This window comes from Varroa jacobsoni, unplaced genomic scaffold (genome assembly GCF_002532875.2).
Source record: "Varroa jacobsoni isolate VJ856 unplaced genomic scaffold, vjacob_1.0 scaffold_431, whole genome shotgun sequence".
In the NCBI taxonomy this organism is placed as follows: domain Eukaryota; kingdom Metazoa; phylum Arthropoda; class Arachnida; order Mesostigmata; family Varroidae; genus Varroa; species Varroa jacobsoni.
In genome coordinates this window covers 1-217072 of record NW_019213333.1, presented here as the reverse complement: position 1 = coordinate 217072, position 217072 = coordinate 1, and the positions used below count along the sequence as shown (strand labels likewise).

General features: G+C 39.3%; 15 protein-coding genes and 3 long non-coding RNA genes across 47 annotated transcripts in view; 8 read left to right on the top strand and 10 right to left on the bottom strand.

Annotated features, from left to right (window-relative positions):
- The window catches only part of LOC111260356 (septin 7-like protein pnut), a 55474-nt gene extending 48684 nt beyond the window's left edge, over positions 1-6790 (top strand). The window contains exon 9 of one of the 2 annotated variants that reach the window (XM_022833055.2): positions 5742-6790. In XM_022833055.2, coding sequence (XP_022688790.2) covers positions 5742-5907 — 166 coding nt within the window. In that variant the 3' untranslated portion in view covers positions 5908-6790. Of the gene's footprint in view, positions 1-2923; positions 5106-5741 lie in introns of those variants that run through there. The other variant, XM_086968297.1, reaches the window with a different exon arrangement.
- A 3145-nt stretch (positions 6791-9935) lies between these two features.
- LOC111260380 (uncharacterized) lies at positions 9936-18147 on the top strand. 3 transcript variants are annotated; one of them, XM_022833092.2, is made up of 8 exons: positions 9936-11220; positions 12824-12957; positions 13583-13671; positions 14162-14361; positions 14803-14922; positions 15873-16042; positions 17053-17323; positions 17859-18147. In XM_022833092.2, the coding sequence occupies exons 1-8, from the start codon at positions 10066-10068 to the stop codon at positions 18084-18086; spliced, it is 2367 nt and encodes a 788-aa protein (XP_022688827.1). In that variant the 5' UTR covers positions 9936-10065; the 3' UTR covers positions 18087-18147. The 3 variants fall into 3 exon arrangements, with proteins under 3 accessions (XP_022688827.1, XP_022688826.1, XP_022688828.1); XM_022833091.2 differs by having other exon boundaries at positions 13568-13671; XM_022833093.2 differs by lacking the exon at positions 17859-18147 and having other exon boundaries at positions 13568-13671; positions 17013-17132.
- A 3530-nt stretch (positions 18148-21677) lies between these two features.
- On the bottom strand, positions 21678-64541 carry gek (serine/threonine-protein kinase gek). 2 transcript variants are annotated; one of them, XM_022833088.2, is made up of 22 exons: positions 60330-64541; positions 49389-49564; positions 43532-43627; positions 36924-37166; positions 36356-36745; positions 35248-35918; positions 34620-34902; positions 32206-32452; positions 31712-31997; positions 31154-31487; positions 30655-30868; positions 30137-30354; positions 29529-29846; positions 29107-29316; positions 28758-28993; positions 28342-28567; positions 27876-28096; positions 27621-27759; positions 27323-27467; positions 26500-26615; positions 25479-26067; positions 21678-22519 (listed from the first exon to the last, which is right to left on the bottom strand). In XM_022833088.2, the coding sequence occupies exons 1-21, from the start codon at positions 60511-60513 to the stop codon at positions 25828-25830; spliced, it is 5193 nt and encodes a 1730-aa protein (XP_022688823.1). In that variant the 5' UTR covers positions 60514-64541; the 3' UTR covers positions 21678-22519; positions 25479-25827. The 2 variants fall into 2 exon arrangements, with proteins under 2 accessions (XP_022688823.1, XP_022688824.1); XM_022833089.2 differs by lacking the exons at positions 21678-22519; positions 26500-26615 and having other exon boundaries at positions 25854-26067.
- LOC111260382 (uncharacterized) lies at positions 41436-42834 on the top strand. The gene is made up of 2 exons (XR_002680309.2): positions 41436-42067; positions 42285-42834. It is a non-coding gene; the product is annotated as an uncharacterized LOC111260382 (long non-coding RNA).
- Positions 64542-64621: 80 nt separating the features above from the next.
- Positions 64622-72555, top strand: mr (anaphase promoting complex subunit morula). 2 transcript variants are annotated; one of them, XM_086968294.1, is made up of 14 exons: positions 64622-64741; positions 65898-65978; positions 66115-66317; positions 66552-66842; positions 67090-67388; positions 67610-67767; positions 67910-68032; positions 68262-68423; positions 68568-68668; positions 69094-69238; positions 69536-69727; positions 69954-70127; positions 70534-70785; positions 72218-72555. In XM_086968294.1, exons 1-14 carry the CDS (start codon positions 64637-64639, stop codon positions 72413-72415), a joined length of 2484 nt encoding a protein of 827 aa, XP_086824420.1. In that variant the 5' UTR covers positions 64622-64636; the 3' UTR covers positions 72416-72555. The 2 variants fall into 2 exon arrangements, with proteins under 2 accessions (XP_086824420.1, XP_022688825.1); XM_022833090.2 differs by lacking the exon at positions 64622-64741 and adding an exon at positions 64933-65508.
- A 9658-nt stretch (positions 72556-82213) lies between these two features.
- LOC111260354 (uncharacterized) lies at positions 82214-94751 on the top strand. Of its 2 annotated transcripts, none has more exons than XM_022833041.2 (12): positions 82214-82299; positions 83069-83168; positions 83395-83589; positions 83829-83944; positions 84520-84726; positions 86003-86225; positions 86520-86773; positions 91264-91457; positions 91730-91960; positions 92241-92466; positions 92821-93231; positions 93543-94751. In XM_022833041.2, exons 1-12 carry the CDS (start codon positions 82279-82281, stop codon positions 93789-93791), a joined length of 2427 nt encoding a protein of 808 aa, XP_022688776.1. In that variant the 5' UTR covers positions 82214-82278; the 3' UTR covers positions 93792-94751. The 2 variants fall into 2 exon arrangements, with proteins under 2 accessions (XP_022688776.1, XP_086824413.1); XM_086968287.1 differs by having other exon boundaries at positions 83811-83944.
- A 626-nt stretch (positions 94752-95377) lies between these two features.
- Positions 95378-101568, bottom strand: LOC111260355 (apoptosis-linked gene 2-interacting protein X 1). 6 transcript variants are annotated; one of them, XM_022833045.2, is made up of 6 exons: positions 101102-101568; positions 100713-100916; positions 98212-98663; positions 96650-96814; positions 96300-96497; positions 95378-95774 (listed from the first exon to the last, which is right to left on the bottom strand). In XM_022833045.2, the coding sequence occupies exons 2-6, from the start codon at positions 100873-100875 to the stop codon at positions 95613-95615; spliced, it is 1140 nt and encodes a 379-aa protein (XP_022688780.1). In that variant the 5' UTR covers positions 100876-100916; positions 101102-101568; the 3' UTR covers positions 95378-95612. The 6 variants fall into 6 exon arrangements, with proteins under 6 accessions (XP_022688780.1, XP_022688781.1, XP_022688778.1 ...); XM_022833046.2 differs by having other exon boundaries at positions 100713-100912; XM_022833043.2 differs by having other exon boundaries at positions 101106-101568.
- Positions 101569-105649: 4081 nt separating this feature from the next.
- LOC111260348 (uncharacterized) lies at positions 105650-125373 on the bottom strand. 3 transcript variants are annotated; one of them, XM_022833025.2, is made up of 11 exons: positions 122016-125373; positions 118556-118669; positions 114948-115215; positions 113931-114114; positions 113617-113766; positions 113235-113382; positions 111665-111819; positions 111057-111341; positions 110717-110862; positions 110246-110483; positions 105650-110021 (listed from the first exon to the last, which is right to left on the bottom strand). In XM_022833025.2, the coding sequence occupies exons 2-11, from the start codon at positions 118629-118631 to the stop codon at positions 109536-109538; spliced, it is 2136 nt and encodes a 711-aa protein (XP_022688760.1). In that variant the 5' UTR covers positions 118632-118669; positions 122016-125373; the 3' UTR covers positions 105650-109535. The 3 variants fall into 3 exon arrangements, with proteins under 3 accessions (XP_022688760.1, XP_022688761.1, XP_022688762.1); XM_022833026.2 differs by having other exon boundaries at positions 114969-115215; XM_022833027.2 differs by lacking the exons at positions 118556-118669; positions 122016-125373 and adding an exon at positions 115470-115757.
- Positions 125374-125521: 148 nt separating this feature from the next.
- Positions 125522-133353, bottom strand: mIF2 (mitochondrial translation initiation factor 2). Of its 3 annotated transcripts, none has more exons than XM_022833028.2 (13): positions 133208-133353; positions 132241-132400; positions 131419-131562; positions 131041-131185; positions 130515-130673; positions 129961-130167; positions 129244-129392; positions 128784-128985; positions 128338-128476; positions 127608-127744; positions 126973-127196; positions 126169-126392; positions 125522-125880 (listed from the first exon to the last, which is right to left on the bottom strand). In XM_022833028.2, the coding sequence occupies exons 2-13, from the start codon at positions 132385-132387 to the stop codon at positions 125703-125705; spliced, it is 2055 nt and encodes a 684-aa protein (XP_022688763.1). In that variant the 5' UTR covers positions 132388-132400; positions 133208-133353; the 3' UTR covers positions 125522-125702. The 3 variants fall into 3 exon arrangements, with proteins under 3 accessions (XP_022688763.1, XP_022688765.1, XP_022688766.1); XM_022833030.2 differs by lacking the exon at positions 133208-133353 and adding an exon at positions 132926-133178; XM_022833031.2 differs by lacking the exons at positions 131419-131562; positions 132241-132400; positions 133208-133353 and having other exon boundaries at positions 130877-131116.
- Positions 133354-133510: 157 nt separating this feature from the next.
- On the top strand, positions 133511-151853 carry emb (exportin-1 emb). 2 transcript variants are annotated; one of them, XM_022833023.2, is made up of 11 exons: positions 133511-133737; positions 144212-144542; positions 144819-145868; positions 146094-146268; positions 146549-146967; positions 147131-147493; positions 147701-148021; positions 148274-148513; positions 148629-148873; positions 149037-149133; positions 149317-151853. In XM_022833023.2, the coding sequence occupies exons 2-11, from the start codon at positions 144357-144359 to the stop codon at positions 149479-149481; spliced, it is 3261 nt and encodes a 1086-aa protein (XP_022688758.1). In that variant the 5' UTR covers positions 133511-133737; positions 144212-144356; the 3' UTR covers positions 149482-151853. The 2 variants fall into 2 exon arrangements, with proteins under 2 accessions (XP_022688758.1, XP_022688757.1); XM_022833022.2 differs by lacking the exon at positions 133511-133737 and adding an exon at positions 140949-141636.
- On the bottom strand, positions 135560-140348 carry PIG-A (phosphatidylinositol glycan anchor biosynthesis class A). 2 transcript variants are annotated; one of them, XM_022833032.2, is made up of 6 exons: positions 138520-140348; positions 138074-138245; positions 137773-137897; positions 137330-137509; positions 136810-137055; positions 135560-136334 (listed from the first exon to the last, which is right to left on the bottom strand). In XM_022833032.2, exons 1-6 carry the CDS (start codon positions 138856-138858, stop codon positions 135861-135863), a joined length of 1536 nt encoding a protein of 511 aa, XP_022688767.1. In that variant the 5' UTR covers positions 138859-140348; the 3' UTR covers positions 135560-135860. The 2 variants fall into 2 exon arrangements, with proteins under 2 accessions (XP_022688767.1, XP_022688768.1); XM_022833033.2 differs by having other exon boundaries at positions 135560-136310; positions 138520-140334.
- Positions 151854-153146: 1293 nt separating the features above from the next.
- LOC111260351 (major facilitator superfamily domain-containing protein 6) lies at positions 153147-176564 on the top strand. 7 transcript variants are annotated; one of them, XM_086968291.1, is made up of 12 exons: positions 153151-153419; positions 153818-154032; positions 165944-166164; positions 166370-166545; positions 166935-167070; positions 167650-167763; positions 167949-168169; positions 168927-169094; positions 169287-169523; positions 169894-170044; positions 170278-170433; positions 176426-176564. In XM_086968291.1, exons 3-11 carry the CDS (start codon positions 166104-166106, stop codon positions 170394-170396), a joined length of 1383 nt encoding a protein of 460 aa, XP_086824417.1. In that variant the 5' UTR covers positions 153151-153419; positions 153818-154032; positions 165944-166103; the 3' UTR covers positions 170397-170433; positions 176426-176564. The 7 variants fall into 7 exon arrangements, with proteins under 7 accessions (XP_022688775.1, XP_086824417.1, XP_086824418.1 ...); XM_022833034.2 differs by lacking the exon at positions 176426-176564 and adding an exon at positions 173169-173613 and having other exon boundaries at positions 153153-153419; XM_086968292.1 differs by lacking the exons at positions 169287-169523; positions 176426-176564 and adding an exon at positions 173169-173613.
- LOC111260352 (uncharacterized) lies at positions 158757-161810 on the bottom strand. 3 transcript variants are annotated; one of them, XR_015311021.1, is made up of 4 exons: positions 161406-161810; positions 160023-160256; positions 159387-159450; positions 158757-159017 (listed from the first exon to the last, which is right to left on the bottom strand). It is a non-coding gene; the product is annotated as an uncharacterized LOC111260352 (long non-coding RNA). The 3 variants fall into 3 exon arrangements; XR_002680289.2 differs by lacking the exon at positions 159387-159450 and having other exon boundaries at positions 161023-161806; XR_002680290.2 differs by lacking the exon at positions 159387-159450 and having other exon boundaries at positions 161406-161803.
- Positions 176309-178180, bottom strand: LOC111260376 (uncharacterized). The gene is made up of 3 exons (XM_022833085.2): positions 177355-178180; positions 176877-177033; positions 176309-176546 (listed from the first exon to the last, which is right to left on the bottom strand). Exons 1-3 carry the CDS (start codon positions 177518-177520, stop codon positions 176309-176311), a joined length of 561 nt encoding a protein of 186 aa, XP_022688820.1. The 5' UTR covers positions 177521-178180.
- Positions 178181-178919: 739 nt separating this feature from the next.
- Cse1 (chromosome segregation 1) lies at positions 178920-183599 on the bottom strand. Its single transcript, XM_022833024.2, has 2 exons — positions 181281-183599; positions 178920-181037 (listed from the first exon to the last, which is right to left on the bottom strand). Exons 1-2 carry the CDS (start codon positions 183327-183329, stop codon positions 180156-180158), a joined length of 2931 nt encoding a protein of 976 aa, XP_022688759.1. The 5' UTR covers positions 183330-183599; the 3' UTR covers positions 178920-180155.
- Positions 183600-184473: 874 nt separating this feature from the next.
- Positions 184474-191734, bottom strand: LOC111260353 (uncharacterized). Of its 2 annotated transcripts, none has more exons than XR_002680292.2 (3): positions 190997-191734; positions 190698-190811; positions 184474-184924 (listed from the first exon to the last, which is right to left on the bottom strand). It is a non-coding gene; the product is annotated as an uncharacterized LOC111260353 (long non-coding RNA). The 2 variants fall into 2 exon arrangements; XR_015311022.1 differs by lacking the exon at positions 184474-184924 and adding an exon at positions 185441-188837.
- A 2022-nt stretch (positions 191735-193756) lies between these two features.
- Positions 193757-214130, bottom strand: LOC111260369 (cytochrome b5 reductase 4). Of its 4 annotated transcripts, none has more exons than XM_022833074.2 (11): positions 213699-214123; positions 211144-211305; positions 208323-208550; positions 204665-204814; positions 200346-200552; positions 198299-198514; positions 196395-196604; positions 196080-196227; positions 195773-195862; positions 195218-195379; positions 193757-194911 (listed from the first exon to the last, which is right to left on the bottom strand). In XM_022833074.2, the coding sequence occupies exons 1-11, from the start codon at positions 213754-213756 to the stop codon at positions 194857-194859; spliced, it is 1686 nt and encodes a 561-aa protein (XP_022688809.1). In that variant the 5' UTR covers positions 213757-214123; the 3' UTR covers positions 193757-194856. The 4 variants fall into 4 exon arrangements, with proteins under 4 accessions (XP_022688809.1, XP_022688810.1, XP_022688812.1 ...); XM_022833075.2 differs by having other exon boundaries at positions 204707-204814; positions 213699-214122; XM_022833077.2 differs by lacking the exon at positions 204665-204814 and having other exon boundaries at positions 213699-214122.
- Positions 214131-214422: 292 nt separating this feature from the next.
- LOC111260368 (uncharacterized) lies at positions 214423-216955 on the top strand. Its single transcript, XM_022833073.2, has 2 exons — positions 214423-215356; positions 216708-216955. Exons 1-2 carry the CDS (start codon positions 215039-215041, stop codon positions 216813-216815), a joined length of 426 nt encoding a protein of 141 aa, XP_022688808.1. The 5' UTR covers positions 214423-215038; the 3' UTR covers positions 216816-216955.
- The last annotated feature ends 117 nt before the right edge of the window (positions 216956-217072 follow it).

The window sequence follows — 217072 nt, the reverse complement described above, 5'->3', positions numbered from 1 at the left end:
CAATACACATATATCACAGAAACTAACAACAAAACCACCGAGCCAGACCCTAGTCAGGACTATCCGAACATTGTCGTACTCTCAACGGGACCTTTAAATCCCAAAAGCCACTCATAACTAATGTTTTGGTGGGTACGAAGGCGCCGCTTAATGGAACTTTGTGGTCGTGATGGAGAAAGGCAGCAGCAAACCATCATAACATGAAATTGTATTATGTAATAACGCATCGTAGTACTCGTTGGTAGCAAATATTTGTAAGTTCCAGACGCACATAGCTGATGTGCGCCATAAGCAAAGGGTATTAACTATGTGGCTGGTGCTTACGATGATTGATTGACTGATTATTATCGAAGACTTTGGGCATGAAATGGCGAAAGTCAATAGTGGTGATGTTTTCTTCGTTGAAAATGAACTGAACGATCGAATGTATTACTGACTAACTATGTTTTAAAGTTCGAAAAAGCAAAGGTCAGCTGGAATTGTGTAGAATAATTAGGAGCTTTTAGTTGGTCTTTGACGCTTGTTGACTGTTGCAAACGCGGAACAAATTGTTATATACAAATATTAGTGGATGAAGCAGTCAAGCAGCGAGACAGAAGAAACGAGAACTTAATAAACCTTATTACTTAGTTCGTTTATATTTTTGTTTATTTTACTACATGCATGTTTGAAGGACAATTTAACATCAATGATTCATCGAAACAACATTTCCTTCGTTTTCTTAGAACATGTCGCTTAGATACGTAGATAGAAAGGGGATGCAGTCGATATTGAGCCAATTAAGAAAGTGCCCGTACACAATAGTCAATTTTTCCATATTTGCTGCTCTTATTTAGTGAAATCCATTCGACACACCCTCGATCTGTCCACCATAATTTACTAATGACCTAATAAGGCCCGCAAGATTTTTCCCATTCGTATTTTTCTGGGAGTTCTGAACTATTACAACCCTGTATGCATATGAGGCTATCGCGTGGCCTCTTACCTATTTTTTAGCACTGTTTTTGCTCGCTGAAAATCCATAACATTTGCAATTCATAGTAGTCCTATAGCAAAATTGCTAAAAAAAAAAAAAAAGGGTTAGTTCGTAGGTAGCACTTATTCATTGATCCGTTTATTATTAACGAGCCTCGATCTAATTGCCAGTTGCAAATATACCAAGTCAATTGGATTTGCTCTAAAAAAAAATTTTCAGTATTTTCCCTTTACAGCTAGGAAAACACAATATATAAAAGACACGTTCGATAACTTTAGCTTGATTAATCTAGTTTTACGGTCGAATTTTTAAACTAATTTCAATCTTAGAACAATCTTAAGACGGCGTTGACATAGGGTATTATTATATGTATGCGTTAAAACAGTGCCACATTTTCTCTTAAAACCTTCTTCGTAACCTACTGAGGGAACATTTGAGCCGGGCACCTCGATAGGATCTACTCTTTGTCATTTTGGCGTCGAGATGGTTTCGTTGTGAGTGTCACATTTAACTGTCATTGCGATACTGCAAGATTTAGGGAATTACATAGTCAGGAAATGAGCGAAATAAAGACAGTGTAATAAAATAATAATTATCAGGTTCTATATATAATCTGCGTCGACAAAGCGGTATGATAATTGACACATAACAATAAGACCCTTGACAGGTTCATTACCTCCACAATACTTTTACACGATGAGAACCTAATAAGCCGATACAAGGAATTTGCCTCCATTGCAATCGGTGAAGGTATTTTGTGCGTAAAAACTGAAACTTTTCGACCTGCGCCAGATGGCACACATTAAAACAATAATAAGTGTAAGCTTAAGGTTGAAAATGGACTGCTATATTGCAGACAGTACCGACCTAAAACGTAAATCGGGTGCAAAGCTGATTTACTTCATTGAGTGAAAAGTTTAGAAAAGGCTGAAATCGCTAAGTGCCTATTTTCCTGGATTGAGCAATAATACCTGCGCAACGGTTAGGACCAGTTTAAAATATGTTACGAGCAGATACTAACATGATGCTGACGTCGGCTAAACATGGCGCAGATTTTTCCATTTTAGGTTCCATTAGCCCCCATTATCAGTAGCTATTTTTTTTTCTCTTAGAAGCAGCTTTATAAGACAACACAAAACTCGGACAGACAAAAATAGAAATATACGTCGGATTTAAGAAGCAGGCCAGTTTACTTGAAATTATCCGATTAAATGCAGGTTAAAATAGTCCTTATTATACCGAAACTCAATTATTATACAGAAACTTTTTCAGCTACAAGAAGTCGCAGATAAAAACTGCAAATACTTCACCATGCTATTGTGATATCAGTTTAACTTTATCCATCGCGATTGCTTATGGCAGGCTGATTCGTAATATGCTCGATTAGTATTAAAGGGACTGAAGTCCTTTGTTTGTGTACGGATCAATCAAACATGATTGTTCCACGCCCTTGTCGACAGAGCTTGGACGGAACTTGATGGATATATAAGGAATGTCTGGCATTTGCACGGTGCGATAACATCTTAGTTTTCTAACATATATTTTACCTATTGTTCGGCCCAATTTTCACTTGGACAACATCTTAATGCTTCAGCAATAGCACATATTAACCGAAATCATGTAATCTATATATACATATATGTATATAAACGTTAAAGCGTTTTCACTGTCGTTGTTAAACACGACAACCCACGTACTCACACAGTCTACCACTGCTAGCATATATTTATTTACCACTAACTTGATTAGCATGATCATGCCGATCAACCAAAATGTAACTAACGTTCTAACCGTTTTTTTGCCGTGTTATGATTCGATTTCTGCGTGTGCCCCTGATATTCATGCTGCCCATCACTATTATCGGCGTCATTGCGTATCTGACGTTTCTACCGCCTTCCCATTGCCGCTGGCTTCGTTCCGCTGCTTCTTCGCGTTGGTCATTGTCAGCACTTTGGACTCGCGCAAACAGGAAAAGAGAAAGGAAAAGAAAAAAGGGCTTTTCTAAAGACGCGACATTAGCAGACGGCGATAGAGCAGCAGCAACTTAACCCTAACAACCCTGTTCGCCGCTACTTCTATTTATTAGCGTATCAGCACGAATTCGACATTGACAACCGCTTCAACCTCGACGACTTCCTCCCTGACGCTAGCGATACCACGTACAGCTGATAGTAAGAACTACAGTGCGGTTATTGCAGTAATACTGAGATTTAATTCATTGCTCGAACCTACAGATGGCCTGGTGAGGCCGAATCACCAGGCCATTCGATTTTCTACGTCAAATCCGACCTAACGATTCATATTCCGAAAGCGCGTCTTCGCCATAACCTGTAATAGTATACAAAGTGGGCGAACACACTTTCTTATCCACTCAATGATTACTTTGTCCTATGATTATTATTTCCCTAACTGTAATTATGCTAACGTGTAACTGTGCATTGATAGAAAACGAACAGTACGCTTCACTAATGGAACGTTTTTACGGCTCGTGGCTGATCTTATTTGAATCATTGATGAAATTGGTAATGATCGAGTAAATGAAATAAGACTGCAATGTGAAGACTGTAATTCGTAAGACTGGTTAAGTTACCTTGGCCGCTATCAAGCACACTGGATGAGCCTCGTACAGTGGTTATTCAGACTAAATACAACTGTTGCGGCTTACGGGAGCAACGAATTGTTATTTTTCCACAATGGTAGAAAATGAAAACAAACATTTGAAATCTGCGACGACAACGCCTAACGACACTGATAAATTATCTGCATTTTTTTCCTTTTTCATTTTTATACCGACTCATGATACAAAGCCAATACTTTTTTTGTACCGACTCGAAAAACCAAGACGAGTCATCTTTTTTATATCCACAGCCATAGGAGCTGTTTTTGTGTCCAGCGTGACACTATACAAGGTCCACAGGTTGTTCCACATTGATGTCTCTGTACCCTGTTCGTATATATATACAAGAGAGAGGAAGAAATTTATACCGAGTGAGCAAAATTCAGTTCGATCATATCCATAAAACGCCGCTAAATATTTATAGTTAGTGATGCGAAACCAAGGGCAGGGTATCACTGAATGACGGTTAAAAAGCAAAACTCAGTTTAACAATTATAATTGATGAAATGATATTATCAAGAGAGTATGACTGTAGTATGAGCAGTGGCCTGTAGCAGTACAAGAGCAATCATATTGACATAACCCTACTACATTACACGAGGCAAATAGAAACAGCCATATAAATGCTACATCGATATTTAACGAAGAAGGCCATTGTCAGGAGAACACAAACATTATTCCGAAATGTAAAAATAAAAACACATTCGGAGGTATCTCTCCATTACGTCAGTTGGTCAATTCTAATTATTCCTGCACAAATCGCTCGTCGGTCGGGTATTATCAGCGTGTCGCTGATAACACCGGAAGTCCCGACCCGTGTAAACTGATTTAAGGCTACTGTGGTAGGTATTTTACCTCTATCGGATGATAGTAAATAATAATACTCTGCAACAAAGTTACTACTACGACTAGTACGAATGCGAACCGCTACTGCTCGATCGACAACCCCTAAAATAAACAATGATTACTAAAAAGACGCAAAAAAAAACCCAGAAACCGTAGGAAAAGTGGAATAGTACTAATTAGATTATGATAATGGTTAATCGTGTGCTAAACTGGTGGATAACCATAGACCCTACTCATAGATTAAAAAAAGAATCTATATGGAAAATAAGTAGTTAGCACAAAAAATAACGGGTGCTTTCCTCTTGGGTGCCTTCGCTTTGTTATGTAATACAACTGTTATTTCCACTCTAACTACGGCTATGAATGGAAGAATTGAGTTATTCCCTTCGATATGAATAGATCTTCTAGAAAATCGTACGTAATCTGACTCGGGAGGATTATCATCATTTAGTATTTATCCTACTTACTTTTTGTGAGCGTATTCAACACTAGCTATGCCACTAATAAAACAATGATGAGCGCACATTGACAGGGGTTTGGCGCTAAAACCAATGTTTAATCCCCAAGTTCTCCGTATTGGTCACCGATCGTTTAATACGCTACGACAAGGTGGCTAGATAAGCCTTAAATAAATAAATATGACGATATGACCATATCCACTATCAATGAGCTGTATTGGATACTAGAAACAATTCATAGCTATCATTAGAAACATAACAGTATCATTAGAGGTATGTATTGAGCATTTTCTGGACGTGCAAGCCGTATAATACACCACTGAGCGTCTATGGGCTATTATGATACGTTAGAATTGTGGGAAAATTGAGCATAATGGTTTCAGTAGTTTCTGTTTGGAGCATGTTGAAATGGGTTGAACTGGTGTGCATCTAGCTTTGTTTTGTTGGAAACATGCAGCTAACCGCAAAATCGGAAAAATAGTACGAAGGCAGCAATGGGTTGCAGACGAGAAACGTGTCGGAAATGTGTCAGAAGTGACGTACAGCGAGCCAGCCCTTGGAGCAATTACTTAAGAGGTAACAATCTCAGTTTCAGGTAAGGTAAATGGATTTTTTGTCCTGAACCTACGTCTAAAACGTCATTATTGAAAAGTTACAGAACGCGGTTCAGCGTGACATGTGTCCAAGTGTTTTATTTGACTCTGTCACATGCCAACTAACAACAGATATCCCTGCATCCCTAACGACTGCAGCTGGGTGGCTTCTACGAACTCGCTTTCACGCGTTCGCCGTTACAGGGTTGTATATTAATCTAGATTTTTAATTTCATTTCATTATTTGGTAGGTATGCATCGTTGATCGCAGCTCTCAGTGAAGCGTGCACTGGTAGGAGTTACCAGGGTAGCCGCTATTCGATGCAGCTTAACGGCCGCGAAGGTCAAGCGCAATTCTCAACGTCGGTCGGTAGCACGAGTTTTTCGTTACTAGTGACAGCATTATCATTGTATTAAGTCGTTCCTCGGACCGGGGAACCCCGCGGCGCCGACCAGTTCCGTCATCGCTGGATTGCGGTGCTACCTGCCTGCCGCTCAGCCAGACGCTGCTACTGACTACTAACCGAAGTTGTTCGCGCAGCTGGAAAAGTTCACCGTCGGACCATAGTAGCTTTTCGTCGTACGACGAGGGTGACGCTTATCGACAGGACTACGATGGCGATGATGATGATTCTTCGAAATACTGACAGATCTTCAAAAGGTGGCAGGCTTTTAGCGGTCATTTTGATAGGGAGGTACCGCGAGAACCATTGAATTGAATTGAGCTTACAAGCGTGCTCAGAACTTGCTGTTAGCTATCTTAAATGCGATGTTCACCCCATCAATAACACCATTCGAAGTTTACAATAACGATAGGGTAAGGGTGATCTCGATTACGACCATAGCTTGCGTTATTGCAGAAAATTATTCTAAATGAGTCGATGGCCCAGAGATACATTAACTTACACCGATAAAAAGGAAAAGCACGAAGCTGGAAATTGACCGTTTCTAGCCACGTTACTTTTTACGCAGCTATGTAAAGCACCCCTATTCAACTAAATTACATTAAATAAGCTAAATGACGGATAATCTGACCTGTTATCAAGCACAACTTCGTGTGTGTCTGTGCGTTTAGGAGCGGCCCTTGCAAACAACAAATAGAGCTGTTATCAATGTTCGAGCTGCCCTCTAGCCATGTTGTTATACGAGATCGTGTGCTATAGACAGACAATTGTTGGAAGTACTACCAAGAAAATTCCACTCAAACGTATCCATACAAGAGCAAGACTAAATATTTATATTATTATGATATTCATTCAAAAAGGCAATAAATTTCGTCATTTATTTATACTATGCAGAATTTGTGTCGTTGATACAACAAGTAGTAAGCGCACAAATATATGGCGGGCTTGCAGTATAATTCTAAAACTGAATTTCAATTCAAATGCATAAAATAAGACAATTAATTATACAATATACAGTTGTAAAAATAAGCAAGACTCGGAGTGTACCCTTTTTCTCTAAATTTGCTTTGTTAGGTGGCAGATTAAAAAATAATGTTCCGCCGAACTGGTAAACCAATCGCTCGACGTTTCGACGAATCATACCAATCCTCTAATTGCCGTTGCTTGGGCCTTTTCCGGTCTATTGACATTACTCAGCTACCAATGGAACATCACCTACGGTACGGGTTAAGCTTCGCATGGGAAGAAGAACACGTCGACGGTGGACGACGCACTGACGATGAAGTGAATGATAGTGCTTTACCTAAGCAATTAAAAGATCAAGCCTGATATTACCATGAGCGGTAATTTGTTGATATGTCCACATAAATGACTACCGCATCCAATGCAACCATATCGGCTTATCTCAAGTACATATGTTCGTGTGACATATTCAGCTTCGAGCTGAATCCGAGCCAGAACGACACTGATTCAGGTTTTTGCTGTCAACGTAGACAACATTGAAATGACCGATTTATTTACGTCGTTCCGGCCGTCGCAATGCGGGAATAGTTGGACCGTTCAAGATGACTGGAAACAAGCCTCGCTATCCGGCAGATGTGAACTTCCATCTCCAAACAAAGATCCCTTTAACAACCCGCAAGGTCAAGCGTGCCATAGGCTTTTACTCACCGATGACGAGAACCCACAAAGTGAACAGTTTACAATAAAGAGAGTAATTATAGAGTTCACATATAAAAAATTAGGTTTAAAGATCAGTGCTGTGACGCCCCTCGTTACTTGAAATACAAAAACAAATAATAGGTGAGTCTAAACCCGAGAAAATCTCTAAATGCTCCCATGTACGTCAGGCCGATGTCGACTATCACTGCTTTGTTACTGCTGCTAACTACTAAAGGACGAATCTTGACGCGTTGGCAACTGACAACCATTTTCACTGGTCTGCTCCCCACGTTAGCTTTTAAGTATATAATTATTGATGATCGTGGAAAATAATGCAGGAGGTCACACGTCGAACGATCTGCAAAATACGTAGTTTTCATTGTAAGAAGCGCAAGAATTCCGGAGAGAATTTAATTCAGAAATTGACGTAATACTATTCAACTACAACTTCAATGAATAACGTGAGTTCGGTACAGCTCTTCTGGAAGATTTTACCAATTCACGTTTTTTGTTCGTACGAATAAATAATAAGCTGCGTCGTTTTCTTTACCTCTCTATGACAACGATAAAAAAAAACTTGTGTTTTTAAAAAGCAGTTACCCCATTTCGCACCACATTGAATCAAAGCTACTGATGAAGGATACAATTTATAGAAAGACTCTGGAATGAAAAGTATCGGCTGTCGTATCTAATCGATCAGATACTGTTTTGCAATTCTTAGCATGTGCTGCATGCTGACCATGTTGTTTCACTGTTAACAGGGGCACATATATAGCAAGATAAAGCTGGTTGCAACATCTACTTCTGCTACTTTTCTATTTCCGACGCTTAATTGATTGAGCGTATATCTGGGCAACTAAAAACGGTACCCTATTACAGCATACGCAGCACAGCACGTCAGTCGCTTGATAGCTAGTTTCCCTTCAACTTACATGTATAAGAACAACCAGGCGTCCTTACATGAAGTTTGCACTTATACTATAGCTTCGAAACCACGCTTTAACCCGATCAAGTGTGGGAAGCAAGTACTTGAATGTACCTGCTGAGACAGAAATGCGTTTTGCCCTATTTAAATGTTTGGCGTTTGATATCGTTAGTTAGTATTTTGGCTATTTTTAATATTTCTCACTAATAATTCACCTTTGATCTTTTTTTTTAATTGATTTCAATGTATTAGGGTGTATCGTAATGCTTATTTGCCTTACACATGTTGTTTATTTTACAAAAACGTTTCACAATAGCGTCTGAGCGAGAATGCTAAACAAACTATTTAACTGCTGAAGAACACTACAATTTGCAAATACTATTGAATATTTAGATCATTGCCCTGTTCAGTGTATGTATATTTTGAAACGAGTATGTAGTGCAAAAAAACAAGCACTAATCAGCAATGGAAGATAGCGATAAGATTTCCCGAGGCATTGTCGGAACGATTTATTTTGGATCAGTTCTAGCCAATAAAATCGGTTCTTCTTATCTCAGCTTTGCCGAACGAGGCAAGTGCAGGACGCTTTGCCAGCTCTCTACAATATACGTTATATGTCTTCCACTATATCTTTAACAGAGATAACGACGATTTCATAGTTGAATGAAAGCCAGCTTAGGATCGGTGACACTTAGGCTTTATGTACTGCTGATGTTTGGCTGGTGGCGAGTGCGCGATTTGACAGCCGCCTCCATTACAATGCATTATTAGCGAATGAAATAACTTGCCATGCGATAGTCGAGTGGCAAGAGCAAGGTCTTTGTGATGCTACTTGTCACCTGTGGTCCTTATCATTTATAGCGTAGCACTCCAGCCTAGGGGAACGAGAGCTATGAGCGAAAGGTTTGCCGTAGGGTTCTTAGGTATCACATCATCAACGCCAGTTTAAGGCTTCCTGCATGTCTCTGTTCGACAGATGCAGAAAAGTAAAAAATTAATATTAATCTCTGTTGATACCAGTTAGCAGTATATATCATATATTTCAAATATGATAGGTGTAATCGAGGGTTTTCTACTTTGGCATTTCCTTCCTCTAGAACTCTATGTCGAAATGCACTATGTTTTATTGGCATAGTGCCGGATATACTTTGACGGTTTGAAAAGAAACGTGTACAAACAAACTTACGTTTTTTGCATAATAAGAGAAATTAAACATTTTAAGAGTTTCCCAAGACACAGGCATGTCAGAACCCATCTATTTTGGGATGCATCCTGGTAGAAACAGGTACCGAAAAACGATAACGAACACGATTTATCAAACGACACCAGACGATTAGATACATGCACTCTCACCCAGAACAACGGCACTTAAAGGAAGCACTGAAACAGGCATAAAAGTCCTCGTTCCATCCTTTTACAGCAATCGAGTCACCTTGCATTACTTTAGTTTCCTCGAGCGCTCCCTGCGGCCAACGGTACAGCCAAAGAAAATGTAAGGCAGGATCACGATAAATGTGTGCCGTGCTGCAACAAGATACATTAGAAATCTTGGTTTCGCCATAAGGACGTTTTGCTCGGTACGCAATGAGGGTGCTTATTTCAATAACATGGCTTTTAGTTTTAATAATATGGTCTAGAAAAGTAGCCCTAGCTGATGAACACGTGGCTTTGACCGCCGTGAATCCTGCTGAGATACGTTTGGATCACGACCGTGTGCGCTCTCTTCGAGTCAGAGAGACCGTTCATCTTGCGCGCAGTTACTTAGAATTCACGTGGGATGTGTGTCATTTCTGCAATAGTTACGAGCTCGTCATTCGTTTGAGCCATTATTCATTACATCGCGTTTTGAAGTACGAACTTAAGGCAAACGTGAATTCGTTTACTACCTGGAATTTACTACCAAGGACTAAATATCACCTGGAAATCAAAACACTGCCATCGGATGCCACAGTTAGTTCAACGGTTGAAGGCGTTACGTTCTGCGATGAGGCTCCGCCGCCTGTGCGAGATTTGGTGGTTCGTCCCCTGACCAACACTTCGTTACACGCTAGGTGGTTATCAGAAATCAGTGACGGATCCCTGATAAAAGTTGTCAACAACGATATTCTAGTGCAAGAAAAAGTTTTGTCCTTCGGTTTCCAATCGAATATTACAATCGAAGGTCTTGACCCCGATACCGAATACGAGGTACAAGTAATCGCATTTTTTGAGCCGAAGAGTAACAGGTCCAGCGCACTCACAGTAGCATCACAACAACGAACGCTACCATCTGAGCTGCCCGATCTTCAGTTTCAGGGGGAGGATCAAAGTTCTGACATTAAGCTTCAATGGAATAATTCTAAATGGCCATGTCCAGTTAGTCATCAGGTGGCTTGTTACGCCGCTCGGGAGGGTCCCAGACCTATAATAAAGATAGATCTATCAGGCTCTAACAATCTTCTAGTATTTAAGTCGATGTCAGATGAAGTGACTGAATTGAATTGTACACTCACGACATGGTTTTCTTCTGATCCTTGGGCTCAAAAAACGCATCAAGTAATAATTAGACGTCAGCTGGATAAGCCTAACGAGCGTCAGTCAATTCTTTGCTATGACAAGTACTACTCTATTCGCAACTTAATGCTTAGTGTGTCTTCATGTGATGAACAAAAAAATCAGGGATTTAAAAGCAATTCTCTTCGTATTCAGTTTAATACTAACACGTCATTGAACCATCATTACGTAACGGCTACTAATGAGGTAAGCAATCACTGCTGGTTAGTACCTAAATAATTGAGGCGTTGTAAATAGAAGATTCTAAAGCGTTGAGATCACTTAAATATATTACCAGCAGCCTCAAGTCATTAGGTACATAAATCGATATCTTAAAGCCTCATTCTCTCTATACTTTATATAAAATCTAAAAAAAATAACTAATTATCATGTCCAGTAAAAATTTTAATAGAGCCTCTGAAGTTTAGTATAGCCTCCAACAGCTTCATATGCGGAAAAATAGGCGTTCATTGGTGGCTATAGTAAGCTGTCATTGATTTCATATTACCGCCAAGAGGATGTTCAGGCCGATCAGAAATTGTACATAAAAAGAAATGTGCAAAAAGTGGGAAAAGGCGGAAGACAACTACTGCATCAAACATATTTTTTCTTTTCTGGTCAAGGTATTCAATCTCGATGGGCTTTACGGTTTCAAAATTTGGTAAGGGATTCCGTTTTTCAAGGCGTTTCCATAAAAAAATCGACTTTCGTATTCGATCGAATCAAGCAGGCCTTTCTACGCAGGCATTTGACACGAATTTGAGTTAAAAGTAGTTAACTTACAACTTGCTATTAGCAGAAATAAATTAACTGCAAATAATGTACACTTTCCCAACAGTGCGGTACTACCTTATATCCATATTAAGCATCTGTTATCGCTAATTATCTCTATTATCGCTGCTTGAGCCACTAGAAGGAGAGTCAGTGAAGCGACTACTTGTCGAATTTTGACGAGATATTTGATTTGATCTAAAAAAAAAAAAAGTACAGTCTTTTATAATTCATTCATATCATGATTGCAGAATATAGTATATTTTGATTCATTCAACTCATTTTCATTTAATACTCCATAGTTTGTTTTGATACCTCTATTGCTCAGCCAACGTTTAAGTGGTACAAAAAGAATGATATGTTTGGCTCTACGGGGATACTTTTTCGTCTTTAACCAAATGAAAACTTTGAAGCAGACGAATTTTACGCAGATGATAAAATGCGAATTTTTTTTTATTGATTTCGAATTGATACGAAAAATAAGAATAGAGATTCCTCTACATATATATATATATATATATATATATATACACTTTTACCCTGTATCAGAGCTGTATACAAACACGTAGTCGACTAATTTTTTCGGAAATGAAATAGTGTTTTGCACGCTTACTCAGCACCCGGATACAGTTTGCTCCTCTAGGTAATATGTATCCTTTTATTAGGCTTGATTACCAGCTGGAGATATTTTTTTTGCTTTGGAACAAAATTAGACACTACTAAAATGTAGACTTATCACTTGTTTTCCTTTATCCTATAAATATGTAAATGTGTACAGGATATGTTTTTACGTTTATCTTTTTCCTCCATACTCTATTAGAACTGAATAGAAAACCGTTCTGGCGTATAAATATAGAAACAACTCATTACGTTAAAACTATGTATATATTCCTCTAAGCATCGTAAAATCGGTGCTATTGCAAAATGAGGGTATCTACCTCTTTGCTCGTGCCTGCGGCAATAAGCAATGGAATTGCATTATATAAATCAAACCTATTGTGCAATGACATATATTGTGGTCAATCATTTGATTTTTCAGTATCAACTATGCAGAGATAACGTAAGTTGTTTGGCATGGGTCGAGCTATCGGGGCACCAGTCTGTCCTTACGCTTGGACCAGGCAACATTTTGCCTTGGACGTCATATATTCTCAAGCTTCGAACGACGATCAGGTGCAGCATCTGAGAAACATTTTTACCAGACATAAATAATAGAGTTATTTATCAGTCCTTTGGTTGATATTAGTCATCCTGGACGATTTTCACAACGGTACTACTCTAGCTATATTTGAATGTGGACTATTCCATTTCTATATAATACCCCTGTGGAAGGCCATCGAAGACGTTTCGGTTCAGTTCGGAATAGAGAGTTGACGTAAATTATTTTTCATACCGTTTTCCAACAGTTTTTATTGGTAAGCGTTTCTAATGCATGAACAATCCTCTTATGAACCACATTTCCTATCTGGAATGACCTATAAAAATCTCGTCAAACACTCTATAAAGAACGAAAACTAGCAAATACTTTAGCAGTAGATCTCTATCGACAACCGAATTTGCGTCGGTTTGACCTATCGCGGCCATTCGATCGAGTTGAACGTGCAAGTCCACTGAAAACACCTGTTTTCCTACAGGGTCGTGTCATAACTAATCTTGCGACGCCTTATAGGATTTCCCTATTTACTCAAGGATCATTGACAAATCAAGTATCAAGAGTTCATTTTCAGAGACCTTTACGCGTACTCTATATATTATAATGATTGACTGTCGATCCGTCTTGAAGTTGTAATCATTACAGAGTTCAGAAGGAGGAGCTATTCCAACTACCGCAACTAGGAGGCATTGTGCCTCCAGTTTCTTCGCTGAAACTATCTCATAGTACAAACAGTAAGTTGCAAAACTCATTTTGATTTTTAATTTCACCGTTGAATACGAAATTTAAAAAAGACCAAATTCTGGTATGATGTGGTACGGGTAACAGACCGTCAACATCAATCAAAGCATCAGTCGGAAGTTTATTGATTTTATTGTGGCCTTACAAAATTTTTGATTAGATTATTATTGAGTTACTGCGTGTGTGTTACACTTTCTTGATGTGCCGTATCTTTCGTCGTTGTTTACACGAAGCGAGCAATTAAGTTCATATCATAAGTTCTCTTATAACACCTTCAGGAAGATTTCAATGCACCAATGTTTTCGCCAGCGGCCTTTACTTCGACATCGGTTCATTATGTTTAGCACCTTCAAGTACTCTGACGCTGCTTGAGATCAGTCCCCATAGACTCCTAATAAACTAATTAGCCGACAGGGTATCGACACGTAAGTGGTTCCAAATGTCATTCATTTATTATTATGATTATCTGATCTTGGTAATAAGGTACGATAGTATCGTGGACCTATGCGACTATTCCGGAGCCAGATTACTTTCTCCTTACCAAATGCATATCCGGTCGCCCGGGACAGAGCGGGTCTAGCTCCACTTGTTCAGCGATATCATTACCACATAGCAGCAAATCGGCAACCCTTACATCCTTGGAAAACGGATGCGTCTACTACATCTCCATTCAAACGGGAAAGGTTGTTAAAATGAATACATAGTTAAAGGGTAACATGTCCTAATTTAGCATGAGTCGGCCACCGGTTCTTCGTTAACTGTACAGTATATATTTTCAAGTTGCACTAAGCAATAGCAAATCTCTTTACCAGGTACGGCCTAGTTATAGCAGCTATGATGCTGACAATTGTGGCAGTGTTTTGCATGGAGGATGTAGATGCTGGTTCAAAACGAAATAGACAGAGAGTCAAGTTGAAGTCAGACTTAACTTCAACAAATGTTGTGCATTTAGAACTAACAAGGGTTAACAATGATTCAACCCAAAGCTTCGACTATAATCTATACAAAGAACTGTTGATTCGAGTAGAACGATATGTCAAAATCGTGATATATTACTACAAACTGACAATAAAAATCAATATAAAATATAAAATCATCTTGTCTCTCTTCCATTCAATAAATAGATGCATCGCGATACAATTATACAGAGCGAGCCGCGCGCGGTTTCATTCTACGTACCCAGTCAAGCACAGATACCTGAGAAGATCAGCCTTTCGACGGAAAATAATGCTGACTCGCAGGACGTAAGTCAATGAGTGTTTGTTCTCTGGCTTTATGGCACAGATCGTTTCCTTGTACTAGATTTCCTGTCAAATAAGCAGATTCATTTACTGAAATAATTATTGTAATTGAGCTAGATGATATATATATATGACTTAGCTATATATATATATATATAACAACAGTAATTAAAACTATGCCCAATCTATGTATTACTATGCCCTTACGCCTAGCGTGAAGGATCGCTTCAGTTTAATAAATAAAAGTTATAAGATACAGTCGCATATCTTTCTCCATTTTCTGCTTATAAGAATGTCCAAATAGAACGGTGCTATATTTTAGGGGACTCATAAATAAGGCCTCTCAAGTAGTATTCCCGCTTCTTCCACACTAGGCTGTTGCGACTTTACCACCAAAAAATAACGTAATATATTTGTTGACCAAGTGAAACATGCACGTACAAGGAACGAGCACATAGGTCAGGACTAAGTTATGGCGTAATTACTGGCTGTGTCTGTAATGCATATTATTCTTATAGTTTTGGTATGGTTATGTAGGTTAACTTATGATACTAGTAGGTTAGCAAGTTAGATTATGTCGTCGGTGATGATTATCGCCTTTAGCTATTCCATCTATTCCCTATCGAAATTTTTCTCATATTTTGCGTTACGTGGAAACCCTAACTTTCTGGTATATAATATCAGATGTCTTAAAGCAGAAAATGCCGAAACGAAATGCCGAAGTACAACAGTTATTGAACACTTCCAAAAATAGAACCCTCCTTATAATTTTATTGAAATATCAAAATTTCATTCGTATACTTCCAGATAATTACTTGAAGATTAGCCACATAGTGAATAGTCGTTTGTATTATAGGTTTATAGGCTTGTTCAGTGTCGTGTAGTTAGAAAGAAAATTTTCGCAATAAGTAAGTTTAACAACGTTCCTCTTTTTCCGTTTCGAACTCTTGAAGATCCAAGTGAAAATTGATTACAAAGGTGGTGCCGAATTATCTAAGGTGACCGAGTACCACGTCAATATTTGTGGTACACGACTGCCTATTTGGGATGAAGAAGTGCAAGAGGCCAAATTCTGTAAAAAGTTCACAGTGGCAACAGAAAACGCTACGTTCAGCTTCTCTAGGTAAGCTTTCAAATACTCATTTAGGCGTGACTTTTCCGGTCACACAAACTTCAACTGCATGAATACCTTGATTACATGAGTCAATTAGGTTTTTGTAATGACCCTAGACTAGAATAAGACTATACAAGTATATACAATAGGACTAGGTCATTTTCTACATGCACTCTGTCTCATGTACGGTTTTTTTCGGGATATTTTCGATTTTCAAAGATTCAAACTTGTGATTGATTCATCGGTATGTTTAGCGAGCAGAGGATGACTTCTTATAGGTATCGTAAGATCAGCCATATTGAAAACCAGCAAAAAAGCCGATTGCAAACAGAACGTGCCATCAAAACATTTGATATGGGCCATTGTGTGACTTCTAGCTCACAGTTATGTGTCTTGTACGGTTATCTCGTAGCGCACTTTTTGATGAACACTCCAGTATCAAGGCGCTTTATAAAAGTCGAAAATTCAAAGACGAGAATAAACTAGTCTATATCTCATATGGATGTCAGATCGATTACTTGTTTCAAATAACCAACCCAAGGTGTGTTGATGGGATTTTTAGATCTCAGTAGAAGCAGTTCAGTTCAGCATTACTTCAACAACAATTTGAAACGAGCTTCTTTAAATGTGTTATGTTTATCCTTAAGGAAGGTTCTTAAAATATCCTTAAAGATGACCGCGACGTGCCCTCTAATAAACAACACAGCATTATGACGTTGACCAGCTTGACAAAACGATTCTCCCTCTAGTGTATGTTTCACATATACATGATTAAAATGATATATTATCAGATATACAATGGTGAATAGACCTGGTCTGAACTGACTTCCTTGAAGTGCAAAGAACAACAAATAAAAAATAAAATACACACACAATGTTGTTTAAATTTGAAAAACAGACTACAGGACGTATAAAATAAAAACTGTAAAAAAATGAATATTTTCAAAACATCAAATAACATCTGACATATGCAACTAAGAAAAAGAAAAAACTGACACCCGATAATGCAACTGCGTCAGACTGCCTTGGACGGAGTACGTTATCACAGTGGACGTGTGCTACGGAGTGTTCGATTCTACGTCGGCAGCGAATATAACGTTGCCGACCTATCAGCCCGCACCGGTTCCATTGGCAGGTGTCGACTGGGACGAGGATAAGGCTCTTTTAAGCTGGAGATATCGCAGCTACTGGGAGCCTTCCGGATTTATTGTCTCCTTTTGCAAAAGCCGCGAAGACCCCATTGAGGGATGCAGCAATATTGAAACAGGGCGACGCGATAGATACTACCAGGTAAAACACTGGCAAAAGTAGCTTTTTTTCTCTGCGCATTATTGAGTTATGGTTCTTACGACTTCGAAGTTACGCATTGGGGACACTTTAGAGAGCTGCAAAGAAGTATCAGATCTCTGGTTGGGTTTTACAGCTCAGATACAATAGTAACGCTTCATTTATTTGTTTTTATACATTTTTTGTATCATATAATGGGTTGAGGATTCATCTATATTACTTTACAGGCAATAAACAATGGCCTAGTTCTTTTATGTATAATATGACGCAACAGTCACAACACTATTATTTGCCCCATGCGCGCACTTGCCTATAAGTCGAATATGCCCTCAATTAATCGTTTTGGGCTTAAAGAAATCAGGATGTTTATTACATTTCTATAAATACACACAAATACTGTAAACATACGATTTAATTTCAAATAGTATCTTATGCTTAAAGTGTACATACATGTATAGAAGGCAAGACAAAAACACACACGCGGGAAGAAAACAACTTCATAAAGCATTAACTTGTCTATCTTGTAATAATAATTAAGGTGAATCCGGACGATCTTCCCAGCGGAGATTTGATTGTACTGGTTACGCCTTTCGTTAACTTCAAAGGCTCGTATATTGAGGGACCTCGCTCTGAGCTGGTACTTAACCGACAACATTCAAACCAGCAAAATTCGCTTAGTCTTAAAGGCAGCATCAACGGTAACATCGCAGAGTCAACAACGAAAGCGGACAGCGGGGAGGATGATCAGTTATATTTAAACGAATGACGTGGATATAAAAAGATAAATAGTGCAAAGTTATTCAATAAAAGTTGATGGAAAAGTGAAATGTGGATTGGCCCACACAGATGACATCGCTGGAAGCCTCCGAGAACAATTGGACGCTATACCAATGCCTTTCCTACAGCTTCGAAAATTATCATACCGCTCGGAAAGTAGACCATTAGCTCCTTAGAAAGATCCACACAGTTCCAGATAGCTAACACTTTAAGGACTCGTTTGCCTGAAGTGATAGGTATTGGTTATTTTACAAACAACTTACCACCAGAAAATAGCACTCCGTCTAGTTAGATGGTATTTATTTAAGATATGGCCATGTAAAAACGTTAGTTGCGTACTTTATTTTTTGAATTGTGCATGTCCTCTTATATCGAACTTTCTCTAACGTATCTAGTATATGTGATGCCAAAAAAACCAACGATTCATCTTAAACATATCGAATTCTAATTAATTTATAACGTGCACAAGTAGTATTAAAGCAACATAAGAAGCCATAATATTATTCTCTCAGTTGTATATTTATTCTCCCTTAGATTATATTTATGACTTCATTATTCTTTGCAGTTTGAATGCCTATACATTTAACTTCTGTGTTTCAAAACAGGTTCTAGGTTTTCCCGACCTCTAATGCAGACTAATGTGCCACAAGTTGCTGTCAAATAATACACCAAAAGTAGATTTAGAAGGACAAAGGAATTAGAGGTTCGGCAATCGGCAATACGAAGATTTTCGTTAGAATGTTACCTTCTGAAGGCGGAGGCGAAAGGGAAATGGTATCCAAGCGCAACGGGTTTAATGCACTTACCGTAAGCCTCTATCAACTCAACGGCCACAAGCATTGCCTATCTCAACTCTGTACGCTACTTCAGAGGGCTGTTTTTTTTTTTCTGATTTGTACTGTACAGCTTCAAGCTAATTCAAGTGCTCGAACAACACGCAACTGATTAAAATTACTAAGACAACAAAAAGACAAATATCAATCGAAACGATAGCATTTGGCGCGAATAGTGAAGTGATTCTCGTATTGACTGGACGGGAAGTGTGTTTGAGGCAAAAACGACGACGACAGCGAAAGGCGCAGCGTATTTGAGGCATATCTAGGCCATCGTACACATAAACTCCAAGTGAACAAGTGGCACAATTCAGTGTTTTAATCCATGTTAGAGTAGTTCTCGCTGTATGCGTGGCAGTTTAATAGATGTGTAACGATGCTCATGCGTATTACGCAAGGGTAAAATAATCACGAATAGAGACCTATTTTGAACAAGAACTAGAACCGTCAACGTATGCTGAACATGAAAATGATATTACGACGTTGTACATGTCACGTATCAGACAAGTACAAATAGCGTGACAAGCGAAAAGCAGGGTAGTATTCGAATGTAGATGGGATTCGAGAAAATGGAGTAAATGTGTGAGACAAAGCTTAGTGTAAACATGGAAAATTCTTTGATAACGTAATCTTGTTACGTCATAAGCTAGAATACAAGTAGGGATGACAGATAGCTTGTTCATAAGATATTTGTCATTCCTACTTGTATTCGTTATGTATTTGCTGTTCCTTTTCACGACTTTCTCAATTTATTTACTGCCGTCTTGCCTAAAATCCTGATGTCTGGGGTTAGGAAACTCGTTTGACCAATTGGGGCCATCTTCACTGTCCAATGTGCTGCTATGATTCCCACTTGCCAAAGATGATAACAGATGATAATCTGTTGACGCGCGATCTGAAAAATACAATGGCAAAAGAAGCTCGTACTCAATCTCCCGCAGGGCAGTTTTAGCCGCCTTTACCATGCACAGTCTAGGCATTGTCAGGGAAAAGGATGACGTTGTCTTATCTGTAGGGTTGCTTCTGGTGAATAGGCTCGCCCAGTTGATGCGATTGGACGACTAGCATGCCCATCTTGTCGACTGTCTTGTTCTTCTCTAGCATTACCTAGTGCATCAAATTTTTTTCGCTCGGCCCAGCGCAAATGATAGGCTTCTTCAAATGGCAATCCGGTCCAGCGTACGTCCAAGTTAGGTGTGTCTCCCTGAATAACCCGCTCTTTTCATATAAGCGTGGAGGCACCACTTCCCGTCACCCGTAACAATGCTATATAGAAAACTGTCGTCAGAGCTGCGTACTACCAGGTTCCAAATAAAACGTTGAAAAGCAACTGAAAGCTGTATTTCTTTATGCTTGGCATACTTGGTTCATGAGGCACGAGGCTTCTAGTTCTTGCGTAAGATTTAAGATGCCTGCCGATAACGAAATGATCGTGATTCATCGTCTCGCCCGATTCATAAGTTATTCACCGGCTATTCGCCTTCAAAAGCACCTTGAGTCTGTCTTGAGCGAACCTGGATGGCCGATCAAGGTTGGGTGTAATCTCCTGCTTCAGAATGCTATTACTGAACTTCGCAGAATAAATATTTCCGGCTGCTTCTGTAGGTGGTCGACGTTCATAGAAAAGAGCAATTCGCTTTTTCATTAGGAACATTTATCCTTGGAATCTGAACTCTACGTAAAATTTCATCCACTGCGCAAAAAAATTACAATGGACATGTACGGATAAGAGAACACTTTTAATGGTATATAAAAGGAAACAAGCTGTGAAGAAATGAAAGGGAAAGGCGCATTTAAACCAACCTAAGATTCATGACGTGCAATTTATAATTTTTTTTTCACGATTTTTTTACACATATATGATGTTATTCATAGCATCGCAGTCACGAGAGTTAGACGTACTTACTTCATCATTGAGGGTTAGCAGATACAAAGCGTGCTAATTTAATTACGTAAAGCCAAAATTTTTACTGAGTCATTGTGCCTCCTAAATTTTAGAGATATAGCAACTTGGATACCCAAGTACATTAAACATGACTGACACACGACTACTGGTATATAATTATATTACTGCTATTGTCATTAGTATATTTACGATCTTTACTGCATTAACAGTATCGATAATTTGGCTCTGTGTGAACTACTCACGCTTTAATCGTTCAAATTCTAGTTGACCCTTTTAAGTAATCCCCGCCGGATTGTGCGCAACTTTCGAATTTAATCCCTCAGCTCTACCCTTAATTGTCTCGGATTTTTCTATCGTCTCAGATCTTTTTTTTCTAAATATTGCTCAAGTTTTAGTAATGGAAAAGAAAATTGTGGAGGACTAATTTCTATAAATACGGTAGTTGAGGCTTTTTTTTTTTAATGCTACAAGGTTCTGGTGAGACAGATTTCGATGGAGATGCATCCGATGGAGAGGCGCAATTCTTTCTATGAGTATTTCAGTAACCTTCCAAATGTTCTGACACAAATCGTGTGAAAAATCTGGGTTCCTTCCCGCTCTCTCGTCGAGATTTGGTGATTCTACCGCCAAAAAAATCAATATTCGATAACACCACTGCCAACGGAACGTACCTCCGATGGTCTCCGCTAGGATCAAAGTATAATCTAAAAGCGTTCGTTCTATTTCTAACCTTTACATGTAACACCCGGCATTTAGAGGACTCACCTTAGATCGAATGCGGTAAGGGTCAGGCCACTCCCTTTTGATGGCATCACGCTAAATTATCTCTAATAAGTATGCGTTTATTCGCATATGAGCAAAATTTATTAGATCTTTCGAGTCATGTTAGCTCCTTTTTTCGATCATACTCGCCACATAATATTATCATTATCAATATTATTTATATACCACAATGATCTTTTCATGCTTTCTATCTCTTTGTCCCTCGCTCTTGACGCCTATCGTTGTATATAATTCGTTTCATTCATATATATATATATACTGTATGTACTGTATTTAATAAAATGATACTACACCCTGAATGTAGTATCATCATAAGCATGGCCCTGATCCGTCAGTGGAGCCTGTCTATTGTACAGCGTATATCTTTCTGTCCGTTTGTTTCATTTTAGCTATTTGTTCCTTTATCACCATATATCTCTACGCAGTCGATATTATTGTATCTCTCAGTGTCCCTGAATGGTCGAAGGTCAAGCTACACTGGCGGCTGCTGACCTTATTCAGACATTCATACAATGGTTATCGCAATATTTACCTTCATGTGTATACGATGAGTGACAGTTTGCGTTTCGCTTCGCGTTTTTGCAATCGATTCCCGTTCGACTGCCCCCAATTTTGCTGCATAATTTATGCACTAGCCTGCTGTCATGTCTGCGATATGATAATAATGGTAATTGATGATTAGCGTAATCCTGGCACCAATATCATTTCTTATATTGTTTCTATGTCATGTTATTTTCCTCTCGTTTGCCTCCTTACTACATATGTCGACCTATTCATTGGCGTCGACGGCCCGACTCTCTTACTGTCGTCAGCTTACTTCAGACTTGCACCTTGAGACCCGTCAAGTGCAGCCAAGTTGGGTAATTTAGAAGATGAAAAAAAGACGAGGAATTTTCAGTCCTAAAAAATAAGTATATTAATAATGACAACAATCAGTGTTAATTATAATATTCACTGTGATAATAATCATAGTACTAAATAATAAATTAAAATAGTTTCTATTATAAATTTTCCGAGGTCGTTAGGGGGCATATTGTACAATTGTTCGTTGTCTTAATATCTGTACCACATTGCGCCAGTCGCCTCGGCGTTCCGAATCAGTGAGATATGTAACGGTTTGCCTCCGTGATTATTAGTATGATATTTCTGGTGGTACCCGTAGATTATCTATTATGTGTTTGTCACTACTCACTACTCTTGTTCGTATTATACTGATTATCTAAAAGTATCATGTATATCAATATATAATTAACAAACAGAGGCACATAGTTCACCAAATGTCCTGACCGTTTGTCAGCTGTGTATGCTCATATGATCACTATAGTCAAAACACATTCTAGGATTACAAAAACCTATATATATATATATATATATATATATATATATATATATAAATGTGTGTGTGTACTCGGATGTGAACTTGAATAAAATTAAAAGGTTTCCAGTTTGTCAGAGATCTGGCGTTTGTACGCATGTGCCACTAAGCCGATTATTAGATAAAAAAAAAAAAAAAAACTGTGCTAATCTCAAAAGACCCAACACTAATTGTACGGCCATTTGGTATTATAGAACTTACTTTGCGCGGGGAACACGTTGGATGTTATTCACGTGTAACGAACGGGCCGTATTAACTGGTCGGCAGGTAGTCTTATCATAACAAACAGAACACTACAGGCATTCTTCACGCCCGCGCTATTTCAAATTGTGACTACATGAATTTTACGACAAAAACTGAATCGATATCAACTATACAATAGTGGCACAATCGTTTAGCCTTCGTTTTATTATTGCCCTTACTAGTATCTAGCGTGAAATGATGATGTTCTCTACACGTTACACAGCCGCTCCAGATAGAACTGGTCGAAACTTTCAGCGACTTCCGAGCAAAATGCAGAATGCTGTTTGAATAAAACCCAGTTCTGGCTAAATAAAGTAATGTCTGCCGAGACAGTTTTTAAAGCGTATTTAAATAACGACAATAATAAGGAATACAAACACCCTAATCCGTTCCCTGTCGCTGTCTCTACGTCGAGTCTGCCTAAAAGAAAAGAAACCGTATTCGTAACTCGGGCACCCGTATTAGCTCGTAAACCAGTGAATTACAAATACAAACGAATAGTAATTATCCGCACGGCATGTAAATCCTAAACGACTGTCGGCCGATCTATTCTAAAAACAAGAGATTTAGCTTTTGTACAATCTTCATAAGGTTGACTTTGTCGTCTTTCGATCAATTTCATAACATATGCTATATACGCTCAATGCGTTGTGGTGCAGGGCTAACAATGAGTAAGGGAAAAAGGTCGACCGGCGTCTCTGTTGAAACAATATATGATCGAGCCGCAAAATGCGACACACTGACATCAGACCATACTATTGTCGAAATACAACCTACTTTGTCATCTAACTTAAATAGATATGCATGGCCTATGATGAATATTGTTTGCTGTTAGTGAAAAAATAATGTCACTCTTTGATGCGTTCAGAGGTAGGCAGCCGGTACAATACGGGTAAAATATATGTTGAAAGTTTAATACGACGTTCGTTGTGCAGTCATATTGTTACAGCAGTCGTATGACAATATATTCATATTAATTTAAGAATCACTCGTGATCTTTGTCGTAATACTGATGACCAACATGCGGCCAGATGGGTTCCTTACATAGTTATCAAGTGCTTAGAAAATAGTACCACCAAGGGTTAAATTAGGGCTAATGTATATATATATATATATATATATATATACATTAGTCATCATATATAAATGAACTATGTGCTTTTATAAAATGTCCATTTACAATAGCTCTTTCTGTAAACAAAAAATAAAAAAGCGTTTCAATACACCCTCACACGTGTATCATCGATATTGCATTGTTCATGGATCGAATATCAGAGACCACATCAAGTTATACAAAAATGAACAGTGATCCTAGTAGAACTTCACTGTCTTCACGGGGGCATCTGCCATAAAGTTGCCATTGATAAACAACAATGGTATAGAAACCCGAACATACATTTAATGAATGATAAACCTTTTTTTTACTAACTAATTTTGTTATTATGAATAGTATTATCGTAAACATGTCATAACTGATATCCATACGCATGCACTACACAGTTACCAGTCGCCGACCTAGTAATGTACAAATAAATAATAGCAATAATAATAGTTTGTATTAAAATCAGATCTATTATATAGTCTAGGTCAAAAATTGAAAGAGGTATTCGCGAAGGCATCAATGTAGATGAAGATTTGGCTCTATATATATATAAATGCGTGTATCTGCGGTGAAAGGGGGAGTATGGTGGATGAAGAGAGCGTACTAATCGTAACAGTTACATATGCATATCACCTATATGGTCTACCATAATCCTTATTAACGGCAAACTGAGTTTGCCGGTCGCACGTTTGACGAAGGTGGTAAAAGAAAAGGAATTGCTCTTCACTTGCGATCATAGAATCCACTGTGTATTGAAATTATACGCACTCGGCTAGACTGATCCAGTATCTAACAGTGTATTTCCATTATTTCTCCCAGTGTATTTTTTGCGCTAGTGTATGGCCTCTTAATATCTTGTGCCGAAATCGTTCGTTCTGAAGGAAATGTTCCGTCGAAATTTGTCTTTCCATGTGCTAGCAAGCTTCTGTTTATTCGGGGAAACCTGATTCTGGTTTGAATGAGCTATATATATAGACGTGTCTGTATGTGCCTGTGTTTGTGTGAAGAGGCAACTTCTTCCAGCTCGTGGAAGGATTGGATCATTTATTCGCTTAGGCTTGCAGCTGCTTCAGTCGGATAGCAGTATTTCAGCCATAGCCATCTAAGCTACTGACGTCAGCTTGCTACCAAATACTAACCAGAATCACTTTCGTATCCATTCTGCTTTAATTATATTGTTGTATCTTGATAGAAGTCATCCGTTCACCGGCCTCTCCTGAGTAGATAGTGATTTGAGACATTAGTTACGGTCGTGGAGAAGTGCGGCTTGTGAAAGTAAAGTCATATCAAGCTGCCTCCAAGTTACTGTGGCTAGTCTAAACCCCTGACAATAATCGTGATTATCAGCAAAATGCTTGAGGCCGCATTCAGAAGGCTCTATTGTCGAGCCTTGTGGAACGCCGGCTAAAAATACAATTCAGCTGACGTGGCGTTAGGCTGAGTCAGCAACAACGCCGATTGGGTTAGGAGCGCCGTTGATTTCTAAACTCATTCGTGCTGTCCAGTTGAAATGGTTGCCGACTGCTGTTGTTGCTGTTGTTGCTGCTGCTGCTGCTGCTGCTGTTGTTGTTGTTGTCCATTGGAGTTGTGGCTGTTGTTATTGTTGTTTGGATGTTTATGACTGTTGTTGTGATGCTGAGAATGTGGGTCCGGTGATGGTGGGGGACTGATACTCGAACAGCTGTTGTTCGAAGTGATCGAATGGCGCGGACTCGAACGCCGAGACTCCTATGGGACAAACAAGAAAAGCAACCTTAGAATACAGAAAATTAACTAGCAGGAATTGACCCGCAACTTGACTTGGAGGCAAAACGTCAGACATGTGATAGTGGGAAAGTTTCACTCGATATGAAGCTCGTATTTGACTTGATAAGCGTAGATGTTTAAAGCAAACAAACGAAAAGGTGTTCTGTCTTCTATCACTGACATTAATGTCGCCTAGTGCCGGATCCGAACACTACAATGCGGTTGCTTAAGTTCAATACACGCTTTCTGGGGCATATCGCTACGAAACAGACCCAGCTACCAAAGTGTTTCTCGAAGACGCGTTGTACAATTGAAGCATACCTTGTGGCTTAATTAGTTAATATGAACGTCAGCTAAGCTATGAGCATGGCTTTTTAGATCGTATTGACTGTCGGTTGTCATTAGGATACTGACGTGCAACTGCAATGATGAACGATGATCCTGCTGAGTGGCGCAGGATGATGATGATGGCGAACAGTCTGGCGAGCGCATTGATGACGGCGCACGCCGTCTTGGTTGCGCCGGAATGACTGTTTTGACAATTTGACCGGCAAGTGACGTATCGGACATGTACAGTATCATGGGTGAGCGTGTCAGCGGAAACAGCAATTGTCACAGAGAGCAGAAAAACAGGGGTTTGCGCGCAAAACCCCCGCACGCAGTCCAAAACGTAGAGAACAGCGCAACAGAGGTGAGGCAAGCAAAAACGAAATCAGCCAGACCGTGTGTTAATATACAACAAGCGCCTATATTTCTAAAAGTATGGCAGTTACTACCTATTATTGCGTACTTGCGAAAACACTGTCTCATCTACAGGTTGCTACAGATGGGCAGCGACAGAAAAATAGAACGTCTGTTTGGTGAACTATATTTATTTTGTTCTATGAATAGGCTTGCTATACTTATTTTTTGCTGGAGGCAATCTGAAAACTAATTAACTAAATTGGCCTATTATAGGCACTATAATAGGCTTTATGATGTGCGTACGTAGATACGCCGAATAAATGGGTAGCGCGTAACAAGAATCAACAGATGCTTTGCGGAACATACCTAAGCATCATGTTCAGTTAACGACGATGGCACATTCTACATCTGCATTGTTATTGGCAAAGTGTTAGTTTTGAAGGAGGTTGGCTTGCTGACGGATCAAAGACAAAAGAAAGACAAGGGTGTGTTTTTTTATCAAAGCACATTCTCATGGTTATGAAAACGTGTGGGAAATTGTCGTTGTACTAACGTGGTGGCGGAGGCTTATTAGGCAAAGGGGGTCGAGGCGTTGACGAAGTAGAACTGCTTCCGCCGGACATCGACGACCAAGTCGAAAGGCGATTTTTGCCACCTGTCGCCGCCTGTTCCTCTTGCGCAGCCACCTCGTGCAGCGTCTGCAGAAAACCGTAAAAGCGAAAACAGAAGGAACACGGAACAGACGATAATTTTAGCTACGATTAACATTGTGCCCACAAGAACCTTGTCTGCGTGCCATTGCAAAGTGTTTAGCGAATTAGTCTACTTCCACTAATCGGTTATTGACGTACCGTTGGAAGATCTATGAGTTTGTGTACCTCTCCAGGTCCCATATGTTGCAGATGGTTAAAGTTGCTTGGAGCTGAAATGATACGTGAACGACGGTCCACTGTTCGAGTACCATCAGCGCCTCGCATTGAAAAGCGCCGTCTGAAAAAAAGCAAATTCAGATCTGAGTGAGTATTCCGTGCATTAGACCTCCTTTGATGTATTTTATTAAAGATTCCCGCCAGTCATTAAGTACCCTGAAGTAAGTTCCCGCTCACCTGCTAGCAGCTCCGTGAAGCACATCTGCGATCATGATGAGGTTATCACGCAGATGTGAAGGATGCATGTATACTACATGGGGTTGATCTCCAATTTGGGAGATACATAGTGTACCTTGCCGGTTGAGTGGGCGCGTCCTCCGGAGGTTTACCGTTTGTAGCCACTCGCCAGAGGTCACGTCAAAACAGTCCACGTGGCTCTCTGCATATACGCATAGCACCTGGCAAGTGATGAAGTACATTAGCCTCTTCGATAAGAAAAAATCGAAAATGTGCAGTCTATCTCATTTTCGACAATATTTTCAAGTTCGATATTTCATCCAAGGGTGCAGATGCATTTTTAAATTAGTAACTCGTTGCGTTCAAGCTAAATATATTATAGTCTTCTTCTATTTATGCGTCAAACCAACTGGCTTCAAAAGCCCTTATAAATCCGGTGCGCGCACCCTTATGCTGTCATCTTTACCTCGTCTCGGAGACTAACGTATATGGGCGCACTTGCAAACATTAGCTCTCGTTCACGGCTCTTTTTCCCTTTCGAGTTGACGAATATGCCGAGTTGGCTAAATACCAACAGGTACTCGTAGTTGGGCAGCTCGATGCACATCAGCGCATCGATTGGCGTATGGTAGACAAATGACAAGTTGGAATCAGGTTGTACAAGGCAAACAGGCTCGCAGAGTGCTTCCAGACTGCGGAATAGGTCATCAATTAACACAATACACAAACGATATTTATTGGGGAAATTGAGTCGTGGTCGATAACAGTGTTCCAAGTCTTCGTTAGCGTAAAGCTATCATTTGCGCCACAGATCGACAACACCCGTCTGCAGATGCTACTGTCTCTATAATTAGCTTACATAGTGCTTTTTCTACGGCTCACCTGTAAAGATAGAATATTGCATGGCACCCAACACACAGCCTATCTGCTGTTACGTCCAAACACTGGACGGGCGCCGTCAATGAGATGACTTGACGACCCCCGTGGCGGGTTTTACTACGGTTGATCTGGTGGATGAACACTTGTTTTTTGACAGCCACGCAGAAGTAATGCGTGCTCTGTTGATTATAAAACAAATGTGTTGTACAGAATGTCACGCAACCCTTAGTGTCAGCAACCTGGAGTAGAAGTGATAAGTTCATGTTTAGATCGATATGAAGGGAATAGCCATTACATTACGCCAGCTGTTCGCATGAATTAAATGGAAATCAATGAATTGCATTACACAAACCTTAATCCAGTCGACAGAGTGTTTGAGGTCTAACGCAGCGACCGGTATAAGACGCAAGTTACGTTGCTTTCCGGAGATGCAAAGAATTAGCTGCTCTTCAGGCAGATATTCAAGCTGTTCGATCTTTTTGTTATAGCCCACTTTGCAAATTTCGTCATTGTCGAGATCGACGCAGAACAGGCCTTCTTCCGTGCCGAGAAGGACACGTTCCTTTAAGCGAATGGAAATACAATAATTGCTGGTTAGATTATTGGCAAGACAAACTACGACGTGCAAAAACCGTTCGAGTGTCGTTGAGTATACTGCTTCGCACCATATCCAACGGCACGCTATACGCCGCCTATAAATGAAAGAATATCAAACGAGACCGTATGAACAATATTTTTGCCATATAGTGGCACGTTTAGATGAAGAAACTGTACCTTCGAGATTATGACCGCTGATAAGCAATTCTTAATTATGCTGAGCGTCGAATCAAGTAGTTGTTTCGGCTCTACGAGTCTTCGGTGAGCCAGTTTATTGCGCTTGAGAATCCGGTGGAGCTCGGCCAAAGCGTCGACCCATTTATTTTTTTCGCTCTCGCGGTCCACCATCATTAGGGTGATTGACTTTAGACCTGGCGGGTCGAGCATGGAGGTTGCTATCCTAAATATACATGGCACATCCTTACGATTTGCATGAATAACATCGCTTTCCAGCACTGCACTCACGATGAAATCTGGGTCACGCATATCCAGTACCTGGGAAGTATCAAAATACAACTAGATAATGTTTGCTTTAGAAGAGTTGATGACGCAAGGAAAGAAGCAAAATTACAAATTTGTTCAGTTATAATCGTTGATTTATCGTTGTCCATCGGCGCTTCTACGGCTCTTGATATCGAGCTGTCCTTGTTTTGTCACGACCATGAAGATCGTTCGACTAGGCCCATTTGTAATGCAACGAGACTAAGGTATTACCGAGCAGAAATTTTTTAAGAGAAACGCATGATTTCGATCACGACGTTGGTTGGGTCAGTATGAATGTATACCTGTGTGGCAGAAACGCACGCCTGTTGTATTTTATCAATTTGGGCTAGGGAGGCGCCGTGCCCAAGCGATCCATGGCCGCCCGGGCCCCCAGCTAGCTGTTGGGTGTCGTAAAGGAATAGTTTGAAGTCGCATACGGCTACGAATTGCCTCTGCCAGCCCTTTTTTACTCCGCCTACCTTCGGTACCTTTACATAACCTTCGTACGCGGTGCCGACCCCTGGACAGAGGCGAAGGGAATGAAGCCCGGGAATTGGAAATATGTATTATTCGAGAGAAAAATGAAACATTATTTATTATATTACTCAGCTATTTTTGTCGTTTCGCCCTCTTCATTACGTATATCTATAGTCGAACAGGAAGTAATTCAATTCAATTAGTATACAACTATTATTGTATAAAGACGCGAACATAATACAAGCATACGAGGCGGGTGTCTTTGCCAGTCGATGCTTAACGAAACGATGTAAAACACTGCATAAAAATCATTGGGAATAGAAACATAGGAAAAACATTATACCTCTTGTGGGGTCAATCGCCAGTAAACCCTGACGGTGCTGGTCCGCAGGCACAGGACATTGGGGCGGCACCCGATCCTGACAGGCCACATGACACGCGAAGCCACACACTTCGCATACGACTCCTTGACGGCTTAACCCCAGCATCAACGACGTGCATTGGTTGCACTTGAGAGGAGCAATGAAAGACCGTACCAGAAACTGATGCGCTTTCAGCTGCAAGGCAGAACAATGCAAGGAGGTATTGCTATTAAGTAGGATGTGACCAGTAAAATCAAACAAGAGCACGCAATAAGTGAACATCCCATGTATCAAGTACCTTAAATAAGTGAGTTAGTAAACTTAAACGCCACCCATTTCAGCCCTATACCGTTGTAGTGACTGAAGAAGGTTAGACCAATGTTCGCCGTCGAGACCACCTGACGATGGCGTTCCCTCGTGACCAGCAAGCTGAGCTAAAACCACTACGACAAACATCCGTTTCCAACAAATCTTACTTACCTTGGCAGCTGTAACGGGAATGGTTGTCGTTGTAATGCTGTTCGTGTGTTGTAGTGACTTGTTCAGGGCATCTGAATAGGTGCCGGCTCCCTGAAGGATAGGCGAAGATATAACGAGATTTCGCGATGACGGTCTTGAGCCCATTGCCAATGACAAATTCGAGCCGACAGCGGTGCCTTGAGCTGCACTGGTGCTCACGAGTGGCGCAGGTGTACCGGACTCCCTCTGTCCAGCTGTATCCTTGAGAAATTGATCGAGTAGAGTATCCCCTTCATCAAGCTCCTTTTTTGCTTCTTTAAGCGCTTTGTCCTTTTCGCCCAGTTCTTGCCTGAGCCTGCAATTAAATAAATTGCGTACAGCACATGCCAATTGGTTAAAAAACAGCATAAAAAATGGTTGTATCACAAGAAGCGCTAGCGCGGTGAGAAAAACGCGTATATGCCTAGTATATACCGTATATTATCACGAGGTATAGGTAAAAAAACCATACATTTAAAGATACTCCTACATTGGGCAACGACGGACAGCTTTTATACAATACTATTAGGTATAACTAACCTTTCAAGCTCCTTATGTTGCGCAACCATTTCCGCACGCACTTGACTCAGTTCCTCCGCAATCGCCTGTTTCGCTTGTATTTCGCTCTGTAAGCTTGATTGTAATGCCAACAACTCCATCTTGTCGAGCTTCTGAGAGCGTCGATTTCTCCAGTTCTTTTGCTCCAGAGCTCCTCCACCACTCGAGGGGATGCCTCGAAGATAATCCAGTTCCTGAGTCATCTTCGTTGCTAATGCCTGAAGGTATTCTCTGGCGTCCTTTTCATCTGACACCCATTGGATAATTTCTGTAATTTAAGTAACGACAAACAAGCAAACTGCTCGTGTTATTTCGTTCTTAATGCAGCAAAAAATTACATATCTAATAACTAGAGTAATCAAGGTGCTTAGTTTCAATTTAGGAACTGTGAAACATCGTGTGGCCTACAAATGTATGTTTTACAGTTTACTCTATGAATAGACGTATATGATAATAATATCGTATGTTTTGCTCGCCTGTGATCTGCGTCTCCCAGTTGGCAATGAATTCGTGCTTTTCTCGAAGTACAGCCATTTCCTGATCTCCGCGCTGTAGTAGAGCGACCAGCCGTTCGATCTCGCTACGTGCACGGGCTAGCTCTTCTTCGAGCGCTTGAATTCGGCTGCGGCCTCCGGCGGCTACTTTTAAACCATTACCGGATTCCTCGGCAGATCGCCGTAATCGATGAACCTCTTCTTCTAATAGCTCCTTCGCTTGTTGCGTCTTTGTAGGAGGCAAAAACAAGATCGGAATGGTAATACTGAATATGTATAAATAAAAAAAAGGTGACCCACTTTGACCGTTTGGACATGTCGATGAAAGCGAGTACATTCCTCATAATCGTATACCATGGAACTAAGACAAGCACACGCTGTTGATAAGAAATCTATTGCTGTCTGAAAAATAATAAGTGCTAACAAACCAGGCAGGCAGGCATAAGACGTGCCAAGCGAGCATTGTTAAGCCTGTTTTCATGAAGAAAATCAGGTCTGGGGATCGAAGACAAAAAATGTCGCGTTAAATACAGAAAATTCATAACTTGGAGTCAACTTTACATACTTCAGTTACCTATAGCAGAATGTGCTATGCGCCGGTGAAATCTACCGGGCCCGTTTGGATTCGATGACACATAGATATAACATTTGGAAGGGACGTCTTCAACTGTCTCGAGAAAAAATAGTCTCGACAATTAATATTTTGTATTAGCGCTTTCTTTTAATCATTAATTAATTAATTTTTTTAATCAGCACTGGTACAGTGACCGTCATGGAGTCAACTGATACATAACAAGTTCTGTTAGAAGTAACGAAAGCGTAAAAAACTGATTTTAAAATTCCCATGATAAACTGACACATTATTCATTTTGAAACTTTTAAACGAGACCTTCAGCATGTGTACGAATCCAATAGTAATTTACGTTAAATTAAATACTAATCGATTTTTAAGGACTCGGTTTGGGTCAACCGGGGGTGATTTACAGTATGTTAACCTTGCCGTTTATAGATTTTTCTCTGCCTTACAGACAACGTCTCTCAATAATAGCACAGAAATAAAGCATTACTAAGAATTGCAAGTACATATAAATGTATTTTTCTATGTCTAGCATTACTAACTATTGACCCTACGTAAGCAAATCTTCGAAATAACCTATTTTGAGGCGATTAAGCTTCCCATTAGGAGTGTGTAGCCGGAATGATGTATTTGGGGCTTCTTTAACAAAGCTACAAAATCGGCATAGTAAGCATGCTAGCAGCTATTGCTGCTTTAATAATGTTACGTTACCTTCCTTCTTTATTATTAAAATCTGGAAATAATTTTTGCCCACGCTGAGATTTGAAGCAGCGTAGCAACATGCTAAGCGAAATGACAGGGCGCTCGAAAGCTTAGCCACTCAGCCCACATCGCTTATCCTATACTTTATCAATGATCTTATTCAATAATATTGTCGCGACATCTATTGAGTCCGCTTAAATAAATGGTTTCATCATTACTCTGTTTTGATGCTAACGGTGTCAACAAAATTAAATTCGACTAATCAGGCAACAGAAACGTCAACCCAATAAATCTTTGTCACTACATGCTTTGCATACTATACAATTACAGTTACCACGTTGTTATTCTGTATAACCTCAATTTTGGTCTACCTTCATGGTACTACCATCATGGTAACAAAGATGACGCTAGTTCAATGGTTTGCGAGAAAATACGTGAAGCATCAGTGTCGTCATTTGGTCTTTCAATAGAAGTGGACCAGTCTAAAAGCACATGACGTCAGATACTTATCTATGTTTGCTTCCTCCATATGACTCGGAACTCTCATGAAAATCACTGTACTTCCGCTTGACTGCTAAAAAAATCGGAGTACAGCCGATCATTGGTATCAAACAGTATAGCTGTTATTCAGTTTGAAACTTATTGTATAGGTGTGCTTTGTACGGCCAACAGTACTCTGTGCCTATTAATACTATATATATATTTTACATAAATAGATATCTTAACGTGCGTCCTTGGCCAGCACAAACAAATCGAATTACATTAGTTATTTCGGACTATAGAAACACGCAATGGTCTTATCATGGTTTCGGTTCTAATACAAAAACTTTAGAAGTGCCACGAGGAACCTATGATGACGACAATGGAAGACTGGTTTCACGTAAAATTCATTTAGTTGATATTTTCGACCCCAGGGTACTCTCAACTATAAAGATATTTCTCAACACATAAGCAACTATTCGCAATTGTTCCAGCTGTCTGAAAGGTTGTAACAAGAACGTAAGCGCCTTTTTAATATAAAAAAAAAAAAAAAAAAAGAACAATCTAAATTAACTTCTACAGCGATACTATAACATAATCATGAAACGTAACTACGGCTGAAAATTATCTCTCTTACCTCTCCCAGTTTGTGCTTAAGTCCGCTGATTTCTAGCTGGGTTCTGCTACCCCACTGAGCTTCAAGCTCTCTCCAGTGCTTGTCCTGTTCCTGCAATTCAGCTTTGAGCTGCACGATCAGATCCCCGCTACTCGAGGTTCCGTTGGTACCTCCGCTAGCGCCTGTACGAAGTGTTTCGAGCTCCGTTTCCAAATGGCGAACGTATTCGTCACTCCGTTCACGAAGCCTCCGCTCCTTCAGAGCTTCAGCCTGGGCTTCTTCTACAAGCGTTTCTTGCTCTCGTCTAAAACAGGGAGATCAAATGCATTAAAGACAAACAACATTACCAAGAATATGTCAGACTAGGTAATCCGTATTGATAGCTGATAAGATAACAGAGTAAATAAATTAATTTTGAAGAAACGTAAACGTTGAGACTATTAATTCAATCTGTAAATGAACTTACATTGAATTACCTGAGACACATTGCGCAACCTAATACATCAATCACTGTACTGTTTCAACTATGAACCTGCTTTTTGTAAACTTTAGCCTTTCTCCGCAGTAAGCCTATTCGTGCCCCAATCCTGTGTTCAAAAGCCATGGCTGCCTTAACATTATCAGTGGGCATTTGTGATGAACTACCTACCTGAGCCTATCGGCCTTTCTAAGCTCCTGTCTGAGCGTGTCAATTTTGTGCATAGCCGATTCGACCTCTTCCTCCTTATCTCGAACCTGTCTGGATAGGCGCTGTTTTTGAGCACGTAGATCTGATAATCGATCTGATACTTCATTGTACTCAGACATGGCCGTTTTCAGTTGTGTAGTTTGATCCTTCATTTCTTTGGACATCTGCGTTATCCGTTCTTGGGACTCCCGCAGCTCTTCCTGTAAGTCACCTTTATCTCTTGACAAATTTGTTATGAGACGTTCCATGTCGCGTAGCTGACAGCTGACGGCGCTCATCTCGCCGTTGGCCGCTGCGGAGCCTCCAGTTTCACTAGTATTACCGCACGCCGCCATGGAAAGGCAGACGGTTTTCAATTCGATTTCCATTTCACTGTTACGGGCTCGCATTTTATTGAGCTCTTCACGTAGACGCCGGAGTTCGTCCCGCTCCGCCGAGGTATCCACAGTGTCTGTCTCTTCTCCTCCATTCAATCCTTCCGACAGCTGGCTGTTTGACGTGAATGTGAAACCAATAAACGGCAAATGTAGTCCCGAGAAGACGGCGTTTGCCGATGGCGGAGCTGATGAGTCCGCGTTCTTGAATGTCAGCTCGTCCACGTCAAAGTTCGACGTGTCGGTAGGCGAGCTTACCTGTTTCCGACGTGAAATAGACGTATGTGCAGATCCGGTAAGAGCATTATACTGATAATTGGTTAATCCGCGAAGATTTATTACCTCATTTCGTCAATTTAATAAGGATATCTCGTAAACAAATCTCTGATCCTTAAAAGTATAGTGCAATTCGAATAGGACCCCAGCAACATAACTTTATAATTCAATAAATAAGTCAGTTTTTCGTTTATCTGATGTCACTTCATACGGTCTATTTATTTACACCGTTGTATAAACCGCAAATTTATCCGCAATAATTGTATGACTGCAGCCTATTTGACAATTTTAGTAGACATTGTGCTGGGTAAAAAACGCGCATCGTCAATACATTCCTGAATTGAGTCCCCTATTGAATTCGTGCAATTTTGGATGAAACCCTATTGCCCGCACGTACGTGCTCGACGATGCCCACTCACCTGTGGAATGAATGGTGCCTCGCTATCTCGAATCGTATCCCAGTCAATGCCGGAAAACCAAGGATGTGCTTTAAAATCTTCGACACCATTCTGGCCCAGCCGCACATCGGCCGAGCACACCAAATGTCGGATTAGGTCCTTAGCGTCTTCAGACACGCCCACCGTGTCCTCGGGAAAGTCAAATGAACTCTTGTGATTCATAATTTTTCCGTATGTTTCCAGTAAGCTCTCAGCATAGAATGGCGTTTCGCCGAAAAGCATTTCGTACATGCAAACGCCAAGTGACCACCAATCACATTCAGGCCCGTACGTGCCCTGGTTGTCCTCCATCGCCCGAAGAATCTCGGGCGAAATGTAGTCAGGAGTGCCAACTGCCACTCGAGAGTGAACCTAAGAATTAAATGGGGGCCAACGAAAAAACTTATGAAAATCTTGAGGGCCAGAGAAACAACCCTTTCTCATCTACATTTATTCACCAGATGGTTCAGTTCACCCAAATAGGATACCGCTAGTTTAATCCGTAACAAAATTATTTCATGGTCAAGTAATACGTTACAATAGTACCCACCAGTCCGCCCTCTCCGAGCCGAAGGCACGAGCCGAAATCTGCTAGACGAATATGGCCGTGGGCATCGAGCAATACGTTGTCCGGTTTCACGTCTCGATGAACGTATCGTAGTACGTGTAACGAGTGAATAGCAAGTATCATTTCGGCGATATAGAACTTGGCCATATCCTCCGGAAGACGATCTTCAAATTTCGACAGGAGCGTCAAAAGGTCACCACCGCAGTAGTAATCCATCACCAGATACTAAGGCACAAAATATGGACATGCATTGAAATTTGTCCTGCATTCATACGCTCGGCTGCAGATCAAGGAGTGATCAAATGTTTGCAAACATTTTAGCACACTTATAATGAAAAATTGAAGCTGAATTGGAGTTGCGTTAATATGGGCATCTTACTTCATAAATGTAAAACTCAGATTAGTTTCTCTTTCATTTATTGTATATAAATGTTAATTAGATATACCCATTAATGTCACGGTTAGCTTAAGTAAGAGTAAACCTATTTTTCACATATATTCCATATATTAGCTATTCTTATAGGAGGCGCCTCAACACATCAAGCGCAAACTTCAACGCATAGGTCTTCTAAGTGAATACGCAATGGGAGCATATTTTCACTCGAAATTCAGCTAGATTCACATAGAATTCGTTTTTTGACATATATCCGCAACTCCTATAAATTACATACATTACATACATGTATAGCAGAGTCAAGATGGGCTCTTTCTGAATGAAAGCTTCATGCTTTTTTAGTATATAATCGGCACCGTTTATACCTGGATATCTCCTGTTATCGATTTCAAGGTGAGATGCAAAGCTTTTCGAAAGGCTGTTACGAAGATACAATTCATTTTCATGCTCGTCCTCATATCATCCAATGCTTATTGCCCGAGAAGAGTCCCAGATGTTTTCCTAGTGTTAATCTGCTTCGTAGGAAAGCACGAAGGTCTAGTTTGCACGTGTTACTTTACGGGCAGAAATTATTTAACTTTATTACCTAACTTCAAGAAAACTAAAATGCTTTTAACTACTGGAACTGGCAGTCTCTTTGTATACACTAGCTTTTACTGTTTATACCTATGACCCCAGTAAATCAGAATACTATAAGATCAACAAAATGGCAATATCAGCTCAAATCAATGTGTCTCATCGTGAAAAAAAACATACATCTGTACTAAATAAGTGAACTTGGCAAATCTGATCTATAACTTCTTCAGTAACTAAATGCTTCCACATCAAATTAGATTAGAGAAAACAAGTAATTAGTTGTTCGTATACGCGTCGTCGCCAGAACATTACGCCCATAAGAACTAATTCAACTGAAATATCTATGGTGGAATCATTACTGCAGGGGTTCCAGTTTAGGCAATACATACAAAACGACCCACCAAGTTTATAAACAATGGAGAAACACTAGGTTTAAACGTTTCTCTCATTTTCCCACACATGAAGGAAGCTGCGACTTTATCGTCGATCACAGTAGCCTAACTTTCCACCGCACTTAGCAACAAATCGATCGTTTCCTGTCGTTTCAAATTTCAGCTGCATCGACTCCCGTTCCCAGTCATTCATCTGCCCATAATATATAATATTTCCGTATTTTCCATGGCGCGTCCGCCCACCTAAAGGCCCACGATATGGCGTCATACCATTTGCTACTTCTGAAGTTGCTGTATCCGATTCGTGCGACGCTCTCCAGTTCTTACTCGTATCAATAATTTCGTAAGCCCTTCGTTACTGCTGGCTAGAATTACTGTTAACAGTAGTACGCAATCCAACACGATTTCTTCTTGCCTTTCAAAGCACAATGCCGCTTGACATGTAACATGACGAGGTTGTTAAAGTAAACATTAAATAGTAGCCCGTCCTTGCGTTCCGGAAGGCTTGCGGCTTAAGTGGACGGCAAACAAAGCGGGTGGGCAATCGAGCGCTCCGTAACTGGCTAGTACAAAATGCCCTCTCTAAAGGAAACCGCTAGTGTTTTTGTTGAGGGGCTGTCGCAGAATGGAGTTGATTATGTCGCACGAATTTAGATCTAGTAGTCACCCAGACTTCGTGCGATTTAGCGGAGTAACGCTAAGTGTCACTCACTGTCGTGTTTAAGCGCCCGCATCGAACAGTTGCGACCGTAACGCAGCTGCGGTGGCGTAAACTTGTCGAAGGGGAGTGCGTTGCTGGATTGGCGGACGTCTCCAAAAGGGCCGAGTTCGTCATGGAAGTGTCAAGCCCATATATAGCAACAGGAATGAGTCGAAGTGTAATGGGGCTGAAGGATACTGGACTGAACGGAGGGCATTTAATAGGACAATAATAAACAATCATGCATGCTCAAAGAGCATAAAAGGCCATCATGTGACAATAGGGCGTCTGTGAAACCTGTGGGATCTAGGTGGTTAAAGAGGAAAATGGATATAGCCCCCTTCTAGTATCACAGATAGATCTGAGCGTTTACTCTGAGTGTTTACACTTCATGCTGGATACATTGTTTATTTTTCGGAAAACAATGTTGACGAATAAAACTAATGCTTAGGCCAACATTGAGTAAGTAGCTTTTCTTCGTAGATGCCATACTTGTTGTTATATACACCCGTAAACATAGCTTATGAAAAACAAAAGGAAAAATATATATATATATATATATATATGTATAGGTTTTGAAACGCACCTGCGAATCTTGTGACTGTGAGCTATTAGTTTGTTAAACATTATATCGTAATCTACGACCTTTTCCGGTGATGGCCTCGTAGCAAGTTTGCGGTGACATTATCAGTGGCATTAATTACTGCCCAGTCAGGGGTCAAGAAATGATTCACTCCGGCGCAAATAACGGCAAAGCTTAAATGTGCATCTATCCGTGCATGTGTGCTGGTATGCGTGTGTGCTGGTGTGCATGTGTGCTGATGTGCATATGATAAGCGTAGTCAAAAAACAATTGACTTTTCCTTATTTACAAATTAGCAATGACTCCAAGCAGCGATGGTGAGTTATTTTATCACCAGTATGCCTGAACTGTAAAAATACCTAAAGTCGATAAACACCAAAGTTCATTTTATACATTTTTTTTTTATCATTTCAAAGACTGTCAAAGTTTACGAAGCGAACGCATCGTCTAACCAATAATTCCGTTCGAGAGCTTTCGAACTTCGAGCTACTGTATAATGTAGCAAGGACTAACGCTGTGACCAAGTTTTGGTGCACTATGTTGCATAGAAATGGCAACATTTTTTTAAACATATTGAAATAGCTGGGGGTGCGTAGAAACAATGAAACTGACCTATCATTAGAATTTAGCCTATGTACAAAAACTACATTCTACATGTTCTAAAGTGTCTCTAACCATAGATAACCTAGACATATACCTAATATATGTACATCTTTACGTCTAGCATATTATAGTAATGTATGTGATCTTCTGAAACTACGATTTAAATCGGGATGCACTAAAATATAGAACGAAAACAGGATGACTCCTTGCGCTTAGCCAGACGAAGTTATTCTTCAATTTCGACGGATGCGAGAACGAGATACGTTCTTGCGCGCGAAATACATTGATTATCGCACTTAAAAAAGTCCAGCACCGGGTTTTTGTTGTTCTACCACATTACAGTTTTAAAGAGCTGGTCCGCTAAATCCAAATTCGGCTCTTTTGTACGTATTTTGAGGCAGGATGGGCAAAGCGTTTAGATGTATCGGTGTAGTGGGACAAGTTCCCTTTAAAATATGTCGCGTATCAGCTCATTGTCGTGTTCGGATGCTACATAGAGTGCGTTCACTTTTGCAGCCGATTATTAAAGTCATCATAACAATAGCTGTTCTATTTTTTTTCAGTCAGCATTGGGGCTAAACGAAAGGACGAAATCCAGCAGCGCAAAAAATTATGAGTATTAAAACATCTTTCGTTCTATCTTGCGGCGGTTTCTGAGATTAGGTGTAGGCGTAAGCGAATTCAGACCCAGGTAATTCCTAAAGCGGAAGTTATTCGGTCCATACCCCACGTTGAACTTTAAAAGGCGGAAGGAACTTTAAGGAACAACAATCAACGATAATTTCGATTGTTGTTGCAAAATCGATTGTTGAAAAAAATAGCTCCGATATCTTGCCCATTATTAATTTGTCGGTTTTGAAAGGAGCACAATTTTACCACTTGCGTCCACAGATTGCGCCTAATGTCCTAACCCTTCAAACACAGTGTTTAGCGCCAGTCGATCTCTTAGATGATACCGCTGGTCTTTCTTCGTTCATTCTGTGAGCACATCCTCTCCTATTCTGCCTCCACGGGATTAATTTCTCGAGTGAGGCTCGGAGATGATTAAATTCAGTCGATTAATATCTATCTGTGTACATAACGTACGATATGAACTTAATTGATACCGTCCGCTATTTACGGGATGATGATCAGCGTTATCCCCTTCCTTTCGGCTGACCGTCTGCCAACAGACGGCCCCGTTCAATGTCCGTGAATCTATTGCTGCGCCGCTAGCAAACAATTGTAGTTATTTTGACCCATACGTTGAACCGCACTGCCAGCAATCGTCCTGATCGCAGACTCGTTCGCCCGATCGCGTTTCCGCTGTCACGGCCGTTCTGGCTAAACGGCTATTTGGGCTATTTATAACATCCGAGTCATCAAAAAAGAAAGATTCGCATTCCACGAATAACCGCCCTATGACCGGACAAAACTGGCATAGTGGACTCACGGGAGAACTACTCTTTGTGTTGGCAATAGACAACTGAACGAACCATTTTCCAGCGGACGTGAATGCCACCATTCCAGCACGTATTTTGCAGACATTGTGTACCCAGTTGGTCAATCAGTGTCGTCATTTCGGGTAGCATCGCAAATCTACTCGTCGGATCGTTAGCAGTATTGTTACTAAGCCCGTATTGTATGTTCTCTCGAATTCATGAGTATGCGCCCGAATGATACACAGACATATGCGGAAATTGAGAGAGAGTCGGCGACAGACGCGTCGACTAGACCAAATGTAAACAGTTCACTACGTGAACCGACGCAGAAAGTTAACTAACCCTGTGTTATAAGGGGTATAATGCAAAAACACACGTCGACGTAAACCGCATGGACGGATCCAGATTGGGTATGGCTACGGTAGCATGGACGTTGTGACACCATCGTACCTAGGGGGTAAGGAAATTCGATGTCGAGACCAGCCACTTACGGTCAGAGTGTAGCCTGAGTGGAAATACTGAGAGGAATAATCATGATAAGAACAGTAGTAACAAAGTATAAGATAAAATTCGCAGGTATATAAATATAAAAACACGTTTTGTGCCACTGCTGAAGTCTGTGTCTTGTAGGATTAATTTCATCCGCTGTCGCTTGCGTGGCTGAACTGTTGCAGGATGCCGGCGTACAGCGTCACCTTGGGCAAAAACGCGTCCTATGTCAAGACTTGCCAGACACTATATCATCAATGAAACCGACCATAAGCTGTGGGGCAGCGAAGATCGACATAATGTACTATTTGGGAAGGACTAAAGTGAAGGTGTGAAAAGTGGCCATGAGATGAAGCGGAAACTAAAAGATGGAAACGAAAAATGCAGTGGAAATTCTGAAACAGGAATCATCGCAGAAGCATATGACCGAACCTTTTGCTATCCGTCCATCAAGAATACTAATCTATGATAATGACCATTGTCGTCTGCACGTTATGCCGCCTTGTGCGGCGTACTGAGACCCGCTAATAATACGACGAGCAAGCGGAGATAATGTTTCCTGCCCCACTTTCCATCAAACAGATGGTACTGTAACGGCGATTATGGTGGCATTGAACAGCAAAAAAACGTGGAAAACGACGCCAACAACAGTAACATCGCTGATAACAGAGAAAATCCGATGATGCGTACATAAAAAATAAAAGGTTTGCTGTATAACGATTATAGCTAAAATCCGATGCATGTCTGTTTTTTCTGTCCTGCAAATAGTACGTACGTCCTGCCTCTATGCACTGAAGGACGCTTTCAATAACGGTACCATTCCTCTAGCATTATTTCGACTTCAGGACTTCTTCCTACTGTGTTGACCACCATATTAGTCACTCTAGCGGGACGTTCGCAGGATTTTTTTAGCACGTGGAAGATAATAGTCGTTCTGTACTCTCTCATTACTGCAGCTCTTTTTATTAATAATAACTTGATTAACTTATGTTCCAAGCTACGTTTTTTGTCCGGAAAAACGGATTCGAAATCTTTGAGAGATTTGTTTCAAAAGCTGGAGAAAGCGTTGAAGCCATTGGTCTCATCCATACCAATTAATTTTATTGATTTTGCCGTACGAAGAAAGCAGCTGATTCAGGCAATGCTCAGACCGCCTCAGCTTAACGACAAGAACAACAAAGCGCATCATTTCAGTAGTCTTCTATAGGGTTCTATAAAATTCTATAGGGTCACGATATAAAAAATTGTTTTTCAAAAAGAGACCCTCACTGTCAACAAACATAGGACAGTAATAACGCAACACCCCAAAAAACGACAATTGAGTTTATTTACGTTGGCTGGAGCCTGGCAGCACAGGATCAAATGCAACATAATGGTACCCTTGGTAGCTTCACACTGCGGTGTGGATTATCTAACCAAAGAATTAACTTACCAGGTTGGATTGATCCTGAAATGAGTAATGAAGATTTGTAATCCAGCGTTTATCCCCAAACACCAAGACGTCACGCTCTTCCTGGAAGCACGCCGTCTGAAAGGAGAAAAATGCAGAACAAGCATAAGCAGAAACTTTTATCGACACGAATGAAACGCACAATATTATAACTAATATTCTTATTAATATTGTTATTATTATTACTATTAACATGATCATAAACATCGAACAGGTAATGGAGCGTCTGTTCCAGTAATTCTCATGTAATAACAAAAACTCTACGAACGGCTTTACGTTAGTTGCAGTGAAGCAAACATGACGCAGAAACGTTCCCGCATAGAACTAACCATTGCTTCATATAACTAACCGCTTCATTTGGTACGAAATGGTATCCAATACCTTGCATTTTTTCGCTTTGTCATTCCGTCCCTATTCATCTCATGAACACAACAAATCTAGCAAATATAGAAAGCTGAGTTAATATTTCAACAAGAACTGCTTCTGACATGACAGGTTTAACGAGAAATTCCACTTGGATAACGACCATCGGCAGATGTTGGGTCATAGCGACATTCTCAATTAGCATTTATTCAGACGTCCCCTGAAAGCGACAGCTATAACAGAATACACGAAGTTAAACAATGAAATGATGGCTACTGTTATCGTTTGATATCATTACCAGCAGTGTACCTGTCACGGTGGCCGCAATCGTCGTTTGCGTTTCTGTTGTTGTTTCAGCTAGCGCAAATTAGTTCAATATAAACGCCTACAAGAATGGCAAGCAGGGAGGCGGAAACGCGTTTAAACGCTTAGCGCAAAAAGGGGAGATAAATGGTGTTTTGAACGTCGGTGGTAATTGTACTAACAATAGCGGCCATTCCAGATGAGAAGAACAGCAACGGTAAAGAAATTATAGATAAGCGCCATCTTAGCTCTCCACATTGTCTTAATTAATATTCCGCAATCTGATGTATGCGGTTAGTCAGTTGTTGGGAGCCCAGTGGTGAGGTAGCTGACTTTGCTTGCTCAGCTTTGGTACGTTCACTCAACAATAATTAGTTAGGGAGTGTGTATCTTCATTTGAGATGAGAGGAAACGAAAGGCAAGACATTTCAACTGCTTTAGAGAAAGAGCCTTTACCATTTGTCCGGGCTCAAACCGTGTCACAGTGTGACGTTGTTGAAGCACATGCTGGAAGGATGAATAGTCGGCCGGAGTAAAGATCAGAACCGGCAGCATCGTCCGCGACGATATCACTAACAGCAACAAAAGCAGCCACGACAACTGGTGACGGAACTAAGAAGGAGCGGTTGTGTCGGCGAGCTTTAAAAACTCAGTATCAGTAAATGCTGTAGCACCAATGTCTACGAGCAAAGGGACACTACAAAACTCAATGATGACATCAACTATGTCATCGCCAATTCTATCTCCACCTCACAGGCTGGCTGGCTGGCTGGCTGGCTTTCTATCCACTTTCACGTCCGCTTAATAAGGAACACATGATATAGAGTTTCCGTATAACAGCAGCAGCAGCAGCAGCTGCAACACCGAAGTGACGGAACCAGAGAGAACAATTGCAAGAAAGTCAACGATAGAAGGACGCTTCATCGTTAGCAACAGCCTACATAGAACTAAAAGAATGTCCCGAACTACTGAAGCGGGATAGCACCTATGGGTAGTAGGGATGTACTAGACCTGTATTTGAAAAAGTTTGAATCACTGCAACGAGCCCTCTATAAGACGCTTCAAACCCCACACAAAAAAAACGGAAAAAGTCAGCAAGGTGTTAGTTGATACCTTGACTCAAGGACCGGAATACTTAAATTAGAGCAACGATTATAATGCTGAGCATACATTATCTAAATATAGTAAAAAATTGACTTAAATGGATCATGGTGATGCACGCTTCTCTGAGCGGCGAACGTTCAACATTACAAATGACGTATTGGGTAAAGATGATGTATCTGATTTCATCGCAAAGATATCTATCCGTTCTATGGTTTACTGCAAGCTAAATTACATAGTTAAGTAGATAGAAATCAAATGCTAGAATAAGCTCGCAGAGCATCAACGTATTATCTCCTTATAGAAAAATTACGCTTGTATAATAAATATTCTTATTACACATTGTAAAATACATACAGTTCCACGCCAGTAATGATTTTGCGTGCTTGTTTACATTCAACCTGAATCCTTGCCATTGAGGGCATTTGTTCATGTAATAGGTGGACATAGCAGGAACGATGTCAACAAAATGCATCAGCTGCAACAACATGGTCCATTGTAGGTATGGGGTTCATGTTTATGATATACGCGAGGTTCTCTATAGCTACAGTCATATCGTAGATATGGCTTTTGACAAACATTGAGTTAATGTTATAATTGTTTATTTCAACTTTCAAAATTGCCCGGGGTTTAGGGTGAATCATAAAAAGCTAATGATAATCACACTGTGACAGAGCATCTAATGTAGCGACTGTTTGCTAGATTTCGACGCATGGATATTATTTTTCGGCTTACTTCGTCGCCTTAGATCAGTTTTACCCACCACATATTGACTTTCCATGATAAAGTAAAATTGTTTCAAGCCGGAAAAGATCTAAAATTTTTGCGCTCCTGTATGCTTTTTTTGTTTTTTTAAAGGCCTGAATTGGCCAGAATTGGCTTCCATCCAAAAATAATATGTACGTGGTACTTTTTTTTGCGAGGAAAAGGTTTGTCATAATACTGTAAAAAGTCGATATATCTATGAATTTCGTTCCCGTGCTTACTACGGCGAAAAGATCTCTTTCCGCACGTAAGCACGATCTCGTTAAAAATTTCGCTTTTCTCTATCGAACATCTTGAGATGAAATTGTATAAAATTTTTATCTTAATCACCATTTCATTCCATAAAATAACAATAAACGAGATATCATTGATGCTACATTTCTTTCTTAAAAAAAAACCTGAATTTTCTACATATTTGTGATAGACGTATTGATAGAGATTTACCTACCAGTGTACCGCGCGGGTCAAACAAAGCAAGGATGAACCTTATATATCGATCAGCATTCACTAATAACAAGAATAAATATTTCAGCCTGTCTAATGTAATCGCTCTTCCCGTCAGGCGGTAACGACAAGAAAATTGCTTACACATTGAGAAAAATGCGTCTTTTGAACGAAATATTGACGACATATTTCGCACGCTGATCTTTTTCGAGTTGGCACCACCAACTACCGACTTCATATAAATAACATAAAGTAAATTTTTACGTCTTATGAGCATCGAATCATTCGTATGTCAGCTCCAGATTTGCTTGAGCAATATCCGATTGTACACTGAGTAGGGTTCACTCATATCACTACACCATGTTTTTCATTTAACTTTGATACAGCACTGATACGGCCAACAGAGCCTGCTGGCCTGTTTACTTTCGCTAGAAAAGGCTAGAGAAACTTTTTTGCAAAGGATTTGCTGTGATCATTGAGACCTACCAGAACCGTGAGCTCGTTGGCTGTCACCATGTTAGAAGAATCCACCAGGTCCACGGACTCCCGCTAAACACGCTTATCGTTAGCGAGACGATTTTCTTTATAGCGTGATCTATCAGAACTTGCTACGAGCGAGTTGGTGCAGTGCTCAATTCTGTTACTCCACACTATTTGTTATACTTTGATCTGGTCATATATCGTAATACAAAGCATCAGTCGATTTCATCAAAGAGCAGTTTAAAAAAATGGTATATAAGAATTACGAACTATTATTACCAAAGTTCGCATTAAAAGTCTATTAATGCTTTACATTCAGCAATATAAGTTTTCATCATCAGTAACACAGCGGCTTCAGGGCAATTACAGGTTAACAATAAACGACTCAGCTCATACAACAAGGCGATACGGTCCGAACCGCCATAACCTGGACTAGGTCAATTAGGAAAAGCGCGGCTAGAAGTTTAATGCGCTTGCCAGGTGTGAGAACGGCGCAAACTTGTGCCAATACAAATGGGTGAATAAGGGTATACAAACTATGGGAGCCAGTCGACGACGGCTACTATATTGCCCTTCGACGTCCGAAATCTCTCCTCAGTGAACGCTAATTGCAATTTCTTTTACGACCATTTGAAATGGGTACGGAATAATGAAAGGTGCCACAAATCTGACAACGATTCCACCAAATCTCTCTTTTTACGCTTTTTGCAATAAGGTTATCTGTACCCAAAAAGTGCATTTGTTACATATCGTCGATGCTCTAAAAATCAACCTATACATTTAGACGAAACTGTCTGTGCAACGCCTAGTTCTTGACCTATATTTCAAGTGTGACTATAGTAAGTACCAAATGAAACGAGCAGCTTTGAATGATTATCCTGGATAAAAATATGAAACCGAATCGAACATTAAAACTCTGATCTGACCTCTCTCTCCTGGTCATTTACACTGATACACGACTCAACTGCCAGCTACAATAGCCACTATACAATGCAGTACACGTACAGAGCTTTGTTATAGCATTGTTATTATTATTGTTACTTTATTATAAACATTATTATGTTATGAAAAAAGTTAATCCACAGCTGCTACATAATAACACCGACGCTACTTGATACAACCGCTACTAGACACAGCGTTTTTCTTCTCTTATTTATTGTGCGTTTGGAGAAAAAACTGTACATCCAATAACACTCAATCACTATATAACGCGCTTTCATTCACGGTGCACGCGTGATCGAAGAGAATTCACGGGACCAACAAAGGATCAAGACGTATGGAGTCGTGTGTGCGTGGCCCTTCCCGGGACCCTTTTACGGGCCGTTGAGTCCCTATGTACCGCATTATAACTGCCATTTTGACCTTTTCAGATCATCATCATTCGCGTCCCTCCGTGCTGACGACTATAACCAGCGGTGTCAAGAATTTCCTTTACCATTATGCAGTAAAAAACGGGTATTATTTTTATTGATAGGCGGAATGTTGCTCGTTTGATTGGCAAATAGTTGTCTATAGAGAGCAGTCTTCGGAACGTTTCGGAGGCTCTCAGGGTCATCCTCTTCGTTAACCCTTCTTATATAATCATAATGAATCAGCTTCTTACAGATGCATGGATCCTAGTCGATGACAAAATCTTAACGTGACTCTAAACCGCTGAAAGCCGTCTAAACGATTATCCTCGTACAAAACTAGATAACCAGATGCCGTGCGCCCGTCATTAGATTAACAACATCAATGACGTGAGCCGTAGCTATGGTGACAATCACAGCTAATAGATAAAACGGTATCACCAAATATAGCCAGAGCGACAGGGTAAACGTTCTTATCTGTCGAGTTAACAAGGTATACAAATACACACGAGGATATTCTTGTATGCACGTATATTAGACTAAACTATTTTTGACTTGTGTATCAGGCGCGCTTAAATCTTTTCGTAACGATTATTTCGTGGCACTACAATTTCGTTATATAAAACGGGGTGAAGCTTTCTAGTTGTTGTAGCAACATGGCAAATAATTGCCGTAGGCAAGACCAAGTCAGTCGATCTTTTTAACGATGCTTGTGCACGTTTTTGATGATTTCGGAAAGAACGACACACGACGAGATACGACGATTATAACGTACTATATTCTAGTTATGTCACCGAAGTACTCTATAGAGCAAACTTGATGCAGTCTAGAACTAATAGCTCTCGGTTAAAGCATATAGCTGAGTCCCGTTATACGATACATTTTTTATTGATGAAAGATTAACGTTGAGAGAAACATTCAAGTTCCACAAAATAAGCTCAAGTAAGAACAACTTTTGCAAATCTTAGTTCAATTATATAAAAGAGTAATTCGAAAGTTTTCTATGAAGAGCATTTTCTGTTTATTCTGCTTACCTCAGCGCGCTTGAGCATCTCCCACTTGTTGAGTATCTTCATGGCATAAACTTTATGCGAACTTTTTTCTCGCACTACGGCAACTTCCCCGAAAGCACCGCGGCCAATTACTTTCAGGATCTCAAAATCGCTGCGTGCCAAACGCTGGCGTTTCACTTCGGCGACAACGGGCGACACTGCAATCCAATTTCACGAATTAGAATCTTTTACGACCAGTTGTATATGCGCAGCTACCATTAACAAGCCGAGCGATTATTAATTAATACCAACACGAAAATATATCAGGAACTAAACACGTTGAAATTTCAACTGAAGCTAAATACACAGCTTTTATTTATTTAGTGATCTTATCCGTTCCTTAAATAGCGTTCATGTAGATAGAAACCCGAAATAACCTGGCGATGAAGGCGCCTACCAACTTGAGCAAACATACGCACTTTTAAATCTTATCAGAACTAAATAAAAGGACGAGTTGAAATTTTAATAAACTTGACTAAGTTGTCGAAAAGGCCATGTGTCTAAAATATTCCCACGACAACTGTTGCACTACGAACATTATCATTTTAATATTTCTATCTCTAATGCCCAATAATTTTTGCAATTCCAATAACAATGCAAAGTCTATATGTTTTGTGTAACTTTAGAGCAAATGTGAACTATATATATATATATATATATATATATATATATGTCTCCATTTGTATACATTCACTCAGATCACTAGATCTAAAAGTCGCCCGCCGTAACTGATGTATAGTTGCATCGGTCTATTTACCTTTTCAGGTAAGCTACTGTTCTGAGTATAGGCCTAACAGTTGCAATCGATAGGTGTAACCGCGAAAATGAGTGGTCTCTTAAAGCTAATTTTGCGGTCGTTTACCATCAGGTATATCGCTGTGCTTTTTAGCTGCAGAAGTCCGCATTCCGGCCACAGGCACACTGAGGGTTATATCCAAAAAAGGCTTTCTTGTCAACGGTGTGGAAAGGCCAAAATTATGAAAACAGTTACTACCGACCGCACTATTTCGTTACACTAACTATATGAATCAGAGTAAATATATGTACACATAATTCCCGCCTGAATTCTATAAAGAAAGCTTATAATAGCGACTGCAGACCGCTATAAAATTGTTTCTGTAAAACTAGTGACTCAGTGTTTCTTTATCATTGGTTAACATTACCAGATGCCACTACCAATGTGGCTGAGGCGGCATTCTGTCAGCACTAGATCAACATTAGCGATGAATGTCATTTTTCAGATGATACATCGTGTCAACTGAGCTGTCTTAATCAAGGAATAGGGTCTTCAATTATCTCATGTACAAGAACAAGTTATTGGGACAGTTCATTGTTCCTTGTAAAAAAACAACTTTTTACAACAAAGAGCTTAAGATGCATAATTAGCGCTCATCTACATATAAATGAAGCGTTAAAAATCCGCAGCACAAGTAACAGAATTTAGCTCATTCCGTCATAGCGACCCGCATCAAAAGGTTTCTATTCCGGCCCCACTTAAATATAATGAGCTACAAACTTATCAGAGGTAAATTAGACTAAAATAAATTACATATATACATTTCGAGGTTTACATAGCCCTAGTTCCAGAAACAGAGATAGAACTTTTGTGCACGATTGTAAATAAATGAAAGCTTCGCATAACCTATAGCAAAGCTAACGAACATCAACTTCACTTTTCAAACATTTAAAGAAATAATATGCTTACCGTTCTGAGTAACATGTTTCCTAATTTATGAGCCAAACGTGAAAAACAAAAGTTAAATTAACGAAAAAAAAAATGAAATGGATAGCAAGCATCGAAGTTGCATGAACCTTATTCTTTTTAAAGCAGAAATATTCAGAGCCCTCTAGATAGTTGCTGAAATTAGGCCAAGCTTGTAAAAAGTTTCATTGTATTGAAAACAAAGTCAATTGCAGTTCAACGAGACATAGAAATGATGTTATTTGTCAGGCTCCGTCCCATCTGATTCACTTTTTACGATGATGCACGTAGATACGGTCATAAATGATTCACGTTCGTATGCTACTTCCGGGTGACCAAAATTTTGTATAAATGCTAGAAATGTACTTACGCCCAACAAAGGGGCAGGTCAGAACTTCTTGTGGAAATAATTTATGCTTAAAGCAGGACAAAGCAGAGACAATGGAAGAACGAGTACTCCCTGGAGATCAGTTACTCTTCTAACGTGTGCATTCGACAGGCCCGAATCGCCGCTGTTTCCGAGCGTACCTTCAGGCCCTCGACACAAGACGGCTTTAGCCTCCTGACCGCTGATCGCTACTCGACTATGAAAACGTAGTCCGTGGCGCCAACAGTTTTGGAAGACTATGTATTCTAAATGGCTACACGACTGGAAGTGTCTCCCTGGAGAACACTTACATTGTTTGTAATATACGCTTTCACCTGTTTGTATAAAGAATACGTGTGTATTGTAACTCATAACCATGCTGTCACGACTATAAAAATCCTGTTCTACCCTTCTGCGATCGTTATCTTTCGCTTTCGACAACACAATTTCCCTAAAGAACCCGCCGATCCGACAGGGTCACGCGCGAATCGTAGAACAAACTGTTTTCTGTGCTTTCCGTAATTTTCGTCCAGGGTATGCATAGGCCGGTAAAAATCGGACATAGAGCTTCGATAATCGTGACACAAGTCTAAAGCGAATTCGAAATTCGGGCTGTAACATGCTGTTACAAATAGTAGGCCTAGAACTCCAATTGGCTGTTTGGTGGACAGTGGCCTTACGCGGACCATAAGGATGAATTATTCGTTCTTTAACAGTTTGAAACAGTTGCATTTAAAAAATCCTATGTTTTGAAATACGCAACGGAACCGCCTATTAAAATGATCTCTTTGTTCGGGAAGGTTCACATATCCTTGTATTGTACTTTTATCCCATCCAGTGTGTAGGTCACCAAGAAAGTAATGAAACTGATTTAGATCTCGTAGTCGTGTGCACTGTATTACGTTTAGCAAAATGATTAAAGCTGAATTTCTATCTTACTAAAAAAAATCATTTTATTTTTTGATTATGACTACTAAATCGACCCCCCTTTAATAACAAAGATAAAAAAGACCGCAACTCTAAGAGAAACGTTTTTTGCAAATCGAAAAAATGTTTATTAGTATGAAACATGAAAAAGCGTCGTCAGCCGATTCGTTTGACACAGTTCCGTTCTTGGCAGGCAGAAATACGATAGCCACAAGCCAAATGCAACTAACTGTCTAGCATATATATAGGCTGACTATTCTGGTGGACCGTGAACAAAATTACTTTCATGATCAAAGCCACATGCGGCATTGATCATTTATAGTTAATCGAAAGTCGTGATTGGTAGAGTTGCCAGCAAAAGCAGAGCCTTTAGTAGATTACAGTAACATGGATCCCCGAAACCCCAAACGATCAGGCTCAGCTAATCTGATGAAAAATCGCATAGGCGTCGTATGGAGTTTTACTTCACTGTAGGTGTACATCTCGAGTTCGTTGCGTCTGAACATTTGCACCTTCTTTTGTTGTCCGGACAACATGTTATTACTAAAAATTTCCTAGTACAACCCAAAAGTACCCTTACATAGTCAAGTACACCAATGAGGCACAGTAATCATTCAAATATGGCAAAGGATGAACTACATTTTTGCATAAAGTCGTAGTAATTACGCCATGCATGTACCACAACCAAATCAAAAGCACAGCGCATATAGAAATAACGTGTGTACGTGCCGCTATTTAGAATAAAAAGCTAAGCGCGATGGAAGAAAGCGAACTAAGTTGGAAATGAAAATATATAATTTCGTACTGAAAAACGTTTTGTCAGTCTACCAAACGAAAAGATAAATAGTAACGCAAAACGAAAACTATATAACCTTTACCTCTTCTCGAACGATTGGCCTATCATTCGGCAGTTTGCAGATAACTTCATAAAGTCAAGATACTGAAATCCGTCGTTGAACTCATACCTCACGCCGAAAGTAGTTTCGTGTCAGAAAGGCTATAGGGCTGTTTTATTAAAAAAATTTTGAACCAAACCTTTGAAGACGTTAGACTAGAAAAGGCTTCTAGCTTTACGATGACCTTCTCTAACATAGACGAAGTAGACTAACGAAACGTAGACTACGAGTACAGTACACAGTATTCCTAGTAGAGAATATATTAAAAAGAAGAGGTGCGCCGGACTACTGGTAGTGGACTTATATCAAGTTGTCTACTATGCGTTCATTAAAGTTACCCTTAAATGGAAAATGTCATAGAGAATATTTCTAAAGGGAAGTATCCTGATCGGTGTTGTATTATTTAGAAGCAACTTCGATTACAAAACTACCAGTGTACCCTTTTTCTTTCATCGACTGAGTAAGGTCATTGCAACAGTTAACGTCCAACGAATAATATGAATCACCAGATCCACATTGCATTAGCAGATCCTTATGCCATTCGGTAGCCGAAGGGTCCTCTCCAAGCACCGATAACTGCTGCTACTGCCCTAACGCCTGAGCATCGTTGCGTTTACGATGATCACCAAAATTACGCTTGCCGGTCTGGCGCAGATAACTTTTGGACAGTCCGCGAACAGGGGCCCCAATGGACAGCCCAGGTATGACAGAGAAAAACCTGTAAACAGTGGATGTTTAATGTACCCACTCCATTACTGATAATATGACGGCCAGAATTCGTCGCTTACCAACCGGTGAACTTCACTGTTCTGCTGGAATGGGCGTACCACACGCAGACAGATACGGCAGCAGCCCACTACCATTTAGCAGTGCACAGATGACACCGTTACCTCTTTGGTAATCAAGCGGTATTCAATGGCCAATGCAGTTCCTATGGAAGTTTACATTCGGTGAGCAGAATGAATAGATAGCTGTGTTGCAGGGGAAAAATACTGTAAATCTACAAAAGTAGACATTCAGCTCCCTGGCGGGCAGAATGCTAGATATTGTAAACAATACTTTGCGCTGTTCAATATGAACAACGTTGTTGTCTTGTCGAAAATCAAGTTTTAGAAAGCCAAATACACAAATTGAAGATATTTACAATAATCAAAGAGCGCATATAATGATATCTGATAATATAGGCAGGCGCATGTAATAAAAAAGAGCTGATATTAAAAATCACTGAATTTTCATTATGCAAGGATAAATGCAACAGAGCGCATCTTTAGCTTTAAGTGTAAGTCGTGCCGCCCAACCCTATACGATTAGAGTTCTGAGATAAATGTACACTCACATGTTATGAGCCAGTTTGATCTACAAAGACTGACAAAGTCGTTGAAAGCTACGTGTGACATAACTTCTAGCCAAAATGATGTTTTCTTCTCAGTTAAAGCTTTGTTATGTTATTTTCTGTAGCATAAACTCGGTAGAACTTATTTGAAACAAAGCCAGCTTCTATATCGAAAGCGTAATATTCGCATTTTAATATTAAAATTTCTTAGTCCACCATGGTCCATTAAGCACGCATAGAAAAACCTGATCCATCTGCTTAATTTTGAGTTTTTCCAGTGAAGATCTTGAACATTGCATGATCTTCAATAAAATGTTCATATAGATAAATACCGCCCTATCTTCTACACTTCAAATACTCTGTCCTGTACTTGCTTCTGTTTGATTCTCAATAGGACAATCTCCAACAAAAAAGATCATACTCAATTTTAAGGATTTGCTATTTTTTTCTTGCCTGAAGCAAGGTATTTTAATCTATCAAATATTATTCTATGTTAAATATAGTTTCAAAGTGATTTGATGCCGATATAGACATAATAGAGAAATTTCCACATATTCGGACTAAAGTCAGGCCAGATCTAATAATCATTAATAATAGAATTAGAAAAAGGACCAGGCAGCTTAAAACCCCGTGAGTTTCCGTGATGCTCTTGTAGGTGGACAGATGGGCACTCAACAGCAGAGTTTCATATCAAACATATCCACAGAGATTCACCGTCCTAATTCGCGTGTTCGATATCTCTGTCCTTTTGTAATGAAATACGACTTCGCGAGATCTGACAATTCAGTTATTCAAGTGGATTGTGTCATACCATCTGACGTAAAATGTGCCTCGTGCCACCGGCCCCTATTTGGTCGATTTAGAGGTGCATATATATATGTTTTTCGAACCGTAACAGTGCTCATTCCAAAGTAGGGAGCGACAAAAAGACAGAAACAGTAGCGGAAACAGCAGTGAACTAATTAAAGCAGAACGACTAGCGTGTTAACAGCAGCAGCAGCGGCTCTGACGATGCTGAAGCACAAGAAAGAACTGCCCTGGTAGGAAGCGCCATCATGTCATGGTGAAATGAGGTAAAACTGCTGACATCAATAAAAATATCGACGAGAGACAACTACGGCAACGCTCGCTCGACGTTTACATAAATACAGCGAAAATACAGCAGGCGCCGCTTGTAACGCCAACATAAGGTGTTGTAGGCACGATTCGACAGAAAAATCCCACAAAAAAGCGCTTGGCCGTAACAACAAACCATACAACAGTCATTCAATTAAAACAAAATTTAACCACAATGACACAGGTTTCATTACTAAACGAGTCGAGAGATAGAGTGAAGAATCGAATGAATTTTTAATCGACAAGAAGGTGTTATGATACCGGCATATGTAAACATTGTCAAGGCTGAAAGAGTAAGCGTTGGTTTTGTCCTTAGGAAAACTATTTTTTGTTACTGTGGCCTTATTCCTGGCCACATTGTTCAGCCTGACAAAAACTACCAGAACAACGAACCAGTGCAATATGGCCCTGTTGATGAACTCTGACAAATCCTGTTTGAAGGTGTTTTGAAAATTTTTGTCTTGCTCTGTTTCTTTATCTTCCTGTACTATGGAATATCGAATTACCACATAAACTTCGCTTTTGACACAATACGATGAACAACTGTTCAATACGTTTTACGATGATAGGATAGCTCTAAACGCAATTATGAGCATACGCCAACGCATGCTCGAATAATGCAACGATTTTGCTTCTAAAGGTAATCATGATTGATGCTTGTTTCTGTCGGTGTAGCCTCGATCGAAACGGCTGCGGATTCGCAAAATTGCCGACCTGTGTTCTTCTGAACGAATAAAATCCCATATATGAACAGCGAACAACAAAGAGAAATTCGATTAGCCACACGCATCAACGCTTTAATAAACTTATTAGGATGTGAAAATTCAGCTGTGGTATAGCAAATCACGAACCGGTTACCAACAGCGTTAAAGCATTTTGTCACTATAAGATACCACACGATTGGAAACATCAAATTGAAAAGCCGTTGTCGCTCCAACCTTATTAGCGAAATTTCTTGAACCGCTAGAGTGGGTTGATGTCGCTAATAAAATAGTGCTGTTAGCAGTCGTATCGCCTGCCTTTGTTATTTTAGCATTCAGAAATTATGCAGGCGTTTCAGATACCAGCACGACTTAGCCGAATTATCCAGCTTTTGGCCATAGACGACGACGTGCGTAAGGACCACGTTTACCGTGGCTCGCGTAATTGCACTCTGTCCATTACCGAATGCAAATAATTATAACCCTACAATGTAAGATCAAGGGAAACTTGTTTGAGATGACGTAAGCGGACTTGGTTGTAATCACCTTGTAATCAGGGTTCTGGAAAATCGAGTTACGCTAGGAACATGCTGAAAACAAGCGCAGATCGAAGCAAATGCGTTACAACCTCTGCCACACAATTCGGTACATTGAAGTCTTATTTAAGAGTAGTATTTTCGTTAAGTTTATTGTAAAACAACCTGAATTAATATTTTCGAAGACCCAAGTTGGACCTTAAATATATTATAACAGGTGTGTCATCAAAAATACTCTAAAACGACGAACACCGATAACATCGACGCAGATAAAGAGGAGATTCATTTTAACAGAACAAAATAAGAAAGAATGTGCAGCAATCGAGGACAAGACCTTTGAACACAGATGAAAGCGTCCAAACCCAAACCTCGGAGCGTAAATGGCCTATATAAAACCAGCTAACTTTTCCTGGCAAAATTTTAAAATTTAATTCATAGATAGATCTAGGAAACGATAAAAATGCCACTCGAGAGCTACCGTTATATCTTATGATCTTATTATATTATCTCTTATATTATCTTACTAACCAAGCTGCGCCTAACTAGTCATTGAGTAAGGTTTTAAACCTATAATGTCGTCAACACGCGCAACAGTATGCGAGATAATATATTATATCACTAAAAAAGAAAACAAGGTATAGCAAAGGCATATATTAAAAAACATCCTAACTAATCGCCTCACTAAAGCAATACACATTACCGAATTACTGTTTAAAACAAAACTTTGACTTGTGGACTGTTCGAGCTATGGACATGAGTCCGAGCAAAAGTAAAACGCACAGAAAATTTGCTCTAGATATTAAATATCATCTAAAACTCTGCTCCTCCTTCAACAGTCGGCATCAAAGGAAAGTTCGAGAAGAACACTGTCAACAGACTTCGAGTGCCATACGTAGAGGTGGTTTGTCCTGTGATACTGATAAAGCTTTGACTTACACGCTGAAGCGCGAAGCTGCAAGTATTGCGCTGAATAAGGCTGATTCGCGAGGCGCCAATGCAAAGTATGATCTGAAGGACGAAGTTTGCTGAGGAGGGGTTGTTCAAGTGTCGCTGTTGTTATTTCAGCCCAGCTAAATATATAACAGCATAGAACGTCTTCTCGACGCAATGTCCATCGGCAATACGGCGGAGAGTGAACTGGCCAGCGACGTGTTCATTGAAGCAATTCGATGACACAACATCAAGTAGCATTGATACTTGCATTTGGAAGCGATTACGTTCGTCCTCTAGTGGGGAGTTTTCTCTATTATTACTAAGCCAAAAGGGCATGTACAAACAGTTAAGGCTATTAGCTGAAGTAACGAATAACCAAGTTTTTCTGAATCAGCCAGAACTCTGATTTACGAAAATGATAAGCTACTTGGATTGTGAGACTAGAAAACTCATACGGTATGACTTGCAACCTCACGGATATACCTGTTCCTCAGAAGCCTGTGTGACAGAGTACAACTCTCGAAAATTTTTGCATTTAATGTTAGTTTACAAAAACTTCACTTGATGGAGGCTTCAAAGATGCAGATTTGATATTGCTACTACATTTTAGGCCACTGCCCAGTTAACGTCTTCATAATTTTTTTATATCGATAGAGGTAAATAAATAAATAAAACATCTATTTATAGATCTTAAATCTATTAAAATTTAACTATTGTGAAAGCGCGGCTCATTCTCTTAGAGACGAATGATTCAGTTTTTAGTCTCGTTACGTCGCCACATGCGCGAATACAGGTAGCACACGGTCCTAATAGTCAGGAAAAGTGTATTTGCCAAAGAATGCGGCTTATGTTCTGGCACATTTTTATTCTGATCTTTTTTTGTCGTTTTTACAAATGAACCTTCGCTGTTTCGACGAAATTGCCCCATAGATTAGTCACGGACGTGTTTTGTTCGCGAGTTGAAGAGTTTTACGTCGTTTCGATGACACCTACTTCATTTTAGCTGACAAACGCTATCGATAGACAGTAGCTTAGTCATTGAGCTTACAATATTTATAGATACTTAGATCCATAGAGGAGGTATCGTGTGGTGGTATCGTAACTGGCAAACAACAATGGGATCGTATACCTACATAAAATGTAACACTTCATAATTTCGTAATTTAGTTACAGAAGGGGGGTACATCACTATAATAACAAGATACATCTCGACGCTACTGGGAGAGCGCTTATGGCAACGGAAACTTAAACTTACAGAATTTAGCGTCCTCGTTGAAATGCTGAGTATTTCTTAGATTGAAACTCAAGCATAAAGGCCTAGTAGAGCGTAAGTTACCTAGTAGAGCGCGCTCTGCCCTTGTTTTCCTATCCAACATTGAGCACACGTCCACGCATAGTTAGCGAAATAAACTTCTGTACGTTTGTTGATACATCAGTGCGGGCGAAGTTGATGGCCGTCGTGGTGTTTGTGAACGGCGATGCGATATTGTTTTCAAATGTGGAGACTTGAAAGAAAGGAGTGTCGTATGTTTACGATCAATAAAACTAACATGCGATCTATTAGTAGAAGCAAATTTCTCTTTTTAAAGGCAAACACTTGATCAGTTGGCTCTATCTTACGCGCAAATTTCCCAGAATGAAACTCTGGCTAGCTACAAAAGGTTCACTCTAATTGGACCCCCTTAAGAGATCGTTTTGCGTCGAACAAACCCACTACCCCAAAACCCTTAGCAGGCCAGTGGACAAATAGATTGGTAGAAGATGTGTAACGCAGTGTAGCAGTGGACGAACATTATTAAAGAGAAATTTGAAGTCAAGCAAATTTAGCAAAATTAAGACAAATATCGGACCTGGTAAGCAAAAACAGGGCTAGCCTGGACCTAAGAACCTTTGTATAAAAAAGACAACTAAAATTGTTACACCTATACCTAAAGCAGCCACCTCTCTCCAGTTATACTGGCTGGACCTGAGCTTTCAGCAATATATTGAACTAACTAAAATGTTGAAGATCTCACAGATACACACATTTGAATAGACACGTAAGGCTTACTCATAAGCAATCAAAACCCATTTACTATTGCTATTATATTCTGACCACTAAGGTAATGTTGTTGCTGCTTGTATTCAAATGCCCAGGACACGAGTTAATCCGAATACCCATGCATCTACTACAGGTAGTACTGATACAAGTTCAAAATCTACGTATGGAATACTTCGAGCGCTGTCGCAACGGATAGCATAGCTTCTCATGTATGCATGTCCTTTGAACCATGCCATCACCTAGGTACGGCCAAATGCGCGCATACGAGCGTAGGAACATAGGAATGCCTACTCTAAAAACTCGTAAAGCTTTATTGGTGCTACTCATGAGACAATTTTATTCTACCATTATTATTATTACTATATACTAACCAAATTTGACGAAGCCCTGTAAAGTCTTGTCCTTGGAGAGTGACGATCGCACACATTCGTCGTATAGTAACAATAGACAGTCAACGAGAGAATCGACGGTGAACGCCGTACCGCCGACTCGAATATGGTTCCGGAGAAACATATTGTCGACGCGGGACACACGCTCCTTTAGACTGCCTGCCATTATCTATATGTGTGCGGTTCTTTTCGCTTTTCAACAAATGACAAGTGACAGCGCAAAGGATTTTGACACGAATAGATTAGCTAGCGACTGATGCTGGACAATCAGCGTCAGCCTGAAAAATCAGGCGACACCGGAAGCTGCTAGATGAGGTTTTTTCCAGACTCAAAGCGTCCAGTCTACATCGGCTGGCTGACGCCAAACACTACGAGGCAATCTTCACAATGGCGACGCGAATGTGCGAAGCCTGTCTCTCTGTTTGTCCGTCTGTTTTCTGAACCCGGACTATCGAGTCGGGTCAAAGGAAGTATTAAAGATTACGGCAGAATGGGTTAGGAATACGTCTTGCTATGGTTAGCTTTCATTACTTCTGATAGAGTCGCTGTTGTTGTTGGCGTCGTCGTCGTCGCGGTTTTTCTGACTACCTACTACCACTAGGTCATTGCCAACGCTGCATTTGACCTGCCGTGATCCAATTAGATTGATGAGGCTACAATAAAACACATGATCATCACTATTTTCACCACGACAACCGTTATTACCACTGTAGATTATCCGCGCCGTGGGGTACTCGTTCTCGTCATCATTGCCAATATAACAACACACGCACATTGTCACGCTAGCACGTATTTCGCATATACTTCACGCTGCACTGATTACATGACTGTTATGCATGGCGGGGAGCTCAGCCGGTTTCTTGTACACTCTGAGGCCACGAACATCACACAGTGCTGGCAAGCTAGTACCGTTGGACCAATTCTGTGATACGAACAAGGTGCGACCAAAATCACCGACACCAACCTCGTCGTGTGACTGTCACTGCGACCACACGATAAGTCGATACGATCGCCACAGATCCGCCGAGATGCAGCATTCTTTCGTCCGTCTGGTCTGCTCTGCTTTACTTTTTACAATTTATGTCCGCAATATTCGAAAAAACTGACCTGAGCGCTTCAGGTTCACGCGACACCATCCTAGTTCGAACGCGTAGAGGGCAATGGCGGCAAGGTAATCCACAGTACAAGCTCCAGTCGTGGACCTTGGTTTAAATTCATTGCCATTGCTTATTGCAGCCTTGCCGACCAGTAGAATTGACAATGGCAATTAAAGCTTTATCCGAACAACTTGTCCAATCCGAGGGGAAATTGTTAAATTTAAAACTATTTCGAATAGGAGAAATTGTCCGATGTTGAGTCTGGCTGGGAACAATGTAGCAAGTAAAAATGTATTCGGGCGGATAAAGCCGTAAAGTGTGACAAGAAAGAAAATTTACTGAAAGCGAACGCTGTAAAGTCACGTCGATAGCGGTTGTTTTAGATGTATAGCTTCGTAGATCCTGGTATTGTGATAATTTGGTTTGTGTGGTCCATCCGTTGAGTACTTGGATAGGCTTGCATGGACATATGAAGGTCCTGTACCTTATTTACACATGCAGACAATAGGACAGCCAGACACGCGTGGATTTGGCACCGCCGCTAAACAAATATTAGCGATCTCCTTCACTTCTGGACGTGCCGGTCGCTGGAACCGCCGGCAGCAGTAGTAGCACAGGCTGTTTTCGTTTCTCTTGTTCTAGTGTTAGGCGGTGCTGTTTCGGCTCAGGAAGGACCAGATCCAGTAAGGAATTGTTTTTCAGGCTTTCAACATTTAGACTTCAGATGATACCGAAGCTCACGAGAATGTAACAAAGCCAGCAAAATATCAATCTGACTCTGATGACAGATAGTACGGCGGCGGCGGCGGCGACGGGGACGGCGGCGGCGGTGATCGGCAAAACAACGTTATCCTCTGCGCATTTGTCGCGTTACGGACGCAGGTGACAGCGGTCATTGCCAAAGACGATGTCAGCAATCGACGAACCAACTAATCGTACAGACGAGGGGGAGCAGCGCTAGCGATGGCACAAAGAGCTGGATTCTGTCGCACTGGTCTGGCACAATCACAAACTAACGATACGGAGACACAGTGAACGACACAAGCCTCAAAGGCGGCCGCAGCCACAGCTCGTTATAGCACTACTGTAACAGGAGCACTGTTACGCTGAACACGAAGACGGCCGCTGGATGACAACGACATCGTCTCGCGATCGGAGTCGTCAAAGGAGAAGCACCACGACGACGACGACGATAACCAGCACTGCCGCCGCAGCAGCAGTACGAGTTAGAGCACTACAAACCAACGCACACGGAGGACTCACACGCTGACATCGACACTAACACAGACAGCAGCAAAGCGAATGCTGCGATGTTCTGTGTGTCGCGGCCCCTCTCTCATCATGCGAGCACAACAGCTCTTGGGCGGCTGTCACGTCGCGATTGGGTGTAGTAGGGCTGATGCTGTGGTTTTCCACTAGTCACCTCTAGCGCTGCTGGTGCTGCTGCGACCACGGGCAGGTTACCCCTCTCGTTCTACTGAAAATCGCTTCTGTTGCTGCTGTTTCTTCCTTCTATCTTCATCAGCTAATGCTGTTCTCATAGCAGCGACAACACCCTCCGCACCCGATCCTTCGAAACGAGCGAGCAAGCAGCCGAGCTACTCACTCTCCACAGATCTCCTCTTTTGCCCGCCGAGCTCCTGGTGCCAGCAGCCGCAGTCAGTAGAACCGTTCCACTCAAAGGCAGTACCGGCTTCACGGCTGCCGTTGCCACATTCGGTCCTCTGGCGGTGTTGTTCGGTCGATCGGTTAGTACGTCAGTTAGTCAGTCCATCTATCAGTCGACAACAGCCAGAGAGCAGTAAAAGCTGCTGCCACCGGCAGCAGCAGAAAGTCTGCAAGTTACTATATCTAGAAGAAAATTGGGAGAGGGAAACTGCGACTCTAGCAGCTGTCCCGCGACACCGCTAGTGCTGCGGCGACAGCATAAAGCAGCAGAAAAAGTATGACATCAACTTCTCTTGCCTGGCCCCCTACGATAGCTTCGAGCAGCGTCAGCAGCAGGAATACCACGGACAGCAAAAGCTCTCTAGGAGAGTTCACTCCACGACGACAGCAACTCGTTGAGCGACCTCGTCTGCAACTACAAATGATCCTGCAGCTGCTGCTGTTGGGGGAGAACAACGACAAGAAAGGAGAGCGCAGCGGTCCAAAAGTACAGAGCAGCAATAATCGTACGCAGCAAAGCTGATCGCCACGGTGTTATTAGACACCAGCGTCAGCACACCGTATCAGCATTACCATCACAATGACCAGTTCCTCTACCCGTATAGCCAACACATGCTGCACGCGTCATGCCAGCGACAGCAGACGGCGGCCAACAACGATGGATAGACAACGCAGGCTGTACAGCCTGACACGTCGAGATACTGCTACCGTGTTCTATCTATCCGCCCATGTAAGAGTGAGAGACTCCATAGCCGCAAGCCGTCCCGTCGCACAGCAGCGAAGCGACAACAGCGCTAGCTTTGTTGTTCGAGCTGGCCCGCTGCTTCTCTTGATTGAGTTCGCGGAGCAACTACTCCACAGGCGGCGGCGAATGCAGCAGCAACATCGCACCTGGACACAAGCAGATCGACTGCGACAGACACGGAGAAACCCAGAATGGGGTTGCTTACGGCGAAACCGCCAGAAAGTCAGCCGACTAGGCGGCCATGCTGTGCTCCCTCCTTCCTCCGCGCCACCGTTGTTGTTTCTATTCCCGCTACAACTGCGACTGCTCAACTCTGTTACATGGTGAAAGGAAGCGATAAAATCTAATGGTGCAGACCGCCACTCTTTCTTTTGCTGTTACCGTCAACCTGGCATAAGTGGCAGACAAGCAGACAGATTCACTTCTATGCAGCAGGAGCAGCAGCACTGGAATGCTACCGCTCCCATGTAGGCAGACGTGACGAAAATGGCCACGGCGGCTGCCGCCGCCGCCCGCCTCTGCTAGCAAAACCCAACACACGAGCATAGCATAACACGTTCTATACAAGATACAAGTTCAGAAAAGGGAAAGGAGGAGTTTTTGAGAGGGAGTATTTGAAACTGGTCTGTGCGTTGCTGCACTAAAATAAAACTGTCTTCCTACAGATACCTAAACCGTTGGGAATTTTTCAAACGACTGGCAGCCAACAGGAAACAAAAAGTGTATATGCGGGAATCTAAACCTAAGCCTGGCAGACGAACGCGTTACCCCGCTGCGCTATGGCGGGAAAATTCATGCACTCCTTGTGGCGAGCCACGCCACTAAACGCTGAGCGGACGGAAAATCTGCGATGGAGCAGGACCAGCTCAATACTGAGTGAAAAGGTGTAGTACGCCCAGAGGCATTGTTCAGGTCGTGCAGTAAACAATATAACGGGTTCATTCCGCTGTTTAGGACTGCTCTCCTCCTTTTGCGATAGTAACAAAAAGAGCGACGAAGGAAAGAATAGAACGATAGTGGTTGGCTATATAGGAGAGGCTCAATTCCATAAACTTGCTTGTTGGGAACAGCTTCAGTCGGCGGGAAGCTTTGAAGCGACCAGTCAGGAGCGCGCTAGAGAGAAATTAAATAGGCGTAGCTATAGTCACCATTTAGCAACAACAGTAACGTGGAAAAAGGCTCACAGTTTAACACGCATACAAAAGACGTCTGCAGTGTAGGTTTAAGCGCTTGTAAATATGATTTGAAGCTTCTTTTTTGTGTATGATAAATTATGATTTTTCCTAACGGAAAACAATTAGTATCGACCAAACTGTTGAGGCTCAGCAAAAACCAGATGCGAGAGACCATCGTTGGCGATCGAGGAATCCTGGTGTGTAGTGCCCCGCTAAGGACCTCATAGTAACAACAGAATCGTCGATGGAAACAGACACTTCGTCGGTTTAAGTAGGGACCGGCGCGTCTGCAAATTCGAATGTTGTTGCGGAGAGGGTGACGTACAGCCAAAGTTTTGGTTCGCAGACAGGCGGCTATTTTTGTGTTCGGTAACAGGCATGAAGGGATGGGGGGGGACTGTTTTAGAAGTTCAGCTGATGTGACAGCTCCAAAAAAAAGGTTGCTATAGACACAAGTCATGGGATCGAATCATAAGGCAAGTTTTTGCGAATATTACATGTTGAAAACGTGGACGTGCAGATCATATAAACGCTATTTTGAATTATAAAATGATTGGATCACAGTGTAATTAGGTGACCTTGCCGATTAATACTTACGTACAACTTAAGGATAGAAAGCAACTTACCTAATAATAAAATCTTTGAGTCTCATTCAACATCTACTCGGCCGACAGCAGTCTAAGATAATGAGGACAATATAGAAATTTTCATTTTTAATTTTTACATCAACAGATTTTGTGACAGCGTTATTTTAGTGAACTATTCAATCTAAGCTTAGAATTATAATGCGCACAGTGTTCTTTAATTAATGATTTAAATTATATATTAATTAATTAAAAGAGATGGTGTATTTCGGTTGTTTTAGCAATTAACTGCTCGGGCCGTGGATGATCTGAACCAGCGATGGGGCGCTGTAGAATCAGCTCTTCGCATGGCCGTACTACAGGTGTTTTTGCCTATTTTGTTTTAAATAAGTTCATCTAAACATATGGAATACCCAAATATAATACGCCTATCTTGTGTTCCCCATCAAAAGCGATCTCTAAGAAAAAAAAATGTATAAGATTTGCAATTAATTACAGGGAATCGAACCCTCGGATACGGTCGCACAGCATGTTCGTGTGCTATGTGGACAAGCTGATGGTATGGGCAGAATAGCGCAACTATGGCTGCTCACCCTGGCAGAGAAAGTGATCAAAAAGACGATGAGAACGTTCTTCGCTGGAGTAACGACTGTAGAAGATATTCTGCCAGCGCTAGAGACTATGACCATTGACGTGAATAGGTACTGATCAAAAAGGGTTTCCTGTCGACAGGTTTTCAATAGAGTATACTTCACTATACTTGATAAAATACTGTGTTCATTGTTTTAGTATATATATTATATATACTACAGTCAATAACATCACGTACTTCTATTTGACAAGAATATTATCGAATTAGCCAGCTAATGTGGTGGTGCCGGTCAATAAAGCAGCATTACCGTAACAGTTATAATGCCGATTGCACTGATATTTAGACTGCTGAGTGCCGCTCGGTGGTTGGAAGCGCAGTGTCAAAGTGTTGCAGAGATCGGGGAAGAAGCGATGGAGGCCGAATCTGCTGACTGTTCCCCTTCCAAGGGCCCGCAGCTTTCCTGTAGCCAGTCCGAGGGAAACAAAGACCGGATGCTCCCTAAGACTGAGCTTCTTGAAGTCGAGGTTCTCGAAGCGGTGTCGCGAATTTCTAGCGCTCAGCTTACGCCGCAGGTTGATGCGTTTATGTTGCAGCTGTTTCAGCAATCGTTTCGAGCGTTTCATAAGACCCAAAGGTAAATATGCCGCCGTATTTAACAATCCAATAGGAGCTTCACCTTCCAAATTAACGTATTTAACTCACTCTGGCATAACGTATAAATTGAACAGGGAATCATTTTCGCAAAAAATGTGGTTAATAATAGGTTTTTGTCTTCTATATAACGAATCCGAGGTATATAATGGCATTGAGTGCAGTTTCTAGCATGACAACATATTATCACAATATAGTATTTGATTAGCTGGGTCCTTTTGCAATTTCAGCCGCGAAGATTGTTCGGAATTGGTCTTCTGTCCGGGATGTGGTGCCGATATTGTCGAGGACGAGGACACGGCTTGTAGGTGCGCGCAGCTGATGCGTGACTTCGTGCGAGTCAATGAGCTGCTCGACAAGACCCACGTTTTTCCGACTTTGCTACATGACTGCGTGCGTAGTGTGGCATTCGAACGCATCCGAGGACATGTCCGCGATACATGCCAGGGCGACTTCGAAAGCAAGTGTGCCGCTAATCTCGAAACGTGGCTTAATGACACAGTTGGCGCATGGTTACAAACCATTGCAGGTGAATTACGTGGAATCTCAATTGCGAAGTCACTGTTATTTAACTTTTAAATGTCGACTTAATCTGTAGTAGTTCCACGTTTTAGAGACTTGTTTACCTTAGTTTGTAACCGTTTTGGCTTCACCTATTCGGCCCATATGCAAAAATAACCCAGATTTAGGGAATTAGAATAACATATATGCATGTTACTAATAATGTTTTACAATATATTTTTATTTTAGGTCCAGCTTCATCGGTTGTGTCCACTTTCAAGAAGCACCTACTCTATTTCCTGTTGGATATCTTTATTGATTTTCGCGCAGGGCAGTTATTTGATATGATTGTCGATTTTCCCGACTCGCAACCTGCCCTCGAAGATCTCCGTGATTGCATAGCCAAGGTAGCTGAAATGTCTCCGGTACCGTTTCGTGTTTATGAGTTGTTATTTCGGCTTAGAGCAGTGAAAAAGAGGCGTAGATTGTAATCGCCTTTAAAGAAAAGCATTATGTTAACTTACATTAGTTCGATTCGGCCTTTTGCAGGTTCGCAGCGTCGACAAGCTCGTAGCCAAACTTCGCGAAGCTATGGAACGCCGGTTGTTTCATCCCGGGGTGAAAACTGCTGACATTATTACGGCATATGTATCTACGATCAAGGCACTACGGGTATTTGAAATTGTTCCTAGTCGATTGCGAGAAGCATAATTGGTCTCTATCTTAAAGCGCTTTTGCATTTTTGTGCAACACAAACAATTGGGCTAAAGTTCAGCAAATTATGTCTCCATGAAGAAACTTGTGCTTCAAGGTATTTGGCCTGTGAAAACATGTAAATGGATGTTTTGCTGTCATAGGCTGTGTATACTACAGACGCGTACGCTCTGTGCACATTTTACAGATTCTGGACCCGTCAGGCGTCATTTTGCAGTCAGTTTGCGAGCCGCTCTCATTATACCTAAAGTCACGCGACAATCGTGACAACACCGTTCGGATAATTGTCTCATCGCTCACAGACGAAAATAACGTTGAGCTGAGCGCAGAGCTCGCCAAGTGTAGTCAGGTTTATTTTTTAAAGAAACTTACGGATATTTTCTTTCTATTACGGATAACGATTTTGTATCGGGCACAGCAGATGCGTAAAGCTACTATGCGACCCTATTTTGAGTTGAATATCCTATTTAACCAAAGTTCTATACGTTTTTAGAAAGGTCCTATAGATTCGTATGGTGGGTCCTCAGACGATGAGGAGGGTGATGGCGATTGGCAGCGATGGGTTCCACACGCTAGGGTGTCAAAGATGATCAGGTCGGTTTGTTTTCTAAGGGTATAGTTCGTGAAAAACTTTGCCACATGCAAAAGACATACGGTGAAATAAATATGCTGTAATTATACATATTCCTGTAATCACTGCACGCTTATCATAATCGTAATTAGCAGATAGGAAGAGTTATATCGACCTAACTTATTTCGTGGATGTCTCAACGAGCTTAAAACACGCTTCATTTACAGGATATTAACATACTTATCATTTGAATTGTATAACTCTATACACAGGGATAAGAAATTCTGTTTATGAACATTTCGTTGTAATTTTGTCCTAATATAGCTACTTACTGTGGAAGCTCTCCCGGTTTATGATAAAGCAAGGTAGATTTTGTGCTTTCTAATCTGACTGAACCGTCTCACAATCAGAATGCTGATATTAAAATCCCTTTTATATTCTAATTAAGATCGTCCGACATAATCACATTGCTCGTGAATATCTACGGTTCAAAGGAGGTCTTCGTCGAAGAATACGCATCGCTACTGGCTGAACGACTTCTTAATGGAACCTCCGACACCCACAAAGAGATTCTCTATATGGAATTACTCAAGGTAATTTCTTTTAAACATGCCGCTGCCTATCATCTTTCGACTGTGAGAGTATGACCTATATGTGGAAATCGTATTACATGTTCGTTTGTGAGAAAATGATGGATTAATTTAATGCAGTAATCGAATTCGATTTGGCTGCATCAAGTGTAAATAATATACTAAATTTAAGATGAGACACACTTGCTGCTACAAAGTCATTCTAACGTCTGCGGAAACGAATGAGGAAGGGACCGTAAAAGATGATTTTTAATTAAACGAAGAAGCTTCGATAACATATTCAATCAGCCGATTTTTTAGGTTCGTTTTGGTGAAGTAGCAATGAACAACTGTGAAGTGATGTTGAACGACGTTAAGTATTCGAAACGCCTTCACACGCAGATCATTGAAGAGAAGTTGCAAGGGCAACTTAGGATTCCTTTTGATGTGCTTGTCGTTAGCGTGCAGTTCTGGCCTGAACTCAAAGAAGAAACGTTAAAAATTCCTCGTGAGGTACATATAATAAACGTGGTGCAATTCCTGCTGTTTGTTTCTAATTTCATCTCCTTCTACTTATTTTTCTATCGTGTATGACATAACGAGAAGCTTTCTTTAGTTTTTGGTAGTTCAGAGATGTGCTCTTTAAATATCGCCTATGATACATTACACAAATTAGATCCTATTTACGCACTGCGATATCTGGCAGCTACAACAAGACGATTAAAAAGTTTTTCGTTAGGTGACCGAGGACTTCGATAAATTCCGGAAAGAGTATGAAATTCTCAACGGAAATCGTACTGTGAACCTTAAGCCTCAATTAGGCTACGTGGATTTGGATGTAGAGATGGATGATGGTACTTGCAAGACGTTCAAGTGTTCGACCGGGCAAGCTGCCCTTATCAACCTATTCCACGTAGGTCTCTGTACTGCATGATTTTGATTTCGCTTGCACGATCCCCACAAAATGATTTGTACTTAACAATGTTTGTAAATAATATAATATATTATGTTTTATCTTATTCTTATTATTTGATATATAAGAACTTGATAAAGCAAAGCACTTTGTTTAGCAAAGGAAGTTACATAATATGACCCTTCTCCACACGAATTTTCCATGGATTGTTGTTTTACTCGCTTGGTCGTCTTTGGCGTCCTTTCAAAAAGAGTGTTAACGTGATTTTTGCTGCCGGACTCATATGCGTAAAGTGTTGGCAAGGAATGAAAATGACACGTTTACATGTGGTGCACCTAATGTAATCAGAGACTTCTTCGCACTTGTATAATCTGTTTCATGCTTTCATCGTTGATTTGTGCCATAGGAACATAATCAGTGGAAGATGTCGGATATAGCATCGACACTAGAATGCTCCCGCATCACGGTGAAGCGATGGGCTTCGTTTTGGGTATCGACAGGTATCTTGCGAGAAGCAGCTGGCGGGGAAACACTCGTTGTTGCCGCTAGCGGTGAAGACGTTGGCGCTGAAACCGGAGTCGATGACCCCATTGACGAAGTCGATGATGACGAAGAGGATACTCCGAAGGCGAATAAGCAAATGGAAACCAAATACCAGGTAGCTTTTGCCATAAAATAATCCGCTTATATACTCACAGAAACTCGGGGTGAACAAATTCAATCGATGCTTTAATTATTTTATTGGTTTATTCAGATACTAGTTATATTATTTATTTATATTAATACGTGTCACTTATAAAATGATCAGTGTACAAGTTATTTGCATTTCTTAGCGAAACTTATTAATAGTGTATAGAGTACAAATGTTTGGTTATTATTATCTGTTAAGTAACAGCTGTTCACTTGTTCTCAAATCTTTGTTGTCCTTGCTTGATGATTGCCTACAGCTAAAAGAAAATAAAGACTTCGAACAATTTTTTCGCAATTTCGTGTTAACAGGGGCATCTTCCATGGACGCGTTTATTCAATATCAAAGTTATTTGTTCAAATAAGGGCCTTAATTTCGTTCCTAAGTTTCAAATTTTTTTTTATAAATTCCTGAGTAACTTTTTAAGGATAATCGTGACTTGTTACAGCATCGCTTAAACATGTTAGAAAAAATGGTAGAAATTATACAGGCAATTTATTTTTAACAGTGATGTATATATAAGGTGGGGCATTCAAATTGGGAGAAAATTCTGCGGGCTGTTTGTCGTAGTGGGCATGCACTCACCTTTTTCTTTTAATACCAGAAGGAAGTTAGTTCTTTTTACAACAAAACAACAAACTCATAATATGTCGTTTTTGCTATTGCAGCGATGATCAACTATTATCTAGTCTTTCCGCACTGGACAAACTTGTCCCCACGATTGAAAGTGACTTTTTTTGGCCCAAATCGATCGTCTATATTATTGCTAGTTTCTATGAGGCTTTTGGAAGACCTAAAGGATATTTCTATGCGATAAAAAGATCGTTAATATGCTTTAGATTTAAAGAGCCCGAAAATCCATCGGAATTGTTCAAAAGCCATGTTTGACAGACTTGAGCTTACGATCGTTTTGAAGAGGACAATATCAATTGCCTATTAGATCGGTTGTACAAGCTTTAACATACAGTCTTTTTATGACCTTTTATGATCTTTTCAACTTTTTCACTGTTAAAGCCCTCGCATATTTGAGGCTTTTGGCCTGCTATTAGCCCAGCATTTAACTTCGTTGGGGTTTTTATTATCTACTGAATTCATGTTTACCAGTATCTCCTTATACCTGGTCAGTATAAATAAATTTCCAAAATAAAGAAAGAATATTTTGCAAATCGGCTGTTTGATCCCGAATTGAAGCTGCGATTAAGGGGAATTTTGGTTATTGTTGTGAAATATATCAGTTTTACTTTAGACTGCTTTAAAGCGATTCATAAGAAAACGTCTAGATTTAGATTCTTCACCTTATATATGAAGGAAGAGTAACAAAGAAAGGAACCGACTAATGACTGAAATCTAACAAGGCAATTACTTATTAACCATCATTTTGTTATTTACATATTGTTTACAGGTATATTGGAGTTTTGTTCGAGGTTTGTTGACGAACCTGGGTCAAGCTCCACTAGACCGCGTGTTCTCTATGCTGAGCATGTTTGTGTCACAAGCATCACAGGAATTTACCCTACAAGATTGCAAACACTTCCTCGATACGAAAGTACGAAGTAGCGAGCTGATTTACCAGGGTGGGGTTTACACCCTTGCGAAATAATGACATGCAAAACTGTATATGAGTTCTATGTATGTTTGTTAAATGTATCCTTGTTAGCTAGAGGAAAAACGCTCTGCATAACCTGATGTCTTAAAGGACAATTTGCTATAAATATGTTAACAATAAATATTACGTATTTATCTATCCTGGTAGTTACTGTAAACATAAGTTATCTAAAATGATCGTAATCAGCCCACGATTAGGTTTAAATGTATGTAAATCGGAATTTTTGCACGTATACGAGATTATTTCGTTAGTAATTTCATGAAAGAGAGATGCCTATGAAGCAATAAGTATTTTAGAGAGAATCCGTACAAATGCTTGTTATAAAAACCGTTTTTCTTGATTCATTTAACTGGTGTATACTGCCTAAGTTTCGTTCTCGAAAGAATCGATTGATGTCGAAGCAGCTTAGTAGTAATAAAACATTAGATCCACTGAGCAAAAATTGTTATCCTATGTTGTTATCCACAAAAAGCACTTGCCTTTTGTGTTTCTTCGACGAGGCCTGGGGCAAATCATTCATTTCTTTAATTAATGTTTAATTAATTTGTGGGAGTTATTCGCATTCTTAATATTTGAAAGGTCAAGAAGGACATACTCGGACGAAATGAACCTAAACCGTTGATCTTAAAGGAATTATACTTCCAATCTACGACTCCTGAGCAGCAATGACTAATAAGAAATCCTAATAATGTGCTATAGGTAGTGCAAAAAGTGATAAACAAAACGGATAAATATAGTAAGTAGAATGTGTTAATGTGTTGCGCGACAGTTGTGCACGGAACTTATTAAGCTAGAAAGTTTAAGGCTTAACTTATTATTCTCATATTAAAAAGAGACGCTTTTGTACCTACACAGTTATCGAATACCGAAAGTGCAACTGAAAATAAAATTAAAAAAAATTGTCTCTGATTAAAGCATGCTAAGCCTCAATATTTGAAGCGCAGTTTTGTTTTAATAGAGAGTGCTATATGTACGTGATCACTTGCTAGATAATCGTACTAACTACAATAATACTTCTTTTCATTTATTTCACAATAATAAGTTATTATCATAAGTAACGGCCACTTTTTGAACATTATTCCAATTTTAAAAATTGGCCGAAGGCTACTTTCCTCGGGCTAATAGAAACTTTCCTTTCACTCAGATATTCTTTCATTTGTGTTGTTTAGATTGCGTTTTTTTTCCTATGTACACACGCTTTAGACTGGATGCTTCCACCAATAATTTCATCTACACGTTCCATTATAATGATAAAAAGGTAGTGTGAAAGTACTGTCGTTCTCTTTCTTCTGTGATTTTTCATTCTGTTGTCATTATAGTAACACAGATGTATACATTTAAAGCACATTCAAGCTTTTTTTTTCACTCGGTTACGCTATTTTATAAAAGATTAGCCAACGATTTCAGCCATATTTTTTCTGTAGGATTATTTTTCATCTGTTTTATTGTTTTCTGGGCGAGGTTTTTTTATTAGGTATATTTTGTTTGAAACTGTACCAATTGCTCGAGATTCTAACCCTCAGAGTTATTTTTTTCGAAAATGCCTTCATTTTTTTCTTAGTTTACGGTTTATTATATTTCAATTAGTTCCCTATCCTGACGAAAGTATATGAATGGTTGTTTTTGCGAAAAGGTGTGTTTTGCACGGCAGAGAGTTAAAGAGTGTTTTTCAAGTAACTTCCGAAAAAACAGCTAATGTCAGTTGAAGCCGTTGGATCAACTCCGCCTCTTCGTTAAAAATTTCGTAAAGATCGAGACCATTTTGAGTGCTACAACTAGGCTCGTTACACGAGCGCAGTCTGACCTTAGTACTGAGTAATCTATGTCGTATCAATCATACACGTTCTGTTCAGTTTTAATTGCGGGCAGGTTTCCGAACGGAGAGCTTTAGCTTACAGGTAAGCATATTTTAGTGGATTAGTTACCTGTTTAGCTTTTAGGTTTTGGTTTAGTTAGGTTTTGAAAAGGGTCGTGTTTTGTGGTTTCGTTAAATGGGGTTGCCATCAATCGTCAGCGCATGCGGAGGAATTGTTACATCAAAGAGTGTAATTTAGAGTTCAGTCAGTTCGAATAGAATTGCTGCGAATAACGCCTGTAACTATTGAGTCATCAAGTCGGAGTATATTGCAACATGGAAAGCCTAAAGCAAATTGACCCCTCTTGAACAATGTAGAGAAACTTAAATGCAGTGGTAATGATACATGTGTATACATACCGCGGCGCGAGGCAGGATGACCGTTTATACAGCAAAGATCTAATGAAAGATGATTATATAGATTTCAGTGACCGACACCAATCGTGGACAACATTTTGTATTGGAGCCAATACAAAAACCTTAAAGATGCACTACTGATGACAAGTAGCTATTACTTATGCCTTTGTAGGCGGAACGGAAATTTATGAACATGTCGACGAGTTGCGTCCCACACATTGAGGATATAGGCCTTGCTTGAACTGAGGTCTGCTTTTCATCGAATATAATAAAAACTACGATAAATTACAAGCATAGATTTCTTGAGCTTCTCATTCTGATGTGAAACATTTGTCCCAATCACAAAGCAGATAGCACTGGTAGGTTGAGCATGTGTAGAAATACTACCAATACTATACATTATATTCGCAACTGTATTTTGTTTTAAAGCATAGAAACAATCAGAATTTAATTGAAAGATCGTTACTATCGTGGGATTCTTGTCTAAGAGTAGTCCAAGTGATGATTGTGCTGTTCTACAGAAGCATGAACAATTTTACACACATGCATCCACATATGCACCACAAGACGGGCACCCTAGCAAAAGGCGTGTACTCTTAGAATATTAGGACACTAATAAATAATGTCTGACGAACTAGGCTTGTCACACTATGGTTTCCCTTTCTATAGAAAACTGTCTTTTTTATATATATATATATATATATTTGTCTGTGATATATAACCAATTAGAATCAAAAAATAGCATTAGTGTCATAGTACTGACCGTCTCTTTCAATTCAAGCACATTATCGGCACGAACCTCTCAAAGGCTGGCCTTGTTCAACAAGTCGTCAACCTTGAATAAACTGAAACACTGATCTAAATATTCTTCGTTTTTTCTTCTCTGAAAAAAGAAAGAAGGTTTAATATCGTCGGGTGAAAACAATGACGATCCAGTCGTAGCACTCACGTGCCGATAAATCTGTTTTTTATTCTATGTATAGTTACTAACTAACTGAAGGAGCGATGCGAGGTGAAATGACTCTGCGGCTAACAGATGTCGTTGGATGTGGTTCTGCTGCCTTATCACTGTATGAGGCGATGTCTAATAATCTATATTATTTAACAAATTAAATATTTTTACTCGGATTATGACAAGTAAGATACGAAAAGATACCTCAGAGGAAAATAACTATAAAAATCATTTAGAGAAAACAAATCTGCAGGAATAATTCAGTTTATTATCGTACACTCGAATATATGCGTATTCAGATTCTATAGATAAACTGACAGAGTAACAGTTTTGAAGATATGGTGTATTAACAGAAATCAATTTTAAAAAGTTCAAAAACACTGCCACGTCTAAAACTGTGTGATAGAAATTTAACTAAATTTTTTGTTTTTTTTTTATCTTCCTTGACAGTCCATTATTATTATTCAAGGATCTTATATACATTCTGAATTAGCAGCGATGGATGCAAGTATCCCTTGCGCCAGACTTGTCTTGACCCATTCAAGATGACGTGATCCATCTGATGAAAATATGTTTAGACAACGTCTTTATTCTAATTTTAAGAAAAGGCCTTCGTAGGGGGACCAACAAGGCCGACACAAGTCGAGCGATAACATTCTCCTCGAAAATGTCTATATAGAAGAAACCACCATTATAATTGCTGCACTCCCAGCAGATTCATCAATCGCAGAAGGCTTTATAACAAACAGGGGAGAGTCACACCGTGCAACTAATTGCTTAGATGATTTCTCACGAATAACTCAATTGGTTCTGGAACTGTAGTCTCGGAATTGTATATAGAAAATTTCGCAATAATTCTTATATTCAAAATATTTTTTCCTAAAGATATGCGACGTCGCCTTTTGTCGCTAGGAACGACGAGGGGCGGTAGTTCGGCGCTTCGTTGTCGATGTGTAGTTTGTTCTCCCGTAGAATTGCAACGAGAAGGTTGAGTGCATTGATAGAGCCCACCACAAACATTACCTTGTGCCTGGGCGGCAAGTCGAAAGCTGCTTCGAAATCGAGGAACGCTGGATATAGCGATATGGCCAATGTTCTCCCGATGTCGGTCATCAGAATCCTGCATGCCATTTCTCTCAAGCGTACTGTTCGGAACACGTGTTGCTCCGTAAAAATGACGTGACTTTTTAAGTAGCTGTACAGTCGGCTGGCTAGCAGTCCGAAGGGCGGGCAAACGAAATGTGTTTTGGCACCTTTCTTGTTTTTTTCCTACCTTGTTTTTACCATGTTCACTTTTACGGGTGGTTCATCATATCAAATAACTCATACTGTCATAGGCTTTCATCTGCAGTCATACGCTGTAGAGTGCCGGTTCGACCTATTTCTAAAAGATTAGATAACGGCTTTAATTTATTTGGTTGGGCTTATAGGGATTCTTTTTCACCACTTGGAGAATTCATGCATAAGTCAAAGAGTTCCTGCTTGCTGCACCCAATGTTGCCCAACAGATTGAGTAGGGGTGCGGATTGTTCCATTGCTTAGATAGAAATAGCTCTCATGTAGACCAGAGTACAAACAGCCTGCAAGATAAGCCAATATTCGATTAGGTTGTGTAAATAATTAATTTCCTATTGGTCGACTAGGCGACTTCAGTAGCCTTGACAAAGTGCTCTTCCGAGTAGACTATCGTGTCAAATTTTCGCATATTTTTGTCACTGGCCGTTCTCTTTAAAGCGTTTTTTTTTATTTTTGTCTACACCATCGACACCGGTCGAATCACTTATTTAACGCTGCATAATTGAATACGACTGCGCAGCATTTTCGTGCACAATGTTCTACTATTTTTCACTTTGGTACCTTTAAATTCTTCGAAACAGAAGTATTTAATCATAATAACAATAATAAAAGTTCCTCAGCTCTATAGCCCTCAACCCTCAGACCAACGGCTCTTGCTAGTTCGTTTAAATATGACTCACACGCTCCAACGGATCAGTACTTTTATTTTGACCAGATTCAGAAGGCGTACGGCGGTTTCTCAAAGGAATCCTTCATCACCATTTAGTATTATATATTTTGTCTATAGAAAATATGAAGGAAGCCTAGGGATTACAGTTTAACCTAGAGAAATAATAAACACCATAGTATGAAAGCATAACAGTCAAAATATTATTGATACAGTTACACCACAAACCAGATTCATGTTGCAAGATAGAATTCCTATTTCTATTTTTAGGGAGATGAAAATACAGAGCGATTCGACCAAACTTCGAAAACAGTAGTATGTTTATGTTTGAGCTCGATCATGCTACGGTTAGTATTCCGGCCTTGGTTAGAGGTCATTCAAGGAAATACCCATGTACTTACTGAGCCAAATAAAGTACATTAATAGAATATGTATCTAATCACATCATGCGAAATAAACGCGCGTGCTAATATGTTTCTATTTTAATACTTACCATTCAAATACACTGGACTAGCTACACCTTCCGTGAAGCAAACGAAGGTCAATAACCAACCCAGGAAATCTCACCCTACATTGCTTAAGGTCGTGGCCGTTTTTAGCAATAAACTGAGCTAATGTGGTTTTTGAAGCGATGAATAAAGTCATTCCATAGTATAGAAATAGGCACTTTAGCGACGTCATCATGGCGAGAAATAGCAGTTCTACAGAAGGGTCAACTGCGTCACGCTTTTTAACGTCAGTGGATTTTTCTCTCAGCTTCTCAGCGACCGATGCCGCTTGAAGGCACAACAAACTTTGTAAGCTATGTAGGTTTCAGATTTTTGCTTTTACTTTTCACGTTGAAGGTTTCTGATCAGAGCTATCATGGTCTGGCTAAGACTATTCGAGGCCATTATATGGCCGTTCGCGGTAGCAGATTTGGATCAGCCCACAGGCTTCCCCACCAGTGCTTACTGTTTGTCTTTAAGATTGTGCCACGGACAATCAGTTATACACACTGTTGGTAGGAGTACGCTTATACCATAGACACAAGGAACACATTTTCATAAGTTAACAGGTTAAAGAATAAATTATATTTCCCATATCTTTACGACTTATTGTTCAGCTGAAAAAACGGAGAGAAACGCTATTGACGTCGCAAATAACGAAATATGCGCAGTTGTTAGCGAATATAAGTAGCAACTTTGTGTATATACATATACATATATAATGTATTGCGCGCTTTAATTTAACAGAGCCCTTTAGAAAGATAGAGTGTCCTTATGGACCGCCTCTTTTTCTTTATATTATATTATCTTAAAGCACGCTTTTCTTCTTGCTTCTTGTAGATCACACATGCTGTATATTACCCACATGATCCGCTTGTTTATGGACATTATTTCTCGTCAACGAATATTACAACGTGGTTAGCTAGAACGGCTTTACATGTTGCATGTAAATCTGGTACCAATGTAAAAAAATACCAAGCGACTTTTTCCTGGGTTACCTAGTTCAACGTATGTGTATTTCGAACGGAACGTACAATAAACCTTTTAAATGAAAAACTCCTACATTAGGAGGCATACAACGTATTCACCTATCTTCCCTGTTTGATCATTGGTTTTACCGGTAATAGGTTGTAGTAAACTCACCCTGTGTCTTATTAAAAGACGGATGTTTTTTCATAAATAATTTTTTATTTAAATGTACTAATTGTTTGCGATCAGAGTAGAAAGATCAATACATGGTTACGTCACCGCTACATGGGAAAATTCACATATGGTTAGTTGTACAACAGGTATAATTGGCTCACTGAGGCAGAAAATGCCATTTACGACGTCCGAGATGTCCTAGCTTGTTGCCTATTTCCAAAAATGCAAAGAACCCAAATACACTAGTGCTGGCAAATATACGGTTAGCGATATGAGACAGAGCGATTTATCCGATGCCATTAAAACGGTGAGAATTTACGACGACATAGATGTATAAACGTTTCAAGGTCGATGTTTGATATAGCCGGTAAGCGTTGCTTTAAGAGCATGAGTGACATGTGCCTAAATACATTCGAAGCTATTGTGCATTCGAAGTGATTTCCTGCATCATGGGCAGTAAGCTTTTGGCCGAGGTATTGGTGGAGAGGTTTAGCACTGCTCAAGTATAGGAGTTATGGTTGTGGTCAACAGTTAACGCAAAAGCCGGGTTTACATCAAGCGTAGGGTAATTATGAATGTCACCCGTTTGGGTAAGCTTACTGAAGAACATGCCGATCCAAACAAAGACATTTCCATCCAAACATGACCTGAGATATACTTAAACTGAAGAAGTCGAATACAACAAAAATTGTACTATTAAGCAATATATTTAGCAATATTTGTCTTGTTTCTGTATTTATTTGGAAACCAGACACACCTCTAACTCAGTATTTACGATCCGAACCCCTTAGGTTGGCGATATTTCGATTTTGCCCTCACAGTTCTGTAGCTTTATCAGTAAAGTACGCATCGTATGATTATTCTGACTGCATCTGCTGCCGACAGCTTCAGCTACGATCAGAGCGGCTGTAAGATTCGTGCGAGGATTGCAAGGTGTACATAAGGATAACTCCGTCTTTTATTATGAATAGAAGCAGCTATACAGTAACGAGGGCAAGCTAATTGATCACGGATTTCCAATCTGAAACGGTCCAGTACTACGAGCATACGAGGTTCGTGCTAATTTATTAGTCAGCGCTTGATTTATTTGCCTATATTAGCTAGTGGTTCTAGTGTAGTGTCAACTGAAACATAAGCTTCTGGTTATAGCAGGTAGATTCTGTCTGTGTCTGTAGGACAACAGACAAACGCGAAGGTTCCGCTCGTCTTGAATCGATATTAGATACCTCTTTACTGCATTAAGTTTCAATGGATTCACCGTTTTTTATGCCTAGTACTTATTCTTAATTGTTTAGCGAAGCTTTTCCATTGAGGTGAAATGTGCCGTGCGAATCGCAGAAAATAGGAGCGCTTTATTTTCCTATAAAGGTGCCTGCATAGAAGTCGTCTTCGTCTGTCTAAAAAGGGGCACTTTACCAAGCAAGCGCAAAAAATGCTCAGTGAATCTGACGTACTTCAAACGTTTTTGTCAAACATTTGCTGCTTTTTTAAGCTCTCTCAAGTGAAACTTAATGCATTGTTGGTTCAAGCCCGTAACATGATCAACTGTTAGTTGTCTTTAAGCAAATATCTATATATATTTTTTTCTTAGAGCGCTTAAAAATATTATTGGATAAAACTTTTTAACAAAGTTTAACTTAACTTGATTTAACAAAACCTTGAGCGGCGCTGTAAAACACAACCTTAAGTTTCGCATCATTTTCCCTAAATAATTCCCAAAAAAATAGGTTGAACTTGGATATAATTCAACACTCTATGGCAGGTTGGTAAATCCTTCACAACAATAGAATGACGTTGTTGCGCATTCGTTCATAATAGACACGTAAAATTACGCATAAGATCTGTCAGGCGACGCAGTAGTCTCGCACGAGTACAACAACAACGACCGAAAGCAACGATAAAATTGCATCATCAAACAAGTAGTCCTCAATAAATGAAGCGTGTTTATAATCTCTAATGGAACGTAAAAAGGACTCGCTTTATAACAATCGTACTGTCTTTCTATAACAACAGCTGGCAACAACGATCCGCCGTAGCCCACATAGGAAATCAGCACAGCGTCAGCTATGGCTCGGCTCCGTTGAAAATCGCTCGCCTCTTTGAGGCGGCAAATCCATCCCAGAGAGCCATTAATCTATGTTTCATCATTTGGCTCAGAAATACCTTCTTCCATCTAATATAAAAAAGTCTTCAATTATATTAAATAAATATAAATCTTAATAAAAATATATTAAATAAAAAAATCAATGGCGTTAAACAAAATATCGAGTCGAATCGCACGGAACGACCCAGGGAGATGTTGTGATATTGAGACATTTGATAAACCGTGTTTATATATAGATAACCATGCGAATATATAGATAAGACGTTGATCTTGTCGTGAACTTATTACGAATGGCGTTGAATGCCACCTTACCGTTCTGTTCCATACGTACGTGTAATGTCCAACCTACTTTTGTCTATCATATCTGCTTTGAATTGGGTAAAAAGTACTAGCGAATACTATTTGCGCTAAATAAAATGCTAATAGACAATAGTGAGGTGTGAAAAGTTCTAATTCTTCAAATCTAGCATAAACGTCTACTTCCTTTTCAACGAGCGACTTTATTATTATTATTATTATTATAGGTCTCTATATGAAACTTAGTATTGAAATATGATGAGGGATGGGTATGATACAAAGAAACATTTCTACCCGCTCGACCTCTCACGTAGCCATTCCCTAAACATGCCGTTAGAGGTGCCCTTAATATCTACACTATATCAGTTGATCTCTCTGTAACTATATATCTTCTATCTGATGCGCAACATCTAACGCATACGCGCGTACTCGAAATGTGCTTGATTTCGACGCTCATACTATTAGCGCACAGACGAACTCCATAGGGCCCATGTTTTGCCGTGGTCAATATCAAATGCTAACAGTGTGCATGCCGCTGCTTCTACGTTTTGTGGAACGATGTTCAGCATTAACGTCGTCAATTATCTGTGCCTTTGCGAAATCGAATGTTTCAATGCAGAGGATCTGCCGGGATTCGTTCGCGTCTCCGGTTCCGGAGTTGCTTCAGTCACTGTAGTTGTGTGGGTGACGGGTCGGAGATGATGGCAGCTCGCCAAAAAGTACGTGAATTACTTGTTTAGTCTATATTGTATTTACCTAAGCCACGCCTGTCATTAGAGCACAGTACATAATACAATACACACGGGTATAGGTTGAATAATCTGCTGTCACTTGGAGATTCTCTAGAAATTTTTCTTCATAATATGCTTTTGACTAACAAGTGACCTCCAAGACGACCTTCATTAAGCGTTGGATACGTATGCGTCAATCTTCGTACACGTCTATTAAATAAGATTAAGATTAAAAGCGATTATGTTTGCGTTGAGGTTTGCCTATCGTAGTCAGACGTTTTATACTGTAACTTATACTCAAGTTAAATGAGTCTGTTGATTAAATACCAACACAGATGCCACCGTGTTAGGTACTATCCAAGATATGGCCGTAGACCCTTAGCCTTTGAAAAAACCTTATCAAATCCATAAGATGTCTTTTTTCAAAAATTGAAACAACATAACTTGCCTTTGGGAGGGCCCAACCTATAGTCTACACTATTGTCGAAGGAGCGGCTTGTCTTCTCACAAGCCTTAGCATCCTTTAGTTCAAGAAGCAAAAATTCCGTTGACGTGAATTAAATGCATCGTAGATAATTAGTCGTCGTGCTTCTTTAGTGTGCAGAAAAATTTTAAACTAAATATTGGATTTTTGTTTAAACTTAGTAGTTTTACATATTTTTGAGTTCGCCTTTCGATGATTTCGAAAAGGAAGTAGCAACTGAAAGCCTATTTCGTAGAAATAAATTATTTCCCCTGATGGCGTATCGATTTTCAGGATGAACGTATCCCGGTTTATCTCAGGATACGGCCATGTACCGACGGTGTCAACCGCTGCCTCCGCGTCATTGATGCTGCCTCGATGGAAGTACATGCTCGTGAGTTTTAAATATCTTTTGTCCACTGGAAACAGTTGATCAGTTACCGCATCGACTGACTAATATGTTTGCACACCAACGTAATTGAATATACGAAATTGACTTTGTCATATGTTTTAAGAGCTAAGCCAATTTGACTTCATGTTTGTACGAAACCCGAACATGATTCAACACATATGTTAGATCAAAATCGAATCTATAAGCTGTTGCGGTGTGCTTGTTTTAGCGAACGCGCCAGGCATCGTACACCGTGGCGAGTACAGCCATATTTTTCATGAGAAAGCAAGTCAGCATGAGGTCTTCCTGAAGAGCGCTCTTCCATTAGTAGATGGCATAGTTTATCATCAACGAGATGCGTTGCTGATTGCATATGGCGCTTCCGGGTCAGGTAAAACCCACACAGTTAGCGGAACGATTTCACGTAAGTAGACGATGTTTTAAACGATTTTGTTTGTGAGGAACGAGAAGCTCACGTACTTTCAGTTTGCCCGTTAACAGTATTCTGTCAACCTGTATTTATTTATTATCGAATTTTCCCAATTTCATATCCTACTTACGATTAGCGCTACTAAAATACACTTTCTCTGAACATTAAATAGGGTACACATGACAGTGAAACTTTTCACTAGCTTTCCTGCACAGCCTTTTGTCCACAACCAGGTAATACGAGTAGGATCAGGCACACAAAGGCTGACGCTAATTCGGATGAAGGAGTGCTCTCTCAAGCTATAAGGCACATATTTAAGTGCACCGAGGCCTGCAATCAGCTCTCGAACGTAAGTCGTTTCCCGATGAGTAAACATAGGCTTGCTTTTTATATTTGAGTTTTTGTTACTACGTAAAGCCATAGCACCCATTCTAGATTTTTTTAAATGGCTCAGTGACCTCATACATCTGGATCGCCACGCCATCTTTCATAGATTTCATTGGTTTGTAGTATATAATACTAAGGATCTTACAGGGTGATAATTTCCGTAAATGCATACACGCTCCCGCAGTGCGCATGAAACTTGTCTATTGAGACCACTACTTACGACATCAAATAGTTAACTTTAAGTTCGCTATGCTATGTATAAAGGAACAGTCAAATTTAATTCTACTACGTTAGTTTCCTCTTTCGCTGGTACTTCGCGATATGGTCGATATGCATACAGACAGACCTTATAGGAGGTGAACGAGCATTATCTATTACTTTCGCATGGATGTAGTGATAGACTATGTCTGTCTCATTACACATCTTTTATATCCTATGGTTATTATTCTATTACTTAGTGGATGCCGCGCCGTATCATTTTTTCCTTCAGAAGTAATTCTAATCACCCCCTATTTAATCTGATTGGTATCCAATTAGGTTCGCCCAACGAACTTCGCTGACCTGACCTTCATCACGGCTGAGAAAGTCAAGTCCTTCGAAGTGGCATCAGAGGCGCCTAGCGGCCCCAGCAAAAAAAGCAAACGGGACAGCTGCGGCATTTGGCTCTCAGTAATACAAGTGTACAATGAAGTTGTCACGGATCTTCTTGATCAGGGAAAGCCAAAAGCACTTTCGCTTGCTCAGGTTAGAGTTGTAGACAACATATTACAGTGTCAGATATTTTACTACATTTTATATATCTGCATCTATCTGTTTCATATTACTCGGCTTCTGCCAGTGGGTATTATTTCTTGCTCACACGAGTGCATTCTCGGTAGCTTAGCAATTCTACCCATTGGGACCCACAAATATTAGTTTGTGTCTAAGTACAAGGTTTTAGCATAAATTAAGACAAAACTAATGTCGTATAAATTAAAACGAGTATTTTAATAAGGTTTATTGCATGTGACGACGAAAACATTTCTCACTAAGATGTTTTAATTCGATGAAATTGCTCTTCGCACAAGGCGTTTCCTGAAATTAGTTATTTTAAATTGTTAATAGCTTTCTCATGGTAACTGTGACCGAATCGATGCTGGTGCGTATGTACCCGCTGAAGTCAGACATAAAATATTCTGCGCGGTCAAGTTTTTTGTTGACAGTGGGCAAACAATCCAAGGACACGAAAGAACTCTAAAAAGGTGCAATAAACGTAAAAGATCGAACAAAGATTGACTGCTGGGTTATTTCAACAACTTAGCTGGCAGTACTTTCTCGCCCACAACAGCAACAGATCCTTATATCCACACTCTCATCAAAATTGCTTATACTCTCATTTTGGCTAATTTTCGATTATGCCTTTTAAATATAATCCCTATTGAAGACCTTCTATTTTACACCATAGCTGCCAAATCTCTCGTACATATTGGGATAAAACATACGGCTAGTTATATTTCAGTTCAATGAAACAAATCCTATTATCGCGGTGCCACTACCGATCGGAACAGCTAAAAGGAATGTTTTTTATCGATTGGATAGAAGCGCTCACTAAGGACTGACTCATTCGACAGAAACCGAACATGAGGCATTTGATGTTCTGATTCAACTTCAATCGTACCTCTATGATACACTTTGGTACTGCATATATTGCATTTGTGAGACTTACCCTTGTGCTTATCCTGTGTATAGCATTATTAGTGCAGTGCCCAAAGATATTAGTAAACAACAGCATCTGTATAAAGATAACTCCTTTAAAAAAGCAGGATGCCCATAGGAACAGCTATAATATTATATTGATTACATTTTCAATAACAGAATTCCGTCACATGGAATTTCAAGTCCGATCAGGCCCCTTCAAACAGGTTCTCCCAGTTCCCTTACACAATCACTTCCAATACAAGCAATACGCTGAGTAGTCGGGACTGTTGGATCAACCAACAGAAAATTATTACTATTACTATTGTTATGCCGATTTTTGCAGGACGCTAACGGACGTTGCTTCGTTCGTGACGCCTCATGGCATAAGGTAGACTCCGACGATATGGCCTTTGCTCTTTTAACCGACGCTAGGTGTAAACAAAAAGTAGCTAGCACAAAGCTAAACGATAGGTCATCGAGATCTCACTTTATCACGTTCATCAAGATTATTCGCAACATCGGTAACGACTTTAAGGTAAACCAGCTGGTGATCGCCGACCTAGCTGGTAAGCACTGATAACAAATTATCAATTTAACACTTTTCTTTTTTAGATTCAATGTAACAACGTGCAGCATTTATGTGTCGTTGATGCAATTGAAAGCACCGATCCATGCAGTGCCTCAGTATGAAGTTATGGGCTGGTGAATAGAATCTTCCTTAGACACTTTCTTTTCCATTTCTGAAATAAAACTTATGCCTTGCTTATGTCTATTGGTACTACAAATTGGCGAAAAAAATACTATTCGAACCCATGACATTTACATGCATCACAAGACTTGCTATGTCTGAATCGTACCAGGCAACGAGCGATCAAAGGCTTCAGGAGGGACCGGTAACGTTCTCCGCCAAGCAGGGTTCATCAACTGCTCCCTGTTGGTTTTGGGTCGCTGCGTGGACGCAATTCGACGGGGATTGCGCAACATACCATATCGCGACTCGAAATTAACACGCCTCTTAAGCCCCTTTCTTGCCGGTAAAGGTTCTCTTCTGTCATTAATTGTCTGCGTGAACCCGCACAAAGACCGCGTTGACGACACTCTTGCAACCTTAAAGGTCAGGGTTGTTAGTTTTTAGTCTTTGCGTTAATGTTCTTAATGCTTTAGAACTCGACGTCTGTGATGCCTACTACGCAACCGTTCTGAAAGCGGCCCTGTCGTTAATTTGGCTGTTACCTAATGTAACGCAAATTTAATTCGAACCCAATGAAACATAACTCTAACAAAATAAATTTTTTTCCCTCTTTTTGAGAAAGCTTTACAGCGTGTATTATATGTATTTGTATAGACATACACATGCTTACTCTACTCGAGCGGATTTACACACAGCGGCCCAGTCGTAGGACCCATGATGCATCAGTTTTGCTATTAGGTTGGAGCCAAAAGATCTGACCCATTAGCTACCGCAACAGACCAAACTAGCCGTCTAGAGAATACAGTAATTTCAACCGAACGGATTTTGCTACCAACATCAATCGCAAACTGCATCATTACATTTTATATTTGTTCATACCTAATTCTACCCAGAGAGGCCGAAATGTGGTCACGATTCGTCAGCACATAAGTAGGCCACAATCTGTGTCGATCATAAGCAGCAGTGCAAGAACTAGTCCTTAACATGAACGAAGTATAATCATATCAAAGGTCAGCATGCTTGTTGTAAAACACAATGTCCAATTGAAAATGATGGTGGACAAAGTTAATGTGACTGGCTCAAGACAGCGATTCATTTTTACCGAACTTGACGAAGATTTTAGGCTCATTATGGCCTCAAATCACTCAAAATGCACGGACAAACATGACAGAGCGCGCAAGAGCCCCCGCGTGACGAAAGCAACATCCTGCCGTGAAAAATCGCATGAAAGTTAGAACTCTGAGAACACGGAAATGCTTGGAAGGTGACCACAGGATAAATAATACTATCAATAATCGCCGGTACTACAAAGCCCGCATATGCGCAGATAACAACAACATAGTTATGATCGAGCTAATTCTGAAAACTCTTATACGTTCGACCCACAGATAATCCCGCGGATATCCAGATACGGCATAATAGCACTGACAGAAATACCATCATATGCCATATAGTTAAATCTCGGCGATATGGGAATAAGACTTGACAGTGGCACCAAGGCCTACGAAGACAATTAACTAATGAATTTTAAATACGACGTCGTAAAATCGTCGACCGAGAACTTGGACAAGATTGACAAGATAATCAACTGATAAGCATAAAGATAATGTCCTAAAAACGATGGTGATCATTGAGCCACTTAAACGACATCACAAAAAAAAAACGATAATCAAAAGCATTTCCTAGTTTTAGTACTAGTCCGAAACACCCGATGGTAGAAACCTCCGTCAAGGTTATCGTTTAAGGAAAAATCGTAACCGAGACAATCGTCCGTCAAACTAACTATCAGAAACTTGAAATCCCCATACGCGCGGTGCAAGCGACAAGATCATACGGCGAAAATATGTTTTAAAGAAAGCGTCTCAGCAACCATAAAGGACGCAAACTAAGCATACGATGCAGCGGCACACAACGTTGAAGTGATATGGTATGATTCAGAAGATAGCGATGCACACACGCTAGACTCCAGCACACACTCAATAGCAAACGACATTGGCTAGTTCGCCGCCTAGGAACAACTTGCCAAATGACGGTCGGTACAGTAGAAACCTAAATGAAAACCTGAAAAACGTGATCCTGGCACGATAGCGCTTAGCATGTGCTAACAGCGACCTTTCAAACTGTACAGCGGACGATGTTTTCCATGTAACTCAACGTTCTGAAACTTGCTTTCGTTCGTTCGTTCGCTCGCTCAATTAATGGAAAAAAATCGGTGAATTGAAACCGACGAAGAAAACTTCATCCTACTAAAGGGTGACAACCGCATTGAGGTCGACTGCGATGCGAGCCCACCCACTATCCAAAATGCAAAAGATGGCGAATGCGGCACAAAATGCAGCCGTTGAAGTGGAAATCATAAGTACCAAAAACGGTCGGTCACATAAACAGTCAGAGACTCATAAAGATCCTGAAGCATAAAAACATCAATTTCGTGAATGATTAACAATATTGCTCCGCATATTATCAATCCAGGCTACACCAAACATAACGTCATCGACGAAGGTTTTAGAATTAGTACATGGGCACGCATTGATCGGTCCAATATGAATTTTTTTATTGCTGGGAAGAAATATATGCTTTATGTACACAACCGATGAAGTCTTGAACTTTAGGCTCATCTATTTTCTAACTCAAGATTCAATCAAATACATGAAAAACATGACCGGAAAATTTTTTAAGAAGCCTTTCGGCAGATGAGTTCCCAATGCCACACCTCGCCGCGCACTTGGGGACGTCAGAGCAAAACCGCTAACATCGAATCTTCAAAAATTGTGGCTAAAGGGAAGAGCCAAAAATCTCAATCATGATCTTACCAAGCTCACTAACCCAACACTTATTGTGTTTGTGGGGCGCTATATATTATATATATATTACCATCAAGTCATCATCCCAATTAACAAGGAATCATCTGAAATGATCTACGATACAAAGCTACAACTGAATAAGATTCCACGTCATTGGATCAAGGTACTATTTAGTTCATCCGGCCGAGAGAAACTCGACTCTAAAGGAAGAAGCAACCGAATTACGGGCTATCGTGCTTGGATTCGAAAAAACACAAGATGACGCCATCAAACGATATCATCTTTGAAAAGGACTCGTCAAGAGTTAAACACCAGGCGAAGATTTCAGTAGGTTAGTTAGCATAAAATAATCAGCATAGTTTAGCTAACGACAAAACAAAACACAGCGAAGAGACCCAGTCGAACTCCGAAGGAAACAGCAACATTGTGGAAGGAAAAGTGAACCAACACGAGAAGGAACAATAAAACGGACTAGAGGAGACTGAATCGAAAGATAGATCAAAAGTAACAAAATCGATTAATCTCAAGTCCTACTCGACTGAAGACCTTACCAATGTAAAGGAGACGCTAATTTGGAACGGAGAAACACAATGAGAGCCGCATACAATCTGTACAAGCATACAATCTACTACAATCAATATACCAAATCCAGTTGAACTACCACGGCGCAAGCCAGTGAAAAATGCATATTTCGACTAAAACGTTGCGCGAAGCTTTATTCAGACAGCCGAAGAATATTTCTTTACGCAAAGTGTTATATATGCGACCATCCCAAGATTCGAAAGAACGCGCACTATTTCAGCCACAAGAACCTACGAAAAACGACAGCGTAGAGGAATGCCCGTAGAAAGCTTTTGTTTGAGCAGTCCATTTTCTGAGATGGTATACTTTACTCGCCTCACAGTATACAAGGAGAACAATGGCCCATACTGCAAAGAATATAAAGCTATTTTAGGTTGTCCATCAGTTCGTATATTGCTTCTCTAAGAAGCTCTAGGAAGCATTGATGTGTTCTGGCCTGGCACAAAGTTTAAAAGACAAAAGTTTCTGTTTTTCGTGTAAACATAGACCCACTTTTTTCTAGTTACGTTGGCGATACGCTAATTGCAGGCGATAAACAAGAAGCAATCGGATTAAATCGATTCGAATTTCTTATTTTTAACAAATACTATATTAGAGCACCTTCGACCATATGCGGTGCAAAAAGAACTGTTAGTTACAAGAGAAACCATCTATTATCTCGTATGTTTAAAGCCACTACGTTCTAAACATGTGCAATTAGGCCCAGAGTGAAGGCAAAGAGAAGACATTTTGAATAACTGTGAATCTTAATAATGCGCCTGAATAATAATGCGTTCGTAGGCTTTCAAGAAAGCTCTGCAGAGCTTATAAGGACTTCACCTATACACATCTAAAATTAGACGAGAGGCCATACCCATGCCTGACATGAATAATCGCGAGCGCTGTTTTCGTGACTTTGCTCATGTAGTGCATACCACATATTCGCATGCACACTTATATGCATACTTATTTTACTCGGGTAGATTTACTTACAACAGTTATCGAACTTACGATGTATTGACCTAGCCACGCGGTGGAAAGGTCGATAGCCGAAAGAGCAAATCTACGAGCAAGTTTACAAGGGCCCTCCGTAAGTGACTCAACTTTTGCCATGACAGGCTAAAAGTTATTCAGTTATATGCATCTGCTATATATATATAGCTGACTGAGCCAAGGCGTTTTCACTACTCTCAAGTACGTCACAAGCTCCTTATGAGTATTTGCCTAGATAAAGATAGGAAGTAACAAGGAAAAAAAAACGCAGAACTATGAAGACGTATCGATTTGAAAGACCTTCAGAAGGGGAACGTGCTTCATGCATTAAGTTATGCCATGAGCCATATAATATGATCAATAATAAAAATACTAAAATAATTGAAAAACCAGTGCGAGAGTTAACAGCCAAATCTACTCAAGGCGCTAGGTTCAATAAAGCATATTTTGACAGATTTTTATAGTTTCTTCTTCATAATGTAATATATTTTCAGGATTTGAGAAATGTTAGAAGACTATAATTTGTACAACTTGAATACATCTTTCTTGTAACAGTTTTCAGCGCTGGCTTCAGAGCTCACTCAACCAGCCGAGGTGGTCAAAAGGTTCCAGGAGACTCGTCGAAAATCAGCACATGCCGCCACCTTTTTGCCGGCTGTAGATCCTGAACCAGGAGCGCAACCCATTCAACAGGATGTGGTCACCTTACCAGTACACATTTTCCAGGAAATGCAGCATGGCCTGGAAATGTTAGTACAGCTGAAAGTAGTTATAGTCGAAAGCATGGCTTTTCTAAAACACCTTTTCTTTTCCTTTATACATTTCGAGTTAGAGCCTTCTTCGCACTAGCAAGCAGTAGAAATATTTCTGTATTGTTTCAATCAAGCAGAAGATTGGAGTTAGTTGCAGTAGCATTTAACTTAGTTTTGTAATCATTGCAAGTAGAACATAGTTCGTAGAATTTAAAATAGATAGAAAACTTTAGAGTCTATTTCTATAATATATGTAATTTGATTGGCAGGGGTGAAAGTCTAGCGCGCGAGAATGAGGAAATTCGAAGAAGTCTTCAGCTTCGTGAGGAGGCTTTGGAAAATAGTCGACTTATGCATGAAGACCGATTAACAGCTCTGCGAGCGGAGTATCACTCTGAAGTACGAAAGATTCGCGAGGAACATCGTGAAGCCCGCGAGGTAATCGAAACTGAGCTAAGACAACACTGTATTGAGCTCGAGGCGAAATGCGCGAAATACAAGTGAGTTTCTCTTAATACCAATGAATATTATATTACAGCGGGCTTAAATCATTTATAATAATATTACTCAGTCAACATGCTTCTACGATAAGCCTGCCGAACGTGGAAGTTCCATTTAATCAATACAAAGAAATATTTCGCATTTTTCACTAGCTCTTTATTACGGAGGATGAAATAAATGAAATTGAAAGTCTGACACGGGTGGCAACACGCATGCCAGTATCTAGGCACTCAGACAACGACAAACACGATTAAAGAACCTACTGTGTGACTTCTGCAGGAAGCAGGCGGGTTTGCTGGCAGAAGTCTGCAAGAAGCGGTTGTACCCAGAGCTTGACAGATATCGAGCTCTCTATGGCTCCTTAGAGGAATTTCCTCCGATGCAAGAGGAGGATCTTGCAAAGTACGGAAAAACGTCTGACCCAGTCAAACACGTTCTTGAATGCTCGCGCTGCTGTCTCCTTCAGGTACAACTAGATGACACGTCGCGTCAACTACAGACCAAGGTAAATATCTATACGTATATATTGTGAGTTTTTACAGCGAAAAACCACTCAAACTAGTTGTAAAACTCCTAATAAAAGTACGCTTCATAACACCAACTCGCAGGAGAAACGACAAATTGCTTAGTACTTCAAATAAGGAAGCGGTTTGTATCTTTCCAAGCAATGTTCCCACTGCAGAGCTATGCCACTAATTTCAAAGCAAACAAGCAGAGCAAGTTTTGGTATTTTTCCTTTATATTATGGTTGAATATATGTATTGATGTGCATATACTTTTTTCAAACGCCCTCCGTATTTATTCTAATTTATATAGTTCACTATGTCATTGATTAAATGCGCATATTTGCAATCCGTAGATCCATGAAAGCGAGCGTATGGTTGAAGAGCTACGTTCAGAGAGAGAGCTTCGCGTACTCCTGCAAGAGAAAACGCGAGGATATCAAACAATGTCTTCTCAGATTTGGTCCACAACAATGGAATACACTTGCCGCTCGCGTTCAGCTTCACGAGGCCGTATCGAGCCGCCCTCGTCAGGATACATTGACTCGGGACACATGTTGGACCAAAAAATGCCGCCTGAGGAGTCCGAGTCAGGACGACTAATGGACGAACTTCGCGAGAGATTAATTCAGCAGATAGCCTTAACAGAACAGCTCGAGATTGCATCACGTGATCGCATCGCTGAAATCACAAACGAGCTCAAGAAAGAGCGCATGGAACGGCGCCTTATCGAGATGACAAGAGATCAGCTAGCCAGCAGACTTGATGTATGTGCTTTTCAGTGAAGATTTTATATGATATATGTAAACCTGAACAAAAGTTAACTTACAAAAATAGAGGGATGAATGACATGACGTGGTAGCGTACCCTAGATAGAAGCAATTACCATTGTTGTAATAAAATTCGAAATCTAAAAGACATAAACAAAAAGCATAGTAAATAAATGCGTTAAGACATGAATAAGAAAATAGAAAAGAAGTTCGAAATTATACAACGCTCAGTTGAGTTCTGGTTAATGTCCAATCCAGAGAAATGATTTTCACCTGACCACAAAAACAAAATTTTTTGGTTTTTACAGGAAGCTCTATGCAGTCTTGGATGTGACCGCTGCAAGCAGATTATGCGTCTACGAGAAGTACCACAAACGGCCCCAACACGCCATGTTGTCAGATATCGCACGCCAAAAGTAGCCGTTCGTGAGAGTAAGCTAACCTATACGCCTGTTTTCCGACGGCCATCAGCGACATCAACCACAAGTGGGGCGGATTCACCAAGTATTAATCGAAATATACGTCAGCGACGACTTGTGGTCGGCGATTCGGATTGAACTTGCAACTCGACGGCGAGCTATTAGGCCGAATGACGAAATCAAATGCGGTTTCACTGCGTCCAAAGATCCAAAACAGAGCCACAGTGGCGCGTTGGTGTATTAAAACGGTTCGAAACAGTTACCTTGCACATTTTGTTCACCAATAATCTCTTCAAAAGAGCAATTTATATTTGTATATTATTTGTAAATTGTATGCAAGTGTGTATATATGCGTCTTCACTGTCAAGTAAAGTGGTATTACTACTAATTATGGGTAACAAAATTAGCCCTATTTTAATTTGGATTGTTACGAGTTCATGCGAAATCAAAACGATTATATAGTTAGCGTGACCCAATCGAAGTAAACGAAAATCCAACATTGAGCAATGCGCCAATCTAAGCGGTTTTTTTCTGACCACCTTTGCAACTCTGCACAGACAGAAGCAGAGCGCTTTAGCACCGTTCCAAAACGACGGAAATCACATCAGGCGGGTTGTGATAACAAAAATTCGCTGGCATTACAATGTCATTTAGTACATTTCTATGACATCAGTACGCCACTTAGCTTTTGGTATAAAGCGAAGCATGAGTCACTAACTAGATATTTAGATTAAGCTCCTTAGGTGCCAGCCTAATTGTCACAAACTAAAGCATGTAGCAAGCTCTAAATTTTAGTCGACATGTCTGAAAGTGCGTTTCGACTGAAATTCATAATGTTTGAATGTAATATATTGTTGGTGTGAAGATGTACTCTCAAATGACTAGTAATTATCTGATGTAATGCTACGAACTAATAGTAGATGTCAAAACATCTCAAAAGGGTAAAACACGAAACGAATGATAAAGCGCGCTTTTTTTTTTTTAATTTACTTGTAAGACCTAGCGATACGTTGGCTGATAAAGAGACATGAGAAATATATTGTTGTTAGCAAATTAGAGCGTTTCCTTAAATAATAAAAATTTCACCATGTTAGCATAGGTCCGTTGCCCTGATACTCACTGTATACACACATTTCGGTGTATACAACGCCTCTATTATAGTCTTTGCTGTTTCCACCATGTTTTAGCTCTACAGTAACTTGATGATACAAGTAGAGGTAAAGGTCACCTATGAAAGAGCAGCATTTTACAGTCAGGAACGATTCTTCCACGTAACGGAGCCACTTCACAGCAATAGGCATTGTAGAGTGAGCAAATAGTCTAGTTGACAGACACGTCTAAGTGGTGCACGTACCCTTAGATAAGGTGTATTAGTTAACGAAACTGCAAGTAACTGCACGCCTGATGACGAATAAATCACAACAAAGCATCGTTAAAAAATGTAAATAGTAAGCTGAAATAGTATATTCCATTAATCCCAGTCACTAATCGACACAAAAATAACATTTATGCTTAAGTTAATTCGCGTAGGAAGTGAATTTTCCTATATTCAATATCTACTCACGTTCAGGAAATAATAATTACTGTCAGAAACTTAAAAAACCCAAATATTCGCTTATGTCCATGTTTATCGAACCTATAATCTACACGACTTCGGAGGGACCACGAGGTAATAAAAACGATAGTAAAAATAGAGTAATAAATCATAATTAACTACAGTAAAATAAACAGAAAATATGGTTAGTATTTATTTTTCTATTTGTCATTAAAAATATAATTACATGTAAATATTGTACAGTGCATGCAGCAAAAGGTATCTGCGTAACCCCTAGCTGTTTTTCGACAATTATCACATCGTTGAACATATCTTTGTAGAAGCGATTATGGCTGGCTACAAATCATTTCTGTTAGTTCAATAACGCCGTTCTTTCATATTTTCATCATGTGCCACTAGGTACATTAGTCCGCTGGTAGCGCAGTGACTTCAACAAGTGCCCGAAATTCCTGCGGCAGATTAACGAATAGATTTTCTTGCAGGGTCAGAGGCAATACTGGTGGAATAGCCTTTGCGAGAGCGGCCCCGTCAACTGCCGGCAATTCTTGAGTCGAAGTGACTTTTTCCTATAGAAAAACAAACGCAAATCAATGATTTAACAGTTGTAACATACGCTTATTTTTGTTTGTGTTACTGAAGTGAATCAGAAAAAAACATGTTTGTAGGTGGCACTGTTGCTGTGGCGCTTTGGGTGCTAAAATGACGTCGGCCAACTAAGACGTTTTTGGTTTTCCCATTTATTAGAACGGCATAAGCAATTCAAGGTTATAACGTAAAACTTACAACGAGAAGCTCAGTGAATGTGTAATCTAGTTATAGCCTTTTTGAAATAAAACTTTATATTAAACAATAACAAAACACTGAGAATTTTACTAAGGAGAAGCTGGTGGAACATAAACATGTACAGACTAATAAGACTTGGACTTGCGGATTTGTCAACCGAATTAAATCGCCTCTTTTTTCTTTTCGGGGGCCAGCTGCCTGAGATGACGCTCGAAAAGGGATGCAAAATTTTGAAACATTTACTTAGATTATTTTTGGCTTAAATCCTGCCATACAGCTGCCGTATTTAAGTTCCACTGTTTGCTTACCTTGTAGACACATTCGTTTTCATAGCGTCGTCTTTTATGGGTTATTTGGGCATTCTTGTACATTTCCCTCCAGTGTGACCCCAAAACAACTATCGTAATATTTTCTGCTTGTTTACTTGCAGCTCTGAATGCTGCCATGGCAAGGTCCAATCGAGCCAGTTCGTCGCTCACTCGACAGTCTTTTCCATCCTGATCGGCCTAGGTGGTAAAAATATCGAACAAATCTTTGAAAAAATCGAAACTACTTAAAGAAACCAACAATTTTTTTGATAAAAGAAAAATCTGGACTGTTTTTCCAGTTATTGGTCGTTGAATAGAATGTATATCGTGCGATTAATTATAGAACGTACCTGATGGAACTGTGTGGCGCCCCGAAAGGCTGCTTCTTTAAACTGCATTACATAAGCCCACTGGTAACTGCAAGGATGCTCCTTCTTCATATGCTTCCATGCCGTTTCGTACAACTCCGTGGCGCGCTGCGCCAATCGAGCTAGGACACTAGAAGCCTTATTGTCCTGTGAATAGTAAGTGGAACAAAATGACTTTTTTTTTTTTAATTTTTTGCCTACAATCAGTATTACACAGCGAATCGTAATATTGACTTGTCGAGAAAATGTTAACCGGTTTCTAGGTAGATGGCTCCAAAGCCGCAGATCTCAGATAATGTGAGTAATTTTGGATCAGTGTTAATATCATTTAAAGGCTGAGATTTGACAGTAATAGATGTGTTGTCGTGCCATAGCAGTTGTTGTGCCTTTGTGCAGACTTAGAATAGAGGGTTCTGAAGATCAGTGGAATTTCCACAAAAAAAATTTGCTATACTTTACAATTTTATCACGGTCACACAGTTCACAATTTATGATCCAGAAGCGTTATTGGAAAGAATAACCCAATCATAGTTCTGTCGCTTTTGCTCCGGAAACTCCGGAAACATGCCTATTGTATTGGACGACCAACTACCAGAGAACCTAATAAAATCGTACACTTGAGTAGCCACGATATTGCCAAAGATTAAACATTCACTACTGAAGAGGTAAATCATTTGAGGAAAGCTATAAAAAACCTCATTATTCGAGGGCCACACGAATTGATGCAAAATAATTTATACGATCGTATTTCGATTGTGTGAAAATTCACAGGAACGCAATGAAATCAAATCATTTCTCAAACTATTGATCACAAACAACGAAAAGATAATATTGTGCAAATGTAGAAAAAAAAAATATATATATATAAATACCTTAAAATCTGTGGCAAACTCCAGACTGACACTAAAGAAGGTGACGCTATGTGTTTGGTGGATTGGAAAGAAATCGGGCAATATGAGTTACCGTCGCTCGGCAGAACGACTGATTCCGACGTTTACTGTCAACAACTAAAAGGGTCATTGAAAAAAGCCATTGAAAAAAGTCGAACGGAATTAATGAACAGAAAAATGCTGTCGTTCGGCACTGTGAGAACGACAGACCATATACATCTTACACTAGCCGGCAAAGACTCAGAGAACTTGGATGGGAAACTTCATTGCATTTGCATTATAGTCCGGATTCTGCACTATAAAATCATAATCTGTTTGCAAAACTTAATCATGTTAACTTAGCTTCAATAGAGCAATGACAAAATCACTTGTCACAATTTTTTGCCCAGAGACCACAATGTTCTACGGTGATCCATATTTATTTTTGGAATATTATTTTAAAATTTAGAAAATATTTACTTCAATTTCATCTTGGAAATTTTCAAGACTTCTTAGACAACAGTACATATGTACTGTTGTCAATTGTCTATATATATATATATAACATTGCAACATAGAATGATGCCATATTGTAATCAGAAATTAAATTAAGCGAGTTAAAATATTGTTTGTATTTTCAACGTTAGCTAATATACACTTTGTTATTGTAGGTACCTGCAATGCCTTAAGATAGAAGCACTCTTGCGCCTGTGCTAGGCAAAGATTCTCAAGCGCTTGAAGCGTTCCAATATGCAAGTCAGTTGTGACACCCTCCACTGTGGATACCGAACTCGCGTGACGAATGTATTGGAATATACCCGCACTTCTCTGAAACAGCTTTGCCGCATTTCGTAGACCCTCTTCTTCATTTGGATTGCCCTTACCTGCTGCGTGCTGTGACAGATATGCTGCCAGATTGAAAAACAAACATATTTTCTCGAACGATATTGTTGATTGGGTAAACAACGTGTAGAAAGTTATGATTGTGCCATTGCTAAAAGCATTTTTCCATGTGAATGGCACTTGGAGATGTTGTTTCGGAATGGCCTCTTCGAGGTAATTCAACTGATCAATATAGCGAGACAACGCCTCTTCCAGAGAAAGACCGCTAGCTAGCCTTTGGTGTCCTGAAACGTTGCAAGAGAAGATCATGCAAATAACACTTACAATAAGCTCCTTTATTTTAGAGTTCTTAAACATAGCCAATGGTATTTATGGGTTTCATACAATAATACAAGTGCTCCTCGACTTCTACCACATTTATGTTGTAGGCCTTAAATAAAAATTTTTTTGAGTAACCAGTAATTTATCCAAAAAAAATTTTCGAAAATTCGAAAAAAAGCAAATTCGAAGAACTGTTCGTACGTTCGTTTTGAATAAATATAACAAACAAGGAGGAATAAAGAGGCACTGCACAAAATACCATATAATAGACTGATGTATAAACACTAATTAATGTAATAATAACACACGTTTCCATCACAAGATATAACGGAAATTACAGTTTCAAAATGTATGCTAATGGAACATACTATGCTTGAAATTTGACACAGCACTTGCAGGACGCGAACATGTACAAATGCATTGAATATTTTTAGGTTCTGATCTTAATTATGCTTGGCTTTCTGCAGTAGAGACAAGAGTGATGGAGATACCCATGACATATAAAAAAAAAGCCTATACAATACACGATTCACGGATTGTTGATTTAGCTAACATTGCCAACGTTAGCTAAAGTTCGACTTGCAAAAAGCATCTAGAGGGTTAAAGGAGTGTCTCTAGGTCGAACGGAAATATAGAGACATATGTAATTGAGCTCAAAAGCTCCTGCAAGATATAAGTGTCAGTAACTCTCTTAATTGAAATTTAATTGTGAATTTTAATACCGAAATATTAAACAGAGAACACGTCACCTCAATCTCCATTTGAAGCAGCAATCAGGCTTTTTAGTTAGAGACAAGCCTGAGAGAACTATATGGAACGAGGCTAACAGCTTAAGCTAGCTGATTTCAACGATTTATAGCTTTGCCTGTTATTACTTAACGTTCATCGAACAGGCTATAAATAAACAACCCATAAGAAAATAGAGATATATATTTCAATGAAAACTTAACGCATGTAAAATCTGAACTAGTACACATAATAAAAGAAACTTAAGAAGTCACGCGATAATGAGCTACCCATCAAAACATAGTGTTAGGCCTTCCGTGCTCGCCTGATTATTCAAAATGTAAGTTGAAGTGGCAAGTAGTTTTTTTGGCATTAAAACTAATACACTGAAAATATTTTCGGAAGATTTATACAGTGTCCAACACGCCCATATAGAATGATAGTAAATAATTCAAACTGTTAATACTGCTGCAATAATTAATTCGCTTTTGGATCGAAAAATTAACTATTCGTTTCCATTTTTGATATAAAGTTGATACATTAGTCTGATTTGATTTCGTTTGCTCATAATCTCATTCATAGTTCATAATAATTCATATAAATGGTAAAGTTGCTAACCTGCATTACATTTAAGAAGACCTCGAGGAAAATTTTAGCAAAGTGTAACGTAGCTGAAAAACTATGTACAATCTAAGTATACATAATTTGGCAAAGTTCGCGCAGGCTCATATACGTAGGCCCAATTAATTGTGTGTTCAGTTATTAATACGCTAGACTATTGTTTCGTCTTAAGAAAACAACATTAGGTTAAAAATATCCAGTAGCTGGATTAACATCTCTCATAGCTTAACATCGTTAACATATCTCTCGGATTTCATACGCTGTGCAACTATGGACGATTTATAAGTGCGCATTATAAGAATATAAAGGACTTGGCTCTAGTGCACACAAAATGTTTGTATACAAAAACATGAAAGGAACGCAAAATGACCGATACCACAGACACAATCTGTGGGGCCTTTATGACGAAGCAGCCACGCAGTAAACATCAGAATAGCTTAGTGCAGCAAATTCACCATACCACTAAACCAAGCTATCAAACACAATAAACACGATCTTCGAAAATAAGCATCAGCGGGCAAGTTTTGATCTGTAACGAGTCTTACCAAATATTACCTATTAGTCATCTACTGACGATGCAGGCAGTTTTGCAGCCAGAACAATTTTTTGCGCACGACACAGGTCTGTAGGCATGCAACACGCAATTGCGAATCAAAGGTACACACCTGAAATGGCATCACTGCGAAGGCCATCTAACTTCTTGAGCGAATCCCTAAAATTGTTGCAAACCGTTTCGTCAACCGATGGTGCAAATATATCCCCGAGCTTATCCTGCAGCGACACCGAACCCGTTCGTTTCTCGGGAATAGCCAGGAAACCCGCCATCATACTTCGCTTGGTCAGAATGGCTCCCTCCGCGAGCAGTCTATCTGTCAATCGAAGTTCGTGTTACAAGTGGTCTAAGTAAATTTGCTGGCCACCACCCCTTGCTATCTTTTTCAGCGGTTCGACAGCAGCCACGGAATCAATGGAATACTTAACTAAATATGAATGTTCCGCAGCCATTAGAATCAAACGGGCACACAAAGAAGACGTGTGACGTGTACATACGTACGTACTGAGAACAGAAACAAGACTCTCAAGCTGTCACGATCCCTATATTTCGCTCGATGACTCGTATAGAGGTCTGGTATTATATCCTACTTTGTTTAATGTTCTGATGACGCGCTGTTGTGTAAAGTCAGTCTTTCAACTTTATTCACTGTGGGATACTGCCGCACTCAAAACAACGCCCGAAATGCAATGGCTTACTACATACTTCCAGTCTATAGTATAGCTGGATATGGTAAGAGTAGTGTGATATAATAACAAATAAAATATAAAAAAACTGCATTAAGTTTCTTCGGAAGATCAACGACTATAATTTCCTGTCCACAATGACACTGATACAACGATAATGACGTGTGATACTAGGTGGCTAAGCAAATGCGCTACAGTTAAACACCTCCTTTGCAATGGAAGCGTGTTTGTTGCAGTGGGCGGCAGCTGACCGTCGCCGTAACAGCTTGCCACGTCCCTGGAAAGAAGGAGATCGAACGCGGCTGAATTGTCGGCTGCAGTGCTGTTTTTGTTGCCATATTGACTGTACAATACCGATATTAGCAGAAGCAGCTATCACAGCAGCAAATAATGATGATTTTAAACAACAAATTGTACGGCCAGAGAAAAACAACGAAACAGGTTAACCGCTGTATAGTTGTGAAATAAGGAGACATTAGCAGAACTAGAAACGCAGGCTGATCGTAACATTAATTGTTAAACATAGGGGGTGAAAAAGGTATTTGTTTGTAAAAGCGTATATCGAAAATTAAGTGAAAGTAAATGTATTACATAAAAAATATAGCTATTTTTTAAATGTAATTAGTTATAGAAAATAATTGTACACTGATTTGACCACTAAAATTCAAGCTGCATTGAAAACGAAGGAACTTGCTTGGCAGTTGCGGAATAGTTAAAGAGATAACCAATATAATAATAATAATAATAATAATAATAATAATATAAATAATGCAAACCTTCGTAAATCAAAATACGTCAGCTAAGAGGAACTTAATTGGCGTAATACGGTTGCCTATTTATTGTGTTAATAATCACGTCAATACAGAGGATCCCTAGATTTGTCCGCTGCATTGAATTTGTGAGCGGTTTCAATAATCGGTGCCGGGTGTCCAATTAGCTTGTAGGAAATCGAATTATTTTGCATTGACATACGATGCAGCAAACAACCGACATAGCAGTTAGAATAAAATAGCTTCGTTTTATCTACAAGTCTCATATCTATATGCGCAGTGATGGGCTTAAACCAGCAACTTTCGCGACCAGGGACTTTGTACTCAAACATACTCTCTAGGCTCTCTGTCTAAGTATGCATAGTATTGACAAGTAATATGCCCCATTTTTGTAGGCGTACACTCTATCATTCTTGATTCGCTCAACAAATTGTGGCTGCGGCTTCAGCGATTTTGGGTAATGCCTTTTACAGATGGCTATAGAAGTTACGCGTCAGTATTTCTTCTAAGCGTCTAAACCACTCGAAAATCTAAACACAATGCGCTCCAGGTAGCGGGAAAGCAATGTAATTCAAATGGTTTAATCCGACTATTATAACTTTTTTGTATTTACTCTAACATAAGGTGCACGTCGATGTGTTTATTATAGTACATATCTACTATAAGATTAGACCTATATTGGGAATATCTTACAGTGATAACGTAATGCACGTGTGGATAATAGTCTAAAAGAAAATTAATAAAACAAAAATTACGAAAGGTAATTTAAAGTATATCTATATATGTATGTATGTTGTCACCTGGTAACAAAGGTTTTCTTGAACTGGCCATTAGTAGTATCTTTTGAAATTGGGAAAGCACGAAACTCATCAATAACAATCTTCATTGCAATTAAAAAAAGATCTTTTGGCCAAGAAATTACTTTAAAATGAAATAAAATAGGTAAGCATCTTATGATCCTGGAATGTGTTTTTTCGCAAGCATCAGACGAGCTATCAAATACCACAGTAAAATTCAATTATATTTGAACATTAGCTAAAGTTGTCAAAGAAAACCTAAACTGAGGAAGAATCTCAAATTCTGAAAAAGAACAAAGTATTTTTGCTAAAAAAATTCGAATAATTCTTTTTGTTGATAACAAAAAAAACTTTTTAATAATTGAAAAAAATTCACACTTCTTTTTTTGTATGGAAAAAATGTTCGTCGAAACTTCGTAAACAATAGTACTTGCAATGGAAACTATTGTTGCATATCAATTGATATACGTTTTGCGATCAAGTTTTGCGACAGGTTTTGTTGACATTCTTTTTTTCATAAACTACGAAACCTGAGTAATCAACCCATGTATAGATATAATTTTCAAATCGTATACAAAAATCTCATAATTCGGTCTAAATTTTTTTTTAATACATTTGCCAATTTCAATAAATATGTGTTTTTTTAATTTGCTGTTTAGCTTCTCGCGTTTCCTAACATTTACATATTTTGAAAAATCGAAGGTGGAATAATAAGCACATTAACAGACAATACGCTTCAACGGCTTGAATAGGCCGATAAGAGGGCTTTAATAGAAAAACAACAATAGGAAAACAAAGACAACAGCATATGGATGACGGCGACAGGGCACCGGGATGACGGGACAACCGCTACGAATTTGGGATCGCAAGCCAACCAAATGAACCCGCTTGACGTTAAACCCCGTTGCGGTATGCCTGTCTTTTATGCATCTAACACGCTAGTGCTTTTACAAGCAACAAGAAGAATTTTGCATTTAGCATCAAGTACTTCACGCAAATACAGTTCGGATCTTTTGTAGAAGCTGTCAAATGCTGGTGGCAGAGTTTGACCGAATTCCATCGAGCCACAGAAGCCAGCTTCGGTATTTTTCATCGATATAAGCCCCAGAGCTAACGCAAACGAAATAAATACATAATCATGCAACGTAACTCACTGAAAAGTATAATACTGCAAAATTCTAATTTTTGAACAACTGATGAAAATCTCAAATGAAAACAGGCATATCATATCACTTTCACATTGACGTGGTATTGTTAGCCTCTTCCATTTTTAAGGCAGTCCATGTAGGCAAAGCAATCGACAATCAGGGCACTACGTCCTTTGTTTGAGAATGCGGAAACGCTTTTCGATCTAGGCATTAAGAACGAAACGCTTGTAAATGATGGCAGTAATCAGAGACAATAAAGTTTATATCGGTTAGCCATGAGAACGTAACGACGAGGCCCAACTATTGCAATCCTATACACATAGGCTTGACAATTACAATTTTGTTTAACTACGGTATAGAGAACATGTTTGTTTGTAATATATAGCCTTGCGTATTATCTAACTGAAATTCCGATGTCGTGTGGCGTACCTGAGTGTCTAAGGCGATTCTAGTAGTCCTGCTGTCCATTTCACCTAATAAGCATGTGGCCGTTAAAATGTCAAGCTTAACTACATCAAAGCAAATTTTCTTGAAGCTATTAATTGTTGCAAGTGCTTAGTTAATGAAGAGTTACTGCATTTAGGCTCACCAGTTTTTCGATATATCAGTTTCTTTTTTTTTAATTAAAGAGCTATTCGTGCAACGAAATATCGTCAACGAAAACACAAAAAAGCATGTGTAGCTGTAGAAAAATGAGTCGCGATTTATTTTGCGGCTCTTCCGGATCACATTGACGTTGCTGCAGCAGCCTTGGTTGATGCAGGCAAGAAAGGAAAGAAGGCAGTGAAATAGCGTGGTTTCAATCGTCTTATTTTTGACATGAGTATTTAAACGGCTCAGAGCGCAATGTGGTGAAGAGTCACTTGTTGTAGGTAATAATTCTAATTCTGCATATTTAGTCAGGCAATTTTTATCAGATAGTATTGCTATCGTTCCTGTCACTATGCAGACATATGACAAATTGAATGCTTGTACCATGTAGTCTTCAGTTAAGATCGCTTGCAGACTCAATTAAACGACACGGACAAAGTAATGGGTCTCTTAAACGTTTACAATTCACGTTCTGATTTTTTTCGGCACTTGTGAAGGATACAGATACAATTTTCTATTACTAAATGCTGCTTGAACGAGCCAATCTTGCTGCTTTCATCTGACAAGTTTTGATAGAAAAGGCCTTCTCTGTAAAGAAGCTCCTACAACATATTTCGTAAGAATCCGCAAACGCTTACGTTATCTGAATTAAACTTACAATTATCTTCTAATATGGTTATTATTGTTGTCCTACTGTTGGCTGAAAATAAGACCATCGAAACGTATAGCATTGTAGGATGAAATTGCAAGTACTATAGCTAAAAAGAAATTCTGCTTAATTAATCGTACATGCTTAATGTTCGATATTAGTAATTAATTTTTGAGGTGCATATAGCGTCATTTAAACAAGTCAGATATTTGCGAATTCGTATCACTCAGGAGGTAAAACTGAGGGAAGTGTGAATTTGGTGTATGCTGCAGTTAAAAAAACATTGGTGTAATTTACACACCCCCTTAAATACTTAGAATAAAGTACTGAGTCATTAAACGGAATTTATACTTGAAGATTTTCTTTACTGAGTTCACTATTAGTTGAAAGCAGTTAAAAACAAAGTACTGTATGTTAATTCAACTACGGTATTTTTTTTTTATTTACAGTATGTTCGACGGTGTGTAATCGTTAGATGTTGATATTTCCACCCACCTTAATTTTATTTTCATACATACTGCCCTGTAAGTTTTTTTTTAGAGTCGGTATTTCTAGACATCAAGTTCTGAATCTAGAGCGCCCACCAATTCTGTAGCCTGTTATATTTCTTTTCTCTCACGCTTACCCGCCAAGTTATTAATATACCGCTATAATCTTCGTGTGACTTTTTCTACCCCTTTGCGAGATACATTGTTCTCAAACAGACCCACATAAATTGCGAACAATTTATGATTTTTGATCCAACAAATTTTGATGATGTGTTGAACAATTTAATGTGAATTTCGCTGATGAGTAGCTTATCCCCCACTGTGCTCAACTTCCGTTTTTCGTCTTCCTTTCCCATTGTTTCGAACATTATTAATATTGTTGTTATTATTACCGTCCATCATCATATGAAGTCACCACCACAGTCTATTCATCTATAGGATTTTACTCTACACAGTACGTAATATGACTTCCTGACGGAAAGCATTCATATCCTGTTGCACACGACAAAACTTGTTTATTTTGGAACAAGGATTTCGCCTTGCCTTTTTTCTCAAAGTATTATGATTATTATTATTATTATTACTAATAATATATTATCAACGTAAAATTGCGATGTTTATGAACTCGGTCTTTGCTTATGCATCTATATAAGAAACAACTGCTGATTTGACCCATCTGGCAATTCAATTTTATATCTACGTGTATTTTTTTTTGTATATGGGCCACTGGACGAAGAGCAATACTTACTAACGGATTCTGTATCTATAAATAGTTACAGCACACACTTGTAACAGTTATCGTTATAATTAGTAATAGTTGTGGTAATAAACATGGTAGTCATCCGATTCTTTGTCATCATTATCATTACATCTCACATACATGTAAAAGCATAAATATTAGAGTAGAATTCTGCACAGTATTCGATTATTTTATCAGTAACAGTAATCAAGTGATTATACGATTAAATAGTTTAATGTTTTTTTTCATTTCTCAGACTTCCTACTACATATCTCATTCTCAGTCATTGTATTGTTCGTTAGTACCCCCCCCCTTGTAATAATGCAATAGTTGGATATTATTCACTGTTCACATAATCATCGTACACAAGCAACCACCTTCTGTCATATAACTTAGCTTTCAATTAGATGAATCACGCAATCAAGGAGTGAGTGAGCCTTTTTTCCGCATATATATATATATAAACGTTTTGTCTATATAAATCTATTTTAATACCAGATCATTATTCTTCCTCACCTTGGCACAACAATATGTACCATCTCTAAAGTACATTTTGTAAAAACTATCGTGATACTGATTTAATAATAACTAATAACGATATTGGAAATGGCTTGAAAGAAGAGGCATTAGCTTCTGTGCTACGTTTACTAAGGCAGTATAGCTTTTTGAACACTTTGTCCCACATTATACGTACTCAATACGAGTCTGACTCTTCTGCTATGAAAGTGAAGCCGGCCTACAAATATGTCGACCGGGATTTGGTGAACGCGCATTTAAAAAACGCCTGTTTGTGTCTTGTACGTTCGGGTGACAGAATTCCTCTGTTATTATTTCTCTCATGGTTATGTTATTGTGCTCATGATTGCATCGTCATTATACATAATCTGACGTTTTGATAATTTGTACGCACACAGGAATCCATCTGACATCGCATCTTTTTATTTGTTTTTGTTTGTTTGTTCTGTTTTCAACGTTCATGGCACAGTGCGTAAATTCATAAGGTTTAAATTTTGATGGCTTTGCATTTTTTTTTATTTCGTCATCATAAAGCATCTTTTTATACGTGCTTTCTATATGTTCCTTTATTCAAGGCTTTGTGTATTACCAGTTTCTTTATTCCTCTTGTTCTTCGCTGCAGTAAAAATAATGTTTCTTTTTGCTGCATAACCGTACTGTTTTCATCAGGTATCAGCCCTTTCGCAAACTTCTTTTCGCAGGTAATGCTTTTTAATCTTTTGATAATCCTTTTCTACTTTGTTCTCCAGTTTTTTTGCAATTTCGTCATATTAAAAGTAAAACAATCGTTAAATCTTCAAACGTATAGTTTAATGTAGTATTTGTGATTCGAACTCCACATCATACCTGTCACGCATCAATATCGTTCATCAATTACTCGCTCTTACTAAAAAATGAGTTCACTTCTTTTTACATCTCTTACATAGACCGACCTATACACACTACATATAATATTGTTAGCAAGAGTGTTGAAAAGCCAACGCCTATGAGTTTGAATCAATCCGCCTGATCGATAAATTGTTGGTCATTATCAAAATTTAACCACTACCTAGCCTGTTGAGGCTATATCATAGGATATATAGTAGAACAAAAAAAGCAATTTGATAAAAGTAACAAAGAGCCCATACTAACATTGTCTCACGCTAGCATAATGGCAATATTAATCAGTTCTGTGACTTCCACGGATTATTATTTTTGTACATATGACCAGAAAATATGTCTACCTAAAATATTAAACACAGTATAGCTCCATCTTTTGCCACGTTCTATTCTATAGTTTCTCTAGGCAGTCAAGCATGTGCGAACTACTAAGACAGGTTCCACCCGTGCATTGCAATATGTGTCTGTAAGTTGATAAACACGCAACCCTCTCACGTTAAGTAAGTGAGTAAATGGTTTTCGTAATGAGATCACGTCTATTACACTAGTGTAATATGACTATTTTCTGAAATTACTTTATGGTTGGGTGATTTACCTCTGGGCTTATCACCCCCATCCTCTCCAAGCTTATCTGGTGCAATTGAGCCTGAATATTTTTAATTTACTATCTCTTTTGGTACCTCTATTTTGTGTAAATCATCGATTCGTGCCAAAGAAATAGCAAATAGATGTTGTTAAAACAAACTGAATCAACTATCGTTTCGAAGTTAGACAACGCACAGTAGGCGTACAAGGAACTGGGCTTAACGCGATAAACGTTATAACTGGAAATCTTGTGCGTTAACGTCTACGCAAATTGGAAGGCCTGGAAAAGGTGGGGGGAAGGGGAGGAGGATATTTAAAAGAAGTCAGGAACAACCCAGGGTAGATGTCAGAAAAAATAAAAAGCCGAAAAACGACAGGTAAACCTTGCTTCTCAACGGATTGCCTTCTACTAGCCATATCGTAGAAATAAATAAGATACGTTTAACAAAACACACTTTGTTGGATTGCTTTTTGATTACCTTGTATTAGTTTACATACATATATTTACCTTGAATAGGCGTGTTGGTTAACTTGACCGGCTTGTTGGCAAATTGTGTACTTCTTTTAACCTACAGCCAACTATTGGAGGGCTTATTGTCTTTGACCACAAACAAATGAATCGTAAGCGGTTAAATGTGAGCGAACAATATAACTAATAGTATAAAAAGATACAATACTTAACTGGCAAAAGAGAAAGTAAACAAAAGATTACAATGTAAGGAGGCAAGCATATAACACAAATTAAGCACAAACAAATTTTACGTATTTTAGATTCTCAGTGTTCTCAATATTTCCTCTCTTTCTCGCTCATATATATATATATATATATATATATATATATATATATATATATATAGTTAGTTTTTTGAGACTTTGGTGATCATAATATTATCATCTTGTTTAATATTGATGGTTTATAATTCTACGTAAGGTGTCACGCGTGTGCTGCAAGTGAAATGTACGATAAAGATGTCATTACTGCGACACATATTATTCACGTCCATCAAGATGGTGATACTTTACTACTAATGATAATAAGAGTAGTAATAATTAAATAAGAATCGTCGTCGTTATAATTGATGTACGTTCATCTCCGAAGCCGTCCACCAGACGATGTCCCTGTAGGCCGTTTCCGTCGCCCACTGCCTTGGCTGCCTTGACCGCCCTGGATATGATTCTGGGGAGGGGGAAGGGGCGGTGCTCCGACACCCATTACAACAACCAATCCACCGGCTGGCCCATTCAGGGCAGAATGAGGTAGCATAGGTGGGGGTATAACCACCTGTTGCTGGGCGACCCCTTGCTGTTGATCGCGATTGTTGCCACCATTGTTATGGTGCGGGTTATGACCATGTAGACCGTGATGGCTCGGATGCTGCTGGTTATGTTGATGTGATTGTTGCTGCTGCTGGTGTAGCGGCAGCACGCCATTGCTGACGTTATTTATCTTTGGATGGACATTGGGCTGCTGTTGACTGTGATGGTGATGTTGATGTCGACGATGGTGTGAATTCGGGTGCGCGTGATTGTGCTGAACAGCACCGTTGACTGGGTGGCCTCCTTCATCGAAATCCTGACAAGAGAGAAACAAACAAAAAAACAAAAAAAAATATTCGCTATATTATACATAACAGCAAATACGGATCGTAACAGCTATTCGCCATCAACTGCTTCATATAACCAATGCTGTTTCTATATGACAGTTATAAGCCATATCAAATAGCTCTCCAAATAAATTACGGAAAATACTTTTACAGAAATAGGCTGACTTGTGGGTCGATTATGTTTCTAGCGTACCGAACTGCTGTCAAGATCGCTTCGAGAATCACAACAATCTTCCTCCTGTTCGTCGTCACGCTCCTCGCTGTCACGGTCGCGCGGATCTTCTTCGTCCTGCCAACTGCCCTTGTCCGACCCAACTGAACTTAATGAACTACTGCACGACTCGCCATTTCCAGAGGACGGGTACACTGACAGCGACCTCTTGTTTCTGGTCTCACTGTTGTTGGCACTGAGCATTCGTCCACCCAAGTACCTGTCCGAGAAGAATTTGAGTAATACAAAACGATTGATATAATTAATTACATTGCGGAAGAAGCTGCATATGGGCAAAGCGAGGATTTCACTCTTACTTAGTTTATGTACATGTGTATAATATATTGATGAGGCGTATATATTTAAATAGGACGAACATTATTATTAAAATCTTATGAAGTTCAGTATACTGTATATATGAAAAACGCAAAGATGACATAGTTTCTTTGCTACCTGTGGTTATTATTGTTATTGTTAATATTATTGCCGTGGTAATGATGTCTGCTGTGATGATGTCCAAGTGCGTTGTTTCCCCGCAACGGTGCGCCCTGTACAAGATGTGAGAAATTTTCCCGAAGCCAAGTGCGGTACTCCATCACCTGAAACGCAATTTGAGAAAACCACCACGTTTACAAATGCTCATAACATTAATCATTTTTAAATAATTTAATTTTCAAGAAATGGGCGCAAAAAGTAGCAAAGACTTATTATTTATGATTCATTTGAAGAGGAACCGATGAACAAAGATCAACTGCTGACTTATTGGTTTTAGGGTGACAAAAACAAGTCTTACCTCGTCCGATATGCGAATAATTCGACCTAGTATGCTATGGTTAGGCTCGATAATGCCTAGAAAACTGGGATGGACGGCCTGTTCGAGGGTCATAAAGGCGAAGTCAAAGGATTTCTGTACATTGCTTGTTCCAAATGATCTCCGGCCAATGTTGTTGCCCGGAGTAAGAGGGTCTTCGATGCAGAGGCCCTCATTTGTGATGCCTTTGCCACCATCACGTACCAACTGATCCGTTAATACCTGCCTAGGTAACAGGCATCCTTTATCCTTGATCCGGATACCCACCTGAGAAAAATTATTAAAAAAAAAAGAGGTATTAAAGCAGATTAGTCATTATTTTTCAATTCTATACATCCCTCTATTGCAGCATTATTGCAAAGTTTACACTGAACGCGTATTTTATGTTTCCCATCTCTGATCATTTTCTACAAAATTGTGGACAACCTCATTAATAAAAGGGACAGCATCGATGCTTCATATTAATCTTTTAGTGTATGTACGCATGAAATAGTAGAAAATATTCAATTATCATTTCTGTAGTCTTGAATTGAGTTCTCGTTTTTGGACATGATGACTATATAGTATACTTTCGACTGATGGAAACTAACCTTTTCGAAGTTGAAGAATCGCCCGTACATTTCAAGGAACTCAAGTAATAAGACGCCTAAGTTTACAGAACCATCATTGGATCGAACCTCATTTGGACGTACATGCAGTTGAAAAAATGACACTACGAGAAGGATAACGCTATAAGATGAGAGTCCTGCAAAAGCATGCAAGCATGTTTGAGGGCTTAATAGCTGTCTTAGTATAAAACTTGGTACAAACATTTTAGAAAATCCCGGTACAAAAAAAGCTGAAGTCGATTTACCGCACTCTTGCAATTTTGATTCCGTAAAAATCGCCATTATAAGCGAATCCCTTAACCTTTGAAATTGAATTTTTGGGTTAGCGGAGTTGGAATTATGATTTTTTATTGAGTTAGAGGTACTCGCTTTTCCACTCAGCCAGTAGCTCTAATAGCTTCTGAATACCCATATATAAATTCTTACATACGCGTTTTCGTATGTGTTTCCTCTATCTATGGCTTTGCATAAATCGACAGAAGGATATAATTATCCAATAGTTGCCCTGTTTAGGGTATGGAGTAATCACACGGACTTGATCGAGAGAAAATAAACAAATTGAATCCAACTGTAGATGTCAAAGACTAACTGAGGCATGACTATGAGATTTGGCATTATTTTCACGTAACCAGATTGCTAGCCATAAGTTTCTTGAAAAAACTGACAATGGACGGCACCCATTATTTTATTTTCGGCAAATATCTCACAATAGCAAACGTCCCCGAGGCCCATTGTCAATGCCTTTATCATTTTATGCTAGAATCTATCTGCCCTGCCACCGAGCTGGATTTCTCTCCAAAGCGACCTCATTTTCTCGCGTAGTCCCTCTCCGATTGGCGGTACTCCAACCTCTGTCTATGATGAGCATACACTCCAGGTGGTTTCAATTAATGTAATTAAATTTAGCAAGTTCCGCAAATTCCATGTAAAATGTGCCACACAATTCCCAATCAACCTTTACTAAATTTCAATATTTCAGTTATAATTATGTGACACATTACATGTGGAATTTCATTTTTGGCTGACAGAGTCGTTAGGCTCTACTTGAATCTGCTTTAGCAAAAGAATTCAATTGCAACAATGCGTTCTTGTCCCGCGGATACACCTTCTCTCTGATACTCAATAGGCCAATCCCCATTCTAGAAACATTTGCACCATTCACGTACTACACTAAAACTTCGTTGTCTGGCATCTCTACCGATCTTTGACAAATTTGCACTTCGCTATGACCTTCTGGAACAAACATTTGACCACTGAGCATCGATTTTCAATATAAAAATATTTCCTTTTTCTGAACTAATTTCTCCGAACGTAAGCTCAATAGATTCTCATCCATAAGTTTCTAGAAAACTGGAAACTAGAAAATTTCATCTCATATTAGCGCATTGTTCAAAAGTTACTTAATTTCAAAGTTGCCGGATTTGCTTGTAATAACCTGAGTTCATGTTATGCAACAGCATTACAGATACCACACGACGTGTATGAAAAAAACAAGACTCTTATTTTGTGATGAAAACGATAGAAAATTGAGCACAGTACTGCTTGCACTTACCTCCGGTGAATACTTCGTTCAGGCCCCTCATTTGAAGGTACTGTTTAAGAACAAACACGAGCTTTGGAAGATGTGGGAACTCTTGGCAAAAACTTTTTATTAATTCTCCAGTTTTTACACTGTTCTTTTGATTAAACGAGATATCCACCTGAAAAAGAAAAACGAGCCTTAGAATCGTAGATAAGTATCTATTCTTAATAAACATGAATATATACTTGTTAATCTATGACCCGCTATCATTTGCTGAACTTTTCTATATGCAATCGCCCTAAATCGTGTATTTGGTTAAAAAACGGCAGCTGAAATCCCATGGCAAATACAAGATCGAATATATAGGTATCGTAACATATATTATACGGTTTTGTAAGGACACTGACATTACCTTGATATCTGTACTTTTATCGGTTAGCTTGACTAAGGGTACAGTGGCACTTGATAGTACCTTAACACCTCCCGCGTCAGCTATGCCTGCCTCAAGGAGTGCGTTCTGCATTGTATACAGTGGGCTTGTTTCCCATTCACCAGAAATCACCTTCAAATGGGCAAAACAATCTATAAGAATAAACTATATTTCGTACCTTTTCTGGAAATGTTTTAGCGTGTTTATTAGATTAATTATATTTGGTTTGGACGAAATCATTTTTATGAAATGAGAAATATGGCCGTAAGAAAGATTGACGAATACATCATACGTACTAAGTCCACATCACTCGTAGGCATGTAGATTCCGGTGTAAAAACTTCCGAAAACCGCGCATTCTGCTTGAGGCCACATCTGGCGTACAACCTTTTCAATGCGTTTCACCACATGCCAACGAACCCCCTCTTCTACTTCAGTTGGTTTGATATACTCGAAAAAGTCTTCGATTTCCTCGTGTAGCCTATGAAAACGGTACACTAAGGTATTAAATTGGAAGTTTCTTATCAAATAGCGCTAGTAAATGGTAAAATATTCTACTATGGTTTTATAAGAGCGAAAATCTGCTATTTATTTTCGGATACAGTATCAAAGAACTATGCTTTTTAACACCGCTATTTGTAAAGCATGGGCAGGTAGGTGATTACATATGCAGTACAAATGTGATCTATTAAAATTAATAAGGAACTCTCCATAATGTACGCGTCGATGTTCACTCATATCGTTTTACTAAAACACTGATAGCTGTCTATTCCTTTTTCTTCTTTTATCCACACCAATTGTATCAAAAAAAATTTCACACTAATAAAACAGCTTCTATATTTCTTCCTGGTCGCCGCTTAGATCAAACGGCTTCCAAAGTTTCTTGAAAAAGCTAAAGTCCTACGCTGTACTTTTGCTATGATGGCGAATCAGCCATAAAAACAATAGGTTTGCAACTGACTTCAAATAACAGTCAGGCGACTGGAACTAAGCCTGTTCTTGTTGAGCCATGCTGATAGCACACGCAATTGCTTCTGCGTAACGGCAAAGAACGTCGTGGGTAAAGTGAAAATCTCACGTCAGCTATTCCCTTGAAGATTAATAGCTATTAGCATTATAATCTTATGCAATATCGTGTAACGAAACATTCATAGTAAGGTCGAGATAAAAGTACACTGTCAAAACTCGCCTGTGTTACGACTTATTACAATATAAGGATACACCTTATTAGTGAAGCCTCACATTGACAACGATTCATATATATATATATATATATATTAATTTTTGTAAATATGGTTAACTTAGTCTACTTACCCAACAATGCCTATACTGTACTTTTTATTGGCTTTCATCCATGGCGTGCCGCCTTTTGCCCCTATGATACTACATGGTGGTACAAAGCATGGTACCCCACCGCCAGGGGCGCCACCAGGTGTTCCAGCACCTGTACTCGTTCCAGCTCCGGTTCCGGGCTGTGGTGGCTGTTTTGAAGTGCCGGGGTACGATGCTGGGTACTTGTTCTCAAGTGTCGATGCTGCTGAGCCTGTTGTAAGTGCTATATAATCGTGGTTCTCTGGTAGACCTGCGTAACAATAGAGACACGCCGGTAAAGTATTTTTACTGCGCACAATCGGGATTCATATGTGCAGAATCATTCTAAATTCCAGTACCTTTATGCTATGAAATATAATACTGTTAGCAGAGCATATTAATTTTTTTCTGTTATATGTTTTAAATGAGCAAAACAGATAAACAGCTCGACAAAATTGTTTTTATGATTTGACAAACACTGCTGCAGCATTTATAAGTTTTTCGCAAACAGAGTTATTTTCATACCCGAAGTTAGGTAGTATCCTTTACTCTCAGTGAACATCAAAAGGACCGAGGGAGTGTTGCTACAACAAACTAGATAATACAACGCATTAGCGGTATCGTTACTTTAACATTGCCATTTGGTGAATGATAGCCTTCAACCGAGTTAATACACCCGAAACATTTTACTCCTCCTTACGAACGGCCCACTCCGTGCTGTAACAGTGCAAAAGGGGTACCTCACCCCAGTAAGCGTCGAGGTAGGTTCACGAGCTAACTAAAAGCGTGTCCACATGAGGAGATGCAACTAATACGTTAATGGCAAATACCGCTTTCGATCAAGGTCACGGCCGCTCCTGAGCGGCTTGGCCGCCATAGAGTCTAGCGTCTGTATCGGCAGCAAGACCTGGTGAAAGCTTCGATCAGTCGCGCTGTTCTGGCCTGCAATGGATTCTGTCCCACGTCGACGAACAGCGCTTGGACCGGCTGAGTGCCGAGAGGCTATCAAAAATGCAGAACCAACGCCACAGAAAAAGTCAGTAGCAGCATAAACAATTTTAGACCATTATTCTAGCAGTGAAAGGTTGAGTTGCCAATTTTTGGTCTGCGACTAGGCAAAATGAAAATTTAGTAAATATTACTGTCTAAATTAAGATACTTAATTATGCCGGTGGAAGTGCGTCGCTAAGTCAACTGTACAATGCTGCACGATATTTGAGGTACTTTAAAAACAACTGTAAATAACAATGTATTTAAAACTATAATATAATGCTACAAAATATTTTCTTCATTTCTCGTTAAAAACTTGAAAAACAATCCACAAACGGCCAAAAAACACTGTAGATAGAGAATATTCGATAAAACTGCTATTCTTATAGCCAATAGATGAATATTCATGTCTCTTATTTGATTGGATTTCTGCCAATTTTTGCAGCTTGAAATTGCTGTCAGCAACATCAGATGCATCCGGCTTCAGTGACATCTGGAGCCGCGAAAAGCAACTGCGTACTATTTAAGTTTCTATGGAAAAATAGAAGCGGAAATCTGAGGAAATCAAACGATTTTACAGGCAAACTACACCTGCCTGATAAGAGATGTGAACCGGCTTTCCGGAAACGATCAATACCACCAGATTGCGCCATTACCAATCCAAAATCATCCCTTTGCCAATGACACGGATGACTTGCCGATGACCGCGAATCGCGATTAAAGGTTCGAATTAATTATCGATTTAATTAACCAGTTGAAACGGGATAGCTAGAAGGCAAATATGCGAGATTAGCAAAGTATGGTGTTTGGCTGGTACTATATTTTCCTCACTTTCTAATCTTTTTAATGGAATAAAGGACCGTTCGAACGCATTGTACTAAATTTTTTACTTTACTGTGATTAGAATTATAAATGAAACATTGATAGATCTGAATACTTTGGGAGTATCAAATACTATTTGATTGCAAATGACTTTCACCAAAAATTATACTTCTATTTTATTATAACATCGTATACCCATATGTATCACTATATAGATTTCGAGCTAGAAAAATCGAATCGAAGTTAGCCAGCTGATTTGGTGAGTGTCTAACCGATGAATTAACTCAAATAGCGATCGCTTTAATCTAGCATCTAATTCATGTCGTTTACATGTAATACCATCAGAATCACATTGTGATCGACATGGTGCTCGGCGGTTGATTCTCAATTCGTTCGTGGGTGATACAGCTATTCAGTTTAATTTCATTAAAGCGACAGGCCCGTCGCTATTTTATGCAAATATCAACTTGTAGCTCCTAACTAACGACGATACATTACAAAAAGCTCACTATTGTATCATCTTTTTGACTATAAGCTTTGTCTAGATGCTCGTTTGTTTGCTTATCCGTGGTTCTAGCGAACGTCAGACTGGCCACTCACCACTAATAAGTGTCGCTAGCTTTTCGGCGCTGCTTACAACAAGAGCGGCAGCCGCGGGAACTGACCGTTGTCGAGGTCACCAACTTTTTTTTCTTTTTTGCCTCCTAGGACCACGAGAATAACAGCAGGATAATGATACTGTTGCCATTGGCAACAGTATTTACTCTTTCACCATGGCAAGGTGCAAGACTTCTTTTGCGTTCATGTACAGTGGAGTCAAACGCTTGCTTTGCTTCTGTTTTGCGCTTCTGTCGATCACTAGTTTCTGCTAACATTTGTCGTCTGTGCACGTGATGCACGCACGCACGCTGACGCACCAGCTAGTCGCTGACACAAAACTGTAGTTTTTGTTCTCTCTAGTCTCCGTCAAGCTTTCCGATAAGCAATACGCAGAACTCGACAGATACTGAACGCATCGGCCATCAAAAAGCTTCCCGCATCACCGCCAATTCAACACCAATATCTACGATTGGAATATAACAGAGATGATACCAGCGTCAGAGCTGCTGCAGTCCCCATCGTGGTCGTCGACCCGGACAATAGCAGCAGCAACCCCAATGACTGTATATATAATACCATTCTACCAAATCGACTAGCCACCGTTAATCACGTTTAGAGCATTCATCCGCAACATAGTCAACACAACAAAACTAGTAACACAGTTGTGTGATGTAATTCTTGCCATTGCTTCTGTTGTTCGCTGTTCGCTGGTCGCTGTTATCGCTGAGTGTGCCACTGCCCCTGACGGCTCCCCCTGTGGCTCGACGAGTAACACCCGTGTCACTGGCAAACATACGTTGTATAGGCAGATCAGTGCGTAGGCTATAAGCTGGCTGGACCAAGATGTCATTTTAGCAGAAAAATGGTCGAAATCGACGCACCGAGCGAATCTTCGTCGCTGCTTAAAGGGCTTCTTGGCTTTTGAAAAGCCAGATGGAGTAATTGCAAGGGTGAGTATCGGGCGAAAAAAATCGCTTAGAACGAAATGTAAGATGAAAATTCGCAGAATTTGACCGCCAAACCGACGGCCGCTTTTCAAGCATCGGAATGGAACGCGTACCCCACTACGTTTCAGCCTTATGGACTTGATGTTGATAAAGAAAAGGAGCAGCCCAATGGCGTTTTTAAACAAAAATAACGGGTAAATTTGAGTAAATCGGTAACCACGTGTCGGAAAAACGCATTAAGGCATTACTTACCGTCCATGATCCTTTTCCAGAGCTGTAATGCTGGTCCCTGCTGTTCTGGCTGGAACCAACCGTAATGCAGATCCATGTCAAAAAAATCCGTCAATTACAAAGGGAAGTCGTGGTCTATAAACAAGAAAAACGAGATGGTACATCATTATGCGGAGGTTGTAATTAAAACATGCTAGGCATCATGAGAACGTTGGAAACAAATGTCATATATAACCCGAAATTCTTCGAACATTCTCAGGCTTTCATAACGGCGGGGTCAATAGAAAAGACATCCACCATAGATGATCTGAAACGAGTAAGTGTACGTATCGCGTTGTCTATCGCCGCAATACTTTAGGGAAATGGTCTCCGTCATGTTCGATTAAAGCCTTATTATTCACATCATGTTTACCTTTTTTTTAACCAGCAATAGTTATCCCGTTGCCGCCTTGGTGTTGCTCATCATTACTTCATTTTGCTCAAATAAATGAAACTGGATTAAATCTAGCACATGGCACCCGTTTTAAGAAGCGTTTACAAAAGGAATATTCAATTTAGGAACAAACATTTCTGTTACACATTAAGAGAGATGTGCCCAGGCTTAGAATTCATGGTTAGCGCTCCTTACAGCTCAAATGTCAGATTATCGTTGCTTGAATGCCTGTAAAAGCCGTATTTTCCATATACCGGAATGGTAATTTTAAACAACAAGATAATTACAAACAGGACACATACTTGTAACTATAAAAACACAGCACCATTCAATAGATAGGCGAAAGTACACGGAGTTTCACCACAGCATGCCTGATTAGTCACGACTCGTTTTACAGTAACTAGCATTACGTGAACGATACCTAGTTGGAGTAAACCTCATTTCTACAAACAGTTGAATCTATGCACAGCAAAATAAAAAGGCTATGCCAAAGCAAACGTACATTTTTACAATAAGGAGAACTTCTCCTTTAAAAACGTAAACGACTTCATGGCCGCTGCGTGCTCATTAGACTAAATAACCCTTGGACTATCATCTGTTAATCAAAAGGAAATTCTTTTATGACATACTTAAAGCAGTAGTTTATTAGATATGCTTGAAGGCTGCTTGTATTTGTAAAAACGCATTATAAGAAAACATTTTTCGCGTAGTCTATATGTTAATATCCTTTTACTACGATATGCACATTAATGAGGCACACAAATAGCTCTATATAAATCCAAACTCCCTATTCTGAGAGGATTCAGAGTCAGTAAGAGGATACAGCGACGAAACGACGCAGCGACTGCTTTAACCTAAGAAATACATAAAACATGTAATAAATATTAAAATATGGGGAAGTTTACAGAATCCTTAAGAGGAGACGGAGTTAGTAACCAATGCCAACATAGCGTAGTTATTTTCGTTAAGTTACAACGAAAAAAAAAAAAAAAGACACCCCTTATTTTCAGAGAATAAGAATGCCCCGCCAACAGTTAACATACATCTTAATATATCATGACAGATCCTATGGAAATTCCCTCCCAAACTATGTGCGTAGCTCTAATTATGTGATAAACATACAGTATCACATAGGTAAAATAGTTCTAATTTTGTGAACAAATCTTTACATACATTGCAAAACTCTTACAACCTGAGTTATCGCCCATATATTTGTTACCATGTGCGATCACGAGGGGAAGATGGCTTGCCGCTCTAGTATTACAGGATCACTCGTGAGACTGGTGATATGCACTCCGATTCGATGGTTGTTTGCTGTGAGACCAGTTACTCAATTACAAGTCGCATATAACAAATGACACCAACGAGAATTGAAACATTGTCGATACACTCGGAATGCCCAATGTAAAGATGTTTTCAAAAACAGCAAAATTAATATTCACATCAACAAATAATTTGTATCCAATCTCAACTCAATATTGGTATCAAGAAATTGTATAGTATTCGTATACTGTGAATCGTACAGATTAACAGGTATGCTTTTATGCATTTTTATGGGAAAAACCATTAGGCGACGGGAATGCAGGACAACATTCTAAACTTAACTAAAATGTGACAAAGAACTTAATATAAATATATTAAGTATTTTGTCACATTTTTACACACAAAATAATCACTTAATGACTAGTTCGCCACACTTTTTTGGCCAGCCACACACCCCGTTCATAGCAGATAATGCTCAAGTTTTCTGCTATATCTGCTAACTTATTAATTTCATTTCTCTTAGCCTCATAGTCACAGTATATCTCTGTTGCTGCAAAGCCGACATGTATTGAAAATATGTATTATAATGGATACGAATCATTTAGGAAAAACTAAGAGAGAATTCTTTGTAGACAACCAGTTTTTCTACTTTATCACCGCCTGCTTATAGGTGTTCTAGACGATGACACATGTTTCGAATACGCAACGAGGCGATATTACTGATAAAACTTCTCCTATAAATAACGGAATACTGCTAACCTTGTAAAGTATATTAAGATTACAAGGTGTAAAAATACATAATTCCTTGAGATCTCAAGGCTTTTACCTTTTCCCAAGCTTTGCCTCAGTTTCATTGCATATTTACTGAGCAAGTATATTACTTAAATGATTTACTGAAATAAAATATTGTATTGCATAACAAAATCCGGTCAATGATGCTCTATCTATTTTATGATCGCTTTCTGCGTATACTGGTACCATCCCGCTACTGCAATTATCTGACAAATACATTAACATATTGTCCCACAAATAAAGCACATCCATTTAATTCCAGTAGGACTTCGGGTTCGCACTTTGCCAATCCACCAATTCGACCGGTCTCTGCATTATAAGCAGATACAGTTCTACTACTAGAGTATTTGCAGATATTACACTATGGAATGAAGCATCACCACTCAATTTGGTGGTTCGCCCCGGCGCCCCAGGAAGAGCCGAAAGCTCTACAAAACAACAACAACTACATCGGTCGACTACGCCGACCATCACCATCGTAAATTAGTTTGAGACGATTCCTTGTGTTGCGTCCATTAGGAAGTACGCGCGGTCGCGCGACACTGAGAACCCGCTACATATGATACTACCGTAATCTCTCAACGATGTCACTACCTTAGCCATAGGAAATCTACGGCGCTCAACAGTGCCCCCAGAATAAGGATGAACGGCAAGCTTATTAGTGTCCCTTAATAATCGAATTTCCAAATCTACAGACATCGAGCACTTTGCTACATCTGCCATAGGCCACACACACATATATACATATCGCCTTAGTAACTGGCAGGTGCTTCTCGAATTTTCCAGTAGCCGGGAGCCGTCGATCCAGACGCAGCATATGCAAAACTGTGCGATTTTTTTTTCGTCTTTCTTTCACAATCTACCGTCAAAGTCGTCGATTTGACAACCAATATTAAGCGCACGCACACACATACGAAAACGGGCTTCACTAAATCATACAAAATACGGAAGAAAATGCCCTCTACGAGTACAGATCGATTTACCCAAACCCACCTTGAAAAGCGACTGGGAACTTTGCCCGTCACTCACGCGCCCGCTGGCAGCGACAGCAGCAGGCCTGCTTCTGCGCCTGACGTCTATCCTATGTTGGGCTCTCCTGCTGCCGTGTGGGGCGATGTACGGTTCTTGGGCGTCGTTTTACCGCCGCTGTTGCGGCTCCCCGCTAGTGTTTTGCTTACGAGCTATAACTAACTGTTCTACGCTTCCAGGCTTTTCACAGTTTCACCTAACACCACTCCCAGCAGCAGCAGCAACACCAACAACAACAACAACAACAATAACGACGACGAGGAAGATGGCAACAACAACAACAATGACGGTAACAACAACAACACTAACGATGATCCCATACAGCGTCCATTTAGATCAGCAGTCTGTTTCCTGGGTACATATCTCGTTAACAAGCCAAACAACAGAATGCTCCGCTCGTGTATCGTCCGTTGACAGAGTGGCCAAAAACCCGTTGCATTTGCGGCCGCTGGCGACTTTAAATATCGTCTTTTCCTACTCACATATACATACCACTGGCACCGTCGTACTATGCGGTAAATAGACACCCTGCGCCGGATATTTAATTCATGAAGCGGCCAATCTCATTCACAGTGTCCACATTGGCGGGGTGCAAGTACAAATCCGAGTTTTTATGCTAATTGCTTTTTATGTTCGTATACAACAACTCCAGCTAATAACCTGTTGTTTCGGTTATTGATGGTAGTATTTTGCTGTTCAAGCAGACGCTGACCTCTCTGCTAATCTGCCACTGCTTTTGGCTGTTATTAGTATCAGCAGCAATAGCAGCAACTGTTCTCTGCCCAGTCGCTCATCCGGACGCTTACTTGCGACCCGTTTATCGTAAAACAGGTGCGTGCGAATGAGCCCGACCGACCAATCAGACAGATCGACCGAGTGTAGAAGAGTCTAGATAGAAGACACTCTCCAGTAGGCTGCGTGACCCCAGCGGCCCGCTGTTTCGTTTAACAACGTTATCGCACCTAATTCTCGACAGTTCTACAGTTTTCAATGCCAGCGGCAGCAGCAACAGAAACGATATCAAGTAAAAACTCACAACATCAACAATAATAACAACAGACTCAAACACACATTATCCTCTGAAGGCACGTGCACCGACGTCCACTGTGGAGCACACAGATTTCGTTAATTTGCCACAACGCGACGGATATAACTAAATAGAAATCACAGCAGTACGCTCGATGTATCACCGCCACTCTGCCATCAATGATGGCAGGCTCGACTCGACGCGACGCGCAACGAAGGAGTTAGTCGACGACGATCTCCTATAGCGTATAATAAATCCAGCAGTCGACTGGTATCGAGAAGTGGCAATCGTGTCCAGTTCACTACTTCTACGGCGAAGTCGCGTTGCTTGTCGACGTCTAAGTGGCTATGGTCCCGCTGCCGTAAACTTTCCTGCAGTTCGTCGCCGTGCTTCTCTCTCACAAGCAACCGCGTTCTTTTTTCGTTTTTGTTCCGTTTCTCTTAATAGTCGGCTCACTACTCAGCGCTGTCGTCCGTACTGACTACCGCGACTAGCGCCAGCGCCACCATCAGCGGCAGAATCAGCAGTGAACTGAACGACAGGCACAGCTCTATCGTTGCATGTCTGTCTGCGTGTACTGCTGCCGCAACTTTACGAGCAGCTATCAAGCCAGACTGCTACTGGTAAATAGCATTCACGTTGTGCCTACTGCTGTAGTTCCACCACTCTCGCCATTTGACTCTACTTGAGGAGCGGTGTAGTGCTTCAACGAGGGCAAGCGGCTTACTGAGTGAATAGGCTAACAGCACATACAGATACCGGAAAATGGAAAATAGACAGACGCGTGGACGGCGAGCGAGTTTGGCTCGAAGCAGAGCAGTCGCAGCTGGATACAAACAATAAACCACCTAAGAGCGTCAACGGAGAAAAGCTACTGCAGCAGAGATAGTGCTCCGTCCGAGCAATAATAGGAGCATCAGTTGTAGCAATTGCAGTAGGAACTACCCGTTGACTCTATCTACCTCGGGCTGGGGCAGCTGCGGGGTGTTTCTGCTGTTTTAGCTACGCTGACTATTTCAGGCAACAGACCAGTTGATCTTGTCTATCCGAGTGGAAGCCGATGGACGGGCACCTGGTTCGTTCATTTATTCGCCGTATGACGTCGTGCGAATGAGCAAGTTTACAGTGAGCGCGGTGTCGGGAGCGATGGTTTTGGCTGTTTTGACAAACCGGACTCTTTGTTGGATTGTGCCGTTTGCCAGCGAACGTATGAGCGAACAAAGTGGAACGATCCCCGGGGAGCGGAGACGCGTAGGGGGAAACAGGCGCCGGCTGAGCGATCACCTACTAACACACTCACTCACTTGGATAGTCACGCTGGGCTGGCCAGCGTGCATATCAGATAAAACCACCACCGGCTGATGAATGGCTACGGGGTGCAGCTGTAGCTACTGCTGGGGAGGCTGATCGTCTTAACACTCCTAGACCTCGGCCACTTCGTCTGCTGCCACCACTATCTATCGACATCAACAACAACAGCACCGAATCACCAGCAGCGACACTGCAGACGGATAAACGAATGATGATGCTATGCGACGAGGGCTGATCTTGTCTGCGTCAACAGGGAGACAATACTGGGCTGCACAAGATCGGTGGTGACACGGGTAAATTCGAGATAAAATTTGAGGAAAATTTTAAACTTACTAGAATCGCTGGTTAAATTGGAGTTCGAAAATAAAAACGAAAAAAGCTCGTTCTGTGTGACGCATTTTTAGATGATGTAACCTAGTTAGAGAATAAACGACGAAGAGTATCTGAGTAGGTGAAAATATAGGGAACTTCAGTCGTAAGAGTGCTTATTATATGTCGATATACATTAATATCAATATTCATGGGATTTAGAGAATTGATATACGAAAATGATCTGTCTTCAGACAATTAGTCTTGATGTTCAGCAACTTTAACCAATAGGTAAGGCAACAATACACGACTCTATTTGGGCTGTGATGCATTCACTTGACAAATACCGGTGATTAGATTGGAGCACACAAATAACTAAAAACGTATTGCTAATTATTTTTATAGTAATCCTTAAAGAATTAGCCGGTGGTTTCATTAATGCGAATTATGCCCTGCACAATTCTATCACAGAACGATCTTATAACTGTACATATTTGCACTTTGATACACAAAACTGCTTTCATTCTAATTTTCTACTATTTCATTTCGTACCAACGATACCAAGCCTTCATTTGAGCATTTAACATTTTTCTGCAAAGAAGAAGCAAACATGCTGGTACTATTAACACTGTGACAGTAATGATTTTATCTACTGTCTGTCTTATCTACAGATAATTTCCTCTTCTTTGTACTAAAGTACGCTTAATTTCTCCAAGTAGGTTAATAGCGAAAGTTCTACAGCAATGATTTCTAGTTACAGTTAGTCCCTAAATTATGGCAAAATTGTACCTAAGTAAGATTTCAGTATAACCAATTGGCTGAATTACATTTTCAAACAAAAACAAAGAAAATTTATATATCATTTGGCATTTTTTGTGATTTCATATAAATTCTCACATATCACCCGGAGCATAACTGTATGATTAACGAATCTTTCTGAAAGATATATCATCAACAGAATTTGAATGGATCGACATTTTTGGTCTGGACACAAGTCAATAAAGCTAGAAACCAGGCGGTGCCCACGTTGAGTACTGCGGCTGCTTGAAGCGTCGGACGCAAACAATGACGTCGCCAGGTTTTGGCTGAATCGAGGAATCCTCGAGCATAATTCCGCATTCCATATCCTTTCGAATAATGGAGACCTCATCTTTGAGATGCTTCATTGATGCCACTGGTCCTCTACAATACGCAAAACAGCAAAATAGCAATGTTAGTATGAGATGATGATTTCGGTCTAGTGATGCTGCAATATAACAAGTATGCATGATTGAATGATTATTACAAAAATCGCCGTAAGGCCCCTGAAAGGCAAGGAAATCGACGCGAGTAAACGCTGCCAAGATTGCCAAAACTAGACGCTGTAGAGTTTTAGACCGCGGCTTGGAATGGTGTATATGAAAATGGGCTAATTCAAAATGTAAGCAGGGTACCCGTGAAAACGATCATATCTGCTAGTTAACCGATTACCTGTAAATCTCGTTTCCGTCTCGGATAAGTTTAAAGTATTCTGGTTTCCTAAGTTCGCCCTTAGTGCAGCGACAGCCAGCTACAGGCACTTTTTTCTTGCTTTTCTCAGGTGTGACCATGAACTCAGCTAATACTGCTGCTTCGCCCACCAATTCTTCAGCATCAACTAATGGAAGACGTGAGCTTATTTCTCGTTTTAGATCGTCGATCAGGTGATAAATTACCTAAATTACATAAATTAATCTTTATAGCAGTTCAATTCTTAACAGTACGAAATAAGAAACAACTATGTTTTCCTTTGACTACCAAAATACTACACTATTATAGAGCGGCGCCAGATATTATAATACTATCATATATGTAGTTTCTTTAGAGGATATTTATAAGTACACTTGAAAAAGTTTAGCATCGTTGAGCCAATTTTACATTGGGCTGTAACAATAAATTGCAAATACCTTTTACGTTTTAATATACCATAACGCATGGTGGGTTTTCTAACACCAGGCCTAAAAAAAATCGAGGCATGAAATAACCTAAAATCTATTGGAAAAGAAATTCTCCGCATATAGATTCGGCTTTGATCAAATTTGACAAGGATTGCCTGTCTTAACAAATTAGCACATTATCGCTAAATCTACTATATAGATGTATGTCCTGTCATTAAACGCCTTTAAAAAAATTTCGGTCTAAAAATTCATCGCTACCTAGTTAAGCATCTATTTGGTTGTTTCTTACATGTATTTTCAAGCTAAAATTGTACTAAAACTAAATATGTACATCTTGGTAAAAAGTTTTTCTTAGTACCTTGTATTCTTTGATCTTGACGTCTTTTGCGACGTATTGACTAACTTCAGGTAAAACTCCCACGTGCATCGCATACACAATACCGTCAAAGGTTTGAGCAAGCTTCACATCGCTCTTGGACACAGGTCCCACTCCATGCTCTACTATATTCAATTGGCACTCATTGTGCTTATCGTAAGTATCTAACACATTTAACAGAGCTTCGACGGAGCCATCAGTATCACCTAAAAGTTAAACAACAGCGATCAAATTATCAGATTGGTTCAGTGATTATGATCAGACTAAAATAGGTCTATGAACCCGTGTGTGCAGGTTATTGATAAACACACACGTATATGTGCTGCTTATGCAGTCCAATATGCAAGTGACTCAAAAAGATCCTAGAGCCACCGAGGCCTAGAGAGGACTCTATATATAAAAAAACAATAACGAGTAAAACATAGGCCTTTTCTGTGTGTATATTTTTTGTGTAGGATTTTGTGTATTTCCTAGAAAGAAAAAAATTCGTATGAAAGTAACCCATTCTGGTGTTTATATCTAATTGGATAAAAATTAATACTGCTATTTTCTATTACAGTTAGTAGAATCACAGCGTAAATAATTACGTTCATGCAACTTGAGAAATGCACACGTACCTTTGATAATAATTCGTAACGTAGGTTTGTTTTCAACTTCTACTTTGGGGACCTCACGATTGATTTTAGCATACCGATAGCCTGCGGCCCACTTGGCCTCGAGAACTTCACGATGTTTTGCTTTGTGTTCGGCAGCCCTGAAATTCGCCATACAAAAATATCGTCATGTCAAGTCTTGGAATAGATGCCCATTAGCTTCATTCTAATATTTAATTTAGAAATAGACTAAACTTAATGGTACATCACGAAACAGTTATAATGTTCCTTGCTAAAAGATATCAGTAGCTTCTTGATGGAATAGATGTGCGTTATATGTCAAAAATACTCGAGTACAAAGTCGTTTCGTGTATTGGATTAACAAGACAAGCATCCCTTTGTTTCACATGACTGATATAGGTGAAATGAAGAGTGAACCATGATAAATGTATTCAGGGTCAATCTTAACTCTAAGGGTAGCTTTATTACTGAAAATAATTTGTATTTGCTTTTAACCTTCATGTTCAAAGATGACTGAAAGAAAGTTCAAGTATGTGTGAAGGATAACTAATAATGTATTCACTGGTCAATGTCCTAATGTTCTTATGCACCGAAAAAGTTGAGCGTGTATAACACTGACTGTTTGATTATTTCATAAAAAACAAATTTGTGTGTTATTCGGAGGCACCGTAGAAACATTGCATAAATATGGTTGACAGGCAACGATTTTTTTTAGGTTCATTATTACACTTACCTTGCCTCTATCACCTTCGAGTCTTCGGCAAGTTTCGCTGTTCTATCCTTCTTATGTCGAACATCGACGACTTCTTTTGCGCGTTTCTCGTTTTCTACCTCAAGTACCAGGTCGCCAGCGTTTGGTATTGTTTTCCAACCTATCAATACTCTTGGTTAGAACAGTTAACTTATGATGAAGATACGCAACATAACTACAAAGATTAATTTGTATATCGAATCAATCTAAAGCTTATAAAGGAAAGAGTAAGTTACGGCTTCTCTAGAAGAATCAGACGAATCTGCTAATTTGCTGAGGATTGCTCGTTAGGAAGCTAAAACATGTCGTCGGCTAGAACTCTAGGCAAGAGTTAGTAACACGCAACGGTACAAGGAGCCTTCCTATCTCGAATGTTTAAAGAAAAATGTATACTAGAAAAGCGTTAGCATGTATACACACTCACGGACCGGTAATTTGTGCAGCGCAACCGGGCTCAATCTCTTGCACAGGTTTCCCCCATTCATCGAAAATTAATCGAACTTTGCACCACGATGTTCCGGCTACAATGTGGGAGCCTTTTTTCATTATACCTCGATTTACCAACACAGTAGCAATTTTGCCGCGATGTTGGTCTGTGCTGCTTTCAAGGATAAACCCTTCAGAAAAACCCTGTAAAAACGAAGAATCGCGTTCCAAAAGACATGATGTAATTGGAGCAAAGTGTTAGCCATGTTTGATTTCAAAATGAGTATTTAACACAACATGTGTGAATAATTGGCTGCCATTTAATGAGTTAGTTGAATGTTGAAATAGTATTCTTAATTACAGAAAAACATTTGCTAATTTGAAGCTTATCACTTTTAGTCATACATAATGTTGCCTATTAAGGTACTCCTATTAAGAAATCGGGGTTCGTGATGAATGTACCTCAAAGGACGCTTTGATATTAAGAATCTCTGCTTGAAGGACGATTGCTTCTAGAAGTTTGTCGATTCCATCACCTTTAAGAGCTGATATCGATACAAACTGAACATCTCCGCCGCTGTCGTCGCTTTGAATTCCATATCCCAACAAACCTGAAATGGGCAACAAAAATTTTGAATATAAGTGTGCGACAAATAATTTCCCACTGTACATATGCATTATGTTAAATGGTCATGCATTGACCTATTCATACGTGCACAATTGTAATAAACTAGTAATTTGTAAGGCTGTATAATACAGAACATTGCCTCGATAAATTGTATTAATTGAATGTACTGTATGAGTTAAACGCAAGGTCTCGAAAGATCAATTTGGATAATCCATACGTGTCTCTGCTAGCGGCACTTAACCATTGGCAAATGTGCCCCACTCGAAGCCACGAGTATCCTTTTGATCGGTATTAAGACCCCTTGCGTAAACTATTCTTTTAATGAGCCTACACAAAATATTTGAGTGATAAAAAGCTGAATTTGATTGCTGTGCAACGAGGTAATTTATAAGATTGGCCTAGAGAATGTAAACGACTTGGACCGGTCCACCTTTATCCTCCTCTGGCCATCAAAGTAATTGTACGCTCAGTTTTTGTGTGCTTTTTTATATTCCTACGTGCGCGCTATGTATGACATAATTCGAAGACGTATGACCTCTAGACTTGCGTACCCATTTTGACTCGCTCGAGGTTTGCTGAAGGCTTGTCCATTTTATTTACGGCGACCAGTATTGGAACTTCGGCATGATTCGCAAACCGAATTGACTCAACGGTCTGCTCCATCACTCCGTCATCAGCTGCGACGACTAACACGACCATATCTGTCACATTAGCACCACGCGCTCGCATCGCTCGAAAAGCAGCATGACCGGGAGTGTCTAAACCGTCAAGATAGGTTGGTGCATAGACATAAATTTTGTGTGTTACTTTTCCTCGGTCATTTGCTGCTTAACAAAATGTTGTATGCACGCATAGTAAAATAATGTTTTCAATATAAAAATATTCGCCAGTCCATGTCTTGACAAAGTAAAGGTGTCTCATCTCGGCTTGTTGTATGAAAGAAATGATAGAAAAAAGTGGTGATTTGAAGATTTGATGCCTTTCTCAATTTTCATTAATGTTAGAAATAATTAGACGAATTGACGAATTGATGTTGGCGTAAGTTTTGGAAAAATTTTAAAAAATTTGCACAGTTTTCAACCCATTCAAGCAAGAATATGCCAACCGAGGAACGTGATGGCTCCATGCGCACACATCGGTACAGGAACGGAGAAGGCTCCAATGTGCTGCGTGATTCCTCCGAATTCCTGATCGACGATTCGGCTTTTCCGCAATGTATCTAACAGGGTAGTCTTACCATGGTCAACGTGACCCATCACCGTTACTGAAGTGCAATGGAAAAAACATGAAAAATATCAGATCCTTACATACTCACGAACTCTTTGGCAATTATAACGAAGTTGAACACTTCACAAATATATGACAAATCATTATTATTATTGTTGCGAGTTGTTTCACATAAATGTTTCTTACACATAAATGTATGCCATAGATCGCACAATAAAAAAATACTCTGGAAAGTAGTACCTTTTAAAATCCAGCTCTAACAGCAGCGATATTTGTTACTGGAAACACTGTGATAAAATCGAGCTCAAGCTCAAAGTAGCCTTAATTTCTGCAGCCGTCTCCCATCGCAAAAGAAAGTCACTCAAAACATAATTCCGTTTGCACCAAGTCAGAAAACTACAAACCAACAGGTCTACGAGGTCGGAGCGTTTCTGGTTTGGCTGGAGGACGCCTCTCGGCGTCTCGATATTTATCTTCCTGTAACCTTTTGCTAACGACGGACATGGGTGCAGGCCCAATCTCTCCACGATAGCCTAAAATTTTTAAAAGCTACGCAAACCCATATAAGAAAGGAAATAAGTTAACGAAAACTTAATGTTAAAATCTATTTTACCTATACCAGGCATAGTAATTAGGTCCTTAACGGTGATCAGAAACGGCTCGTTATAGTAAGACGTAAATGGTTATTCATTCGCATATCCTTCCCACAGCGAAGGAAACCACTAGATGGTCCACAGCACTTATTTATATATCAATGATGATCATGGCGAAAAAGCACCAACCTCAATAGCGTCTTTATGAGTTAACTCGTCGGTCTCGTTTTCATACTTGTTCCCTTCAGGTATATAGAGTAATCCCTCCACGACATGATTCATTGGGTGTTTCGTCATCTCAGAAATCTCTTTTACGGTGATATTTTTCCAAATCTGCAATTTATTATCCAGTCACTACACTATGACAATACTCAAAGCAGACGGCCCGGCGAGTCAAACGTAGGATTCATTTGATTACAGGGAATGCTGACATTCTACTGAGGGGCAACGCTAATCAGATCGTGATCGACTTAGTAAACTGGTGCTCACACAAGAGAAAAGCTTGAGTATATGTACCCCTCATAACATTATTATTACAAATAAATCGTTTAACCTATTTAAAATAGAAAATTAGAGGTAATGTTATAGCCACAGCGATCCACTCACGTCGCTAAGTACGACTCCTTGACACAAAACAAAGTTCTTGAAAATTTTCTTAAAATTCTTATTGTTACTTACTGATCTATTAATTCCAGTGTTTGCAAATAATCAGGCGAATGTTAAATGGAAACACTCTGTAGAAGGTACCTATAACTGATCGCCAAGTTACAGGATTAAAGCACAAAAAGGAAACCTCTATTAATATCTCCATATTGCGCCTTGTAATCAAATCATTCCTAAAGAACTTTACTCGTATTCTACTAACAGGGCCAGTTCCTAACATGTGGTGTCGCCGGTTCGAGCCACGCAATGTCCCATCTGTTCGCATTACCTTAGATCATAGACTTAGTAAGCATTATATATATATAATAGTTCTGGAGGGGAAGAAACACTCATCTTTAATTTGCTTACCTTTATAAGGGGCACCTTCGATTTAATTTTTGCCACTTTTAGTGGTCCTTTCATTTTTTTCGCCAGCACTGGTGTAACGGAAAGCGACCTTCGCAGTATGGAGCTGTGGAATCCCCACAGGGGTAATAGTCGGCACGGCACGCTCATAGTTTATAGTGACCTAGTACAAACACACCAAGCGACGTTAGAACTTTATTTCCACTTCTCTTTCTTGAGGAACACATTGATGAGATTGTTAAAACAAAGTACGCAAACCACGATAATTGCAGTAAGGCAGAGCAGAGATAACGAAGAACGGCATAAACATGTTATGAAAAAAGCTGCACTTATAACGGGCCTAATGTTTTCTAAAACAACCTATAAAAATCGATTACTTCATTTGTGGCTCTAATTTTCAGTTAACTTGTTGGTGATACGTGCAAAACATATGTGTGTTCGCCAAAACAATGATGTGATCACGGAGTCAGGTACCCCAAAACAACATTTTTGCATTATTCAGTTTTGAGACGATTAAAGACGCCCTTCTGTACTTGGAGTATTCATTTATCAAACAATAAACAGATTACAGTTTAGACGATAGATTCTTCTGTCACAATATGCATAAAAGCTATTTCAATTATTTTCACGTTTCACATCAAATATGATAAAACGTTGCTTATATAATGTAATTGTCATTTTAAGAAACCTGTGAACGCAGCGTAGTGGCGATATCTGACTTCATATGGTGTACTTGGATACCAAAGCGAACTTGCAAACGCTTTTGAGTGTTTAGATGTCCGCCGGGCGAAAAATATCCTCGAAATCTAATGTACGGAAACTAAATAACTTCTCAAAGATAGAACTGCAGCAAGCCCTCATTGCACTTTAGTATAGAAGGCCATTTCCTCATGCGACTCCTACGTATTAATAACATTATATAAGCCACATAGTAGAAACCTTCCACTGGCTAGGTGGAGAAACATCTTACTTTATTTCGTTCATGAGCAGCTCTAGCAGAAGTCGCGAAACTCTTTCTAGGTCAAGTAATTGGTGATAAGATCCGCTGTGATTTTATCGACTGTGTCACACGCATGAACAGCTTAAGCAATAGCGTCATATGTACAGTGCGCTGTTTCAAAACATCGAAATTGGAGCGTGCGCGAAAAGCCACGCTACAATCAGATCCGGCATATAGCAATAATAACACCGGGTTATCTATTGATAAACAAAAGCAGATGAATTTCGCTACAGTTGATTTTATGTGAATCCGCGCGCAAACTGGGTAATTACAGCACTACGGAGTAACGATGAGAGAGAATCACAACGCCGTAAATACGTTGCGAAGAAAGATGTATTCTTAAGTGACCTTACATTTTGAGAAATAATCTTCAAGATGTGATTATTAGCATTCTACCATGGCGGGATTCGTTATATACAAATGTACTATAATTCGACATGTGCGCTCCGAAACTTTATTAAAAAGTGAATAGAAATAGCTCCGTGGATGCCTTACTCCTGGTAAGTTCTAACAATACTTCTCCTTTAAATGAAGTAAACACGGGTCGTTATGCGAATTCAAGTTGACACATACGTTTGTTATTCTTATAATGATAATTAACTACTGAGAGTACGGTATCATCAGTGTAATTAATTACTTCGGTACAACAAACGCAAACAAAACGCATGTGTTTAATGTAGCAGATAAAGCTCCAACGGCAGTTATTGTAAAGTAGTATGCCAAGTGACGGGCCTCGAAAAATGAGAACAGAACACGTATATCGTAATCAAGAATCTATGAATAAAAGAAATGTGCGGGTATTATATGCATTGATATTTCAATGATAGTTGAAATGCAAACGTTTGATATTGTATGCTACATAAAATACTATGTACTTTTGCGGATTTTCGCGCGGGCCGCCGACGACGTACGACGCTGGCCTGTAAGCTGTAAACTAATTTCTTTTCTATGCTAGGAAGTTCTTGTGCTTTGTTTGGACATCAATTAAACAACTAACCTCAGAGCGAACCAGCACTTACTGCCAGTGTTGTGATGCATCTTACTTCATATTGCTGTCATGCGCTAAAGCGCGGCGTAGAATGAAATTTAACGCATAAAGAAACAATTCTCAATTGTCCTTTATTACATCTTTAGTTATTACTATGAATGTTTATTATTATTATACTATCGAATTTTCGCTTTGGGCAGTTTTTCAAAACCGCACGTGTAGTATCCAGTGTCTATTATAATCTAATTTTAATATTTTTTATTTGATATTATTCTCACCAAAAAGCATATCTTTAACTAGCGTGTTACACTGTATGATACGATTAAATTTATGTAGCGTTTCATAAATCAGAAGATACTACCAAACCCTTACTTTTAACGTAATCTTAACTCTATTTTCTCTCAGTTCATAAAGTTACCCCAGAAGCACTGAATTTTCGGTGCGTTTTTTTTATTTCGTTGGGAAAGTTGAATGATGTGCATTTAGCAACAAGCGGTACTATTACCATAAGTACATTTTTCATATATTTTCTTCAATATGACTTTATTCTTTTCTTAGCATTGAGATTTAAGGAAGCAACTTCCCTTATATAAACACAGCGCATTGAACTCAATATTCTCTCAATAATTAACCACCAAAGTTCCACTGAGTCGTTCAATGTTAGCATTAAATCGGTCAAAAATTTACATGTCATTTTGTATAGCATGGCTTTTAGGTAACGTATGCATACTTGCCCGGCAATAGGTGTGCTCTATATGTATACCGACCTTTGTTTCTGAAATATTTGCCATTTCATTACATAAAAAGAAGCATTAAAATATAATAGTAAAATGGGTTATTATTTATTGGGGCGATATAAACACCACCCACCCACAGCCTTATCGTATGCGTATATGTGTGCCTATAGGGCATATATCAGCTTCTCTATAGGTGAAAATAACATTTCTTACACATCGTTGGTTCAAAAAATCAAGGAACTGTTTATATTTAGGATTTGAGCCGCCCGATCATTGGTTTAACGAACAGTACTTTTTTTCTTTAAGTAGGCGTATAAATGGTTGAATGTAAACGTTTAAAATAAACGTATTGGTATTTTACATGATTTGAGGGTCTACGACTCTATCGCGTCCAGGCTTATATAGTAGATTCTTTTATCATCGATGATGGAAACGCTTTGTTTTCGCAACCATTAAATTCAAATAAAACGCTTTAAATTAAAAGCGGCAGCTACATTCATAGGGAAATATCTTTTTCTAATAATTTCAATAAACGACCGCGCATGGTAGCATATAATAGGTCGCATCTAAATAGTACTAAACATAAAAAACCACACATTCTTTTTTATTTTGATATAAACGTACAAATATTACTTTATTCAGCTACAAATGCAGCTTCAATTACATAACTTTTTCATACACACACATATTTATATACTATTTTGGTTTTGTTTCGTTCTGTTTAAATTAATTTACATCTACACACATATATATGCATGAATAGATATTGGATCACAGTGGTCTACTTGCTGCCGCTATCCGCAATCTTCGGCACTTTAAGAGCGAGTCTTGTGAATATGGGTCCCAAAATATTTTTCCGGTGATTCTGTACACAAGGGTTAATTCTCGCAGGCTATCGTTATCGCTGTGGGTGATTATTCTTGTGACCACTTTTTTTTCGACGATTTTTTGGCGCATAGATGATCGGAAAATCATCTTCGTTGAGCGGGTACACCCAGCTGAATAGTTTGTACATTAAATATAAAAGGCTAAGCACATAAGAAAAAAATAAAGACTCGAAAAGAGTCGCTTTACAAAACAGTGACTGAATCGCTTTGGCAATGCACGGTTTATCCCGTGACATGACATTATGATAGATTTGTTCCGTTCGGACACCAACCGAACTCCATTGATAGAGTTCGGATACCTGACGATTTGTATCATTTGGAGAAACTTTCCTAGTTCCGGAACGCTTTGCATGAATAGCTTGTTCCAATCCAGATACTAATGATTGCACCGACGGCGTACACAACCAGATCAGCTCTGATGGCAACACATGAGGTATGCCACCGACGTTGGTTGAAACTACCTGAAAGTTGAAAGTCGTGTGGCGCTTAACACAGTCAGTTAGAACGAACGGGTCAGCGATTTGCTTATATTTCACACTATAGGGGCAATGAGTACCACGTTTCTAAGGGATGCAAATTTTTAAATCTAACCTACATGGAATTTAGTTTTCTTATCAGGTTCAAATTTCCCTAGAAGAACAGCCAGAAAGCACAGCATATTTGACCTACGGTAAACGACTAATCGGACCATATTCAGCCTGTCAGTCAGTTGCTAGATAACTGTCATTTGTATGTGTCAGTTTCTTATGTATCCCTAACCGATGCCGAGAGCCTGTTAAAGTACTTCGCCACGCACAGTGTCGCTTTCTGGTACGTACAGTCGGTTAATTTCACGAAATATTGCAACTTAAGTAGCAGTGAATTTAGTGGTAAAGAGATTACTCATTTAGATTCTTATAGAGTATGCGAGTGTTCGAATGTTCGTGAACTCTTTTGCAAACTACTCTACTCACAGCTTACCTGTAAGCCGCACGATGCAGCCTCAACAATAGCCATACAGAAAGCTTCGGTAAGAGATGTGTTGAGAAAAATGTCTCCAGACACTAGGAAGTCGCGCACCTCGTTGTGTCGCAAATTGCCGCGAAGAAGTACCCTTTCTTGTAGCTTGAAATGTTCTCGGACCTCCTCCAGGAGAATACGCTTAGGCCCATCGCCACCCACGAAGAAACGAACGTCGTGGTGACGGCGACAGATGATTGGGATTACCTAAAGCGAATGAAAATGTTAGTCATCATAAATCAGTTGTAAAGCAAAAGATCGTTTATTTTTCTGCCTCTTTCGATAGTCATTTTTCGCCGAATCCTTGATCTTAATATATTATTACGTGTAGCAATTCTTTATTAGTAGATAAATAGTCTTCCACCCACTAAATGCCGCGTGCCTGCCAAATTGAATACGTTAGTCGGAAAATTGAAGTCAGATAAAAGGTTTCAGCATTGAAGCATAATAAGCACACAATAAGGTGACCATGTAAGCCTACCTGAGCGAGTAAATCAATGCCTTTTCGGTACATGAGACGGCACAAGACAATTATGACAGTGTCTTCACTCTGCCGAGGTTCGGACGGTGGCGCAAACATAGCAAATTCAACGGCATTTGGGATGACGCTGATTCTATCAGGGGAAACTCGAGCTCGAAGAGCTGTGTTCATCCGACCCACCTTAAAACAGCAGGATAAAAGTCCTCCTAATTAGTTTGATTTACCGAATCCAAAGGTATCATAGCGTTTTGTAACCAATCTGCTTACTCATTTGTCATTTATAGGCTAACTAATGATTCAAGAACTGGGACTTGATATTCCAAAGGAATTACATAGTTTGGCTGCCAACTTTTCGAACTTGCGGGGACTCAAGTCATACTTGAAAAAACTTGTACTGGCTTAAAATGTACCAAATATTTAATAAAATTTACGTCCATACGTACCTCGGAAACGCAAATAACATGATCAGCAACGTGAAGACAAAGCTTGAGTAATGTGTTCGTTATAACAGCAGACACGTCCGAGAAGCCAAAAAGAGAATGGTCTGTAAAAACGCTCCGGATATTACCTGTTTGAGCAAGTCACATATAAGAAACTAAGCATTATTGTTGACAAAGCGCTCATTAATCTAGTATTAAGCTCTGAAAAAATATATAGGGAACTGACTAGCTCATCTAGGTAATTAAAAAGAAAGATTAGTCGAGTGTTGATATTTGAGAATATAACTAGCGGCTCCTTTCGTACCAAGGCAGGCGGCGTGGACAAGCGTTTCCAGGGCCAGGCTTGAAAATGCTCCGTGCGAGTGCACAATCTGGACGCGCTCTCGCACAAGAATGTTCCGGATGAGACGAGAGGGACAAAAGAGCGTCGGCAGGCCTGACTCGCAGTAAACCACACATAATGGTATATGGATAACCTGAAAACAGGCATATAGATGTGCAAGGCTTTGTTGTTAATTTTGGGTTACAATTGTACCAAAGACTGTGGCTATAATGTAAGTCACCAAGTGCTTCACGTGTCTTCTCTAAGTAGGCGCAGACACATACAGCCAATTTCTACAATGAGTAGCACTACACGGGCCAAATGAAATATTCCAAAAGGTAATAAAGATAAAAGAAAGACATTCTTATGAGCTCCACTTTTATTAAAATTGCGTCTATATACATATATATTCAAAAGCAAGTGGTCACCTTGAGTCCGTTGGTAAGGTAGCGTATGCCAATGCGATCTGCGTATGTATGCGTGAGCACGATGACTGAATGCCCTCTCTGAAGGAGGCATTGCGCTAGTTGGTAGATGTGGGTTTCCACTCCGCCGGTATTCGGGTGGAAGAAGTCTGATACGAGGCAGATACGGTATTGAGTACTAGACTCTATCGTCGCTGTGTTCTTCACGCCACAATCGCCTCCGCCGTAGTTTTGTGGATTAAGATTGCGAGATTTACGATCTTGACCTGCTCGTAAATCGTCAGCTGAATTGTCGCCATCGCCAACGGTATTTAATATTTTGGATGGACCCAACGTCCTCATTGCGTTCGCCGCAATGAGGACAATCTGCCAAGGTCACTCACTTCGGGAATTCTAGTCCTTGTTGCTGATCGCGGTATGTCGATACGGCGCAATTGAAAATGAAGATATGTTAGGTTGAGCATCATCAACGAGCACTCTGACGTAGGCCACGTAAGTACAGTTGTGCCGCAGAGAAAGCTGCTTCTAGACGGCGGTTCATGTATGGATCAGGCCAGATGTAGGAGGCGCGGTAAAAGCCAGTAATTTGGCATTGCAGCATTATGAGCGAATCAAAAATAAGCCATTCACCCCCAGATCATCCACTGACTAATCAGATCATCTCGTTAATGGCTATGGCTTGCGAATCTTATGTAGATATTTTTTTATTTGGTTTATGCGTAATTCAGTTAATTATGTGCTCTCCCTGACTTTTGCTCCACTTACTTCCTTGCAACCCGAAACTGATGGCTGGATAATGATAGCACTAGTGTCCCACTATACGTGGTAACAGCTTCTATGCACATGAATTTGCAAATGTATTATTAAAGAAATTTATCGGAAAAGAACTCTTCCAGTCTGCGAAGGCGGTCCTTCACTTTTCACAAGTTCTGTTAGTTCACCGCGTCTCTTTCCAAACGTATACAAATACCGTAGTTCGGACGTCGAGTCATGCTAATTTCGATTTAACCCACGTTCAACTTTGGGGAAAATGAAGTAGACATACACGGAACATATCGGTTGGCACCTCCGGTTTCACATGAGCATATTTGCAAACTATAAAATAACGTAAACGCCTTCCCTTGACTTGCACAGCAATGTCAGAGAGAACGCCCCCAGCCAGATCAGAGTTTAGTCCAAATATTGGGCATAAACACGTACATGGACACCAAACATTGGCACTGACTTGAAGTGACTGCTAAACGCTTTCCTATCGTAGCGGGTTGAATCGGAAAATGACGAGTTGTCAAGTGGAATCATCTTGTTCATCGAGTCGGACGCAGCTTACTTCGGTGATGCTCACGTCATAATTCAGCATATTCAAGGCTTTGCAATATGTGGTTTTGTCATGAGTCGCTACCTTCAGGGTATTCCTTTTATGTTCGCGTATCATGCAACAATACAACGGGTAATGAAGTCATTCATTGAATCATGCGCAATGGGTTTTGATTTGGACGTTCTTTGTTATACGCTTTTTGAAATGTCGATGACTCTCACTCATTTGGCAACAGTCTCATGAGAACCAGAAATGTGAGTTTATTCTGACAGCAGATTAGTTTGGTGTGAAAATTAACTTGCACAATCCAACAAAGATCGACAAACTACTCTAATGGCAAATTCTATAACGTCATTTCCTTATTCAATTTCCTTCTAACAGGATCTTGCCTTCTTCTGGAGTGTTTTTCTCTTCGCGTCTATTCCGCTTTCATTCCGAAGCAAAAGTACTCTTCTATGCACAGATCACAAAAAGCATAAACACGTCAAAAATTTATCGTCGACTGGTCAGTGCTGTCTTCAATAGGACACCCGTAACAGTAGTATCAAAACATAGGCCAGGAGCACAGAGCTGTTATTTTGGTGAACGCCGGTCGACCGTATTTTCGTAGCAGTCGCTGTTCGTGCTGCGCTGCTAAGCCGTTGTACCGCATACATATCACAACGGTTTATCCAGTTTTACGGTGCTTCGAACTTTGTCTAATCCTATGTCTTTTCGGACTCGAACCAAGTGAATACACCGTTCACTATCTTTCGCGTCTCTAGCATTGAGTAAATTGACCAAAATTTGAAGACTACTGCATTTGGAGATCGATAACAGCAATAATCGTATAGACAGACGGATAGAAAAACACGGCCCCGAGCAGATGAGCTGTCAGATCGGAGAGCCCGCCAAGCAATCAATGGAAAGTTCAAGCCGCAGTTAAGGCATTCGATGCGCATTTGGCCAGTCGACTTATCGCTATTCATTTTCCTGACCTGCCTCAAAAATCGAAAATGTGTCCTTGCGACGACTCGGCCCCTTCCAACCACTGCTACAGCTTCTGCCAGTTGTGCGCAATTCATTAGTTTTTGTGTGTCACCAGTTAGCTAAATATTGTGTGCTATTGTTTATTAATCGCGCGGGCCAGCCCGCTCATCTAGCCTCCACTTGGCTAGAAGCGTCCGCTTAAAGCGTGCGTCACCATCTCGCGACTTTGCATTGGCCACCGATGGCGCTCATCAGGTAAACAGCGACAGTAGCGTTAGCAGCGATAGCGGTGGTCGTGGTCATTTGGGAAGCTACTGGGCAAAGCAAACCTGACTGTCCCGCTTTGTGTTTCATATTTCGCGCAAGCCAGAAAGCGTTTCCGTCTCTTCTCTTCCCTTCTCTTCTCAAATCTTTTCACTTGTCTTCATAATTACACTGCCCGTCTTCGTCGCCATCACTATTCCATAATCATCATTACCAGGAATCATTGGGCCCCGGCTCGTTGCGGGCTTCGTCCAGGCATAGAGCTGCTGCCAGTGGTTGGTGGCTCCAACTTGTCCCGCCTGACGTCACTGTTGTTTTAGCCTGGTCGTTATTTACCCGCTAGCCTCGGGCTAGCATTTACGCGTCGTTCGGTGGTCGGTTTGATCCGGACCGATCCGGTTGTGAGCAGAGCGGGGCGGTCTTTTCGCTCGTAGCGATTGAATTCAAACACGTCGTGGGCTGCGAGAAAGCGTCGCAATTTTCGTATTTGCGTACAAACCGCCCATGTCACTGTGTCGAGTGGGGCCTGAAACACTGCCAACAGTCTGAAGAGTACGGAAGCCGAGCTGATGGTGAGTTTGGCGGTGGGATTTCGCGCCGATTTGCCGCTTTCGTGACGAATAATAGTCGCTTGTCTGTTTGCCGCTTGTTGGTCGTATGTTATGTGATTTGTGTGTCGTATCTTATGTATATCTATGCGTGAAATTAGCGCCCTATTATACTTTTAGTGGTCGTAGAGATCATTGCGCTGTGCTACAACAGAAACGAGTTATCGAGTCTTGTCGCCGGAAATCTCCATGTCGAGTCTGTTTGGCCATAGTTCATTAACGTTCAAACTACTTCGACTTTTACTGTTATGATTACTGCCATCGCTAATATTACTATTAGTGGTAGTACAACTCCTAGACTGGAGTCAAATGGGTGTTGGATGTCGTCGATAGTTGGATGTGTTGTCTTATACTTAAGTGCTGCGTGCTTTGTACTGAGCGCCCGCTAGTTGTATCTCTAGGCTGGCTGGCTGGGGATCGAAGATCGACAACGCGGGCGGCAAGCCGCCCGCGTCGCCAATCGGAAAGGGTGCGTGTTCAAATGGCGTACAGAAGATGCTCTCGGCGGGCTAATTTACTCGAAAATATCATGTTAACTATGGGCGCACATATCGTATCATATAGTTGTGGTGCGTCCCAAAATATGTGCCGTGTAGCATGATCCAGACCCAGTAGTCGAGAATTTCTGCGGAAGAGTTCGCTTACAGCCAACTGCAGACGGCACTACTGGAAAAGGAAAAAGTGTACTTTTTATCAACCTGGAATTAAGCCGTTAGCTGGCTTCAAAATTAGGTACTTATTATTAGCTTATTCATTCATTGGCTAGCGTTTTTCTTTCATTGTAGTGCTTGGCTACAAATGCTGTGGAGTTTTGTAGAGGATCGAAAAACATTTGAAACAAACAAAAAGAAAAAACAACTGTGTGCAACGTGTTTTCTTGTGAGTTAAACTAAACTAATCCAATCGCAGCTGTACAACAAGAGGGGGAAGGTAATGAAACGTCACATAGATCTAAACATAAACGGTGAATGATCATCGAAATGAAGTGGAACAGTAGCTGTAGCAATTCTATAACGAACAAAGCGGTTCCAGGTGACCATCTCAGTTAACAAAAATCGACCTAGGCGACGGAAATCGAAGGCGGGTTCGTTATGCGCGACCACCGAAGAGACGAAGTTTATGGCGTCAACAAACTAAAAATATTCGGCCATACTTCCACTGCCATCAGCGTGTAATGTAGAATAGACAAAAAAAATAGCGATAAATAATTCTTGCAGGCTATGACCGCATAGATTGTGTGGTTTGACGCGCAATCTCTCGCGTATAAATTTTTATGAAATGCATACGCATGCGTTTTGTACATGGTATTCGATCGAAGATATTTCATAATTCGATCTTGTTTTATCCCAGGAAGGAACGCAAAAAGGGGGCTTTAAATTAATTATCAAGTCGGACTCTGTCCGATGTGCGCATAGCAAGTTGCTTCAAGAGATTAGAAATCAGAAAAGTGCTCATTACAGAGTTAATTTCATCCAGGCATTGATGACAATCAGGAAAATCGTTGATTGTAACATCTAACGTGCTGTCAAAAAGATCAACTGGATAGCACTCTGGGCTTGTTTTTAACTGTATGACCTTAGTGAACGCATATGTTCCTGTACGCCACATAAGAGTTTCTGCTCGCGCAAGCAATAGGAACTTTTGCAAGAGGAAATCGATTGTTCAGAGAAAATGTGTAGGACTTAAATTTCGATAGAATTTTAAAATAATAGAAGAGTGAAATATATTTCGCAATAGTTGACGTTCCATAAACAATCTCGATAACACAGTGTTACATGTGACTATCGCTATGAACTGCTAAAATAAGAAAATTAGTGCAGCTTAAGAAAATATATACTCTTTGGCAAGAGATTTTACTGGGTAGGTATATAAATATTGTGAAGAAAACATACGTAATAAATAGGTTAAAACCTCTTTTGAAATTAAGTGTCTTTAGTATGGTCTCTGTGAATCAATATTTCATATAAGCTTTCTTGATTCAACATGTATTGAAATTACTCGTGCAAGCTACTGGGCCTACATATATATATATATATATATATATATATATATATATATATATATATAATATAACGGATAGAGCAGTCCAATTAAATAAAAATACAGTGATTAACTCTTTGCTCAAATTTTAGTGGGGTGGTCTAGCGAAATCTCCGACGTTATTAACAGTTAGTCCCTTGTCAAATTAGCATTTTAAAAGCGACAGCTGACGGTGTAGGGCGTATAACATATATATATATATATATATAGCATTATCAATTTTAATTATCTAATTTGCTACTTAATCATGCAACTAGCAGTTTAGTTCGTTTGTCTTCTCTACTAAACAGTTATTCGGCGGTGTTGGTTTTACAAAATGTAGATAGAACGGTCTTCTTTTTATTAGATTATTGAAATGCATCATGTTATATTATTACGATATAGGCCCGCTGCGACTTAAAAAGCTCCTTTCTCCTGGCTTTATCCCCTTCCCCCCTTTAACGAACTTTATTGCGTCGCGTGATCAATTCTCAAAATTCGCCATTTTATCTCGTTTCAGATCTTTTGATCGTGATCGGTTAAGAAATTATTGTTAGTTCTGCTATTCACACATAAATCAATAAATTGGTGTGGCTTGGTCAGACGCCACTAACGGCGCAAGGGAGAACGTGCGCGAGTGTAGGGGGGCTTGAGGACGTCTCAGAATGACGTTTCCGGCAACGATGAACGGCGGCGGGGCAATTGTTCCAGGTGGCGCCGAGGTTGCGCGTCAGCTGTTGGATTTCAATCAAAAGCTCGACATTAATCTTCTGGACAATGTTGTACAGACAATGTACACCACCACCGGACCCCAGCAGAGAACCGCACAAGAGGTTCTGACTAATCTTAAGGTAGGAAAATAAGTCTGCCAACATAAGGTGCGTGATATGAAATATATTGATAGCGCCCTAATGCGATAATTTAACTTTATGGTGAGGAATTGTGCACTCTTAATGTTATGGAAATTTGTGTTGATTAATTAAATAGGCTGACCGGAATAGGATGAGGTTATTAAACCTCATCCTGTTCTGCTAGCGGAAAAAGCTTCTGAAACGTAATTTTTCATATGTGCAGAAGTCTCCATATTAACTCACTATTTTGCTACCATTTTCTTTTATGATTTGTAGGAACACCCGGATGCATGGACTCGAGTAGATACAATCCTCGAATATTCGAAGAACCATCAGACCAAATACTTTGCACTCCAGATCCTTGAGAACGTGATCAAGACCCGATGGAAGATTCTACCCCGTAATCAGTGCGAAGGAATTAAGAAGTACATTGTCGGACTTATCATCAAGACCTCTCAAGACGGTAACCTAAACGACAATGAGCGCGTCTACTTAAACAAGCTCAATATGGTTCTTGTCCTGATCTTGAAGCGCGAGTGGCCCAAAAATTGGCCCACGTTCATCTCCGATATCGTGGGCGCGTCGAAAACAAATGAACATCTTTGCCGCAATAATATGGTTATCTTAAAGCTTCTGTCGGAAGAATTGTTCGATTTCAGTTGTGGATCAATGACCCAGACGAAAGCAAAGCACCTAAAAGAAAGTATGTGCTCGGAGTTTTCACAGGTGTACACGCTTTGCCAGTACGTGATGGAGAACTCGTGCAATCCATTGCTGGTCGAAGCAACTCTAGAGACACTTTTACGATTCCTTAATTGGGTTCCTCTGGGGTACATTTTTGAGACAAAGCTGATTCACACGCTCGTGTTTAAGTTCCTCAACGTCAACTTATTCCGCAATGTGACACTTAAGTGTCTCAATGAAATCGGTGCAGTTTCGACAGAACAATACACAGAGCAGTTCTCGTTCCTTTTCATCGAAACCATGAAGCAGATGGCTCAAATTATCCCGCCTGACACCAACATAAAGGCTGCATACGCAGCCGGCTCCGACATGGAACAGAAATTTATCCAGAATCTTGCCCTATTTTTGTGTACGATGCTTAAAAGCCGAACACAGTTAATGGAGCAAACCAACAACATCGATGTGTTATTGGAAGCCCTCAAGCTTTTACTGTTGATTTCTGAGGTAGAAGACGTAGAGATATTCAAGATATGTCTTGAGTATTGGGGCTTCTTGACTCAGGAGCTCTACCGAAACAATGACCTTCTGGTTGCTTTTTCTTTGCAAACGCCCTTTTCGCCTACCGTTGAAAATATGAGACAGGTATGCTAGCATAAGTAAATCATGTGCTTAGTTTATTTACATTGCATTTTCTAAGTTCATTTTAGAGAATGATTTTTATTGAAATAAGTGTACCTGTTGTACACATGTTTTTAAGCGAGCAACTTAACAGATATCACTTGTTTAGCGATAATATCATGAAGCTAAGTTAATCTGTTGTCTTTACTCATTATTACTATTACGACTAACATACGCTCCTACCTCCAGAATCGGCGAAAGCTCTACGCACCAGTGCTAAGTCAACTGCGCTATATCATGATCGGACGTATGGCGAAGCCGGAAGAGGTTCTCGTCGTAGAGAACGATCAAGGAGAGGTTGTCCGTGAATTCATGAAGGACACCGACTCGATGACGCTGTACAAGAACATGCGGGAATGTCTTGGTAAGTTTAGCTACCAAGTAGTCACGAAAAGCATAGTATTATCTATCAGATATATCATGTAAAGATATTTACAAAATGAAACCGGGAAAAAATGTTTTTGATGTGAGACGTGAAAGCAATTTTTCGTATCGATGTCACGATTTACTCGCGTTTGTGTCGTACCGAAATAATAGCTAACATTATTTACAAGATCTATTATTAAAAACGAAGGCAGCACCTTTGCGTTATTCTTTTTTTCCTAACTTGCGTGCGTGCTATGCTCTTATTATTTTCATGATAGTCTACCTGACACATTTGGACTGCCAGGACACAGATAGAATCATGACGGAGAAGTTGCACAAGCAAGTGAACGGCTTAGAGTGGTCCTGGAAAAATTTAAACACGCTCTGCTGGGCCATCGGTTCGATATCTGGCGCCATGCATGAAGAGGACGAGAAACGCTTCTTGGTGACTGTTATCAAGGATCTGCTAGGCCTATGCGAGCAGAAGCGCGGTAAGGACAATAAGGCCATAATCGCATCAAATATCATGTATGTCGTTGGACAGTATCCTCGTTTCCTGCGCGCTCACTGGAAGTTTCTTAAGACGGTCGTTAACAAGCTGTTCGAATTTATGCACGAGACTCATGAGGGTGTGCAGGACATGGCGTGCGATACGTTTATAAAGATTGCACAGAAGTGCAAACGCCACTTTGTTCAGGTGAGCTATGCTGCACTTATTCGGATGGATGATCATGATTTTTGTTGCAAAGTCAATTCTACATTCTCCGTAGGTATCGTATGGGCAACATTTATAATTCGCAGTTTTAACTGCAGTTTTGACTTATTTGCTTATGAATACATGTGTATGTTTGTTCACTCAGGTACAAGTCGGAGAGGTTCAGCCGTTCATCGAGGAGATTCTGACAAATATATCATCAATTATTTACGATCTCCAACCGCAGCAGGTGCACACGTTTTGTGAAGCTGTGGGCTATATGATCAGCTCAGAAACGGAACAGGCTCGTCAGGAACGACTGATTGAGAAGTACATGCAGTTGCCCAATATGGTATGGGATGATATCATCAACCAAGCGACGAAGAATGTTGATATCCTGAAGGATCCTGATGCAGTCAAGCAACTCGGAAATATCCTTAAGACAAACTATCGGGCATGCAAGTCCTTAGGGCACCCGTATGTGACACAGCTGGGAAGAATCTACCTTGATATGCTTAATGTTTATAAGGTTTGTCAAAAGGCACCAGCGAAGTCCATTTTTAGTGATATATTTCGAGCGCTTAGTAAGTTTAGATATTATTACGGTTACAAGATAAGGATTCAAGACGTGCACAACCCAGGAAATATTATACTGGTCATCAATTACTTCATATCTTCCATCTGGTGCCTTTTTAAACATACTATCCCATAACTCCACGTAACAATACAATTATAGGTGATGTCCGAGAACATTTGCGCAGCTATTCAGACCCACGGCGAAGCCGTAACGAAACAACCGTTGATTCGGTCCATGCGAACAGTCAAGAAAGAGGTCTTAAGGCTGATTGCGTGCTGGGTGTCTAAGTCTGACGAACCAAAGCTAGTGTTGGACAATTTCATTCAGCCACTACTCGACGCTGTACTTCAAGACTATCTCGTGTGTCCTGTAGCAGAGGCAAGAGAGCCCGAGGTGCTGCAGACGATGACGACCATTATCCAAAGGATGGAGGCTTTAGCTGTGCCGTTCGTACCAACGGTGTTCGATGCTCTCTTTAAGGTGAAGCAATATTATGGATCATAAGATTTCTGGAATCGTCTAAAAACAGTTATAAATGGTACAGCAGATAAGTACAAATAATTTTCGATTGCGAAGCCAGAAATCGCTGGTTGGTGTCTATAGTAAGGCGTATCTTCTGCTGATTTTGTGGGCTTGGTATCTGTTCGAGTGAAGTGTAATGTGAATTGAAGGCGTCTATTGGTAACCGTTATTCATCCTAACACAATTATTTTATTTTTCTTCTATCGATAGGTGACGTTGGAGATGATCAATAAGGACTTCGAGGAATTCCCCGAGCATCGATTGCACCTCTACCTTTTACTGCAAGCGATGGTGACACATACGTTTCCCGCACTGCTTGAACTCTCGTCCGACAAATTCAAACTCGTGCTCGACTCGATTGTATGGGCGTTCAAGCACACAATGCGCAACGTTGCCGATATAGGGCTCGAAATTCTCTTAGTTCTTCTCAAGAACATAGCGTGTGAAGAGGTAAGTGCATATAACTATACAAAAAAAACAGAACTAAAAGCGGAATGCGAATAAGCTCCCTTTGCGTTTTAGATCGTAATTGTTAAAAAATTTGCTGGGCTTTGTTTTTTTCCAGGCGGCTGCCCAACAGTTCTACCAGAGCTTCTTGACAGACATCTTGCAACACCTGCTTAGCGTGGTTACAGATACGAGCCATTCCGCTGGTCTGGCTCAGCAAGCGGCTCTTCTCGCTTACCTTTTTTCTCTAGTTGATTCGGGTAAAGTGCAAGCGCCACTGGCGCCCGGCGTCACCGATAACACCATCTACGTTCAACAGTTTGTCGCCAATCTTTTAAAAACGGCATTCCCGCATCTAACAGAGTATGTAACTAATACGTTGAAAAGGTTTCGTATTTTCTAGGTGCTTGAGGTTTTCAGATTTTTAATGTAACGCTTGCACAATGTGTATAAATAAAATGTTCCGGCAGTTCCTAAAGATATACATAACTGTACAGTTAACACTCTTCTCAATTTATCTCTACAGTAACCAAGTGAAAATCACGGTTCAGGGATTCATCAATCTCGACCAGAACGTAGTCCAGTTCAAGGAGCATCTTCGAGATTTTCTCGTTCAAATAAGGGTTCGTTCAGCGAAATGCTTGTTTCTACTAACGCAATTTCTAATCAATATATAGTTTATAATCTATCCAATTCGATTGGCAGATTCTTCATCCCATGCCGCATAACACCTGGCTAGTTTTCAACAAATTTTGTAGTTATATAATATTTCGAAGTTATTACTCTGTCTGCCTATCTCTCTTTAGGAATTCACTGGCGAGGACGATTCTGATCTGTATCTAGAAGAGCGCGAAGCTTCATTACGGGTAGCTGAGCAAGAGAAGAGAAAAGTTCAGATGTCCGTGCCTGGAATACTCAACCCACATGAGATTCCCGAGGACATGCAGGACGAGGTGTCTCATTACATGTAATGTATTTTTTAATGACAACGACCTGAACGTTTTCGCAAACAGCTCTTGAAAAACAGCAGCATCTCCTAACCTGTCAATATATTCCTGGCCGGAACGTACTGTGAACGATAGCAGTATGGAAACGTAATTGCCCCGGTGTCTGCACAGAAAGGGCAACGGACGCAAGTGAAGCTACGATGTGCTGACGACGATTATTTTATTGGTGGATATAACATTAATAATAACGCGAAGATTGCTACTGTTATTACTCATAAAAACAAATCAAGAAATTGATCGCACGGCTAACTTGAGACGTGCCGTGATCATTGGCGGCCTAGTAGCATACGTGCTGTCTGAGAGGGGCTGACCGAGATACACGACAAGTGCGAATCCTGCCATACGTGCCGCGAGGCGAAAGGAATATAGTTTTTTTTGTTAACAGACAAAAACAAACAAAGTAACGATTTTGACCTGAACCGTTAATAGCACACAGACACCACCGATTATTCATAGTTTTCGCACATAGCTTTCGAATAAATGTCTTCGATACCGTATGGAGACAGACGTGTCGAAAGAAACCTCAAACTGTCAAGAAGCCTGTGCATAAGTGATGGCCAGATAATCGTCAGATTGTTGAACCAGTGAAAGAGAAGGTCATTCATCAACCCTCAACAGTGGATTGCGTATTTCTAATTCACTATATTCTACTGTCGACGCGTGCTTCCAAGATGACCTTTTTTAGCAAATTTTTGCAATCGCCATAATAGCCAATGCGTAAACGACACCAACAACCAAACAGATGCGCGCCTAGTTCGAGTAATGAATCAACTGTCAGTGTTTGTACCGCTCCGTTAAAAAAGAAAAGTGAGTTTCTAACGGGGAATATGTGTTGAAATATATTATTGAACTTGAGACGCATTTTGCACTCGATTCAATTCAATTGCGGAACTCAATGGTCAAGTTAATGGTTGAGGTAGCTAATTTCTACTTAGTATAACGGTCATAACAATAGTAACTTAACGGCGGAGGATATTGTAAGAAAGAATGGACCGTCTACCGTCGAAGCACTACTGAACTCGTAAATAACAAAGGCCTTCTTATTTATGTTGGTTTTGATTGATGGCAATGGTGATGGCTTGTTCGTGTTGGTCAGGTTCGAAAACGATGAAGGACAAGTGATTGATGGTGAAGTATGTTCGATCATCTATCGTTGTACAAAAATACTGATAATAATAGTAGGCATAGTTGAGCGTGGAGAAACGCAGCTAGTAGATTAGACACAAGCAGACGAACGGGCAGAGCAAGCAATAGGTAGAAAGAGTATGTTCGCGGATACATATTCGTTGATGCCGTGCGGATACACACGAGCTCCGGCATGTGCAAAATAACCATAACGATTATGCCAACAAACAAGAGAATACAATCTTGTGCGAATGGAAAACCTGGAATGGAATATATAGAAAGCGATAGATTTAACGGTGATAAAGAATTGACAAAAATTGAACGATGCTAAGCGGTGAACAACAGCATCGATAATAATGACGATTAGCGATAAGCCTAGTACACTGAAAATAATTATGTTAGTTGGTATCGTGTAGAGTAACGAATAATCTGTCAACTGTGTAACATAAGCTCTGTGTTTATATTTATATGGGATAACTAGCAGGTCAACTTATTGATACATACACAAACAAACAAGGCAAATGACTATACGCGATATATATACATATATATATCGCCCCCATATATATACATGGGAATGAAAAGGAGAGAAATGTGTATGATACGACAAACGTAGAGGAGCAGAATGTGAAACTGAACTTGAGCAACAATGACACAGAATAAATATCAACTGTAATGAAATATATTATGATAGTTACGATATAATAATGAACGGAAAATTGATTGCAACATGATCTATGAACGGAGATCTCGCATCTCTTTCGTCCCTGAGGAGATGCAATGCTGTTCTTGATAATGGATAAGCTTTAGTCTTTAGCTGCGTTGCTCATTTGAACAGCCGAGAATTAAGCCGTATAGTTTGAATATGTGAAATAAAAACATCAACATAGTTACGATAATAATAATAATTACGATATTAATGATAATAGTACCCAAAACCTACAGGAGAAGGTCAATACAATAGAGCATGCATAACATTAGGCATACTAGCAAGCAAGAGAAGTTCGCCCAATAGACGTCTTGTGCACAGAGTTGCGTAAATCTATAACGATGGATAACAATGATGGATGGAGAACAAAAAGAGACAAACTGATGGAATTATAAAGTTTCAATAGTAAAACAATAGCAGACAACGCAAACGTCTGAAGGAATAATAAGAAAATACAAATAAATACGACCGTTGTACAAATCTGTGTAGAGAACAAAGAAAATTAGCATTGCTTATAATTTCAGATTCTGAAATTCTAGTTACGTAGATATTTGTTACGGGTACGTGTCTCTTTATTATGGGGGAAATTTGCATGTAATCAACTGTATGTGTATGTCTATCAAAACTGTATATAGAAAACATGTCGGGATACAGCAATCGACCCGAAGTCGCGATCCATATGCCAATTGCTTTCTTAGCTTCAGTAAACAAGCATAGCGTGCACATCATTGAATCATTAGTCATTATCAATTTCTATTAACGTTGTAATCTTCAGTAGGTGGAAAACCAACTGTTATCAACAGCCTTTCTTATTTTCATTTGGTTCTCATCGTTTGCTTTTCCTTTTCCTGCTTCCCGGCTCTTTCTGGCGTAGGGGTTACGACTGGCAGCAAGCAAATAAACTGTACAACTGTATTAGGTACAAATATTACGCAAAACAATGGTTTAGATCGATTACTGAGAAATCAACCCGTCGTGTGTAGGCATTGCTGTAATGGGATTTAAGTGTATTGGGCCCTAGAGCCCTATTTTTCGTATCAAATACACAGTTACGCGAGACTGGCGGAAAACTATCTTTTATGATTTGCCATGAATGGTTGCAGTTGGGCTAATATAGTATGAAGTGCACGCAGCACGGATACATCAAGATCGGATCAGCTTATCCAAACGATATACGAGCTCGAATATGTTACACGTTCGAAAACGTGCTGTTCTTTTCTATATTCTAAGATATAAAGCTGGGAACAAAGGTTGGGGAAAATATGGCTGAGTAACATTAGCGGTAATACCTTCTGTTTATAAAATCTTCATCTTAATATCTTATATCCAGCTTTGCGATGTATGACCTGTCACACAGATCTTAGACGCACTATTTCTCTAAAGAAATTCTGAGAATTATTTAAAGATAGCTTGACTGTCAGTTCATTTAGATATGTGAAGTATTGGCTAAACATTAAAAGCATTTGCAACACGGACTGCTCCTCCAAAGAGCTTGCTACTCTACTCAGAAGTTTTCTTTCTTTTGATCACCCTTTGTTGCCCCACTATATCCTTCCAGGTCGACAATGCACAATACCCTCGCCCAAACACGCCCTTGATACCGGCGACCGACACAGCGGTCAGCCGAGCTAAGCCTGTTGTACGTTCGCAGCATGAACACTCTATGTGTGGCTGTAGATATCGACGAGAAATTAATTGGTGCTCCAGACGCCGCCGAATAGCGCCGAGAGTAATGGCCGAGTGAGATAACGGGTTTCAAAAAGACTTGCGTACACTTTCGTGCTAAGGGTGAGCGCGCAAATGTGGTGCATTTGAATATTTATCCATGTGTGTCTGTGTAAAAGATCAGCCTTCTGTCTTTGAAAAAGTATGATAGCTGAATAGCGTCACGTGGGTAGCTGTGAGGAAAGTAGGAACTCTTTCAGCGGTTATCGCCATTTTTACTATTGTACTTGTGACCCTCCCGCTTCTAGTGCCTGGTAGTCACCAACTACCGTATCTAGATATGGAAACATCTATACCGCAACGTTTCTGATGGGCGGAAGGCAGCGGCTCGTCATTTTGCCTGGTGCGTTCCATTTTATCCGTCTCAGTATTGTATGCGTTTTGCTATATTCATTAGTCTAACGGCCGCAGCTGTGTATGGCGCTGAACTTTATTCAGTCATTACTCGGCGTAGATGCACTTTATAAATAAACAAACAGAAAGTTGGGAGAATGTATATTGCGACGCTTGAAAATACAACTAAATGAACGTTCACAATAACAACGCCAACAGTCACAGTACAGTTCACAGTCACTTGCGGGCACATTTTAATGTGAGGCATTCATATGAAACGCGATGGCTGTTCTCGAAACATTTCATATTACTAGTTGTTTTTAGATGACTGGTTGAGCATGTGTGTCAACAAAGTAAGCTTTCAGGTTATTGAATAATATATTTCCGTTACGTGACCGAACGGAACAGGCTGTTCCCTCTCTTCCCAAGGTATAAAGCCATCGAAGTAGAGGCGCTTCAGAGTTTGGAAAGCCAGATTATCTCTATGAACTCAGTGTGTTTTATCGTGCCCTATGGATGACTACCGGATAAAACGATACAGACGGTACGACGCAGAGGTGAATGAGAGAGACCAGAAGGCTGACAATGGCCTAGTGCTGCCTAGTGCAAACCTGCTCTTCCAGGTGGGTGCCACGACTGTAAGGTTTATACCGACGGTTATAAAATGCCGGCACACCAATAGTGGGCAGCGTAAGATTCATCCAAATGTGAGCATGTAATATTCACGGCATCTTAAAATGCTTCAATTAGAGGTTTGCTTCGAGCAGGTAGAATATCTGCTAAGATGAAATTCCATAGTCAGTGATCTTCTAGAACGCGAAAAGACAAAGCGAGCCCTGATATCGGGTTTACCTGTTTGACGATTCTGTTTTCTGTACGTGCTTGTATTGATGATCATTTCAATTATATTCATTGTCTATGCTTAGCAAGCCATATTCTCGTACTGTTAGGGTTCTAACAACCGCAAAAAAAATCTGAAAAATTATTTCCTCTGATCAACTAAAAACGGTGGCTACGCTCTATTGCCAGAAGGAGGACAACAAAAATTGTTTGTCTGGTTAAGATTTTTGAAACGTACGTGAGCGAACCAACAGTGTTCATGCATGTCCTGTTTTTCCCACACTATCAACGTACTAAGTGAATATCTCTACTAGCTAAATTGAGAGGCGATTTGGATGTGTTTATTTGGAACTGCGATGCTTTTACTTTTGCAGAAAACTTTGTTTTGTAATGTACTTCGTGATTCCAAGAAATATGTAACCAATTTAGTGATCTCCTGTAATGTACTCTCCGATTTCAATGCTACATTTTTATGTAGTGTATTATTACATTATTATTACAATTTATGTATAGAAAAGTATCTCCGCCAGAACATAAAAGCACAGATCGACTGATAGCTGATAGCGCACAGTAGTAAAGAGTATACATATATAGGACTCCACCATAGTAACTCAGGCGCTTAATCCATATTCACGATTATGATTCATTAAATGATGTCCACTTTGGTTTTGCTATAATTTAGATGGTGACAGCTGAACAGTTGAGTAAGCGTTTACTTGACTGGGTTAAGATCAACCACCCATCGTTTTGCATAGCAGTCCTTTCTGCTGCGATCACTGCTGGCTCTCAAAGTTGTGTCGTCCATGGCATCAGAGATTGACTATTTCGACAATAACAGCTTGATCAGCAGGTAGTCCAAAAAGTTAGTGGTTCTGTTGCCTTTTTGGCGTCTATGGTCCCGTTGGCCGTCAGACAATCAACACAAAAGTACTGACGTCACCTATAACATTATAGTAAGCAAGCAAATAATACTAATAAAGATCTGATCCAAACTTAGTAAATTACGCTTCCAACAAAATTCAATTCTTTGATTTATTAGGATAACATTCTAGTTTTTGTGACAAACAAGCTGAGCCAAATATATATGTTGGGAATCCAACTTATGACAACGTTACTTTAATTGAAATTCAGTGAGAATTTTCGGCTATGCGTCGGGGGCGTGCTTTTGGTAAAGCAAATAAACTGAAAAAAATTGCAATAAATATGAAAAAAAATTAACTTTCTTGTAGGTTAGCCACGGGTTTGTTGAGTGTATTTTTATATTAAAACATCCTCTCAAGCCTTCAAGCCACTGTCTACAATAATATGTAATTTGAAGTGTATTTCATCTGCATCTTTACTTATTTTGCGAATGGTATGGTGTTCAATATACTATTTAATTTTTATTTTAAATTTATTAATATTTTAGAAACGCACACAAATTTAGGTTCTAAATTAAGGGTTCTTTTTAATCCTACTATTAGCAAAACCTTTGCTTGTTGTCTTAACCATTTTTGATATTCATCATTATAGGACAACTTCGTAAAGGATAGGACACTACCGTAGAAAATTTATTTAGCTGTTGGACAAATCGCCGTCAACGGTAGCAGTCTCCGTTGAGTTCTAACAAAATTTTTGGCGCACGAATGCCCACATTAATTATTGATACGATTTCAGGAAAAATCGAATGGCTTTAAGGCGCCAGCTTAATAGTTTTTGACTGTAACAAACACAAAGGAATGTTTTTGTGTTGTTCTAACAGCTATCATTAAAAAATTATATAGCTCCTCACGCGCGTCAACGGCAAAATAGCTATTGTGCTCTAATCTAATCTGTAACTATTAACCTACAGTTCGTCAGCGAGGCTGGTAAATCTGTTGTTTTGATCGTAGCAGAGATATCCGGAAACGATCGCTGTTGTGGCCGGAATTCTTAGTGAACCGCCTAAACTTTGAAAATGAAGAAAACCAGGTAGAATGATCGGTGGATTTAATTACACTATTTTTTACTGATTGTAATGATATTTTTTTAACAGCTAATATTAATAATTAGCTATTAAATAGGGACAATCAAAAATAATTATTCAAAAGTGAAAGATTCAACGTTCCCGCAGTGTGCTAAATATAAAAAAATGACAGATGGTCAATACTCGAACTGTATCTATATAAATTTAGTTTTAATTGCATTAACTCCTGTAGAAAGAGATACGGAACCATGACATATACCTTGAACAAAATACTGTTTTAGCATTTAGAACTTCAAATAAGCATGATTTCACAACTTCAATGGAGTTCTATCTGTCAGTGCTCTGTCGCAGCTTATCAAATTCGTGTTTTACTGGATTCAATATCTTACACTGTGCCTATTTTCGAATAACTTGTGCCATCTAGGCATATGGTTTTATACTTTAGAAAATTTCTAAAAATACTAAGAAATTATAATATTGTTTTTCACGTCAATGAATTTCACTAGGCCAAATACATGTTGCCGACGGGTTCAAAGGAGTAGGTAGACTAGACCAAGTAGAGCTGACAAATCTAACTGGATCTCGAGTATACATGTTCTTCTCCCTTTAGTATGGTTTGCAGGGCTTTATACTTTTGCAGTGGATGCTACAGCGGTATTTCTATTAGTGAATTATTTTATTTATTCAGATTTGTTTTGTAGTATATGTCATTGGCAGAGCTTGAATCAGCAACCCTTGACTTGCTGCTGTACTACTCTAATATGGGACCCGCGTCGATACTCTCTACCTTGTTTGCCACACACGGTAGCCATCAAATATTTATCAAATATTCATACCTGTTTCTGTAAGTATGATACAATCTCTATAGTGCACATTTTCAGAAATGTGACCCCTATGGGCATAAGAACTTGAGTCCCTAACTCAAAGTATTTTCATTTTGTAGCTGTTGGTGCCATTTTATCCAATTCAAAGCGCAAGCTTTTAATTGCAAAATAAAAAAAATTTCAATATAGGCAATACTTATATATTTATATTTAAAAAAATTCAACATAGGAATATTTAAAGGATTTAATATAGGCAATTGTGATTTATACGCCGAACCCGAAAGGCTTTTCACACAATATTTACTACTTTGTGCATTACTAGTAATCTCACTAGAGTCATTATTCACCAAGCTGAAATTATCAGAACTTAACAGCTATCCTTTTTTAGACTCTTTGTGAAGCGGTCATTCAGAACAGCATTTTTGAAACAATTTTTTGGGCCCTAGAAAAGTAATTGTGACGATTTCCACATATTTGCTTTTACATAAATAGACAGTGCACTACCAGCAAGAAAGAAAGAGCAATTAGCGTGGGTAGCAGTAGTGCTCGTAGGTGCTTATGAAGCGCAGTCCCATTATGAATGCTATTTTGCCTGAGTAGTTCTTAAGGAATAGTAGTATCTCTTCCACAGAATCACTGTGAAAAACGCAGCTACGGCATGGTTATTTGGATGCGAAAGATGTGAGCATCATTCGTAGAAACATTGTTGTGTAATAGCATTGATTTAAATATATAGTTGAATATTTTATTATTCTCTGTATTATTAAATACGAGGCAGGTATATATTCGCTGTTTAATTTAAGCTTATAGCTTATAACGTTATAGCGTTTATAAAAGCAAAGACAGCAATTCAAGTACGGAAGATTGCTAAACAACGAGGATACATTGGGCATTGACGGTATGAAGACATTGATAAACGAGGGACAGTTAATTTCTAAATACATTCTTCCCTAAGTCTCTAAGTGGCATTTTCTAGAATTATACTGACGTAATTGCTTTTTCTAATCTGTAATCTGAGGGAACACGAAAGCAACATGTTGTTAAAACGATAATGGGAACATCTGAAGCAGATTTTGCGATCGTCGCAGTTTCGAACGTCACAGCCTGTGGCGATACAACCTCTCAGGCTTGTAATCGTGAAACCGAACTATAATCAATTTTGGTAAGCTACTAAGTCGCTGAAGTATCGTCATGCTTGCATGATTCAGGCTACCAAAAAGTGCTTCGCTGCGTTTTCTAATCTCTGTGCTTTTTTGCTCGTGGATTCTAGAATGCGATTCGAAACTTCTGCCTGATCTTAAGTCAGCGGAAATAAATCGTTCGGTTGAACAGCAAATAGTAACAGTGCTTATTGACAAGACTCGTAAAGTAACTCAATATCTCGTAAGAGATATTTGTAGTCTTGCTGGCCGTCGTTTTTCTCCAAACACCTACCTGTGAAGTTTATTAGCGTCACGTTAACCGCTGAGGTAGAAGAACTGTTCAGCCATCAAAGACTGCCACTAATCGTACCATTGAAATTACAAGGGGATATTATCAGAAATATAGATCATCATTATAAACATTCATGAAATTCATTAGACCCGCTTTAAATCTTGGATTGTTTGCAGACAGTGTTTTCTAACCGTCTTTAAATAAAGGAAGTACTTTTATTTCCTACAAAGACAATAAGACTGCAGGAAGCCTATTTAAAACATTAGAAAAAGTTTGTTCATAACTACAATGAATACAGCGTTGATTTGGACCTCAATTGAATTTATTTCCTGTATTTACACGCTGCTTAAGGGAGTTCAGCAAAGAACATCGCGTGTTATTATCCTATTTTCAGAGTTATCTTACAGGTATAGAATCACAAATCGACTTTGTAAAGTTGTTGCTATAAGCTACCCATTCTCTGAGCTGGTAAAGCTCAAGCTTGGGGAGGTCTGCGTGTAAACTCAAGCTGATCGAGTAGATATTTCTGTAAAGGCGAATATACTGGCAAACGCGGCGCACACGCCTGTAACAGAACAAGTTATTTTATTTAAACCTATCGATTAGAACACACAAAAATAAAAACAAAGGCGACGTGAAAGGCTAGAGCACTATGTTACGCGCTATTAGGTTTTGTGGCCATTTTATATGGGGCGTCACTACCCGTTCTATGCCGAGGACGACTTGAAAATGCACGCCAGTATGTTTTGTACAAGGGGATAGCTGTTGACGTGCACCCATGCCCTAGTTTACATTAGGCTGGATATGCAGCATCAGAGAATCAGATCGGTAAAATTGATCTACTACAGATCGGCCAACGTTTCCTTGATTTGTGGGTTTTTCAGATCTTCTTAGTTACGTACAGCCTAATAATGATTGCAAAACCTGACCTAACCTTTATTGGCCCAAGAACGCAGGGTTTAAAGAAGGGCTTGTTCGTTAGTAAAAGTACTGATTAACTGAAAATGAAAAACAGCGCAAAAACATAGTTTAATTCCGATGAGAATGAGTTATTAAACATAATTCTGGTGCGACCTTGTAACACTCAGGCTATTGAATCCCTCAATCCAGTTTATTGAAATATATCAAACAAACAAGAGTACGAGTGACCGATGATTTTCCTGTGAATCGATGCTTATTCTTATTCAAACGACTCATGTCTTTGAGAAATTAGAAGTAAAAAGTCGATCTTCTCCTGTTTCAGGCAAAGTCTATTTGAAGTCGCAAAAGCTTCATTTGGATGATAGCTTTTCTGTATTATTGTTAAAATTAGAGTATTTTTGAAATGTAAAATACAGAATGACAACGGCGTCACAGAATTCAAAGAACAAACGTGAAATATTATGTATGACATAGTGTGGTTATTCCACTTGATTGGAGCAGTTTCGCAATTCCGCTCACCTTCTTTCATGTTACGATGGGTGAAGGTTTTTTTTTGTTTTTTAGGGAATTTTTATTTACGCACGCAAAAACAGAGAGGGAAATTTGCAGTTTCGTTTGAACGATGAATAATATAGCATTATCAAATTACCCTGTATTATCGTGTTCCAAGGCCATCCAAAGGTAATAAAGCCGATAACGATGAATGGCTTCTACTGAACTAATTATGTCGGCTTTAGTGTAGTAAGTTGATTATTTTTAATTATATTCCTTTTAGAATCTAAAGCCTCCGTTCGATTCGTTCGCCATCGATCCGTTGGTTGCAATTTTGTTTTGTCGTACTGTGACTAAACTGTTTTAGCCTTTTACAGTGTGGTCATCCGCTCTGAAAAAATAGCAAGTTGTTTTAAAATCATTTGAAAGCCTAACTATTAAGCCAGTTGGATATATTCTGGTTATCTGTGTAAGCCGATTGGCCTTTTACCAAATAATTGCTTGTAAGCTGAATGTTTCGGTTTATAGCAAAACTATTACATTACACTCTAATATATGACAATGTTTTATAAATGCAAAAGTAAAAATCAACTAAGATCTATCTCATGCACATATACATGTCAATGTGCGGTTGATACACATGATTAAAGTTCGCTGAATGTCACTTCCATGCATGTGAGCAAAAAATCCTTAGTTCACACCTCAGGCAGGACAGGCGGAGAGATATACACAAGTTTCGAAAAACGGAAGGATGTGGTTGATAATATTTTACAAAAAGGAATAATTGAAGCCTACTTTGCGAATGTAAGTCTTACGAACGCTTAACTATAATATATTTATATTAAATTACATTTTTGCCGGTGCCAGTGTGTTGACATACATGAAAAAAGAACTGACTTTAAATCTTAGCATTGCCACACTTCAGAATTTTTGAGATACACACGGGTCTGAAATTAGATGTGATTTGCATTACTGATTCTTATCAAATTTTAAGAAATGGGGCAGCACGAAACAGATAGGTGTCTTTTTTTATCGAACATTTGTTGAAGAATAAACAAACAAAAAATAACTGTTTTGTTTGTGGGCCAGAATTTCGGCTGTACTAAAGCTACATTTTGAAAATGCAAACTAATAGTTACATCGTCAAAAATAATTACTTTTAGTTATATTGCATGATTATTCTGAGAATTAGGTGATCCAAGGTGAGGTGGACCTAGGGCCACTGCATTTTGCGCATTTATGAAACCGAATGGCGTCGATGGTAATTTTATAGGGAAATTGAAAAAATTAAGTGGCCTCAGAGTGCAACTCGATTTAGTACAAATGCGCACATGTGTATATATGTCAAGTTAAGCCAAAGCAATTTCGTATTTGTTGTGACATATATCATTCCTGTTAACACGTGTTTCATGTAACCGTTCTCGAAAGATATTTGCACCGCTTTATTGGCGTAGCGTAATTCGAACAAAGCAGTATCGACAACATATGCATCACATCGCAGCTAATCATAACAAAAAAATTCGAATATAGCATGCATAACTATTCACGCTGAAACTATGGATAACACGATCGTTTCACAGGCTTCAGTCCGATGAAGTTGGCTTTCGAGAACAGTTTGCACGTCGCCCTTGTTGTTGCACCTCCGCTCTTCTCGGGCAAAAGGGACTCCTGGATGTCCCAGTACCGGGATCATTCAAAACCGAGCCGACTTCTCACTGGGTAGCAGAATTTCACCTGTTCGTATGCTTGATGATTCATTATTTTGGATCTGTTTAACTTGACAGTGAATTGTTATGGAGCACCGTTTTCTCTACCCATAACTACAACCTGTTCTATAATTAAAAATATTCACCTTGAGTTTTATTAAATGGCTAACTTTTTCACACGAAATTATTCCTAGCCCGTACGGCTCCCCCTGTGGCCATTTTAAGTTCATCCTGTGGCCGACGACGTAGCTTTTTTCAAATTATTTTTTTGGCTCACGTCTTAATGTTCAAATTTTAAGTTTAATTAAGTATTGGCAACAATAATTACAGTTTCTGGACACACTGATCGATATCTTTGAACTTCAAATATCTAGGTTACTGTCTCAACGTAAAGCAGGGGCAAAGTTCACGCACGACAATCCTACATACGACAAAAACTGCTGCCCACCTTTTCAGTGCTCAGTTAACTGCTGCAGTTTTGAAAAATATAGAACATGTTTCATTTATTTTTCTTTATCATTCCCTCCAAGTATGAACAATTTGGTTCCACTTCGTGTGGTTTTGTTGTTTATTGCTTTACTTGCATGCAATTATATGAAATAATTTACGATTAGGCCGTAAGCATGAACAGTCGCAGGCGCTTCCACTGCGTTGAATTGTGGCGAACCTATTTCGACTACATAATAGATGAGTAATAATTTAGACAAATGTACTCGTATAATTTTTTTCTGCTTCGCGACATCGTTTATTTTCAACGATAGCATTAAGCAATGCTGGATCCATATGGTGCTGCCATTATCCGTTTGACATTGGATATAGCTGCCTCTGAGGAAGCCCAGTCTCTATAAGAAATGTAAGGAGTGAACCAGTGGCGCGCATAAATTGGTTGCAGTATGTGAAGTCGAGCTTGTATTTTATAAGCACTTTACTTATTGACTTTTTTTTACATAATCATTTTAGTTGATTATTGTAGTCATTCGAGACAGCGGTGTGTAAATGTGAAACTCGGATGTGATGTGATGGCAAAGGGCATTTTAAATTTAAGTCGTATCTTGATCCTTTAAAAGCCGCTCGTATTTGATGAATGACCATGGAAACGTGCTTACTTGTACTGTTGCGAAAAAGAATGCCCTGTATTAGAATAGTAGGCAATACAACACGTACACAGGCCGTCTAACTAATTTATTTTTTCGGTATCCTTCGTATTTCAAAAAAAATTTGTTACTGAATGACATGGTCTAACTGGAGTGATGGGTTGTTTATTTACTGCCTATATGCCAAGCAGCAATATAAATGCCGACAGTAACAACTATTTCAACGTTTCTATGAAAAAATTCCGTGCTTGACTTTTTAGGTTGGACTCCGCTTTCTGCACAATAACGTACACAAAAGATTAGCAGTGGGCGATATTAACTAATGCTGTACACAGTCTATAGTTGAACAGAAAGCATAATAGTCCCCGAAGATTTTGACGAGTATATTTGCCAGAGGAGTTGCGTTTGCTTGCACTGATCCACCACGCCCTGGGTGGGTTTCAAGTAAAAAATTTATCTATTTTTCCGCGATGCTGTGTCGTTGGTACGCGCAGCAATGATCTCCTTTGAATTCATCAGTTCGGCAAATTCCACTTTCAATACAATTATTCTTTAAACAGGAAGCCTTTTTTACCTTTGTACTATCTTGTTTCATAGAGTCCTTTTATGCACGGATTTCGGTTATTATGATCCAAAGAATTCTAACGGATTCCATTCGCGCATCTGGTCAGCAAAAAGGAGGAGAAAGGTTTAGTAGTTTTGCTTATTGTCTTATCAGACTTCATTTTACTTTTATTTTTTATTGTCTTTCTTATATTGTCTTTTTATTCAAAATGGTTGGGGATTTAGTTCTCAATATCTAGGCATGAGTGATTGTTATTTCTACTGTAAATAAATAAACGAATCAACGGGTACAATTTAGCCACTGAGAATAAAAGGCATCAGGATGACCGCATTACAACATGTAAAATAATATTAGGTATAGAATCCAATCATACGCGTACCCAAGTATAAAGTGTAAGTAGGCTCAGAATTTGTGGAATGCCTAAAGCGGTGTGTTGAGAGTAATGAAAGGTGATATTGCTGGCAATTAATCATTTCATGGCTTTGAAATAGAATGCTCACAAAAAGCACGGCTTTCTTGAAAATCTTGTCCAACAAACATGAAATGAATCGAATTGCGCGACGATCAGGCCAGCTATGTAACACTATGTTCTCTATAAGGAGATGCATAGAGATAACTAGAAACCATATAATCTGATGAGTGATTCAATTTTTAAGAATGCTTTTGACTAATGTATATAATATTTTCGCAGAAACTTCATTTCTTCTTGTGATTCCTGCCCTTAACAACTTTTTGGTAAGAAAAAAAGTGGCATGATGATTTCTCTGCTTGGAGACTACTAAATAGCTACCATCATAATTCCTTCCCTTCTTTTGTGAAATACGTAAAATTTCCCAAAAAAATTTTACAAATTATCAATATATAACCTACCTTTGAGTTTTTAGTGTCCGTTGGTAGTAGACATCATTACTGGCATAGTAGCGCAAATTATATCGTTCTGAGCTTACTGAGAACTCCATCATAATTACATCTGGCTGTATTTTTTGTGCCTTAAATCCACTACTTTTGACATCCGGCACCCAGCATGAAGCGCGTCTTCGCCCCGAGTTGCACCTAAATCACCACGAGTCTCTAAGTTCAGCAGCCAAACATGTTACTCACTACACTGTCATCGAATTATAAATGTACAAATTCATGAATATTCTAACAAATGCTTGCGCTCTATGAATGTAAGCCTTTGCTTTAAAATACGATTCGAATACGATATGAAGTCATAAAATTTACTGAAAAAGGAAAATGACGCAGTGTCCGTAGGATTGTACTGGTTTAAACTGCATCTAAGTTAGAAGAAAAGTTTTGTCTAACTTCAAGCAGATCAGCAGGAGAACGGTATCAACCGGATAGATGAATCGCTTTCATTAACAGAAGCAGCAGCTGAAGCCGCAGGCTTCCTTGTCGGGCCTTCCGTCACAATACGGACAAACAACAACATATCAATCTCCTCTGAATTGCCTTTGGGAATTTTTGGGAAAAGTTCGATCTTGGAGACAAGGACCACTTAATCCCTACCAGCGAATAAGGGATGTTCACTACGGAGTAAGATTCAAAGATACGTTTTTATAAGTAGAACTTGAGGAAACAGTAGCAAAATATGACTTAGTAACAAGATATCACAGCACGTCTAGATTTCGATCGTATGCATACTCATAGTAAATGATATACTGAGCATTTACGAGAAAGAGTACGACTCGATAAGCTTTGAATTTTATGCATCTTCTTTATGTTAGTTTGCGGCGCTCCAGGTGTTATCCATTATGCTATATAGTAAAATGCTACAATTTTATTGGATGCAAACCCACAGCATCTTTATATCTGAAAGATTGTTTTCAAAAATATTCAACAACCAACTAATCAGGTGTTGAGGTGTATTTTAAATAGGTGAACTATGAGGCCCTACCTGTTTGACCGTGAATATTAAAAAAAACTACGGTGACCAACTACGTCCGGAGTTGTAACGGACATTCGTGGACCGACAGTAAAAAAAAGTAGATGATCAAGCTCACGAAAGCAAACTGAAATAGCATATAGTACTTTGCATTATGACATGCTTATCGGCTATTTCTTGGTCCAGTTTCTGCAATGAGTTCCTGCGAATAATCATACAATGGTAACAGTTTAGCTTTTTTCAATCGCAAATAAATGCCTAGCACCGCAAAGAAGAAGGTCATAAAAACCATAGCGGCAAGGATGTGCTTGCGAGCTTATGTCCGGTCTTTCTTTTATTAAATAACAATAAGCAGCCTTGCGGTGAAATTCGAGCCGTTGACAACAACTTGTTGTCGTCGGATGGAACCAGTTGTTGAAACCCCTTAAACACATTTGGTGTTTGTTTCGCTGCTATCGCTGTCTTACCATAGACTAAGACAGTCCCCGGAAGAAAGCTATGCGTGATGTCGTAGCTCTTATTTAAAAGCTGATCGTATCTCGTTACAAGGAGGAGCTAAAGGTAGGGATATTAACGCAGATGAGTTCGTCCACTGAGATGACGACCATTCGGTTACAGCTTACATTGAGGTATCCCGTTAGAATAGATGTCTTGGCTGTTTCCCAATCTTATCGATTGTGCCTTTTAAATTTGTCTAATACGGCAAAAATAAATGATTCGTATTGCTTGTGGTAAGCAGAATGGGTTAAGAGCAGCCAAGAATATATTTTGTAAGTTCCATTGCCAGGCAAACTGAATTGTAATTTGAATAATGCTGTATACTTTCAGGTGTCGGTCATGGATTCAACCAAGCGATTTTTTTCAACCAGAAAATAGGCTATGATTCTGTCTATATGATAATTAGATCCAGATACCGTTTTGCTTCGTCGACACATAACAACTTCATGAGTACTTCTTTGGGGTACAGAAGCTCTAATGTGGCTTGAGAATGATGACCATCAACCGAGACTTCTTGTCTATTAAGGCACATTATTTCATTTTAAACAGTGGTAAGTCAAAAGTCACCAGAAGCTACACGAAAAAAGCATTATGCTCTTATGTAACTGCTGCGAGATTCTAGATAGCAATTTGTATTGCAGTATCTAAAACAATGAAGTAAATTTCTACTATTAGCACATAGATATTCAATTCTTGGCAAACGTTTTATGACCCAGTCGCTCTAATGCTCGCACATGATTGGGTGATTTCTTTCAGCACAAGCGTGTTATATAAATTATCTGGCAGTGGTAGGTCATCAGGCTGGTATTTCAGTAGGTGATATTGGTATAATATTGGGGATTGCTCCACTTGCCGCAGCTGTATTCAAACCTTTGGCGGGAATGATTGCGGACAAAATGCGAAACATTACTGCTGTGATCATGACGTGCGAGGTAAGCTTATAGTAGTTGGACATGTAATCTTTATAAAAGACTTAGCAAATTCACCCACAAAACTAGATGTAAGAGAGTAATGTCGTGGGCATATCTACGTCTAGAACATGTATACCGTAAAAAAACATACGTTTCTGAATAGTCATGTTCGTAATGCCGTGTTTTTTAACCTTATCTTACTAATAATAATGCCGCTTTTTCAAGGAAAAAAGGTTTATCAAAGGTGGATCCGCTTAAGATATCAACCGTTAACTTCGTACTATATGCGCCGCTATTCGCCAGCTACGATTCTAATTTTTTGTCAGTTTTTAACCTTTGTTTCACCTTAATTATTACAACTAATGTCACCATGTTTTTTCATGGAACATTGTGAAATTATTCTCATATAGATTCTCCTATTGGTATTCTGCTGGGGTGTGTTCCTGACGCCGCAGCTGTCAACGACTGAACAAGAGTTCGTGAGCCGAAACTTTTCTACCTGTCCAGCCACCTTGTCCTTAGCAGGATCGATACCATTTAAAAAAGGTGCAATACAATCAATTTTGACATTTCTGGTATTAGTAATAATATTATCTGCTAACTGACTAAGGCACTCAGAAATCAATTTGTTAACGTTGCATTGACCACTTGGAAGTGCCGCTGCTACCACTACAAGCACGTGTTATGTATTCAATAATATACCAACATAGCCGACTTTCATCTTCAAACATTTAATCCAGCATTTTACCAAATGACAACACGGGTGTTTTCTACACAATGGTACGGATGGGTAGAAATGCATAATCAAGAGCATACCATTTAGCTATAAAGATAATTTGTGCCATTTCATAAGTACACACCAGTTATTTGTATATTCAAATATACAATTTTCACTATATAATCAAGCGTGACACTTGAAAAAGAGCTGTGCCTTTCGCTGTTTTTCGTTATCTTTATCAAACAGTACACTATTGTGTATAAAAGAAAATTTCCTCATGAATATTATATTGTGTTGTATTTACATGAACTTTGTGAAAATAAATGTGATCTATAGATAACGATGTACGTACTGTTGAGTACATTTGTGCTCCAGTCGATTCCTGTACCACCTGTTTTCGATTCCAGGCAGTCAATGCAATCTTAACTGCGGAGACGTTTCGAAGCGATCTTTCAAGTTGATCCAAGATGAAAGCACAGACTGTTCTATGAGTTGTTCCGTGGAATGTTCTTCGAATGTTGGTAAGTTCAACCGTCTGTCGTAACATTTAAGGAAGGCCAAGGGAGCATACGGTAGTCATCTATAAAAGTTTACCTGTAAACACCAGGTAGATCCATCTGTCTACCCTCAACCTCTGGTCAGTGCTACTAGGAACATACTTTGCCTCTTATGAATGGTCTTACAATATTAATACGCATATTTACAGCTCATCTATACACAAGTGGGCTGTTATTATACGCAGTTTCTGTGACCATAACGTTTGCTCTGGGCTCAACTCTATATTCGGTGACCGACGCGGCGTGCTACGAAACGCTCGGTGTTGACCATGGCTATTTATTTGGGCAACAGCGACTGTGGGGCACACTCAGTTGGGGAATTACCAGTCCCCTAGTTGGCTACTTAATCGATGCCGTTCCTGACTCCGACGTAAGTTCAATCTGTCTTTTTATCATAACAATATGAACTATGCCATTTATGGGTCACGTAAGATGCGACTTGCAAAACGAAGCGTAGCGGTTTACAAAATAGAACGTTAGCAAAATTTTCGAAATTGAATGAAAACTGGTCCAACTAGGGTCTATTAGAAGCATTCAAGCATTGTGCAATGACTTTCGTTTTATTCCTGAATTCCACTGATCCTAAATGTAACTGTTGTGTAGGACAAAGACTTAAAAAAAACAAAGCTGTTCATTGCCAAACTAGTAAAACAAAAACAATATATTAAAAAATTTGAGCAAAACGTAGATCATAGTGCTTCTTATATAATAAGCGCCTTAGGGCTTGTATTCGAATAATGGGTTTAAACTGAAACTAATACCCAAAGATATAGCAAAGTACTTTAGAATACGGGAAATAAGAAAAAAATGTATATATATGTATATACAGAAACTCCTAAAAAACTATAGTAGCGATTTAAGTTCTTGTAATTTGGCGTTTACTTTTTGAGCCCTTGCTACATCTCTAAAACGGTAATTTATCTTTAGATGAGTCGGTTCTTTCTGCAATGAGGATAATAGACATATGATGTATAATTTGTTTATATTATATTTATATAATATACATATATAATAATATAATAATAATAAAAATAATACAAATAAATAATAATAAAAAATATAATAATAAATGTATAGTTATGTAACCTCTAAGGATAATGCCAGATTCTTTTTTCATTCGTTTTCAGATGAGGAAGTTTCTTCCAGCTATAATAGGTTTCACTGTATTAATTGTACTTAATAACGTGCTGCTCTTATTCACACCACGGTTTATCACTCCGACAACAACCGAGCACTTTTTCGAAGATTTGAAAACAATTTATAGAAATGCTCGAGTAATAATGTTCACTTTTCGGGTAAGTACAAGTATGAAGACAACAATTTCTTTGATACTACTAGAATTAAATTCGTTTTGAATTCACTCTTCCTTTGTTAGATCTGCGTTTACTTTTATTTTATTCCGGTGGAAACGGTCACTCCGACTAAGGGTAGTATGTAGGTAAATAGGTCATCCTCTAATCGATTCTTTTTCCTTTGTGGCTTCGAAGTCACTGATGGGCGGTATTCTGCTTGGCGCGGTGTGGACCTATTCTGTTTGGTTGCTTGAAAAATTGAACGCGTCGAAGACTTTAACGGGACTTACCTTCAGTATGCAGTCACTAGTGGTTGAAATTCCTATGTTTTTCATTTCGGGGTACCTTTTGGAGTGGTTAGGTTACTTCGGCTGCATGACGGCAACATTCGTCTGTTTAGCCGTCAAGTTGCTTGGATATTCGTTTTTACAGGTGCGTATCATTCTAGGCCATAGTGCTGAAGAAGGCTAGTTTAGTTCACCGCATGTCTTACCTGCCTCACGTTCTATAGACCAGTGCGTTTGGAATCGACGCAAACAAGTTCTATTAAGCTTAACACAAATACCAGTATAAGCCTCGTTACTACAGAGTCTAACATCTAGCCCAGATACAACCAACCTTTTTAGATTAATATAATTTTTATATATTTACCTGGGATGAATGAATATAAAATTACATGTATAAATGATATTTCAGTCATTATATGACTATGATATACTCGTTGTCCACCAGAGCTAATCGTTACCAAAATTTAATTATCGTGCTGCTTTGTTTTGTCTACAAATGTATCCTCTACTAGTAGGATCCTTGGTACGCGCTGCTAATCGACGTTGTCGGCGGAGGGGCATTCCCCTTATTCTACGTGTCTCTCACTGGATTTGCTAATATATCCGCATTAGCGGGTACTGCCGGGACGATGCAATGTCTTTTTGGCGCTGTCTACGAGGGAATAGGTACGTGTAGATTATATTCGAAAGGAACTAACATAATAAGTATAACGATGAGCCCGGCTGGAATAGCGTGACCGATATCGTTGTGAAGTCGATCAGCTTGTGAGGTATTTGTTATTAAAAATTAATGAAATGATGTCGCCTTTGCTAAAGAAGTTTGTCATTTCCGAAGTTGTTAGGTTTTGTGAAGTCTATTTTAATTTGTGAATTATTGGGTCTTGCATTGGTATGGTTAGGCGTCTCGATAGGGAACTTCGTCTGTGGTCGCTTTATTGATATGTATGGAGTTCGAGCAGCATTTCAGATAATGGGTCTCATAGCATTGGCCTGTGTACCATTCTGCGCGCTTAGTTAATCTATGGGACGCAACAATCAGGCAAGCAAGTACTCAGGTAAGTTTGTACTTTTGTATCATTGATTCAGTACTGATTCAATACTGAAAAAGAGAGTGGATGGAAAATATTAAAATATATTAAACTATATTGTGTATCGAATACATCTGTGCACAAGTGCAATACTCCGAGATTCGCTATATCATTTAGGCCAACCAGTTAGCTGGTTGATGACTTGGAAATTCTATTTATAGAATTTGACACGGATAGTTCTGACAATTTTCGAATACGATTTAGCCGTTTTGAGTTAATACCGATGAGCAGGTATCTTTCACTTTAAATACCCGTATATGTTATTTAACCGTTTTCTTGAAAACTTGACACGCTTCTTCTCTGCGTTGTTTTGTGTTTACTGCATTACAAACAATTTAGCTGAATGCGTTTATAGCACTTTCTTATGCGATGAAATAATGCGACAAATAAATGCGTGTCTGGCAATAATTTTAGTATCCACTAGATGGGAAATGCGCACCCGGGGCAACGAGAAGAAATACATAATTTTTTCAAAACCGACTTCTCCGCTCTGATAATGAACCATTAACTAAAGTCTGGATAACAATCAGTAGCGAATGAGCATGAACCACGTGATTTGTCACGTGAAAATTGCACCTACCTAACCACCTTAGTGGCTACTTGGAAAAATATACTGTCACATCACTGCCACGAGTTGCCTATACGTGCATGAATATATACTAAGCACAAAAAATTAGATCTCAAAACAACTATAAGATAAGTAGTAGGCTTCCGACACCAGTGAAAAGCAGATTGCGACTCAGCGCTTTAAAACAGTGGCGAAACACAATATAGAGGCCCTAGAAAAGTCAAGAACAGTGTAAATTAGTTAAGGTAAAAAAACAACAGTATATGACCTTATGAAATTTTCGTGATCCGGATCATTTTGAAAGGGTTGAAACGCACCTGATGAATTAAAATACTACTGTTCAAATCCATATAGCGCGGTATGGAAAACAAGCCATTCAAAAAAAAAGTTTACTTACAAAAAAAAGTAAAGTTTTTTAGTAGAACCCAAAAACGGTTCAGTTAATGAATCGCTTTCATTAATAGCTTTTTGATTAGTAGATCCATCTATTCCTTGTTCCCTAGTGTCGCCTCTTATACTCCTGTTAGAACATGTAAACTACTGCTTTTGCTCTATGTACTCATGCGACACTAACAATGAAAGTCATCCTCGTTATTATTTGATATTCTTAAGTGTTTTGATTTTTTTTGTCTTTGTATACGCAACGTATATATCTTGTACCATGCACATGAGCATAGACGATAGCTTTAGTAAACGGCAAGGTCGGAACAACAATCATGGCATCACTGGAAAACCGGTTTGGCAGTGGCCATAGAAAACCTCGCAAATAAAATTTTTCATTATAGTACAATGTGAAAGGAACTAACACTTTTCAAGAAGCTACAGAGTTATTTTTACCATAGAATCTTGCTAACCAAAGTGCCAAGCAGCCATTTTTTCTAGATTGATACGAAATCAAACTTTTCCCGTAAAAAGTACCTTAGAGCGTTAGTAATTTCCTTAGTAAAGTACAGTAACCATAATGTACTAGCTATTAACGCGTCAAGCGTCAGTTATGGGTCAACCAAGTGAATGTATCTTTTTAAGAATGCTAATCCTCCTATAATAGACATATTCTTTGGTTTTTGCGACAGCGAGCAGCAAATGATTATAATACAACCTTGAAAAGCGATTAACGATTAACAGTACAATGTGTTGACCGCATTATACTAGTCCATGCTTAGCGGATCCTTAGCGGAAGACACGGAATCAACCGAAAAGTCCAACACAAGAATTGTTGCCGGTGTGCATTCGCTGTATTCGCTCTACTGTTTAGTTCGTTAGCTGTTCATCCTACAAGTACCCCTTTGTCAACCTCTTCACGCGAGCAACTATTTGTACATATAATACGCACAATTGTTCAGTCTTCGCAAATAGTTAATACAATGTGATTTATAAACTCCGACCTGATTTTGCTTTGGTTTTTGATTAGTTTCCACGAGATTTGTACTACTCTTCCTTTATCACTAGCACATTACCATATGTAGTATGTCTTCTCGTAAGATGTCTATTTTGTTTGCAAATGTATCTGTGCGAGTGTTAAATCCTTTGCACTATCTGTGGTACCTATTATTATTATATATATAATATAATTATATATTATATATATATATATATATATATAATACTATATATAATAATATATATCACATATTATACGTGTCTTGCGGTCCGCTTTCGATTAAGTTAAAATAAATTTGTAGCCGATAACGTTTTGCTGATAATGTATTCTGCTTTTATAGTGGATGCTTATCTGCAAAGACTGAAGTACATTTATATAATACACTAACAGTACAATAATAAAAATACGAGATAAATATGGGTAAAAAGTGGGTAAAATAAATATTTAATAAGTTAAAATAAGTAAAGTAATTATACTAAACTGTTGATAGTCAGCGTAGTAACAATGTGAATAATTGTAAAAGTGCAATTTGGTCCGCTACGTTATTTCTAACCAACATGTAATTCCAATATATTACTACAGTTTGTTGCCAAATTATCGGTGAATCCTTTTATTTCTTGTGTGTTCAATGGCAGTTGGACCTTGTGCTCTAAATCCCCATTCATTTATAATGTGACTATGCGATAGCTGTTTAGTGTCCGTTAATTGTGTTCGTTAAATGTTGTATAATGTTTGTTACGGTTTGACCTCCAGCGGCAGCAACTTCTGAACTTTCGGAAGACTCGAGTTCGAAAAAAAATACACCAAACTGCAAGCAACGCGCGTCAAGTGGTTCCGTATGTTTCATAGTCTTATGTTTAGCACCTAGTATTCTTACCTATGTCAGTGTGCTAAGCGAATCAAATGACAATCAATGCTATTTGTGGCAAGTGGAACATTCGTGATAGAATTCTATTGGGTTATATTCTAATTAGAACTTCGGAACAACAAGTTGCATGATGTTATTGTTTATTATACAAAAAGTTGTTATGGCATAAAATACTAAACAATACATAAAAGTGAAAATTTGCACTCCCTTAATACAAAGTGCTTTTTTTTATACATAACTTATCAGTGGTTCTAATAGTTGTGCTAGTTACGGCATGCAAGCGAAGAATGTCCAAAAATATGATATATAAAAAAGTGGACGCGACTTGGAGGGAGAAGTCTTTCTTTAGGTTTAGGTGGACTTTCTGTACTTTCTTTCCACACGTTGAATAGAGTTCTATCTTACCGGATATCATATTCACTGTTGTATTGTTATGCATGTAATTACCTACTCAGTGAAACTCGAGATTAAAGGCAAAGATAGTGCTGTCAGTATAGCTAGGCTATTGAGATAAACCGATTCCATCGGCAAGCGATGTGATACATGATGCAATAAAAAAATAGCAAAATTTAGATCAATAACATGTTCCCATAAATAGTTTCTTTGGTCTTAATTTATAGCTCTGCAAGGGGCTCAATATACTAGACAGCCAGTTACAAAACTCACTATGGTATGAGAAACCAGCTGGAAATCCAGCCATTTAGCTACATCATTTTTCTTTTGACCAAATAATTGCTCTTTTCACAATTGGTAGTTGCTGATAAAGCAATCTGACAATTTAAATATGTTGTATTTTATGCCGGTGACCTGCTGTTTGTTCTATTAGTGAGGTCAAACGTGAAGCATTATTTATTAAAAACATAACGATTACACAAAGCATAAACTGAGATGCCCTTTAATTTCGTTTAGAGAACTTATCGACTGTGAAGCGTAAAGATTCAGTAAGAGATGATGCAGATTCTCACATGACGAAATGCTATATCAGGCCTTTGTGAGATCCATGTTAGCACTTATGTAAGAGGCGAATTTTGATCCAGTGTTGTATTTTTCACGTTAGTGATATATAGTTAGATGTGTTGTATCTATCAGTGAAAAATAGAAAATAGAGGTTATCAACATCGCACAGATCCGTAAATTTAACTAGCAAATGGAATCTATTGCAAGCTGCCCGATACTGTATATTCGTGACAAAGCTAGAAAAAAGCTCTGCATAGTTCCTATAGCAGTTTTAACTATTTACGTTGTTTTTTACGTAATATAAAATGTTATAATTTTTAGTTCATACGTGCTTCCTTATTCATAATATAAAAACACGTATACGTACGAGCTTTTATATTTTATCGATATTCATTCGCATACTTAGATCAGCATGATTTAACCAGCACTACAACTCGTATGTGTACGTGTTTTTATATTATGAATCAGTATGGCAACTGCAGCACGTATGCAGTAAAGTAAAATTAAATATTTTATATTATGTAAAGAATAACTTCGTTTTAATACAAAACAGCTACAGCAACCACGACAGTTTTCTCGATTTTAATTGTAAATCAAAAATCGGAATTCATTGATTAGTTCTCGACAATTAAACCATAAGTCAAAGTCGCTCAAGTTTATTGTGTCTGCTAGCAACTACTGTAATTAACAGATTTGAATCATGAAAACCGAACTACACAAAGATGATATTAACATGGATTGCATATACATAAATCAACATTGTAAAATTTATAGATACATATCATTGGCCTATATTATGCCTCAATGCATCATTTATTGAGAAAATTGAATTTTTTGGTTCCTTTGGCTATGAAGGACCTGTGACATGTTTGGTAAAGTTTTTTAAATAATAGCCTTTGTTTAATTCATATCAAATATGGCATCTCCGTCTTCTCAGTACACATAAATAACAAGTACGTAAGATGCAAATAGTCCGAAGTTATTATAAGCTATCCTAAAAAGTCGAAAGTGCAATTTCAGAATATCAAATCTCTCTGAACTTCTCTGCGAAAATTGTGAGCTTTTTCTTGTATACGTGACATTTAATGATATCATGTCCAGAGTCATTTAGTCTGATAAAAACAGCGCGTGCTATCGATACAGCGAAAAATGTATGCGTCTGTTTTTATTAATATTGAATCATCTACGTAGGGATGGCGACCCGCACCAGGCATAATTACAAAAAAATTGGTAATAGGATATCTCCCTAGAGATAATTGCTGGATCGTTTATAGAAATCTTTGTCAAGATTAATTTAGAGCTTAATGTAAACTGCAGTAAAGTGCCGCGGTAGGTGTGTCCGTCAGCACTACAATATAGTTTTGTTTTTCTATTCTCTAACTAAAATGACTCAGTAACTTCTTACTATAATATATATATATATATATATATATATTATATATATTATATATATAATTAGTAAGAAGTTACTGATATTTTCGTTTCCATCAATGCTTCGGCAGGAGAGAGCAAAAAATCCAAAAGTGCCAAGACTCCATAGTGCCGTTTTAAAAATAAACAGTGTAAATCAGTACATCAAGATCTGTACTATAATAACCAGATTTGATTTTAGTAAATGAAAACGAAGCATCTGTCGAATAACTTTTGTTCAACTAAGAACTGACGCTACAGGCAAGTCTTATATAAGATGTGGCACATCAAGTGATGAATATAAAAAGATTTATGTTACTGAAAACGTATGCGTATGCGTCGATAGAAAGTCGTATTCATATTTTTAGTTATGTTTATATATTTATTGCTATACAATTTCAAAGCAGATGTTACTTACAAAAGGTAATAGCTTCGCGTTTAAATACCTTTTTGGACTCCTTCCCTTATTAATTCATGGTTTACAATTGTAAACCTTCGTGTAAGATTGTTTAAGATCTCACGTAGTCTTCTTGAAGGTACGTGTATGCAGAGACTAAACGGATATAGTCATCTCATAATGGTAATTGATTTCGACAGTAAGCCGTATCAGATACATTTACGCTAGACACCGTGGTAACAACCGCTGCGTTAAAGAAAGTTATAGTTTGCGTTCCGACGTCGCACCTCTGCTGCGAAGCGCCTCATGCACGGTAGCCGACCCTCGGTTGTCTCTTTTCACCATTATGTAATCAACAGTCTTTTGCATCACCTTTAGCCAAGAGATGACACAGCCGTCGTACTGTGAACTGCAGTCGGCTCGGCGCGAAGCACCGTACTGTGCGGCCAATGCAAATGGCCGACGAATTCGCGAGCCAAAGATATTCCGATCAAATGGGCTGAAATTGATGGACACGAAATCGTTCAACAACATAAACAAGTGAACACAATGCGGATATGCCGAGATCAATCGCCACCGCCCCTCATTATGAAACAGGTATAAGTGCTGGAGGAATTTTTCGAAAAGATAACTAAAATTTTGTTGCACAGCTTAGAGCTAAAACGCTTCGAGGTTGAGCATAATGTTCTATTGGCAAAAAATTTCCTTGGCCCCTCTCTAACCCCGATCGCAATCGTCTATACTGATGGCATACTTTTTAAGGCTCAGTTTAGTAAGTCAATAATACGCTTCATATATATAATCGGTTCAGCTGGCTTCGAACACTTACGGAAAGATCAACTGCATTGCTAAACCGATTACGCCAAACTTCATGCGGTCGTGGTGAGCCTCGCATATCGACCTTTTTAAACACTCCTGGTAATCGAGGCGGGACGAGACGCTTCTAAACGGCGCACCATTGCTTCCACCCTTAGGGCCAATCAAAGCTGTTACCCAAATTGGAAGAAAAAAGTATATAATTAGTGAAATACCGCATATTCACAATACGCAAATGTATTCATTTAATGTTCAACTCATGCATCGAAGAAGGCAATGGGAAATAGAGGTGATTAAAATTAGGGGATATCAATAGCATTGCGTAGGGTATGCTTGACTGATATATTCACTAGGTAGTTTACCGCTATTGGGTTAGGTAAGTTAATCACTTATTTCTTTCTAAAAACATCTGGCTATCAGACAAATGTCTATTATCATGTTACAACGATCGTTAATCAGAAGACATTTAAGAATATATAAGTTAAACTCACAGGCGATCAGAGACCGGATTTCGGAGGGGCGTCTAATCCCGTTCATGTGCTGCATATGTCTGTGTTTCGATACAAAATTGGTGGGCACGCTGTTTTCCTGCAACTTCAAAGCTGTTGCTGCCATCCAAAAGCAACCTGTAGCTAACGTTACCAGAATTTGCTGCATCTCTGCCACAAAGGAAGTTCCTAGAATGAATAGATAAACGTCGAAAAACGTGAGATAAGTGGATCTAGTATTACAAATCGTTATAAAGGAGAATGGGAAGGAACACAGATTATGGATTGATACAAACTACAAAGAAGCCAGTAAGTATTTATTCATACCAATCCGAAGGAATAGATGCTTTAACCGGTCGCTAGGTCTAAACAATTCTATGAACCGCCCTGTAAAGCCGTCATATGCATAATATAATAGCATATCAAGTTGATTACGTATAGTTATTATAAATGTATTTCAGATATTTGAGTGTTGGTAACTTAATTGATTTAACATAAGCATCAATTATCAAAAATCGAGTTCCTAAAATCGATACTTTATCTTGGATTACAATTTATTCGGTAAAAGTGTATTTGAGATTTCTAAAGGTTTATTTTCTCGCAAGTTATTGATAGACTTTACCCATATGGAACAGTGCTAAAGACGAAGTTGATATTCTAATTGACAGTAGGAAAAATATTTCGCGTATAATACAATAAGCAGCCTGAAATAATCCAAAAAGCTAAACAAGTCAACAGAAATGACTGCGATTGAGAGTAGTAAATTGTAAAACCATAGCGAAGCGTTGTTTCTATACTGTTAAATTTCTCTGCGTTAAGATAATTTTAACTTCAGTGAAATCCATAGCCTATCTATATTATTACTACTAACAACATTGGTTTATTATGCATATGCCAATTCATGAATTATAGGAGTTTCATAAGCTCCCACATTTAACGAGTTCTATTTATCGTAGTATTGACACACATTACATAAAATTACCGAATATTGACGATAGCAGTTTGCCATCATGTTAACGCCTTTTATTATTTACCTGCATCATATCGACCTTCAGTCCACTACAGTTAAATGAATCATTGGCAAGTAAATCTTGCAGACTTATTCTAAAAATAAGACTTATACACTTTGCTCTATTCTCCGTACACTGTTGTTCCTATTAGGTAATTTTGAGACTAGAAATGTATTCATGTCGTCTCCTCTACATGTCTTGCATACCTGCATGCTATTATGAGCCACCTATATACAAGAAATTATCTTTTGGCTAGGATTGTTAATTACAATGCTCTGCGCGTACGCCAATCATGTAGTTTTTTGTTTGATAATAAAATATTGACTATGTCATGCTAATATAATGATAGTGTAACGCTTCGTTTTTTTGAACCATAAAATGCATAGTATACAGTTATGGGAGAAGCTTTAAATAAAGAGAAAATCCTAATGTTTCGACCACACAACAACTACTTATATCCTAATACAAGTTACCATTTTGATAATAGGTAGAAGTAACTAAATACCTTCACATAAAAATACATTTTCTAAGCAGGATTGTAATAAACAAACGATTCAATAACAAATTCAACCGAGTTTGTACGGCTTTAATGAATGCGTGCGCTTTTATTTATTTCACAAACGCATTTCTTTCACCGTATTGTTTCATTAACATTTTAAGTTCTGCCTTTAAAGAGCAATAAAAACCAATCCGTATTTTCAAATTTGTTACACATATTTTTCGAAAATCTTAGACCGTGTTACCAATACGGCAATGTTGTCGTCATGTAACGAAATTCCCAAAACACTCATTTACCTGCGTATATATAGCAATTATTTTACACGGGCTACTTGTTTAAATATCCTAAAAAACGTTTTCACGGCCGGTAAACAAACTTTCACACATAAGGGCATATTAAGGACTAATTGTTTTCCTATATTACGTTGTTACTATGAAGGTTTTGCTTAATAATATCGTCGTATATATATATATATTTTGCTCAATGATTTTCCTTTCGTAAATGTGAACCAAGGCTTCCATATACCAGCATGGCTCCTCGTGCGGTCATCCTGATTACAGTAATCTAGATACTGTTTCTCACTCCGCAACGAAGAGGCGCTCACACATCTATAACAGCAACATTCGCTTACTTAACGTCTTTCATCAACAACCAATCATAATGTTCCGGTCGACGTTAATTCAAAACTATCACACATTCTCACTAATTTCTTCGTAGCCATTTTTATCGATTAGTCGAACAACCCAACAACATCGTTTACGACAGTTTTCAACTAGTGTAGTAACCATCATCAGCATCGTCGTTCTGGGAACCGTTACACCGCTGATTTCAACTGACATTGACCTTGGCATATATGCATGTGTAATCCGCGGATTTTTAGGCAAGACTTTTAGGTAAGATTTTTAGGCCAGATGATACAGAGCATGTTCAAAACAGTATTAACATTTATTTCTGTTATACACACTCAGGCATACCACACATACATACACCGCATTCTAGGTTATATTATCACATCTTCTCACGTCGAAACAATCGTTCAAGCTACTATTGGTTTTTACTGTTTGTTGTCTGAATGCTTGGTTCGCGGCAAACAGCACTAAAGCTGTTACTTCATAGGCATATTCCCATGTACGTGCACACGGGGTTGGCCAAATTCTAACAGGGAATGTCAATCCAGCTACGTTACCCATGATCTGCGATAGGAATGCCGGTTGAAACTTAACGGTCGCCGGTACAACGATATGTGAGTCCGAATGACACGAAATAACTCTGAGCTTCACGGACGTATTTAGTTTTTACAGTAAAGTCACTCCGGCCGTTTCCAAGTAGCGTTGAACATACTGACCAGCCGCGGGTGTCAGGCCAGTCTGGATCATCATAGGTAGGCGTCCCTGGCCGGCACTTAGCGACAGAGCACTCAATCCTTCCACTAACAACAGTCGCGGTTCCTGAATATGCGCTAGAGGATCAATGGGTGGTTTGTTGGCAAATTGCAACTGTGAATACGCAGCCTGGTATCCGCTGGAATCATCGACCTCAACAAAATGTTCATTTTCCGGAATAGTTGTGTCCTCTGGTGCTTCTAACAGCTTGACAAGGGCTTCTAGCAGCTGCGGCCAGAATGCTCCGTACGTCGAAACCATTGCAGGCAGCTCACAAAGAATCTTGACAATGCCGACGGCACAGATCTTTCGCTCGATTTGACCGCTGACCCGTTGCACTTCGGCAATGTAGAGCTTTTCCAGTACCATACCGAACAATTGTGGTTGGAGTTCGTCGACTGTAGTCTGCAACGCCACAGGTCCGTATTTGACGGCAAACAAATTAAAGAATACCAGCAGCCCCTTAACTAATTTAGTTGTCTTCGAACTGGTCAGACGCTGGAACAACAGGATAAAAACCTGCTTGATGAACGGCTGCAAATGAGACGGCTCCATATGTTCGACTAGACTTTGCACAATGTGAAACCCATGATGATCGTTGTTTTTCGAAGCAATCAATTTTTGGAATACTCCGAGAACGGCGTTCAACTTTTCCATTGCGATAATCTGAGCCGAGCTTCGTTCGATGAACGCCTGAATTAGACGAACCAACGGCTGAATATTGCCTTGGCGTTCCCAGAGAATCGGCGTCAGTAGGCACGGGAACATTCCCATGTACGATTCAGGTGCAGCACCCTATTTATTCAACAAGCAACGACACATTCGATTAATACTGTTAATACTTTAATGTTCGACAATAAGTTAGCCCTAATTTCGACCATACAATCGTGGCCATGATATAACAATTTTACGTTATACAAACATTTACAGACAAGCCTGAGCATTAAATTATAATATATGTACATATTTATCTAGCTGCATTATCATTAAGTGGACAAACGAACACAATCTTACATACTTTGCCTCGTTTACTCTTACCTGATGGTACTCGAGCATCATGCTGAGTAGTTGGAAAACATAGGGAACGAATTCTTGCACATCCTGTGTTAACAACTCCTGGAAGACGGGGAAGAACACTGTCTCGAAATCGCTGACTTTTGTCCTGTCATTCTGGCAAACAATTTTCACAGATAGACATAGTGTTTCGAACAGATAATGGTTGAAGTGGGGCTTTGACGGATTTTTGCTAACCAACATTAGTTTCTTTGTTAGAGCGTGCAACAGGGCATTGAGATAAGGAATGACATCAGCTCTGGACAAGCTGAACGTCCTCATAACTGACTTCATTACGTACTCATTTTCAGCTGAGCAGGGCAACTCCATAACTGCAAACAAATTGTTCAAAAGCATCTCAAGTTCCGGTTTGACGTCTTGTGTGGATATTAATGTCACATCGCTTCCCGACACTGCTTGAGTTACCCTCAAAGTAAACATCTTCTCGATAGCAGCCGCGGCGTATGTATGAACAATAAAATTCGGGTTCCTGAGGTGTTTTACGAGGAACGGCAAAGCTTGTATGTGCATTTCTTTCGGAAGCTGGTTTCGGAAGACCATGTGGAATTTGATGCAATCGGCCTTGATTACAGGTAGATATGTTGGGTCCTCATTCTTCAGCTCTGGCAGGATATAATCGGCAAAAAATTGTTGAATATTCACCAAGTCAGATGTCTGTGTAGTACCGTGTTTAGCAGTCGATGCCTTGACGGCCATTGAAGTGACCAAATATATTGCTGTGTCCTTTTGTTTCCAATAGTTCCGGTTGTCACTGGTGTACTGCTGAAGCAACTCGGCAATTGACGAAGAAAAACTCTGGGTAATTTTGTCTTCGAAATGACGTGATAGTGAACGCACTAAATCGCAGGCTGCCCGCCTTCTGGTGTCCACGTCCGAGCCTTCAATATCTCTTCGGACGTATTCTTCCGGATTGTCCTCGAAGAGTTCTTCATCCGCTGGCCGGAACCTCATGTTTGGCATAATAACGTTCTGGCAAAGAGACTGGAATATTGCCGGGCCCTCAAACAAATTCTTGTACTGAGGTTTTCTCGCCACTGTTGATAAAAAGCGTAACGCATTGCTAACTAGCGTGTCATACTTAAGATGCAAATCTGTAGTGGCTAGAAGCTCCCAAATGGCGTTAACAAAATTTGGTAGTAAACTGCAAAACTCTTCATCGTACTTCTCTGCGTAGAGTGAAATATTATCACAGATCTGACTTTTAAGTTTCTCTAGAACGCCAGGCTCGTCATCGGAGTTACTTGCTAGTGCTTTATTGTTGGCGGACAACAGGGCATGGAAACGCTCAAACCAAGTTTTCATATTGTCTTCGAAAAACTCCGGAATATCCTGGTAGTTTAGACTGTAAAAGATTTCTGCAATCACTACGAGTGAATTGAAGATAACGTGAAGCACGGTTGGATTGTCGCCGTGCGACGAAACGAGATTCACCGTTACCACAAACAGATCCGTCAGGGGTTTGGCAAAGCTGTCTAGCACATACTTGATCTCGCTCCATAGCCTCTGAGACTTGAACTCGTAACGGTATCGCTGAAAAAGCGAATTCGCAGTCTGTAGAACACCGTTAATTACATGGAAATCGCCGGTGGCAAAATACGCAATCATTTCATCTAGCAGTTTTGGCCAGTTCTGAGGAAAGTCACTTTTACCAATAATGCTCACAGCATCCGATAGCTGGCGTTGGATATTCGGTGGCGATTTCAACATGAGGTTGACAATTAGTTGTTTTACGCGCTCACGATCTTCTTCGTGTATAGCACTCTGTTTGTTGACTTCGTCAGGCACCGCCCAGTTTCGTTTAACATAGTTTTTAAACGTGATCGCTCCAGCTAGTCGAGCCACATCCTCGAACTCCAACTTGTCGACGACACTTAGCAGGAGAATCGGGTAATTTTTGTTGGTTTCTACCGATTCGAGGAACTTTTCGGCGTTTTTCCGCTGCTCCAACACAGGATCGAGCGTTTGCTTCAGGTAAGTGGCCATCGTGGCCATGTTCGCTTCCGTTAACTCCATCGTGTCTAATCACACGTCCGTGACCCGCCTAACATACGAACTGTCCCGCTCCACTATAGGTTACGACCTAACGCGAAACAGTACTTCTCTAGAAAATATCACCCAACTATCCGGTAGATCTCAAAATTCACCATGCGGCGTACAGCGCAGCCGGTTCGATCACTGGCTAACGAAATTTTACGCAGACGACGCCTATCATAGGACAAACATTAAAAGTGTAAGGGTAAAGCGCGCTGAAATTTAAATTCCTGGTTGGCGGGAAAACCTGCACTTGATTAAAATAAAATGGGTAACGTATTTTCTGCTCTTTTTTTACTGCTAATTTAATGCTGAGAGGCAGCGGTATGATACAATAGCATCAAAGATAAGGATCAACTTCTAAAGATGATTTCAGAAAACGTTACGTTCGTTGAAAAGATGAAAGTTGATCATTAAGTCAAGTTTTTCAATTGAAGTCGAGCATTACTAGTTATGCTTATCAGCAACAGAAAAGCATTATATCCAGATAGAATTACGATACGTTTGCTTGTAGGATCAAATATATTCTACATCGCTTTTGAAATCTTAAACTATAGAATACTAAAAACTGTAGTTCATAGCTTTTCATCAGCATTGCCGACAAAGACTATTGCAGCGTACACCTAGATCTCTTTCCTTCAATGCACTTTGGGTGCACTGTGTCGCATGTCATGCAGTGAAAGTATATTATGCCATTACATTACCCTGTTATTACGAAAGATGCGGCTGCACTTTGAACATACTTTTTAACATTCAAAAACTTCGTTAAGCATATTTCCAAACATTGTGATTTATAAAAACACATTTTTCGTGATAACATCGTTAACAATAACGCTAAGGTGATTTCTGCTACATTCGGAAAGAAGTCAAAAATATTCTACCATAATTACCAAAATGACGATAATTATAGCTTTTCACCATCAATAATACTAGTTATTCATTATCCTCTGTAAGAAGCAGAAAAACACAAGTGGGCAAATTATAAAAAAATATAGAAATAGATCCAAAGGTTGTTTTTGAACACAAGATGTTGAACGTGCCTCTACTTGAATTTACAACAGAAAAATACCTTTTCCTTCTATCTTATACACGCATACAATTGAGAGTACCGACTTCTCTAGAGATTTAGAACAACATCTAAATTAAACATTTATTCATCATTTGTTCATTGTTGTAATCAAATCGTTTAGATAGCTTCAAATGAATAGTGATTCGAAAAATCTGCGCGGTTTATTTATTGTATTTTAAGATTTATATATATAAGAACCGTACATATTGTATCGCACGCTTTTTAGCCTTAAAATTTCCTATAGCGTCGAATATTTCGGTATGGATGACGGTAACCCATGTCTCCTTGGTTATAAACCTGGTGGCAAAATTATTCTTTTCTTTTTACTAGCCTAGTTCTTAGCTGCTATATCCTAATCTTAGAATTATGAAAAGATATCTCTCTAATATCCGTAGAAGTAAGTCTCCGCAGGTTTTAGCACACTGCACTCGTCGAGGTTCTTTGCCGCTGCTGCTGTTGCTAGGGCTTCTGCGCTGTTGTCATAAGAAGTAAGAAGCCCCATACGTGGCTGAAATTTGTACAAGAATCGTTTGCTTGCTACCCTTAATATAAACAACTCAGTCACTAAGTATGAGCCTTCTTAAAAAATAGCATGATGAAAAAATTTCTCCATCGGCATACTATTGATACTATTACTCTTTCTACTGGTAGAAAATGAAGTTGGAATTTTTGAGTGATAGTAGAAGATCTAGAATCATCAAACAACTCAGCTTTTACAATAGGCCTACCCATGATGCTTATGACGCGCCGATCTGTTTACTTCGGTGTACTGTTATTTTGTTGTATTTTAATAATTTTGTCTGAAAATTGGATTTTCTTTGTACGCGCGTATGTAATTACAGCCGATAGTCGGCCGCGATTTTTTATAATAGACGCAGTACTAAAAACTAAAGACAGTAGCTATACTAATAATAATAATAATAGTGTGCAGTGATACTGTATTAATTTACTGCACAATTATTTGTGTGCCTGGTTTCCGCTTTGCTAGGACAAGTCTTTAACGATTTTAGGAAAAAGAACTATAAACGTGAATGTTCGTTTATTTCTTGTTCCTGCAGTCGTAATCTTATTCCGTTGTTCATGGACAGAAGTATTTTCTACTACCAAAATAACAACATTCTCACCAACCCTGATTAACATTCAATCAGAATGCCGTGCGGCTTATAGGCTGAATTGGATAATTCTGTTCACACTTGTGTTTCAGAGAGCATCGTTTTATTCAATTTAGAATTCCAAAAGCCTTCAAAAAACACTAATTGTTCATACGTTGCGCGCCGGTCATTGTACGTTTGTATCAAATGATTTCTTACACAAGCGGTAGATTAGACCGAAGGCCATAGTTACGCTGCGGATTAGCTTGGATGGAGGACTAGTGGTATGAAAACGTCTCTTCAATAGTGTAAATGTTCTTACAGAAGCGTTTTAGAATCTAACCGATTACAGAATCCTCATCGGGAATTTCAATAGATTTACCTCATGTAAATGTATTTAGCTAACAAACTGGCTATATGCCCAATTTCAATAGTGAAACCTTGCAAGAAACCTGGTTATACGTGTTGCGTGTATAAAGTAACTTCGAGGAAATCTATTGAACTATAAAACGACGGAAATATATACTAGGACATGTTGCTTGAACCGTTATGGGCATACTTACGATATAATACCAAAATAAAGTTCAATTCAAACCCCCTAACCCGCTGCAGTGATACTTGATTCGTGATGCTGACTGAGGTTCTAATTTAAAATTTGTTACAACAACATTTGTTCTCGTTCTTGATAAACATTCCAATTTGATTTTTCAGTGCGTTCAGTTTATTTACTATTGTACACGGAAGGTTTGCGCTCAGCCTCGAATGAGGCAAAGTCACGATAATTAGAACCGATGCTATTACCGTCGCTAGATGAGAATCGACGGACAGTTAATATCAAACCATTTCTATTTTCGTCTATATACCTCTGCTAATTCAAACTTTTGATCCACTCACCAACCAAATGGCGTCATTCACAGGCTCACTACCGGCCGGTTGTCATCATTTATCGATCCCAAAAGAGGTCGAACATATTAAGGACAGCAAACATATGCCGGCTTATGCGGATTTTGGCAGAAGGCATCACTCGTATGGCTTCCATCATCAACTTCGATATCCATCTACATACATTTGGCCTATATAAGTCCTAGTCTTGGCATATAGCCTATATGCATAAATGTATCTGTTGCTGCGTGTCGCAGGTTCGATACGTAATACACTCTACCTCTACAAAGATGATTAAGGCACATCTGTACATAACAATCGTTGTGGATAGCATGATGCCAATTTACGGAGTAATAGGAAATAATGGCGGAGACGTTTCGGGATATTTCAGCATAAACCGTCGTATACCTTTAATTCTATCGGTACACCTCGAAAGAAGTTCAAATCACATAAAGTAGGATTAAAAAACCATGGCCTAATCATTAATATTTAAAATTTTCCGTTTAGTACTAGCTCAGAACGATTGACTCTGTCCGAAGTCGCGCAAAGGAAACTAAATGTGTCTGCACCGGGTTTCGTACCCAGGTCTCGAAAGCAAAAACGTTGTTGCTGCACTATTACAGCAATGGCCTATGACGAAATACAGGCGATGCAAGTACAATTATTAGACATTCGCATGAGTCGAGTAAGTTTTCCTCCGTAAGATCTATGCATATACCGACAATGACAAATAGTGATGAAGGCGGTTGGTATTACAATGGCGGCCTATATGCCTGAAAGATAAACATTGGAGCGCTCTTTTCCCCGTGATATTTCGCTTCGTATATGTGATATGATAGAAAAATATCCGAACGTTGTATTACAGCGTTTACATTGTCGTCGTTACTGTTCCCCTAGCCGTTTTATAGTTGATAACAAATACCCGTGAAGATATTTGTCTAGCAGATGTAAGTGTCCGTGTGCATAGATATACATATTGGCAAAAACTCACAAAGGCATGTATATACTGACGCCATGCATAAGCGCACATGTGCAGGCCGGACGTACATAGTACGTATATAACCGGTGAAGTAGATTTTTCGTTTCGCTTGAACAGGGAGATTGGCTGGCCGCTGAAGATGAAACCAACAATAGGGCCATACCGTCAGGCCATTATAACCCTAAGCGCTGATACTGTCTGCGTCTGTGTCCAATACAATTAGCGTAGGTAGATTTCCCGGATTTTCAGACGTCGCGGACGATGTCGGCGTGCGCGAAGTTCCAAAACCGCAAATGCGAGTCACCAACAGCCCATGTGAAGCCAACTACTTCTTTCTGATCGACAGGAACCACCGCCGCCGAACTGAGTGACATCAGTTTTTATGGACGTGCATTGAAAGCGATAGTGTTATAGAGCAGAGCGGGTAGACAATAGCTTGCTGTCATAGATCTGGTCGTAACCAGAGGGTAATCAGGGACCCGCCCACTTTCGCGTAACGTGCTTGCTCGAGGAGTAAAAAGTAGCATGATCCGGTAAAGTGACAGTACTGACGTTCACTGTGATGATTGGCCACAATATGCGGTTATAAAGACAAGCACTGACTTTTCAATGATTGATTTCCAGGGCTACGGGTGTCTCAAAGAGGCTGGCTACATCTGAGGTCTGAGATAGTTCTATTGTGCACTTACGTGTCACACCATATTACTATTACGCTCCAAAATTATTTATTCTTATTTTAGAGCTTTTTCAGGTACTTTTTAACAAAGCTTATTGAAAATTCGAACAGATATTTGCCACGACCAGTTTTTAAACGAAATCAAAGCGTTCATCGATGGGCTATGGTCCCCTTTCTAACAACTTCTGTTGTTAGAAAGGGGATCATAGTGTGTTCCGTATAGAAGCACATGGATTTAAACTGATAAACTAGCAAGTTGGTTATTTTACAATACACATCGGTGTCTACGTGATGATACAACTTGTTCAATATTCGTGATGGAATGTGTACTTATAGCTAACGGCGAACGTTGAACAGCGAATTCTGCTTTGTATCCGTCGACTTGAGCCGTTTACGTCGCATGTCTTCTCGGGCGTCGCACGTAAGCCTCTCCCGTTTAGCGAACAGACAGCGTTTTGGATTCGTATGAGACACGCATAAGCTTTCTTGTCATCACGCGATCACGTATCGATCTTCTGACTATTTCCTGATATAAAAGATGCAATTTAATTTATTCAAATCTTAACATATGTAGAGGAACGGAACTGCTCGCGTTAAAACAGACGCTCGTGGCAAATAATGAGTATGCAGAAGGAAGCAACATAGTAAACAGCATTTTTGAAAATGAAAGTGCACGGAGGTTTGCAGCAAACGTTTTACTTTTCTCCTAATTCGTCGTCGCCGCCGTCGCCGCCGCCGCCGCCGCCGCCGCCATTATTTGCAAGAACAAATGAAGTCATTTTCGAAAATTTGCCTAACATGTATACACACAAAAATATTCCAATCAGCTTGCAGGCCTAAATAGTAACAACGTTCTTTGTATCACATATAGTATATTTTGAATGCTTAATTATAAACGCCTCACTCTTCATTTAAAAGAAAGCACTATACAAAATTGACATCTGGAAATTCTCAAAAAAACGTTGAAACTTCTGCCAAGTAGCATAGCAATCCCGAAACGATTAGCCAGCACAATTTAGCTCTGTTAACGAGTTGTTCGTGGCTACAAATATGACGAATGTCACCATTTCACTAACAGAATTTAGTTAATGCTGTTAGTTATTGTTTATTAATTTAATTTAATTATTACGTCTTTAGCCGGAATAATTGACCTTGTTCTTTAAGGGAGAAGCTAATTTATCTGTAAGGGCGCCTTGATTTTTTTTTATCTGTACAGGTATAGTTATTGCTATTACTGCTATCGTCAATTACAACTATAGAATTGACGAGCTGGCTCCGGCATTAAATTGACTGGCATTACGAGTGCGTGCAGGATTTCGACGACGGGGATACCTTGTCGTTCTCAGTGCTCCTTTTTGTTACCCGGAAAAGCTGGAGCATCCTTTCACTATGAAAAACAGCAAAATTTGCAGCTTTATTAAGCGAAATTTCCGTAGCATCTAGCAAACACCAAAGCAAACAACGCTAAGGTTTTTCACTAACTTGTTAGGTTGCTGTCCATAGATATATCTCAAGATAGTTGAATGTAAAGCGAAACACGTCAGTGAAACCGCCAAAGTAAACATATACCATTTAACCGTACTTATTTGTGAGACGTCCTCATTTTAATGCAGTCTCTTGAAGACGCTAGAATATACAATGCTACTTTTCTCATAAATATATGATAACACTTAAATCTTAACCTGCAGGATACCGATAAAGCGTATTTTAAGCTGTCTGCTTTCCATATTTCTTTGGTCTCTTCCAACACTACAAATGTAACAAAATAAAAAGGCGGCGGAAAGTGCTGTTCAGGTGTTCTTCCGCCATATTTCCGTAGTGAAGTTTTTGTCGTCTTTTTTACGAAAGATCTCCGTGCTGTCACAGAAACGATTTTGCAAGGCCTGTAAGGGTATGGCCTAATATGACTGTTTTAGAGGAGCCAAACAGAAAACAAGATAATTGCCATGTTCATTGCGTTTGGAGGACCAACATGTATCCAGCCGAGATTCAAATCTAGATCGTTTCTGAATTTTACCGGTCAGTAGACGAATGCGTAACCGCTGCAACGTTGCTAGATCATCTATATTCGAGGAAGATCGCTCAATGCCAATCTCCACTAAAGGACCATATCAAGTAACAAATTTTCTAAGAATATTACTTGATCATCCTTAGAACTCAGTCAGGACCTAGGACAGTCAGTGTTTCCTGATATCTATAATTGTATTAATGTAGAAAATGCTTCGCCTCGACATGTTAACATCAAAGTTCAACAGGAACGTATATATGATGATTATTGTCAGGGACATATATGGAGCTGTTGAAGCCACGCTTGAACAGCTCAGAACAATAATGGCATCTGCAAATGATCCGCGTACCATTTTCTGATGATATCGTAAAGATTGCCTCGAACTCTTTTCAGCCTTGATACTGATTTTAGCTTTTAAATTCACTTCAGTTGTCTTAAGGGAAGGTGATCATGAAAGCATGACCGGAAAACACAAACATACTGAGTTATAAAATGAAAGTAAATATAATTAAGCACTAAGTTCCTCCCCTCCCCCCGCCCCCGCCCCTCAAAGCAGATAATAGTGACTGCGACACGTTCATGACTACTTTCGAATATAGCTCGAGGGAAAGTAATACAGTTTCTCGCGAAGGGAAGAAGACTCACCGTTCAGATTTTGGTATAATCCGCTTGTAGTACGCTAACCAGTTTGATGTAGAAGAAGCTATCCTCGCATATTCCTTCGGTATCGCTCGCGTCTTAAGCACACGGTCAAAATACCTAGTATACGGGAAAAAAAATGGGCACATAATAACAGTCTACCTGTTATTTTCTCGGAATTGTTGGGAATTTTCTTATTTACAGTCGATCATTGTCGGCCAATCAACCTGCGTACATATCATTCGGAGCAGGTAGTTTCACTAATCACTGAGAGCTCTCAAAAGCAGTCTTCACTATCAACCCACCTGGTCGATGGACGTCTAAATATTCGCTACTTCTTTTCCTCGTTTTCAAACCTTCACGAAGTCCATGCTCAATTCATGCCACCGTTCGAATAATCAGTGCCTACCAATGTATAAACACCAAACACAGGCTATGGAAACGAACACGATAGTAACAACAAAGTCATACTGACAGTGTTATTGACAATTGGTTACCACTATTTACCAAAATTTCCAGAAGACGTAACGCGATAAATTTTCCATAAACAACAATCAGTAACAGCGAACTCAATACTAAGTGTAGTCGTCGTTTTCGTCTTCAGCCGCGTCCCCAATATTCCCTTCCAATTTGACTTTAGCACCAGCAACAGATGTTGTTCTTTTTCTTTCCCCTACCGGTTACGAAAAGAAGGGAAGAACCGTTACCCAAAATGTCCTCGCCCTCAAACGGTCCCGGGCATCGTTTTTTCTGTTTTTGTACCATAATCCTTGGGTGTTCCGTTACGTTCCTATGAGACGCGGTGCGCCTTTAGGCCTGTGTCAAAGTGTGCAAAACTTACCAACGGCGAATCGCCCGTTACATTGCGTACACACAGGCTCAGAACAAATGACACGAATCGAAATAGCGTTGGAATAAACGATCCTAACAGCCACACCGTGGTTTTCGATAGCGCGACGGGAAAAATGAGGAATTCTATCGTTGCGTTGGTCGCCGATAGATAGAGTTGCAGAGAGATAGACAAATCATTACCTGAGATGTATGTAGAGTTACCCTACGTATATTTAGCGTGTGTTTTTGTGTATAAGAAGACGAAAATAATTATTAAAAATACTGGGTTCCTTTTATACGAACAATGTTTTTCTGAAGTTTTCGCTTGTATAGTAGATGTGTATTTTGACTATATATTATTTGCGAGGAAAATTGGAAGTGGAAATATATATTTTAGTTTATCTTGCTCTCCTTGTCGGCTTATCCAGGTACGATTTTTGTAGAATATGCCGAAATGCTTCTGACAATCGTTGTCAAGCATTAAATTCCGCGGGTGATCAGCTGAACTTATTTAGGCAAAGCCACATTAAATTTGGACGGATCAATGAACCAATCAAGAAATTTCTGAACGAATGCATTTTTTCTCCATTTTTCAGGATGGTACGCTTCTTTGATTTTGCGTACTATTTAATCCATAACGAAATATTTACTAATATATGGCTCAGGTTTACGGTTCTCCTGATGGTACAATTAGAAGTGATGTTACATCATAGACGGTACTATAGTCCCATTTCATTACGCGCTGAGCCGTAACAACCGCTCACTAGGGCCTGGGCTTGATTGACAGAGTAGTTCTATGTTTTCTTCGAATTGTTTCATTTCTTAGTGGTTTTTCCATTGGCCAGTGTTGATAGCCTTACACTCTCGACTCGTTATGTAGTCAAAACGGTTTCTATCACCAGAATTTAAGCGAATAAGTATTGACGTTGAAAGGTTTTATTTTGATCGATGCCAAACGAATATTAAAATTAGATACCTGAAGTTACCTTTCTTTGATAAATCAAACATGATACAGCCATATATCTGCACGCCTAGGTATTTGTTTTTTCCTGCTGTCCTTATTAGTGGACTTGCCATTTAGAATGAACTTCTTGAGCGTAACACCTGATAGAGTTGTTTAAGCAGATTTCATCAGGCCTAAATAAATCAAACAAATCTGGGAAGTAAACTAAATATAAAAGACATTATATTAACTAGATATAGTATAAGCAGTAGAAAGATGAATATGGTCGATTTTAAAATGCTGCTAATATCTATTACCTATTAAATGCAGCATCTTTCCTGTTCATTTACTCTATGCCTTTAAATTATGATATGCACATTTGGATTACATAGTCAGTAGAAAACATGTATTTGTGCGGTCGTTCTTCTGATAGGTTTAATCTGTGTAACCGTACCCAGATTCTACTTCTTCCTAGTACATTTGAATAAAAGGTCCCCCTATTCCTTTATTCTTGAATGATTACTGCATCGGTTTTTAAAGCTCAGCGTGTTGCTTTACGCATGCTTCAATACGGCTGTGTGTGTGTACGTGTCTCGCTGAGAAGCTAATTTCATTAAAGAAAATCACTGTACAATGAGAAACGTCGAATCGGCCATCCAAACGAAGCACCAGCAGACCATAAGTAAGAAATGGCAGTAAAGGTATACCTTTTAAACCCTTTAAAGCAAGAAAGCACTAGGTAGCTTTAAATGCGTCTTAGTAGCCACCCAAAGAAAAAATGGGCCACAACAATCAGAGTTTCATGTCACAAAGCAGCGGTTCAGTAAGATTTTGAAGACCTCTGTGCTCAACCAACATTGTATTTTATTTTTAATATATAGTTTCAATACGGGATCTGCACCCTGTAAGAATCAAGAAAGGGTAATTTAGTCTACAAACTAGGGAGAGGAACAATTTTGGTTGAAGTCAACAAAATGAATAGATACACGTCGTATCTGTCAATGGTTTCACTTTATATCGCCTAGTACCAATAGCCAAAAAATTGAGGATCTCGCCTATGCTTCACACCTGACTTACTTGAGCGTAGTAGGGGAGGTACGAAAGAATCCAAGCTAATGTCATTGTGCAGCAAGGGATGGGGACGAAGACTAACGGGTACAATGCGGGTCAACTAACTACTCAACAAAGAGTACGCCCACAAGCTTTTATAGGCTAAATATTAAGTCAGACAGGCCTGTAGACCTGTATCAAGCTCTAAAATACTTCGCAAAAAATAACACACGTAAAAACATTTCGTGATTTGCAACATTTTACAACAGTTCATTGGTTTATATTTTCGAAACACGGATAAGTACATTTACACGTTTACGGTTGCTTACACATTCAAATCACTTCGATTGCGTTCGAAATCATTCCACTTGTACGCCTACATTGGTTCGCAGGCATTCGTTACTACGTTGTACCGTTCGATATTTGTTTTATATTAATCATGCGAATGTATAATAAATATCAATAAACTGACTCCTACGGAACTCAACAGCAGTAAATATCCACTTCTGACAATTACTGGTGGCCAGGCCAATTAAGAATTTTCACATCCGAGTCATCCAAAAAGTATATTTTTTTAAATTAAGAATTAACAATTTTATTAAAACTCTAACATCCATCCATCAGAACAGATCACTGCTAATTTGATATTGTCAGTAGTTATTAAAATTTAGAAAACTTCACCAAAATTAAATTCACAATATATTTCTTTGCAATTTCGGTATTTCACGGCATAAGGTCACGCAGCTTTAAAAACAAAAACGTTCACCATTTTCTTTTTAATTTTTTTCTTAAGCAATCGCAGATATAGAAGATTAAATGTCCATATCAAGTCTATATCCTTTTAGTAATACGATTATATCATTTACATTTTTCCTTTTTGCTTGCTTTATCTATCCTTTATGAACCGTAATAATGATAAATCTGTATTGTATAATGCTCTAAGATGTATAAAGCATCTGAGATATGCGTAGTGCTGTAAAACCACAAGTTCTGGATACTTGAACATTATCTAAATATTGATAAGATATTCACGGTTACCAAGGTCTTTTGGATGTGTTTCTTATTACTTTGGCCTGCCCTAACCATTTACCCGAGGTATGACCAAAAATTAAATTTCGATCTTCCCAGGTTCTTCGTGTTCCATCTACGACCGCGCTCGTCCCTGGAATAGGCTCCGCGAAGACTGTTTAGCGCGGTGGTTATCTAGACGAAGCCGTGCGGGGTGTTTCAGTTTAAGTACACTGTTTATGGTAATAATCTTTCTGGAGCGTTAAAGATGAAAGCTGGTGCGCTGAAAAAAATCGATGCATAAAAATTACCAGCCTTAGAGCGATGCAGAGCTTAAGACTCAAAGCGATGAATGGCCGTTGATGTGTAACCAGAATCTTGAAGTAACCTGTAAAAAATTAATTGAACTTAACAAATTAAAAAAAAAAGTTCGATTTCTACATATTTAGATACGTTTGTCCATCTTCATCGGACAACTAAATGCGAAGGAAGTTGTGTGTTGTGTGCACATTTTGCTGCCATAAGATTATGCCAATTCTACTGATTAGTTGTCTGTACTAGGAACTAGGCTTCTGTAACTCTTATCTTTAAACTTCTTGTACGAAGGCACTCCAAAAGAGTTAGGCCAACCCATAACCAATCGCAAACAAAAATATGCTGAAAAGGTTTTATGTGGGAGCTTGGTCGTCCTTACTTGGCAGCAGCCGCTGTGAACGGCGGCGGTCCACAGATGCCAACAAGCAACTTTCCATCCCTCTCCGATGGAATCGTATCACGCAGTAACTCACTTCGGATGCGGCCAGTTTTGCCCGTCCAGGAGTCGTCAGCTTCTGATAAAATAATGTCGTGAATAAACCTATCGAAAAAAATAACATGATACGAGCACCTAGACAATGTTAGCAATATTAAAAGCTCAAATTATTTTTAAGAAAATTAAGGAACGTTTTTTTAGACATCCGTATTCTCGGTCGAGCTCCACCTATTCGCCATACGAGAAATTACAGTTTATTGGTGATTACTATTACTTACGTTGCTGCCTGCTATGTTTTCTGCCTTTGTGTACCGCCCACGAAACGTAGGCACAGCGCCGAGGTTCAGGTAAGATGCCCTATAAGTTAACGAACTCTAATTTCCGTCTTCAGTTTTCTGTACTTTTTGTGTCCGACTATGTGTACATTTGTTACAAAATACAGCGCTGAAGAAAGTTGTGTGTGTGCGTGAGCAACAGTTGACTTGTTTAGTCGCTTACCTCTTATCAGTCTGTTGTAAGTACTCAAGTTGTTCTCTCCAAATTATATCATTAAACGTTTTATGGAACGACATAAGACGCACTTGTTTTCTGCAATTGTGCAAATGCAAATTAAGTTATTTGCTGAAATAGGCAATGAGGTAAGCCAAGCGCATCTTAGAAAATGTTCTTTTACGCGAAATGTCAAAAATTTTATATTGCAAGGAGAGCCAAAAAACAATTTAATTTTCTAATTCTAAGTCAAGCTCAGTCCTCATCGGTGGCATTATGATTAGCATTATGGCGAAATCAACAACATTTTACTTACATATCCTTGCAGTTGTATAACGCCCAAAGGATCATCCTAACCATTGGAGTGAAGCCTGTGCCTGCTCCAAGTAATACAAGGTTCTCCAATTCCACGTATCGATGCACGACAAACGTACCAACGGAATCTGCCATTAAGATTTGGTCACCTGAGTATGCAAAGATGTTCATTTAAAAACGGTCTTATCAAATCTAAACGTTTCATATCTAGGAAATATCCTTTACTATAAGTAGATATTTAGCTAATTTTAACTTTCGAAGTTTTTCAGAAGCGAGACACCAAAATGCGTAAATGAAGCAGTTCCTAGCTACGCACCGACACTCATCGAGTCGAGTTTCTGTGTCATTTGTCCTTTGTCGTAGATTTTAATGAGGAGGTGAATCCTGCGACCGTCACTTGACGGAGATCTCGCTGCAGCCTCCAATGACGGAACAACCGGAGTGTAGCTCCGAGTACACATTGACCCGTCCTCAAGCGGTACTCGCAACGATACGTGCTGGCCTACCGGCACGAAAACTAGTGTCCCTAAAGAACGCATTCAAACAGCGACTACAGTGTCAACACGATCACATGTGCAAATCAAAAACACAACGTCGAAAATATCGACAGCTATGCCACATATTGGCGCTTGCTATTCATATTCACGCCAAACAGTCCAAACTATATTGCTAAATAGCGTAGTTTTCCTCGAAAACATCTGCATTACTACTAAAGATGAAAGAGAGACAAGAACACGAATCAAAGATACTCGTTCGTCAATTTGCGTCGTCGAACACCGTGTAATTATATGTGCATAAAGAAATGAGGTATTTCTTTCGCGTTTCACGTATACATAATCGAAATCAGTTCTAGGTCCAGTTTCTAGGTCCAACCTAGAAATGGGCATGTCGAATAGGTGAAAACCAATGTAGCAGACCCCTCAACGTATCTCCGACAATGATCGATCTACGAGAAAATTATAACTGAGACCCGCTACACTGACGCTTTCTACTGATAAAATAATGAAAATTTTGCCATAATTGCCTTTTCCAGTTGAGTCATATGAATACTATAGAAAGCTATACAAATATAAATATCTGGTTCTTTGATTAGGTCAATAGCATAATATCAGTGAATGTAAAACATTATATAGACCGCCGAATAGGCCAATACTCATGACGATAGGACAATGACGTCTAGTCGAATAGAGGATAAACGCATGAGGAGAAGGATTCGCCTTGGTTTCGAAAAAAAAAAACGAAAAACGAAGTTCCCTTATTGCAACGAAATATCGCAATCTTTACATATCACAGAACCCTTTTATATTCTTACGTTCTCAGTTGTCATGTGTATGAATAAGGGAAGTTATTTTCTATATGTAGTTTAATTTTTTGTGAAATCGGACACTGTACAAACAGCGTTTCGCTGTTGAGGGCCTTCGCCTGCTTTTAGTTAGGTGTGTGTGTGCGTGTGTCAGGCTCACGTCGTGGTGCCCGCGATATTGTGGTAGTAGCCGTGTTTGTCTGCTGAATTTTGGGGATGCTTAAAATGGTGTACGATCAATCTCAGGTATGGGCCATTTGTCGGGGGGTGCTCTCAGCCGTTCGAAACAATATTCAGCAGCAGTGATAGCATTAGACAAAGTTCAAACCATTGATTTAGGAATGCGTCATACACTGTCACTGACGCATAAATTCTCTTAAGGCTCTTCTATGCCTTTCTGTAGCTCTTGCTTAGCCACACGTACATTTTTTCTATCGTTTCTGATAGATAAAATGGGCTAAACTTTTGAGTCATGCTTCGTGCCAATATTCATTTTGTCGAGTGGTAGACATCACTAGTAGGTAGGTATGTTGAAAAAGTATTGAATAGCCAACAAAGCGTGCCCATAACGACACAACAGTAAACGGTGCAGATAATATCTTCGAAAAAACCCTGAGGCGGCATAGAAGATGCGAGAATCACAAAGCTACACTGGGGAGAAGTGAAATAGATATGAGTAAATAAGAAACCTACGAAAGCAACATAGATCTTCCATAAGAACTCCATGCTAAAAACTGAAGAATTCTTTTAACGTTTTAACTACACATGTGTTGAAACAAAAAAACAAAAAAAAAAAAAAAACTTTTAGATCGTACGCAGGAATCATATTTTTCCAAAATTGAAATTTTGTAGAAGAAGATATGAAATCTTTACGCACGTTTATAATAAGGTTTGTGGCAATAGGTTCACGCGATTACCTTTAGGCATTTCAAATGTAAAAAGGTACGTGTCATGGGTGATCTGCTCTCTGACCACAAGGTTCACTTTGCGAAAATATCTTCGTGATTGGTAATCCCTAGCGGCGATTAAGTCTGCATCTTCTGGAGCCGATGATCCCAGCGAATACCACGATAGGGATGGTGACGTTTTCACTAGACAAACAGTAACAGTTTTTTGTTTGGGGTTCACACACACTGCAGACAAAGAATAGCAAAAAGGTCTGTTACAAACGAAGTTGGTCACCGCGACAACAGAAGCCAATCATCTTATCATATTATTATTTTTTTCAATTTAAACATTATTACCCTAACTAGATTATTGACATGGGATTTATTAAAACTCTACAACTTATGCTACTATCATTTTTTAAAACTATTCCTTTAATAATTACACCAAGTGCAACAATAAATTCTGTTCTAGATGATTCCGAACCTAAGAACACTCTAGCAGGATAAGGCAAGCTAAATAGTCCCTTGCTGGGCCCTCAGAGATGGAGTAAGGATTATTACTGGTGATGTCCCACAGTTCTGAAAAGTGCTGTTCATGACCTAAGAAGTAATAGTCAGGAAGCCGAGTAGTTCCTTGGGCAGCTGTTGCCATTGCAAGATTAGGAAAAAGCAAATTCTGACACCGACTCGCGGCTCTAATGAAGCTTCTCTGACCGACATCTACGATCCTTGCCGAGTGCAACTGCTACGTTATTTTAATCAACTCAATGAAATATCAGTAAAATGTTGCGTTTTTTTTGATATCTAAATATCTATAAAATAGCGCATGTTACCCACTGTTGTAAATGTAGCGCGACAGCGTTTTTAGAGGAAAAATACCTGTATGCAATGCTTCGCCTGCAATAGTTGAAGATGCAGTGAAAATAACTGCGGAAAATGGACGTATAAGATATCTAACAATCATCAATTACATTGATCGTTTATTCCTACCAGAAATAGGCCTGTTTAATCTAAAGTGTATTTTTTTATTACGTGATTGATTGGCGCAAGTAACTCGATATGCATATGGCGCTGCCCTCTACAATTAAATAGATTCGATCCAACATTAGTTCCCGTGTCTTAAAATCGATAGAATACGATAAGCTTTTATAAAATGCAATATAACCCTAAGTGTGACACCCACTAAGCTTATCGAATAGTTAAGGGCCACTCGTAATTCCTCGTAAAACTATCGAGGACAAAAAGCTGCCAGTATTGAAAAACAGACGATGTAAAAACGAGATAATCATTATAACAAACTAGCTAGTAAAGATGAGATACTTAACGGCAATGTAACTCTTAAGAGTAGATTTTCACTGGCTAACTAATTAAGTAACATTTGAGGGCTTTAAACGAAAAACATGTAGACGATACAAAAATAGTATCACACTGCTCTCCCACTTCGTATTGTCTATCCTGTAAGGTTATGTATTGTAGTGAACCACTCCGGAGACCTGTGGCCTTACATGCCGGTTTCGGAGTTACAATGGCCACCTATATATATATATTTCGCTAAAGCTGCGATTTCTTTTCTAAATCTGTTTCACCACATGCATATTCTATTATGCTGTGCGGTCTTCCGAAGCGTCTTAGTAATTCAGCTCGTGAACAAAACGTCCAGAGAGAACGCATCAAGTCAAGGTTGTTCAGCTATCATCAACGACAGTTATTTTGAAACCCCCTTACAGATAGCGGAATTATTTTTTACACAAAAACGAGTATATAAAAAAGTAATTTCCTAGGTCTTCGGCTTTTAGATCACATTCCGAATCAATAGGGAACGGAAGAATTAACGCCAATCACAAATACGTCAGAAAACTTTGAGCGCTTCCGTGATATTACACAAACATATTGATGATATTAACTTCGATATTTCACTCGATGCAAGCCCTCGTCCGAACACAGGGCGCATAAGATGGCTTAGCACAGATAGTCCAAAAGGCGGTATCCTGGCTAAACAAGGTTATACTTGGACGCTTGATGCACACATATGACACGAGTGGTAATAAAGGAATGTTTATACATCAGGCTCACTTACCATTACAGTCGAGGTAAACTTCATGGGCAAGATCTTTGACGGCTAAGTAAATCCATAAGCCAACTTTGATTTTGAGCCGAAACTTTTTCTCCTGGATGTCGATGGCAACACAGTCCTTCTCCAAAACGTCGTCTGTTTTGCATGTTACCATGACCGATACTGTACAATCATCTTGTAACCAGTCCAAAGGAAATTGTGGTTTTGACGCTGAATCCGACAAAGACAGAAATTTTTAATAATGCCACTGCGTTTATCAGTCGTATTTTGTTAGCACTATAAAACGGTATCACTATGTTTATGGAGACCAACCGCCGCTGGGCCATTGGTTACGATAACTTAAGCCGAAACAGCCGTAGGAAGAACCTTGTGATGAGTCCTGTCAGGTGACCTGCCGATTCATTTTACTTGTGACGCTTCACTTACGGAGTGTTACAGCAGTGCGAAATTACTTTAATAAAACTATACATAGGAAAACTGCGAAGGCTTCGAGAGAATAAGTAATAAGCACAACGAAGGGAAAACGAAGTCACTTACGAAGTAGTTTTAGTTTCAAAATAAGTAGGTGAACTTACTATGAGCTTAGTGCATTATAGTACTACATATTATGAAAATATATTTTTTAATATATGATTGCTTTTAATTTACATCTGTAAGTTAATCATCCATAACCTACAAAGCACGACAGTCCATATTATGCCTTTAGTTAAAGAAAGATAGTAGAAATTCCTCGGCAAATTTAAAAGAATCATTTCATTGAGAATTATCAGGATTAACACTGCCATACCACCTAGGGAGCGTCAGACTTACAATATTGTAGATTAAAGACAGGAAAAACTCAAAAAAAAGATGTGCCCATACAACATTCTATTTTATATCACTCAGGAAGTTGAAGGAAACCTTCGGAGACCAACAGCATGGCTTCAGATTTTCAGCCGAAAAAGAGATCGGAGCAAGGGGTAATACTATTTTGTATAAGAGGTCGATAGTTACCTTGACAAACACATGTTGCAAACTGTAAACCTCCGAAGTTTGTTCCGAATGATCAAGCTTAATTACGAAACAATTACACACCCTGGCTTTCAGACCACCATGCGCGGTATATAATATACAACATTAATACGATATATATAAGAGAAAGCCTAAAAAATACGTGCTATATATAATCTACCTGCATTAATTGTTACGACAAAAGCATACAGTAGTCTGCTAATGCGTGAATGTATTTTTGCCCTTACTTCGAATTTGAAAAAAAAGATAAAATTACTTTTAACCTCGAACTGCAGAGAAAACTAACATATGCTCTATTTATTTAATCGGTAAAAGAAAATTCAAATTATTCGCTAGAATTTTTTGCAAATCCGCCTTCGTCACTGTGTCATTAATAAATCAACAGCACGAAAATCTTTCGAAAAAACACTTACCGCTTTCAACACGGTTTAGGGACGTGCAGACTCAAGTCTCTGATGGAAAGCGTCAAATTTAGCTAATCGCTCCATGTTTCATTTAGGTTTTCATCTTATTTTATGAAACCAACATTTTGTAAAGCTAACTTAACAGGTCATCTAAAACTAAGAAACCAATGCCTTAGTGATATTACTGGCAAGGTGTATAAAGCATATTGATTCTGTTTTGTTGTGGAGCAGTCCACGAAGATATCATTAAAGGAAAATCTTTTTGCTTCGAAAATTACGACGAACTTTTTATCCATAACAAAATTTTGAGTTTAGAATTTGCGAAGGTACACTAGCCATTTGTCCCTATACAAGCCATTCCTGAGCTTCTCTTAGACAAGCTGAACCTCTATAATGCAGAGAGCAATGCTCCGTTTGTCGCGCAGATATAGACGGCGTAGGCGATGCCCATATCCAATGTATTTGTACACGAAGTTTACAATTTGAATTCTAAAAAAATCCTCGTCATGTTTCGTCGTGTGAGAAAAATATACGATGGCTCTTTACTGATTTGATTTCAACCTACTTAAAATATAATTGAACGCTGTCATGTTAGAGGACGAAATTTTAACTGTATCTTTCGTCCTTCCGTAATGAAAATGATGCATTAAGTTGCTTACGAGACATTCTTTAAGCCAGCAGTAGGAGCAGCTTCCGCAACTGCAGAAGCTTTTTTTGACTATCAGATAATCAAAGGCAGTAACATTTTCTTATAGGTCAAGCTCCCTACCTACTAGAGGGACAGTCAACGAAGCATCAGTGTTTCGGCCTATGCAGTACTACAGAAATAAAATGGTAGCCAAAGTACCAGTAACAGGGGCAAATAAGGCAGGGCAGTGTATCAGACAACTGTGCGAGAGGCCTGATTCGCCGCTTGAAGCCTTCGAGGCGGGACGGACATCAAAAAGTTCTGTAACACTGTTGTTCGAGACTAACAGCTGAACAGAATGCTGGTTAGGGTAAGCCGCTCGACTGGCAACTAAAGGGGAAGTAACTATTTCTGCGCATGCGTTAAAACTGCGTGTTCGCGCGTGTTAAAATGCAAGGCGTACAAAAATTGTGTCAAGCTGGGCGAAAGAAATAGTAACCAGACAGTTTCAGCATAGTCAAGTCCAATTATGATCGTTTGCGTCCGCGGCATAATCGTTGGACGAAACCAATCAACTTACACTCTGAAACGTGAGATCACAGATAAGTAGCTGACGGTAACTTTCTGTCTGATAACAGCCAGTGACAGTGTACTGAAGAACGTCCAATATAGCTAAATGGCTTTCTGTAAATGAGGGTAGTACGTATCACGCACGTACCCCAGAATATACATACGATTTTAACTAATTGCCTGTCTATAAGGGATCAAGATAACATCGGCTTTCATCACTCGCCACATCCTGTACATGGCTTTTTACTATATTACATAACGCATTTAGCGTTCATGCTATATTTACTGCTCGGCCACTGAGTAAGCATGTTGGCGTTTGTGTTGACACACCAATTGGATTGCAAAATCAAACAACTGGAGCTTTTTGTCCGTTGTAAATACGATTGTACTTAATAGCAAATTATTATAGAAATAATTTATTAGTTATAAGCAATATGATGATTTTTTTTATTGAATAAATATATACATATATATTGTGCGATACGATGCACTTGAAATCATACCCTAACACGCAATGGCCTCCGAGACGGTCGCGTGCTTAATACAGGAGTCAATAAACATTAACATCCACATATGTGACGAAGATTAATAAATCGAAATTCAACAAATACTCTAAAATTTAGCAATAACAGATGGGTCAGTCTTTATGATTAATTATGACGAGACCCATTCTCAAATATTCTATGTTTTAACTGTTTTTATTCACTACGCTCCCTGGCGGTTTCTTCTCCTGGCCTCACCCAAGGCTTGCCTGCACAGGCTGCCGCATTTATAAAAGTACAAAATATCTAAATTTAATAACTCTAAAAGTAAAAGGTTACACAAATACAACAACTTATGCGTAATATTTCTGTTCTCATTATAAAGAACTGCACTCTCAGCAGTATACTCTATACAAATCAAAATCGCCATCTTAATAGAATAGCATAGTGAAATATAACGCTACCGTGTTCTTATTAGTTGTTTGTTACTTATTAGTATTACCAACAGCTGACATTTATATAATTAATTTACGGCAACAATTCGACATACGGGAAATAAGTATTTTCGCAATTTCGAGCACTACTATTCAATCCTGCTTTCTCTATATGTTGCAATTATTAATGAGCATGTAGGCATGCGAACATTATTTGGCTACACGGATAATCTCACTATGTTGTTACGAAACCTAAATGATAGTAGTGAAACATCTATAAACATGCCATCTTACTTAACTTAAGCTTCACAAGTTTCCTAAACTAGGACAAAAGTGCAACACTACTATAAAATGACCATGGCGTGGTACAGACCAATCAGGAGCACATGAAAATTATGCATTATAACAAATAACATGAATTAAAAATAAATAATGTTTTTTATAATAAATCATTTTTATATAACATTTTGTTTTTCGTAGAAGAAAACAGCCGACATAAAAATTCATTTCTACGTGACAATGAATATTGCCTAATTGCTATACAATTACAGATCGTATTTTTTGACAAATCCTTATTGATTGTATTCGGTCAAGTCGTTAAGAAGTACGCAAGAACAAATGCTTTCGTTCTGCCACAAATGTGCCTAACTGTTTGGAAAATAACTGCCTGCTGTCAAAGTTGTTAGACTTTAGCTTGTCATACATTCGATAACAATCAATAATAACAGTCGAGTTAATGTTAAGGAAAGCTAATAAAAGGTATGAAAGTAAAATATGTGCAATCGTACGACACCTGGTTGACTGCGGCGTGAGCCATGCTCTGAAGTGATCTTACCGGCGGAGCCGTCCGGAACGGTGCTGCCATCCTGCGTAGCTTTCTTAGCGGCGTTGCCAGCGAAGAAGCTGCCCAGCGATTTCGGAAGCGATAAACAGAATATGCCGGCTGCAGTGCAGGGAATCATGGTTTGTGAACGTTTTATGTACAAGAGTGATGTCCCACACGATTGCGTGCACAACCCCACGTCAATGAATTTCAAAGGTAATACCAATGAGTGGTTTGCGATGGCAAAGTACACGAATCCCGAAGCGAAAAGACAGTAGGTCACAGATTTGGGGGCGGGGATGCGTGGGTTGGCACAGAAGTGCATCATAGTTAAGAAATTTGGATGGAAAGAAAACCACACACAAAAGCAAAACACGTCTCCGATCAGTTATAACAGTATTGCACGTCGTGGGTTTTATTGCAAAATAAACAAAAATGTCAGATTAGTCTTGAAGGTAAAATCAAATTTAAGAAATAATAATCTTTTTCTATTGAGCCTATCGGTGATTTTCTTTGTTATATTACAGCAATGCTCTAGGGTTGTCATGTCACGCATAGGGAGAGTGGGGCCAATACATATTTGTGGCAAATCTAATATACACTATTTATCGACCAAAATGAAGCATGGGCTAAGCCATATTTGGAAAACGTTGTTTTCCATATGAATCAGATAAATAAATGAGAATTCAGATTTCTAGACAGTGCAAATAAAAGGGATTAGTGTACCAGGTCCAAAAATAGCAATATTGCAGTAGCAAATACTAAAAAGTGCTGGAAGTTAGCTAAAAATGCAAGACGGCGACTAAATTGAATAAGCTCTATAAATGCACTTTATTTTTCGCATCCTCTATATTGATTAAGAAAACACTGTCAAATAGTAGATGTCTAAGCTTCGTTTCAAGTATCACACCATACACTTACACATGCTTTTTATGTATTTTTCTGTTTGCAGAGGGCTACCCACCAACTAACCGCGCGTCCATATAGTACTTTATAAAACAAAGTCTTGTGTTAAGCACGAAACAGAACCAGCAGCTTCTTGTATTACAGATCGTGGTAGCGATTGCGGTAAATCGAAGCATTAACGGTTACCAAAGGACTCCTTATACTCTTAGCTGTTTTGGCTTACTAATTAATGGTACTCTATTGTGACAAAAGCATTTTTACAGTCATCCTCAATGAAATTTTATATACGGGGAAATAACTAATCGTCGGCTTCAGTTATGAAGCATCAACGGCGTCTACGGCCATCGTTATACTGTAGAATGTATTTTTATGTTTGCCTGGACTGCCGCAGCCCAAGAACTAAGCACTTTTTTTCCTTTCTCTCGCCAGAAGCAGATTTCTGTAGTCGCCAACGTCAGTCAAATATCTGATAATCCCTCTAACAGTTTTTAGCTTAGCAAAATATAGGTGCCGTTTGTACTATAGACGTCCAGAAAACCAGGCCTTTTATGCGCTGAATTAAGGAACTGCTGAGCAGAAAATTATGCTGAGAGGGGTCTCAGCGCAGTGAAATTTATATATAATGCTGGACGGTTACACAGTGCAAATATTGCACATATTAATTTTCAGTTATAATTGAGGTGAAACAGTTCTATAGAAAGAGCAAGTTTGGCATTATGGTTGTATCACAAAGTAATATAATGCAGTCTGTTTAGTCAATAAGATCTAGTTCTGGTTACTACGTCGTCGAATTTTTTCCCACTAATACTATTCAATTAACTATTTTAAACAATGAAATGCACTGATGTCACTTTAATTTCGTTAAAAGTAACAAAAGTCTCGTACTTAATTGAAAACGAGATTCGTAAAAATTTACAAGAACTCTTTTGGGTTAACCTAGTTACGAATCTAATGTCGACTTCGCAACAGCGCCAGATTAGAATCTGTTCCGGTGGTCTTAGCTAATTTATGTGATGGATTCCAATTCGGTGTAAATGCCTCGTCAGCAAATCTATGGCAGCAACGACACCGTAAAATAAATTATTCTAGAAACATCACTTATTCACTTTAATAACACTATCATATCCCGAGCCGGTAGTAAACTCCATTTAAGATTGCTTTTATCAGCATCGTTCGCGCTTTTTATTGTAACAGTACCGACTGTAAGGGCTAAATGCATCCGAAAGCCGCTATTCATTCCGGATACAGTCTGATTTTTGCGATGCGATATTTTTCTGCAATTCCCTAGCAGAATCCTTCTATATTTGTATTTATTAGGGTGTCGGCTATCATTTGTTTTGTCAGATTTTGAAAAGTAAATCATATACTTATAATACCAAGAGGAATAGGTGAAATAGGGCTAGGCGGATGGTCACCTAACGGCTTACTACTAGACATAATGTAAATGAAGTATATTTTCTTCTGTTTTAAATGAAACTCAAAAAAAATCACAATTGATAATAAAGCCACATGAAAATAAATCACTACTTGAAGGAAGGGAACTGTAACGTTTAAGGAAGAATAAACGGTGGCTAATTAATTATGAGTAAAAATGTTCTTAGAACAACAGCAGCGAGTGGCAATTCATTGCTGGTGGGGTTTGACATAAAACAATAGAAACGTATTATATAATCAATGTCGGTTTTTTACACAATATAGTTAAATATGAGAGAAAAAGAGAAAAGGATTCATTAATGCCCAGCACAAAAAGATCCCAAAAGTGCAATCGTACATACACGGTTCTCGGTCACTGTTTGCTTTACGACAAGGTCAGCACTTACTAGCAATACTAGTAGTCATGATTATTTCGACAAATCAAGAGTGAGAACAACCCACTCTAGTACGTGATTTTTTTTGTTTTTTAAAACATTATATGAAGCTAATATACGAAATTAAGCAAAATATACAACGACCAACGAACTCATTAGTATGAGGTTTACTTGGAAAAACTTTAAACACTTAGAACGGAGTGTGTTCGCTTAGTAAAAGGTTAAAGAATGGAATTAATGAACATCAATGAATTGAATTATGGACAAAACTTGATACAGGCGCTGCGGCAACAAAACGTCTTTATGGATTTTTACCTAAATACTATTTCTGGCGCACCAACTTACTGTGTCTTCGAAGGAGCGTTTCATGATAGAAATGAATTAGTTATTACCTTGCATCAGAAATGGGCGAAAGAGAAATCTGTGTGGGTTTCCTGTTCGCAGAGGGATTGAATATATTGCTACCAGCGATTTGGATCTAAGAGGTAGTCAATGTCCCATCGTTCCGTGAGAGCAGTAGATAAACAGCTGTATACTAATAAATAAAGTACACACTTTCAGGGTGCTTTACCAATGAAACGGTACTTTAAGTTCGCCTTGACGACGAAGAAAAACTATGTATATAATTTACCGTAAAATTATAAACTTTAGAATACAGTTCCAACAATACACATAAAATCGCAATCGCAAAACAACAACAAATGGAGCGCGTTATGATTTTATTACATGACATTTAAGCTTCGCTACTGTTTTTTTTGTTGCTTTTAGTCGTACCGTAATCCTTAGAATGAATTACTAAAGATAAAATATAATATCCATACAAATTGCATGGATCCATGTCTATCACTACTTCGAACTCTGACAACCACAATTGCTAATGTATAGTATACAGCGCAAAAAGTTGAGCCACTTACACTTTTTTGATGGAGCCATATTGCCCTCAAGAGGTGCTTTCTTTGGACTATTTGATCCTGGTGCATGAGCGAGTTTTCCGACGAGACACTTGTCCAGCATCGACTCGTAGTTAACCCATGCGTGCACCTGATTGAATAAGTCCGTCGCGTCGCTGCCGACCCCTCGCATTAACTCCTCCTCACCACCCGGATGAAAATCTAGATAGCGAGTCACGTTGTACACGTTGCCTGATACATTAAGGAAGGGAACAAACACGCATGAAGTTAGAAAGCCAAGAATCGTCCGTCGACTGACGCGCTGGCGCGCGCCTGGCAACCGGGGACCTTGGGGGCTGAACTTGATGAAGGGTTGTCCAGCTGAATAGGTGGGAGAATCTAAGGCTTGTATACCAACAGCAGCTGGTGAGAGACCGGTAAATCGCTCCGATTAATGTTGTCTGCATCGGCTGCCCTCACCACCATTATAGCTGCTAGCACCATTACCACTCTACTGCAGTTTCTGCGGTTATTAGCAATTCTGGGCAAGACCAGCTAAGAACAAAATTGTATTGTATATATATGAAGGTCTTCGAGCATTTAAGGAGCACAAGATGTTTCAACTCTGAATTTTTCCTGGCAGCTATGTTTACTTAAGCAACAAATGAGCTCGTTGTCAGATAATTGTCCTCTTTTGCATCGATCTGATCGCATAGACCGATGTTATCGGGCCCTTGGTTGTCCGTAATATAAATAGCAACCTGCTTAAAGAACTTACGAGTTTCAATTGTCTTAGCGATTGCGCTTTCAAGCGTTTTTGCAAAATAAGAAGTTAGCTAGACAGGCTAAACAGTGTATACGGTTTGCGTGGCTGATCTTGGGTAACAGGAAATAGTTAACTTCATCTAACGTCATTAGTTATACGTTTGACAGTTAGAACTCTTTGTAGACGGAGACGAATTTCGAGCTGAAACACTTTAGTGGTTCGCCTAGCATACTAGGCGAACTAGCAACTTGTGTGGCCCCCAGGCGGTGTACAGGTAGCAATATGCCACATTAAGGAATCACCTCCAATATATGCATGTATATAGAACATTTCGATCGAGGCTCGGAGACTTAAATTTTCGATATTGGGGCTCGATCCGTAAGAATGGCGTAGAATATTCATATATTCAAAGATACCGTCTTTATTGTATCAACTATTATTACATTATCATTATTCCGTTCCAGTACAACATAAAAATGCAAATTTCTCGAAGAATATGCATGGTTGTTTTTCGCTTGTAGCCAAATAAGTTCACAATCCAATTTTATATGCACGCCATCACGTACCATTTAATAATGTATATCATAGCATGAAACATAACATAATGCTCACTCAATAGCAATATTTTTTTTATCCTTTATAGCTATTATATTCCAATCCAATTTTACTCCTATGTAAAGAATACTTTAGAAATTCATTAAAACAAGAACGCCGAGATTATCAATATAAATTCATTCAGATTTCGGTCTACGCGTTAAAAATCGGGTCCCATCATAAAGTGTAGGATAAATCGCCGAGTTATGTGGTATACACGTACTGATGATTTCTATTTTGATTTAGTGATATAATCTCAGACAAATCCGTAGCTACTGCAATTAGAAAACATAACTTTCTTGGTAATCATCAAACTTGGACATCAAAATTTTGGGTGCATAAACAAGTTAGGTTCTAATGGAGTCATCTATAAATTGCTGAGCAAATGTGTAAAGACATAAGTCAGGAGGCAAAATAAAGGGGTCCGCTCTCGTCATCCAGTCTCGGACAAAAGTCCAGGCACCAGCAGTTCGTTAACGGCGTTACAGAGAAACATCATTCTTGAAGTGTCAGTTCATAAACATTACGTCGAGCTAGCGATAACTGTACTAGACTTGGCCATCAGTTTTCTCTGCAATCTGATTTCCCATTAAAGAGCTAAATTATTAATAATTAACTTTTCTATAAAAGTAAAGCTCGAATCAAACGTACATGTTATTTAAAATGCGGTGGGTTTATCTAACCCCAAAAAATATCACTTACGATAATTTTTCAAATAGCAAATATGATACGTATAGTAAATACCGAGCAAAATACAATAGGAATCAAGGAAACCCAGTAGAAACTGAAAGCGAGAAACAACAACGCCTCTGAGTTCTATTGCTAAGCCGTAATTACTCACGAGATGTCTATAAGGGATGTTATATTGGTAAAGGTTCATTGCCTTTCTTTTACGAATTCCGTAAATTGATTTGGCCAACCTGAATGCTGAGGTAACAAAAACACGTCACATATGCTTTTTTAGTAACCCCGCAACATATAAACCATTAAAAATTATCCCGAAATTTAAATTAGCTTAGACAAAATCACAAATCAAGCGCAAAGACAAAATCTTTGCGCTTGCTGTAATCGTTCTTTTATACATTTTATATGCTAATTATATGTCTGCGGAACTTTACTGACTGAAGAAAGAAATAGTCAGATTCAACTCTTCTTCTGATTTACGAATAAATGGGTCTTACGGCGGAGACTAAATAGTAGACACGCAAATGAGTTCAGTTTACAAACCTTGTGGTGACATTTTCTAAAAGAGGATACTGTTAACCAGATTACAGCTTGCACGTCGCAATTCGAATTTTGTCTGTTGTTCCCTATAGTAACGATTAGTAGAGGTGAATAAACAAGTGAACTTGTTATTCGTCAAATTGCTTTAGAGTTTCAAGTCTTATTGTTTACGTACACAGGTGTTCACAGCTTGTTTTCTTGATATAATCAAACAAAGAAGTGTCACGCCCCCATTCCTCCTCAGTGTCTCCATGTACCTACCTTTTATGCATATCCATGCATCGTCAGGTGTGCAATGCTTTTCCAGCTCTTCCGGAGTCACCCGAAGAGTTCTTCCACCGGTGCCTGCCAAATCTTCTCTATGTGCTAACCGAATCCAATCAACAAGAGAATGCCCGGGGGCCAAGGCAACCTTGTTCCGGCCTATTGAGTAAAGTGTATCTTATTAATTCATTGTACAAATTGAAATGAAAACTTACAGGCAATGACCAAGTACTTCGTGAAAATCTAGGTCATCCATTCGAAATACTCGCTTTCTACTAATAACAGACGTTCAGGCATAATAAAATGAGAGACGCTGCCGGAAAAGTAAAATATCTTAACCTTCAACCATCTAAACTTCCAACACTCACTGTTTGAACCTCAAGATAAAAAGACTATACAAATATAAATGCATATTTATGGTGAAATATATCGTGATTAATTCTCTTTGTTCAGTGATCTAACAGTGTGCGGCATATATGTACTAAGCGATGGTTGCAGCTACAGTTGAGGCAGTGTTAGAGAGAGGCATCATCCTGAGATGAGTACTGAATTGCCATAACACACGAGACAAGCAATATTTAGCGAAAGTGTAGTAATATCTCCCAAAGATTCGAAAGCACTGGAGACGGTTTCAGCATGTACAATTAATACTTTGAGGTGTCCGTAAACTGATCCGATAGCGTGGAGAGTATACGCATTAAAATAAAAAAAACGCTTGTCCAAAAATGGACTTAACCATTTTATTAGCTCCTAAAAGCTTAACTGATCAACCACATTAGACGATGGTAGTGTGATTCGTTCAGATCTCCAGCCCGCTTTATTATAAAAGGTCTCAATTTTAAATCACTAGCTGTTCACATTTGCCATCGGCCGGTTACTAAACAAACACATTTCTTTATCACTACAGGAAAAAAGTTTCAACAAGTGAATAAACGTGACACCAATATTTTAAGATAAGATCAGAACGTATAGTTATGACAACTGATCGTCAAACCAGCTGTCTTCTATTCGTTTCATAGATACTGTGGCAGTGCCGTTTTCTGTACTGGAAAGCCAACACAAATTCACTTTCAGCAACCGTTGAAATCTCTTAACAGCATTCGATCGTTCCTGTGACAATTTGCAGTTGCTAGCTCAACTTTGTACACCTCGTTTTTTAACTCACTGCATAGAGGGTCGAGGAGCTTCAAGAAGGTATAGGGTAGAAAACTTCTCTTTACCGCGTGTTTTAAAAAGACTCAGGCCCGTCTAAGGCTGAACTGGGGCTAAGGAGGCGTAATAGGCTATATATTGCAATAAAAATCTATGCACTCGTGCAATCGGCGGCCAGAAAGCTTGTTGGAGGTTGCCCGAATCCTTTAGAAACAACTGCGTAATTCGGTATCCGTCCATAAAATAGTGTTATTCTCCCTGACCTGAGTCAATCAGAGATTTTAATCCCAGATTCAAAATTAGCTCATAGGTGGCCAGTGCATTGGTTTACAAATTAAGTGGGTAGACAAAACATCTCTAATTATAATCAAACTGATCTGTCTAGAAAATAATATTCGCCATTAACAGGCTATTACAGCAGACAACTAAATAGCTTTTCTGGCGACCTTCACATAGCTGATTAGTTATATGCTGTGTTACATAGTCCAGAACTGAACTAGGAACTATTTCTTCCTTGCCTAACTATCTGCGTTGTTATTACCAAATATTGAAACTACTTTGAAATATTGAAATAACTTTGGCTTTCGAAAACCCCGTGAAGTCTCCGCAAGTGTGAACACGTTTTATTTTATTGAATATTTTTTGTTTTCTTCGTTCATGGATCACGTTTTTATGATGTAGTAGTAGTCTTTACAAAAAGAAATGTGACAATAAACTGTCATGTACTACAAACCTTTTCCCAAATTAGGTTCTACTCAACATTCCCGTGATAGCTTAGTAGGTAACATACTTGTACCTTAATCTTAGGGACACGTTGTAGTCTAGATTTGAATAGACAGACTTTTTTGGTGTTGAGAGCCAGTGATCTACCTGATGGAATGCTCAACGGCAATACCGGACGTAAAACTTGAAAGTTTTAATTTCCTTAAGTTTTAGTATCGTACTGACTCACGCAAAAAGCCACATTTTTTAAAAGTTAAAAGTCGGGCGAATCGCACCCGGTGTCACCCCAAAAAAAACAGTAAGCCAATAATCCATCTGTACCTCGTGGTCATGAAAATTTTTTTTACCACACACCGTACTTTTAGAATCAAATTACTCTTGGCCCGTTGTGCTCCACTAATAAAGAGGGATGCACTTATCTAGCTCAGGTAAGTGGCAATCCGACTGAATTTGTAGCATCTGGGATGTTTTCTTGAACGCATGGCCATTTGAAGCGGCAGTATTATTATTATATCCACAATTAACCAAACTTCGAGCCATCAAACTCTCTCCTATTTGCTATAGTCAGACGGTTGACTTTTTATTGGCTTTGGCCACTTCAAATAATTACGATACACGTGAGAGCAGTAGGAACATGCATGCACTTCCTCATTCATAGGCTTTTACTATTGCTTTACCGGAACCGGTAGCGTTTGACGTAAGTGTGGTGCTCCTTTTTTCCCCATCCGAAGCCATTTTAAGCCGTTGAATAGACGGAAGCACTTATCCAATGTACTTATTTTTCAACGCCAGCATTTACGAATTTTTGAACATTTGCTGTGCACAGCTTATTCTAGAATTCACTATACACTCTCCTTCAGTATAGCACGAAGAGTGAAGTCACATTAATGTCGAATCAGTCCAGAACCGCGAAGAGCTACTGTTGGCGCGAGGTATACCGTTCATTTACAAGGTTCATTTCCGATTAAAAATTGTATTTATTTGGCCAAAAACTGGTAGGGCCGTCGCATGAGATTACAAGAATCAGCATGTCAGAACGAATAGCTTAAGATATTCATCAGAAAAGCCCCCTGACAATCAGCTGCTGTGCCACCGAGGTGCGTTCCAAATTTCACGCACTTTGTGAGGAAAAGTAGCGCAACAGCTGACGATGCCAAATACGCGCCAAGCTTTAAACGTTAATAGGTCTGCAGTCGGCTCAAAACATATTGTTCTTACCACAAAGTTTTTTTACAATTACCTAGCAAACCATTGACGATACATTATCGTATTAATCATTCGGTGAGCAAAGATTACCACACGGCATTTCAATCGAATAACTAAGCCCACTGTGAGGCCGCAGCGCCCTCTTTTGGTGACTAGAATAAGTGGCTTGTTTTCGGCGCCAAAAGAAATCGAATACGATGTCTTGACTTCTAGGTGCCGCTAGCGAAGATCTCTTAGGCCCCATCTGACGGCCCTGGCTATAGATACATCGGATGCGCCTCTCCCAACCAAAACAGCCCGTGAAAAACGCCTAATCGCCTGCTGCAGTGTCATGAAGTATATTCCGTGCAAAGAACTTTAATATTTTTAGTTTATTCGTGCTATACCTTATATTTGACTCGTAAGAAGTGATAATTATTAGATCTACAGGCCTACATACTTAATAATCAGATGATGGAGACTTACTGTCAAATATCAAATAGCCTTTACTCTTGTGTTTGGTCCAGAATATACTAAGCAAACCTCTTGGATTAACAACTGACTTGATATCCATGGATTATAATGTGATTTTATATTACGGATGAAGGTGTCTTGGTCATTTGTCAAGCGGGATACAACGAAATGACCAGGAATATATCAAGCAGATGTTCCCAAGAAAGTGTCGTCACTCGTATTGATTACAGGCAGACAGCGGCTGTTTTTTAATCAAAGTATATCTGATATGTTTAGAGGTGGTTTTACCACATTGGAAAATAAATAAATTGAAGTGTAACATCAACTTATACACGGAAGTTCACTGTGCTGTGATGGCATGGCGATGGAGGGTACGGTGAGCGAGGATTTTCTCGCGGACTGTGAAGTTCTTCGCAACCCCGTCGCAGAATCATCCAGGCTTGAAGAGTCTCTACTCGAGGAGGGCCGTAGTAGATTCGAGTCGTCAGGTGATCCGCAGCACAATAACAATAAAGACGAGGTGGGCCAAAATTTGGGTTCCCACAATGAATCAAGAGATACTAACAGTGACCACACATCACGCGATCACACAAATGAGCAGGAAGATCCAAAGAAAGATGAACAGACCGAAGTTCAGGAATTGGCTCAGCTGAGCGCTGAAGAGCTTATGGAAAAGGTAATCAATTTGTTCAATATGCTGCTTCCTCCCTGCTATGCCTGTGTTAACTGTGTTAACATTTCGAAAATACATTAGTCTTTATAGGAACTCTACATAAAATAACGAGTATGTATAGAATACTGCCAGTAATAAGATCTGCCTACATTAATTTGATTTATACGAAATGTATCAGTCGGTCATTTAATGGCGTATATATTTGCACGGTACGTGTTATGAAGTGCATGAATAGTTTGAGTTAATTTTTCCTTCTAGTTAGGTAGGTAGAATCGGCACTACTAGCAAAGATGCTGGTACATAGGAGAAATTCGCTTCTAGCCTATATACGTGGAAACTTTAAAGTAAATACAGAACTTTATAGCAGTATTTAGATCCCTAAAAAAGGTATTTTTACTAAGTCTACTTAATCGAGGATACAAGGCTAGCCTCTAAGTGACTAGCCTGCGTCGTGCTAAGAAATACTGCAATTACCTAAAGCATAAGATTTTCATGACTAGTGAAATTTATTATTATACGATCTTTGATGTGAACATTCTCAAAGGGACACGGGGGTTCCATAGGATAAAGGTAATAAACAATGTGCACAATAAAGAAACAACATAAATACACGCTGGGCCAATAGTCGCTTTTTTCTTGTCCATACGTTCGTGAGCAATATTTAGTAGCTTTAAGCAAGAAAAATGCAAAAGCTTTTTTTTTACAATAAGTAATTCGCTGCTTATTCTCTCCGGAGTATCAGTCGGCGTCAGGCTATATGAAAATATAATACATATTGTGACAATGCATGCCCAACGAAATCCAAATGCGGCTATACTCAAGTCATTTTTTAAGTAAGTTAGGTTGATATCAATTTAATTTCAACAAAAATAATGTTCAAGAATTCTTGGCTTCCTCGTAGTCTCAAATCTTTGTTCCGATAGCACAGATATGCCTTAGTTGAAGAACGGTACTGTCTTTATAATAACGGTACTGTCTTTATAATAAATCTAGACAGTTAGCCGACTGGGAGGTCTTGTACCTACGCATGTTATTTTCGGCATATGCGGGATACAAGACTAAAAGAAATACAGATTATTCCTACTATACCTAAATGCCATTAGTGTATTGCGCTGACGATACAAAGACGGAAAAAATCGAACAAAGTTTATGTAAAACAATCGTTATAATCTGCACTGAAATGGCGCTGAAACACGTCAGTATTGAACTTTATCAGGTAACATTCGTTATTATTCGTTTCAGGGTAGTTTCTAAATTTTTTACAAATGATAACATCGCGTTTTACAAATAATCCTATACATGAGCTAGAAAAAAAACTTTTCAAAGTATTTATATTTTCTAATTCGACTTTTAGCTGGATCACTTGAAAACGATAGCCTACTCACTTGGGCAAAGTGAGGCTCACGAAATGACTCGTGGCAGGCTACTAGACGTATTTGGAATGAGCAAATCTCGCCGCTGAAGGGGACCAGACGTCTGCTACAACCTACGAGCAAATCGACACAACACCCACGATCTACCAACAAATGGCTAGCGGCAATTGTCTTCCATAATTACAAAATCTTATAAGGAATGTCTCCATTAAAACTGTTGTTGAGTCCAGGTCTTGGTCTTTTAGCTTCTATCACGTTGAAATATGTAACGGTAATGCTCATTCATTTGCGTACTATACGTGGTAGTTTCGTTTGTAGACCCATCCACATAAACACGCCTGTATAA

Bases quoted from the DNA above. Each gene is read 5' to 3' on its own strand.
- LOC111260380 (XM_022833091.2), top strand. From the start codon at position 10,066: ATGAGGGTGCTTATTTCAATAACATGGCTTTTAGTTTTAATAATATGG. The intron at 11,221-12,823 runs GTAAGCAATCAC...TTGATTTTTCAG, and splicing joins ACGTAACGGCTACTAATGAG to TATCAACTATGCAGAGATAA. The intron at 14,923-15,872 runs GTAAGTCAATGA...GAACTCTTGAAG, and splicing joins ATAATGCTGACTCGCAGGAC to ATCCAAGTGAAAATTGATTA.
- gek (XM_022833088.2), bottom strand. From the start codon at position 60,513: ATGGCAGGCAGTCTAAAGGAGCGTGTGTCCCGCGTCGACAATATGTTT. The intron at 43,628-49,388 runs GTAAGCAGAATA...TTCTCCTTTCAG, and splicing joins AGATGCTCAAGCGCGCTGAG to ACGGCGTGCTTCCAGGAAGA. The intron at 32,453-34,619 runs GTAAGAGAGATA...CCTCCTACAAAG, and splicing joins TTAAGCACAAACTGGGAGAG to ACGCAACAAGCGAAGGAGCT.
- mr (XM_086968294.1), top strand. From the start codon at position 64,637: ATGGCGGGAAAATTCATGCACTCCTTGTGGCGAGCCACGCCACTAAAC. The intron at 67,389-67,609 runs GTGAATTACGTG...TTTTTATTTTAG, and splicing joins ATGGTTACAAACCATTGCAG to GTCCAGCTTCATCGGTTGTG. The intron at 70,128-70,533 runs GTAGGTCTCTGT...TTTGTGCCATAG, and splicing joins CCCTTATCAACCTATTCCAC to GAACATAATCAGTGGAAGAT.
- LOC111260354 (XM_086968287.1), top strand. From the start codon at position 82,279: ATGATGGCAGCTCGCCAAAAA. The intron at 84,727-86,002 runs GTTAGAGTTGTA...CGATTTTTGCAG, and splicing joins AAGCACTTTCGCTTGCTCAG to GACGCTAACGGACGTTGCTT. The intron at 86,226-86,519 runs GTAAGCACTGAT...GAATCGTACCAG, and splicing joins GGTGATCGCCGACCTAGCTG to GCAACGAGCGATCAAAGGCT.
- LOC111260355 (XM_022833045.2), bottom strand. From the start codon at position 100,875: ATGATGGCGGGTTTCCTGGCTATTCCCGAGAAACGAACGGGTTCGGTG. The intron at 96,498-96,649 runs GTACGTTCTATA...TTTACCACCTAG, and splicing joins GCGCCACACAGTTCCATCAG to GCCGATCAGGATGGAAAAGA. The intron at 95,775-96,299 runs GTAAGCAAACAG...GTTTTTCTATAG, and splicing joins AAAACGAATGTGTCTACAAG to GAAAAAGTCACTTCGACTCA.
- LOC111260348 (XM_022833025.2), bottom strand. From the start codon at position 118,631: ATGGATCTGCATTACGGTTGGTTCCAGCCAGAACAGCAGGGACCAGCA. The intron at 113,383-113,616 runs GTAATGTCAGTG...TTTCTTTTTCAG, and splicing joins ATAAAAGTACAGATATCAAG to GTGGATATCTCGTTTAATCA. The intron at 111,820-113,234 runs GTAAGTGCAAGC...ATGCTTTTGCAG, and splicing joins GAACGAAGTATTCACCGGAG to GACTCTCATCTTATAGCGTT.
- mIF2 (XM_022833028.2), bottom strand. From the start codon at position 132,387: ATGAGCGTGCCGTGCCGACTATTACCCCTGTGGGGATTCCACAGCTCC. The intron at 130,674-131,040 runs GTTTGTAGTTTT...ATTGCACTTCAG, and splicing joins CCGACCTCGTAGACCTGTTG to TAACGGTGATGGGTCACGTT. The intron at 126,393-126,972 runs GTACTAAGAAAA...TATGTAATTTAG, and splicing joins TCAAGATCAAAGAATACAAG to GTAATTTATCACCTGATCGA.
- PIG-A (XM_022833032.2), bottom strand. From the start codon at position 138,858: ATGAGGACGTTGGGTCCATCCAAAATATTAAATACCGTTGGCGATGGC. The intron at 137,056-137,329 runs GTAGGCTTACAT...CATTCGCTTTAG, and splicing joins GCATTGATTTACTCGCTCAG to GTAATCCCAATCATCTGTCG. The intron at 136,335-136,809 runs GTAAGCTGTGAG...GACTGTGTTAAG, and splicing joins CTGCATCGTGCGGCTTACAG to CGCCACACGACTTTCAACTT.
- emb (XM_022833023.2), top strand. From the start codon at position 144,357: ATGACGTTTCCGGCAACGATGAACGGCGGCGGGGCAATTGTTCCAGGT. The intron at 147,494-147,700 runs GTTTGTCAAAAG...ATACAATTATAG, and splicing joins ATATGCTTAATGTTTATAAG to GTGATGTCCGAGAACATTTG. The intron at 148,514-148,628 runs GTAAGTGCATAT...GTTTTTTTCCAG, and splicing joins AGAACATAGCGTGTGAAGAG to GCGGCTGCCCAACAGTTCTA.
- LOC111260351 (XM_086968291.1), top strand. From the start codon at position 166,104: ATGATGACCATCAACCGAGACTTCTTGTCTATTAAGGCACATTATTTC. The intron at 167,071-167,649 runs GTGCAATACAAT...TTTCGATTCCAG, and splicing joins ATCGATACCATTTAAAAAAG to GCAGTCAATGCAATCTTAAC. The intron at 169,095-169,286 runs GTAAGTACAAGT...GTGGCTTCGAAG, and splicing joins TAATAATGTTCACTTTTCGG to TCACTGATGGGCGGTATTCT.
- LOC111260376 (XM_022833085.2), bottom strand. From the start codon at position 177,520: ATGCAGCAAATTCTGGTAACGTTAGCTACAGGTTGCTTTTGGATGGCA. The intron at 177,034-177,354 runs GTGAGTTTAACT...TTTGGGTAACAG, and splicing joins AATCCGGTCTCTGATCGCCT to CTTTGATTGGCCCTAAGGGT. The intron at 176,547-176,876 runs GTAAGTGTTCGA...CATCAATTTCAG, and splicing joins GCAATGCAGTTGATCTTTCC to CCCATTTGATCGGAATATCT.
- Cse1 (XM_022833024.2), bottom strand. From the start codon at position 183,329: ATGGAGTTAACGGAAGCGAACATGGCCACGATGGCCACTTACCTGAAG. The intron at 181,038-181,280 runs GTAAGAGTAAAC...TTGAATAAATAG, and splicing joins TGATGCTCGAGTACCATCAG to GGTGCTGCACCTGAATCGTA.
- LOC111260369 (XM_022833074.2), bottom strand. From the start codon at position 213,756: ATGGCTTCGGATGGGGAAAAAAGGAGCACCACACTTACGTCAAACGCT. The intron at 196,228-196,394 runs GTGCGTAGCTAG...TTGCATACTCAG, and splicing joins ACTCGACTCGATGAGTGTCG to GTGACCAAATCTTAATGGCA. The intron at 195,380-195,772 runs GTAAGCGACTAA...TTTTTTCGATAG, and splicing joins TTACAACAGACTGATAAGAG to GTTTATTCACGACATTATTT.
- LOC111260368 (XM_022833073.2), top strand. From the start codon at position 215,039: ATGGCGATGGAGGGTACGGTGAGCGAGGATTTTCTCGCGGACTGTGAA. The intron at 215,357-216,707 runs GTAATCAATTTG...TTCGACTTTTAG, and splicing joins CTGAAGAGCTTATGGAAAAG to CTGGATCACTTGAAAACGAT.